Below are 226,361 nucleotides of genomic sequence, written 5' to 3'. Positions count from 1 at the left end.
GTACCACATGTAGGTTGCGTTGTGATTGAATTGCAGGATTTTGTCTGCAAAGTTGATTAAAATTCTAATGACTTTTTCTGATGAAATTCTGACTGTGGCAGACAGAGGTGACTGTCAGGATTCTGTCTTGATATCAATGATTTGTACAATTATCAAATCTGAGGGTCTAGAGTCTAAAGTTACAGTCTGAATGACTTAAATAATCAAGCTCTGCTGCTCTGACATGTGGGTGTCAGGGATCAAAGTACAAGTCAGATCTCTTAGTTCAAATCAAACAAGATTTGTGACATCAAATGACCCCATGGCCCCTCAAAAGCAAAGGAAATTGGAATCAAGTGTCACCATTTGTTTCATCCTATCCCTGCCAGTGTTTCATACGACCCTACTCACCAAGTGCAAACTTGAACCAAATTCGGTGATGCATTCACCTCGTGCATTTCAATTCTAACAATTGCAGAAATCAGAATGTTCTCCTAAACACCACATCAAACAAACATTTTCAGAGTAGACGTACTTCTACCACACTTCATGAAATATTTTTCAGCCTTGTTCATGCGTTATCTTCATGTCATCTGTGAAGAAATCTTTCTAGTTTGCTCAAGAAACAGCTGCACTGTTCAATTAAATCAGGCATTGTGCAGCAATATACCAGTGTTTGATACATAATCAAGTTAAATCCACGGACGATGCCATTGCCTTCCTGCTCCACACGGCCCACCCATCTGGACTCTGGGACGGAGAACTGTGAGAATGCTGTTTTTGGATCACTCGTCAGTGTTCAGCACCCTCGTTCCCTCCAGGCTGGTCACTAAGATGAGGACTGAACTCTTCCTTGTGTAGGTGGGTCCTCAGCTTCTTGACTGGCAGACCACAACTGGTTTGTGAGGGCAACCACACTTCACACCACCCTCAACACCGGAGCCCCTCAAGGGTGTGTGTTTAGCCCCCTGCTATACTCATTCTAAACTCACGACGGCTTGGCCACATCTGATGACAACATCATTGTCAAGTATGCTGACGACACACCTGTGTGTCGAGAGGGCGTGCATGAGTGAGATCTGTCACCCAGAGGACTGGTGCCAGCAACAACCTTCAGATGAACAACAGCAAAACTAAAGAGATGCTTGTGGACTTCAGGAAAGCAACAGAGGAGCTACAGCCGCCACACCACCACCATCAGCGGGTAATCATGAATTTACTTATTTGCGTTTTTTTCTTTATACAGTTGTCCTTTGTTGTTTTGTAGTGTGTAAGCATCCCAATGAGAACACACCACATATTTGACTGCACATGGTACAATGTATGACATGAATGTGAAGAATAAAGCTCAATGGCTTTGATTCGTATTGTGGAAAAGCTTAATCTAAGAATGGATTTGGTGACACCCCTGGACATCTCCTAGGCTAACTGGTTATTCAACAACTGACAGAGGGAAAAGAACGTTTCACACAAAAAGCTTTACATTTTTCTTTTTTACTGTAGCCTACATAAATAAAAACATTAAGTAAAACCGGGTAGGTTTAAGTAAAGAAATGTAAATTTCATTGCCTTTAACTGACAGGTTGTATGTTTTCTGCAAACTTAAAGTCCCTCAGAAATACCAAACATCTGAAATGAAACATTTGAATCATTAATAAATGTCTACAAAAGCTATATCGAATAAAATGGAGGAAAATAGTTTTAAGTTATTTGCCCTTCTTTTAGCCTTCCAGGCAAGCCTCGTATTTTGACCCAGGTAGCCATTGAGCTTTGTTAAACTCTACTTGTGATCTCATCTGTATCTCACCTTGACCTACATCCCAGTGTAATGAAATGTTAACCAATATTTGTGTTAATTATTGTAACTGGTAGGCCGGGGGGAGTGGGGGTGGGGGTCACAAATGAAAGGACCAACCCCCATCGGATCAGAATCGGGTTTGAAATATACTCCGTTTCCCGTAATGCAACGGGTTGTAGTTAGTTACGCCAATGCATCTTGGGAAGAAGAAGGTGTTGTCGTAGTACAGAGAAAAGTCCTTGAGTGTGAGATGGTTTTATCGACCTCAATTTCGCAAATACAATTTTGAGAAATTATTGCGGTTGTTGATAAACTCATCTGGTGAGCTGCTTTACGTTGAGTTTCGATTGGTTGATTTTTTTTTAAGTGGCGTTTGTGTAATGCAGACGCGTGTATCGTTATCCAAATAACGTACAAACATTTAGTTCCAACGTTGTGGATAGACTATATACATATCGATTGGTGTGTGTGAATACAATATCAGCTTTTTTATTAACTTGAAATTTTTATTTTTGCTTTTTTGCAGTGATTGTGTGCGTTCCAGCACAGCGAAGTGAAATGGGAGCAGATAAAAGGTGAGCTAGCATCAACCCGGCCGCCATAGTTAGCACCGCTAGCTTCAGAACTGTTGGCTGTAGCGCTCGGTTGGAATATCAGATGAAAACAACAAGGGAGACAGCGCGGTGGTATTTAGACATTTCCATCACGTAAACACATACTGACGATACATTACTCGCTCTCTCTTTTTTTATGGAAAATTAGGTCAGCCTTTGTTGGAGATGTGTTTTCTCCTCACGGGTTCGCGATTACCTTTCATTCTACTCGATTATCAAGTAACAAATTCATGTTGGCAATGTTGTCCTTGCATTCTTAAAAGTATTGGTCATTGCGGGTGACTTATAAAGTGTATAAACTAACGAGTTCTTTTGAACGAGCCTGGGAGTAAAGAAACCGCTTTAATGTAAAAAGAGAGAAAGAGATCATCCTCAGATTCTGAACGGCTCTTAAATGAGCGCTGTACTGGAGATTGGTGTCTTTTGTGTTATGTATTTCTGCGTCGGTTATCGTTGTCCTGTTTTTTGTTTTCTTTATTTATGAAATTTGGCGAGAGACCAGTTTTTTGTCAATATTGTCTCTTCATCCTAATTGGGATGGGCCAAATATTTGGCATCGCGTGGAAATAAAAACTAAACTAACTGGTACCTCCCATGTGATATTTTACGGACACACACACACACATATATTGTCTGGTAGGTGACAATGCTTTCCCTTTTAAAATGTAAGTTGGTTTATGAGTGAGAGAAGCCGGTGATTGAAATTACAAAACGAGATCAATTGTGGAGGAAACTGTAAATGATTTTATGTGGAAAATGTCGGACTTGCCTCAACGCAGCAACTATAAATTGCTCCTGTTGAGAAGCGTTTTGAGATTCAAGCATTGTGCTGTCGAGTCTGGCATGAAAATCTTATGTAAGAATTGTCATCCATGCCATGGAAGCAGTTGTTAAGCAGCTGCATCCTGTGTGATGGCCACTTCAGTTTAATGGAACCGTACCGGTTTCTCACATGGAGTCATGAGAAGAGCTTCTTTCTTCACTGTCTTCAGGATCCACAGCAGAGCCACAAGGCAAAAGGGCTACTTTATTTAAAACTCTATCACCAGTGACTTGTTAATGTGTTGCTGGTTTTTTTTCATGTTACTTGATACAGCACGTAAGCTGTGAAACCATGGATGATGGCAAGTCTGCCAATACTAACTATTATTTCCTTTCGAGTGTTATTTCATTTCTGAGAATATTTTTCAAATAGTTGGAAGTACTATTGTCAATAGGGAGATGTCATGGAAGTGAGCGTTAGACCTACTGCAGTGCTTGACTGTATCCTCCATGCCTCTGAATAGGATAAGTCGAACTGAGCGTAGCGGCAGGTATGGCTCTGACCAGTCCCGCGATGAACCAGATTGGCGTGAGAGACGAGAGCGTGATCAAGAGCGTGAGCACAACGCACGTCGCTGGGGGGATGAGAGACATGGCGAACGTTACGAAGGAGATCGTCGAGGATCAAGAGACAGTCCAGAGGTAGGTGTCACATGCCAGTTCTGTTAAACACACTTGGTTGGTGATGCCCAAAATTCAATGATGCACTCGCGTATTTGTCTTTAAAGCAAAGAGGTCGGAAGAGACGCAACAGTGATAAATCAGAAGATGGTTATCACTCTGATGGAGACTACCCTGAGCAGGATTACAGGAGAGAACCAGGGGAAGAGAAGAAGAGTAAGACCATCATGCTCTGGGGTCTGTCTCCTCATGTCACAGAGGAAGATGTAAGTCTACTGTTCCCTCATATAGACATTCAGCTCCTCTTTGATTTCAGTTTGATTCAGTACCACGATGGAAAGCTATTAAAATAGAAAGTTACTGTCTGTTGTTCAGATTTGCTTTGCCATTGACCAACTGGAGGGGCCCCAGCCAGTGGATGTCAGGCTGATGAAGAAGAAGACAGGTGAGAACTGGACACATGACGGACCCCAACCTTCCCCCAATCTTTGAGCCTAGGGCCAATCTGCTTCCATTCAGACCCATTTTTCCATAGCAACAAGAGAGATTTGTTACTTGAGAAAATGTTGATTCTAAGTCTCATCGTTTCCTTCCATTGTGAGTCCTTTTCATAAGGTAAGTAAGAATAGCAGTAGCAGTTTTGAGAAAAGTGAATTGGCAGACACACTTTGGAGTGTGGGGTGGAGAATGGTATTCAGCAGGATTCTTTGCTATGGTAAAACTCCTAAGGAGCAGCCTATTGCTTACCAAACAGGGCCTGGGTCATGAAGCAGTTTGTGGAACAGTTTGAAATAATATGCCCATGGACTCTTAACTAACACGCCTCCCGTCTATATTTGAATGCTGTCTCTAGGTATAAGCCGTGGTTTCGCCTTCGTGGACTTTTATCACTTGCAAGATGCTACCCGATGGATGGAGACCAATCAGGTTGCTTCACAATCGCCAAGTCTAGTTTTAATCTTGGGGATCTTGGAAAAGAAAAAAGAAAAAAAAAACAAAAAACCAAAAGGCAACCACAATGTCAGAATGTTGAAACCAATAACGTGTATGCTACAGAGCATAAAGATTTATTTGTTGGTTGATTGCATTCATGATTATTGCTGCACGATTATTTGAATACCCGTGTCTACCTCTGCAACTGCCTAAAAAAGGCAGCCGGATTGTTTTTGCACAGGACAGAAGTTGTAGAAAATGTGGTATTTTTTTTAAGATAGTTTTTGTTTAGATTTTTGGTAGTGAAACGGTTATTTGGAAAAAGGACATTTTCAGCACAAGTCCTTTGTGTTTGAGTGGGCATTTTTAGGTTGAAAACTGCGCATTTCAAAACTAGTAATTTGTACAGACGTTGCATTTGATTTAAAGACTTTTATACCAAATCGTGCAGTGCTATTCATGATAGATATCTTAATTTGTACTTAGGTGACTTTGTTGTAGTGCCAGTCACTTGGAATTGAAACGTCACTCTTGTAATTTATATCCTCTTTAATAAGAGTGAACACACAATATTAACCTTGAGGCATTATTAATCAGATTTCGTAGTATTTTAACTTACTTTTCAAGTCAACCCCTTGGTAGATGTTTTTTTATAACTTTTTTTTCCCCATTTTGTCTTAGTCATTTTCTCAACATTTTTTTTTTTTTTTTTTTTTTTTTTTGTGGGAAGCTCATCCCTGGTTTTCCAGAAAGCAGACACAATTGTTTATTAGGGTCACATTGTACACTCTGCTCCAGCTCAGCCTGGGCACTCGGGTCCCAAACACCTAAAGAACCCTCTCCACATCATGTTCACACACACACCACGTGCCTGTCTTTTAACACAAAGGCTTATGTGTTGGGGGGGGTCCCTCTCCCCCATCTCTCCCCTTCCAAAACTGCTTGCTCTTTTGATGAGATCAGTGCTCGCCACGAACACGTGATGGATACTTTCCCTCCTCTTTCAGAAACGTCTCATCATCCAAGGAAAGAATGTGGACATGCACTACAGTCACCCCAGAAACAAGTATGAAGATTGGCTCTGCAATACTGTAAGTTGGTCCTCCGTCTTGATTCATTATGCTGACAATGCTACCACACCGCACGAACACACACTCATATAAATGTTAGGTCTGTAAGTTGTTGCAGTCCTGTTAGCTTTATTTCCTGGCTCATCTACATAAGCGTTAAAGGTTAGGTGGTATCTCAGGTAAAGTATCCACCAATATAGACTACGTGTTCTCTGAGGCAGCACTGTTCAGGGCTGTAGTAGGTGTATAATAAAAATGATGTGAACGGTTACTTGCAGTGTGGCCTGTACAATTTCCGGAGGAGGCTGAAGTGCTTCAGGTGTGGAGCAGCCAAAACTGGTAAGTAGTTGAACCAACAAGAGGCCACTGACTCCGACATCCAAGAAGCAGCTGTGCTGGGATGCAGTGCTGTCTTTTGGAGTTGTAGAAGCCTAGTACATTCAACAACAGTGGTGTTGTAGATCTCGACCAATTCCATAACTGGGTGCGAGCATGCATTGCCACACTAATAAAATGCAAAATAGGGACAACACAAACCAGATGAGATAGTCTGTGATATTGTGAACACTATCTACATGGTGACACAGGTTTTAAATGCTTTAATATACTTCTCCAAGTTTTCTGAAGGTTATGTTAATGCACCTCTTACTTCTGTCGTTCTCTCAACAGAAGGCGAGACCAGCACTAATGCTGGAGTCCCCGAGACTCAACCCAGTGGAGATTTCTGTGGTGACAGTGAGTACTTCTATTTTTCCAAGACATGTGATGCCCCACTTTTACCCGTCAAGGGATGTTGTTTGTTTGATTCAGACTTTTATTTTGTGCAGCAATCATCCTGAGAAATATCGCTCCCCTGACGACCGTGGAAGCTATCATGACAGCCCTTGCACCGTATGCTAATCTTTCATCGAATAACATTCGCCTCATCAAGGACAAGCAGACAGGCCAGAACAGAGGATTCGCTTTTGTTCAGCTCTCTTCTCCTCTGGTAAAGAATTCTAGACATTTCTCATTTCGTCCTAACATCTTCTAACTCAGGGAGTTTCCTAAGATGCTAAAAATGTCATGACTGCTTCACAGGAGGCTTCTCAGTTGTTAACCATCTTACAAGGACTGCAGCCTCCCCTTAGGCTGGATGGGAAAACCATTGGGGTGGATTATGCCAAGAGTGCCAGAAAGTGAGTTTAACCACAAGCTTATATTGTTTGCGCTTTTGTGATAAGTGCAGTTCTTTAAGTTTTAATTGCGCTGGCAAATCGAGTATTTACACACTTGATCGTGAAATAACAATAAATGCACATTTTCCTTTTGTAGGGACCTCTTACTCCCCGATGGGAACCGTGTCAGTGCCTTCTCTGTTGCCAGCACAGCCATCGCAGCAGCCCAGTGGTCCTCAACTCAGGTTGGCACACATTCTATTAACATGCCGTTTATCCCCAAAGACCAGTATCAAAGTAACACGCTCCTAATGATGTTTTCTCATTTCAGCCCCAGCAGAGCTCAGAGGGAATGTCAGAGTACAGCTACTTACATGAAGGCTACACACCAATGCCACAGGTTAGGCCAACACACATTTAGCATGTCGCATGAGAACAGATAATAAAGGAGTCAATTTTGTCCCGTTGTTAAAGGTGGATTCAGTAAAACATGGCATCTAGTGGTGCCCAATGGACACTGCAACACTAACGTCACAAAACGTGAAACTGAATTAAAATCTGCACTCAATATTGCAGCAGGACTTCCATCAGGCCTTCTTCCAAGCGGCAGGAGCCAGCACCTCCCAGGAGAATGGGATTCTAGGAGGTAAACTATGTTCTGACGCTTTAAGATTTCATCACCATTCTGTTTATGATAGTGGTTGTAGAACGTATTGGGGATTGTATTGACTAGGTACTACTGATGGGTTTTTTTTCCCCTCATAAATGCATTTTGAGCTATATTTGCACAGAGATCCTGATTATCTGGGGAACTGACTTGAGTTTGATTGTTCCAACTGCAGCGGCCCCTGGTGTGAAGATAGTTCCAACCGCAGCTGGAGTTGTTATCTCGCAGACGATGCAAGTCTACCAACCGCACATCATAGCTCAGCCTGCTATTCAGGTAATCTATACATTATGTTGCTTATGACGCTGAAATGTGATTTATTACTCTGGACAGTATTATACAACATGATGTCATGACCCCTAAATAGCCACCACATATATTGCAGGCGTTGCCCCTCACGCAGCAACTGGAGGTGAAACCCCAGACGACAACACATGTTGAAGCCGTGTCAGTGCCTGTAGCCACTGTCACAGCTGCTAGTACACTAGCAACTACTGGACAGACAGACGCCACCCCTGGTATGAGCTCACAAGAACCCACCCCACCCTCCAAATATCATGATGAATATTTTACAATGTTGCCTTTGGAACAGTTGTAGTTGGAGAACAACATGCAAGTCTTAACTTCCCTAATGTCATTTTTAATGTTTTAAAATTGACAGCCGCTCCTGATACTTCAACCTACCAGTACGATGAGTCTTCTGGTTACTATTATGACCCTCAGACTGGCCTGTACTATGACCCAAACACACAAGTAAGTAGTCTACTTCCACCACATGACTCACGGGGTTTTCTGTCATGAGTCAAAAGGATATTAAGATTGTTTGTTTGTGTTTTTCTCTTTTCAGTATTACTACAACTCTCAGACTCAGCAGTATTTGTACTGGGACAGTGAAAAGCAGACGTATGTCCCAGCTTCACTTGACTCGAATGCCGGACAAAATAGTAACGCACCAGGTGGCAAAGAGCCTCGGGAAGGAAAGGAGAAGAAGGAGAAGCCCAAGAGCAAGACTGCTCAGCAGGTACTGTGTTATCAACGCACACCTGTTGCCGGTTTTCCACATTACCGCAATACAAAGATCTATTAATTTTTGTGTGGGACTTGCTTTATTTTTTACATTTAAATTCCTTAAAAAAAAATACCTTGGCTACAGCATAGTGGCATGTGATCACGGACTGCAACAGCTGGGCCACTTTGTCACGTTTCCTCCCGGGCGTTTCCTCACACTCCTCCGGCCTAAGCTTTTTAAGTGTTAAATTAATTTGCATTGAATGTAACACATCAACATTCCTCTGCTCCAACATCAAAATGATTTGCTCCATTTCAAGTCACACAGTGGCTATAAACCAGGCTTAATCTTGATGAAACCTGTCTTGTCTTTTCAGATTGCCAAAGACATGGAGCGGTGGGCTAAAAGTCTTAATAAGCAGAAGGAGAACTTTAAGAGCAGCTTCCAACCTATTTCTCAAGAGGAGAGAAAAGAGGCCGCTGCTGCAGATGCCGGCTTCACACTGTTTGAGAAAAAGGTACCTCAGTACTTATAAATATTTGAGAAAGTTATACTGCAACAATACAAACATCGACATGAACATCTTAAACGGGTTATCTGATTTCTCAGCAGGCTGGAGTTCTAGACCGACTGACGCCTGAGACAAATGTGCCTGAAGAGGAACCACCAACCAGCTCTGTCAATGCTTCCAAGGTGAGCGCTTTCTCAGCCCTGTAGAATATTCAGTTGAAGTGATTTTTAAATGTAATAGTGTCCGTCTTTGTTTCTGCTAATGATATTAACACTCTGTTTATCCCTGGTGGTGGTGGTAGTGTGGCCTTGTGGCAGCCTACAGTGGAGACAGTGACCCTGAAGAGGGAGCAGCAGATCCTGATGGCGGAGATGGAACCCAGGACAAGATGACAGACTGGAAGAAGCTTGCCTGCCTGCTGTGCAGGAGACAGTTCCCCAATAAAGAGGGTTTACTCCGTCATCAGCAACTCTCCGATCTCCACAAGGTGGCATCACACAATCATTGTTTTCATGTCTAGATTTGATGTGTTGACTCATGGAGGTACTGATGGACATGTCTGGCTTCCTCTGTTCTAGAAAAACCTGGAGGTTCTGCGCAGATCTAAGATGAGTGAAGCAGAGCTGGAAGAGCTGGAGAGGAGAGAGACTGAGGTTGGGCTTATGAATCCATAACTCGTTGTTTCCTTGTCAAAGTGATAGCATCGTAGAGCTCAAAATGTGTGTTTTCTTCTGCGGACCAGATGAAGTACAGAGACCGAGCAGCTGAGAGGAGAGAAAAATACGGCATTCCTGAACCACCAGCACCTAAGAAGAAGAAATATACCCATCCAACACCAGTCATGTAAGAAACACTCACTTTATAAAATAATGCATCAGTGTAAAGTACACATTGTTGCCCAGTGCAAGTTCGATGTGTTGTTTTTTGTTTTGGTTTACCTGTTTCCTTCCTCCCATACAGAAACTATGAGCAGCCCACCAAAGACGGCTTGAACAGTGACAACATTGGGAACAAGATGCTGCAGGCTATGGGCTGGAAGGAGGGTAAAGGCCTCGGTCGCAACCAGCAGGGCATCACCGCACCTATTGAGGTATTGAACTATGGTGACACACCGATACTATCAGAATAAATCCTGTACGTGAATTTGTCAAGGTTTTGGTTGAGGTTTTGGGGATGAATTTTAAAAACACTCCTGTGTATTCTTTCTTAGGCGCAGATGAGAACAAAGGGAGCTGGTCTCGGCACCAAGGGCACCAACTACACCCTCTCAGCCTCTGACACGTACAAAGACGCGGTCCGTAAAGCAATGTTTGCCCGCTTCACCGAACTGGAGTGATGGCTTATGGTCCTGACCTGGACTGATGATTAGATGGTGAGGTGGAGTTCCACCAGGGGCCTGTATCACAAAACTTGCCCGACACGTCCTGGGTATCTGTTAGTGAAAACCTCACAACCGGAGTTTCGAGGCTGGTTAAATGAAGCCAGGTTTTCCCAGTCTAGCGAGGAACACGCTCTTAAATCCGATCCCGGGGAGAACGCTGGGAACTAAAACAGACTGTAAGTGTGTAAGCTAACAGATTTGCCCGTCGCCCAGAAGGCACATTGAGATCCAACTACAGTCCAAATTGGCTGTAACAGTCTTCAGAGTAAGTGACAGATGAATATGGAGAGATGTATTCGTTCGCCGCAGCCCAGCTCTCCTCCCTTGTGATACAGGCTCCATATCTCAATCAACTCCACGTCTTCATAATTTTGCCTCTCGTCAAAATGGCTAAATTGACATGATAGCAATGATCTGTAATTAAGGCCTGTGAAGACAGTGAATATAATTTATACATTGTACATATGCACAGTAAAAGTACTTTCCTTGTTTTACATATTTCTTTTATATTTTTCTGTGGTAATTGCGCCCCGCCCCCCTTTCAGCATGTGACAGATTGTACAGTTTATACAAAAGTTTTGTTTGTACAGAAAATAAATGGCACAAGAGACGAACCGTTTAATCAGTTTATTACCTTTAGCTGATGCCAACTATTATGAAGATGTTAGTGTTGCCATCTTACTCGTATTCAATACGCGAGTTCAGTTGCTAAAGAGGGAAAATGAAATGGTAGTAAAGGATGAAAGATGCCAGAACACTTGGGAGCATAACAGAGCATTTGTGGTAAAGTGTAGGGTTGAGTTTCTTCACTATCTTAAACAGGACTAAGATGGGCTTTGGTGGTAAATAGTCACAAAAAAACAAAACACCATTCCTAAAATTTAAAGCTTGGATCGTGTGTCTTGAAAAAGAAATTACTGAAGAGGTTTGAAACCTCCAGCAGACTTAACAGCAAAACTTTTCCATACCGACAATATTTCCAGACACTTCGAAACCTCTAGTTATCCAAACAAAAACGTTTTCTTCACGAGAAGGAGAACTCGCTGACCATTTTCGCGTGATACCTCTCACAGACTCAAACACAGGCTGTTCCGTGCAATTGGAGCATAAATCCGACATACATACAGCTTCCTTTGTTTTAGAACGGCGAAATGACCACCGCTTGTGAACTAAACCCAGATTATGTTTTAATTTTTTTCAGCCATGTTTGGATTCAGAACCAGTCATTGGTTTGGGGTGAATAGTTTTTACTGTGCAGATGAAGTGAACGTGTTCGTATCCCAGTGGGCGGAAGAGTTGTTGGATTGATAAAACAACTTAAAAAAAAACAGTTAACCAGCTCTGTCGCTTGAATGTGAATGGTGATTCTTGTGAAGCCTGAACTAAAAAGATTTAGGTTTTGTTTTTTTGTTTTTTTCAAATATCAAGAATGAAGCGAACAGGAAAAATTTGGTTTGATAAAAATATCCTGAAAATACTGAGATCAGAACCTAGCTTTTACACAAAATGTGGTAAGTTATCCTTGTTTCACACAAAAATCACAAGTGTTTGTAAAAAAAAAACAAAAAACTTTTACATAACTTCCTTTAAGAAAATATGTTCAAATATGAAACTAAGGTCTGCTAAGACCCGCTGCTGGTGTTTATTGGAGCTCAACCTGTGGCACCAAGAAGACTCAAGAGTCCTCGCATGGATTGTCCTCAGATGGAGAATCACCCTGATGGGCAGGAATCGCGTCACAGTCTATAAAGATCAAGGTCTTCTCGTGTTAGTTGGCGCAGTGGTGAGCGTCAAACAGTTGCTGGAGGAGGAAATGAGGATCAAAATAATAGCATGATCTCTGCGCATCAATAACCTGACAGGATGATGCTAGAAAGAGTTAGAGACATTACAACATCCTGTCAGCTCTTCAGAGATGAAGCGTCACGTTATGTTCCATTTTGATGCCTTGTGGTCCGAACAAAGCTGCAAATATTGCCTAACGGTGTCCGTCTGATGTTCACATGAGCTCTTTCAGTTCAGATTTCCTCAATACATTGCCCTTTTTGCGCTGTTCCAAGTTAAACATTTTGTAGGTCATAATTCAAGTTTTTTTGTTGAACAGTTTGGGACATGGCAGTAACACACCAGACCTTTCATCTTTGTGACAAAATTAAAACCTGAATATTCCTGTTTTTTGTTTTTTTTTCCTTGCATGATGTATAGAAGCTGCTGAAAGAAGCAGTACTCACAGAATATGAAAAACAATATTCACAAACAAAAATACTTATCACACCTGTGGGGCAAAAACTGCAATAAATATGTGTGTCATATGTTTACAGGGTAGTACTCATTGCGAGTGCTGCGATTTTTTTTTTAATATAATTGTAATTTATTTACTTAATCTTTTTTTTTTTTTTTTTGATGCAACAAATTACCGGACGAAGTGAAGTACTTTAACTTTACGCACCATTCTTGGGCGTCAAATTACTGCAGAAGAGGATGTGTGAGGTATGGGTGTGAGTAGGCGGGGGGCAAAGCAAAGGAGGCGGACCTAGAACGACCCCCCACAACCGGGCTTTCTAGTGTCTCTTACAATGCTTTTTCTCTGAGCGCATTTCTTGCTGCTGGCGTGAAGAGCGACGATCCGAATGTGCGTAAATACACACGAATCGAACTCGCTACGATTGATTGACTGAGAACATCACCGCAGTAAGGAGGAAGACGAGGTTCTTGTCAACGGAGGAGTTAACCTGAGAGCTTTGACAGAGACCAGCCTTTGGTAAGACTCAACACTTCTCCACGGAACGACTTTTGTGCGTTAAATGTAATATATTTGTTTGAGGAATGTGTGTGTGTGTGTGTGTTTTGGACTTACTGGTATCTTCAGGCTTGGCTGTATTAATGTGGATTATTTAATAGAGATACATAGCACTGGGGGGAATAGATATTATAGATATCTGGGGCTAAATCGACCAAATGGCACCGGTGCTTTGTCTCTTACCGGGGGGTTAATCGATAGAAATGAAGCGCGTGTGTCCTCTGTGTGCGTTGAGCGCCAAGTTCCAGATGTCATGACCACGTGGCTCCACGACCCGGTGACAGATTGTTGTCCAGTTAATGCCCCCCCCCCCCTCTCTCTCTCTGTCTCTCTCTCTGCCTGTTTTACATACACACCTAATAAATTACAGATTAAAAAACCATCAGATACTTGAAATCAGTGTTTCTTAGTTTCTATCAAATGACTTCAAATGTTAATTTATGTTTTTTTTTATATGAGGCAAATGTCTTCATTTATGATTTCTAAAAATCTCTAATATAGTTAGCTGCTTTAGCTGCTTCATGTGTTGGTGGCGTCAAAGTCCATGACGCCCAGACATAGTTCTTTTCCTTAGGCTTGTAACTCATGATGTTTCTCCAGATGATAGTCTGTTTGATTGGGATTATGTTGGCAGATTATTCAATTTTATCTGCTCATGTGCAATGCAAGCAGCAGCTAGAACAAGCAGCAGCCATTTAAAGCTCCTTGCCATTGTAATTGCAGGCTAAATATACTCAAGTGGGGGAAGAGCTCCCTGTGTGCTGCACATTAGGACTGCTGACAGAGCCTAACACATGCAATTGTGTGTGTGTGTGTGTGTGTGTGTGTGTGTGTGTGTGTGTGTGTGTGTGTGGGATCATAATGTTTTTATAATGTTTTTGCATAACAGGAAATTTAAAGGTTCCCCTCTGTGTTTCTTGACTGCAATGTGTGTTAGAGTAAATTATTTTTTACATACTTGTGCAAACCAAATGAATTTAGCTTGATATGCGTTGGCTGGCTGAACAAAAAGAAGAAAAAAAAAACCTTTTATACTTTCTTTGAGCTGCAAATGTGGCAAAACCTCCCAGCCATCTGTTTTTCAATCAAATATTTCATGATGAATACCATCAATGTTGAAATTTCATATTGTTTAAGTATTATTTAAAGCTAAAGTGCAAAAAAAACAAAACAAAACAAAAACACCACAGATCATCCCTCATTTAAATTAAGCCTTTTTAATTAGGTTTATATGATCGTAAATGAAATGAATCCGGAATGAAATCTGTTTTTGGACTGTGGGTGAAATAAAAATTGAACTTGTAGAAATCATGTCATTAAATAATTTTCTACTTCTCAATGACAAATCGAAATAATAACCGTCAGGCTTTTGTGCCCTTAAAATTATTGTCAGTTGCAGGAGTTTTATGTGAACTATCCCTTTAAAATCCATGTTTGACATGTTCTACCGCTCTGCTACGTTCCCTGTTCATAACACTTGCTATATGCCATTAGCATATAAATGTTCGTGATTCTACAAGTTTCCATCATGGCTGTTTTTAACACTTCGGACTGGAAAAGCTGACAAGTGCGTGGCAGGTTTCAGTGCTGTGAAACAAGTTTTGCTTGAACGTAGGTGGTGGATCGTTATCATGAACGCTCTCACCGTCTAGCTGACAAAATGCGAAACACTGAAATAGATTGCACATTCGAGTGAGGATTATTTTCAAGGTACCACATATTTTCACAGTGTTTTAAAAACTTGGTAGATTCAGGGGGCAGAGTCTGAAATCAGCCAGTGTTGTTTTTAGTGAGGAGGTGGGAAGGGGGGGGGGGGGCTTTGACTTTGGCCCCCAGTACCCTATATGGGTTTTCATGCTGGGTTCATCACAGTGGAGAATGAGCAGATAAGACCGGGGGCTTCGGTCAGTGACCTCAGCATGCGCAGCCATCAAAGTGGCCGTGAGTTGGAGTAGGAGCCGGACAGGTGTGTGGCGAGCAGAGCCCCAGTCTTGATCCATGTGGGAAGCAGCCAGCTGTGCTCTTCTGTCACACCAGAGACCTGTGAATATCTGTACGCCCGAGTCTCTGGTGTCAGACACGTCAGGTTATTATTATCTTTGTGGAGGACGGTGTGGCTCAGGAAGTGGGTTGGTGGTCTAGTAAACATGGGGTTACTTGTTTGATCACCTTACTTTGAAATTCTCTTGAGCAAACACTGAACCCCTCATGAAATACTGATGTTTTTGTAAACATCCTGTGGGATTGATGTATCATGTAGTTCTTTTTCCTCACACAGAATTAATTCATGTAGTCTTTTCTAAAAGAGTCTCTTGTGTGTTTTGTAGAAAGCGTCACTTCAATGAGCTCGTTCACAATGGGACAGTCGCCGCTAAATGATCTCAGTGCCGCCGTAGTCCACTGGGAGCCTTTTGTATTTGAAAACTCTGAAATTTACCACCTTTTCCACTGCAAGATACAAAAAATGTTAGTCTATAACTTCTGTTTCTGTTAGGGTATTTCAATATTGCCGTGTGAAAATGGAAAAATGGATCAAACTATTTAGTTACAATAGTTAATTTCTGATCATTTTTGTTTCGAGCTCTCATTTGTGATATTCTTGGCTACATATCTGTGAGGACGCGACTGGGATGCTCGTATATTTTCCAGTTTTTGCAATCCGACATTGTGACACCCATGTTAATAATTAAATTGCTTCTCCAAACTGCAGTGTAAACACAGGAGGAGTCGGCGTGTGTGTGTGTGTGTGTGTGTGTGTGTGTGTGTGTGTGTGTGTGTGTGTGTGTGTGTGTGTGTGTGTGTGCGCGTGATGTGATACTGGGTCACTGCAGTGCCTGTCACAGCAGCTGATACAAACCTGACCACCATCAACACTTTTCATGTGATGTGCTCCATAAACACTTTGGCCTCCTGACAACAAAGAGGTCATGTGCGTAGAAACAGACTTGGTTTTGCTGTGATTTACGATATGTCGCCATTATTTTAAAAAAAAACGCAGCATATTAATAAGATAATAATTGCCGTTCAAGCATGTCTTGACATGTAAGCATTAGAGCTGCCTGGAGTATTTTCCTGGAGTGTGATTGGCCAGCTGCAGGTTACTGAAGTGTTTCCTAGAAACCTCCCCACCCCCCCAGAAGGTCAACACTTACTCCTAATTAATGAGCGATACTGATTCCTTATGTAAGAGTATTTATAAAGCTGCTCATGTTCCACTGTTTTGTTTTGTTTTTTCCTCAGCTAGATGTCAGTCACTCATCAGATAGTCTTGCATTTATAAGATAAATATTTGGGCACTTCTTGAGCTCCCATAAGAAGTTGCTCAAGGGAAATGAGGCGTAATATTAGAGGCTTGGGGGCCAAGGGCATCTTGCTCTGCAAATCACCATTTAAATGTCAGCTGAGCTTAATTTTCTTAATTCTTGTTCAAACACAGAATGTATCAACTGCTTTGTAAAACAGCTTGTTAAATGATGTCTCCACTCTCTTTTTTTTTTTTTTTGCACTTTAGTGCTGCTCCCTGTCGTGACCCCTCAGACTGCGTGTGTGTGTGACGTGAGTGTGAGAAAGAATGAAAAGAATGACATGAGGACGCAGCAAGAATTTACGATATTTATTAGATGTTCCATAGCATTTAATAATATTAGCGTTAGCGTTGGTGATGATCCCGAATGGCTGCCTTTGCCAAGAGGCACTTCAGTATTGAATCATGTTCAGGGGTTTTATTGCCTTTAATCAAGCTGAACTGCACACAGTTACCAGTCATTACTGCTGTATAAAACCAATAATCTCCATCTGACTGGCAGTTCACCTCATAAGTATAAATCGCAGAGCATTGAAAGAACAAAACACCAGCTGCTAACTTTCTAAAGAAATGTTGTGTAATGTAAAGTATGCCGTTGAAAGAGAGGCAACATGGTTTGTGGAGTCACTTGCGCTTCCTCTTTTTTTGTTCTTGTCCTTACCAGAACCTCTTGTGACGTCGCGTCGGTCGTCTGCAGAGATGTGCCAAATGAATTTATATGCATGAAAAGCTCTTGTCTGGATTGTACGTCTTTCCTCTGATGAGCCAAATTCTACATTTCAGCCTGTAGATTAAAGAGAATATTCCTGCTTGATGGTAGTTAGATATTCTTTGTTTTCAACTCTCTAATCGGGAGAATGTTCTGTCCACTTTCCCCCAAATGTTTAAAAGTTGCCTGTTGGACTGGATTAGTCAGGCAAAACAAACCGCCTGAGACCTGATCCACTAACACAGTGCCAAGGTAAACGCTGTGTTTCTAGGATTTTTAAAAACAGACAGGGCTTGAATCTCTGGGGCTGATGTGCGAGTCAGCTCAGTCACGTGAGTGTTAGGTTACATCTTTTCCATAGGAGGAGGAATGAAACATTATTGTAGCTCATCTAAATTTGCCTGGTTCGAATAACTTCATTTATCACTTTGATCCAAATCTGAAAGTTAAAATATGATATTTGGATTGTGGTTTGTTTCTCGGACATGAAAATGCCCCTTGGTGAGCTGTATTTTTTGTTAGATTACAGATTTGATTTTCCAGTCTGATTTGCACCAGTTTATTGGATTGATTGTGCTCAGAAGCAATTGAAAAGCAGCATGATGCATTGCAAAAAACAAACAAACTCATTTTTTCGCACTCAGAAGTCATTTCATATAAAACGCATCCATACATACATATCACATACATGTAAATAACGATTATGGCAGAAGACACATGGCATGAATAGACTTTCAGTTGTTCCCAATAACCCTAATGGTCAGTAATTAACATTACGTGCATGTGTTATTTCCAATATTTCATACTGCAGAAATGCGCTGTAATAAACCGACGGGGGAGAATTGGAGATTGGGGGGCTGCTGGCGGCTGATAATGCAGGAGGAGAGCATGTGTTCCTGTGTCCCCGGCGAGCACGTGGCCGTGGATGAGCTGGTGCTGCCAGGCTCTCTTGGCTGAACCTCGTGCTTGTTCCTGATACACCACAACCACATGGGCATCTCCTCATCTACATGTGCTCACCCACTCTCACCATGCCTGCTCTGGCTTATGTTGAACTGTCACCAGGGAAAAGTTAGAAGATAAATGATCCGCCCCCCCCCCTTTTTTTTTTTAAATATATGAGCTTTTCTATTGCTTTAACAGTAATCAACATCCTGCCCACCTGTTCAAACATTTCAAATATCAGTGAAGTGCAGTTACTCAGAATGAGACTTGTCACTCTCGTACCTCTTCGTTGCTGATTTGTTACATAACAACAAGAACGGTGGCGTCGCTCCTGGTGCTCAGCCGAGGAGAGGACGCTCACACAGTGACATAACTGACATTTCTATGTTCATATAACAGTTTGTAGTTTATCAGAAAGCATCATTTCAAAAATTCTTCTTTTTGCTGTCCTCAGCCAACGGTTTTAATTGAACCATGTAACACTCAGAAATGTGACTTTTCAAATCAGTTATTGAACAAAGGCCGAATCCCTTTTTTGTTTGCGTTAACAATTCAGATTAAAATATGATCTGCATCCAGTCCTTACAGCCGTGCGCCATCGCTCCAACATAGCAACACTAAATCCTGACCATCATTGACATTTAAAAAAAACTCAAGTCAGCCAAAAGTTTTGAATAAAGAGTTGTATTCCTAATTCAAAATCCCAGAATAAATTCAAACAGCAATAAACAGACTGTTTAATTTCAGTCCGCCATAAACACTTGGAAATATTGCAAAAATCTTTATACTGTGAAAATATACCTGTCGTGGCATCTTATTAACAATATTAAAAGATGTTGCCATGAGGAAGACGTTAATGATTATATGATTATTATTATACGATTTTTAACCATAACCTTTGTAAGATTTTCCTTTTTCTCTGAAGCAGATTGTACCATCATCTCATTTTTAGATTCATTGTTAAGGCACGAAGACAGTTTAAACAATTATCCATTTATTCAAGCATTTAGCATGATTAAAAACAACCAAACCTTCTCTGGAATATTGACATTACAGTCATTGTTTAAGTTAATCTTTTCTCTAAAAATATCTGTTAATATTAACACAACAAATCAAATATAACCTTGCTTTTCCAGGCGATCCATTTTGGGTGATCTGCAAACAATGTAGCCGGGAGAAAGCGGGGGGAAATTGTCATCAGCCCAACATTAAACCACATCTGTGAAGCTTTAACCAGCTGTCGTGTGTCATCCCGATGCACTGAGACACCCAGCCAGCGATTAATCCATCGCTAGATTCAATTTCATCTCAGGAATAGAACCAGCAGAGCGTCTTAAGTTATCGGTCTTTTGAGAAGCCATGATGTGCACGGCTACCTGATAATGGACTCGGGTTGTCCTTGGCCTACATGTGACATGTCTCAGCTCTGTTTTAGTTTGGTCTGTTGTACTCAGGCTCTTGCTTGACTGTGTCCTCCCGAGTGTGTAAATATTAGAAAGTTTGTAGTTGGCCCAGATTTAGAGGTCACTGACGCACCGTTTACGTTGAGGCAGACCCAACGTACAGGCTGTGCGTAGTGAGCAGGTATAGTGAGAGGTGTGACCAACTGGCCCGGATAGTGTAGCTATAGGAAAGTCAGTTATGAATGGGAGACGCCACCAAATCGAGCACTAACCAGACATTAATTTGGCAGAAGGGCAATTTTGAGCAACTTCAGGAAAAAAAAAGAGCACGAACCAGATTCTAAACCGCAAAATTCTGTAAACTTTAGTGACCGATTTAGAATTCAATAACCATGAGACAGGCTGTGTTGCAGCATTCTTTTTGTAACCGACCTTACAGGGCCTTTTCCTCAATTTACAGCATTTTACTCTCAATCTTTTGAGCATCAAACATGTTACATAGAAAACATTTATACAGAATAAAATAAATTTAGTTTTATCAAGGTGATTGTATCTGATTTTATGGTCAAGTTAGGTTGTTTTATCTGACGCTTCTTGTCGTGAATCACATGATTGTCTATGCTATATTTTTTCTCACCTATGAAACCAGTTATCATGTCAATTTCACAAGAGGAACAATCATGGACACTTTATGTTGGCCAGTTAAAATGAAGCACTAAGCACCTGTTAGGACACAAATTGATAAGGGTACCATATAAGAACGGGTACTGTATGGGTGGAAAAACATCACGAGAGAAGCCTACTGTGTGTACTGTAAATAGAGTGATGATGCACATTCTCAAATATGTGTGTTATTGATGAAAACTCTCATCACATGCGTGTAATGCCTGTTTGTCACTGATGATACATGACATCATGTGTCGTACGCTTCATTTTTTTTTTATCTGACCTTGTTGGAAATGATAATTATCAGCAAAAGAGAAATATTGACCTTAACTTACGGACTTTTACATGTTGGGCTACGTTGAGGGTTATGTCAATTTTGAGCAAATAAGTGACTGATAAGGCAGCAGCTTTGAAGGACTACAACTAGGTTTGGGTTTCTTAATGGCATAATGTCAGTCACCCTCTGGAACTTTAGCTAACAGTGATGTTCTGGCAGGGGACACAATTGGGCCGCTGTAAACTGGCACAGCGGAAACAGCCAACAACGCACAGCCTTGTTTCTGAGTTCAAGCTGTGAAACGAAGCCAAAGACATCTTTTTATCTTTTGGGGTTACGGGAGGTGCTGCTTGTTTTGTCTAATAGCCAGTTGCCAGTGATAAATCACTTGACAGATACCAACTTTCTCACCGAGCCATAGTTACAGCAAACACCGCGCTCATTAGTACTGTCAACAAGTGTAAATATACAGTAATAACTGTTTTGCAAGCTGTTTTTTTTTTCAGGTGCTGTTATAGTTTGAGTGATATTCTTGAAACTGTAGAGACCGCTGTGCAATTGTTTAAAATGTGAGTGAGTATGGGGGGGGGGGGGGGGGGGGTGACATAAACTATGCTAAACACAAGAGCAAAAAAGTAAAAAAAAAAAAAAAAACCACGAAAAAAAAATGTCAGCTAGATCTTGACCTTTGACCATGTTTGGGCTTATTTGCCTTGCTGAGTACTGATGTTCTGGAAATCACAAAAATGTGTTACCCAATCCATTTAAGGTAAAAAAAAAAAACCCTCTTGAATAAGGCAGGCGCAGTAGATGAAGGTTTAAACTCCAAAGCAAAGAAGACACTTTGATTTATTTCAACATATTGGTTTGTCCTGCCTTCCCCATGTACATACGCACACGTATAGAAGCTGCATCAATGGTCCAGGTAGAGGATTGCGGCGATGCCTTACCTTGGACTCGCAGAAAGTAAATGCATGCAGTTGGAGAATTACGTTGTAAGAATTTACAAAAATGGCATGATGATAATGCCATAAAACTTCAAGGAGATCCATGGGAAATGAAAAATAAAAAGTACAAGTAAATAAATATAACGTGAACTTTTTTAATGTACAAATAATCTTATTTTATGAAACATTCAGGGAGGAAAGTCAAGGAGTAAGTTATAATAGAGAAAACATGAATCTGTCACTGTCATCAAGGATAAAGTATAGCTTTCCCAGAGTAGCCTCGATAGGTTAAGGATCACATACACTACATCGATAAAAACATGAATCTGTACAGTGCTGTATGTTTAAATAGTAAAACAGCACTATAGAAACTAAAGTTTCCATTCTCACCGAGAGAAAATGTTATCTTAGCTTATCGTTTACATTTACATGCTATTCATGAGAGTGAAAGTTGAGAATCACAGAGTCAACAGAAGAAGGTAGAAGTCACAGCAGCAGAGAGGAGACCAGACAAATACTGCGTACCGCGATTCACCGCCCCTCATTGAACACACAAGAGACATGTTAATGTTCAACATGGGAACTATTCATACGATAGCTATGTTGCTATAGCAATGCAACATTGTAGAACTCTTGAAATGTAATTTCAGCCTTTAATGATTAGAATGTGAGAGAAAAATAGATATGAAGACTAAAGAAAAGGAGGTACAGCTTCACATCAGATTAGTTTGAGGCAAAGAACTTCTGTCAGTAACAGCAACGTTATTTATTTTGTCATGTGTTTCATATACTCCCACTTCATCATGCATGGCCATTACCATTCTCTCACAATGCAAAGAGACGAATATGAAGACAGCATATTGCTGAGTTCCACATCCTCAGTTTTACTGGTGAAACTGATTTAGCTGATAGACTTCAGATTCCATCGACAATCTCTGGCAAATAATCCCATTAACTCACACTTCAGGTTCAGTTGTTGCATATGAAATAAACAATCAAAAACTCATTCATAGTGAACCCCATACGTGAAAAAAGACTCAAAGAAAATCTGTTCTGTGGGTTTTTAAACATGCAAAGTGTTCTGAAAAAGCTTTTGCTGTTATTTATGGGAATCACTCATGTTAGAACAAGCAGTCACCACTCGGTACACGTGTGACTCATGTCCTCTCTCCCTCTCCTCAGGAACGCGTTGAATGACTGGGAACCATCGTCTTCACTGAACGCACAGCTAAGAGAATCTCTTACCAGTTGAATAATGGAACCTACTCAGTCAGAGATGAGCATCTTAACCAACGGGAAGAGTCACGACCTCAGCGATGATGTGGGTGTGCCAATGAAGACGCTACTAGAGGAGGATCAGTGAGTGGTCCTTTCATCTCTCACACACACACACACACACACACACACACACACACACACACACACACACCGACTCCTGTGTTTACGCTGCAGTTTTGCTTAGATGCTAGTAAAGCGTTTTAATGCAGCATGTGATTAGAATGTTTGGATTTGTAGTTAAACTTGTGTGAAAAATAGTTGTAGTATTTCTTGTAAACTAAAGCTAAAAAAAAAAGTACAGTTGTTACATTTTTTCCCCCTGTGATAAGAATATCATATTAAGGATAACAGGTGTTGTGTGAGTCACATTAAACATGTCTTAATTCCTGCATCATGTTTGCTGTTTTCAAATGCATGTTTACTTTATTTGGTGCTTACGTCGATGGGCGGATCCTTGCACAGAAATGGCACTCAAACAGTCAGGTATGACAGGATTTAACTGTGTATTGGATTTTAATATGAGCCAAAATATATAACACGTGATTTTTAATACAGCGTGTGTACAGTCTTATCAAGACATGTAGAGACCGTAACAGCCATGAACGTGTCCCGTCTAGATTTGATGACCCCGATGGAGGACTGGAGAGTGAGGAGTTTTTGCCAAGTGGAGATGGAAAGAAGCCCATGCGATTCACAGACGTAAGTGTAACAAGAGGGCTCTTGCACTGTCAAGTGCTCAGACAATAAATTCACACCTTTATAGACACATGGAGGAGTTTGACCATCATGTTTGTTTTCTTCAGCTCTAAAATTAATGTAAGCTTTTGTTTTCCTCCTCAGTTTGAGGGAAAAACCTCTTTTGGTATGTCTGTCTTCAACCTGGGTAATGCTATTATGGGAAGTGGAATCCTTGGACTGGCCTACGCCATGGCCAACACCGGCATCCTCCTCTTCCTGTGAGTAAATAAATACAACAGATAGATAGATAGATAGATAGATAGATAGATAGATAGATAGATAGATAGATAGATAGATAGATAGATAGATAGATAGATAGATAGATAGATAGATAGATTGATTGATCAGATTTCTAACATCACGTCCTCTCATGGGGCACCACACACATCTTCCTTTCTTATCAAAAACTAGCACAGTCACCTGTGTTGAAATGTAAACTGTGTGTTGTGTGTGTGTGTGTGTGTGTGTGTGTGTGTGTGTATGTGTGTGTGTGGTGACAATCCAGTGGGAAGGAGGAGAAGTTGAATATTGAATAGTGAAGTGCAGTTGCAGTATTGCTAATAATCAAACTGTTTCTTTCTGAGGGATTACAGTTGAGGACATTTAAAATATGGTAATTCATGACTGTTAATCTGCTATATTGTGACGTATTTCCTGCGGAAAAAGGTTAGACAGGTGGGGAATAACGAGAGTAATTTGATTGAGATACTGTAAGGGTGAGGCGATACTAGTAGAAGGCCATCTTGTGTCTGATGACTTTAACTGAAGCAAAATGCCTCGATCATTCCCTGGAGCTGTCACAGGCCCCTCTGTCCTCAACATGAATGCATTCCAGCCAGTGGTCCCAGAACCACAGTATTTTGAGTGCTACTCTGTCTGGTTGGTTTGCCAGCAGCTGTTTGTTAGTCTGGAAGCTGAAGTCCTGCAGCAACCTAGCCCTGTTGTTTTCAAGCAATTTTGATGGTATGGATTTGGATACTTCTGGTCCATACTGGGTACAGATGTTTCTGTATGCTATCCCTGCTACTTGGTTGTTCCTCTCCATGTATGCTTTTGTGGCTAGCATGTAACCCCCCGCTACTATGTGTTGGACTGTCTCAGGGGTATCATTGCACAGCCTGCACTTTGGGTCTGATCTGGTGTGGTAAACGTTGGCCTCTAGGGCTCTTGTACTCAGGCCCTGCTCTTGTGCCGCCATGATGAGTGCCTCTGTCCAGCCCAGCATCTTCCAGCTCGGTGCTGTCCAGCTCTTCATCTTTGACACTCTGTCCTGGAAGTCTGCCAGATGGTTACTGGTTCTTGTTCTGGGGGGTTTCTGTGTTCAGTTGTCAGGCCCATTAGGCTTCTCTTTCCAATTGGCCTTTCCAGTACTTTTCTATCTCAGCTCTTGGTGGGCCTGGTTGGTTGTTATTCTCCTGCCAGTGGGAGTACACTTCAGCTGGGTCAATGGAGAACATCTTGGTTATTCTCCTGGCCTATACTTCCTTGGTGAGTCTCTTCAGTCAGGTGACCAGAGCTGTTAGCCTTTGTTTGGCAGTGCCTCTGGTATGGATAGCTTGGTGTATTCCCGGGGCACCCCTTTATCCATAATATTTCCTCGCAGCAGCTCTGTTAGTTGACTAACTTCTTGTTGCCTTTATTTTGGCCTCTGTCATTCTCTTCTATGGAGGGTATCTTATTCTCCATGTCCATGTCTAGCTTGTACCTTCTGTAGGTATTGTATTCAGCGCAGCATTTACATCCATGAGTAGATCTGAGGGTACTTAACATCGGTGTGGGTTGGAGGTTCCAAGATTCCTGTTGGTTCACGATCTTCCTTCTCAGGTCAGCAGCTCTTGTATTGAGCCACTATGACTCTATTATTTGTATCACTCAGGGTAGCATTAGCGCTCTTGCCTAAGGACCCTTATTGGATGTCCCCTTTCCATGGCTGGGATTCAAACCCCCAACCTCCTGGTTGAAATCTGTTGACTTTATATATATATATATATATATATTTATATATATATATATATATATATATATATATATATATTTATATATATATATATATATTTATATATATATTTATATATATATATTTATATATATATATATATTTATATATATTTATTTATTTATTTATATATGTGTGTGTGTGTTAATATAAATATGTACATCTGAATATATGCATGATTTTATGTGTCATTTTATTCTGTATGGGAAACATTGTGATCCTCAGGTTTAACACAAAGAAATTAACTGTGCTCGATTAAGTGTAATCACAGTCTTTGGCTAAATTCTGCAAAGATGTGTGAAGATATATTCCTACTCACCATATCACTCCTCCTCATTAGGTATTACATAATAGAGGATCGTTTTTTTTTTAAGTTCTTGATGAGATGAGGGCGTTCTCAAACTCTTCTACTAGAATGTACAGTAACTATATCATACTCTGCTCTAATGGTACTTGTACACGTTCAGTTGGCTGCTTGTTAAAATATTAGAGATCTCATCTTGCTGTCATCTGAAAGTTCATATCTGCTCAGCTGCTCGTTCAGTCATTCGCTAAGTATTTTAACTGTCTGTAAACCTATAGGATTTATTTATATATCCGCAAATAAAACATTACTTAAATTGTAATTATATATATATATTTTGTTGTATAAATTTGTGTATTTTATTTAGATCTATTTGTTGACCAAGTATAGAAGATACTTCTACTTGGGAGTGGGCCTATCATTGATGGAGCTGGTTACTTATAGAAGAGATTTAGTATCTGACATGGCATCCTGTAAAAGATCATGTCCCATAATGGGACGACTTCTATTTTTACTCCCTTTCTAGGGCTCATGTCTCTGCCCTCGTTGACGCATACACACCCCATAACGGCCATAGCCAAGAATAATTAAAGCCCCAAGACCCTACATGGGGCACCTGGATTACTCATTTACTCCACACATGACCTTGGTGCTCCTGATTGTTACCTCCACTGATGAGGTTAGGCTTTCAGCGCCGCTTGTTTGTCTGCCAGCAGGATTACGACAAAACCAGAGGGCCAGTTCCTGAGAAAATTGGTGGAGACATTTGGCACCGAGTGCATCTGAGAAGATTTCCTTTGACATTTTCTTTTGTATTCCAATATGGAAAGACTTTTTTTTTTTTTAGATCTTCAGCTTATATGAAACAAGGCATATAACTACAGATTTATATTGGTGCAGCTGTAGAGAACAAGCAGCAGGACTGTCCGGATGAAGGCTCAACTCAGGAAGTCGGCCAAGTAGGCGGCCTTGTGGAGCTTTCAAGTTGCACATTCATCATGGAAGCTTAAATTAAATAATAGAAGCAATTGAAAGTATATATACATTACATGTAACCTCTTTGTGACCCTTTTTTAACGTAAAGAAACCATTGCTAGGGAGCTGTGACTCTCATAGTAACATTTGTGTGTTAACAAAACAACCTGTTAGGCGCCTTTATTACCTGAGTGTGTTGACTTAACATTCCCGAGAATGACCTGAGACTTTTCGACCCACTCAGACATTTTCTCCATGACACAGTAGAAATAGTTTCACCTCAGAACAATGTTGATTAGTCTGACCTCATGGCACTTGTTCAAAATCTTTTTCGAACAAAAGTTAGAAAAAAAATGATACCCAAAATGGAGGGATGCAAATTTTCTAGTAAATTTTGAAAATTTCCATCAGAAATAAAGCTCTGGAATTATATATTTATGTTGTGTGGGAATTCATGGAAATGAACAAGAGTAAACTGGGCCCGTTGGTGTATTTAACTGTGCACTGTGCATTCTTCCATCACATGCACAGATCATCAGCGCCTTTTACATTACTGGAGGGCTTTTAGGCCACGCCCCTGCACACACTGAAAGAATCTATTCAAATAAATAAAAGAAGTCAAAATTTTCATCTTAAAGATCTCAGTGACAAATGTTTGCATCCATATCTCCTTATGAGAATAACAGTCTTTTATATTTTTGTCTGAATATGATAGGTTAAATTGAATTAGAATTACACCCCCCCCCCCAAATTAAAGGAATATTCCTGTTAATTCGACTCGAGAACTTAACATGGAGGGAGAAAAAACCTGAAGCTGAACCTAAGATCAATCACAAGAGCTTTTTAGGCATGAACCTTACCATTTATATTTAATACCAGTTTACAAGCTTTTATGCATCTGAACACTTTAGAAGTAAAATAAGCTGATTTGCTTTTGCTCTGATGTCGATGCCTCTAAGACATTTCTTTGACCTTTTCATGCGTCCACCAGCTGATACACAAATAGATATTCTCAGACTTCCTGGACATATTTCCAGTGAGACATGGGAATAGGGCAGTCATGAAAAGCCTGGTGATTTGCTGAATATTTCACCAAGGACTCCAGAGACGAATGATTCTCATTCAAGCAAAACTTCACTTTTCTTGAGATGCAACACAGTCCAGTCAATTAAATGCTCATTTAATAGTTTATGGATGTTGGAGGGTTTTATTTGACGTGGTAATGCAGCCATTTGGCCTCCATATGTCTGTAGTGATCCCCATCTCTGTTGTAGCTTCTGGGTCGTCACCTATCCAAAAATGCTTTGCGTAAAAGTCCTGGGAAAGGTGATGGATGTAGGATCGGCCTCTGACCCATCAAGAATGTGGAAACGAAGCCATGTGCTTCGTTGCTCAGAGCTCAGAGCCTGTGTAGGAGGGGTTATGAGAAATATCCATTCATGTGTAGGACTACTGACCTTCATCAATGGAGTGTATTGATAAAATGACTTAATTTCTGAACAATAACATGCTGACTATTTGTTCAGTTATAAAGCAAATGAGCTCATTTGTACAGAAGCAGAATGTGATTCAGTGGCATCCAGCTGAGGCTGCCAGGGAAGTTGAGATTCCCAGGCATACTGAAAATGTTTTTCAAGCATTGAAAAAAAAAATGCTGAAAAGCAAAGCTCTCGATCTACTGGTTAAGCTTCCTTCCCACTCTCACCTATGGTCGTGGGACTGAAAGAACGAGTATGTGAATACAACCCAACGCTATGAGTTTTCTCATGGGGGAAGCTGGTAACTCCCTGAGGGATGAGGTGGGAAGGTCAGTTTGTAAGGGACTCAGAGTGGAGCTGCTGACTCTGTGCGCAGAAAGAAGCCAGTTGAGGTGTTTTGGCATGAGTAAGGATGCCTCCTGGCTGTCTCCCTAGGGAGGCGTTCCAGGGACATCCAGCTGGGGGGAGGCCAAGGGGCAGACTGAGGACCAGGTGAGGGGATTATGTCTCCACACTGGCCTGGGAACAACTCTGGATTCCCGTGACAGAACTGACCAATGTAGCTAGGGAAAGGGAAGTCTGGTTCCCCCGCTGGAGATGCAAACCTCCCTTAACCAACCCTGGATAACCTGGAAAACTAAAACATGTTAAAGATTTACTGATCTTAGTCTCTCCTGTAGCTTGTGATATCACAGGGTAGCAGCAGATAACAAGTGAATGAATGTAATAAGTAAGAAACAGACTGGAACTATCCAGATTTGAATCAAAGTGAGGATGTAGAAGCTGTTGTAGTAGAAGATGCAGCAGTGTGACTTCTCTCTTTGTGTCACAGGTTTCTTCTGACCGCAGTAGCAGCCTTGTCATCCTATTCCATTCATCTGCTGCTCAAATCCTCTGGAATTGTGGGTAAGCCTTCCGGTGCCTCAGCCCTTTGTAAAGAAATAGTTCAGCCGTCCATTGCGTTGATCTGTTTTTAAAATGATAAGAAGACGTGACGGTACGTGTAATTCTGGATACTTGATGAAGGAAAGTGTAAAAGACACAGTTAAAGTGATTTAAGATTGTGCAACAAAATTTAACCAAACATCCTGAAAATTAATCTCAAAAAGGATTCAAAGTTAAAAGAGTGTTCTTGTCTGTCTAGTGTGACCACACACACACACACACACACACACACACACACACACACACACACACACACACACACACACACACACACACACACACACACACACACACACACAAGTAGTCATCTACAATGAAATTGATGTTTATGTCAGAATGATAAATACTGGAAGTTTTGGTTCCCAGTCCACTTAACTTATCTTATGGCTTAGAAGATGAAAAGGAAAAAGAACGAATTGTTGTTTTTTAGAGAGTGTCTGTAATATTTAGTCAACTGCTAAAGCTGGGAAAATGTCAAATGCTTCTCAGCCCACCAAAGACGCGCATTCTCTCTATTAATTTACTTCTTCTAAAAGCCTTTTATTATTTCTGCTGTGAGAGGCAACTCTGCAACAATAACGGATGATGTTGAACTGTACTTTCAGGAATTCGAGCCTATGAACAGCTAGGATTCAGAGCCTTTGGCACTCCTGGAAAAATGGCTGCTGGTATAGCGATCACTCTGCAGAATATCGGAGGTGAGAAACCATTATGACTTTGTTTTCACAATTATGTCAACTGTCAACAAACATTCAAGATCATTTCATGGCCTAATATCTATGAGGCTGCTCCCTTTCCCTCTTTGTACTTAAATACACTCATGTTTTGTATTTTACCTGATGAATCATGAGACACGTGCAAGACGTTGAGAAACTTGTAGCCAGCCTCTGGCGCTCTGCCCGTATAGCACCAGAGAGCTCAGTATGAATCATCCCACAGAGAGATTAATTTGATGAGCAATTTGAGAACTCCTTTTGCTACAGCTTGAATGTAAGGGGCAATAATTTATATGAAAATATGATGCACTAAAGCTTTGATAAACCGTATATATCAAATAAGTTGTGTTCCTGATATCTAACTTCCCACAACTTACTCGAGGAAATACAGAGGATATGACCTTGTTGTCTCACCCCATCACTTGCATGGACTCAGTGTGATAAGTGTCTCCTTGTCCCTGATGCCCTCTCACATTCAAGCTTGCTTGGCCACATTTGTTTATATTTCCTTTCTATTGCAGCGATGTCCAGCTACTTGTACATTGTGAAATCGGAGTTACCGCTGGTCATTCAAACTTTCTTGAAGGCAGATCCCAGCTCTGAGTGAGTATGTGCTTTGTTGCTTTAACATCTCTGGGCCTGAGATTCCCAGCAGCTGTTGGTCCACAGTGCAGGTATTACGTACAAGGTCAAGGACCCTGACAGGTTGTGGGTGGTGATTATTCATATTGCACCATTCATTGATTCAGCACAGGGGGGGTGTGTTGAGAATGGAGGTTTGCAATTGACTGAGCAACGAAGGGGCACGGTTTGGTAGCAGTCAGCTATGTATATACACAACATCCACCCTCAGTGCTGTCAGCTTGTGCAGGCAAGCTGTGATCGTGTCAGAGTCAAGCCACAGACACTCTAAATAAGGCCATGGGGGACTGAAGAGGATTCCAGCTGCCTGTTTGAATCGAAAAACAGGCTTTGTTCTCAAAGGGCATTTGAGCCTCATTCAGTCCTTTCCACAATTTTCTATACTTTTTACACTGTGTAGCAAAATATCACTTGTTTTTTTCTGACGTTCATCAGTGACATCCATCTAAACCTGTCACTCTGTTGTGTGTTATTGTGTTTTCCCATCTTGGGACATGGCCTTCTCACAACTCTTATATATGGGCCTGAGCTCTCTAAAGGGCATGTGAATACATTTTAACACTGATTTATTTGGGCTGGGATCAGGTTATACGTATATCTGTGCGTATTTACGTCAGGCTCGGTGGCTTAGCTACAATAAAAATTTGACGCATGAAGTATTATCACTCTGGTTGCCTCTTTGTGTTTCTGCACGCACACTAACACACAAATGACAGCAGCAGGTGGTGTGACACGAGTGCCAAATTCTGAGGCCAAGCATAAGGACAGGTCAGTTCAAGCCCTCGTCCAAGACACACACTGTACATTTCCACTCGACACGCCTCTTGCTGCTCAGATCCATCGGGTTAGGAGAGGAAAGAGGAATGAGGGACTGGCGCTGGGGCTGGCACTCTATTTATGACTCGTGGCTCTTAAAATAGAGAGCAATGATGAGTGGCTGATAGTCAGGCCTGTACCTTTCATTTTAGATTTCTTAAAGGATAAAAATATACACCTGTTTCTAGAAATGTATAAATCTGAGCAGTCGTGATGATGTTTAAAGATAAAAAATGTATAGATACTAAAATACAAACATTCTATACTTAAGTGGACATGAAGATAAAACCTATTCTGGGCAGTTTTTTTTATTTTAAAGAAGATACTGTAAGTATTCTTAAATGAGATTTCAAAAGCTAAATAAGCTTTTTGGTTTCTCTATGTCACATGTCAAAATTCCCTGCCACTTTCATTTGTCAGCATTGAGAAACTTGGAATATGAGTTTGAAGTGACTTGAGACTTGACTTGGACTTGACCAAAATATTTAAAAACAGCTCAGGGGTCACTGAAGCCAGACACATGTGAAAACTGATCATCCAAAATGACCCACTGGCCAAATGTCCAAAGAGTAAATGTCCTACTGCTTTTGCTGCTTTCAAGGGACCACCCCCCCCCCACACACACACACACATACATACATCCACACACACATTAAATGCCTGATCCTAATTCAAACTGAGTCATATCCCACATATCCTCCTGTCAAACAGCTATTTGAACTCACGTCTGACCCCACAAGTATAGCGATTCCCACGAATATTTATACAGGGTATCTCACATGGGCGCTGCTGTGCTGACTGTGTCACCTCTACCATTGGACAGCTAATCCATCTGGTTGTGTTCTATTAAAAGGTTACGAATGACAGCTTTATCAGCTTAAATGGGATTGAAAGTATAAAGATGTGTCTGTATGCAGGATTTAGGAAACACTGGTCCGTAATTGTCTGAGAATTGTGTCCGTTCCACTTCTCGGTTCAACAGCTTCGTTGATTGTGATGGTGGAGATTTATTATCGTCATCCAAGATGATATTTATCTGTTTTCCTGAGTGTGTCATACAAAATAGTTTTTCTTTACCACTTGAATCTTCAACTCTTCAATCACTTCAATAACCAATGACTGAGGTTTGTCTATCGTCATGGCCCGACAATGTTCATTATGACTAGTTCCTTATGTAAGAACCGATTAAAAGCGAGGGAAATATCAAATGTCCTACAAGATGAGGTCACAGTGACAGATTTATCCAGGACATTGAGTCAAAACTCTGGTAAGCGCTCCTACCGACATGCATGTGTCCAGAAGCACCCATATATATCCTATATGAGGATGTGTTATGAGGGCGTTGAAGGGGAGTTGGTTTAAAGGGAGGACATGTGATGCCCACATATAGCAAAGAGCCCAGCAACATGCACAGGATTTAAAGAGAAGCCTTGCTAAGATTGGATGTGCCCTGCTAGCCCCCCCCCCCCCCCCATGTCATCAGCGGTAATTATATAATAATTTCACAATTGTCTTTTTTTTTTTTTTAGTGGTTAAGAACAGAAAAGAAAAAGTGAGGGAGTTCTCCTCTGACTTGATGTTTAGGCTCCACTGTGACTTTTCTGTAACTGCGAACTGTCACATAAATCAGCAGTTACGTAAGAGTACTAGAGCAACATAAGCAAACAAGTTTTTTGGTTTTTTTTTATCCACATCCCCGCAGCAAAGAATTTTTCCAAACGGGCTGAAAATATGACACATCAAACTCTCGGACCTTTAGTTTTTTAAAAACCTCGTGTTACTTCTCTGACTCTATTTTAAGATGTTATAGTAGACTAACAGCTACTTTTAGAAAGCTGTGAAATACACTTGTGTCTGTGTCCATCTGTGTACTCAATGTCTGTGCTTGTGTTTGAAATGTTGAGCTCACCAAAGTAAACTTTTTTTTTTTTTTTCCATTTCCAAACAGTCTGTGGTACTTGAATGGAAACTACCTGGTCATCATGGTCTCTGTCTGTATCATCCTGCCCTTGGCTTTAATGAAACATCTCGGTGAGTTAACACAAAGCACAAATACACTGTCAGCCATCACCTAAAATTATGGAAATAAGAAGTGTTTTATTCCATTTAAAACTTGTATATTTGGCTCTCGGGGTTAGACTTTTGGTTATTGGTCTTTTCTTTTTATTTGTTCCTCTTTCTCAATATTCAATCAGGCTTCACTGGCTATCCTGGCACAACTCGTAGGTTTTGGGGTGGTCGTTTTTCCTCTGTTCTAAATCTTTCAACATTTTGCTCAAGTGTGGTTATGTAACACGTGCATTTAAAACTGTCACTTTTCAAGTGATATTCTCTCTCTTTGGGGCTGTTCGATGAAGTTGAATGAAGTTATATAATTAATCATCTTTAAAGTCGAGTAATCAGCGTGTCCCTTCATTCTACCGCTGACAGAGGAAACTGTTTAATCAGAGATGACAACAGTCTCTCATCCAGCTATTGCTATTAATTGCTAGTCATGGAGCTATTTCTGCTCTCAGGCTAGACTTGTTTGAATCGTCTTTGTGTATCCGTAGTTTACAGGTATCTGTTCAGCTGAGGGTCTAATTTTTTTCCCTCTCTTTCTCAGGTTATCTTGGCTACACCAGTGGATTTTCTCTCAGCTGCATGGTGTTCTTCCTCTCTGCAGTAAGTAGGTCCATCTCATTCATACTCCCTTTTTCTCCCAAGGCATTTAAAAGCCGGCTCAGAGCTCTTGCCTAATCTTTAACCAGTTCTTTGCCTTTCGAATGCCAGCAAAACGGATTCCAGTGTGGTTATTATACTTTGCCAATCGTGAACCAAGAGCCACTAACAGCAGGTGCTGGGTGGCAGGATTATCACACCTGAGGAGATAAAATAAAGTGGCAATCATAATCAGCACAATGAGACGCACAAATGTGTTGGACTCGTCATGTTTGGATGCCAAAGTTGGCCTGCAAATCCAGGAGCAACATTTGTTTAGAAATGATGTAGTTAACTGTGGCTCTAGTGTTAGAAAAGCAGAGACATAACAGATGAACGCAGTGACATAACGATGTGGCTCTGCGGTGACTCCCTTGTCCAGGGAACAGTAGAACACGTTTTCTGAAGAATTGCTAGTTGACATTGAAGCAGCACGAACACCAGTCCAGAACTACCTTTAGGTTTGTGTTTCCTAGAGCATATTTTGATACAAATTATGAAGTATTACCTCAGAAAGTTTAAAACGGCAATGGATGGCAAAATGGCAAATGGCAAAAAAAAAAAAAAAGTCAGTTTCACAAATTTACACCTCATATTTGCAAAATGGCAGATGGAAAACACTGCTTTAACTCATATGACCGTCCAGTTCTTTCTGCAGTCAGCGTCTTCATGGACGAAAATACATCCACCACTAAAAATAATTAGAACTTGTCCAACTGAAAGTGTTTCTTCAAGAACTCCCTTCATGCTCAGCCGATGGTCGCTGCCTGTAAATGGCCAAGACATCTTGTCTTTTTAACAGCTCTGAGACCTCCTTTTCTTCTATTTTCTAAACTTATGACAAAAATATGAATGTGTGGTCCAGTTGCTCTGAATCAGTTGATGGAAACCTGTCTTTCTTTTTTTGGTGCAATGCTTCCAAAGTATTTTTAAAATTTGCTGGAAGATTAAATGAAAACACAAAGTCATTTTGCTCTTGCATGTCATTTAGGCACGCGTGTTCTCACTTTCCCACCCTCGTCTCTATTTTCAGTGGTATGTCACTTGGTTTGATAAGGCAAAGAGCAGCTTAGAACATCAAAGGTTAGGTGTTAAACCTCGGTACTCTAAGCTGACATGAAGTGGCATCCACGAGCTTGGTTGGCACATCTCACCACCCGTTACTTTTTTTTTTTTTCTTCAATTCTACCTCTGCTGTCTCGTCTGGCTTCAGGTTATCTATAAGAAGTTTCAGATTCCCTGCCCCTTCTATGACGTCTCGGCAGTCAACAGTACCACACTCCACCAGGTCATGAACCTCTCAAGCCAGGGCCACGAGTACCTCGACCAGACAGTTAACCAGGATGATGACTGCGCCCCGCGTCTGTTCACCATCAACTCACAGGTGGGTCCACATAGCTGACCGATTAGCTGGATCTTTGTCTTAACATGACGGGTACAAACCATAACAGACTTGTTTAAGGTGAGGACTTCTTACTCCATATCTGAAAGTCTTCTTCAGCAATGACTGACTGCTGGAGAGAGAGAGTCCCAGGTATTTAACCTCTTGGGGGAGCATTAATACGCCGTCCAGCCCCATGAGAAGGACAAAGAACAGTCATGCATGCTTCTCATTCTGGCCTGAGAAGAGGAGTATCCATCCACGTCATACTGGAACAGCCACTTCTAAACAGAGGAGGGGGCTTTCAACACCACTTTATCAGCCACTTTACGATGCAGTCCTGTGGTCCCTCCCCACTCACACCTCCACTCATGTGACCCTATGGCTTGATTTGTCAACAACATATGTAACCTCAAGGAGTCTCAAGGTGTTAACGACCCCACGAGAGGTGGAACGTACTCTCTGTCCAGTTTCTGTGTCAGAAACCACGAGATTCACTTACAACGCAGAGTCATGTGTTTACGTGTCTCTTCACAGACTGCGTACACTATTCCCATCTTGGCTTTTGCCTTTGTGTGCCACCCTGAGGTCCTGCCCATCTACACCGAGCTCCGCAAGTGAGTCACACATCTGCAACCTGCATTACATGAAGACACGTTAGTTCAGAATATAACACCCAAACTGTCCTCTTGCAGCCCCACAAAGAAGAAGATGCAGAAGGTGTCCAACATCTCCATCTTTGTCATGTACACCATGTACTTCCTGGCGGCTCTTTTTGGCTACCTGACCTTTAATGGTGAGACCCTGACACTTGTAAAGATTAAACAGGTTTCTGACCTATTGACATAAAAATACAGAAGAGCAGAGAAATGCTTGAGACGAAAAACCAATATTCAAAGGTGACATTGATACCGTACATCCCGATTGGAACTGGAAGAACTACAAAGACATAAACATTATGTTCAGGAGAAGAGACACAAATCTTGTCTTACTGACGCGCGCTTTCCTATGCACTTGTTTCAAACAGATGGTATTTTGCCATGCACAAGAAAATTTCACTGTTGAATACATGTGATTTTAGACGAACACAGTGATGTTGGATGCTCTTTTAAACTGACGTTTGCCATGTAGATAAAAAGAATATATTCAGTAATTGTTTTCAGAGGACAAAATCAACACGTTTTTATCCCCTATTCAGTTAATGAATATTGTGCTTATTATCTTTCAGCTTCAGTAATTTAGTCCTGGCTCCCTACTTTGGTTTCTCTGTTGCCAACATGAACATGTACTACCAGGCCTGTTACAATGGTTACTATATGGAGCTACTGTACAACAGATAAACTCAAACTCAATAATCTTGCTGTGAATCTTGTGATTTTTTTATGGTTAATTTTATTCAGGATATTTTGATATTTTTCATATTCTAATTCAAATGTGTGACCGATAAGTCTTCACAACGAAATGTAAATCACTTTTTGAATGGGTTTACCAGCATTATTATATAATATTATCATTATATCATTGTTATAAACTTCTCTTAACTCATTTCTTGGACTAATCTTATCCATCATCATTAGTTTATGGTGACAGGCCTACAGCTGATATGAGTGAGTGATTAAAATGGTCTAAATTATATTTCTATAGACAAAGTGGAGCCTGAGTTGCTGCACACGTACAACCGCATCGACCCATACGACACCCTGATCCTGTGTGTGCGAGTGGCCGTGCTCACCGCTGTCACACTGACTGTCCCCATCGTCTTATTCCCTGTAAGCTGCCGCTTCTATTTCTTAACGCTCTGAAATATTCAATGATTTCCAATGGAGGAATTCATTCTTCATCTTCTGTTTCTGACGTGTACCTACGTTCACAGGTGCGCAGAGCCATCCAGCAGATGTTGTTCCCTACCGCTTCCTTCAGCTGGTTGCGTCATATCGCCATCGCTATTTCTTTACTCACTTTGATCAACATGTTGGTCATATTCGCTCCCAACATTCTTGGCATCTTCGGCATCATCGGTGAGTTTCTCACTGAGCATAATCAGCTCCAGAGGAAATCCTTGAGATATGTATGCTGTGATTATGGGTTACTTATTTTGTCTCTGTTTACTGACTGTATCCTCTTGTTTGACCTGGGAGTATCTATTTGGTTTGGGGTCTTCTTTTTTTTTTTTTTAAACCCAAACATTTAAAGCAAAACTGAAAACGTGACCTGCTCATATGCACACAAACTGAGTCAATATTGTTGTCATACTCTGTCCTCAGATTGAAGGTTGTGTTCCATAGGTCAGAGGTGAAAGTTGTGAAAGGGGTGAAACATTTTAGCTTGATGGTTACTCTGACAAACATGAGGGAGTACATAAACTGTAGAGTATAGACACCTAAAGTACTTCTACTGCTTTTCTATTAGGATGCTGAAAAAAAGAACAACAAAATCCTTAAATCTGATTCTACTGAGTCCCACAGGTGTCGGCAGAGAATGAATAAAAGATGACCATTCATAGAAGATGGATGCGCAAATATATGTGTGCACGCTATGGAAGTCGACGCGTATGTTTAATAAACTGCGTAGTCATCAAACTTCGTACATATTGAATGGAAAACTCACCACGAAAAACTTTGGTCACAGATCAAAACATTGGAACAGATTGAAAATAATTGCGCAGATTTTCAAACCTAAATATATGGATTATCAATCTAAATGCACTCTTAGCCAATGTTCTGCACGGATACGTAAACTGAGATTTTATCCTCTTATTTTAGATAGAAAGTCCATTTGAAATGTGAATTATTTTTTTCACAAACTCTTCTGCTATATCTTTACAGGTGCCACATCTGCTCCCTGTCTCATTTTCATCTTCCCCGCTATCTTCTACATCCGAATCGTTCCCAAAGAAGACGAACCCATGACCTCTACTCCTAAGATACTGGTGAGGCTTTAAAACCACATAGACTTGAAGCGTTCCATGTAACTAATTTGTTCATCTGCCACAGTACTGAGCCTCTCACTGCTGTGTTTTAGGCTGTGTGTTTTGCTGCCTTGGGTGTCTTCTTCATGGTAATGAGTCTGAGTTTCATCGTAATCGACTGGATAATGGGGAACAGCCACGCCGCGGGAGGTCACTAGGATCCTGCTCGAGTGTGCGTGCGTGCGTGTGTGCGTGCGTGTGTGTGTGTGTGTGTGTGTGTGTGTGTGTGTCTGCGTATGTGTGTTTGTGTGTGGGATTAAGAACTTGTCAGTGTGAAGGGAGCTCTATCACCTCAGTGGGAACACACTACAGGGTACCTAACACAGAGTCTGGGGTCTCACAGAATCTATGAACTAGCTTAATGACTGTAACTTAACACATATCTGAGAGTTATAATATTATAATTCAATTTAAAGAATCATCATGCTAATTTAATATTTTTATGGTTTAATTCAATCCATGATGGTGATACAGTCTTTTCCTGTCACCTTTTCTTTGGTTTAACCCACAAAACAACTGCAGCTGGTACTGTACAGACAAATGTTTTTCATGAAGCATCAGTGAACTGAAACTTAAACCTGTACACGTGAAATGGTTATATAACTTATAATTAATATTCACACGCACAAGTAAAGGACAGCAGAGAGTGGGAAACCCGTGACGTAAGACACAGTAATGCTTATGACAGGGATAACGATTCATTTTCAGGATTTGTCACTCGCAAAGTGTCGTTATTGGCATGTGGTGTCACACCGTTTTCTGCTTTCTTCAGGAACCCTGGTGCCTTATCGCGTTTGGAAGAGCACATAAAGATACAGCGTAAACAGGAGTGTATATTTATATAACTACTATAACTGCTTTTAATTTGAAATGGATTATATTTAACAACTCTATTTGAAATGAATAATTCAAATGCACTATGTATCATTTTGTTTTTGCTTTAGCTGATTATAGATGACTGATAATACTTTCAACCAAATACTGTGCTTTTAGGGTTTGATACTTCAGTTTTGAACTTAGCACATACAGTAAATGCCTACCTGCGACCTTGAATATCAGGCAAGTACTTCTTAGATTTATCATTAAGTTTCTGTAACTTCAGAGACTTTTCACTGAAGCTACTTCTATCATAGCTAAACTGAGACCCAGCTCAACGAGTAATTTATACAAAGGCTGCTTTGGAAACTGATAATACACAAACTGTAATTCAAGGAGTAATTGCAGTGAAATTACAATGCATAATGAATTATTTGCATATCAAGACGCGGCATCAGAAAAGAGTTTCTTACTTTAACAAATCCGTCCTTGAGTAAACGTTCTGCAGGTAGGTTTGATGGAGGTGAACCCACTGGTGGGTTTAATAGCAAGCCAAGCTTATATCAATACTATGAAGGTTCATGTGCTTTAATAATTCTACCGTACTGTCATCGCTGCTCTGGTTTGTAATATTTGGCCCTGCTTTGGCACTTGTTGAATATTTGGAACTGCACGTTGTTTTTGTCCTGTTGTTGCTATGGTGACGAGCACAGAGATCTTTCCTGTAACACTTCATAGATGTTTGGTATCTGATAGTATATCCCTCTCTGTGCTTAAAATAGTATCATAGTAGTATTATTGTGTCCTTTGTAGATGCCACATAACAAAATGGCTCAGAAGCTACTTTTGTGATATACAGCTAGTGATTTCATTTGAATTTTTAGCTTTTTTTTTGGGGATGTGGATCATTAATTTTACACACGATAGAGCTAATATACTGCATATTTCTACAATCTGTACTCACATCACGTGTCATATGAGATAAACAGCCAAAAGTTTTGATAGAAAATTCAGAAAAAATTATATTTCAGTAAATATTTTCTGTCTTGTGCTAAAAAAAAAAGGTTCTATATAACATCGTGGCTGTGTCGAATCATCAGCTCCGTAATTTTATTTATATATTGCTAAACCTTGTGTGGCAGTTTTGATTCCCGATCAGTGTAATTTTAAAGACAAATTATGAACAACAGCAGAAAATATATTTTATTATTTGCAGTTTTTTTGGTGTAAAAAAATGAATTAAGTGGAAAAGAGTTTGACTTCAATGTAAAGGATTATGCTAAAATCACTTTCTTTACCTAGAGCTTTTAGCACAGGTACCACAGATGAAGGTGCATTATATCAAAATGTATTTTTCATGCAACTAAAATTTATATCGTAGCTGTTGTTCAACAGATACAAGTCTCTAGAAATGACACGACTTTAATTAAATAAGATTTATGAATTTTGGTAATTTTGGTGAATAAAACCTGGCCTTATATAAATAATGTATATAAATGTAAACCTTTTATATTTGTGAGGCATATTTACAGTAGCTTGTAAAGTGTAAATAGCAGGAATGGTTTTAGTTTGGCAATAAAATAATTGTAGATGTTTTTACATTGTCTTTGTTGTTGTCCTTTTCCCTGCTAAGGCATCTTCTCCTTTCAGCGGTATTAGATGAACAACCGATTATTGTAAGAACACATCACCTTCACCCGCAAACACTTTACTGTATTGAAAAGAAAGAAGTTTGTCTGTATCTGGTCAGTGTTCTTATCGCGTCTGTCAAGGCTAGGCTGTGCTTACAGGGAAAAAAAAAGAAAAAAGAACCCCCTCGAACTTAGATCATCATGAACCCTGACGTCTGACCCTGTGTCAACATGCTGCATGTTTTCACTCCAGGAGGTACTGCTAATCTAATTCATTAGCATTTGTTTTATGGTTAAAGATAACTACAGTAAGACACATTCGCAAGAGCATTCAGATGCTTCAGGAATCTCAACTTTAAAAGTTCTTACATGAAAGCAATGAGGATAAAATGTGGCAAATCTACAACTCAAAGGAGGAAAATGATTTTGCAATGGAAAAAAACCCCATCAGAGGTGAACTGAATTTTAACTGTTGTTGCATCTTAAGCATTTAAGCCTCAATAAATGTCAGAGCTTAGCTGAATGTTACTCTACTGCCACCTACTGTGCTTTTGAAGTAAAAGAACATGAGGTCATAGGAGACCCACCAGCAGTTCAGCAAGCAAACCAAGACAGAGCAACATTTTCAAGCAGAAGCACAACAGAAACAGAAGATTCCTCAATAAATTAATGGGTTTTCTAAGATGTTTTTTTTGTGGCAGAGTTTTGTACCTCAGGGCCTCTGCACCTCGGGGCCTCCGCACCTCAGGGCCTCTGCACCTTGGGGCCTCTGCACCTTGGGGCCTCTGCACCTCGAGGCCTGTGCACCAGACCTCACAACGATGGTCAAACAAGCTCTTAAGGCTTTAATTAAATTAATTTACACAACTGAACATTTTAGGACCGACAAGTAAAATGCCTTGCGATAGTATAAAAAGATTAGGACAAGGAAGATTTTTTTAAATGTAAAATAAAATTAAATAAAAATAAATTTAAATGTTTATTTGAATTCTGAGTTTAAAGTTTCAGCTAATTCAGTATTTTGTTTTTTTCTCCGTTACTGTTTTAAAAACGTGATCTTCGTCTTCATTTGTTCATCTCTCAAATTCCTAAATAACTGAACAACCTCAAAGTAAAGAAGGGACGTGCCGGCACGGTGTCTGTCTCGTGCTTTGCTAGTCTAACACACATAGGAAGGCCCTCATGTAGTTACAGAAGATCTGAAAATATCAGATGTACCCATCAGTCAGTGGGGGATCCAGTAGAATTGATATCTGGTTCTCATCCAAAGGGTAGAAAATGTATGATATAATCATGAAAAAAACATATACAGCATCAATGCTGAATATCCAGATACACCAATAAAAATTAAAAATCCCCAAAATGTCCTTGTTTTAGTTTGCATGCCTTTTCTGCGCGACTAGCAGTAGAATCGCCTTCGCTGTTGGTGGGCTTGGCTAATAAAGCTGATAGTGATTTTTTTTTTAAAAGAAAAGAAACAATAGGTTTTATATATTTGCAAGTACAGGCTGAGATTTTACATGAAAAACAGAATGTATAATGCTGCGAATGTTGCTATTGTTTCTACGGCTTTAGAATAATCTTAGTTGCATTTTATTTATTTTATTATTATCACAGTCTAGTTTGCTTTCATTTTGTCTCTGAGGCTCAATGTCTAACTGGCCAAGTGGTAAATAAACTTGCAGTGTTTACAGAGAAATATCTTGATATTGTCCGTTTGGGGTCGCTGTCCGTCAACTTTTTTTTTGTCGGCTGCTATACGCTAAAATATTTCATAGGCATGCAGCACAAAGACCCAGCAGCAGCCATTTAAACACGCACGCAGACGCGCGCGCGCACACACACACACACACACACACACACACACATAGAGCCTCAGCAGTGTGAACAGTTCCTGTCTGATGGTTCGTCTCGGAAGCTTCATCTCAGGGAGATGATGCTGGCACAGCGCCCACTGCAGTCCGACCGCCACCACCACCGCCACCGCCCCCACATTCCTCCGGTCCCTCCTCGCTGCCCCTAATTGGCTCCTTGGTAGCCTCCGGGAGAGCTCACCTGCTTTAATTGGATTATCGCGACAAGTTGTGCGAGTGACGACGCGACCGCTTCCGATTGTCACACGGGTATCTGGGGATTTTCGCGCGAAGCTGGTAGAAGAGCAGCGCTGCGGCAGAGACGCGCAGCCGCAGGCCGAGCTAAAGGACAAGTGAGCCAGTCAAATGGGAGCAATTTCAGCCACTTCATGGATGCAGGACTGAGGGCTCTGGGCGTTTGGAAATGGACCACCGGGTAACAGCGTGAGATTTGGTTTAAACACACATATATGAGGTGGAGACATCTCATCCAGTGCTGAGCAGCAGAACAGGAGAACCAGGGGACATTGACTTTTTTACGCGTGGGCAACAACTCTGGAATCGCTTGTTTTAGCAGCTGGAAACAGGAGCCATTCGATCGTTACTCTTGGGATCGGCTGGCACACAGAGACGTTCAGGACTGAAGCCGTTTTTGCGGAAGTGGTCGGTGCGCCCCTGCGTTTGGAGCCATGGGTTGTACGGTGAGCGCCGAGGACAAGGCGGCCGCCGAGAGGTCGAAGATGATAGATAAAAACCTCCGAGAAGACGGAGAGAAAGCAGCCAGAGAAGTGAAACTGCTTTTATTAGGTATGTCTTTATTTACTGATTGTTTTCGTGAAAACAGATGATGCTACTGGAAGGAAATGGTTCCGAAACGTTGTAACACAATAAATGAATCACCGATCAAGCAGCAGAAGAATGAGAAAATTATTATATAAGTTGTGCTGCATAGAAATAAAGTGGGCATCAGGCTATATAACAGAGGGGAGGCCAATTCAAAGCTCCCTAGCCTGTAGCTGTTATTGATTATTCAACACGAGAGTCCATAAAACAAGAAGATAAGTCAAATATCATCATGTCAACATGCTGCACAGGTTCCCTGAGCTGGCACAACCCAGCGATCAAACCTGTGGGCTGAACACACACACACACGCACACACATCAGTGTGTTTGTACAAAGAAACACATATAAATAATTCATGTTTATCTGCTGACAACTGTGAAAAGGACAGTACCTCCTCCCTTCTCCTGCCTGTGCGCACACGTTACTTATGTCAGGCGAGGGGTAGTTCCTCCAACAAAGACTTGGAATCATTTCCTCCTGATTTACCCAGGCTTGCCTAACTGTGACTTTTGACACAATAATGATTTCACCAATTGGGGACTCAACTTTTGTCCCAAATTGGACATGCTGTGTTGCGAATGATGAATGAATATCCTAGTACACACACACACACACACACACACACACACACACACACACACACACACACACACACACACACACACACACACTCGTCTCTCACTGACAGTTTCACATAACCAATTCGTTTGTTTCCCATCATCTTGCTCTTGATTTATCTTCCACAGTCTCATCATGTACATTCAGCTCAACTGACATGACGTGTGTGTGTGTGTGTGTGTGTGTGTGTGTGTGTGTGTGTGTGTGTGTGTGTGTGTGCTGGAGGGTGGTAAGCTGTTTGATAGAAGTCTGGATCCACCTAATTGTTGAAGAGCTACTGGAGGGTTTGTTGTGAAGTTTTGGAACCAGCTAATATGATTGTTGCGATAAATCCTCCACCACGTTCTCTTCTTCAAGCGTCTTGACCGAGGAGTCAAATCAGGCGTGTGTTTAGCTCTGGCACACACCTGATCGACCAAATTGCTTCGGCACTATTAAGTGTTGAAAGATGCCTCGTCATTCAATACCATATTTCAAAAGCAGGGGGTTAAAGTTGTTCTTTTTTGACGTAAAAGTTCTTTGAGTGAGAAGAAGAAGACGCAAAAAAACATCAAATAGACTGAACTGAACCTCGTTTTAGTTTTTTACATTATTAAAAACTGTTTTAAGTGTGTGAAAATGTCAAGGAGCTGAAAGCTAAAACCAAACCTTTTAAACGTACCGTGTTATGTAATTTCGATTTTGCTGTGGGATGTCAGCTCTGCAGTGTCACTGGGAAATAATCAGAACATTCAGTCAGTAAATTAACAAAATATGACGTCATCCTCGGGCAAGTTCCAAACGGCCACTTGCTGAGGACATGCTTCTTTTTTTTTAACTTTCAGGTTGATTTGTGGACATACTGTACAAGACATAATGGTTGTATTTGTTTCGGATGTGCATGAGAGGGTACTGATTTGTTCTGGCAAAGAGAAGATGAGTCACTTGATGGTAACCACTGGAGCATGAAAAGAGGGCATCAAGCTTTTTAATGGCTTTGGCTTCAAAAGCTTTCTTTTTTTCTCAGAGACTCTGTCTTAACCGATGATGTAGTTCAGGATGCTTAATCAACCAAATTACTCCTAGGCCTTTGATTTACATCATGTAACAGTGAGAATCAGAGGGGAACCGGGCACAGGGACAAATGAGGTGTCAGGGAACGTGGCGCTCGCGTTGATGAACATTTTGTTAAGCCCTTCCAAGATATTCACATGTCCTCTAACTGGCTGAGCCGTATGTCAGAGTGAAGGAAAACATAACAGATCCACTCCTGTCTTGACTATTCAGTGTTGTAAGAAAAAAAAAAAAGCGATTGCACTCTGTTGCACCATTCTGGAGATCTGACTGTGCAAACAACTTACTGGATGTCTCCCTCAAAGCTGGAACCTGGAACAAAACAAAAAAATAACATGTTTCTTAAATTATAGATTTAAGAACACAGGGGGTAAGAACATTTCAGAAAGAGTAAGTAAGCAGTTTCTGCTGTGTAAACCTGCTCCCTTTTATAAATGCTTTGAAACAGTCATTTTCCAGTTGTTTACTTAAATCATCTGATGTCTTAAAGGACTTGACTTGTAATGCAAGAATGCTGGTTTGTTGTATTGTTGGCTTTCAAAATCTTGCCCTGGAGTGGTTCAGGTCTGTCTTGTTGACTGTTTCCTCCCGCATCTCTCTTTTGGAGTCCCTCAGGGTGCTATTCTTGGGACCGTCCTTCTTTTCCCCCTCTACAAGACCCTCCCTAAGATAAATTCTTCGAAACTATGGCATCTCATTCCTTGACTCTGCAGTTGACATGTACGTTTCTCTACCTTTTGAAGAGGAAAGACAAATCGCTTTTGCATGGTTTTGAGGACAGCCTTAAATTTTTGCATTTTGACTCCTTTGAATGCTGCTTCTGTATTTAACCAAAAAAATCTTGTTTTCTTTGGACCCAGTTGTGCCTGTTATGCTCCTCTAATGGACCTCTAAAACCTGCTGTTAGAAATCTGGTGTGGTAATGGACTGAATTTAAATCAGACAAACTGTTCAAGCTTATCTTATGATAAACTAGAGCACGACATCCTCTCCTCCCTCCACTCACTACCTGTACGATTCAGGATTGATTTTTAAGATTTCATTGTTTGTTTGCAAACAAATCAACAATGTGCCAGCAACAACTGATCTCTCAGAATGTCTAACATCACACACCCTACCAAGGTCATTCGTGTCTGCTGACCAGTTGCTTTTTTGTGTGCCAAGTAGCTCAGGGGAGAGGGTCTTTAGAGTTGTTGCCCCCGGACCCAGAAACAAGCTGCTTCTGTGTAGTGCAGCTCCCTCCCCGCCTGTCTTGAAAACACAATTGTATTCCTTTGCGTTTAACAGAGAATGACAGTTCCTTTTGTTGTCTTTGTCTCTTTTAAACTGGTCTTTTTTGACTTTATTGTGTGGTTTAATGACTTTTAGCTTGATTGTACAGTGCTGTCTAATTTTCCATCCAAAAATGTGCAGAATTCCTTTTCAGGTCCAGAATAGAACTTCAATTATTATCAGTTGTAGCCTCAGATGTGATCCCACAAGTGAAGTAAGTCCATCGCAGATGTGTTGCTCCTCATAAAGTTTAAAGCAACATAGATGAGCACGCCAATATTTTCATCAGCTTCTCTCTTGTCTAATCTGGGTGACGGTCGGTTGAGTATTAAAACATATTCACAGAGACGTCGTGAATAAAACAAAAATTGTATAAATCCAACTGTTTTCCCAAGAGAAGCGACCAGTTAGGCTTAAAAAAAAAAACAACCCAAAAAAAACCTTTACTGCAGAGGGAGAACACGGTTCATTTTCTGTTTTCGATCGTGAGGGATGATTGCATTTGATTTGTATGTTTTACGACAGCTGTTGAATGATTGACGTGAGAGCAGACGTGCTCCACGAAACGAAATAAAAATACTTAAATGTGAATCCAAACCAGGATGTCTCTTTTAACCATTCCCTGAACCAAACTCATCCTTGCTTTTCAAGGTCGATTAGTAACCAAGTCCCAGAAGAAGAAAGATTAAAAAAAAAAAAAAAAAAATTGTTGGTAACATTGTAAAAGTTCCGAAGATGAAAATACCTCCTGTATTGAATTATTTAAAAAAAAAAAAAAAAAAAAAGAAGTTGGAATTGGAATCAGCACATTTCTTATCGTAAATAAGTCAATGCCATTTGTCACAAGGCATTTAAAGTCTTGGCTGCATTGCAATGTCAGTTAATCTGAATGCAAAGCAGCCAAAGGCAAAGTACAGTCACTGATTAAGGGGCCCTGACAGGTCTGTGAGTATGGATTTACAGCAGTATTGTTGCTGCTCACCGTATTGAAGATTTACATCACCACTGATTGCAAACCTGCCCCGTATATTTAAGTATAACGAGTCGATTTTCGATATTATTTGACAATGAACGTTTATTAGGCGGGTTGTAGCTGCAAGACAAGCATCAGATTGCGATGTTCTAGATAATCAGAGGGGAATCTCACAGTAAAATGGTCTATTCTAGGTGCAGTTTCTGTTCCAGTGGCTCACATTTTCATGCAAAAAAGTGATTTACTTTTATTTTTCCCACTTTCTTCCCTCTGAACCCCATGAAATCAGCCTCCACTGCAGCTTATCTCTAATTCCCACCCCAGGCAGATGATGATAATAATAGTGCTTCACAGACGTGACTCACTTCTCATGACAGGGAGCGAGCGAGAGAGAGGGGCTTAGGGTGAGACTGTCCATCCACAGATGACAACTTCACAACTGCCCTCAAACTGGACAAATATACTTAGGGATTGTTAGTCATGTCTCTTGGGAGTGAGTTATCAGTAAATACATGGGTAGTTATGTGCTGAGCCGGCAAGAAACGCAACCACGTGTAATCGCACGGCACGCAGTTTGATGTTGGACCTTTACACACGGTTACAGTTGGGTTATTGGGGAGGGTTCTTATGGAGTAAAGAAATAAAGGGTCTAGTATACCGTCTGAAAAGGATCCTCTGCTACACCAGCGTGAGCGTGCGATCCCTGCCCCTCCCACAATGGGGGACTGAAGGATGTTTCTTAATAAGGCAGTTTGAGGGAGATAATGAGCAGGGGAACATCTTTGGAGCTTTGAGAGAGTGAGCTTTAGAATATTTAGTTACATCAAGTAAAATACGCCCTGCTGTGAGGTGTCTTTGTGTCTGCCTGCAACAAATTCAATTGTTCTCATCCAAGATTATGATATTTATGAGATAATCTCATATTTTCTCATTTGAAATTTCAAATCTCCACTAATAAAGAACATTTAGCTTTGGGGTGTGAACTTGTGACTATACATTTTTTTTCTTCCTCCAACTTATTGAATTCATTTTAATCACCTCGGCCGTTCTATCAAGGGGGAAAAAATAATGGCATTTCTTAAATAGACTTCCACTCAACATGTAACCTTAACATCACGTTGTGCGATCTTACTCATCAAAACGGGTCGTTCAGAGGTTTATTTCATAAATGTGTGTAATTATCATGTGATTTTGTTGTTGTTGTGTTACCATGTGGCAGTCGTGTCAAGTTGCAGGGCCGTGGCGTGCTGTACCTGATAAGTATGCGTGTATTGACCTGGATATCATGCGTTTGTTCGGAAAAAATTAATAGAATGTTAGGTAATCTCCTCTCTTTGCCTACCTCTCCTTCAAACAAAACAAAACAAAACAAAAAATCCATGAGTCCATGTTTTGCTGGAGGCACATTCATCGATCCGTAGTCACCGCCGGAGCCTGTTTTTTGTTGTTGTTGTTGTTTCCCAGCATGCACTGAGTGAAAGACGGGGAACATCCTGGACGAATGGGATTATATGTTGCACTTTCTCCAGTATGATTTTTGACAAACAAATTGAATAAAACACAAAATGTATACAAGACTTTCTATAAACTATTCATCAACAAAGCGGGAAATGGAGGATTTTCTAAAACAGAACCGTCTCAGTGATGAAAAAATAGAAGTACGATTTATAATCATCGACCGTAATTAGAGGGCGGAGGAATTTTAAACAACCTTTTCCATCTTCAGAAAAACTTTTTGACCCCATCGAGGTTTGTGGGACTTCTTTTTTTTTTTTTTTTGACCTTGCTAAATGTTTGACATTCTTCACTAGCTAGTTGCTACTGATGCCTGATTGTTAGGTGATGCTCAGTCCAGAAAAAAAAAAACCCTGAACATTAAGCGAAAAAAAAGCAAGCAAGTGTAGGTTTTTCACTGCAGAGGAGATTTTCTGCATTGCACCAGTCATTTGATTCACCTGTTGTTTTTTTTGCGTTTGTTTTTTTTTTTAAAAAGATTTTACTTTTACACAAAATTTGGGTTCAGACGCAAAAGTTGAAAGTAAAAGAAAGGATTTCTTTCCCCCGGACACACAGCAACACCATGACTAATCTAAGTTCCTCGCTGTTTTATCAAAGAAGAGAAGTGCATTATAAATTTTTAAACATACTGATAATGAAAATCTTACTTGCCGGCTGGCTGCTTTCCTCTCGTGTTTTGTGGATGAGGGTGAATTAAGTCCTCAGGCCTTATATATGAAATAAGTGTTTGTTCCAAAGCCGCTCTCAATCCTCATCTTCTGTGTGGTTAAATCTGATCCCACCTCTTCCTTTCATTTTTTTCCAATCACGTTTCCATTATCAGCCGCATTCATAATTTAGGATGCTTCTCATCTCCATCCTTCCTCATCTTTTCACATCCCTCTCAATCTTTCTTAGGTAAGGAGTGCAAGACTTCATCAGTACAATTCCTTTTAGCTCCAGTTTTCATCATGATCAATTGTGGCCATTATTTTTGTCCGTATTGTCATTACTATTGAACACCGTTAGTCATTGACTCTGGATTCTTGCTTTTGTTCAACTTCATTAACATTGATAAAAAATGTAATTACCATATCCTCTTTTTATGCGAAACCTTCCAAAACAACACATCAGTGATGTAACGTACGTTCAAAATAGGCCAAATTCAATTGGAAACATTGAATATTCTCTTCTCCTTGGAATATCAAGAGCACTCGTTAAAGTCAGATATTAGGAGGCTGGAATTACTCTGATCGTTTAACAATTTTACACTCGTTTTTCTGTATTCTTCACTGCTTTATTAGCGAAAAATGTATACTTACTGGTTCAAAAGCATCCCGAAAGCATCGACTAAAAGGATCTTGGTCTTGTTTCAGAGGGAGACGGGTGACAGGATGTGTTTTCTCTGTGACACATTTTCATTATAAGCTTATTTAACACCTTTTTTTAAAAATTTTGTCATCGTGTAATGCTGAGAGACAAGAGAGTGATGTCATAGTTTACACTCCAGGGTTAAAAACATTCAGCGTGTAATTAAAATGTGTCCTAACATGAAAATACGATAACTGTGCAGGAACTGCCCCATTTGTCTCTCTCCTGACAGTATTAAAATAAAATGGCTTTGCAGATTTTTAATTGCTCTGGTTCATTTGAATGTTGATGTGGGGAGACCTAATTCTGCAGGATCCACTTTGAATTAATGTGCCACTAATTCGGCAGTAACTGCTAAGCGTCCTGGGCGTGAGACAGAACTACATTTATTACATAATATAAATTCTATATAATGACCTCACAGTACCCGAGATGGAAATCTATATTAAGGAATAGCGGTCTAGTTTTTTCAGCAAAGAGGTTATTCACCGTTTCTCTCTTTTTTAAAAATCATTTATCTGTCGTCTGTGTGGTGTTTGGTTCGATTTTGATCCGTCCCTCAGTCTCCGAGAACTTGAGTCTCCTCTCTTCTCTTGAGCTTTAATGTTGTTGTCATGTAAAATATCTCATGGTGACACGTCGATCCTTCCAAAACATATTCTACTACAACCAGTACGTAACCAGAGACCAGTGGTTGTGACTAAAATACATGGGTAGTCTTGATAAACAGGGTTGATGAGACAAGTGAGTCCGATAGTTCAACATCTCTCAGACAAGAGATCAGCAAAGCTGTCTTTCACACTCAAACTGCCTTTATCTTGAATTCAGTTGTTGTAATGAGAGCCAGTGTAATACAATGATACGTTTATGTGTGGTTTTGGTGTAAAATATGGGAAGTGTGAATAAAATACACATTTTAACGCTTTTTTTTTTTTTTTTTAATGGAAACTGAGTCAAATGTTAAGTGAGATGAGATGGAAAACCTTGTAACTGGATGCAGCCGCGCACACCGGTGGATCCGAACGACCTTCGATTCTGTCTTTACTTTCTCTTTGTGATGTTTTTAACTGCTTGATGCAAAAGTAAAACTTACAGCGGAGCTCGAGTCATTCGGAAGCTGAGCAAAGGCCAAAAATAACAAGGAAACTCAAGATGGAACAGACGTGTCGTCTTTTAGTGTCAATTCCGGAACCCAGTTAATAGTTTATCAATCATCAGTGCAGCCTGATACGAGCCTGATGGGATTTAATGCAAAGAAAGTCTTTTCTCTCCAGATTAATGGACTGGTTGAGTCACAGTAAGGAAGCACTAACAGCATACATGCCTCCTGAATAAATCAGTTAAGTTTTATGACTTGTGGAAGCCTCGGGAGCTTTTACATATTATGGCACTTGTCTTTTTGCCTTTCAACGCATAAAAAAGACATGGCGCTTCAGGTTTACAGACATCATGTATGCGGAGGAAACACGAGAGAATATATTTGGATCAAGGAATCAAATCAATTATGATGACTATAATGATGTCAATATGGCTGTTTGTATGATCTTCTAAAGGAGTTTTTCCAAGATGGTGCTCAGGCAGTTTCTTGCTGACTGCTGCTGTAGATACGACTAATTGTCTCCAGTTGATATTGAATTATTAAAGACAAGAAACAAGGACAAACAACAGGTTTGATCTGTTATCTTTTCAAAAATATCTTTAAAAAAAAAATCAATTGCCAAATTGTATTTGAATCCAGTTTCTCCAATAAAATAAAATTGCTCTTTGTATCCTCCACCAAGGAGGTTTTCTCGTGCATTTGTTTGGCTGTTGGCACGTCCAATGAAACATGGTGGAGGTGATTAATGGGCGGATGATGAAGAAGCGTGTAGCGATGCAGTATGCAGAAGCTGCAGGAAGTCATAGTCTGAGGATTTCAGCTGTTCTAAAAAATATCTGTTTACTCGTCCTCACAGTGCAACGTTCCGCTCTTAAGAATTTTCAGCCAGAATGTTTGCAAATCTTTCATGCCTCACAGTGTATTTTTTTTTATGATACTTTTAAATTGAAAATGCACAGGACAATTCAGACATCTGTAGTACTTTAAATGTTCTTGCAATTCTTTCAAACGACACTTTTTTTACTCATTTATCCACGAAGAGCTAAAGAAATGAAGTATATCTTAAAAAAGCAAATGAATAAATAAAATATGTTACAAAGATACGATTACTTTGAAAGCAGAAGACGTAGTTTTCTCCGTGATGCTTCTCCAAGTGACGCAGGACTCTCCAACTGGCCCACACCAATGACTTTTGAAAAGGGAAACTTAAACGTTTTTTAAAATTTCACACACACACACACACACATACACTTACATACATACACCCACTGGAATGTAATTCACTGTTCTCAGCTGACTTTCCTGTCTCTCGATTTAAAAGAAAATTGAGTTTGAGTAATAAACCAGAGTAAGAGATTCTCAGTGGAGAGCACATGAGCTGAAGCCAGAAAATATGTAATATTTCTACCATAGAGTGCAAACTTGTAAATGTGTTGATGCTTATGATTTATTTTTGGTGTAGAGAGGGCATCTAGAACTAAATCATCTGATGCAGGGCCGCCATAATAACACTGGTTTTGTTGGTGGTTTACATGTTGCTCGCTGTCATGTATCTCCCTGATCTCTCCTCTCTGCTGATGGCGTGACAGCAGTGTATAAATCATTTTTACTCCCAGAAGTACACATGCATGCAAAAGGGTAGTAGTAGTAGTGGTAGTAGTAGAAGTACTATCCTCCGCTGTTTTATGTCTCTTAATTTGAAATGACCACCTTGTTTTTAAACTCATCTTCAATGTACCTCGTGGTATTTGATTTTTATTTTTTACTGCCATGTTTTGCACATCCAACCCATGCAATAAAAACCAGCATTTACAATAAGAGTTCATATTAAAACGCTGGTGCGACCGCTTCTGCGCGCTGGTGTTCGGGTAAACGTGGCTGTTCTTGACGGTTTCATGGAGTTCTGGGTGCAGAAACACGGTCAGGTGGGTGTGCAGGCTGGATAATTGACGAGTCATCTCTTTCCAGCCACAGTGGACTGACTGCTGGGAAAACCTTGTAACGTTTGCTCTTTGCTGTCACACTGTTGTGTTTGTGTAAGTTATGTTCGTTCCTCATTATTTGATTTCCTGAATTCCCAATAGAAGTTCTTCTGTGTACACATGGGAAGCTTCTGTTCCACACAACAGTGGAGCTGCTAGATTTAATTAGGAGACAAATGTGTTTTGATTGCCACGGTCTTGATTTTTAGTAACAACCAGACCTTCTAGATTTAAAGCTAAATTGGAAACTTAATTTAGATTAAAGCATGAACGAGCAACCAGATGTCTTGAAGTGTTATAGGGGAACATTTGATTTTGTTACACATGGAGAGAAGCAATACCTTCTTTTATGGTCACGATGTAACTTTGTAGGATTTGACAATTTGGAAGGCAGTAACAAACAAGTTTGACAAGTCCTGGTGAAAGGTCTGTGTGGGATTTTGTAGTCTGAAAGTCATCTCCAGGCTGACTTTGAGCTGCTTCTTCTCTGGTTTATGCAGGGAACATGATTATATGTGTGACTCGTGTTCTGACAGTCTCTCAGGAAATATTAAATACATAAAAACATCTTCCATAAAAGGTTAGAATAGAAATTGGAGCATCTGCACAAGTCCTACTGAAGGCTGTGTGATTGTGGAAGACGATAAATCCTTGAGAGATTTAGATTTTTCACTTTTTAGTCAAAAATGTTATATATTATGGTATGAGACAGCAGCTCTGATGCAATAATAACCAGACATGGTTATTATTATTATCATATGTTCCATTTCTTTTGCCTCAAACAGCACCATCCTTCTCCTCGATCACCTGCTCACTCTTCTTTATTGATCTGTGCAAGAGTATCATTTTTCCAGCTGCTCTAAGGAGCTTCTGCATGTCGAGAGTTGCTGTCAGTGATCGATACACATTCACTTGATTAGTGTAATTAATAGGGGCTCTAGTGAGGCCGAGGACATATGGGTTTGGTTCTAAACGTGAACATCTTGTGTCCTCCGTGATATCTGATACGTCCGACAACATGTCACATGAAGCACACAATGAGGAAGAAGCTATGCCCGCTCGGTAACTAGTTAGCATTCACCGATAAAGATAGGAGGCCCTCTTTCAAAACATTTACAGTTATTCTGTTCGCACTTCCTGTGGCCATAATCCAGAACTGAAAATCAATCTGGTATTGGTCCTAATTTGTCACTTTGTTAGTTCTAGCCTTCACGATTGTTAGTGTCACTGCCTGCACGGGCAAATTAGCGTGATGGACTCAGACTTAACAAGCAAAAAAGTGTATCTGATATTATTTGGTATTGCATACACTGGAAATTGACTAAATTAGTGAATTTCCATACTTGTTTAGACATCTGTTTCAACCTTATTTATCTGCTTTTAGGTTTGTAAAGTTAAAGGGTTCATCCTACACTTGCCACTTGCATAAAGGATGACAATCCATCATTTTTACAATAATAACCTTTCAAAACAAATCAATAGCTTATTTTGAAGCTGACTACATTTTAAGCGTGAGAACAATGATAACTCCACCTGAACTGTGACATCTATCTGTATTCATCTTGAACTGTCATCATTATTAGTTTGTTTTATGGTTTCGTAATAAGAGATTTAAATCTCTGAATTGTTTAATGTGCAGATTGTGTTCTTCGTTCCATATGAGAACTGGTAAAAGGCAAGAAATGGGAAGTCAATATTGGGTAGCCAAAGTGATGACTCTGAGGAATTTGAGGATCATGTGAAAACAGGATAGCATGAGCTAACACACTGAAAGCTGAGTCAGCTTGTAGGGTTTATGCTGTTTTCCCTCCTAAACTGCAGTGTATTCAAGGCCTCCTGGTATGACATATCAAGCAATATCTTCTGATTAGATTTCCTGTTGCGGCCTCTGGCTATGACTCCCCCATATTAATCTCAACAAGTGAAACCAGTACAAAAACATTTAGTTGAAGTTAAAATCTACATACAGTACAAGAAGATGTAAACCTGCAGAGTTAAAACTTGGGTGATTAATTCTCCATACCAGGAAAACCTAGAATACATTTCTGGCTACTATGTTAACTCTGTGCACTTGGCAGACAAGGACAGACATGTTGGATATATGAAAGATAAGTTACAGTACTATCCCGCACTCTTTTGAGACTCAACATCATGAAGAATCACCTCCTTCAATTATCCCGGCTTCCAAGAGGACTTGCCGTTGGCATTACTGGCGTAACAATATGCTGATGCATTTCGCTGCCATCGGGGGAGCATGTAGAAAGAAAGGGACTAGATAAACAACAGAGTGGCACATGTGGTTTCTGCAGAAGAGTAGGATGAGTTCCCGATTGGGACTGAGAACACTGGAGAGGTATGAACCGGTCGAGAGCGGTGACCCAGTGTCTCGAGGCGTTAATTTGAAAGTAGATCAACAGTGCTGAAGGATGCACTGAGCTCTAAAAGGATTAAAAGTACAGTCTTGCAGTTATTATACAGTAATGAAGAGTTTCTGTCCTTCACACCTCGTTAAAGCTCTTCCTCAGGGGCCAGTGACTGATTGCATTGCATACATAATGTACATGCATGTCATGTTGCAGCCCATCTTCTGTCTGCAGTGTGCTGTTTGCAGTTGTGCACTAGAGAATTCCATTTTTTTTGGGGGGGGGGGGGTAAGATCCTTCATGTCTTGCTGCTGTTGTTCTCAATGATTATTTTACCCTTAACGCTACTGTTGAAGTAAAAAAAAGACAAACAAAAAAAACCCTGCACCTCTCATTTACACACCGTTGTTGCAGGCATTCATCCGCTGATCGATTTATGAAAGGGCATTTGTTTGCCAACGGTCTCTAAAGCTACTGTCTTTTTATCTTCACAGACTGACACAATGTTCTGCTTGATGAGCTACATTGACATTTTTCCTCTTTCTCTCCTGTCATGGTTTAAAATGCTCAACAGTAATTCCACATGTGGAATTGTGGCACGTTTATTAAGCATCCAGGTCACATAATGAGATCGCTTGTGAACACACAGCACATAGATATTAAACGCTGTGACCTGTAAACGTTGGCGTCGCACTCGTGTACTGCAAGCATCCGTCTATGTAGTGTGAAGCTCCACTGCTCCCTGCAAGGCTGATGACCTACTTTTCCACTCCAGGCGATAACATACTGCACTATCCAACCGTGTAAAATTCCTCCATCATGTGTTGCTAGTTTGCAGATGGTCACCTACTAGAACCTGCATGCATTGATAGAGAAAAGCTAATGTAGGGATATATTACCCCCGAGACACTGAAATGATGGGAGTGTCTGCATGAAAACATTCAAAGCCCTCCGTTATCAATTAAAGGAGGAGAGAGATAGGCTTGTTTTCAGACTGTTTGAAGAATGATAATGCTTCTAATAATAACCTGATGATGGAGGGCAATTTACGAGAACCGAGTGGGTTGTACAAAAAAACAACTACTTCGGCGAGTATCTTGATGAAATGAGTCTTGTTCTCTCAGTTATATAAATACTCATCTATTTGCAGTCAAGCTGGAGCATGCAGAGCGGCTGAGCGGGATCAACTGAGGGGCAGATGTTCAAACACGTTTGCACCTGGTTTAGGTGCAATTTCATTACGCTTCACGCCCAAAGGCATGGTGTGGTATGTTCAAACAGAGCACACATGGCTGACACTTCATGTTACCTGCCGCAGGAGCACAGATTAGCAAACATATGCATTCACATATGGACGATTGAGGGGAAAAAAATGTGGGAGTCCGTGCAAAAAACGGGGAGGGGACGTATAGGGAGAGATTTATGTAAAAGGCTGCCCTCAGAAACTCAGTGTTTCCAATTATCATTTGGGAAACCTCACAGCCGACCGAGACTCTTCAAATCGAGCAGTCAGGAAGCAGAGGCTTGCAACAGTTTTGTAGCTTAATTTTGAATAATTCGTCTTTATTCGCCCCTGTAGACCAGAAATCGGCTTTTTGGCGAGAATGTAGTCGTTTTATCTAGGAGTTGAGCTGTTGTGGCCGTGGACTGTGAACGCTGATTGGTCACAGTTGCTGGTGAGTGCTGACGGATGCCGTTTTAGCTGTTTCACGACTGCAGGCATTAAAACCAACAGCAAACATCAACAGGATTCACCCTCGTAGGGTTTTTCTCAGTCTGGGACATACAACCGCCTGTTTGCAGACAGCCAGCTAGCTTGGTCAGTCATCAGTCCCACTCTTCCATCCACAAATTCAATGCCAGCTCACGTCACTGCAGTGAACATAAAATAATTTGTTTCCCAAAACTCAAAACCCCAATGAGCTAGAATTCCCCAATAGTGAAAATTGCTAACATAAGTGGATGTCTGAGTTTGCTGTGACTATGGCCAGAAACGGCAGTTATAAATTGAAGAGTCGTAGCAACAGAACCATCGCATGTTTTTCATGTAACGCTATCCTCATTCAGACAGAGTGGAGAGTCCTGTTAGAATACAAATCCTCCATCATGGATTTGTATTCTGGTGTACATATCAAAATTGCACATCTGTTTTGCAGTTACTTAAGCTTAGATTTCACGTTTGAGGCAGGAAAAACTCCATTAAAAGCAGTATTCTGAGCTGCAGATTTATTCGTCTGTGCCCTGTTATTTTGTTTGGCTCTCAATGTCGAGTCATTTCACTTCATTCACTTTCTTGTGTTTAGATTACAGTGTCGTGTAATGCAACTGTCACTGGTAAAATGAATTCTGGTTCCATTCTATTTAGTGTCCCACTTGATACAGTGAGATGACAGAAAGTCTTATTGGCTTGTCTGTAATTTGTCTGGACTCTTAATGTCAGCTGATGGTGGATTCAGTTCACTTCCACTTGGGATTAATAGTAATTAGGATTTAATCAGTGCTTAGTCATCACTTTTATCTTAAAATGTAAGGACTGGAGAAGTTGCTGTTTCAGGTATAACTGAACACAACATTTGGGTTGTATGTCACAGTGACTCTAACCGTGGTGTTTGACCATCAACATCTTCTAAAGCCCTTTGTAAACACAGAATGCGCAAAATTTGCAGCCAGGTAGAATTTACTGTCTTGTCTGTGTGAAATGGAGGCGTCATATTCCTCTTTTCAAAAGAGCTGCCAGTTGCGTGGGCGTAAACATGTGACGTGACGTGCAGCACAAAGTTGCGGATAACAAGTCTGTAATCTGTAGTCTGTAAGTTTCAAAACAGCAATTCACCGCTCTGGCTGCCTGCAGCATCACTGTCAACATGCCCTGAGGTGTTTTATGCGGGAGAACTGGCGAGCGTGATGCTAATGAGTTTGCGTCACCATCGTAAATGCGACTTAAGTCATCCTCATGTACCTGTGCTCATTTACTCCAAATATCTCTCTTCCTTAATCACTCCTTCAATGATTTCCAGAGAGATTAACAAGAATGGGATGGACAGATGGACGACCCAAAAACATAACGCCTCTCTCGCCAGCGCAGAGACATAAAGAATAATGTTATATTTAAATATGGATCAGGAAGAAATCCACACATAGGTTCTTTAGCTGGTGTCTGTCTGCTCCCCGGTACACTGGGACAAGTCTTTAAATAGCAAAGGCCCATTGTTGTATTCTGCTCGGTGTCAACGACGCCCAGAGGAGGTTAACCTTTAAATGGCTGTAAACGCTACTTGGATGTGTATGCAGTTGTGACACCATCCGACGGGTGCAACGGGCCAAAATGAGAGCAAATGAGGAATTGCGTCACAGCCCGGTTGTGAGTCATTCTCCCATGGCAGTCACTTTCACAATAGACCGCCTTCTGATGCTACTGTATGCACAAATGTGTTACATGTCTCAACAGAACAAATTGCAGTAACGGTGGGCTTGGATATGCATCTGAGAGTGTTTATGATGTGATATTGTGCCAAAAAAGGAAGATTGGATTCATGACGTTGGAGTTTTCTAAAGAATGTCTGTTTGCTGAGTGTATATTTGTGCGTCAGTCTTTTGCAGTGAGTTTCTGCAAATAGCTAGTTTGCAGATTTTTATCCAGAAGGGCTTTAGGATTTGCACTGTCGGTGTGTTGGTTGACTGAAAAATCTTGACTATGTGACGGCTTGCTATTTTTTCCCTTTGCAGTCAGAAAGATGCTTCTTATAGATAATTTTCTTTTTTGTTCCACAGTGTGTGTGTTTTGCTTGCAGCCGGGACAGGATCACTTCTCCAATAAATAAAATGTTCCAGGACAGTCTTTTCTGTGTTGCTTTTTTTTTTCCACTTTTTTTCAGTTCACTGTTTTTTGTTTTGTTACTTCCCTTTATCTTGTGGAGAATTTGTCAACATGCATGAAATAAAACATGAAAATGTATTAGAACCATGCGAGATTACTTTGATTGTGTCTAATCACTCAGAGATGAACAAGGAAGACCTGAGCCGGCTGGAAATGGGTTTTATTAAATCTTGAACTTGAACCACGCCCGAAAGCTTTTTTTAATCTATGAGATGTTTTTTTTCAGCATATTGAATAAATTATCTAATATATATTGTTGGTAACAATGAATGGAATGGAACCTCCGTGATTCAATTCTAACCACAAAACCTTCACACATCCTACCCCATGTCTGTTTCTGTCGGCACGAACAACAAAACAGTAGAAGGAACTGGTTCGTAGCAAAACGCTGACGAAGGCATAATGAAGCAGACGCTCTGTCTGGACTCAAATATGAAAATTCAATCAATAATATATTTTATAAAAATGTAAAGATGAAAAAAATAGAAATTTCTCACATTTGAGAAGCTGACATGACAGTTGAATATCTCCTAGTCTGACGTACCTGAGTTGATACCTGTGCTCCATCCCCACCTCGGTCCATGATTGCAGACTGTAGCGAAGACGCCGGAGCTAACGCTAAGATAGCCCCTGGCCAGAGCGCATGTTGTCTCCCGCTGATGTAAGTTTACATGGACGTGTCATGGACGAAGCTGAGGACAGGTGGACATCAGCTTGGGACAGTTAGCTAACTTACAGGTGATTGGTGATTTTATGAGGAGGTGTTTGTGCTTATGCCAAACTCAGCATGTCTCATCAGTCCATGAATAGAGACTTTGTGACATCATGGATGCTTGGAATTATTTCTTAATAATCCGTATTTTTTAGTTGTTATTGTATCCTGAGTTTTCACACAAATTTGACAAAAGCTGGAGAATGTAAATTGTAATCATGGGTATTAAAGCTGTAGTGTGCAACATTGTAGGGCCCAGTGCAGGCTTCTTCCTCGTCATTGTTTCAGCTGTAAAAAGGTGAATTTATTTTGTTGACTTGTGCTGCTACTAAGGCTGAATTCATTTGGAATGTTATACATCCCGCATGATTCAATTATCCACTTTCAAGTAAACAGAGGGCTCACAGGAAGTTATGATTCTGTCCTGCAGCCTCCTCTGCAGGTAGCGTTCCGGAGTTAAAACAGTGGCTAAATTGTTGCGAGCATCACCAAATCCTGCAAAATGAGTCACACGTTAGATGCTGTGGTGTTACGTGTCATTCTGTCGATTGTGCTGCAGCTACTCTGTTTGCTTCATCAGTAGCGTTTGAATTTTACCCGTGTGAAATCACCCTCCCTGAGAAACATGGAGCCACAGCTGCACTTTTTAAAATTTATTTATTTATTTTCACCAAAAAGCAAGATCACCTGCACAGACGGACGGTATCTCCTACGGTTCTCTTCTCGTGTACATGTGCACGATCGAAGCTGCTTGTGCAACGACAAATATATGAGCCCTCAGCAGCCTCCCACTCAGCATTTTTTCCTCTTTAGTTCAATGGGGCGTAGAATGGGAGCATCACTGGGCGGTTCAACATTTTGTGTAATGCTGCTGATAGCCAGACTTCACACAGACACCATCAAGATGTTTGGCTCTGTTTTTTTAGTCACTTGGCATCCTCTTGAAAGGAAACGCTATAATGAAGAGATGATGATTGCTTTTTCATTATTGATATCACTTTAATCTGTGATTAATCTGTGCTCTTGACATATAAAAGATGATGGGGAAAACAGCCTCAATTTCTCAGAGCCCAAGGCATTCTTTTTGTTATTTACATCTCAGTACCTTTCAGTCTGACAGACCACTGGGATATTAAACATAGAGAAGTAGCAAAAGCACCACAAATGACAAACTAAAAACCTATCGTATTTGGGACATTGGCTTTCTTATTTCACACTTGGCTAAAGAGCTGGTAAAACTTGAATTGATAGAATTCCATCCATCCATCCATTTTCTTCTGCTTATCCTGTTAAGGGTCATGGGGGGGCTGGAGCCTATCACAGCAGCTACGGGCGAGAGGCAGGTTCACCCTGGACAGGTCACCAGTCCATCACAGGACCAACACATAGAGACAGACAACCATTCACACTCACAGTCACACCTACGGTCAATTTAGAGTATCAATCAGCCTCGTCCTCTCTTGATGTCTTTGGACTGTGGAGGAAGCTGGAGTACCAGAGAGAACCCACACAGGAACAGGGAGAACATGGAGACTCCACACAGAAAGATCCTGGGCTGGAGCCGGGGCTCGAACCCAGAACCTTTTTGCTGTGAGGTGACAGTGCTGACCACTGCACCACTGCGCCGTAGAACTGATAGATTTGTAATATGAAACTAATACTAGATCAGAATGTGCAGTGAATATCGACGTACCTGAGTTGATACCTGTGCTCCCTCCCCACCTCAGATGGTCCATAATTGTGGACTGTTGCTAAGTCGCTGGAGCTAACGCTAAGATAGCCCCTGGCCAGAGCGCATGTTGTCTCCCACTGACGTAAGTTTACATGGACGTGTCATGGACGAAGCTGAGGTCAGGTGGACATCAGCTCAGGATAGTTGGCTAACTTACAGGTGATTGGTGATTTTATGAGTAGGTGTTTGTGCTTTTGCCAAACTCAGCATGTCTCATCAGTCCATGAATAGAGACCTTGTGTCATCATCAGTGGGCGACTGAGACTGTGGCCAAACTGCCATTGACGTGAGCGGGTCTGTGAGAGTATTGGATGTGTTAAGAGATGGTTCTGTTTTTGTACTGTCTGCATGGCCATTTGCGTTCCTCATGCAAATATTCAACAGCTATTATTATTATCTCGGTTTTGTGTTGTGGTGCTCACTACAAACCCAATTTGGGAACACATAGTTGGGGTGGAGGAAGCAGAAAGAGGGGGTGGTATCTTGTTCTGTTTGCCAAAAGTGATTCTGGGTCAGTGTCAGCAGCGCAGCACACAGAAGGGTGATTGTAGTACTGATCACTGCAGAGCCAACTGTGTTAAGCATAGGGCTTCATGTACTGCAGATACATCTGTTACACTAGAATCTATTGCAGATGTACAAACAGAATACATGTGCACTGCATTAAGTATTGTTTGTTCTCTACAGGGTACATGCTCACAATCTCCATGTGGTGCAGCTGCTGAAATCAATTATGCATCCAGTGGCTTTAACAGCACAGAAAACTGCTAATATCCTGCTTAATGGCAATTGATAAATCACATGTAGCATCATTCAGCCCCTTGATGATTTAACATTGTTTTCACTGTCGGCGATGAAGTTAAACAATGTTGAATTAACTCAATTAGCAAATAGATCAGTAGTTTGTTTAGTTTCATTGGGGTAAATCAGTCCCCTGTCTATCTTGAAAAAAACACAAAAAAAACACGCTGTCCAGACTTGTACTCAGTGGACCACAAATAGATGCAGATTAATTATCATCCAACTACTCTTTTACATGATTGTGTGGATGTTTGCACAAAAATGTGGAGGAAATTTTGATTTTAACCTGAATGGTTAACAAAAACAGAAGATGTCATCACTCATCTTTGAGCTTGACAACTCCAAAACAAAGGAACATGATTCCAATTAAAAAGTTCAACTTTTACCTGTATTTTGATTAATGAATGATTATTAGTTTTATGTTGTAGTTCTCCTGCATTGTCTGTAATCTAAATATGTTGAGCAATATTTTGAATTGCGCAATGTGAAACATCGTTTATGAAAACACACACTGGAATTCATTGAACTGACTGACATGAGCTTGATAAAGTCAGCAGTTGATTGCTCAGCCCCAGTTCATCTCACCTGAGGCATAAACACCTCGATGCATATTTTGAGAGATCTTTCAAACTTGATCACACAAGTGAACCACTAAATTTACCAGCACAACACGGTACGCTACTTTGGCGTTGTTGCATTGTTTTATCTCCATTAACTTGAATTGAACTGTAAAGTTTTTACTCCGGGAATCATCCGGATTGAAGATGAAAATTAGGTCAAAATATAGCAGCAATAAACAAACGCGCATGCTATTACTCTCTCTCTTACTCACACACACACGCACACACACACACACACACACACACACACAAACATGCATACTCCCGGTCATAGACACAAACACCTCTGGCTGACAGCTCCTGTGATGGTGAATGCAGCCCGACGTTGATTTCACTCTCCTCCTGCTGCTGTCCACTCAGGCTCTGAGGAACGTGTGTGTGTGTGTGTGTGTGTGTGTGTGTGTGTGTGCGTGTGTGTGTGCGCGCGCGCACGCATATGTGTGCATTCGCGCTCAGTGCTGACAGCTTGATGGGAGAGCACTACTGCTCCCACTTGCTCCATCATCTCCTCACTGGGCTAATGTTTGGTGGCACTGACGGGTTGGTGGCACCATGCTGGCGTTGTCCTGACAGCACAAGGGAATCTGGATAGAGTTAAAATATGAGGTCAGCTCATCTGCTGTCCTTTCCCTTCTTTCCCTTTCCATCAGTAAGATTATATCACACGTTCGGCAAATGCTCCCGCCACAAAAAAATGAACATTGCCTTGTTTTGGTCTTCGTCTTCATGTTCCAAATAAAATTCCGATTTTGTGAATACAGTAATGTGAATTTACAGTTTTGTTTTGTTTTTGTTTGGCAGTTGACTGAAATTTTCCACATATAAAGCAAATCCTTAAGAGCCCATATTATAGCTGCCTTGTGATGTGATGCTAACATTTAAACAAAACTGTAGGTTACTCGCACGTTAGACAAAAATCTGCAAAACCGATCTTTAAATCTGCTTTTCCTATCGTGTGCGTAGCTGGAGGTGGGACGAGATTTACGGCAATGAAGCGTTAAAAGCTTTAACAGCCATAAACCATCTCCTTTTCCTTCTGCTCTTCCTCTATCAGGGTGGAAAACAGACCTTGGTCTTACTGTTTTTTTGTTTTGTTTGTTCATATCTGTACGTCGTGCCCTCAAAATGGAAACGTGAAAAAGTCCTCACTGGGTTGAAACTGTTCTAACGTCGTTTATTCGCAACATTAAGAGGCGTTTGATGTCTTTTTTTTTAACTGTGATCCTTTAATGTTCCAACAGGTGCTGGGGAGTCTGGGAAGAGCACCATTGTAAAGCAGATGAAGTAAGTTAAAATAATGTATTTGACTTCATTTAATGACTCATGTATCGATTCAATGACAGATGAAGTTTAATTTCTACAAAATCAGAATGTCGATCCATATTTTGTTCCATCATTTTAGCGGCACTGTTGGCGTGATTTCCCACAATATTTCTGCTTTACCTTTTCTGCAGCCAGCTATATTTGATTCTTTAAAAAAAAAAAAATTATATTCTTTTTTTTAAATTTCTCATTATTTCATTGACATGTTTTTCACAGCTCAGGAAAAAATTGCTCATCCTAATTTGAGTAGCTTAATTGGTGGGTTCGTAAGTGTTTATCATTTTATATCGACCTTTGAATCCACATAGATTGAAATTGAAAAATATCCGATTATTGGAACATTTTTCAAGAAATCGATGTCATTTTTGATCGTGATGAGACCCATGCTTCACACCAGTAACATTTACTAGCATGATGTGGCATTTTCCTCACCGCATTTGACTGTATAGACTCACGACTGTAGGGCCCTGCACTGTTCTGTGTTTTGTAGTTAGACCTTGTTGTGTCGGTGAGACGACTTTTAAAGTACGTTCTATTGATGTTAGGATTTCGTTATGGTGCTTACATAAACCATTATATGCCACAAACTCACCGAGCCTGGTCCCACCCACTGCTTATACAAATATGTGTAATATTTGTTCCACCGAAGAACCTGGCGGGGACTTGGAGAGTGCGTACCATCGCCACGAGGACATATGACATCATCAGATCTGGAGCAATCCTCAGCCTAAATTCTGCCATCCTTCCAAACGTAATCAAAATCCATGCAGAACTGTTTGATTATCCTGCTAACAGGCAGACAGACAAACCGACGCTGGTGATCATATTTCCTCCCTGGCAGAGAAAGTAGAGCTGCAGAAGAAGAATCCATCAGGGCTGTGTTTCTGTGCGCTTTTCTTTTGTGTGAAATTGTTCCAGCAGCAGATTAAATCACTTTTTAAATCGATTTTGGAGAGCCAGAACTGCAAACTGGACCAGACGACATCGTGTCTACACCTGGTGATTTTCAGCTTACTCTTAACGTTGCCGATGGTTCTCTCTCTTGGGTTCGCCTCCGAGTCTGACCACGAGCCACATCTAATCAGAAGTTATAGCTCAATAGTTTGTTCTAACAAAATAATGGTCCATGAGACAGATCTGGCTGTCCTCCTCTGCAATCGTTTTTTTTCTTCCTGCACATAGCACAATAACAGTGGGGTGTGTGAATACAGAAGATTTTATGTCTGTATGACACACACACACACACACACACACACACACACACACACACACACACATACAAACACAGGACCCTAAATGGCTTAATTATTCACATTCCTCTGGGCTAGCCAAGCATTGAATGCATTTTTTATGAGCTTTGAGCAGGAACAGTCTGTCACTTTTTGAAGCCAGGTTATTAACACACACAGGCCTGCAGTTTTGATAGCAGCCGGCGAAACAGAAACACTCACAACACTGACCCCTTACGTGACATTAACATGTCGACGTATCCAGTGTAAACACAACACGTGTGAAGAGAAACACAATCGTAAAGATGCAATCATCTCTGACTTCAAACAGGCAGTTGTTTATTGGTTCAATTCCTGCTGTTAATTATCAGACAAAAGCAGCGAACAGTTTGACTGGTTAAATTGAACTCGTCCTAGTTTGCTCTCTCTGCACTTCCCTGTGCAGCCTGATTAAATCTAGATGATTACATCTCAAGACAGGACGCTCGCTTGTGCACACACACGGACGCTTTGCCCGCTCGCATTGAGGTGTGGAGTAATAATATTGTACATCAATCTCAGGATACAGCATCTGTTTGGTGCTGCACATCAACCTACACAGCATGCTGTCAAATGTACTTCAAAGTAAAAACCAGGCAGATTTTTTTCCTTCTTTTTTTTCGCAAGTCTCCAGTGGCGCGGTTCCGCAGATGTCATTCCATCTTTTTTTTTTTTTTTTAAGTCTGAGATATCTCAACAAGTCGAGGACGCTCTCTCATTTTGGGGAAAGAAAAAAGATTCATGGTGCTCAGAATGAAGCTGTCTGACTCTGATGATCCTCTGACTGTTCATCTTGCACCACCATGAGTTTGACATTTCTGGTTTGAGCTGAAATGTTGTAACAAATATTTGATGGATTCCCATGACATTTATTTACAGACTTTCAGCCTCTCGGAGATCTGCGATATGACTACAATCTCACATCCCGAAATAATCATTTAATAAATATATCATGATTTAGCATGTTCTCTGTACCTTCAGTACTGGTGAGAGAAGTACGCTGTGGGAGCCTCCTGCAGCTTTTCAGAGAACAGTTTTCTGTGTCGTGTTACACTTTGTAAACCAAAGCTACCTCCCATTTTAGGTCTAATATGTGTTATGTGGTATTGGATCTGCTGACTTGCATACTTGCGGATCGCTAATACTGCATTTTAGGATGTACTGTAGGGACTTCTTCTAGCAGTATCTAATCGGAGTAATTAACCGATCTGTGTCATGTCCCCGCTCCTGCATGTTGATTTCATGCATTTCCTGCATGCATCCGTGCTGTCTGGAAGAAATAGAGCGTTGTGCAAAACATGTAGTTTCATTTTTTCCCACTATTTTTAATGTTTTATAGAACAAACAATCAATAGATTCACTGAGAAAACAATCAACAGATTAATTATGAGTCGCAACCCTGTTCCCATCAGGCTTAGCTGTACTTGTGTTTTATACTCTTTTGCAACATACACACGTAATCATGATTAAAAACCACGCTGCTTGTGATATTGTGCATTAATTGAAGTTAAGAAATATTTCATGTCTTTTTTTTTCAGGATCATCCATGAAGACGGCTACTCAGAAGACGAGTGTAAGCAGTACCGAGCGGTGGTGTACAGTAATACCATCCAGTCTATCATGGCTATTGTTAAAGCCATGGCCAGCCTCAAGATAGACTACAGCGACCCCGGCAGAGCGGTAAGCACTCTTCTCTTCAACAGTCCTCTGTGGTCGTGTACCACAGTAGAGAGACAGACATATTGAGAGAATGTGTTGACTGTGAATTGTAAAGTTGACTCGGCCGCTAAAATTGTGAACTTGTCAGCATCAAACCAAAACACAATGTTGTATCAGCATCATGTTGTGTTGTTAGTAAAGAATTGTGCTCTCAGTTACGGTTTACCTTTGCTTCTGCTGGATTCTGCCGGACTTCCTGCCCACTGACTTGTACATATTCCAGTGTAAATTAGTGATGATGAGATTATTCCAAGGCTGGTTTGTCTCCAGGAGATCAGGTGGGACAATGAACTGAACAAACTGTGCCAAATATGGGATCATGAGCCTTTCAACAACCGTCATATCACCTGGTAAATTACTGGTGGTGTTAGAAAACGGAACACGGTGTGATACCTCTACCTTTGTACTGGAAAGGGAATCCATGCTTTTCTAACATACTGGTTCATCTTTGATCTGCTCTCTCCTCAGGGTTATAATGAACGGAGAGTCAAGCTGACATGCCACGAAGGGATGTTTTAGGTTATTCAAAGATGCTGGCAGGACAATATATTGCTTTTAGTTTGCCAGATGCTGTCTGCAGCCTTAGCAATGACACAAAGTCAGTCCTTGATTCGAAGGCTTAATGGTGGGCCTTGTAATGTCTGGTGTGTCTTTTTAAACTACTGTGATTCATCATGTTGTTTCAACTATGCAGGTTTGTTTGACATTTCTGACCACAATCTCAGTTAGTAGTGTGTATATATATATATACATATATACATTATGTGTGTGTGTGTGTGTGTGTGTGAACTTGAAGGAGGGCATTTAAACAGGTGAATACCACATACTACTTACATACAACAGTGATCCATCCGTTGTGCTCTGCAACATTTTGCCAGCTTTCTGATAAACTGTCATTAAGGTTCAAGTGACCAAACTCAAGCGTGCGTATGGGTGTTTGTGTGTGTATGTGAGATTTAACAGTGAAACCAGTGAACGCGCTCTGAACTGAAGCTGTAATAAAAGAATGAAACTGTTCTGTGGTCATTAGAGCAGGATGGATGGATGGAATTTTTCCTCCCCATCTTTAACAAATCTGTCAAATGGCTGTGTGTACGTGACAGTACTCTCACACACTCCCACGCATCGTGAGCTAGACTTCCCATAGTTGCACAAAGCACTGATGTGCACTGTGGTGTCCTTGCACAGACACATGCATGAACAGTTATAAAAAAAATTGTAGATGAAATTGAAACGTGCACACATCCTTCATGCTATTTTCTATTGAGCAGAAACCACATCGTGCGAAATATGCATCAGTTTCAGCAATATTATCCTCCACTGTTGGATTGGCAGTGGAGCTTATTAGTTAATCCCTCAGTGACAAAATGCTGCTTGAATAAGGCTAATATATATCTACAAATACAGTAAAATGTGCCTGAATCAGAATAAAGAATACATGGAATTGGAGGTGGATGAATTATTTAAAACAAAAACACTCTCACAGCAAAAATAAAGTGCGTTGAGACAGTTGTTGTCAAGACAGGTGAGCATGTTGAGACAGAAAGGCATTTCCAGCAAACGTGACAAATACTGGCGGAAGGATGGTGCAAGAATTGCGAAATGCACTTCATTGTGAATCATTAGTTGATTTGAAAAGATGATGACTTCTACTTCGGAATCCTTGTAGACAGAAAAACAGCCTCCTACTGCAGACAAAAAACAAACAAAAAAAACGTTTTTTCAAACAATACATTTCAATCACTTCCTCCACAGTTGAGGATGTGTGTGTAAACTGACTGCACAATAAACTAGATCCACCGCTAAGCTGACACACAAACACCCAGAGAGGCCAGGAACTATTACTTTTTCTTTTTTTTTCTTTTCACTGGATGTGAATAAGTTCAAGAGGATTGTTGACTTCATGCCAACAGGAAAATGGAGGATTCAGGGACAGAAGCAAAATGGCAAACAGCAGGAAATTAAAGCACAGCCTGTCCTGCTGTTACCTCTAGTCGTAGATGTGCTCAGACCACATTGTCTGGCGAGAGTTGATCATTCATCATCACATTTTATTGCTACAATGATAACCTTTGCTTCCTCGCCGCTCGTTTGGAAACGTAACTCAAATATTTGTTCACGGTGTTCTGCTGTTGATCAGAATTATTTTCCACTAACTGACGTTTCTTAATTTTGTGTTCTGATCAATGTTTTTGTGGGTGTGAAATGGACGTTTTAGCATGACATAGTTTTAAGATTTTTGTGAAAATACTATTGTTTCATGTCATAGCTCTTTCAAAGTGCAGTTTTGACTTGATGAGATATGTTCATCAGCTCACAAAAAGCAAAAATTTCCTGAGAAGATGAAATAAAATAAGAAAAACAAATAATTAGGGTCTTCGCCTGAAGTACCTGCAGGCTCGGGCCCTAATTATTTGTTTAGAGAAGGCTCAGATAAAGCTGGTTGCAGGAAAGGTAAAGTGTGTCAGGAGAATTTCAAAATAAAGCTGCACATATTCAGATTTCATGTGGATTACATTGTATCATTGGTCAATAAATCGATAAATGGATACAGATCTATGAATATTTACACACCCAGTTGTTTATCCCTGTACACATTTCTGCTAACGATGCCATTGTTACTCTATAAAAGAAGCAGGTTTTTCGTGGTAATATTACTGTAACCTACAAGCTTGTCCTGCTGTCCCCTGCAGGACGACACCCAGCAGCTCTTTGCACTGTCTGCAGCAGCGGAAGAACAAGGCATTCTTCCTGAGGACCTGGCCAATGTGATCAGGCGATTGTGGGCTGACAGCGGCATACAGAGTTGCTTTGCACGGTCGCGAGAATACCAACTCAACGATTCTGCAGCATAGTGAGTATGAAGTTCTGTGTGTATTTTGTACTGTGGAAGCAACCAAATACACATTTGCATTTCTAGCATATCTACTTCATATAAAAACATGATTAAATCTCTGACCGACACTGTCGTTCTTCTACTTATACATCAATCAATATGCAGTCTCACACACACACACACACACACACACTCTCTCTCTCTCTCTCTCTGTCTCTCTCTCTCTCTCTCTCTCTCTCTTTCTCTTTCACCACTATAAATGCAAATGTGTCCCAGTAAGAATCCTCAGACGCCCGTTAAATGTGCTTATTTTTCTCGTCTTGCGTACCTGTTTTTCATCCAAAATAGGAACTAAGAAGGAAATTGTAGAGAAGAGAGGGAGTGACAGGAAGATGGATGTTTACCTTCATTTGGCTGATGATCTTGTCCCATCGGGTCTCAGAAGGGCTGCTGAACATTTTGACCGGTAGACATGTGCCTCTCTGGGTGTGTGTGATGGATGGAGCGGTGCCTCTCTCATAAGCTCTGCGGTGGAAAACCTGTCTTTGGGGAGCTATCGAGCCTGGAAAGATAGTCCAATAAGCTCCATTACGAGATTATTTGTCCTGGGTTGGTTTCTTTAATATTGTAACCTGATAATCAGAGCACAGAATAATCACTCCTGAGAGGTGGGAGAAGAAAAAAAAAAGTTCAAATAATTGTTCACTTCCAGGAAATTTAGCCTCAAAGTGTGATAAATCCCCCGAATGATTCCATTGTGTATTTTGGGAAAAGATGAGAATAATATTACAGATTTTATAGCAGTGAAATCTGTAGAATTTGTCCTTGTTCATAATTATTCCATTGCCCCATTTGAATTAGAAATATTTTGCAACAGCTGCTGTAATGAGATAGAGAATTGATAGCTTAAACTTCCTTTTCTGTTTATATTCTCCTCATTAGGTTGACAGGGTTTGTTGGCTCGGTAAACATTAACGGTGAGATCTTCATACCCGAGAATGAGTGAATTTATCTCTTTTCTGCCTGTGAAGCAAAGGCTGGCTGGGCTGCTCGAGCTCCCAGCTGGCCTTGAACGATGATGCAACGATGGTGTAAGTGGGCCAGGCTGCATGAGGCACCAGTGAACAAGCCTCCGCACTCGCCTGCTGACCCACAGTCTGTCAAAAAGCGGGGAAAAAAGGCTGGAGGGAAGGAGGTAAAGAAGAAGTCGAAAAGTTGTAAATGGAGAATTAAGAGACTAAAGAGATGATCCCACTTACTGATCCCGACCGGTCACAGAGGACTTTTGTATTTTGACTAATGTCAGTTATTTGGCAGGCATTAGTTTTAAGTTTTATTAATATTGGTGATTTTTTTTAATCTCCTTTTTTGGCTCTAGTCTCATCAATGATGAGGAAACAACAAAAATATATTTTATATAATCCTATTTTTCCCAGATAATTTTGATCAGTCAATATCAGCTTTTGGACAAAGCAGTTGTGAAATATCTGTTAAAAAAAAAAATCCATGGCATACAGTTCTGGATGAAATGATTTATCCAAAAAAGTTAAGTTAAGAAAATGCCTTTTTTTCCCAGTGGAATTCCTCCAACTGAAGGAAGCAGGCACTTGTGATAATAGTGGTTATCCACTAGTGGTGTCATATGACCATTTGAACTTTTTATATTAGGCCAGGATATCTGTGTAGCCGAAGAAGAAAAATAGCCTTAAAGCAATTATATATTACTATTTTCAATGTGCAAAATACAACCAAAAAAATGAAAGGAAAAAAAAGGTAAAATAATGTCCCTTTGGGGAAAAATAAAGCTGCAGTCTATCTTTAATGGTCTAAATGCTTCTTTAACACGCAGAGACACAAAACATTACATTTTTAACAATCACCTGTGTTTAAATAATAGACTACAATGCAATGGAAAATTGATATTTTGTCCAACCTGTATTTCACACATATTTCTCTTCATACTTTCTTGTGTCATGTGGCACGGTGGTGCAGTGGTCAGCACTGTTGCCACACAGCAAGAAGGTTCTGGGTTCAAGCCCCAGCTTGGCCACAGGATCTTTCTGTGTGGAGTCTGCATGTTCTCCCTGTTCCTGTGTGGGTTCTCTCTGGTACTCCAGCTTCCTCCCACAGTCCAAAGACATCAAGAGGGGACGAGGCTGATTGATACTCTAAACTGACCGTAGGTGTGACTGTGAGTGTGAATGGTTGTCTGTCTCTTTGTGTTGGCGATGGACTGGTGACCTGTCCAGGGTGAAGCCTGCCTCTCACCTGAAGGCAGCTGGGATAGACTTCATCCAGATGGATGGAGGGACTGTCTTGTACCTGATGATGATTGTGTTACATCCTAACGCTCTCGGTATCTGAGTTGAAGATGTGAAAATCGAAATACTCTTACTACAGCATCTAAATCCCTCTCCCTGTAATCCCTCAGAGAATACTGCATTAGACATGGAGCTTTACTCCAGGTATCACAATCAAAAATGCAAGACTGGAAGCGGTGAGGACCATCAGTGTGTTCGCTTGAGTGTGTGGGTGTAGTAGGAGACCAAATGCTTTAGTAGTTTAGATGTAATCTTGATAGGAAGAATAATAAAGCAAGATGCTTCAAGGGCTTTACTAAATCTAACTTCACATCTTGCGCGTGTTTGTAGCCGCTTGTGCTTCCAGTGTTGCCCGCGTTAGAGGCAAATAATTATGAGAACAGGCAGCATGTCATGTTTACATCCCCTGAGCCAACACTACAATTTCTTCCTCTACTTTCAAGCTGAGTGATCCACTTCCCGTCCCCGCAAATGCCACAAAACCCTGGTGATATTCATACACCAGTAATTATAATTCATGCACTTTTACTATACAGCTCAGTGGCATGAAAACATAACAATGCTCTTCCACAGCAACAACAGAGCACCCCCCCCCCCAAAGAAATAAATCATAAGGGGGGTTATACTCCAGCAGGAATGTGACATCAGTGCATGCCCTCATTTCAGCCAGCAAGAGCTAAAGCTGATGTAGCACAGGAGCTAATATAGAGCTCGAGCACACGGGAGAGTAACTGTGGAACCATGGAGAACTTCCACTGAGAAGCGCATGATGATACATGGTGGCAGGAGAAGCATCAGCATGCCATAATCAGAGCTGAAAATCTGCACCAGCACCTGTAGACATTATTCATGTTGGCAAGACACTGACACTGACACAGTTTTTATAATAACGAGCCAGCTACATTTCCATCCGATAGTTGTCAGTTCATCTCGTCCATATTGATTTTAACAAGATGTGGTTACTTCTGTCTGCTCTCTGGATTTTGAAAAGGTTGACAGACATGGCGGTTATGACTTCCTTCTTCACAGCTCTACGTCTCTCACCACCAACTACATGTAAACTTTCACCTTTGTGTAGCAGGACGGTGCGATGGCACAAAAAAAATGTCAGCTGGAAACACGTTGCTGACCTCCGTCGCAGTCTCATCTCAAAGCTGTCATACTAACGTTATTTTTTTCTATTTATTCTGTCATATTAACTGTTGAAAAAAAACTACAACAAATGATATCTTTAAGGCTACAGAGCCTCTTTGGTGAAATGCCTGAAAATACACAGGTGTGAGTTTTGAAGCGTTTTAAAAACAGCAGTTTCTAGCCAGTGGCTAAACGAGGCTGCAGAGGTTATTTCATCACACTATAAAACGCAAATCTAGTTGTGGTGATGCTCGAGTCATGGATTCAGTGTATATTTCCTTCATAACATAACTTTAGATTTGGAAATTTGACGATTGCGATTTTGCATTTAAAAAATTATTCACAATTTCCCAATTCTGTGAAAATCTGAAAGATTAAGCTGGAGACCTCATTTGACGAAAGCTTGAATTTAAGATGTTCATTCGTATGATGAATGCGATTCACTACAGCTTTAAGTTGAAATTATGAGCTCTTCGAGATCGACTTAATATTACAAACTACGTCCTGTAATGACCACTTAAGGCAGCAGAGGTCACTGTTGCCCAAGTTACAAAGCTGTGGTCAGCATTCCAAGTAGCTGTTGAGTCTGTTTGGCATGTTCATACAGGATGTGCACTTCAGTGACCTCTATGTTTGTTTTGTGTTTTTTCATCTGTTTTTATTTCCTCCTGTTCATACTGAAATCTTGATCACTCTGTTTTTCCCTCTTGTGTCTCTATCAGTTACCTGAATGACCTGGAGAGGATAGCCAAAGCAGACTACATCCCCACGCAGCAGGATGTGCTGCGAACTCGGGTCAAGACCACTGGAATTGTGGAGACTCACTTCACCTTCAAGGAACTGCACTTCAAGTAAGGTCATGCAGTGTAGCGCTGATCTTACTGCAATATTAACAGACCTCAGGTATTTAGGGGGGAAAAAAAACTTGAGTTTCCACTCTCAGCCTGTCTCCTTTTCATCAAAACAAGCACTTCAGCAACTCGCCTGCAGTCAGAGTGTGTTTGAGTGGTAATATGACTCTGTGGTCTCCCCTCGCTGAGCATTCACAAGCGATTCAGGAGTCTTGTTGTTGTTGTTGTTGCTGTTGTTGTTGTTGTCTGATAAGTGCAAAACAAAAGTACAGGAAATTTTAGCTATGCTTTGAGCACAGTGAGCTCATAAGTATAAGTAACTGTGCTCTTAGGAGTAGGGATTGACCTGTCACAGCAGAAAAAAAGCATATCTTCCAAAATGTCTGAACTTCATTTTTTTCGCATCATGAAAAGAGGCCAGCTGGTGAAGATACGAAATTAAAAAAAAAATCCCATTAAGGTTGGTCTCATACCTCGTTTAACAGAAAAATGTTCATGTTAAAATTGGTCTCAACAGCAATTCACCTTCCTGTCCTGAAAGTGCAACTTGACCACACACCAGCAAAATCGCAGTGATTCAGCAATTAAAAGTTTCATTATTACGACTGCACTGATGTCTGAGTGGATAGATGTGATCCTGAACAGTGTGCTCTGCTCACTAATAACGGAGCTGTATTTAGTGGCAACATCTGATTGTATCCCCAAAGGTGCAATAAGTCTTACATAAAAGATGCTCTGAACCAGCTTGAGCACTCTTGTGGGATCCTAATGGGCAGGTATAACTCTTAATAGCGGATGTATGAGCAGCATAGTGAGTGTCTACACATTTGATAAATGGGACCTGTAGTGTGGTAGATGACTATTATATAAGGGACCACTTGAGGACAATGTGTATTCATACACATCTGAAAAATGACTGGATCCATTCTATGTACGATATTGAATTTTTTCCAATATCTAATATGCCGTTGTTTTCACAGCTGATTTGGTCGACAGGTGATATTTACTGATGTCGACATTATTTGTATGCAAAAAAGCTTACATGATATTTACATCCTGAAAATCACATTTTAACATTATGAGCATTAAACAAAATCTTTGTATCCAAAACATTTGGAAAAGCTCATAAATGATCTATTTACTCTTTTGTTTCCTTATTAAAAATGACAGCTAATGAGCAAAAAAAGACACTTGAACGCAACTGGGCTGATATAAATATCCTCCATCAAACCGGTAGATTTAAAAAAAAAAAAAAAATCCAATAACTGCTGAAATCGATGACGTGCCAATATTATTGTGCATCTTTACTCAGATCAGTTTTTTCCCACCACGTTCAAGCAAAGAGAAATCTGTAATATTTGTGACTGCGTGAGTTGCTGTGGTAAGTTAGCAAGTTACATCAGCTAATCCTCCTTACTTGTGTTTCTTTCAAATGATATGAATGACTTCCATTGTGTCTATGATTTCTGCCTGAGTCACATCAGATTCATCATCAACTCCCATGATCCTGTTCTTCATCACTGGGGAGGTGCAGTTACGGTCTCTTGATCACACAGTGCCCTTGAGCAAGAAGTTGAACCCTAAACTGCTCCTGATGAGCCGGCTGTCACCTCAGTCGGAATTTAACCTTTATTTTTCTTTTACCAGGTAGTCACTTGAGATCAGGTGATCTCTTTTTCGAGCGAGACCTGGCCACCTGAAGGGGTGAATGAGAAAGAGAGGGGGAGGGAGAGAAGGGGGGGACCCTTTAATGGCAAAAAAGACAGTTTTAAAACTTCCCCAACCGTTCAAGCTAATAAAAGTAGCAGCGGCAGCTAAAAGGCTTTAGCGTGACCTGCTTATTGATTAACTCGCCGATATTTACCCTCTGTCACAGCATTGGCCTGAATAATACATGGAGACAATCAATAAGAAGAAAGTCACAGTTTCGTTACTGAACTTGCTCGCCCTAACAGAAGGGAAATGCTTTTACACAGAGAAATGTTATCTTTTGATTTGATCGTATGGATTGGTCGAGATGGGGCTTCTTGGAGGTCGTGATCAAAAACCTTTTGCATTTGCTGAAACAAAGTTGTTGTTTTTTTTGTCTGCATTGTCAAGCTATTATCTCGCCTGTAGGATTTTGCTCACGTGCTCCTCTGAATACATGGAGAGCTTTTATCAAATATCTGACAGATACCTCTCCAACTCCTCGCCGCTTTTGTTCTCAAAGCAACCTCATGAAAACTTAATGTACGTCCGGGGATGAAATGTCACCCTAACTTTCTCCTTCCTCCTTTATCCACCATTATTCTTCCTGAAAAGTCCTTTCAAGTGCCTCACATTACTGCCCCCCCCCCCCCCCCGATCTTAGCAAACACACTTCATCTCCGCTGCATCATCTCCATTGCAGGATGTTTGATGTGGGAGGCCAACGCTCAGAGAGAAAGAAGTGGATTCACTGTTTCGAAGGAGTCACAGCCATTATCTTTTGTGTGGCGCTGAGTGCTTATGATCTGGTGCTGGCTGAGGATGAGGAGATGGTAAGAGGAGAAGAAAACCCCACCTTCGAGCGTGTGTATTAATCTTCATCTACGTGGCTGATGAACTTTATGAGCTTCATAAATTTGTTTCTCCGCTTCCTGTGCACCATGGGGTGGGTTAGACCGCCTTTACAAGGCTTTTAACATCACTCATCCTTCTTTATTATTTCTTCAGGTGGTAAAATTGGCTCAGTGGGCTCTTAATGGTCCTATTTACAGTTAAACAAATTGAACATTGTGATGTAATAAAATTCTTAATAGCTAATATTTCAAGTGTCTTGAACCATGCTTCAAATTCCTTAAACTGCTTATGAATTTAAGTGCTCAGCATAGAGCCAGTCAGAGGATGTGAAGAAGTTCCTCACATTTAAAACGTTAAACAACATCTCCCCCTGGTGGAGGCTCTGGTGTGTTGTTGCGCTTCAGTTGAGGCCGGAAGTCATGACTAATGCTGCTTCTCTTTAGAATCGGATGCACGAAAGCATGAAGCTGTTCGACTCCATCTGCAACAACAAGTGGTTCACCGAGACATCCATCATCCTCTTCCTCAACAAGAAGGATCTTTTTGAGGAGAAGATCACTCGCAGCCCCCTCTCCATCTGCTTCCCGGAGTACGCAGGTACGCAGTCAAATATTATCTCTTTATTTAGGTCAACATCCAGCTACAAACAGGACTGCAGCGTTGTGCCGGTCTGATAACGTGATTCTTAACTGCTGCTTCCCAGGAGCTAACAAGTTTGACGAAGCGGCCAGTTACATCCAGACCAAGTTTGAGGACCTGAACAAGAAAAAGGACACCAAGGAGATCTACACCCACTTCACCTGTGCCACCGACACCAAGAACGTGCAGTTTGTCTTTGATGCCGTCACTGACGTCATTATCAAGAACAACCTGAAAGACTGCGGTCTTTTCTAGAGGTAGGACATGCTACTGTGAAAAAGAATTGGACAGTTTTCTCACCGTGCCTTCCCTAATTATATAGAATCAAAACATGTGTTCTGTGTCCAGCGGCATAAACTTCCTTAAGCTTCAATCATAGATTTCCCAAAACTGAGGGGTTAATTTTGGAGCGTCACATAAAGTGTATTAGGTTGCCTCAGGGCTGAGATTCACTGTAGTTACTGTCAGATTACAGCACATGTTCACTTAAGTTACCATGGCGACACCTCACTCAAATCACAGACTTACAATAAATTTGATTATCTTTCAGATGTCCTCTCTTCTTCCCAAAAAAAGAGTTGTCACTGCTGTGTTGAACTGTGGCTCTCCCTGTGTCTTCCTGTGTCAGATTTAGGGGGTGGTGTGTCTTTCTTGGCCACTCATCAGTGTGTGTCTGTCTGTCCGTGTGTGTGTGTCTGTGTCTTTGTCTGTGTCTGTGTGTGTCAGTTGTGTCCAGTGAGTTTTCCTTCTGCCATGAAAAATATGTCACTAAGGACGTTGTTGTGATACAGAACGGAAAGTCGCTTAAGGGCAAACGCTCTGAGAATGAAGAGTGTTTGTTTGTTTTTTTGCAACTTTTCAGCGACATCCTTAACTGATAATGTAAGGGCACCTTTAGCCTAAGTGGTTTTATTAACTGCGCACAGGTGCATTAGGTGGTACAGTTTGTCCTCTCTCTGTCTTTGTATTAAGGTGTTTTTTTTTTCCCCCCCTCATCTCTTTTCACGCAGGACGATGCCTGACGCACAAGGACTGCATGAGAGACTGCAACAGCCATGGGATGATTACTGCTTTTCATAATGAAAACCACAACAGACTTAAATCTTAAAGGGGAAACCTAGGTGTTTCAGCAATCATCGATTTGCAACCATCACATTTTGTTCATTTTTGTTTCTCTTTCTGACTGATTACTGCTCATGAGTCCCTGTTAATATTTATTTGTTCCTCTAATTGGAAAAGAAACTACCAATCAAGGGCGCACTCCATTTAATAGCAGGTTTTATATTAGATTTGTAAAATATTAATTTTGTTAGCCCAGCACATTTGTGAAAAATGATAATCAATCATGATGAAAAGGTGTTCAGCATAAGCAAATACAACATCAATAGTCAGTTTTACAATCCCTTGAATGAACGTTAATTGACTTCCTCTTTGAGTTTTTAAAGGTTTTACTTTTTTTTTGCTTTTGAGGTTTAATGACAAAATTGACTACATCAACTTTTAACCCCCCAAAAAAAAAAAATCACATGAAGTTAACTAATGATGGCATTTTATGAAACGCTCGCACCGAACTTTTTTCTAAGAAGAATGCAAATACGCATGGAGAACGATGAAGGGAAAATGCTTTTTGTACAATGTTTACACAGAATGAATACTCACAGTTGTACAACAGTGCATTGTTCTGCATGATGATGGTCCATAGATTAGCCTGTACCCCCATCACCCAAACACACACACACACACACACACACACACACACACACACACACACACACACACACAATCATTCCTTATTAAGCGACTTCTTAAAAGAAACAAAAATAGTTATATGTCACTTTAAATATCTGCAAGATTTTTTTAAATGGATATGTCTGTTCTTAACATGGATTGTTCTGTACTATTTGTTTCATTTCAAGTCTTTTTACATATGTTTGTGCCTTGATATCTGTTTACACGTGTTCTTTAGAGACATGCTATCTTCATAGTGTGAATTAGGGCTATTTCTACTCCACTTCAGTTCACATGACCCGTGATTTCAGACGCACCACAACACTGAGACGAATGGATGACACGTGTTCATTGATATAAAGATACAAAATCAGTCACTTGTCAAATGTAAATAAAAGTTTGGTCACGCGATCTCTTACTCTTCAGTGTTACGTGTCAAAATAAACTGCACAAAAACGATATTCTGTTGGTTATATTTGGACCAGTGGGCATCTGAAAATGAATTCCTGAGAAAATCACAGTAAGTCTGTCTGCTGTACATCAGTGCCAATCAGTCCAGTTACACTGTACTCATGTTGTTCCAGACCACTAAATCATTTTTTAAAAATTTAATAAAAAAAAAAATTCAAGGCATTACTGAGGTGACGTTTAATAAAGAAAGCAGCGCGATGGCACATTGAAGTCAACCTTTGACCTTTTGTATGTGAAATATTCTCGCATCGTTATTTCATGTCATACAATTAATACTTTGTGTTAAATCGTATCATAATTATTCTTGTGTATTTTAGCATTACGGACATGTTTTGTGGTTGGTCACAGTGACCTTGGCCTTTGACCACGTAAATGTAATCGCGCCTACCTTAAGAACATTCGTACCACATTTGAAGGTGTTCCTGAGGTGTCGCAACTATCTGGGGTGACCTTGACCTTTGTCCATCAACAGGAATAATAATGGTATGTCATCAATATCAAAAGGTATTCGAAATTCCTGTAAAATATCAATATTAATCTGATGGCTGATATTGATATCAACCCAGTCTCTTCTCATTTCGTGGAATTTCATTTTTTTTTTTTAAATATGTTTTCTCCACAAGTACTACTGACGTCGATAAAGATCAGCGATCGGCCGTAATCAGTTGCAAAATATCTGTGCGTTGGATATCAGCAAAAAAATCCAAGATTGTGCTGCCTGAAAACATGAAAATAAAAACGTTCGTTCAGACTGAGGTGGGGTTGAAGGCTCTGAAGTTTGGACCCTCAGTGTTGTGCATGTTGGTCGTATTGTCAAGACGCATCTTTCTTTCATGTGAACCAGAACATCGCTGGTTGGTGTTTCTTTACAGACAAAGGGCTTTGAGCAAGTAGCACAAGTTACTTATCTTTAACACTCCATGGCTCACACAGAACAAAAAAAACCCAAATATAATTCAGAGTGGAACTTTTTCCTCTTTCCTGACCTTATCAATAATCTCACAGCACGGAACTTATAGCTTTTGTCCCCAAGACGAGGCCTGACCCAGGTTAGCGACTAGTTAATAAAACAAGTTCCACGTTGACTACTCTGCGTTTTCACATCAATGCATGAGCACTGTATTCTCCTCCTCAGGGCGAAGGCCTGAGTCCAACTTCTCCTGGTCGAGTTACAATACAGAGAGTTATCAGCTGAGGTGCTGCAGCCACCAACGCGTTTGCTCATTTGCACATGAAAAGATGAATCCGGTGGAGCCTAGCAGCTTGTATGCATTTAAAAACAGTCATCAGGTCAAGAATGGTGAAAGGAGCGCAAAGCAATGGCTCATTTCAGCGAAAGGTGTGAGAAGATTTGCATTCATTGACAATGAGAAACGGTAGTCCAGGTCCCGACAAGATCCACGAGGTGGCGACGTGGAGATTTCAGTAAATTCTCAGAGCCGTTAGGAAGGGCAGCCCCCACACAGGAGGAGGTTTACACTTTAATGACGAATCTTTTATTTAAGACTACAATTAAGAGTTGAGCGTTAAAAAAAAAATCGTTGAATACAGAGTTAATCACAAGATACGGTTGTTGTAAGTCAAATTAAATTGAACATGTTTTAAGGTTGATTCTATTTTTTTTGTTAAATAAAAATGATAAATGAGCCAACACCAGATGTGGAGTCTTCATAACAATGAAGTTACAGTCGGACTAATTACAGTAGGAGGGTCTCTTCTTGCAGGCGACTCGTCATTGGTTATTTTTTTTTCGATGCTCTGCGGTGATTGGCTGCAGCAAAAAAAGTCCAACATCGACCAGGTCCGCTGACAGAACTTAATGTGGTTCAGAGGAGGGAGAACTCAGAGAACATCACATCTGAGTAACCGTGGACTTGTTTCTTGTTCCTGGATTAGTATTGCCCAACTGCGAAGGTTAGTATTGCTGTTACATTACGTGTTTGTAGTAAAAAGTGTTACAATATCAAGAAACGCTCATTTACTTTTTTCCTCTTGGTTGCAGAAAAAAAAATCTGTGTTTTTATCTTCCCTGTTATGGTAATTTTTTCTACATTTTTCAAAAATAATTTTATTAGATACAACTCAGTGATTTGACCATAAAAACTACTCAGGAATCTGTAAGAAATGCTATGTTCTTTATGCAAGCCACTGTACGCTTTTGTGTGTGTGTTTGTGTGTGTGTGTGTGTGTGTGTGTGTAGCTGTTTTTTTTTTAAGCTTTTGTGAATGTAGTGTGTTTTAACCCCCCCACCCCACCACCCCCAGGTAACATTTCATTCAAACCTAACTGCCCATGCTGAAAGTATATTACATCTCCCTGTTGTGCGAAAGCAGCCAAGGAGAACAGGGCATTAAATGGTCCAGACTGGCCACAGAGTCCCACTGAGGATGTCTCTGTGTGTCAGATAAGTCTCTCCAGGGACCAAATGGTTCAGCACCCACAGCTGTGATAACATCATAGCATTGTGGTGTTCCTACCACTCCAAAGCAAACATTAGAAGGACAGAAATGATTAACAAAATTAGCAGAATAACTAAAATAATATGATTTAACATGACGGCAGAGCTTGTGATTATAGGAGGGGAAGTTTTAGGCTCTGCTAAAGGAAACCTTCGAGAACGGATGAAGCTTCAGTGTGTCATCAGCTGGAATCTCAAATTTCCGTTCATCAAAAGAATGGACGATAGTGTGATTCATAATTAAAACGTGATGATAATCTACAATGTTGCTGTTGTGTCTGGCCTTATAATCCAGACCACTCAACATCCTGGAGTCCAAAGAGGGTATGTGCCTCTTCTCTCCATGATTCAGCTATGCTTTTTCCAAACTTCCTTTCTAGCTTGAGGAAGCAGGGAGAGTTTTCCGTGAATAAAATGTGCATCCTGTTACGATTTTTTGTGGGATCATAGTGGACGGGATGGTCTCCATGCTCTGAGGTTTGTCAGGAATGTCTCACTTGTTGTATGGTCACAGAGTCTAGTGATCTCAGCTGGTAAAAATCTTTTTGGCTCAGTTCTTGGAATAACACAAGGAACCGTTCAAGCTTTCCGTAGACGAGCCAGGGCCTGATGGGATATGTTGGAAGAAAGCCTTACTGCTCTGGAGTCTTCTGCAATAGTCAAATGTATCTTTTTTATTGGAAGTATTGAAGTGTTGTTTTTGAAATGGACTCCAGTTCACCACTAAGTGTTGTTCTCTGTCTCATTCAGCTGTGTCTCCGAGATTCTACCAACTGTGTCCAGAACCAAGTGCAGTACACGATGCGATCCCTGCAGGACCTGAAGCATATTAGCAGGCCAAGGCCTCTGAGTGAACCATGTGGTCGGTCCTTTGCTGTGACGCGGCTCTGCAAACAGAGGGCACAGCAGGAGCGACTCATTGGTCTACGTATATCCGAGGCCAGTGAAGCGAGCACTTATGACTCGGCCTGCTGTCTGGCCAGCCCCCTGGAGGAGGATGAGCAGCAGGAGCACGAGCGGTTGGCCCGAGGCTCCCCTGCTAGTGAGAAGAGTTTGGACTTTGACTCAGGTTACTCTGAAGCCTCCTGGCAGGATGAAGGCGTGGTTCTGAGAAGAACCAGAAATGTGCGAGTCTCCTCATCTGCTTGCCTCCGCACCAACAGGGGACCTGCTGGTCGTGTCCGGCCCAAATCAACCTCAGACGCTTGCTTAGAGCGCTGGACTTCATTTGAGGCCAGTGACCCAGAGGACTGGACAACAGCTTTGCTGAGCCGCAGCCGGAACAGACAGCCCCTGGTTCTGGGGGACAACAGCTTTGCTGACCTAATAAAGAACTGGATGGACCTACCAGAGTGTCCTGAGCCAGCAGAACTAAAGCCCAGTGCAGGTCGGCGTCTTGCCAAAGACATTTTGATCAACATGCGGCGGAGACTGGCAGGGATGTCTAAAAGTGTGGAGATGAGGCAGGGACCAGCAGACTCAACGAGGGTCCGCAGGGCTGCGGAGGCTCCCAAACGGATGTCCTGCCCTGTTGGACTCCAGTCCCTCAAACCTTTCTTCCACCAGTCCCACACAGGCCTACATGAGCTGGACACTGAGTTTTACCAGTTCACTGCACTCATGAAGTCAGGCAGCCGACAACCCATCATATGCAATGACATCATTGGATACATTTGAGTGAGGCTGACAAACCTTTTCATACAAATGTTGTAATTTTATCCACTCTTGCAATTTGTCTGGAATAAAGTTTTGTTGTATTTAATGAGTAATTGTTGTGCTTATGCCTGTAGTGTTAAGATACACCTATAAACATTCTTTTATCACATTTCACACCAGTTCCCAATGAAATTTGTTCTGTTGTTGGAATATTATAAACATTAATGTAGTAGTTTGGGTCAACAACCAAAATCTTTTAATGGTTAAAAAAACTGAGAAATATACACTAGTCCTTGTCTACTTGTACCTTATAAACCAAAGACATGGTTAGAAAAGGAAACCTGGTTGCGGATCTCACAGTTACACTTATTCTTTAGTAGTCAAACATGACTTGCATGACAAATTCAAATACAGGAAACTGGATCAGCAGCCAAGTATGGGGGGGGACAAAGGCCTTGTAGATAAGTCCAGCTTCTCCATCCACGCAGATATTGAATTCTTCGGGGGGGGGGGGGTGCACATGTTTTAAAGGGGATTTACACAAAACAGCTGTGTCCAGATGGCACAGCACCTTGAACTGTCTGAAAGCTGTATCCACTGTGCCAGCCGCCTGTTCTGCTGACACCCGCTCAACATCGTACTCCGCCTGAATTTAGACCTTGACACCAGTCCAGCTCGGCCCTGGCAGCCCTGGATCATCTAATCCATCTGTGCTGGCAAGCATCGCCCAAACCTCTTAGCCTGACTTCTGACTTGGAAGTCAAACAAAAAGTTCGCAGTTGATAAAGTTTAGGTCATTGTCATTACTCCTTTTTGGCAATGTAATAAAATGGCTGATAAAAGTGTACAGCTAAAGGTCACACAAAAGATAAGAGAGAATTACTAAGGCATTATCATTTTTGCATCAAGTGTGATGAAGTGATACAGAGGAGGGAAAAACAACACTGCAATTAACATCAAGCGACATCTAAGATTAAGGTTAAGTTAAGGTTGTTTCCTTCATTATGCTCCAGTGTTGGTGACATCACAGGAGCAGGTATCTGATCGTTGGTTCTGAGTCACAGTCTTCATCTTCAGCAAATGAGGGGACGAGTTCCAGCATCCTCTTGTGAGGAGGGATGTCTGCCTTGGTTGCCATCCTCACAACGTAAGACACACTGCAGCACAATAAATAATGTATATTTACGGTAAAAACATCTGAATAATGTGGAGGCTGTGAATGAAAAACATCACTTGGACAAATGTGTGCACTCGTTTCACTGTGCATTTCTACCCATGTAGGATCAGACATTCTAGGATCTTGCCTCACGTTCTCTAAAAGGCAATGAATGTTCTATGTTGTTCTATCAATGGTGGAATAATGGAGGGAACATTTTAGGTGTTCTAGGAACATTTAGGCTAAATTTTATAGAATGTTTTTTAGGCTTTCTACACTACCTTCCCACAATGTTTGCGGAAGTAGTAGTGACATGACAGTCACCTGAAAGTGTAAAGGAGTGAAACAAAATGGAAAAAGTATGAAGAAAATCTTTCTAAAGGTAAAATTTGTACTCTACTATAAAAAAGCAGATGACCCCTGTGTTTCAACAGGCCTGCTAGTGTGTGCGTGTGTGTGTGCATGACATTTGTATGCTTCAACCATCTCTACCAATAGAGGGGGTCTGGAACACTTTTTTCTTGGGGATCCTAGGCCAAAAAAATGTGGGAACCACTTTACTAGAATATTCCTACAAGATTTTGAGTGTCCCACCTAAATGAAATCCCCCAAACTTTCAGAGGACATGGCTATTCAGTTTGTGTAACTTTTTGTGTAACACACGATCCAGATGCTGGAAAAACGTATTGGAGTAAATGTGTATTCCAACTGATAGTAGTTTATTACACAGAGGCATGATTGGGAGATGCTACAAACATGGCACTGATCCTCTAAGCGGTCTTGGTGAGACGGTTGGCACCCTGCATAGCAGCTGTCAGCATCTGTGTTTGAGTGTGTGAGTGTGAATGATTGAGCGAGGCTACACTATAAAGTGCGTTGAGCTCCATAAAGAAATGAGGGTGCTATAGAAGTACAGCTCATGTCCTTCTGTTGGAGTAACATGAGCTACCAACTACAGCTTTACAATATTCTTTCAAAATATGTGATTTTATGAAAAATAATAGGAGCCAAGAACAATAAATGGACTAGTTTTTATAGAATGCCTTTCTACCTTGGTTGTACTCAAAGTGCACACACACCAGTGGTGCAGGCTGCCATGCAGGGTACCAGCCGACTCATCAGGAGCAATTAGGGGTTCAGAATCTTGCTCATGGACACTTTGACAAAGTCACTGGGGGAAGTGAGGATCAAACCAGTGACCCTTTGGTTGCTAGACAGCCACTCTACCTCTGTGCCATGCCAACAAGTATTGTAGGATTTGGTGACAACACATAGTCTTTTTCAGGTTTTATGTGTCATTTGTCATAAGTTTTGAATGCCCCCTGCACAGGCCCAACACAGGAAGAGAGGGGCAGGGCAGCTGCACAGGATGTGACTTCTCGTGGGGGCAATTGTCATGTAGTGCCTGCTGTCAGCATGGCCGACCTTCTCCCCCTCTCCCCCAGCAGCTGAAGCTGACCACAACACCAGCTCCCAAGAGACATTCGCTTAAAAACAGAAAAGGGCGTGCAAAGGTTGCTCCAAGATGAACATGACCTCACAGATCAATTAAAGAAAAGAATGAGTCACTCTTTCACTTTGCACATTGAAAATCATCATCAATGAAGATTCTAGGTTGAATTTGAATTAGAACATTTTTTTCTTCGTTGATGAGGAGAGTTGACAGCATGAGAGGATGCTATTATTATGTGCTGTCGAAACATGGCTTTAATGAGGCCTCAACAGCGCATCTTCTCAGGTGCAACAAATGTCTTCACACTCATTTTCTTCTTTAACTCGTCCACAACAAACAGAAGGAAATCTGAGGAGGAGTTTTCCCAACTGTCAGTGTTCAGTGGTGCATGTGTGTGTGTGTGTCAACAGGTTCTGTCCTCACAGGCACAGAGGAAACACCTCATCCTGCTGTTAGGTTTTAGACAAACAAAGGGAGGTTGTCCATTGTGACTGTTTATGTGCAGTTTTGTGCTGTATCTTCACTGGACATACCTCTGCTGGAGCCTCTCCGTTTGACCGTTGAACAACATGGCGGATCCGTAGAAGAGTCTGCAGACATTCAAGTTGCATTTTTCCTGCATATGCACAAAAAATACACTCAAAGAACAACAACAACAACAACAACAACAACAACAACACAAGTAAGCCCATGAAGAAAGAAAGATGGAGTATTGCCTACACACATTAATGCTGAGTCAATTTCTGCAAAGAAAGGTTTGGCAGTGACCTGTGACCTCAAACAACTGCAGCCTCTGCAGAGTCACTGCAAACAAACCCAGAGAATCTGGGCAGTCAAAGGTTAAATGAAACCTTGAGCAAATAAGGACACTTGCCAAATTATTTTCCCTTTGCCTCCTCAGAGCAAACTATCTCAAGATCAGTGCGCTAAACATCTTCTCAGAGCAAGAAGGTACATGCATGAAGAACAGTGTGTGATTTCTCTAGAAGAGTATTAGGGCCGGGCAGAAGAAACAAAGGATGAAGAATTTTTTTTAATTGGCATATTGAAAAAGGACGGTTGTCGACACTGAATTTAAAATATTTTTTTCAATTTGTATTGTCCATTAGTACGCACAAATGCCCTCGAGTAGTTTGTCCTGCTGAACCGGCACAATTTGCAGCCGCAGTAACTTGATTCTGAAATATAATTTCAACATTTCTTCTGCAAAGCAGTTTTATAGATGCAGTCATATTCTCAACATTTCCCAAAATGTTAGTTCTACCTTTTTAGTGACTTTTAGACATAATTATCAACATTGTATTCTTGACCTGAATACTTTCTCATGCACTAACACAATGCCTTACAAAGTGGTGTGCATGTGTGAGTCCATTTCTGTACATGTAAACACATGAACAGAAGAACAAGACAGGACACTAAACCTCCAGGTAAGTTTAAGGAACAGAGTCAAGGCTGCTAAGAACTAAACTGTGCCTTCTTTTTCTGCTGCTGAGGTAACTTGATTGGTTCATAAATCACAGAAACACACAGGAAAATCAATGACAGACACACAAAATCAGTTTCAAAATCTGGTGCCCAATGTTGTCGTGTACTGTAAATTTCAATATATTGAATTGAATTTTACGTAAGTCAGTTTCGAGTAATTTAAGACAAAGTCATTGTAACTGGTTTTCAAACTCCCTAAATGTAACTACCAAAAATAAAAATCAAAGATGCATCAATTGATGGGATCTGGGGGTCATTTATTGAGGGGAAAGTGGGAGTAACATAAACTGTAAAGGTTTAGTGGTATCTTTGTCAGTGGTGCATAGAACTGAAGTTGTGCCGGTTCTTTTGCTTTTAACTGTATTCAGTTTTATTTTATCTCAAAATGAGAGTGAAGACTAACACGTGAGGAGTTTAGATATTAATCAAGAAGAAGTTTTCATCAGAAAAAACGCTGATGTTTCAACAAAAACATGATCTTCCACCAGGGTGAAAGGAAATAGTTGTGAAGTTTTGACCAGTAGATGTGAAGAGGCCAATGAGTTAAAACAAAGGCGATTGTTTTCACTGCAGTGAGGTGAACAAGTTTAGGGGGAGTTTTAGAGGAAAAATATCGCTGCAGTGATTGTGAAGAAAGTGTTTCCTCACTGATAATTATTGAACCTTTATTTTACCAGGTAGTCACTTGAGATCAGGTGGTCTCTTTTTCGAGCGAGACCTGGCAGTGGCCTGGCACTGAGAGGAATAAGATGGCTGTACCCTGATATGCTGGAAAAGATCTCCCAAAGTCATTTCCTGCTGACCGCCACGTCTGCCATCGACCAGGAAGTTATCCCACTGGCTGAATTTCTGTCCTGCAACCTGCCGATAGACATGAAGCATACGTGTATATACACACACACACACACACACACACACACACACACACACACACACACACACAATTGACAGATGAAGTGCCTCTCAGGCTGAATGATGTGCACATAATGTTTGTGTCCACAACAAGAGTGGCTACATTTTTCCTCACTCTGTTATAGAGCAGCTGAGAACTTCGACACGCAGGTTGAGAAGCTGCTTCCTTACATACAATAGTGACTCACTTGCATTTGTCACATTTCCATCTGGGAATATCACACTTTTAACATTCTCAGAGCCATGTTCATAACAAATGTAGATCAAGGAAGATGATTCAATAGAAGTGCGTGGAATCTAGGATGTGACATAACAACCCTTGAATTTTTCTTGCCAGACAGCACAACAAGTAGTAAAACAAAGCTTTGGGGGTCCATTTTCTTTTTCTTTTTTATTATTATTTCTTGTATTAAAGAGACATTATCAACATCTGTAATTCCAATCAAAATTTCCATGTTCTTAGTTACTCCTTTAATTATTCACTTATCTGTATCTCTGACTCTGCAGGGCTGCAGCGACAAGCTAATGTGTCCAAACTTGACAAGTAATCAAACCAAGTGCTGAATGACTGCTGCACTTATGATCATATTTACTTCTTCTTCAAGATAATCAATCGTGAAAATAAACAGCTTCAGTTCAACAGATGTTTGACTAAAAACGACATTCTACCGTGATTGTATTATTTACGGGGTGATCTAGAGAAAGGCAAAATGAGACTTGGTCAGTATGCTGGAGAGCACGTGTTACATCAAAGACTACATATATAGAAAAGAAGTAACTTTTGGAAATGATTTAGAGCAGTTGTGTCATATTTTAGGAGCCAGTTCAGAGCCCATTTATGTTGTGGACTGTGATATGTGGAGAGCAGATGAGAGCCTTGGCTGTCCTCCAACAACACAGCAGACAGAATATAAACCTACGTGTCCCCCGCCATGACTTTATTCGACTATGAGCCCACGAAGTGGTCGTTTGTCTGGTCCTCGTCTTCTTGGACCTCAACCACCCAACGTTCAGCTCCGATGCTGAAGAATAGTCTGTCTTCAGGTTCAACAACTTGACGTTGTGTTTATTTTTTTTTTAGAGATTTCCAGGTTGATGCATTTAGCAGCGCCCACTTAAAATCTCAGCCTTCCTCTTTCAAGACAGAGTTGATTTTCTGATTAGACCTCAAGCAGCACTCCATTAATCAGTTTGCAGCGACACAAGGAACTGACCTTTTAGACAGTAATTCACCAATCAAACATCAAACTAGCTTGATCGAAATGAACTGGGCAAGTTTATGCGATGCGTAACAGATTTTCTTGGATGGAGGATGGAGGTGCGCCTTCAGAAATATGAGTGACTATTCGCTTTTCTTTGATATTAAAGATAACAAGAGAAATATCTTTGCCGAGGAACATTTTCATCTTTTTCAAATTTCAGCTGAACTTTAAAATTAGTCGATTAATCAAAAGAAATCATCTAGATTTACTGATAGTGAAAATAACTATTACATAGAGAACAAAGGATTGTGTGACCGTTTTCAGTAAAACAAGTCATGTAATACAGTACTTTGCACTCTGGCACTTTGCACTGATGAGGAAAACATTTTGATTCCTTGAAATATTTTAGTTATACATACGAGAAAAGATAGTGTGGGAAATACGTTTGATAGGCTCCACATGCTGTTTTGATGACATCACTCTCCATACAAACTGATGGGGTAGCTGATTGGTTTCAGGATCCTGCCAGGGTTGTATGACCGATATGAGGGAGAGAGGAAGGGAGTGGGGCCAGTAAAAATAGCCTGCATGCCTGCTTTGCATTGGGTAAACAATAACTTAGCATTTGCAGGCTTGTTTAAAAGAATACTCTTTTGTATCATATGTAGACTTTAGGCTCTGGTCCTGTTGCTGATTATTCTCTCTGCAAAAACAATGTGACCAGGAGTAAGTCACGCTTTTGCAAACACAGCATGATTTGCGTAAGAACTGGGACAAAGCAACGAGACCTGTCAGACTTAGGAGAAGTACGTCCAGAGTGTTTCCTCACAACCTTATTATTCTGTAAGTGTTGCAAGTAGCGAGGGCTGGTTGAGAAGTTCTCCTTGGCTGCTGGAGCAGAGATAATTGGACTGAGGTTCAGCTGAAGCTTTGGTATTCACAACCCAAGCCAAGTTTTAATCTTCACGACTTCTCTTAGCAGACGGCGAGGGCATCTAACAAAGTGACATTTTTTCTTGCATGTGAGGAATCTTGACCTACATCAGGTCAGGTGATATTTCCTCATCTGACATTTGTGGATTATTATGGTGAACACACGTTGGCATGTGATGCCTCAATATCTGTCCAGCAGCAGCAGAATCAGAAGTGTTTTTGTTTGCAAACGGGTGTTAGACTGATCCGTCTGGGTGTGAGGAAACTTTATTGTCCCATTGAAGCCCATTGAAGCAGTGACTTGTAAGGATGCTGAGTTGAGTATTTGTATTCTTTATTTTGAACAGTGAGCAGACAAAACTTAAGGCTGCTTTCTGTTGCTGACAGGAAGTCAGGGGATGGTTACAGCTTCCAGGAAAAATAAAAATAATTCTATTACAAGATAATCTTACTTATACTTATTTAATATATATACACACGCACACACAAGACTTTTTACTTTAGTCTATCTCCTCCACCCGTGAGAATCTCTTGCCTTTCACTTCTTTGTTGCATGCCATTAATCATGAAGTGCATGCTTATCTTGTGATTTTTCTAGTATTCTATTCAGTTCTCACGATATTTTTAACCCTCTGTTGTGTTTCTCCTCCCACATGTCTCCAAGTCCTGTCTCCTGGATGGAAAAGGAGGTTGAATGGCTTGTATTAGAAATATTTGCCTTCAAATGTTTTTCATTTTTCCTTTAGTGGAATAAATTAGGACTTCTGCGCATTCTTTGTTACAGAGGAGATGGGAAGAGTTTGTGAGGGACCTAACAGGAAAGAACTGAGACACAATAACCTGCCTAATGATAACAGGGGACTACTGATGGAGGAACCCAAAAATACACACCTCTGACTGTTTGAAAAAAATGTAGCAGGAGTCTGAGGAAGTTCAGCAGCCACTGAACCTGATAAGGAGGTGGAATGACTCCCACTCAGATTACGATTCTCTTTCGGGAACATAACTGCCATTTTGCCCAGGTTACTGCATTTGGAATTAAATCATAACGCGAGCTTCCAATCTTGCCCTTTAAGACAATGGAGCATTTTTTTGGAGTCAGGAAGCAGGGATCAGTAGGGAGATCTTGATAAGTCCTCCTCCCTGCCGTCTTCCACACTGCTGAGGTTCACTGCGGCCTCAGCTCATTATGTGGCCAGAATCCCAACAGTGGAAATGTTTTTACAACCCGCTGTGGCTACAGGCCTATTTCTTCAAAGGAAACTTTTTTTTTTTTGAAAGGCTTCAAAGTGAGCTTTAGAGGAGGCAGATGGAGGATCTGTGTGGTCTTTTAGATCATATTTTCAATTTAATCTCTTAAGCTTCCTTTTTTGTACCCAATCTGGTAACTTTTCACTGAGCTCTTACGTCCAATTAAGCCCAAACCGAAGCATTACAATCACTTTTCAACATATGGCAAGGATGCTGCTGACTGCTGGATATACAGGAGATAATGTACATGCTGCTTTGCACCCCATTCCTTAAAAATACTGGACAAAAATACTTTATATCTTAACAAGACCAACAAAATTTCACCGATACAGTGATTGCATTATGAAGATTTGAGCACAGGGAGTGTGTAAAGGCACCACTTCCACAGCGCTGACTGGAAACATGAAGAATAATCAATTTCCTCTTTCTATATTGACTCCACCGATCCATAACAACTCATATGTCAGTCTTTACGTCATAATGGAGCCAATAGTGATACTGCAAGTTGTTCAAGTTAGTGATGCTGTTGCCCATGACGTCAGTGGAAACCTGCATGGTGACAGCACCAGAATGCTCTAACATGTAGTTTTTGTGTGTGTGTGTGTGTGTGTGTGTGTGTGTGTGTGTGTGTGTGTGTGTCCAAAAAGAGAGAATCTGTAAATGACTCTGCAGAATGATATGTGTATACTGATCAGTTACATCATCATTTTCAAGTAGTTTTCCTCAAGTACTGAATCTATTTTAGGTCCAAAGTCAATGTATCTCTTCTTTACTTGAGTTATTGCATTGTAGAACTCATCACTCCTCTACCACCCAGCAGTTGCTCTGGAGAACAAAATTTTGCTTAGAAAACAAGACAAAACCTGATGAAGACCATGTGCTTTCAAATGCGAAGCCTTTCAACTTCAAGAAATCGAATAGAACTCGAACACACATGCCACTTTAAAAAGACATTTAGAGGTCACTTTTTCCAGGTTTGAATGTGCCAAAGTACTGGAATACGCACACACCATGTAGAATGCATACTTTTGATACATAAGAAACTCAAAATCTGTAATTTTCTACACTTACTTGGGCAAAATTCTGAAATTTAACTCAATTTTATCAGAGTAGCATTGATGTGTTTTCAACTTATGCAAAGGAAATGCGTACTCCGTCCTTCGCTGGTTGTAGAAATGATGAGCAACTGACCTCAAGTGAATCTGCCGGAGCATGTTGCTTTCCTGTGGGACTTCAGTACTGTCATGTAAAACGTGCACTTTGTTTGATGGGGGATGTCATCTGCTACCTGATCACTATTGATCATTGCTCCCTTTAGACTGCAATGAAGAAACAGATGGCTTGGACCTCCAACTGTTCCTCTTCAGCCCACTGCATTTATCTGCCAAACACCCAGGAGGATTGCCAGAATACCCAGTACCTCAACAAAGACTAAAACTTGGGAGAAGCGTGAGTGGAGAGGAACACAGACACTTCTCAGGAGAGTGTCGGGTTTGACACACAGACTAAAAGCAGCCCCTTGCTTCTGAATGGCTTCCATTGACGTGTAAAACAGCAAACAGAATCTCAATGTGATTGTCTTTCAAATGAGAAGATAACAGCACTTCACCTGACTGAAAATGACCCGGGGCAGACGGACTGTGAGTCAATAAAACACTCCCCTCTCAAACAAATGGGCCACTGACACGTTGGAACCTGCAGAGAAGCAAGCCAAGAGCAAATGTCTGACAGACACTGTAAAGCGAAGAAGCATCATCAGTAGGCTCCAAAGTGATAAATCTAGTGTCATCAACACACCATTCATGGGCGTGGGTGCATCATTATTCATGTAGCAGTGGTTTGAATACACATTCTTATTCATTTTTAGCTTTCAGTGTCAGTGATAGCCTGGTGCTTTGTACTGTATATAGATGCTCTCAATCTTGACTATCAGTTTCTATGAATAGCCTCTGCAGGAAACAGCCGAAATTTCAGGGCTTCTGGTGTAGCCAGCAGATATCCGGGTCAGGACTTCCATCTGTTTCCACTACAGTACAAATAGCAACAAGGGATTCAAGCATGAATTTACATCTACGGTATGATTAAAATGTTACATATACAGATAAACTAAAAAGCTAATTCTTTGGCACCTGAGTATTACTGATCAGTCCTGTTAGAGCAGGCTAGGATTCTGCATTCATAAGGAGAATCTATTTAGGGCGAGGGTGCCCAAACGTTTTCCCTTGGAGGGCAAAAACTGAGGCTCAGTGGTTGACAGCGGGCCAACGTGGTCCTCTGAATCCAAGTTTCCCTTATTTAAATATCATTTTAGCTTTTATGTACTTGAATAACAATTTAACACTTCATGTTTCGCCAGTAAATTTTATGTTTGGAAGGGAATTTTATTACATCACTGCTCACCTGTGACTGTGAATCAGAGATTTACAAATTTTTACACAAAAAGGAAACAAACAATGATTTAAATAATGTTTTGATTGTTTCTGTTTGATTTTATGTTCTTATTAAGCCTGTGGGCACTACTGTATGTGTGTGTGTGTGTGTGTGTGTGTGTGTGTGTGTGTGTGTGTGTGTGTGTGTGTGTGTGTGTGTGTGTGTGTGTGTGTGTGTGTCTGTGTGTCTGTGTGTCTGTGTGTTGTGGAACTGTGGCCCAGCTTCAATCTCTGCAGAGACAACTATGGTTTCAAACAAAGTGCAGCTCGGAACATAAACTGGGATCAGTGTGACCTTTGCTGTTACATTCCAGGTTGAAACATTGATCAAATGCTTTAGCAATCAAAGGTCACGCTCTTTGGTTATCATTGTGTAAAACAGTATTGACTTTTCCATCTATTGGTCATTGGAGCAAGTTATTTATATCTATGTCAAAATATGATGTTCAATTCTTGTCAGCAGTGAACAGGCTCTAAGCCCACTTGTCTGATACACACAAATACTGCAGAGACAGATGAGACTTCCACACTGCTAAAAGTGGTTTGAAAACTTTACTTGCATGAACCCAGGTACAAGAGGGAAATATCCCTTGATTTAGGGTGTTTTCACAGATTTACCCCTATATTACCCCTCCATGGGAAAACAAGATGCCATACTTAATAGTCGCATTACTGGAGAAGTCCTTCATTTTGGAAAAAAAGAGCGCTGACGAATACAGACATGATTTTGTAACAATAACCTGCAAATATCTGAAGTTCAATATCTGTCTGAGCCAAAGTGTAAGCTGAAGAGTCAATTTGCATATTGATAAATTATGATTTTAACTATGTATTTAAGTAAAAAGTCGAGCTTACTATCTATTTATTTATTACCGTAGCCAAGGAAGAAACATCATCATCGACAGCGGTTTGTCACCTGAGTGTTAGCAGCACAACTCAACATGCTGTGGATGGATTTTGATTGAAATTGGTCGATTAATGGAAATTAGGTTGAGAAACAATCGATTCAAGTCTGTAGTCCATCCAAAACAGGATCTAGATTGGATGACATCATATTACCATAGCGGAGGCTTACTTTATGTCTCCTCTTCTATTACTCAACCTTTCCATTCAAAATATTTCTTTTTGTGGCTGTTGCTATCATACAAATTCCTCTAGTCATTAAAAAGGAACGCTTGTAAATCAGAACATTTGCATAACATCCCTAATAAACACTCATTCTAAACCACTAATAACCAGCAGCTGCAGTTTGTGGATATACACCAACGGTTCCAGTTCCTTTACAAGCACATAGATGTGGCCTCTGGGGCCAGTGAAATATATCTGTTTCCAATTCAGAACCTGGACATGTGTATGTGGTTAGCCAGTCACTTGTGTGGATCACATTAAACAAAAAAGCAGTGCAGCATTTAATATCTACATTCTATAGACAGAGAGCAGGTACACAGACTTCCTGTGTGCTCATAATCAGAAATACTTCAGCGATTCCAGGGGGAAGATGGGTGAATAGAAACACCATTTATGAGAGATTGCATACATGTCTTTGTGTATGGTAGCACTATATTGAAAGTGGTAAAAAAAAAAGTAAAAAAAAAGTGATAGTACGTTTCAGAGCAAATGGGCAAATTTAAGCCGATGACATGCAGAGACCTAGAAACTAAACTGACTATGAGAAACCTGCAGGCCATTTCCTGCCAGCATCGGTGCTTAGATGAGAGAATAAAGAAAAAGGAGGACAAGGACCACTAATAACCTCCACATGGTGTTGAGTCCACAGGCCTGAAGAAAAGAACTTTAGAGGCAATTTATGGGAGAGTGGATGTGGGGATGACAGGTTTCTGCTCATTTTTGGTGAGGACAGACAGTACAGTATGGCCTTGCACCAGTTATTCATTTAAAGGTGATCCTCTGCTTTAAAAAAAAAAAAAAAAGAACACGAGTACTCTGTAGTTACCTAAGAGGATGTAATTTATCGCAAAAAAACGTAAAACTTCACATTTCATGATTAAATGTAGCTTTACATATTTGTTAAAGCTGTTCAAATATTTCTATGGTACATTAAAGGTGAAACTCAATATGTCAATACAAGCAATTTGTGCACTTCTATACACTGGGAATACTTTGTGTTCACGTTGACTCCAGGGAGGTCAGAGGTCAGGGTCAACTACTCAAGCACCTTTCAGATAAATGAACGTGGCCTCGGTGCAGACACAAAGTTTCATCCTTTTCCATTGTGTGTTACCGTTTTCCATTCAATGCTGACCAAATTTTTTGTGTTTATTCATGCAAGTTTGTCACTCGTGGACAAACAAAAGATATTGATTTTAGTCATTTCTATCTGTCCTCACATTAAAATATTAGAATCAAGTCCTTCTAGTCAGAATAACATCTCTTCATGTCCTCAAATCTGAGCCCATTCATGACAATGAAAAAATTAAGTTTCCTCTTTTCATGTGCTACTTCGAAATGCTCCTGAGGTTGCCGTCTCTGGTTAAAATATTCATGAAATGACATGGTGATGTGGAAAAGCTGCCAAACAACCCTAATTTTTCTATAACAGTTTGATGTGATGATGAGCCAAACCACACTTGTGACCAAGTAAAATATCTGGAGATTTCTATTCAAATTCCTCTTGTATTCAGTAGTGGAATTCTGAAGTTCCACAAATAAACCACTTCAAGCACGCACATATAATGATGTTGTTGTCATGCCGTAAATAGGAAGCTAATGATCTATGGGAAGTAAAGAAAAGTGGTAGGGGAACTAAAGCAGCATAGAACAACAGCAGGTTTAACACACACACGCACACGAATGCACACACAAAAACAACAAAACCTGGAAAACAAGAGAAGGCACAAGCTGTCTGTGTTGATCGCAGATTATTCATTATCCCATGAGAACTATTCACGTCTGATGTCTGCGTCTTGAATTACCAACTGCACAATGCAGCTCCATACTGCAGCTCCCTGAGGAGCACTGAGGGCCTTGGATCATGTTCACCTGGGTTCTTTGCTAGCGCAGGCTGAGGAGCCCACCACAGATTTAACCACATGCAAGGTAAATCTCCCCCTTTGTTGCTCTCTTTCTCTTTTCCCCTGTTATTAGTGTGACAGATGTGTGACTTTCAATAAGCGCTCAAATCACCAATGAAGTGGTTGCAGGTTTTGCTTTCTATGTGCACAATAATGTACAACCACCCCGTATAGAATGAACGCCCAGGAAAAGTGCATTCTTTTACCTCGAGATTAGGTTTTTTTTTTACAAGCCAATCTGTGTATGATAATGTATTAGAAACTGGAGCAGATGATTACAAATTCCCCCACAGCAGGATCACATAGGCTCTCTGGGAAATCTGGTTTCAATACATGGCTTCCTGTAAAGGCAGGAAATAGCTGTCATTTCTGCAGGCAATTAACAAAGAGCCAGTGTGAGCACTGACCTTGGTGTGGCTCGCCTGAGATCAGGAGCCCAGCCTCCAACACTGCTAATTCAATAAGTGAGTGAAAGGGCACTCTGAAGAAGAGGAGCATGAAAGGGCATGAAGTTAAAAACCATGGTGTCAAAATGTGCACAGAGTCATGGAAGAAAGCGGACACTGGTGTTGGGCAAGCTGCTGCAGGGGCTGATGATGGAGCCATAGAGGATGACTTAATACCTGGCTCCAATACATCCTCCCGTGTCCTGGCCTTGGGTGATGTTGCCCTGCTTTTGCTTTTACTGAGGCTGCGGCTCGGTTACAGCTGCAGGAGCACAACATTCATTTATCTTTGTTGCTCTTGAAACATCCTTTAATGTCTGGTTTTGTTTTCTACAGTAACAGGAGCTACGTCTCTGCTGTCCATGATCCGAGGTGACTTTAGGTCCCCTGACCGTACAGCTGCTTTCAACTGCTCGTTGTATTGTGATAATTTCATCTTTAGCATTAAGACATTTTATCTGTCTTCCGCAACGGGAGTCGGTGAGAACGGTGAGAGTGAATAACAATAGAAAGATGGAGCCATAACAGAGCCAATTCAAGATATTAAAACTGCAAGCTTAGAGGAAATAGAGACTAATTTGTAAGTATAGGCCTATTAATATTACATGATTATCAATATTTTCAACATAGTTCATTAAAAACTGCAAAATATTAATTCTTGCAGCTTTAATTCACTTTCACCAGACAGTCACGTCATGTCAAACAGTAAAAACGATCATGAAAATGTCTGTCATGGTGTATTTTATATAAATTGGTAAGTTATAACCCTTCTAAAGTGTTAATGTCACATTTTCTCCACAATATCAAGTACAGTATGATACTATATTCTAAACCCAACTGAAAAACGTAAACACAGGGAGAAAAATGGAGGCAAACATCTACAGTGTTGAGCAGACAAGGACAGCCTCCCGTTTGTTTACATATTTCTGCCTGCATAAAGAGGATAGTAGCAGTAGGGGAACTTCCTATTTTGGGAAACAGCTGCCTTAAAGCAATAATTTCTGGAAAAGCCTTAGCAGCAGGAGAGTGAGTCATTTATTTTGCTTACAGAATTAATCATGTACGCACAGAGGTTTACACAGCCACTAAAAGAGCTTTTTTCATAACAATCACTTCACAATCTTATGTCCTATTATCTAAGTTGGCCCCGGTGCAAGTTATAACGATGACAATCAAACATCTGGCAACGGTGTGGTGGTCAACATACACTTCGTGACTGGGTGGCCCACCAGTTCTACCAGTGAGATGTGAGAGTTGTTACTTGATATTAATGAACTGAGACTGAGCTCGCGAGGAGAGACTTAAGACGAAAGTAAAGCGAGCTCTTGATACCGCATGTCTGATCAGGGACGTTTAACAGCTGCACGTCTGTAGTTGCTTCAAAAGCTGCGTAATAAAATCAGCTCAGAAAGTCTTGGAAAGATAAGAGAAGATTAACAGGGGCGCTGATCGTAGACGTGGGAAATTTCATTACAATTTTATAACTAAGAAACAGTTGCTCCTCTGGCTAAGAAATGTATTATTGTTAGTCTTATTGTATACATTACTTTATGTCCTACAGGTAGGATAAGTTCTGACATCAGTATATTAGCTGATATTTAAAGGTATAATGCTGAAAGTAAAATGTCAGCATGTCAAACATTGTCATCATTATGCAAAAGGGCCAGATTCAGCTTTTTAATGATCGTCTTATCAACAAACAGCAGTAACAAATTACTCATATATTCTACATCTAAGACAGGAAAAGCTTTCATATGTAACCCAGAATGTATCTCTATCTTACAATCTTAATAACACGTGCACACTCATATTGTGTGTTACGCTCTATCTATAAATGTGTGTGAAATCAATAAAGTCAGTGCAGACATGACAATGGAACCTACTCTGGAGCCAATACTAGGAATTACAAAAGGTGCTTCGTCAGTCCAGAATGACAGCACACAGATTTGATTCTAGCCTAGAACCAGGTTTCTCAAACTGGAGTATGTGACCATCATATAAATAAATCAATAAACCATCCATCTATTCATTTTCTACCACTTATCCTGTTAAGGCTCGTGGGGGGGCTGGAGCCTATCCCAGCAGCCTCCGGGCGAGAGGCGGGGTTCACCCTGGACGGGTCGCCAGTTCATCACAGGACCAACACATAGAGACAGACAACCATTCACACTCACAGTCACACCTACAGTCAATTTAGAGTATCAATCAGCCTCGTCTTCTCTTGATGTCTTTGGACTGTGGGAGGAAGCTGGAGTACCAGAGAGAACCCACGCAGGTACAGGGAGAACATGGAGACTCACACAGAAAGACCCTGTGCCCAAGCTGGGGCTCGAACCCGGAAACTTCTTGCTGTGAGGCGACAGTGCTGACCACTGCACCACCGTGCCACCAAAAATAAACCAGTGTTTTATTATTATTATCCTGTCTGTATTGAGTGAATTATCCAAACAGAAGGAGAGTGGGGCCATGGGTGGGTCTCCTAGGGCTACCAGTTCACACAATAGGCCTTTGACCAAAAATAAGGCCCTTTTAAACCACACTTGCTCAAACATGGATAAATGATTTTAAGTATTTTACCTCCCTGCCCCTCACAGCCGCTGTGGATGCAGTAATGTACTCTTGAGGCTTCAAGTACAATGTCTCAGTGAGATAGCATTATGTTAGCTGTGCTAGCCTAGCCCCTGGTGGTACTAGCACCATCTGAGGAGGTAGAGGGAGCACACAGCAGGAGTTTGATTGTTCTAGAGTGTGGAGGAACCTTGGAGAAAGCAAATATACTTGAGTCGCCTGTCCCTGACATTCAAGGGCTGATACTTCTAATACTGACACACATACACTCTCTCTCTCTCTTTCTATCTCTCTCTCGCTCCCTCCATAACTGCCATGTGTGTTCCTTGTGTAACCTCTTCCAATATTCAACTTTCCAAAGACTTCTTCCATAGACTCCAAACATTAAGCCCAGCTAAGCCTTTTTCCTGGAGGTGTCCAGTCTCTGCTCTGGCTCCTCTGTTGAAAAGGGAAAGCTTTAGAGCTGATGCTGCAACATTTTAAGCCCCACTGAAAGAGTCTGCAAAAACAAAACTAAAACAAAAAACAAAAACCCAGAATGCCCTCCTCATCCCTTTGACTAAATGATTCCATGTATGAATATATTATAGCCTCTGGCTGAGATGATGTCAGTCTGTGTGACTCAACCACACAGTGTATCCACGGTTCTGTGTTGCTTTGGCTTGCATGACTGATGTGAAATAATACATGAACGCAGCAGTTTGGCTTCCCAAGTTTACAAAGATGAATGGGGGAACACAAAAAGTCTTGGTATGTAGCGACGAAGGCATGCTCGGAGCTAGCACGCTAAGGTCACCACTGGCTGTCATCACTGCACTCTTTTATACAGCTGCAGCATTTCTGCCTGCAACCAAAGCTGAAACCAGACCTACACTGTCTCAGAGACCCCTGTCACTGCTGCCTCACGTCCCTCCAGACTGAGTTACCACACGAACCGACCCCTGGTGACCTCTGTCTGTCTGAGGTTCTGTGCACTAAGTGAGAAAACTGGCAAGGGCAGCTCCAATATCTGAGAGGTGAGCTATCAGGGGACAAACACAAAATCATTTGGTGAGATATTTTCTCATACTTAACCTAAATGTGACCCCAGGAGTTGTTTTACTTCCAAATCAGGGAGATTGTGTGTTTTTACACATGGCACAAACAGCATAATGAACAAAGTACGCTCTCTAAATCATCTAAGAGCTCTTGTCCAAAGAGAATGAGCTCCTTTCTTTCTGCTTTGAACAGCTGCCTTGAACTAATTTAATTTCTGTGAACACAAGAGCAGACATTTTGTTATTATTTACACGCTGCCTTAAAACCCTGAGGATTACACTCAGCTGGCGAATAGATTGGCAGTTAGCAACAGTGTCTGAGAGCACTCATTCATGACTTTATGATCTCCAGACAGGGAGGAAGGACATAAATCTACAAAGAAAAACAACAGATTTAGCCCCAAAGTAGACCGGCTTAATTTATGAATATATATCAATATGTATATATATCTATATATATTTACACACACACACACACACACACACACACACACACACACACACACACACACACACACACACAGCAAAGGTCTGTCAAGCTGTATTAAGTGCTTCTCTCAGATCCTGATGTATGTGACTGAATGCTTTGTAGATCTTTTCTCAAAAACCCCCACATTCACGGAGTGTAACTAAAGACTGTTGTGGGTGTATAAAGCTGTTACTCACCTCGAAGCTTTTGGGCTGGCTTGGGTAGGACATAACAAAGTGCCGGAATGCCAGGTTGACGAAAGCATTGCGGTAAGATGTGATTTTCTTGTGACCCTGCACCACTTTATACAGCTCCAGGCACATCAAACCCGCCACTGCTGCTGCTGTGGTCACGATGGCCGGGATGATTCTTCCAACAATGCCTTTACTCTGTGTGGACAGGGAACAGCCTGGTTTATCCTGGATAGTTTCCCATGTGTTTCCTTTGGTTTTGGCTGTGTCTAGATTTTTCTGGGCTCGTGAAGCAATGTCTCAAGCATGGCGATGACAATAACATGACACTGATGGTTTCTGAGTCTGTTGCTCGCAAAAAAAAAAAAATGCACTTTCACAATTGCCCTGTATGTTAGATGCCTTTCTTTAGTGTCTCCTTCAATTTTGGAATACTTCATAAAATTCTGGCTCCTCACATTCCCAAAGCAATTTAATTACATTTGAAAGATAAATATTGTGCTTTTTATGCTCCTGTTTTTATTATACAGCATTATATACTTGTTCCTATGAATTTCTTAAATTAATTCTGCAAACTATTGGTTTTAATATAATACTATACCTTTTCATACAACACATTTTGTGTACAATTAGCTGATGTCATACGATGCTTTTAGGAAAAATACAGGGTTGAGCAATAAGTATGTGTAAATTTTTCTTCATGCAAGATGTAGAAATAACTGTATGAACACACAAAGGTGACCCATCCCCCCACCCTCCATGTGTCTTGACTGCAGCAGTGGCCGATACAAGGCAGAGCTCAGGTGTCACCTCCCAGGCGACAGGTAAAGTGCTGTGATTAGTTCTGCTCCAGGAACAATAGGTGGGGAGGCTGTTTCTGTAGCTTCAGGGCAGGTGTGTGCAGCTCCAACTAAAAACACGAGGCTGAGGGAGGAGAAACGCTCTGTGGTGTGGCTCATTTTTCTTAACTTTTACCAGACCCTCACCTCAACTGCTTCATCCATCTGGTTTTCCTCCATGTTTAAATAAATTTCACTAGATGATGAATATGATTCATGTTTTAACCTGGTGCCAATCAGCTGCGGGGATATCGTAGTTCTCTGCCCTCAGGTTGGAAGCAGCAACAATGTAGTCCATGTGGAAGTTACGGTCATCATCCTGCGCAAAAATAGCATGCGAAACAGTCATCAGTTAGTCATATATAAAACACACCTTAGCTTGATATGGAATATACATGTTTCAGGGAAACACTGAAGCAATGCACCCAAACAAATCACTCAGAAGCCAGATCGTGCGGATCCCTACTGGAGCCTTTATAAAGGCTTTGTTGTCATGTCACTTACACGGCTAAGATACACGACTTGGTCACCCCATTAGTAGGCAGTGAAAATCAAATTTCTGTTGTGATGGACATGACCAGTGAGGTCATCCCTCTGCTTCAGCGGCTCTACAAAAGGTGGTGAGGCTACTGCCACTCAGGGATGGCCTGAGGGGTTGTGAGGAAGCTCCGAGCTGGCAACCCGATGCCTCTGAAAGCCTCCTACACACATTCCATCTCTCTGCAGCATGACCTGGGCATGCACGGATAAAGATGAAGAGAGCGGAGAACGCAGTAGTTTGGGGCTCTCGTTTTCATTCAAGATGACATTCGATATGTACCTGACTTACCTCATACACGTTTATTACTCCTGTACTGAATGCTTCAGAACCTCATTCAAGCAGGCACAAAGTTCATACACAGTGGCTTGCTTGGCTTGACCCAGGTATGGCCCAGTACGGCCAGTAATTATATTTCCATAACAATGGTTCTATTGGTTGGAGGTGTGTCTTTCATTTGTCCGAAAAGCAGCGGTCTGATAACCACAGCTGTGACTAGAGGTCTGTAAAAAATGGTGGATTAATATTTAATTTCGTATACATTCTTCATAAATCAAAGGTTCCATTGTTTAAAGGCATTTAAAGGCTTTTATTATCAAGCCACAAAAACAAAAAAATGTGAGTTTTTTTTTTTTTTTAGCAGCTCTAACATAACTCCCATAAGTCTAAAAGCAAACATTAAACACGTGTAAGGCAAATTTCAAACAAGTGCAGTGGAGTAAACACCAACCCCAGGTTTAGTTAGACACTATGAATGTGCTCAGAGGTCAAATCTTCTTTTCCTCTGGTTCTCATGGGTTGACCCAAGCTAGTGAAATGTCATCACTACCCAATTGGAGGGTGGGTGGTGCGTGCTCTGGCGCTACTCTGGAAATGGTCCATTCTGTGTGCTACTAGGCAAAGGAAACCAAAATGAGCGTGGCATGGTTTGACTCTGCATGGTACACAAAGAAAGAAAAGTTTCCACCCTCACCAAGTTCTTCCTTTCAGTTGCACATCAGTTACCCAAATGTATTTAATACATAAGCCCTGTGATACACTCAGTATTTTTATATAGAGAATAAGCAAGCTTTGTGGGATGGAGGTGTTGGGGATAAGCCCAGATTTGGGTCAGCGAGGACCCAAAGATGAAGACGTATTCTGAAAGCACCTATAGATGCCGGTGCGGCTCCCTGCTAAGGCTCCGCCGCCACTCTGTCTGCAGCCACTGCAGTGTGTGCAGCAGAGTTGTCACTGCCCTCCTTTCTTACCTTCTCAAAGGTGATGGGGTACATCCGCATGGCTGGGTTTTCCAGGGAGAGTGAGGCCAACTTTCTTTTCAACTCTTCAAGCTGTTCTTTGTCTGATTCAAAGACAAAGAGACAGTAAAGAAGAGAGATCACGGAAGAAAGTGAGGTAATGGTAGAAAATAGTGGCTCGCTAAAAAAACCTACCACTGTCATTGCTTTCCTTTTTTTCCTTCTCTTCCTCCATCTCCTCATCAGTGAGATGACTCGTTACAGAGGAAGAAGGAGTGAAAGGCGGGACACAGACTCTCTTTAAGATTTCCCTGATAGAAGCGCAGTCCCGTGTGCCGTTGATCCCGTAGATTTGTCCGTAAAGATTAGCTGCTGCTACCACGTACTCCAAATGGGTCTTCTAAAGCGTACATAATGATCAAAATTACCTCCTTTTATCATGTAATTAAAAAAATACTTAAAACATGTACTCATTACAACTGTACCTGCAGTTATTCAGCACATTCACACACTGATTGCTGCGAGCACGCATGACCTGACCATCAGTTCCTGGGAACCTTTGCTGCTATCAGTTGTAAAATCTGAGGTACATTTCTATAGCTTTTTCTCATACAAAATGCTATTCGCAACGTGTGTGTACTTCAGATCATAATCTACATCTCATTGTCCATGCGTAGGTTAAGTGGGGTTCGCAGCTCAGATAAGAGTGGAAGTGTATGGTCTGACTGAAGAAGTGGCACTATCAGACCAGATACCAGAAGAATGTCAGTGGTCATCACCAAAATTGTGGCTTTTCATTTGTTCCTGTCAACTATTTGTGTTGGAATTACTCCTACATGATGCAGACAGGCTGCTTGATAAGAGCAATCCTACTCACATTGTTGGGGTCAAAGGTCAGTTGGTGAGGGCATCGCTTGGATCCAGACCAGAAGCGAAGACCAATATCGGTCACCTAAGCAGAATGACACATCACAATGATAGGCAGGACCTCCACCATGTCAGTTTTACATCAGTCATGCTCTTTTCTACACTGACAGCATCATAACTCATCATAATACACCATGAAAAGATACTACAACTCAAACAATATGACCAGTGATATGAAACTTTCAAATTGAAACCCTTTTCAACATGCTTGAAGTTACTAAATTCCCCGACGAAACGCATCACAGCTTCCTTCTGACACGACAGGAGGCTTCCAACCTTCCAACCTCACCCTAACCCACAGCCAGACTAATATTGTTATCAGGCGTGTGTTGGCTATACAATTTGTAAGGCTGATAAAGGAACAAAGGCAGTGAGAGCTTTGATGTTGCCAAATGGTCCAGATGCTGGGAAAGAGAGAGTTTCCCAGTGATGGTGCTTGTTTTCACTGCAAGGGTATTTTCAGCCAAAAGGCATCAGGAGTATGCTCCTTTAAAGAATCAGGCTTGAGGCAGATTATGATATTAATAACAAGGATACTTTCAGAATTGATGTGATTCCTTTATGTCCCTGAGCAAAGCAATAAAAGAGTTACAGCCTCGATGTTTCTAAAACAGAATATCCTGCCCTCCTCTATAGAAGTGCTGAAGGTAAAAAGTGAACTCGTACACCTTTTTTATTTTTAATTTTTGTATTTTATTTCATCGTTACCTCCGCATTGTTTGCCTTTTCGCAGGATATCTAAGATTTAGGAGGTGACCTGGATCAAATCTTCATGTTCATATTTTGTAGCCTCCTTGATGGAGGGATGCCCTCACACACACTGAAGGTTTTCTAGTTCATTAATATTTTGGTTTACAATATAAGATTAAAACACACAAGGACAATCGCAAGTTACAAATTTCCCTTCTTAGAATTTTTTTTTTTTTTTTTTTGGATTCTTTTCTTCGGTAGTTTAACCACTGCGAAATCAAGTGGCTAAAATAAAATGTGGTTCATTCATTTAAACTAATTCATGAATGAATTAATTTCAGTTAATTATCGGAAAAGCAACTAGTTTTGTTGATGGCTCAAACTAATTTCTGACAGTCTCTCCTTCTTCTATTATATAGGTATAACTTACAGGATTTTAATATTAAGAAGCTGATCAGGTTTATTCTTGCAAAAAATGATCAAATCCACACTCAAAACATGTGGCGGCTGACAACCAGAAAAGCAGCCACTGTGTCAATTATGAGGTGATCTTTTGAAACAACGGCTACATGTCAGGCTCCAGGATTGTGAGGTTGTGAGCTGGTTGTGACGGTTAACCGACACAAGTGGCCTTATCGTAGTTCCTCAGAAAGTCTGTGGTCAAATGAGGCGGGCAGAGCAACCGAAACGCAATCAGGACGAAGAGAAATGTGGAAGAAAGAAAGAGAAGCAACATTAAACAATTGCTGCAGAGCTTCCTTTTTTCTGTTATGATTTTTAAAATGTTGTGATGTTTTCTGGTAATTGTACTTTACAGAAGGGGAGATCTGGGTAAACAAATACATATTTGTTATTCATATGACAATAAAAAAAACCCAGAGACTGGGGAGTTTCTGGTTCTGGGGTTAGTGGAGGGTCTGTTTGAGCTGATACTGATCTGTGTGCCTCCAGGTGTGACAGCAACATGTGACATCACTGCGTCTGCATGCTTCACCAGATTACAACCTCTGAGAGCTGCGAAAAGATATTTATCAGCAGTAGCTTTTAGCAGTTCAGGTTTCAAACGAGCTCATTAGTGATCTCATGAAAATACGCAGCGTTACCCTATGAAGTCCAGTGTGAAACATGAGGTCATCATTTGCTGCAGATTCCACACTGCAGTCGTGTGCAAAGAGATTTTGCTATAAATAGATAAATGAACACACATAGAACTGCCCCTAACTAACCCTAATATTCAATATAGATAGGTATTGTTTTTTCCTATGGTGTGTTTTACCTTATCTGAAGGAAAATAGTGCAGGAGCTGACGGATATCATTATTATAGAGAGTCTCCCACTTGCAGCGTGCCCAGCTAACGCAGTCTTCCCAGTTTGACGGACGCTGTCCTCCATCTTTCATGTCCGACAGGCTGCTCCACACCCCCCCAAGAACCTCCAAGGCCTCAGCAACTCCTGAGGACAGGGTCTGCTCTACAAACTTAGCATCTCTGAAGGAATGAAAGCAATAAATTACAGTCTGCATGAGGTGATGAAGTCTTATGTCATGGATGGCTTGTACCACGCAAGGTTTTAGAGGTACATCTTCAAGTTTTTCCAGCATCTTATAGCTACCAAAAGTTATGTGAACTTCCAGCATTGATTTTTCAATGGTGTTCCTCAAGTTCTTGGTGTCTAATGTGATATTTTAGAGGGATTTCTAACAGTTTTCATCAATTCTGGCCAGAAATGGATACATTTTGCAGCAAAACTTTAATAACAAATGATGTTTACTCATAATTTGCTGCAAAAAATATTATAAGACATAAAAGCATACGCAAAAGTCCATCCTATACATCCCTCATAATGCAGTTTGCCCTTTAAACTTTCAAAATGTATCAATGAAAACACAAAGTTTTTTACAGATGTATGACTACACCTCACACACAGCGCTGAACTGCATCTCCAAACAACCTTCAGGTTCGATCCCAGTGTTCAGATAATTAAACCACATCTATTCTTGACCTGCAATCTCTCCATAATGTCCTCTTTTTCCCCCCATAAAAGAAAAATATGTGATGAGTCTCAACAGCACACCGGAATAAAGTTAATAATCTTAAAACGTACCACTGATTTACAATAAACATGCAATTACAAGTCAAAACAGTTTCAAGCATTCCATTCAAAATCCAAGCACTTTTCAAATCTTTAAAATTTTACTTTAACAATCAAATTCATGGAATTCAAGCACCTGTGTGTGTGTGTGTGTGGGGGGGGGGGGGGGGGGGGTCACTCCAGAATAAACCACACTGGCATCTAGCAGGGTAGGAGAAACTACAGAAGCTAACAGTTGAACTTTGGGAAGTTCATCTAGAAAGTGAAAATGGGGAAATTCCTCAGTGCAACATTCATTATGTCGCACCAGGTAAAGAGAAGAATGATAAATGTGGGTGTGGTCTTTATTGCTGAGTCAGATGGGATTCCTCTGACGTCTGTCTCACGCTCGGCGGTGGACTCATCCTGGAGGGAGTGTGCTGGTCAATGCACCTCTTCAACCATAAGCCTGTAGTGTTCTTACAACATAACGCCAGCTTCCTGTTCACATGTAGCTACACTCCTACAGGTCTGAACAGGAACATTTAGACTCATTCGCCGAGCCGTTTAGGCTGAAGAAACACACAACAAAACATGACTGGGCTTTTCCATATCCTCATTACCGTGACACAAAATGAACTGGACTATGACCAGCTTCATGAAAACATCCAGAGAGATTTTTCCATGAGCGAACGATGCACAAGCATTTCAAGCAGTTCTTAGATACTCCCGAAGGAATAATAAATCTTACACTGACACAGCCTAATTTGGGAAAACTTGAAACGCCAAGTAGGATTCCTCACTTACATGCCTTTTTTCCCTTCTATGGAAAGACACAAGTTTGTTTTAAACACTGTACAATGAGGGGGATTATATTAAATCTCACCAAAACAAACAGCTGGATTAGAAGGGCTCTAGTGCTCAAAAGCTCGGACACAGTTTGGGCCTAATTCAAATAACTCAGGTCTTTTATTTTTAAGAATAAATAATGATAATATGTATGCTATGATTTAGTTATTTCATCCCCTACAGAATTCACTACTAATGTAATGTATTTTTCTAAACCAAAAGCCCTCTGGTGCGTTGGGAGAGTATTTATCTATTATTTGGATAAACAGCGTTGTAGCTGCTGTGAAAGATACATCGGGGAGTGCAGACTTGGCGAGAGCAACTGTTATGTAATTTCTACCAGGAGTCTCCCGCTAAACGCCAACAACATCTGTTCCTGTTTATAAAACGACATAATGAGCTTGAACCACTTCATTTGCTTCATTAGTAAGAAAGTGGAAAAGCAGTGTACAATATGCAACTTGTTATTTACAGAAGATGAATTTCTCTGAGGCAATGTATCATCTTACCTCAGGAAAGAATTCACGTTATCCGGGTTGAGTTTAAAAATCCCTTCAAATTGGTCTCTGGCCCACTGAAAGAATTGACATGTAACGTTAATAAAACCCAGATTAACCAAAGTATCTGTGTGCTTGTTTAGTGTCATTTTATCAAATTTAACACATAATTGAAATCTGGAGTCTTGTAAAGCACAGCTGACTTCTTATGTGTTGGCAGCAAGATAGTTTGGAGGCTAAGGTGTTGGATTGAATGCAATATATTTAATGACAAAAAAAAAAAACATATACAATGTCTCTCTATATGTAAAAGAGGTGTACAAACAGATCCTTTTTCAGGGAAATGCAGTTGAATATAACACCACCATAAAATCCTACCTTCAGAATTTATTCAAAAACGGAAATGTAGTCTTGCATGAAACTGAATTGAACACATTCCAAGTAGGGTCAAAAATGCTTGTATTGCCGATTTTGTATTATGCACTGAATGTATCATGTCATTTCACTGTAATTTATTTTCATTACAGCAAGGTTCAATACAAAACTGGAGACTTGTGATGAATGCCAGCGTACCTGCAGGGTGTGGCTGATATTATGAGGAAAGTTCTTGAGCGTGCACAGTGGGATGCCACCATCAGAATTAGTTTTTTCTGGTGTGTAAGACTCTGTCAGATGTGGCACCACCACCAGAGTATGACCGAGGTTTCCCTGAGTTCCCCCTTCCAGCAGCGGCTTGTTGTGTTGAACACAGCGCCCATCAAGATAGACCCCTGAGCAGCAAGGAGAGGGGAGGAACTCTTCAAAACATCTCAAGAAAACACAGCAATGGCATTTGTAAATGTTGTGGTGTAAACCGTTATGGTGTTGGATGTATCTGTGTGTGCGTGTGTGTGTGCGTGTGTGCGTGTGTGTGTGTGTATGTGTGTGTGTGTGCACTTGTGCGTGTGTCCTCACTGGCTTCCACATTGTCAAGAGCTGCAGCAACTCCATCCAGACCCATGAAGAAATGGTAATCATACACTCGTTCGCTGTCTTCGTCTAGAAAATTCTGGTGAGGGGTGATGTTCATCTGGGGATTCATTGCTTTCACTGCCTCTGCTGCAACCTCTGATTTTGGTTTCTGTTTGAGAAAAATGGGGATGAGTTTATTAGCAGAAGTGTTGGCCAGTGACACGTAGCGATGAAATTACTTTGGCCAGGAGTGGAAGGAGGGAGTGCTGAAAACATAATGTGAATTTAAAGTAGCAAGCTCAACACTGACCTGGTGACATCAAACAGGAATGTGTGTGTGTGCATGTGTGTGTGTGTGTGTGTGTGTGTGTGTGTGTGTGTGTGTGTGTGTGTGTGTGTTGAACATGAAATAAGATGTATGGATATACTTTATGTGCAAATTTTAAATACATTTGTTGTTGGATCATAATACAACACTATGTAAAGCAAAAATCTGCAAACTTTTAAATCTAAATAAGTGCTCTGTGATGAATTATTTTGGTTTTCATTGTCCTCTCAAGACGCCAAATTCTGTGTCTCATCTCTCTACGATTATCTCGAAGTTGAATCACATTTCCTTGGAATTTCAGACAAAATATCAACAAACCCACAAATGAGGTTGTTTAGACAGCGATGGGTGTTTACTCAAAAATGAAAGAGATGGGCCGTGTAAAATAATCTTAAAATAAACAACAAAACACACAAATGATGGAGCAAAACAGGTCATACAACACAGGTGACCTCAAACTTTCATGTACACATAAATTGGCCCACAATGCATCACAATAGCACATGAGCCTCTTGTTGTACTGCATGTTCTCACCCCAACATCCTGAGACCTGAACAGAAACTGGCGGTTCAAGTTGGATTTTTCTATGGAGTCCATGTCTGTCAAGGTGATGCATCCTTCTTCTCCAGCACCGAGCCCAATGAGGGCAAAGTTTTTTAAGAGCTCACAGCCGATAGCACCAGCTCCAACCTTGAAAAAGAACAAGAGATCGTGTAAAAAAATAAACACATTTCCATTGATTTCACCAAATTAGAGCAGTATTTTGCAGGTAATAAAAGAGATCTTGACAACGCTAAAGACGGATGACTTTACACATTCTCTTCCTCGTGCTCAGTGACAATTTCTTCAACCCCTCTCACACACACACACACACACACACACACACACACACACACACACACACACACACACACACACACACACATCTTGTTCTTGCAAACAACAGTAATAAAATAACAGGTTAAAAGGAAACAGAGAAAGGGAAAGGTGCAGTTGGATGACCCGTGCATAAAAGGTCAACACCGGGAGGAAATGCCATGGGAATCTCAGCAGTTTCCTGCATGTGCCATCATTAACGCCAGACAAGATCAAAGGAAAACACAAATGGAGCTCCTGCGTTCCAATGCACAGTGTGCCCCCTGTTGGACATGAATGAATCCTGCACTCACCAAGAAATACTTCTGCCTCCCAAGTTTCTCCTGGAACTGTGACCCAAAAACAGCGATCTGTCCCTCATACCTTGTGCCCTTCTGTCAGAGGGGGAAAACATTGCTAAAAGTTGACAATCTGTCTGACTGACTGTTTCTGGTTGACGAAAAACAGAGAAATCTTTTGACATACTGCTGAAAAGGAGTTGGTCTCTGCCAGTTGGTCCTCCTCCTCCTCCTCTGTCTCAGGGAGACATTCCAGCGCATCAAAATATAGCCACTGCTGAAGAGGCATGAATTTGTGGCTACACACCTGCAGGAACATTATAAGATGCCCTGAATAAATGAGGAAGGCTCCACCGGCAGCAAGATATGCACATCAAATACTAATGTAGAAAGCTGCAGCAGTAAATGCAATATTACTGGCATTCACCTTAATGACTTCCAGAGCTGCCAGTCCTCCAATGAAAGCATTTAAAGGAGCTAAGTCACCCTGAGCTGTGTAGGATAGGCTCTTCACTGCAGCCTCATCCAGATGTTCCAGCTGCGCCACTGTGTTCAGCTCTCTCACAATGGCGAGCAGGGCGTCCGCATCTGACTGTATGAGATTAATCGCAGGAAGCAAACACGTGAGGATTAATTCACATTTTGAGGAAACACTTGCTAAAAGATCCTGCAGCATCCATGAACCTGAGAGCGAAGACCAGGGAGTCGCTGTTCTTCCTTCACAAATCTATGAAGGGCTTGGAAAGCCAAATGCAGGGTTTTATGCCTTAGCATTTTTCCACGATCAGTCATGATCAGCAGCTGATGGTCCAATAAAGCCTCGCTAAACGGCTTCTGCAATTGAAATTGTATTAATGTCATTAACAGTGAATAAAATGGTTCATACTGAATAAGAGAGAAGTAAATACTGATACATACAAAGGTGAACAAGCAGGGCTCTTTAACTTGGGTTGCTACGCCACCACGTTGATACTCTGAAAAGTCTGAATTGTCACAGATGAGGAAAGAATACGGACCTGGAGAAAATCAACACAGAGTCACGAGACATAAGAGACACAAAATACAACTCACAAGAGAGTGAATATTGCACTTGTGTTAACCCTGTGACCCCAACCCCTTCTCAACACTACCCTATAAAACTGATCGGGGAAAGTATTGTAATTGATTCTGAAATGATGGTGACAGAAGGACATACAGCGGAATTTGATCTCCACGGGGCCGATGTTGTTGAGCTCCGTCATGCCTCGGACATGTGAAAAACAAACTTTAGAGCCGTCTTCAAAACTATGCTTCTCGTCAGTCGTGCAGATCAGAAGTCCAGGATTCTCCTGCAGCGTAAACAATCTTTAACAACCTTCACATTCGAAAGAAATATTTTAGCAATGATGTTCAGACTCTAATAAAAGCTGCTGCCTTGTTTGGGTGGTTTGCATTCTTTACATATTTATGTCTCCTCCCATCGCACAGAGGCATGCAGGTTAGTACTTCCTCGTTGGTATAACAGTTAGTCAGACTGTCCCATCAATCCAGGCTAGCAAGGCTAAGCCAACACACACACACACACACACACACACACACACACACACACATTACCTTGGATATACTTTCAATCATCGCAGATGCTGGTGGATCACCATCAAGATCCAAGACTTCAAACTCCTTCCCAAAGTCACAGAACAGCTGACTGGGAATGAAGCCACAAGTTTGTGAGTTCCTGACTGTGGATTCTCCAGAGTGCATCTGATCATGGCTGTCCGCTTACCCACAGAGCCCTTTGGTGTCAGCCACAATGAACTTGATTCCTTTTGAATGGCAGAAATCACCAAAACGCCTCTGATCGTCCAGCGAGGAGTCAGTCAAGACCACCACCTGAAAATTAAAACACGTCTGCGATTTATCACACCAGTTTGGATCCCAATCACGGTACTTTAAATTACAGGAAACTTGATTTGACTGATGACCCCGAATATTTGTCTTAACAGGCTTCTTGCACCTTTGTTTCACAAGATATTTCAATGACTTCTCAGCATCTTGGAGGAAAACAAAAACCCATGACCAAACAATCTCAGAAATTTGATTTTGAAAAATAAATCCATGTCAAAATTTACATTGAACTAAAATTATGGACAACAAAGGATCTTCTCAGCCAAGTCACATTCGCTCTTATATTCAGCTGTTCAGAGATCAAATTTCCATAGCTTTTTCTAAATTTTCTAGCTTTATTTATTTTTCAGAATCATTTCCAGGCTTGTGAATTGCTTCTTTTTTTTCTTTTCCAGTTGCAGGATTTTTCCAAAACCCTTGTCTTAAATATGTCTGGCAGGGATTTATAAAACCCACCCGAAAAAAGCTTACCACAGCTTTTTTTGGTAATCTCTTGAGATCTATGAAAGTAAACAATTAAATTAAAGATAAAAAAAAAAAACAATTCATGATGTTGAACAAAAAAAAAAAAAAAGCTGATTCAAGCTGATTCATCAGGGATGTGGGAGATGTGGTTTGTTCAGCTTTGGCACTGAACATCAGCCAACAAACTCATCATTGATGTCACACTTTAATTCCACTGTTGCTTAATCGTGACGGCTGCGGGGGAAATGAAACACACTGTCTGTCGTGCCACGCCCTCTCAAAGCAGAAATGACTCTGAAATTTAGGAGTTTGGCGAAAAATAGTGAGTCCGTGTGCACTAGGACTCCATCACTACTAGGAGGCTGGCGGAAGATGATTGTACCTGAAAGCGCAGAAGCAGTTCCTGGTCCAGTGGTCCAGTGTGAGCAGCCACCTTCACGTGAGGGTTTAAGGCAGACAGTCGCTGTTGAGAACATGAGGCTCGGTTCTGACCCAAATGAGACTCATTCAGGAAAAACTGGAGAGAAATTAAAAGACAGGTTGAACAGTGACTTGTTTGTTCCCCATCACATCTTCACCAACAAATTCACCACCAGCGAGGGTTACCAACAGCTGGTTCCAAGATCAGGAGCGGACCTTCAATAGGTCTCCCCTAAAAGATACCATCACCTCCTGTCAATAACAATATGAGCCTGTCAGTGGCACCCAGTTAGCAGTTCCAATTTTGAGTGTTCTCACTCAGTTTCATGGATATTCAAATCATTTTGGTCCCTTTTAGTAACTTTGACCCTAAAACATAAGAAAACCCTTCAATGGTCCTGATCTGCATGAAAGCAGGAGATGGTGCTTTATGGTGAAAGTACACTGATGTCCATGCAGGCACAGGGAGAACATGCAGACTCCACACAGACAGATCCAGTCTGTCTCCCCTGAGCCTAAAATGCAGTTTGTTTCTTTTGCTATGTTACAGGTGAGTATTCAGAAGCCAAGCACTATTAACCAGTTACATCTTAGTTTCTGGAATGTGTAGTACCTGGGAGGACAGGTCAGTCCACTCTGTCCGTCCCTCATCCTGGACAGTGACAGATTTCACTCCGGCCAGGATCACATTTTTAGCAATTTCCACACCAAGACCCCTCATACCCGCAATGAGGACGTTGGCAGCATCCATGAGGTGCATGGCGTCATGACCCAGAACGTACCTGCACACAGGGGAGCCGGACAAGTTCATGTGTAACAGATCTGCAGGTTGATTTAAATGAGACCGGAGAGCGTACTTACAGCTGTCGAGAGTAGAACTCTTCATCTATTTCAGGATTCTCTGACATGTTCCAGGATGTGAAGTGATCCGTGTGAGGTATCAGCTGGGACAACAAGACGGAGACGGAGCAGGAAGCGAAAGTAAGAGAATTTAAAATAAAAATGTTTTCACTTTCGTTTATCAGAATCGCTGTTGAGAGATGTTTTCTTGTTGTCTGTCACCACTAGAGGGCGACAACTGCTCATTTAGTTGGAACCACCACTGTTCATTACGATCACCGCTTCGGAAGAGAGTGTGAATCCCAACAAACTTTAAGATTAACGCTTGGAGGGAGTGTCTGCATTACGGCGTAAAATTAAAAAATAATTATTGGTGTTTCTTAACTTTACTTTATTTTAATGTCACACAGGTATGCATGTATCAGCCAACATCAGGTGCAATGGGACTTTCTAGGCTATTTGTTTGAATGCTGATTCAAATACATTGTCTCTTTTCAAAATAAATGTATTGTACAGAAAGAAGTCTGCTTCTGTTCTTTGGCCGGTTTAACTCGGAGTTGAAGACGCGTACACAAGCAGGAACGACCCTGTGACATCACAACTAGTTTGGAAGCCAATCCTGCACAAGTTTAGAGCTTAGAAAAACAGTGGAAACTTTAAACCCCTGGGACAATAAAAAGGACTTTCCAGTGACGCTGGGCATATTTTCTAACTGAAATGAACAATGTTAATACATCTTACACCAGTTTGTATCAAAAGTAGAGTAATTTAATATGTCTTACAACATAACTTCATATTTCCCCGGTGACGGTAACAAACACTCTGGTGTTGCTCAATGTATTCCAACGTTCAGGCTCTCTGTTTAAGTCAAAAAGGAGGAAAGTGCTGCATTTGTCGAAGATGATTCATTCTTCTGCTTCAAGCAACAGAGGCCCTTGGATGACAAACCACAGAACTTCTTATTGGTTTGAGGAACCGACAAACTCAGAAGAGGAAAAGAAGAAGCTGTTCCAGTGACTGCGAATACTAAAGACACCATTCCTTGTCGGAAACAGTCTTAGAGCATCCGATTGGACTGTGAAACAAATTGCTTTTTTGGACATTTTTACTTTTTATTATTACACTGGACTTCCTCGAAATACCGAGAAACACTCTATAGGGAGTCATGGGATGTTTCAGAAGTTTGGTTTATTAGCACGTTTCCTGCTAGATTAATGAGCATTTTGCCCCTCGAATAATGAATGAGATGACGACGCGTGAGTGAGACTGCAGAAAACGCGAGGCTCACGCGTCATCATCGTCCCTCAAACGCAGCACGTACAGTACGATGATGTATGATGAGCCTGTATAAAAGTCTCATAATTTGATACGAGGCATCAATATCTCAGTAAGTGCCGCCCCCGCATGTGTTTCCTGCATTTGTGGTTGTTTGGCAGTTCCACATAATCACACGGGGACCGATAAAAAGTCAAACCTGGGATGTGACGTCCTACGCACAGTTGTTTTGGACAGGCGGCTCGATTAGATAGCCGTAGCTTCGTCCTCGGCTTGGAACATGTCGCCTCAGCACCTTTACTTACGGGACAGAATGTGTCCAACTCCTCCCTTACATGCAAAAGTACGTCCGACACATGCAGTTAAGCTTTGAAGCCCTAAAAATGAATCCTCTTGGGAAAGAACGTCCTGACTTTTTTTTGTCCCCTTGCAAGAACTAACACTAAAGGACAGCGGTACATTCAAAACCAAACACAGATGTATTGTTGGGGGGGGAGGTAGGAACATAGCCATCAGTCACTCTCGAAATAAAAAAAAATGTTACAAAACGCAGTTAATTAAATATTATTTAAGATCATATTGTTGAATAACAGTGCAACATTGCATGTCAGAGAGAATAAAAGCACATTTTTATAAGTCAAATGCTCAATTTATTACAGGTGAGATTTCAAGTGAAGGAAGAGTAACTTTTTCTAACTCTCAGAACCAAGAGTTCTATACTTATTTTCTCATTCGTCTTTTTCTTCACTGCAACATCAGACTGATGTCCTGCGCAAACACCTGCCCAAAAACTGGAATAAGATTAATATTTAAGAACTCTAGGTGTTGAAAGAGCACTTTTAACTTGAAAAAATATAAACAGCATCAACAAAACTTATTTATCTAACTATATATTTTCGAGTTTTGGAAAGCTAAACTAAACCCACTTTTGCAAGCTCTGCTCTGGAAAGAACTATTTTTGATCTATTTTGTTTTTTGGCAGATAATCTGGCTTTTGAAACAGTCTTATTGAACTTTGGATTCAGTGGTAGATGTTTAACTTAAAATCCTCCTTTCATTGTGTCAGTGACAATCTAGCTGGGCATGATTGATTGTAACCTGCCTCACTAATGTGGGCTATATGGAAGTATTACAGGTGATTGCATGTGAATGAAGCAGGTTATTGAACGTGTTTCTAAAAGGTCGCTCAAGGCTTCAGGAGGTTAAAAGGAGACAGTGGGCTTGGACGCGGGGAGAGAACACATTCCTCTCATAACTTCCTGGCTGGACGGGCTTATCTGAGCCGCAACTTCATTTCTCATCTTCAGGCAATGCATTTTTGGCAAATATCACAGTTTGGATTAAATGTTCCAATAACAGCGGAGAAAGAAGTCCAGTCCGAGGGGGAAAGGTGAAGGTACAACATGACTCCCGGGGAACAGGCGACGAGGAGGGCTTTTTTTTAATTTTTGTTTTTTTTGCCGTGGTCAGATTTCGCAACTACTTGATATTTCCTCGTCGCGGGCGCGGCTTGACAGTTCCAACACACTTGGTAATAATTCCGTCAAGTTTTGGCAAGAGAAAATCCTTTCCGGTATAGTACTTTCAAAATAAAGGCATATGTATCGCGGTTTGTTGAACTTAGAAGTCGCTTGTAATTGTGAGCAAACCAGTAAAACGCAGACGTTTTTTTTTTTAAGGGTCATCAATGAATGACTTTTTCGTAGGAAGTGAACCCATAATTATTTTGAATACCTGTGCAGAATGGCCCGTTTTTTTGTAGAAAACATCATAAAGAATGTTGTCAAATTACTTTTATGAATCTATTTTGATTGCAAAGAAGTTACAGTTATTTTACGTAACTGAATGCAAAATAATTGCATCAACAACTCCTCTTTTTAAATAATTACTGATATAGGCTATATGTGTGTATATCTTAAAGAAATGTCATCTTTTTCTCATTTCATTAAAAATAGTTATTATTAATCGTTCATATGCCTTGACTTGCGTTGACGTACGTCATCGCGCTGATAACGTCATCATTTCCACATAAACGTGCGCCGGAACACTTAGAGGTAAACAAACGTCAACATGGACGTCGCCAAGTCCAACGTTAGCGTTGTCGTTGCGTGCATTGCAATGTTGTCTCTTTTGCAAAGCATACAAACTCGGCGCGGATTTGGAAAATGTCCAAGTGCTAATGCAGCGAAGGAGGATGGCGTTTTTGGCGAGTCTGGAAGGGAGCCGAAGAAGCTACAGGAGAAGCCTGACAGGCGGCACACAGACAAAATAAGGATGCGACAGGATGGTCGCGTGAAACCTGAGACGAGGCGGGTTGCCTTTTTCACACTGCAGGCGAGCCGAACCGCTGAACACCCGGGTCGCTTGGCGAGTCGGTCGACGCGGGTCGAAATGCCGAGTCGACCCTTTCAGAGGGCCTAAAAACCCGTGTTGACCCGCGTTTTTGGTGCAGTGTGAAAGAGGCTTTACATTTAGGCATTTCCCCCCAATTTGTCTCCATGAGAATTTTCAGAACTTTTTATCTAAACATGCCAAACAATCATATGGTGTTTTGCATGATTTTAATTTTATAATACTCTCAATGTGTATTTTGGACGTTTTCTGCCCCCTCGCCTGAGGAAACGGAGCGGTGTAGGACAAACAGCGCTTTCCCTCTTCATGTGAGTCGGGCTTCACGACACTGCGCTTCCCCCTTGAACTTGTTATCTGCTTTAATGCTGAAGGTGCAGCATCCTGTTTCCACCCGCGCATTATGGTTTATGTCACTGACTTCACGTAACGTGGAAGACCATCGTGAGCTCAGCACCACCGGGACCCCGCGCACCGCTGTCAGTTGAGCCTCAGCAGGTCCAAGTCTGGTGCGTCACGAAAACAGGAGACAAGAATCCGGTAAATTCACATTTGGAATTATTTAACAAACTGAAAACACCCGACGCTTTCAAAACCAGGTAAGTGTTTCTACAGTAACACAGAGAGCTGATGTCTCATGTCATGAATGACCGATTTTGATTGGGATTCTGCTTATTATTCTGAACTAACTGTTCATAAATGATAAATCACGATTAGGATTTGATGTTCCCAACTCGTAATGACTTTGATATTCGCTCAGTTGTCAGTGTATAAACTTTAAGTTATGACATAAATGTTGGAATATAAGATAAATATCAAGTGGATCATTTGCGTATTTTCACAGATGAATTTGTGAAAAAAGATTTTTAATTGCAGTCGTTAACTGTGTGGAGCTGGCTTGAGTCTGGAGGCTTCAACATTTCCATAGTTGCAACACTTGTCACAACAAGTTATGCCCTGCCCTCTGTAGATTTCATCTCCACTTTTCAAACTTATTTTTCAGCTTTCTTTATATGTCCTGAGGTTTCTCATCTATCCATACGTCAAGATTTGTTTAACTACAGCTGTAGTCCTGTTAAAAAGCAGCAGCTACATTAGGAGATGGCTCAGGAAGAAGATAGACTTTCCTCTTTAAACAGTTCTTTCGGTGTTATTCCTAGTACAAATGTAGCGAGTCAGTGAAAATTAATTGTTTGTAAAATCTCAGTTTTTCCTTGCTGTTGTCCTCACAGTGCTGGTTCCAGCTGATTCTCCAGAATGTTCTCAGTGATCCAGGTATCTTCCTGGTAGCACACGATCACCGGGGACTGTGTCGTTGAGATGGTCTCCTGGGCCGCCTTGCTGACAATATGCGTGTGGATACAAACACAAAGTGCTTCAGGACAGCACAAATGTCCTTCTACTCCTCGCAGGCTGGAGGATTTCACAGTAGAATATTCCCTCCCCCACTTCCAGACAGGAAATCTCATACAGAACATAGCAGTGAGCTTGGATACGCACCAGGTGTTTGTTGCATCTCGGAATACGATAGAGGCCGTCAACAGCAGCCTGTCCAAGATGTGGGAGGTGAAAACTGGACCCATTGGCAGTGCTGATTGTAACACGTGTCTTCTGTGTGATATACACACAGATCCGAGTGATCCAGTGGATACAGACAATGAGGTTTTGCTGCTGGATCCTGCTGGATTAATCTTGCCCTATTTGTATATTTGTGGGAGTTCTCAGCATGGAATCTGTTACTTCATTGACATCGAGTCCACAAAGCCTGAGCCTCAGTGTTTATACACCAAAGAGCGAAACTCTCCATCCTACTGTCCAGACTGTCTGGCAAGTCCACTTGGCACCAAAGTGGTTATTGTTGAACAGGGCGTCACATCATTCTTCTATGTCGCAGCCTCTGTCAATGACCAAGTAGCACAGAGGTATCCACGGAGGTCAGTGTCAGTGGTCAGGCCACTTGCAACTGAAGATGGCTTCCACATGGTCATGAATGGCCTGACAGTGCTCCCCAGTCTACGGAACTCTTACCATATTGATTACATCTACAGCTTCTCCACCAAGGACTATGTTTACTTCCTGTCCCTTCAGAGAGAAAACCCCTTAAAGAGCAATTCAGCTTTTCAGACTCGTCTCGGACGAATTCCAATATTAATCCCAGAGGTGTGGATGTACAGAGAGGTGGTCCTGGAGTGCAGGTATGAACCTAAGCGCAGGAGGAGACGGAGAGAAGGTTTCAAAGACATCGTGTTTAACGGATTACTGGCCGCCCACCTTGGACGAGCTGGGAAAGATCTGGCCGATGAGCTGAGAGTGGACACAACTGAGGACATTCTCTATGGGGTGTTTGCAGAGTTGAATGAGCGTGGTGAACCTCAAAAAAACTCTGCCCTGTGTGCTTATCCTTTGACTAAAGTAAATATTGCGATTGATAAAGGGGTGGAAGCCTGCTGCAAGACCAGTTCAGAGCAGCTCTCCAGAGGACTCTGTCACTTCCAGTCGTGTGAGAGCTGCCCCCATGAAGTGAGTAGCCTTTTTTTAATGCTAGCTGTCATGAGAGGAACAGTGCAAAGGTTGCCCTATGTCCAGACAGGAAGTGACTTACAACAAACAATGTGTAATATGGATGATTGGAACACTCAGGTTTATCCTTGAGCTGTAATGTCTTGAGCAATGACGGAGGGTGTACTCATTAACACTAAATCTTGACTACCGGTGTGTGTGTGTGCGTGTGTGTGTGTGTGTGTGTGTGTGTGTGTGTGTGTGTGTGAGAGAGTGAGAAAGAGAGAGCACTCAAGAAAGAGAACTGGGAGGGGTGAATGAGTCACGATTCTGACCTGTACTACGTTGCCACGCTGTTTCTCTTCTCTGGTACATTTTCTTTCTGAGTGAAAGGGTGGCAACTGTTTACAGTACAGATATCTGATATGTATTTGAAGATAAAATATTTCCCACATACACTCAGTGATTCCCAAACTGCTACGCCATCAGAGGAGAACGGGAACTAGAAGGTAGTTAAAACTAAATTCATTTTAGAAACACCTTTTCTTGACAGAACTTTTGGTTCCCAACAAAACAGTAAAGGAGTGGCCTCGCCCTTTTAAGGAGTTCAAACCGTGTCCTTTGAGCTCTCACAGCCATGTGTATACCTACAGGGATGCCTGCCAACAAACACAAGTTATAAATCCTGCTGATAAAAGGTGGAATGTCAAGGGGAGGGACAGCATTCGACTGTGTTTGAGTAGGAAATAAGAATGATATGGAAGAAAAAGAGTAGCCAGGCGGAAAGTACACAATGTTTAAAAAAGGCTCAGCGTCGTCAAGGAACATTCATAGTTTTGGGAGCATAACGGCCCTCTGTCGTCCTCCGCACAGCCAGACAAGATGATAGATACCCCTCTCTCCTCTGTGTGCACATTAGGGAGATCTGCATAGACCAGCTGACTGGTAGTTAGTTAGTTAGTTAGTAAGTTAGCGCAAGTATGGTAGAGCATGGGAAGCTCTAGCAACCCTATCCAAAATCTTCAAATAGAAAAGATTTAGTATCCAGATGTGTCTTGATGTGACTCTCCTCATGGTCTCAAACAGAGCTGAATAGTAGAAGCAGGCCCTCAAACATATTCTTGTTTTGACAGGGCCACTGAGTTACCGCGCTAACTCGCTGCACCCAGTCCAGAAAGTACTTAAGAATGTTTACAGTGTCTAAAATTACAACGTCTTTTAATTGTAATTTATTTCATATCAAATGTTCTGCACAACTCCAGTTAAATTATTACTGGCAAAAACCCTTTTGGAGAAAAGGGAATTTGATTCTCTTCAGCAGGGGTATGCCAACAGTTCTCATCCACGACCATTTGTTGCGCAAAGCTAACTAGTGATCAGCCAGTTTCTATGGATCTCAGCTCCCTAATGCACACACAGAGACCTTCAGTATAACTGATCAAATCCCCCAAAGTTGCTATATTCTTTGTATATCACTTGTGAAGTTACCCGAAAGACCAAGGGACTTAAATTGCAGGCATTTTTATAGTTCGCCGTGAACAAGGGCATGTTGGGGCAGACAAGCTAAATTGCTCTACAATGGTATGTTTAGGTTAAACAGTTCTCTTTGCTTTTAAATAATTGCTTTTCAATTAACCATGGTGACGGTTGCTCTGCCAATCATCTGCAAACATCTATTTTATGCTGTTATAATATGCAAAGTCCATTTTCAGTGTCTGTCATTCCACAGTCACAAAGTCAACATCAGAGTCATGGTGTGTTTTATGACCTTGCTTGTCTCACAGCTTGCTACTATGGCTGGAGGTGCGGCAGGACTATTTCCTCTCTAATTGGGTGAATTGACGTGTTTCTCCTGTTTGCAGAACTCCAATGATACGTGCAGCATCAAGCCCACTCTGGTCTCCAAGCCGTACTATCGAGTAGATCTCTTCAACAGGCAGATGAGAAATGTCCTCTTCACTTCTGTCTTGGTCACCACAACTGGGACTCACACGCTTGGTCACTTTGGTACCTCAGATGGTCGGATACTGCAGGTAGCAAGAACCCTGAGAAAAAAAGAATTATTAAAGATTGTGACAATCATTAATCACTCATTATTTTGGCTAATTATTCACACTTTTGAATTCCAAAACTGTTAAATATCTGGTTTAGATCATTCTGACGATGGATACGCCGATGGTTTTTGCCAACTTTACTCTTGGGGACACTCAAGTATCCAGGACAGCAGCTGTTTATGAGGATTCGCTTCTTTTTGTAGTTGGAAATCAGGTACATTTGTCATATCAATTTTAACAATAATACATATAATTACTGTCATAGCTCCTTCTTACACATTTTAATCTTTCTATATACTAAATACTGCCTTCCTCTCTCCCCGATCAAGATGTTCAAGGTCCCTACTATTGGACCAGGGTGTGCACATTTTATAACATGCTCCAAGTGTCAGATGGCTCCAAGCTTCATGAACTGTGGCTGGTGCTCAGGAATTTGCTCCAGGCAATATGAGTGTAGCTCTCAGTGGAACAAAGAGTCCTGTGCACCAGTCATCACAGAGGTAGAGTCGCTGCTAGGTGTAACTAAGAAGCACACACAGGAAGTTTAAACACTGTTAATCATGAAGCTGATAACACAGAATGAAACTGAACATTGTTTTATCTGCAGTTTTTCCCTAAAATGGCACCTGCTGGCGGGGAAACTGAGCTGACTCTATGCGGTTGGGAGTTTCAGTCTCCAAGATTCCCACCCATCATTAGTGGCAAAACCCACAATGTCACAGTGGGCTCTGGGAACTTGTGTACTGTCCTTCCTGACAAAAGCAGCAGTGAAGTGTGAGTAGTGTAAAATGCAAAGTCTACACAATGCTGCTTTTAAAGTGCTGATGCAGAAACTTTGTTGTTAAATTGTTATTGGAGTTGAGAACAGGCAGCTGACAGGAAACGCCATAGCTGATTGCTGTAATATCTCAACTGCAACACAATAGATGAACAAAGAACTCTCTCGAAATGAAAACATGCTGGTGTCAATTATTGATGTTAAATTGTGAAATCAGGATGGAGGAAGAGTTGAGATATTTTTGACCAAATCATTGACTCGCAGTGAGAACTGCCTATAACGTGTGATGGAGGCGTTTACTGGGTGGGAGTTTTAAGGGGAGGCTCAGTGAAGGAAATTGAAAGAATATTAGTTATCAGAAGGACTTCATGTGCAGCCTAAATGTAAATGATCTGGTTAAAGATGCTATGTGTAAGATTTGGATGCTGTTCATTTCAATTTATCAGTCAGTGTATATTTTACCTTCCATCTATGGTCATGAGCTTTGGCAGGTGAACAAAATAATTACATTAGTAATGAGTCCTTTGGAAGGAGGCCGGGCTTAAACGTACTGATATGATGAGGAGCTCAGACATTCTTTGTGCTATAGTGACTCAGTTTCACCAGGTCCTGCAAACTGGACCCAGAACTAGTTAGCCAAATTGCATGCATCGCTGTTAAAGAGTTTGTTAAGAGATATAGATTTTTTGGGGGGACTTTTTTCATACTTTACAATTGGCAGAGCCAAATTAATAAAAGACTCAGGACAGACGGTTTTCATGTACTTAAGAGGGAGGAGAATTTAAATGTATCTGACAGAATTAATGATCACTACATCTTGAAGATAAGCAGTTTGTTTATGCTTTTTTTGCTGTTCATTTCTGTTAAACAAGATTAAGTCATCCTGAAATATTTCGATCGATGCGGTTCACGTCACTGCTTGTGTCATTAAAACAGGCTAGTGTGCAAAACTGAGGAAAAAAGGTCAAACCGGCAGCTTTTGATCACCCTGGAAGTGAACGAGGGTGACGTGCAGGGCCGCTACTCCATTAAAGGCACCGCTCAGATTCCTGGCTTCTCTTTTGTGGTGAGAATAACATTTATACAGTTTGATTGATACATAAATGTGGAGTGTCAGGTTAATTTATTCTAATTCCCTTCTGTTTAATCAGGAGCCGAGCATAACAGATATCCAGCCTGACTATGGACCTGTGTTCGGTGGAACACTCGTAACACTGACAGGCAAATACCTTAAATCTGGGCTACAGAGACATGTCTTCATTGCAAACAAAAAGTGTGAAAATCAAAAGTGAGCAACACAATTTTTCTGGACACTAACTCTCAAGTCTGTCCATGTTAAAAAAGGTTTTACAGCATCTGATTACTGTGACCTGTACTCCTTTCAGTCCATCTGAAGGAAACAGGACTCTGTCTTCAATTGTCTGCCTCACACCAGCTGTAACAAGTGTCGGGAAAGTGGCTGTGAAATACATTATTGACAGTGTTCAGGTTAGCACCTCCAAGATGTTCCTCTACAAGGAGAACCCTGTTATAACGTCCGTACATCCTCTTTGCAGTTTCATAAGGTAGGACCCAGGCCTGCTCTCACTATGTATTAGTACTAGTACTGGTTATTACATGCTCATTTATACCCTCCTACAGTGGTTCCAAGCTGGTCATTGAAGGTCAGAATCTCGACTCTGCCCTCAAAACTGTGGTCCAGTATACTTCTAAAATCGCCCCTCAGCAGCACAGCGAACAAGTATGTTTTCTCTTTTACTCCTCATATGACAATGATGCAAGCACATTAACCAGATGAATTTCATTCAGAATCATTTTCTTTAACTTTAACCTGTGTGATGACAGACTTGGGGTCAAATGCATAAAAAAAATTGTGTGACTTTTTGCACCTGAAGAAAGAGGACAACAAGGACGTGTGTAACAACCACAGCCCTGTCAATCAAACAGCACCTGGCTTTTTGGGTTTAAATACGGTAAAAGGAATACATTTATTGCAAAACAAGGCCCTATTCTATGCAAATGGGCTTCATTTCAAACAAGGTAAAATTCACTAACACCAGCGCTAACAGCCACACACAGAGTGGAAATATTAGCGTCTTCATGGAGATGGTGGTATCTGAGTTACAACAATGGGTTTCCTCCAGATGTTAGATGACTGACCGTAGTCTGCGAGGAGAACGTGTCATATTCAGGTATATTTATAGAAAACTAAACTACTGTAACTGAAGAACTGGTGGTGGATTTCCGCAGACGTGCACCCTGCCCTTCAACACCGGTGAACATCCAGGGGACAGACAGTGAGATGGTGACATCTTATATGTACCTTGCTTTTCATCTCAACAATAAACTGGACTGGACAACAAACCCAACCGCACTGAGCAGACTCTACCTGCTCAGGTGGCTGAGGCCTTTTAGGGTGCAGGGGGCACTCCTGAAGACCTTTTATGACACTGTGGTGGCATCAGCCATCTTCTATGGAGTGGTCTGCTGGGGGAGCAGCATCTCGACTGCTGACAGGAAGAGGCTTGACAAACTGGTCAAGAAGGCCTGCTCTGTCCGGGGATGCCCCCTGGACTCAGAGGGGGTGGTAGAAGAGAGGAGGATGACTGCTAAGCTGTCATCCATGTTGGACAGTGACTCCCACCCCATGCAGGATGTCCTAACAGCACTCAGGAGCTCCTTCAGCGACAGGCTCCCTCACCCAAAGTGTGTGAAGGAGCCATATCGCAGGTCCTTCCTTCCTGCAGCTGTCAGAGTTTACAACCAGCTGCTGTAGAACCAGCAGACCACTTACCCACCAGGACTTTTTTCATAGTGCAATATCACTACATACATATACATATTTACATATGCATATATTTAAGACTGTACATACTCCACTGCTGTACATACTTCTTCCTCTTTTACTTTTTTTACTGTATTACTTTTATATATTACTTATTTTTACACATTTGCACACTTACTTCTTGTACATTTCCACTATCCCTTATATTTATCTTCTTATATTCTTCTTCTTCTACTTCTACTTATCTTCAAATACTATTTATGTTAAATTCTCCTTTGTTCTTGCTGCTGTAACAATGTAAATTTCCCCACCGTGGGACGATTAGAGGTTTATCTTATCTTATCTTAAACCTATTCGCAATGGAACGTGGCCAGTAAAAACAAGAAGAACACCCTCAAAATCTTGTGTATCACACTCAGTTAGATGATTTTTTTTCTTCTTTTTATAGGCTGATAGTGATTTTGACAATGATGACATCGTGCACAAATTAGGATATTAAATCCCAATTCAAATAGATCTACAAATAGAATTTCTCTCCTCAAATTCCTCACTTGAAGTTTTGAAGGATGTCTCTGCACATTGTCGGTCAGAACGTCATCAGGAAATTATTATTATTTTTTTCCTTCGTTTTCCATTGTTCTGTGTTCCTGGCGCACATCCACTCTTTATACCAATCCACATGAATAATTGCAAAACAAACACAAACCGCAAATCATAGTAATATCTTGAGTGCATGATAATTTTTTTGTGAATTTGCACATAGGATAGCAGGTGTAATTGATACATGTCACAGCGCTGTCAAAAGTATTTTTTGTGAATTTGTACTTTAACACGCAACATTAGCTCACAAACTGAAATGATGTTTGTTGACTTAAATCTCCGAATCAAACCCAGCCTATTATTTGTTTTCTTCACATTTTTTTGTGGTGACTTCCTTTAAGGTCTGTAGCAGCCCAGGCAATGCCACCCACATGGAGTGCCAGGCCCCTGTGGTCCCATACGACATATCAGAGGAGAAGTTAGGCACCGGCGAGGTTTCCATTCACATGGATGGGAAAAGAGAACTTTTTAGGGGACAATTCGTCTACCACCCAGATGCTACAGTCATCCCGTTTGAAAGTGATGATAATGTGTTGCGTCTAAAACCAGGAGAGACTGAGGTTGCGCTGCATGTATGTTGGCACACTCGCAGTTTACAGTTTACGTGCAACCTGTTAATTATCTTTTAAGGTTGAACATTTGAACTTTATCACAACAGCACAGCAAACTGAATACAGTGAGCTCATGTATGAAGATCACGATGACCATCGGGGACGTGCCCTGTAAGGCCCAGGTTCTGCTGAATGAGCTGAACTGCAGGATTCCCAAGGGGCTTGTTATCCCTGGAGAGGGCTTGCCTGTCAAGGTGAGGAGGTTTACCGAAATATGATATGTGGGTGCATTACATCAGATACATTACTTTACATTTTTGACTTCAGGTGTTTGTGAACAGAGAAGCTCACAATGTCGGTATGGTCGTCTATGAGAAAGTCAACAACACCACTGTTATCGTGGGCATTGTGCTGGGCATCATTGGAGCCTTGGTTGTTGGTGCTGGACTCGCCTTAGTAGTGATGTTCCATCTGAGGAGGAAAAAGAGAGGTGAGACAAGTTTTTGCCACTTCAATTAAAATGCTAACGATGAATTCTTACTTGCATCTTGGTAATAAAGTGCCTGTAATTCTACTGTAGTGTCTTTTTTAACAATTCTTTATCTCCTCTTTCAGCCATGATAGAGAACCGTTTATCAAATATGCTGTCAATGAATCGCGTCGGCAGCAATTCTGACTTCTCCCCCACAGGTGACTATAGACGAGGTAAGACCGTTAATTTATTTGGTTTTTATTCAGTCTCTTCTCTGCATTCGTCACCCATGCATCTAAACAGCAGTGACCTGAGGGAGAATAACTTTTTGGATGTAAAAATTTAGTTTAGTTGATTTCATTCATTTGCAGAAGAAAACCAAAAAAATAAGTATAAACACAAAAAGTTCTTAAATCCAGAATGAAAGGGAGACAAAAGAGGAAAAAATTCATTTAATCTTCTCCTTTATACCAAGAAATCAGTTTGAATAAAAAAAAAAAACTAAATAGATACAATTTTTAAGATAACCAAAAGGATTAAAAGAAGAAAATAACAATATCAGATAATAAAATCTCATCTGTTACTGTAGATTACATTGTATTAGAGGGTCAGTGAAAAGTGAAAGCCCGAGGACAGATCTTAGATTTCAATTATAAAGTTCTCGTCAGTCTGTTGAAAGAAACAAAACAAAACAGCACTTGAGAGGAAAAACAACAAATCAGCCAGTCTGTTTACATTCAACTGTGATGAAGCCTTAAGCTCCAAAAAAAAAAACGTGTGATGCCTTTTAAGTACAACTTAGCACGGTTGTTTTTCTCCCTTCTGTGTTGTAGTAGATCTGTCCAGTCAAAATTCCGCTTCAGGAGGAATCGCCTTCCAAGGTTTGTTGTACGCTGCCAGCTACGATCATCTATCGGTTCCTTTGATGCCGCGGGATAACATCTCCATGGTCAGCCTGAGCTCGGAGCTCCTTGTAGAGGTCAAAGATGTCCTGATCCCTGCTGAGATGCTCAGAATTGAAGATTGTCAAATTATTGGCAAAGGTACGTTTTTTTAAAAATATCATTCTTTTTTCTTCCTATGAGCAATAGAGAATGGCAATGAGAAATAATCACTCAGTCATGGTTTTTCTTCTCTTGCAGGCCACTTTGGGACAGTTTACCATGGATACCTGAAAGACAGCAACAAGCAAGAGATGCACTGTGCTGTTAAATCACTGAACAGTATGGGAAAACTGTGTTTTATAAAGGAAATAATTATGAGTTGAGCTGTATCCTGTTAGACGAGTGTGGATAACAGACTGTATTGTGTTCCAGGGATCACTGACTTGAAGGAAGTGGACCAGTTTCTCAGGGAGGGCATTATCATGAAAGGTTTCCACCACCCCAACATATTGTCCTTGCTTGGCATCTTGCTGCCCAAGGAAGGGCTCCCTCTGGTGGTTTTGCCGTATATGAAGCACGGGGATGTGCGTCATTTTATCCGCTCTGAGACGAGGGTAAATGATGTAATCAAATGTTCTGGATCTGTAAGGTCATGACTGTGAATATTTTGCTAACATGGCCGGCGTGTCAACCATTTCAAACAAGTGCTTTGAAAAGGTCAACCATGTTTCACTCTTTCTTTCATCCTCTGCAGAACCCGACAGTGAAAGACTTGATCGGCTTTGGACTGCAGGTCGCCAAGGGGATGGAGTATTTAGCCCAGAAGAAATTTGTCCACCGAGACCTGGCGGCACGTAACTGCATGTGAGTATGAATCATAAACTGATTACTTGTTCATGACATGTCAGTGGAAAACCTTAGTCTTACCCCCAAGAGGCTGCAACGCGGCTGGATCTTCGTCTGAGAGGAGGTATGTCATAGAGACACATTTGAGCTGGCAAATATATGAATTTAATGAGTGATAAATGCCGGTTCGTTGTGCCGACAAATAAAGCAATCACAAGAATTAGAAATACATTATTACCAGTATCTGAAATAGCATATCATTCTAATTAAATTCAGATATACTTTAGAAATAAAATTTTGACAATGATGAAGACAAATAGAACACATCATATATTTATATTTATTTGTTGATGAGAAGTGAAGTTTAGTTTTTGAAGATAAAAGCTTGTTTTTAATGATTCAGCTTTGTTCACAAGGATAATAATTCTTTTCATAGAAACTGTCATGAAGGCTTTGTATTATGGATACTTTTGATATTAGTTGGAAGGGAAACAAACCCATTAGAACGAGAAAATAGAGTGTTTTACCTCCTCTGCCTCTCATCTGTGTAAATGTGACAGGGCATAAATTTATCCTGAACCTCTTAAGGACACCTCCACCTCCATTAATATGAGCCGATAGGTGGATGATATTTCCCCTCTCCTTTCAGGCTGGATGAAACCTTCACAGTTAAGGTGGCGGACTTCGGCATGGCGAGGGACATCTATGATAAGGAATACTACAGCATTCAAGACCACAAAAGAGCAAAGCTCCCGGTGAAGTGGATGGCCATCGAAAGCTTGCAAACACAGAAATTCACAACCAAGTCTGATGTGGTGAGTTCAGTGCTGCTTATCTCTAATACTTTTTTGGACTTCACAGAGAGTTCTTGAAGGTGTCGTGTTCTGACTTGTCAGCGAGAGCATGCAGCGCATCACTAATGTGTTTTACAGTGGTCATACGGCGTCTTGATGTGGGAGCTGTTAACCAGAGGCGCCAGCCCGTATCCGGACGTGGACCCCTATGACATCACTCACTACCTGTTGAAGGGACGTCGACTTCCACAGCCACAATTTTGCCCTGACAATCTGTAAGATCACGCCTGGTCATCCCTGTAAACATCACATCAGCATCTTGTGTTTAAGATTTCTGCGTACCAGTTTTATCTCTGCCTCCACCAAGGAGTCGATGTGATCATCAGCACGTGTTTGATTGCTGATAGCAAGATCTCTCAATATCTAATGGTTGGATTTGGGCATGTGGATCAAATTGTAGATTCTAGATCCTTATGACTCTTCAAGGCTTTTGGCAATTTATAACCGTCAGCAGCGTTTTGCTAGTATGCCACTCAAGAGTCAGTCGCTCCTCTGTATGACCTAGATGTGTCACACTGATCATTCTTTACATTTCCGTTTGATATCACAAAAGATTATGATGGGATATCAGTATGGATGAGATTCAGTTATCTATGATATTCCACACCGTTTAAGGTGATTCTACATCAATTTGTCACACAACCACATATTTTGGGATATAGTGTATAGCAATTGTGCTATGTGAATAGTAATTATACAATAATAAACTTTACTTGTGTAGCACCTTTCGTAGAGAAATCGCAGCTCAAAGTGATTTACAAAAACGAGAGAATAACATTAAAAATGTGTTACAAGAACAATATAATTAGGTTAAAAAAAGAATATTGAAAGGAGAATACAACCAAAAAGAGTAAAATACTTAAAGTGCATTAAAAAGGTGCAACAGAGAGGAAGTGCAAAGTTAAGAAAATGCGAATGTAAAGAAATTTTTTTTTTCAATTTTTTGGGGGGGAAAATATCCAGCAAAACGTTCATAATCTGTGCCAGCGAGGACGCTCGTGCCCTCTGAGCCTCTCTAGTTTTGATCTGTTATTCTTTCAGGCCGCAGTGACAGTCTTTCAGTGTTGTACGTACTTGTTTACATATTTACTCACCTCCTCTCGTACGCTTTTATTCATTCCACAGTTATTCTATCATGCTGGCATGTTGGGACCCAGAGCCTGAACACCGACCCACCTTCCACAGCCTGGTGTCAGACGTACAACACATCCTGTCCTGTCTGGAAGGAGAGCACTACATCAACCTGAAGGTGACCTATGTCAACTTAGACCAGCCAAGACCTTACCCGTCACTGACTGGATCCGACAATGAGGCCGAGGGCTCAGACTTGGACGTAGACGGTTTTGCTGGCAGTTGAGTGTCTCAAAGACTCATCTTCTGTGACTTTAAGATCAACAAGATCGGGGCATACGAGAGGTGGGGCCGCTCTCCCCGGAACATGTGTCACATCCATTTTTGAACATGTCTACAAACATGAGCACCTGGAGGGTTTGGCTCCTGTTTTAAAAGAACACACCTGAAACTCTTAACCGGAGCTTAAGTTCTCCATCTTTTACAGCGTGTCAATGGAAGTGAATGTTTTTCTTCTAAAGCACGTGTGAATGAGACACAATGAATGTAGAATGTATTTTTTTCATTTATAGAAGAGAGTGTTTTAAACTGTGGCCCACAGCTTTGTCTGGAAGTCAGTATTACTGGCTGTAAGAAGAAAAAAAAAAAAAAAAACCTTTGCAAGTAGTGACTTGTGCTCAGGGGTCAACATTTCCTCTTTGTGGGATTATAGTAAATTAGAACTCTGAATACAAAGAAAGGACACGAGTCTCACGGGGAATCTTTAGACCAAATCAGTCTTTATCGTTCTAAATGATAGCATTTTCTCTGCAGTACAGATTGCGGCTGACACCATTATCCATCATTACCACTAGAGGGCAGTGCACCCAAGTAGTCGCTGCCGCAGTAACAGCTCATGCGGCTCATCATACAGTATCACACAAACATCTCCAAACCTGCTGAAAACAAATCAGTCAACTCACAACTTGGTATTAATTTTGGCTTTTGTGGTTTTCCAGCCTCTTTGCATGTGATTTAAATTATCCCTACAGGTAGTGATTCCATGTATGCACTGATTTTTCAACTTTTTGGACTGATAATGTGTTTTGGTTTTAACCCAAAAAAAAAAAGGGTTTATGTTACTCAACAATCTCTCTCTACCAGGAGGACTAAATTTACTGCTGACATACTTGACATTTGTTATTGCTGTGTTCCCTCCTCCCTCCTCCAGAAAATGTTTGTAATTGCTTTGCTCTGTTGTAGGTTGCACTGTAAAGAGTGTTCTTTTTTTGTACAGATAAATAGTTGCACACACTTTTCTCTAAGGCGTGTCAACAAATGAAATGTCTCCCCAGACTTTTTATTTTTAATTTGGCTCCTTCCTGAAAATGAAGCCAAAATCCCGCCGCAGACAGATAAACAAGACAAAAAGACATTCGTTTAATTAACTCTTTTACAGGAAATGTCGATCAGTACAATAAAAGAGAGGAAAATCAACGCTGCAAAAAAAAAAAGATGGAAGGCGCAGTGAAACAGGTCTGAGGAAACGGCTCTCGTCCTTGTCGTCCGACAGGTAGATGAGATGAAACGCTGCACTGTAAGGGGTCTGAATTATGTCAGCTCAACCAGACCGAAAACTGCGTGCTTCTGCCTAATCTGTGTATCTAGCATAATACTCTCTATGAATTATTTATGTATCTAAAAATAGAGTCACTTTTTTTTTTTTTTAATCCCTTGCCTTTGGGTATTGAAAGGTGGCAGTAATAATGACAAGCTCTGGTTATGTTCAGGTGCAGCGGGATTTGAAAATGAGATGATGAACCTGAATAATGGGGTTGTTTTTTTTCCTTCATGTTTCAACACAGGTCTTTAAAAGAAAGTATTTATAGACAGCACCAAATGACAAATTGCTGTATCATAAAGAGGTTAAATATCGAATAAATCTGAGACTACCTCTGCCTCGTAGGACACCCGAACAACTGTCGCATTTCTCTCTGTTAAGATGCCAGATGTCATAGAATAACGCAGGTTTTTGAGGACAAATATGTGGATCGAATTGTATTTGAACTTTTTAATAGTTTCAGCCTTACAAAGTTAGTTTCTAATTAACATAGCAGCGTAGTTGGTGGATTGCATGAAGCCAGTGGGATTTAGAATAAAAATTGGTGTGAGACAAAGAAATCAGCCACTGCCTCGCAAAGCATTTCCATCGTGACTGTGACTGAAAAATCCTCAAGCATTTAAAAACATTTTATGAACGTTTGAAAACGTTTTTCTCATATTGGCATTTTTTTCCCCTCTCAACCTTTTGGGGGAAATATTGCAATGATTAATGTCTGAACGATGTTTCCTCTGTAATTTATTTAAACTGTAAACTTTTTTTTTTTTTTGAATGTCATCAACATAGTTTCATGTGTATTTTTCTTTTCTTTAAATAATTTATTGCTGGAATGTAAGAACTTGACATAAATTTTTAGCGTCTTATAGTATATTCATATGCTTACAGCGCCACCATGTTTATGTGTTTTTATAGTGAGTGAAGAAAGAAGAGAAAGAAAACAAAGAACAAGGTGAAAGGGATAATAATACTTTTAAATAGGAGTCATGATACTGTATATTTTTGAGATTTTATTTGAGGAACACGTGCTGTTCTGGGCAAGTGGGACCCTGTTAACAAACGTGCTGGAAGCCTGAATGTTTAGGGAGAACATAAATGTGCTCATTCTATGGATTAACAAATGTTCGAATAGAATTCAGGAAACGGTATTTGAAGAATTGTTCTGTAAAGACTTATTTTCCTTTTTCTTAAATCTGTTGTTTCAGGAGACCTGCAAGATTCAGATATTTAACAGAATTTATACGGCAGAGACTCAAACTCCCAAAGCACTGAACCATCAGTAAAGGAGCTCATGATAGTCCCCAGAGTTAAAACGCTCGTCTGTCCACACCCCCGTTTTTTAATTAAGAATTCATAGTCTCTAAAGCCACAGTAACGTAGTCGCAAAGATTTACAACTTATGATGACTTGTGCGCATTAATGGTTGCAATTTATTTACTGACTTTGTATTTAATTACCTTGAATGACAAATGAGTAGCAGGCTAAAGCTGATGAGAATCATCCATCTTTGTTTTTTCATCCTTTTACATAAGTCAGATACGCTTCCAGAAAAAAAAAAAATCCCAGTCTCCTTCTAGTATTGTGTTTGGAATGGGAAATGAACACTAATTACAAGTTAGAAACCAACCATCAAATATGACACAAATGCAGCAGAAATCCAAGCCAAGAGCCTCACTGACATCAGCGGGGTTTTATTCTCAGTCCTCTGAGCCACAAGAGACGCTAAAAATATATTGTAGCGCAGATGAGAAGATGAAAATGCACCGGTTTTAGTTTGGTTGGTTAATTCAGAAGCACGAAATGTGTTATAAATACACACACACAGGCACGCTCACTCCCCCCAACCCCCCACCAGGTAACGGTAGTGAGGAGGAATAGCTGCACTGCTGAAGCTGAGCCTGAACCAGCCTAAAGTGGCTGGTCTAAAATTCCTTTTGTTGTCTTCAAGTGTATATATTTATAAATATTTTACACTTTTAGTTCACACTGCCCTGGTTTTAAAACCGGTGGAATCTGTGAACCTGCAAATATCATGCAGCAGCTGTTGTGTGATTCATGACTAACTGGACAAATAAAGAAAGCTGTATCTCGTCAAAAAAGCCGTCCTGCAGAATGAACCGGTGGACGCAGGAGAAATCACATTTTATACCTCACTGACTGACCCTGTAAAAATCTGTAAAGATATAGACCTTATTGGTGCTGAAATGACTTAATATCACAGTAGCATATTTCTCAAAAGAAAAACGTGTTATTAAAGATAGCAGCCCTACATTCAGTGTGTGCTGCAACTAGTCATTCATCCACAGTCACACTGGACCTGGTTTAGAGAGAGAGGATAAACACCGAGCCCACTCGTCCAGTACGTTCTGTCTTGCTGTGACTTTGTTGCATATTGTTTCTCTGTCATCGAAAGTGAATGGCAGAAGAGAAAATGTGGTGTGTCTTCAGCCTTTCAATTCTACATTCACAAATTTAAATGGAAATGTTTATGTAAATTACACTTACATAATCACCCTTTCAAGGCTAGTTTGTGTTCTTATACCGAAACGCTACTTTTTAATCACCATTTGTCCCTGGTAATAGATTGAATCAGTTCTGTTCCGGATCGAAATATCTTGCAAGCAGGTTTCGAGCCTTTCTGGCATTTTTCTTCTATGGCATGTGCTATCCTTGAGCTTGTCTACCAACTGCAGATACCTCGCGAGGCAATCTTCCTCCCTCTCCTCTGCACTTCGCCATTGTTACATTGCATTCAGAGCGAGAATGAAGAGCTGGGAGGTCACAGATGGAGAGAAGTGTTATGTTTGTTCCCGTCTCTGCTCTCTAAGTGAATGTCTTCACAGATGGGATTATACTGAATTGCAAAGACAAATTAGCAGAGTTATGAAAGCACTTTAGACTTGCAAGGCACATTGCTAAATGTACTTGTTAGGGTTTTTTATCATCCTTTCTGTTACCAATGTGCTGGGATCCATCGTGGTTTAAAAATGCATGTTCTGTTGCGGAAAAGATTCACATTTGACACGCTGTGGACACTACAATGTGATTCAGACATCTTCAGATTATATTCAACTTTACTTGTTACATAAATAATGAAAGATTTTTTTTTCCACCCAACACCCATGCTTATTAATATTTCACAAGATATAGTACCACTGAATCGCACATGCAGCCACAAAATATGTACTCACAAAGAATACTGTTAGAAACAGTGTTGTTCTCTGGTAGACTAAAAAAAAAAAAAAAAAAAATCATTCAAGTAAAAATCAACTAGAAAAGTACAGTATACTAATTATGCCTCACTATAGCAGACAAACTCCTTATTATGCATCTGTGTATTTACTTGCTTGATGTGTATCTAGTAAAAATGTGAACTCGTTGTTTTATCTTAGGTTTGTGTTCATTTTCTAAAATCTATGTTGGTTATTGTACTAACAGTTCCAGTGCAGCAGTAATCTGATTTCGGAGGCACATTTCTGCTGGAAAATGATTCTTGACATCAAATGAGTTGACTTTGAAGTTTACATGTTCTTCCTTTTGTTGTTGTTCTTCTTCATTTTTGCCTTCAGGTTAATTCTTTTGCTGATTCTATGTAAATCATTACATTGGCATCCTATGATAGCAAGGCTCGGGCGTGATGTGCAATGTGCAACAATGAGGCAATGTACAATAAACAGCGAGGAATAAATCATGGCTCATGTATGAGCAAAGGGTGCAGTTTTGACAGAATGGCAAACTTAGACAGTGAGGTTTTGGCCGTCACATGTCTGGACAAACTTGCTAAGTTTGTGAGTGATGGCAGCAAACACCAGACATGCAGTGGGAGATGGGTGTTTGACTTTTTCAAAGTCAAGCAACTCCAAAGAAGAAAACAAAAAAACAACTCAAATATCTCCTGACTCTTTAACCTGTGGAACACCACACAGACATAAAATGAAAACAAAACAAATTCTGGCTGTCCAGACCGTCAGCGAACACAAAACCCAGACCGCCGATCCACCGTTGTAACATCCTTGAAATACTTCATATAACCCTACTAGTATGTCACGTTGTTGGGTAATGAGGTGGATGCTCGTGCAACTATTGTTAAACGATCACGTTAGTCGGGTCTGAAGACGGGAAATGTGGATGAGAGGGGTTTTCTGTTATGTTGATCTGTATTTGTATTCCAACAGCCCTGTTGTGGCTTGTGAGCCTGTTGCTATGACAACCATCATTTGATACCAGTGTGTAGGAAGGCAGAAAAGATATGGTTGGAAATTAGCAGCCTGCGTTATGCATGTTTTATAATCTATTCATTATTTTCATATATGTGCTTTGTATTAGGGGAATGAAGAAAATTAGTTTGATCCAACAATATTCATTCATTCACGTTTCCAGTAGTGTAGGGTCACATTCCTTCCCATGTTTAATTCAAGGATGATGATACTGTGTGTCTCAAAGTGAATACCTATAAGTACACAGGCTGTGTTTCATTAATCGAGTATGTTGTCTTCATTGAGGAGAACAGGTACTTCATGTAACTCCCATGAGAACCAGTATCACCACATTCCCTGCAAGAAATATACACTTCTTCTTATGCAGTGGTTACCAGTGTGTGTGTGTGTGTGTGTGTGTGTGGATTGCTGTACTGGGTTCATGCAAATCATTCACACTTTGCAAAATATCTTGACTGACAGAAGATGTAACACCAAGGTAAATACTGGATTTAAATGAACAATCCTCCATGTTGAAGGGAGATATGGACAGTTTGCTACAAATGTTTGAATAAGGCCTGGCTGTTATTCAACCCTACCGTATCAAATTAGATCTTTCCTCCGCGTCAGTAATCAACAAGAAACCACCCATCAATCATTTTTCGGAGTATTTTTTATGCTGTCATCATTTTGCTGATAAAATGTCAGAAGATGGAGATTAAAAATTTAACGTCCCAAAACATTTTCAGTTCACTCTGGGATATCAGGAAAAACAGAACTGTTATCCTTATTGATTAGTCGAAGAAACATTGACTGTCCATTAGAAGTAATGAATGTCCACCATTTCATTTGAACAAATGAAAAAAAGGCACAACTAATTCTGTTGTTGTTGTTTCAGATTGGCTGAGGTAGGCCAGTTTGTAGTCCATCCAGTAGAGGAAACTGGTCGCCACTTGGCAAAAGCCTTGTGTCTCAGGAGTTGTTTCAAACCGAGATTGAATCTCGAATGTGCTTCCATTTTGATCAACGTCAGTGTTGATCCCAGGATGCAGTTGCAGCAGTACAGGTGTAGTGCGCATATGAACTTTTAGTCCTGTGTTGTGTGTCTTTCCTAAAAGCCTTGACTGGGTGAATTTTATCTGTCGATTTTGTACTCAGAATGCTTTCTGTGTATCCACTAGGTGGCGCTAGCGAGCACGCACTGACTGTACGTTATGTTGTCAAACATCAAATAAAGAGAGCGCAGTGTAATTTTGTCATCAACCAGACAATATTTTTTCCATCAGGTTCAATTCCTTCTCACCTCTTGGTGGCACTATAAAGTAGATGGAGTATCGATGGAGTCAATTTACATTACATGATTAATAAATCAATATTCCTACGAGTACATGAATTAGGTTTAATTTTATTTTTCCATCAGTATATTTAATGTATTCAATAAAAAGATATTAACTTTAGTATTTGCTTGTGTTTGAAGCACGATGAATGAGGAGTGCCATCACTGTAGCCAGCAGCAGTGAGGTAAGAGTAACAGTTTATGTAAGAAGTTAAGTAGCCTTCATACTCAACACAATACAGGAATTACCTTTCTACATGGGTGGATACAGTAATTATGGAAATATTAAACCTTTACAGCATATTTATCTCTTTGCTCCCGAGAGCATGACTCAACATCCAAACAATAGTTTTTGTTTTTTTCTGTTGAACTGAGCACGTCTCACTGTGGTGAGGCTTGAATGTAAAAGTTCAGAACTAGGGTGGATGTGTTGATGCGTTGTGACTTGTGAGCTCATGTCTCTTGAGTGATGCGCACTATGAAACAGAGTGGTTGCTTTGACAACAGGAATCATAGATGCACTCTGATCAACATTATGGACATCCGGTGTTACTGTGTTGTGGTAGCTATGGTAACCTCAAAGAGCACCAAATGTTCCAAATGTGTGAGGGTATCATCACTGTGCTTCCGTCTCTGTACAGACGCAAAGACAATCTCATTCCTGATGACCTCCCCAACAGGTTCTTTAACTCATGAAGGGTTGCTATGACAAATTCAGAAATGTAATTTTTTGTATGTACCAACAACCCTGAATCTAGTTTTAGTTTTGTTTTCTCTTTGGGGTTTCTGCAGACTGAATTGGAGCTTCTTTTTTTTTTTTTTTAAAGGTTTACCCAGAAACTGCTGTTGTAAATTTAATATACTCAATGATTTTTAGAAGAACAATTGACTGGAGAAGAATTGAGATCTCAAGGAAGAAATGCATTTAAAATAGTCCATAATATGCTCCCTTGTCCAGTCGCATTTATAATAAAATGTAAATTTCATCATGATTTGTCAACACTAAAATTGTGAAGTAAATACACTCGCTGTATCAGAGAGAACAAGATCGCTATACCAAAAGTTTAAGCTAAAAAAAGGCTTGAAATAAATAGCTATAAAATTAATTTTAAAAAATCCAGCAACGTTAATTTCCCTTGTTAATATGCAATACTACATGTTAGGAATGCTTTAAAGATATTAAAACTTGTCCAGTGGGTTCATTAGATAGCTTTATGGCTGCATATAAATACAGCTATATTCAATTTTGACACAATAATGAAGGTTCCTTAGGAATTTAAGGCCTGGTTTCACACTAGTTACAGATAATCATGATATTATTCAGGCTTGTTCACCTTTCATAAAAACCCTCTACACTGTTATACATTTAATGTATGAAATAGTGATAAATGTGTCATTGTGATGATTGGAGGATGCCTAAAAAGTGAGACCAGTTAAGTTTTAATTCTGCTCATTTTTGTTTTAAATATGCTCTTATATTTTACACCTGATTGTGTTGTCTTTCATTTTATTTATTTGTTTGTAAAATTGTAATTTTTTACGTAGTTGTTTAGCATCTTTACTCTTCATGATTGCGGTTGCTCTCTTCAGATTAACTCTGAGGTTCCTCAAAAACTGCCGTGAGAGCTGTCAAGGTCTTCTCCGATGCTTTAGAGAAATCTGCCTTCAGCGCTTCAAAGTTTTTCATCACAGACCTCATGGTTTTGGTTTCTATGACAACTAAATGAACTATATGTTGACTCATCTTCTACATGCATGAGTAGAGAATTGTAGAGAAAAAAATATCTTGGTCAGTAGAGGATTTCAGAGACCTAACATTGCGCTATAAGGAAAAAAAAAATTTCGTGACTGATGAGAAAATCTGCTAGTAATATTGAAAAAAAGGGGTATTTTATATTTTGTATAATATTTCTAAAACAAAGGAAACTTGAGTAAGATCTATTTATGTGGATTAGAAGCAGGTCTGTTAATTTACACTTTATATTTAACTTTACATTTAAAAACAACTGACCAAAAGTAACTTGAATAATCATCTCATGCTACTCTGATTGTTGTGTTATTGCGAATTCCATGCGCGAGTCAATACCAGCGACAATTTTAACAGTGACACAACTTCAAATATGGAGATGAACAGTTGCACCTAATAACTACTTTGTCAAATAAACGACAAGAGGAGCCCTCAAAGTAGTAATAAAAACACTGTGTGGTCTGAGTCAGAGACCTTTAGGGATTAAAGGACTATAACAATCTGTCAATCTTCTAATAAAATCACAGACTCACTACTTGCCACCTTTTTACATTCTAATTTAAACTGAGCAATAATCACTTTATTATAAAAACCCCTTGAGATTTTAAAATGGTCCTTAGATACAAATTAAGGATCCTCAGTTCGAGATTTGTCACAGCAAAATGAATTTTATATTCCAAGCTGTTACTATGGTGACAGCGCACCATGTCATTGGATGTCAATGCCAGATTAGTCGACGGTCTAGTACATAGACTTAATGTTATTGGAACCTATCACAGAAGGATGGAAATATCACTCATCTGTGCAGATTTTTAATGAATCCTTCAAAATAAGAGACTTGATCAACTTGATTCCTTAGATGCTGCCTGTTAAAACGGAGATACCTCACCTTTTATGAAACATTACTTGAGAGCATCAGAGCTCCTCAACTCACTACTTTTGACGAATAAATGTTTTTGTTCCTCTGCCGTCTGTGTGGGGTTATTTCTATTTCAAAAAATTCTGGCTTTAAACAATTTCAGTGGCGTCCCATTAAAATTCAAGTTTCATATCTCAGGTTGCTGTGTCAAATTCTCTTTTAGGCAGCTGACATGATGACTGACATCTTCCTGTGGTGCTAGATTTAAGGGGGATTAGACATCTCTTCCCAGGCACTGATATCAGGGATTCCAAGACTTACAATTGTGATACAGCAGAATGACTTCTTTTGCAAAGTCAACCACTGTTGTAGATGTGTTACTGGGAGTTAGAAAAGAGAGAGTGGGTGGCTTTGTGGATAGGTGGGGAGCAGGTTAAAGATGCTCCACAACTCTCTTTCCTGTTATCCCAAAGGCCTTTTAGCGGCGTTACTCATTCTAGGAAAGAGACACTCCTGTTACATAAACCAGTGCTTCAGAGTCTGCCTACCACCAAAAATCACTGCAGATCCTCTACATACCTGTAAATAATTGCTACCAATGTTGAGATCAGTTTTCTCTTGAAACTGCTCAGCTGCTGCATGAGCACACAGGGCTCAGTAACGTGGCTGGTGGATAAAACAACCGAAACAAACTTTAGAAATGTAAAGCCTCCATCCAAATATCCTCCAAATATCATGAAGTCTTTTTACATGTATGTCCATGTACAATTTTAATGGACATTAAAGGAAAAATCCGCAGAGACAACAGTGACCAGCAATAACAAAAGGGCTGCAACATCAACCTATAGAACTATTGTCCACATTCAGTTCAGTTCAATAAATCTTTATTGTCCCTGTAGGAGGATTCAGGGACATACAAACATTCGACCATGCCAAAAACAGATTGAGCAACAGGTAACAAATACAAATAAAAATTAGCAAGAAATGTTTAAAGTTTTATCGATTAAAAACTTCAGATTGTAGTGCTTTAAGGTGCATCGATAAAAGATGGACTAAACTACATGATTGATGTCTGCGTCAGGATCCGTCTCCTAAAGGTGCTTGATTTCACCACTGCCATGCTCAGATGTTGTCAAGTTAAATTTTTTTGTATAAGGTGGATTTCGAAGTATTGCATTAGAAAAGGTTCAGTGTTGATGGACATGGTAACATTTGTAAGGCCTCCCTAACAGTCAGTTCTAGCAGTCTAGGCTTGGACACATCAGCTATTCCACTGACAATTTCGCTGAGAACGCTGCTGATATGCAACAAACATTCTTGACCGGCGGCACAGAATCTTCTCAACGCCAAGATCTGACACATTAAAAAAAGAGTGCAAAAAAAAAAAAAGTATAAGAAATTCTCTGTCACACATATCACTTCTTACACTCCTAAAGCCCAGCTGATAAAAAAAAACACTGATGATAATTCTCTTCACAATACATTTATGGAACCACCATTATTCGTATTCGGACGAGGACCTAACCTCTGTATTCAGGTGGTCAAGATCGGTAGAATCCAGTCTCCAACCAGACCCTCTTGGTCACCAGCTATTTAGTAACTGCGTCCAGTGTAACAATACACATAAAACATTTTACTTGAAACATCTTAGCTCCAGGAAAAGCTACCCAGCGAGGCCTTGCATTACATGAAACACCAAGAATGTGATCTGTGAGTGCCCCTGTGAGGAGGTGGATGTTGGTAAAACCACATGTTGCCTTGACTAAAACAAAGGATGAGCTGATACACAGTTCCATCAGACGCGCTGATCCTAACGACCTTCTCGCTTTACTGAACGCTCTCACACTGTCTCTTCCCTCCGGTTTCAGGGTATTGAACAAATTCAGCTGCTAAGGGGAGGTGATACTGGTAAGAGGTTGTGTCAAAGGTCTCTAATGGATACACACGTTTAGCTCATTAAATCTGATGGGTTCTAATACTGATTTATGAGAGGAGTGTTATGCTAGAGTGATATTTCTTGGCCATATCTAATGTAACCGCTTGAGCTGCACTTCACGACAGCTTGCCAGACGTTTGTCCACGCTTTTCAAATTCAAGATATAAACTGAGGAGCTGTAAGAGTTTCTGTTCGGTTGTTTTGTGTCTTTGATGTTTATTGGGGGTTTTGTTTGACCCCTGTGGATCAGTTCTGATGCATATATTTCACGGTGAGCCCCATTTATCTAATACAGATCTCTGTGGGCACATGGAGAACTACAAAGATTCTGTTGGACTACAACTACCAGAACAGTATTAATGACTTCACACAACTGTAACTGATTCTCTGTTTCTGCTCCAATTGCGCAGAAATGTATTCTCCTCTCTGCAGACTGTCTTTTTTGGCTTTCTAACGCCTTAAGTTATTCTATTGCCGTGAGCAAAAGAACTTTTTCAAAACATTTAATGCCCAAAAAAATAGACAACAGAGAAATGGAAATAATTTTTCATATGAAGCCTGATAAAGTACATCTTTATCTCATATGACTGACTGGCAATTTAACTTGCCTGATAGAAAGTAATCCCTCAAGACCAAAATGATTCCCTGATAGATGGTCACAGAGCACGATAGCGTCTTCTCCTTTTATTCCAGCAATGCATAACGTTGCCTGTGCCGTCATCCTCTAACAAAAATACATCAAAAATATGTCTGTACTGAAGTGTGATGTGTATCACTGTTCGCTCTAAATCAGGAAATGCAAAAAAAGTCATTTCACAATTGAACGGAAACACAAACATCATCATCATGCTCAGGTTGAAAAAGTCTGGAATTTTCTTTCAGCACTCTGAGACAGAAACAGAGCAGAGTCTTGAACTTGAGATATATTTAGAATGCACATTACCAAACAAGCTACAAGTGTTCATACTGAAGGACCCATTCAAATCCCACCCAGAAGATCTCCCTTGTCTCTAAACATAGCATGGCATTTGGCTCTGACCTCAGTCAACAGGTAAGTGGTGTTGAGATCTTTCTCTTCGCTCCTGCTTTGTCTCAGTTGTACCCTGTGGGATTTTTTTTTTATGCCTCTCCATGGGTTGGCGTTGCACTTTGAAGAGAGCATCAGTTGAGTGTACAGCTGAATCTTTCAGATAGAAATCACTAAAGCAGTCTGCTATCATCTGCTATGCTAACCTGACTGACAGCTGGTGCAGTGTGTCTGTCCTAAGACAAAGTGTCCTGATTGATGGGTGTCAACGGTTGCAGGACACCTCTCTCTCGTCATGGTGATGCGGTTGTGTCTCTGTGTGTATTGAGGCCTTTTAATAGACTCTATCAATGTCGATTAGGTTGAACAGTTGGTTTCAGTGTCACTCTGTCCATCATTTTAGCAAAAGTTCATTAGTTTGTGATTTGTAGGGAATTTGAGATTGGCCATTCTTGCAATTTCTATTCTAATGCCAATACCTTGAGACCATTGATGTATCGTCATTATTATCTGGCCCAGACATGGACATGAGGGTGTCAGTGCCAGACCTGAGCCACGAATGTCTCAGATTAGCCCAGATGGGGTGATTGATGCATTACGTCGAGATAACACAACTTGTAAATCCCGAAAAATGCATTTCTAAAGCATTCACAACCGCTGTAATTTCAGATTTTACATGAACAAAGCGTTACTGTTTTCCAGAGGTGGAAAGTAATAGATATGTTTACTCAAGTACTGTTGAGTAAAATGCCAAGGATACCAATTTACTTGAACGTTTACATTTTTGTTGGGATTTATAGTTTAAAACACTACTTTTACTTGAGGCTATCTCTTATGTTTGAGAAATAAATATATATTGGCATAGAAAACATAACAAAACAGGATGATAAATATGTTAACATGGGATGTTATGGAAACCACAACAGGACCCAATCAGAGCAGAGCAACTGGAACACACACCACTTCAATATAACCTTGACAGGTCAGTGGTTCCAGGATTGAATGCTCCCAAGCACTGGAACACAAGCATCATGTAGACTGAGTATTTTTACTTTTGATATGTGGGTAAACTCAACAGCAAATATTTCTATACTTTTATTTTAGTAGAATTTTGAATGGTAACTTTCATTTTTAGCAGAATATCATTTTAATCTTGGTGTTTCTCCATTACAGTAAAGGAGCTTTTTCCACAACGGACTTACAGAACAATGTGTGTGCCGTCCATTTTTATTTTCTTCTCTCTCAGGAAAATTGAATTTGGGAAAATCTGTCACAGGGAAGGACGTGTTAAGGGCATTCTAATTCCCGACAATCGTTTTGAAAAACAAAGACAAAAAAAAAAAAGACAAAAAAGAAAGCATATCTGGGTAACACAGTAATATCCATGCAGGAAGAAATCAGAGTTGAAGGAATGAATGCTGAGAATATTTTGTGAAAAGCTTGAAAGAGCTTTTCAAGTCTGAGGAGAAGAAGGTGTTGTTGACTGGCAACAACTTCCGGAGGGGAAAAAAAAAACCCGTCTTGATACGTGGATTCTCGGGATAGTTTAGTTCAAGTATCGCCACAGGTCACCAGCGCGACTCTGGTTTCCTTTTTGTTTGTTTGTTTTTTCGCATTCGTTGTTGATTATTGTCATCCAAACGATTGGTGCACTGGTGAACGCGCTCGAGTGGTGCATCGCGCTCGCACACACATACACACATACACACACACACTCACTCACACACCTCCCCTCCCTCCTCGCTGCATCACTGCACGCTGGTACCGTCACACACTCACGCAAGTCTCCCGTGAGCGAGCCGACTTGTTGGAAATGCTCGAGGATCTTCAAGAATCTCACTTGGTATCAAATTAGAGACAGAAAAGAAAAAGTGGATTCGGGAAAATACAAAATATTAGACGGAGTTGGAGATCAGCAGTTGACTTGAGTGAAGGTGAGTGAGCACAAGTATCTTTTTCATCTTCTTCTTCTTCTTCTTCTTCTGCACACCGCTGCTGCTCTAAAACGCGAGAAGTGAGGGGTGTTTATACATTAGTTAATGTGGTTGTTAACACCTTTCGTTCCAAAAATAAACGATTTCTCGGGAAAACTTTTGTGCCGGTAAAACAATTTGGTACCAACATCAGACGAGCTCGCGTGACTGAAGACGTACGGGATCAGTTTAACCAGAGAAGTGCAACAAGCTGGCTAATGCGCAAATTCTCTGAACTGTCAAGCTGCTTTGGCATCCATTGTGCGGGAATCTTCTATTAGTATCAACTTCAGGCTCAGTATCAGTATGAGGAGCCCAATAAGTTAAATCATCAAACAAAAAGAAAAAAAAACAACAATTGGTTTTGATGATGGATAAGCCAATCAGACTGGTTCAAACTGCACTTCAGACTTACACAAGACATGTTGATGCACTCCCACTGCAGCGGCGCTCAGCACATTTTCACAGTCTCGCAGTGTCCCTGCCTTCTTGTCATTATTTGTCATCATTTCACACCCAACTAGCCTGCTTTGCCTAAACCCCCCCCCCCCCTCCTCTCCCACACCCAAGAAGGAGGGCAACTGCTCGAGAGAGAGAGATGATAAAAAAAAAAGTGCGGTGGTTCAGAGAGCTCCAGAGGGCCATGCAGACCTCTGTAGATTTGCATATCATATATAGGCTATATGAAGATTAAAAATATATTGCACAGTAGCTCACAGGGCTGCATCTCTCTCCAGAAACAGTGAAGGATTCTTCAGTGTGTTTTGAAGGGTTTATTTGATGTGTTTTATTGGATATTCATCTGTAGTTAATTAGCGTAACACTAACTAGTCATCAGAGTCCACATCATTGGCTGGTGTATTTAAAATATTTGTTCTATTCATACGTTTTTTTCTTCATTCATCAGATGAATATTTCAGGTGTTTTGCCATCTCTAACCATTCATGATCTTGAGATGTAGTTTTTCCTCACACACGAAGTGGCAGTTGTCTTCAGCTGTAATGCCGACGAGTACACAGAGACCTCCAAGCTCTGTACCGACAATATACCATGGTGCATACTGTAGCTCAGGGTAACCATGGCAACAAAACAACATCTGAAGAAGCTGGTCAGATGAGCAAGTGATGCCTGCGGAAGAGATGACTGGTAAACTGGATGCATTACAAAATCAAGCACAAAAGAGGACTGATTCATCGAAATTTACCTCACCTCTCTGGGAGATGAATACGTGTGCTTGCCTCTTTTTATGGCTGATGTGTGCATTTGCTTTTTTCATGTGGCCTGCGCACCTGACAGGAGCGATATTTACGCCATAAATGACGGACATTGTCTGTAGTTTGGCTCCAACTTGAGACCATCTGCCCCCTCTGTCACCAGTCCTCTTCCTTTGAAGAGGCCTGGCTTTGGCTGAATCCACAGCTCGGGCCTGCTGCCATCGTCTGACATGACTTTGACCAACAAACCTGATTTACAAATAAATATTTGATTAGAAAACACAAAACAAACAAACAAACACATTCCGTAGAATTGTGGAATGTTGATCACATTTACTTGTTTCCTGTTTAAACCATAATTTAGATAGATTCTGGTTTGGGCTGAACCATTTGAAAAAATATCTCATTTGCATTTGCGATGTGATATACAAAATTATAAGGAATTATTCACATATAAATAAATTAAAATTGAACTGGTAATGGTGTGACTCCTACAGGATTTGCAACAGACATGGGTACAAACAACACTAACGATACATAGCACACCGCTCACAGGCAGGTGTATTTCCAGTCAGCCGGAGTCTCCACAGTTAAGAAATACAATTTCTCCAAAAGGTCTTTGCCTGCAGTAATATAACTGTGGTTGTGTATGACATTTACTTTGAAATAACCATTTAAATGACAGGACATTATGTTATTATAGAATCAGGTACATAGCCAGAACTACTTTCCTGACTTGGTGCTGTGGTTTGACGCAGCATCTCAGCGTGAGATGTGTGTTGACAGTCAGAAGAAGGATGTTCTACTAATCACGACGGCCTTAAAGAGAAGGATGAGGAGGAGGATAACTTGTGGACAAGTCAAGATCCTGAACCTTTCCTAATTTAAAGCAGAATACACAGAGGAGGGACAACAGCTTTTGGAAGCTGTATGCTAACACTTCCCATCTATTACCTTGCACTGTGCTAAGCTAACTAGCACTCTGTGGGTCTCAAAACTCTGATGCACTCCCACACGACAGAAGGATATCATAGGTAAGCCTGTGAGAGGTATTCTGTCTCACAGGTGTACGTTAATTAAAGTTCTATTTACTTATCAGACACACGTGTAAGCTGGTTTACCCATCAACACGCTTGACCGACCTTTATTATAGCGGTTGTGACTTTAAAATATTAGAATCCACAGGGAAAACGTCTCAACGGTAAATATACGGCCGTTATACTCCTGGAAAATGATTCTGTCATTATTACCTAAGGGTATCCACAGAGTTTTATCAATGCCAAACTGTGACATTGGGAATTTACATTCCCATTAACGAAAAACACTAAATTCAAATTTTCAAAAGTCAAAGATAAAAGACCTCTTATTCAGCACGTCAAATGCTTTCTGTCATTTTCTTCCTCTGGCAAAGGAGAACAACCTTTTATCTCCAAGATGGCTTTGAAGGGGGGAAAAACAAGTGTGTAAAAATTCTGTATGATCTATTAGTACTCAGTGTTTGGTGTTTTGCTGCACTGTGGGACAGCGAGTCAAGCCAGAACAGTTGTAGGAATCTGTGATTAAGCGTGAGGTCGAATGTCTGCATTAGGTGGTCATTCATCGGGCTTGCTCTACTCTTCTGTTGACTGGGTGGTTATGTTGGTAGACAAAAATGGTCCATAGAGGCTAGGCTTGAGACAAAAGACGGGGGAAGTTTAGGTCGCCCTTTTAGAAGTTATCACAAATCAGAATATGAAAGTGGTACTTGACCCAAAAATGATCTCTTGTTGATCAGTGACTGTTGAATTCATGAAGACATCTGGTCCCCTGCATGACTTCTTGGTGATTTCCCGGCCAGTAAACAAGCTGGGATTTTCATTGAATTTGAACCTGAGTTCAAAGTCATGCACAGAGTCGTGCTTGTGGTTTAGAATTTAGAGACAAAACTGTCAGTTTAGTCGTTTTCAGCTCAAGTCAAAGTGTTTGCAGAGTATTGAGCTTATGCCACAGGTAAAGAAAACCTAGTTTATGCTGGACAATATATTTGAGATTGTAAATTTGTGTTTTGTGTATTTGAACTGTGGTGGGTTTTTTTTTTAATTTGTATGACAACATGGAAGTGAAACATTTTATCTCACAAGATCCTCTTCACAAATGACCCTCGTGCAATGATTGAACTAAGCCGTGCGTTTTCATGGTCATCAAAACTAGCTTCCCAGTTCTTCCCTTTTTGCCTTTAAATATCAGCAGCATCGTCTGTAGTCTTGTTATGCCACATGCCCAGTTTCAGTTTCAGATAGAGCTGAAAACCTATTGACTTTGAGGAGAGTGAGCCGGATGTTCAGTGCTAACTTATTTCTAGGTTGTAGGACTCATTCGTGTGCCACCATATAGTCATAGTGTTGTTAATCATCACGCTGATATCTGTCTACTTTTCTGTTGAAAATACCCTGCAAGAGAAAATTACAATGCCTCAAAAATTGGAAAATTGTGTGTATGTGGGTTTTTGTCCTCTTTTTTTCTGATGGAGTAGCAGAAGGTTTAGTCACCTACTGTAATGAAAGGAACGACAGCGCAGGGCCGGGTGAGAGTCAGAACACACTAATGGTGGGTATTCATCAAGATGCATGCAGAGGATTTGATTTAGCTGGAGCGCATCTCTCAGATACTCATGATACTCCTGACTGATGGTGAACCAACAACCCCCCCCCCCCCACCTCAGGATAGTGATGCTATTGTACGCTGCATTTTAATCAGGCAAACGGTGACCTGAAAATTGTGCTGCAGTAAGAAATGGGCTTCTGTGTTTGAGTAGTTTACAGCATTGTATGCCTCTCTTCACTCACCCCTGGGAGACATTTTCTTTACTTGTGCAGAAGTCTGGAAGAAACAGCGCTGAATAAAATTTGTCTGGGATGGAATTTAACAATAAATAATCGTTGAATAGGACAGACTTTATCCCCTCAGCTAGTCTGAGCTGATGTATAACTGCACTTTAGCCATATTAAAGAAAGTCTGCTTTGTTGTTAGGCTTTGGTTTACTGTTTACAGCAGTAAGTGAGGCTGGTAACTTTTAAAGCATTTTCACTCTGTACAATGTGCTGTGCAATTGACAAAACTCTTGACAGACATTAGAAATGCAGACATCGTCATTCTGGACCTCATCTTTTCCAACTTGAAATCGTTTCATTTTAGTCATTAAAGCCAGTAGCTGCTGATCTTTAATTTTGTTTGATTTGAAAAGATTTTGATTTTATATGTATTCATGATGTTGTGTTACCGTGAGTATCATGGAAGGCCCATCTGAATCAAATGTATTGCTATTCTTAGTGATGAAGTAAAAAACAAAACAATGAAATGTTATGTGTAACCACCATCAGAGTGCAGAGTTGTTACAAGAGCTGTTTGGAGTTAAAAAACAGGAGCAGGGACAGGAAGGCACCGATGTACCCGAAGGACCAAGGTGTCCCACAGGTGCTCAGTAGGAGACATGTCTGGTGAATAGGGAACGACTGTAGAAAAGCAACATTTTTTTTTTAGCTTCCAGGAAGTGTGTGTCCACAACCTCATGATAGAGGGGCGGACAGGATTCATCAGAAGAGAATGATTTTCTGCGTTTGCCCTCTGAAGCCTGTTGCTACGCTGGACGGCAGCAGTCAGATCAAGACCTCAGTGAGGACACACGAGCCAGTTTCTCCCTAGCGTGAACAACACGTAGAGATTCTCTTAGTGTTCAAACACTCTTCATCAGCTGCATGAGCGGGTGGTGCTGCATCAGCGGCCGTTCAGATGCAGCAGAATGTTCCGATCCTGAGCTAGTGTTGCAGTACATCCTCTGAGGATGCATTGGCAGTTCTGCAAGTTGGTTATTCTGAAACCACTGAGAACTACTTCTGGAACTGTGCTGCCTTCCTGTTGAGTGGCAGAAGAGCCTCTTAAGCACCAGGCCTATTTTCAGCCCTCCTGTTTGACATACAGTATATCTGCACAACCCCAAGGGACGAATCAATAATCTTGCCTCAAAAAAGTAACAACAGCGAGATGACTATAAAAGTGTCAGAGTGAATAAAGATGTCGTCATTTCTTCGTAAATGCTGCTGACAGATTTAGGGACTCGACAAGTTATAATAACGTTCTGATTGGTCAATTAACTTACTAATTTCTTCTAAGTGGTTTTAGATAAGAAGGGTTCCAGACGCAGCTGCAGGGCTCAGCTCATGAGCTCGCTTGACACAGATGGTCTGTGTCCCTGTTGACTTGTGACATTTGTGACGTTGTCATGTGACAGCGCCGCAGGACTTGTGACCTTTTATCGACCCCATCGTTAGAAACACCTATGCAGTGATCTCGCCTTTTAATCAGCTTTTTATTCTGCATCTGTGCAGAGATGGAGTATCATGTGGAAGTGACATTTTGGGGCTAAAATACAAATAAGATGGAGCACATGATTGAGGCACACATATGGCAGCAAGAAATAAAGGTTGTTTATATTTTTGTTCAGGGTAGATGAGCATAAATTAACATGAATAGAAACAGACTGACTTAAGTGATAATAATCAAGCAGGATTTTTTTTTATCTCAGCTTCACTGTAGGGATGTGCAGAGCGATACGAGTGACGAGTTCCCTTGTGGACAGTCAAACAGAGCTCTCTCTCTCCCTCTCTCTCTCTCTCTCTCTCTCTGATTGAAAGCAATAAACAAAAGGAAACGGATCCTCCTAATTTGCATTCCATTTTTAAATGTATAAGAACAAATCCGTGTTGCACTACATATATTTCAGGATGATACAGCCGAGAGAAATCTCTGCCTCTGCCTGGGTCTTGACTGAGGCTCCAGACAGCAGCTCAGTCAGAATTCTTTTACTCCCACTCTTCTGAGCCAGCTGCCATTTCTACTGTAAGGCGTGCCAAAAAAGAATAAAAAAGAAAGAAAAGAAACTGAATATATTTACCTTTAAGTCATTCTAAGTCACCAGTAAAATGTAGTTGTAGCCCTGCATCAGTTGTGCCGCAGCAAGTAATGTCCCCCTCATTAAAAGTAATATGTTTTTTGCAACAAGGTCAGTTGGTAAGATTTGAATATGACCAGAAATATATTTAAAACAGAGTATTTTAACACCAACACCAAGATACATAAAAAAAACATTTAATAGGAGCCAGTTGGGTGACCTTATGTCCTTGATAGTTCTCCAGTTTTCATTGAAGAAAAAAAAAAGAAAAAGCAGGGGTTATGAAGTCATGTTATTTATTTAGAGACTTTGAAATTGGCATAGAAATGTGTGAAAAGACTTCATGTGGGTGAACTGCATTTATTGGGCTTTTAGTTCCAGTTAGAAATGTTATGTTGAACGAAATTATTTGTCCTGCAGTTTTTACAGTCTTATCAGGTGTTTTCAGTCATTTTATAGTTGGAGGTTTTTTTATTTGAGATGTGGCTCGATCATAAGTTTTGTCCCTTTAATATCTTTTGTAAACTAGTCAGGTCTGGTGCACAGTGAAACAAAATAGCAGCGAGGTGACTGAAATGTGCAATATTTGTTCAAGATTAATTGGGTATTAAGATACCATTTTAAATTCAATACTGTGGTGCTGCAGAAATGTCCTGCCAACATATCACACACTACAGACTTAAGAAAACATCTTTGTTCCGTGGAGATCCTGACAAAAATTATCATTTTAATGAGTTTTTGAAAATGAGAAAAGGAAGAATGAACATCCCCTAGAATATTGCAAATGCGATTGCAATATCGGTCAAAATAATTGCAATTAGATATTTTTTTCAAACTTGTTCAGCCCTGTTGCAAATCAAGGCACAGCGTTGTTATATGATATTGTTATTAACATGATTTGTGCATTAATTTGATCGTGATGCTTCATTGTCGGGGAGTTAATTCACTTTTTGACCCACCTGTGCGTTACGTTATCCAGTATGTTATTATCTTGACCAAACAAAAATGTTTTGTCACGTCTGTAGAATATTTTGCCTTTAGCAAACACTGCACCCACTGTGAATTGGACATTGCATGAGGCCCATTTGTGACTGTGATCAAATTTAGATTATGTTTTATTTACTCATTTTGCTTAGTTATACTTCCTATCAGACTCAGTATGATGTATCGTAGTTGTTATTGTGATTCATTTCTCCTGTCCCTTCCTTCTTATTTACAGATTCTTGCTCTGGCTAGAGTGCTTTGTGCTAGTATCAACTCCATATTGAAATATATTGTGGGTACAAATTAAAAACAAAACTCTTCAGTTGTAGTTTCTCCAGCAAAAGCTCAGAGGTCAAGAATATTCTTACAGTAGACAAAGGAGAAATGCTGCTGCAGTAGAGTACTGAGTCACTGCAGGGTGGAGAGAAACAAGGTAGCTGTCTGATAATGGAAAATCTCATTTTTTATGTTGTGTTGTTGTGATCGTTTGAAATAATTTGCTCCCACAAGCTCAATTACACTAACCTTCTCTCAATTATATGATCAAAAAGGTTTCTGTAAGCAAAATTACGATTTCCTCGAAACTCGTTCATTGTGTGTAGAGCAAAATTTTCTCCCATTTCTGCATGTGAATTTCTTCATCTTCATCTATTCACACAACAGGTTTGCTATGACTGGAGAGAATTCAGCAAGTCTCCAGACAGGGATGCTGGCTTTACTTATCCTGTTTCAGATCTGGTTTGTATTGTCCTTCCAAACTGATGCCGTTCTCTGCCGACGGCTGATCTAATATTCTGCATATCGTAACAGGTTGTGTTGTGGCGAGACATTCCCTGGCGAGGGCAGGAGCTGCCATGCCATTTGGTTGTCTGATGCTCGGGGAGAAGAAGGATTACAACAATCCCTCAGAAGTCACTGACAAATATGACCTCGGACAGATTGTTAAATCGTGAGTACAAACTGTTTATAATACTGTTCGTACTTTTTCAAGAATTTGTATAAAAATAATGACCAATGTTCCCTTTTCCATCCCTTTCACAGAGAGGAGTTTTGTGAGATATTTCGGGCGAAGGATAGAAACACCTTGAAAATGTACACCTGTAAAAAGTTCCACAAAAAGGATGGAAGGAAAGTGAGAAAAGCTGCCAAGAATGAGATAATGATCCTAAAGATGTAAGTGAAGCTCAAGTCAAAGACGAATGAATGGCAAAGTGTGGTGCAGAAGCTCTTCAAAGCCTGTCTCATTTCCTTAAACGATAATTCCAGAGTTTTTATATCGGAGCCCTATTTTCCCAGGCAACTTGGAGTTCTCACAGGGCAGTTCAGTAGCATCAAAGTGCATCTACTGACAGTGTTTTTGCCACTAACGGGCGCTTATAAAAGCATTAAAGAGAAAAACTTTTTGTTCACGTGCAGCTTCAGAAAGTGCGGTTAACATTGCCTGGTAAAAACCCTGTTTGAATCCACAATAGCTGATCTGAGGTGGTCCAACCAACTCCCGAGGATGTTCAGAGTTTAGCTTTGTACAGTGAATGAAAAGCCTATCATCAATGGAGCGCTGACACCATGATTCACCATGGCAACAAGTCCCATTCAGTGTTAATTAATTCATCATTTAATAGACTTACAACATGGTGAACTGTTTTTACTGTTGAAGTATCATTGTCATAAACACATTTAGGAGAAACTGACAGATTAAGAATGCCACATGGTAGAAAACAGCCACTTCTCCAGGGAGCATGGGTTCTCAAAGTGAGGTCCGTGGGTCCATTCCAGGACCATGGGCCCATTCCAGGGGGTCCTTAGCAAATGAGAAATTATTCAATTTCACTTAAGCTTAGCTGACAACGTTCATATAATAAGCATTGAACATGATTAATTATGCATTTCTTAGACTTTTAATGTAGAATTTGAATAATTACAAATGTACTTTTATTGCCTTTTGTTCAAATAATGAATAAAAACAATATCTTTATTTTGGCTTCTGCAAATGTTTAAAACATTTCTCGCTACTTTTCAAGTCATTTCTTCCTCATTTACTCCTTTTTCCTGTGGTTTTGAAATGAATTAGAGTATTTGCAATTAAAATCAGAATTACCTAAGAAAAACAGAAAGACTTTCACCAGACAATGAGCAAAAAATAAATTTATACATTTGAATTATTTGAGAGTTTATGAATTGATCAGATTTTGTGTTTAACTGTTTGTGAAACATGTTGGACTGCAGTCTCAACCAAATGTCCAAGAGAGTCCTTGAGCAAAATACTTTCAGATTGGGGGGGTCTGTGGTTATAAGTTAGGAAGCTGGACTTGAGGTCCAGAGCATGAACGAGCATGCAAACCCCTTACTACATCACATTAGTATTAGCATTTTTCTTAAAAACCGCATGTTGTGAAAGAGACGGAGGAACTTTTGACTAATAATATCAGTTACCGTCATGTTTATGGTAATTTATTCCCCTTTGTATCAAGAGGAATTAATTCAATCAGCGATGAATTCAATGAGCCCAACTAGTTAATGTTCACCCTCAGATGAGTGGGATTTTGGAAGTCCTGGTGGTTTTCAAGAGGTGCGAAAAATGCCTGCTGTCATCACAAGTTTTCATTTCCATCATTTCAACTGCCCTGATCATCCAGCTTGGAGCGATTCCTGTCTCCTCATGATTTTAACCCAGATTTCATCCTTTCATTCTCCTGCTGTCCTCTCTCTTCCTCCTTTGTTCCTCTCTTTAAAAGGATAAAGCATCATAACATCCTGCAGCTGGTTGATGCATTTGAAACTAAGAAAGAATACTTCATTTTTCTGGAGCTGTGAGTATTTTTGGAGCTTTTATTCAACACGTGAAACTTTCCTGTTATCAGCAAGTGGCATGTTCTGAACCTACCGTCTGTGCAGCGCTACAGGCAGAGAGGTCTTTGACTGGATCTTAGATCAAGGCTACTACTCTGAGAGGGACACCAGCAATGTGATGAGGCAGGTGTTGGAGGCCATAGCTTACCTACACTCCCTTAAAATCGTCCACAGAAATCTTAAGGTACTGCCTACATTTAGTGACAGAGGGAGCATTTTAGCACATGCTATATGAAATACACTCTGACTCAATGCTTTCCAGTTTTATAACTCTTTATTTTTCTGATACAGCTGGAAAACTTAGTGTACTTTAATCGATTGAAACACTCCAAAATTGTTATCAGTGACTTCCAGTTGGCAAAACTGGAAAATCGACTCATAAAGGATCCATGTGGGACTCCAGAATATCTTGGTAAGATCTGTTTTTTTTTTTTGTCATGTTGGTTATCATATAATAAGAATAAATCTTTATCTATAGAGCTACGTGATACGATGAGAGCTTCTTTTTTGCTTGCAGCTCCTGAGGTGGTTGGGAGGCAGAGATATGGACGACCTGTGGATTGTTGGGCCATCGGGGTCATCATGTATATACTGTAAGTGCCAATCAATTTGCTTATAATTTTTATTTTATGCAAAAAAATATGTATACTGTATATCGTCATTTAATGCTGTTATTTTACCAACTCAATAGTTTGTCCGGAAACCCTCCTTTCTATGATGACGCTGATGAAGATGATGATCGTGACAAGAACCTTTTCCTCAAGATTTTGTCAGGAGACTACGAGTTTGACTCGCCATATTGGGATGATATTTCTGATTCTGGTAAGAGCTGACTAATTCACAGAGATAAACAATCCCCACACTGTTATTATCACATGACCATCAATGTTTCATCCTTACGAAGCTCCTCATTAGACCGGGATGTTGATGATGCAGTAAACTCAGCAGCTCAATAAAGAAACAATTATTCTTTTCTGTCCTGCATTTATTCACTGGACTGAATGTGCAAACTTTTCCATTTCTTTAACGTGCCCATCCTGGGATTGACATCAATATATTTGAAGCTCCACAGGCTTCCAAATATGCATAAAACAATTCAGAAAAGGCAATGTGACACATTGCTCTTCAACTGTGACACTTTAATAAGCGGAAAGACATTAAAAGAATAAGAGTGTAATTATTATCTCCACCAAGGAGCTCATGTCTTCAGTGGCGCTTGTCTCTTTGTCTGTCAACAAGATTACACAAAAAAAACTTAAACCTACTAAATGTTGGGGCAGATTTGTCATGGCACATCAGGAAATTCCATTTTCTCTTGTTTTGTTTACATACTCCTCCTAATTGGTTGGCTGGGTCCATCTTGAATTTGCCAAGAAATGCCTTAAGACCTTGTTGACGCATTACTGTGAAGACTTTGGGGTTTTGGTTAAAGGGTGCTATTGTGGTTTTATTGTGATATTTCACCATAGAAGACACAGTACTAGTAACTGGACTCCACATGATCAGGTCACAGGAAGTGAGCATACCTGTTGCATACCTGGTGTCTCTCTCTAGTGTCCACAGTGGTTACTACTTTATTTAATGGACCGTTCCCCTGGCCTACTCCTGTTTGCTCTGGAATAATGATAATACATTCGTCAGTCAACGCTTTTTTATCTCCTTAAAGCATCATCCTTGCTCTCTTCGTTCTTGTCGTCTGCAGGGTTGTAATCACCACCCTTGGGCTGCTGTATTCAAGTGAATAAACCCACTTTGCCAGTGTAGGGCTTGTTATTTGCAGATCAATGCAACGGCGAAGAACTTATTTAGTTTCTCCCATCGTCCGCCCTGTAATTGATGCTGTTGCGGATCTTACAGATTATCTGATGCACAATTGTCCAGTTCCTCATGAATTGTATGCAGTGTTTTGTGAGGGTACACTTTCGGAAGAAAAAAAAGAAAGAGCTAACCGTTGTTGGAACACTGCAGTGCAGTATGTCCTAGATGTGTCAAATATGAGACAAAAACGCCTGCTTCCTGACACTCCCAAACTTCTCGTTGCCATCGTTGTAGGTATAATGCACATCTCAGATGAGGATTTCTGAATGTTGGAGAAGCAAATTTCCTGTTGTTTTAATATTTTTCAGCCAAAACCTTGGTGGCATCTTTGATGGAAGTGGACCAAGATCAGCGATTGACCGCACAAGAAGCCATAGCTCATGAATGGTACAAAAAAAGTTTTACAAATTATTGTACTCAACAACATAGCAGAAGCCACAACTTTTGCTCTGTTGCTGTGACCAATTAAATCATGATCTGGAGAGGTTAGTTGTCTTGTCTCTTCTCAGGATCTCTGGAAATGCTGCCTCAGACAAGAACATCAAGGATGGAGTTTGTGCACAGATAGAGAAGAACTTTGCCAAAGCCAAATGGAAGGTAATCTTGTATTTCATATGTCTTAGTTCAAATAATACTGTTGGTGAAAAAAGCATATGAGTTAGAGGTTGTACCCAAAAAGGCAGTCAGCCAGAAGCAAAACACAAAGGCACACTCGTAAGATTTCATTTAAAACCAAAGTTTTGACTCTCACTCCCATTTGAGCACCATGTCAAAGTGAATAAACATCTATACTCGCACCCCAAGAATGCAACATAAAGGAAAAGTTCTGAAGGTTTTCTGGCAAAAAGACCCTTTTGTCAGAAAGAGGTTAAGTTTAGTACAATATTGTGGTTCAAGTTCTAAAAGAACCTTTCACAGAGGCTTTCTTTTGGAAAACTCTCTGGCAGAAAGCCTTGAGGCAAACTTGTGCAAAAACAAGAAACAGCATTTACTCTTTGGTAAGTTGTAGAAATACTTTGGAGGAAAAGTGAGATGAGAGGTTTATGTGCTTGGACCGTTGCGGAAGTGGAACTGTTACTAAAATTGGTAAAAGTATATGAGTCAAAGTGGGAGAAAAATAGATGGGGGGGGGGGGGGGGCTTTTGGAGGCTGTGTGGTGTTGGTATATATTTTTTTCCAGTCAAAAATGATAGAAAGTGGTTGAACAGCCTCATAAATTTCAATCAAAACTATAATTGTACATCAAAGTTGAAGGGGGTGTACTGTCAAAGCCATTCCTATTGTAATAAAATATAACTTTATATTTTAACCTTGTTTCTGCGTGATGATCAATCAGCAAACTTTTTAAAATTTGTTTTATTTGAGTGAGCAGCAAAAATACCTACCTGTTTTACCACCCGCAGAAAGCTGTTAGGGTCACCACCCTCATGAAGAGACTTCGAGCGTCTGAGCAAGGGGATTCTGGGGCTGCAGGTACTGCTGCTGATCCCAGCGTACCTGGCGGCGCTGCTGATGCTGCTGCTGCTGCTCCATCTGGTGGCAGCGTCAGTGTCGCTGCCAGCATAAAGGCTGCACTAAGAGAAAAGGCTCCCGATGCCCAGACGGCCCCCAACCCTGCACCCAGTGCAGCCGGACAGGATGAGCAGACACAGTGTAACGGCGACAACCTCCAAATGTTGCCACAAAGAGAGGCAGAGTAGTCGTTGAACAAATCTAAGAAGAGGACCCTCAACAAGCAACAAGCACATGAGCAGTACAGCTAATACATTTGGTCTAATGTTAAGGGGTTCATGTTGTCTGAATATCCCCCAATTTGCATCTTCAATGCTGAGTTCTATCTCGTCATGCATTTCATAGTTTTTGCCTTCTGTACTGATTAGTCTATTGAATAGTGTTCTCCACTCTCTCTCGTTATTTTGTGTACAAGTCCCTTTAAATCTAGTTTAAAAAGTAGCTCTACTGTTGTGTCCTTTTCCTGAAAAAACTGTAAAAATGCATAGTATAATTTAGTGAAATAACTGAACCTTTTCTCGTCAGCTCATTGTATATACTGTAGATGTGTTTGTCTGTTTCAACAGATTGCTCGCTATCTGCTTCAGAACTTCAAATCTTGAGTTCATGAATTGTGACTTCACTTTATGTGTCAGAAGATCAGTTAATCAATCATTTAAGTGTTTGTTCTAGAAATATTAACTTATTAGAATACTTTTCAGCTTGCATTTTTGAGTTAATGCATAAAAAAAACATAATTTGAATTGAAATTGCAAGTGGTTATGGACTTGAAGTGAAAAGAGAAGAAAAAGAAAATTATTCTGCAGTGCTGAAAATGATATACAGCTATTGTTTTGTTTATGTTCAAAAAGTAGTGAGGAAAAATAAGACCAGATAAACAATCTCTGAGTTCAATTAGATTTCCTGACTTGCACTTGTGTAGTTTAGATTCAGTGCAGTCCAACTTCAGCCAACGAGCATTTTTACGGCAGCAAAGAGTGCTTATTTTTTTAAGTTAAAGTGCCTTAATATTTGTTGCAGGAATGAATTGAAATGTTTCAGAAGAAACAACTTGATTAAAACTGCTTACTTTTTTTCCTTGAAATGTTTTAGCTGTTTTTTTTCCTTTGCTTTTCTGAGTCCTACGATGCTGTAATGAATCTTGTGTTCTGTCCCTTTTTACCCTTAATTTAAGCAGAAAACTGAATTAAGAGCAGTCTGTGTGCAGTGTTGTTTCAGCTGTTGTTGTGCTGTTACTTGTATTTAGTAAATTTAAGAGTTTATATCTCGGTCCTTTAACTGTATCACTATGTATATTTGCATTGTATAGATGTGTAGTTTTCTCTGTGTATTTAGCAACATTTAGCTGAGCTAACAGGTTGCTACAACGCTTGTGAATAAATAAAACGAAACAAAATGTAATGCTACAGCTGAAACTGTGCCCTTTTTCTTTAGCTGGCCCTCTCTTAGAGTATTTTATGGTTTTACCATCAGCCACACCACCAACTTCCCCCAAATAATACTTTGTTTTTTTCCACTTCAAAAAAACATTTTTTCTAAATAAACAATTTTCATGGGGGAAGTCCCTTTTTTTAAATAAATTCATTAGATGATTATTTTGATTCCCCCCCCCCCCATGAAAACATATAATTAATTATGTGAAGCGCTTTTTGTTTTTACTCAGGTGAATGCAGGATGTTTCCGTAGTATCTTATTAAATCAGGGGAAAATGGCTGTTATCTCAGTTGTATTTCTTATTTGAGCATGAGAAATGTCTAACTTTGACCGATATGCGGCAGCAAGTAATTTACCGTACCGTAGGACGAAGAAGGTGCTCAGCTTTAGCAGTAGAAGAAGACGTGAAACACTAAACGGACCGCTACAAGGCGATAGTCACGTGATATACCGAACTCGCAACTGGTTAATTGTCTAAACATGTTCAAATGTTCATGAATATAAACAGATGAAACTGACGAAATATAACCAGGTGAAATAATATAAATCACACGAGCAGCTTATCAATGCCTACAACTGATTTAGTCCTCCTCTTCCAATTAGCTGACATCACGACGTTTGTCGGTCCGTTGGTCACGTGACACCTTATCGGTAGTACTGGTCCGTCGAGAGTTACCCCTGTTTAATAATAGCATCTTCGCCTCTGCGGAAGCCATTGACCGACCCGGTCGACGCCACAGTCCTTCGTAGTATCAATACTGAGCAGGAAAAATATCAAGGTGCGTCCAAACCTGTACATCCACTCCAGACGTTAATATCGAAATACGCAGACAAATGTGTGGTTAGTATTGTAAAAGTGCGCAAGCTAACGTAATTGTTCACTAGCTAACATCAGGTTAGCTCAGCAGCGTCACACTTTGAATTGTGTCATGAGTGAAGGTTAGTTATCAGGACCTTCATCAGTCCTCCATTACTATCACAACTCGGGTCCTTCTTTTGAAAAAAATCTTCAAGTTTAATTCACTAATGACGCAATGTTATTTCCCCTGTAGTAATTCATTGGATATGGACGGACTAGCAACAAGCTAACGTACAATTAGCGGGCCTTTCCTCTTTGGACTAAGCACACCACGCAGTTGACGTATGCAGCCATCTTTTAAGTAGCTTCATGGTAGTATTGAAATATACAGATTCAATAGCATTGGAACTATGAACCAAATAATTGTATTCATAGTTTGCATCCAGTGTCCCATTCGGATACGTCTACGTTAGCCGAGAAAAACTTTTTAAGTCAACGTTATGATTATTTGCCTTCATACGCCGATGTTAATCGTAGAATTTATCTTTAGGATAGCTGGTGTCACTAAAATGTGGGATGGATCAGGACAAGGACCAAGGGGAGGACCACCGTTTCGGTAAAGAAGCATCTGTCATTTTACTGTGAAAGATTTTGAGATTGTCTTCCATGATCTGTGGTCTGCAAGGGCTGGGCAATACGGTTCAACTATCAACATGTCATGCAAAACCAGACTTTGATCTTTAAACTTTCGTCAGTGCAACGAGCAGAAGTGTTTGTTTGGCGTGAATACATGTGATGCTAACATTTGTCACTCGTTTAATTTAGTATCATAGATTTTACAGCAGTTTTTTTTTCCCGCTCGGCTATCAAGGTTGGAGCTATTGGTTTGTAGGTTAGCGTATGAGGCTAACATACTGTAAGCATGGCTGACATGATGGTCATGTAGTGAAAATTGGACATATTTAATTTCCATCATTGAATCTTACCAAGCATTGACTACAGTGTGAGGCTAACTATCAAGACTCAGTTGGGGAAAAACAATAATTTTCCCCCAACCTTTACTTTCTATTTCATCATTTTACTGTTGCATTGCAATATCCTCATCTTATAGAATTTATTTAATTGCCCAGCTCCATTGTATTGCCATATAGTGATTGTTTGTTTGGGCATTTTTACTGAGTTTTTTCATGATATGTACCCCTCTATTGTTTAATGCTTTATTGTTTGATAAATTATTTTGAGTAAAACAGTGCCCCCTTTAAAAATATTCATATATATACATGTATATTCCAGAGGTGATCATCGTGGAGAAATGTTTGGGGGCAGAGATCGTCCCATGCCTGATTTTAGGGGCAGAGATGGGATGAATATGGGGCCCATGGGCCATATGGGTCCAAGACCTCTTGATCTACCACCTATGGACATGAGGAGGATGGAGGGTCCACCGATGAGGGGGCGTAATATGGATCCACGTGGCATGCGTGGTCCAGAGCCAAACAGAGATTTCTTCAGATCTAGAGAAGAGCCAGACTTCAATCTCAGAAGGCAGTTTGAAGGAGATATCAGGGACAAAATGATGAATTCATCAGCTTTCTCAGGACCTGGTAGGAACTCTGGAGACATGGGAGGGAGAGGTATGCCTCTACGGGAACCAAACAACAGATTTATGAACATGAGAGACAGGGACGCATTTCATCGCAATATGCCACGGTTCAACAATCCTGATACTGATGGGAGGAGAGGATTTCCCATGGACCGAATGGAGCTAAACGATGGATTTAGGGACATGCGCAATAGGCCCCCAATGGGCATTGACAACAGCAACCGTTTTAACATGGACATGCCTCCCCATGAAAGGAGAATGATGGACTCTGAGAGAAGAGGAGGACCACCTTTCAACCCAAGAGGTGGATTTGATTCTGATATGGATTTTAGAAATTGTCATGGGCCAACAGAGGAATTTAGGGGCAGGGAGCGCTCTCCTTTAAGATTTGGAAACAGTGATGTCCCTCCTGTTGACAGGACAAGATCTGACGTGCCCTCAGATGTTAGTGGGCCCCAAAGAACAGAGTTCATGGGTGCAGAAGACCGACTCAGAGAGAACCCGTATCCAGATTCAAGTGGTACACTCCTTATGGATTATAGGAGTGGTGAAGAGATGACACTTGCAGAAGAATGGAAGAATCGTCAAAAAGAGAAACCCCCCTTCATAAACCCAGGTAAAGGTATGGGAGGTGGAACTGAACCCAGCTACCCTGGTGGTTTTGGCAGAGATGTGAATGTTGGCAGAGATCCGTCACGATTTCAGGAACTAGAGAGACCACCTGTTGACTTCCCAGGGAAAGATGCTGGCTTTCCTCACAGTGGCCACATGGCTGCTTTGGATCTACCACCAATTGGCAGCAAAACGCCACAAGACTGTCAACTCCCAGAAATAAGTCCCCTTACTGGTCCTCGTGTCAGAGAAAATGAAAGTAAACTCTGGCATGGAGAAAGAGACCCAAAGCATAGTCAGAATAAAGCAAATCATGATGAAAGGCCACCTTACCATCAAGAGAAGAATCAGCCCTCTCATGAGACTTCAGGGCCGATAGATTGTTTTAAAGGACTGAAAGAAATGCAGCACAACCAAGGACCTGCCAGGAGTAAGGTGGTGGCACAACCTGACTTCCAAAGCAGCAGTGTACAGCCGAGGGACCAAGACTACAGAGACATTGATTACAGGACAGCGTCAGGGAGAGCCTTTGATTACAAACACGAGGAGCTTCAAACGCCAGAGAAACTCATTAAAGAGACAAAACCAATCTCGCCTTCAAAATTTAGTGAATCTGGTTCTCAGGTAGGTGTGTTTTTTGTCAGTAGTATGACAAAAAGTATGTTTCAAAATATTCTTTGCTTTTTCATGAATGGAATTTTAATAAACACTTCTGTAAAAGGATCAGGATTACAGGAACGCATCAGTGGAGGACAAAGTTTCCAGTACACTATCCATATTTGGTATTCCAAAGTCTGCCACAATGGAGCAGGTAACTGAAAGGCTACTATTATATTCATTGGTTACGAGACTGATTTTTCTCTTTGTGAATTATTGTCATCAACAGCCATAGTTTTAATTTAAGAATCATCTTTTGCAGATTCTTGGTGTGTTTACAGACCGTGATGGTGTTCCAATACAGGGGATGAAAATCAAGAATGTTGTACCAGGTAAAACACAAGTTTCTTTGTTGAGCTGTTTGGGGCACTCGATCGCTAACATGTCCCTCGATATTTCGCTCTCACGACATTTCGAACCTCCGCATTTTCTTTCCTCTAATTTTTCATGGTTGCTTTTGTTGTACTTGGCCTGTGTGGACTCGCTCCGTTTATTAAAAAAAAAAAAAGGAGGGTGGGCCTTGATCTGTATGTCATCTGTTGTCATGTCTGAGATTGGTGGGGGTCATTATCAGCAGTTAAGAGAATTTACAAATGATTTAATATGGGCAGCTTTGGTCATCAAGTGTTGCAAAAGATCTGTGGCAAGTTACTCACTGAATGTGTCCTTCTAGTACAGTCTCTCCCTGTCCTGTGATTGGAGTAGAATGTCAACATACAGAAATGTAGATGGCCTTGTTAGTGCTTTGTTCATTCAACTGATCTTAACGTCTGCTTTAGAGGAAAAATCTTCCATTGTGGATTGCTGTAGGCTTTGTTATACACAAAGATTTTTTTTTTAATGAAAAATAGCTTTCAAAGGCCATTAGAATTACCAACAGATATCAAAACATCCATCGCAAACAGATGTGAGCTGCCTTTCTACATGTCGTATATGAATATTTTACGTTGTTCTTTTTCCATGGTGAACACCAGTTGTTCACAGCCTGGTTTGGAAAATGTCTGTGCTAAGCCTTTCATGGCAAAGTCTGACATGACTTCAGTTATCAGAAGACTGAAAAGCAAAAAATGAAAAAAAAAAAGTTTTCCTCAGAAGGTATGTACGCCAGCAAAGGTCAAAAACTCGCTTGCAGAACAATGCTCACTGACCTCGATGTGTTCACAATTTGCTGTCTTCTATGTGTTAGTGGGTGACTTTTGTTTCTGGAATTGACTAACAAAAACCCATCTGTATTTCAAATGCTGTCCCCAGGTTACAGCTACGATACGGCCTATGTGGAGTTTTTAAACCTCGAGGATGCAGTCCACTTCATGGAGTCCAACAAGGTGGCCTATCCTCGTCACTCTACGAAGGCCGCCCCTCCCATCAGGAATACGAGGGGTTGAGAGGGCATTTAGTAGATGGGGGAGGAAGAGAGCTGGGGAGGGGTTTGCTGCAACTTCATCTATTTTACTTTGGTTAAGGAAATCAGAAACGTGGGCCTTTTTTGATGCCAACATTTCAAACCCCAAGAGTTGTGGCTCTTGTTTACTTAAAATTAAATTAGAAATATCCACAAACCTTGATAGTATTTCAGGTTACATGTTAAGCCCTTTGCAGGAAATATTATATAAAACATTTCAACTGTGTCTTTGAGTTAGGGCCAACAAAATCATCCTTTAGACTGGATGTTTCGCACTAAAACATGAATTTAAGATGACTTGATCATGTACACAGTGAAGTTCTCTACTTGTCTAGAGTTTTCTCGCATGTGATAAAGTTTTTCCATGAACACAATCAAAAGGAATTGTTAACCATACTTCACTTTTCAATTTTATTTCTAAAATAGTAAGACTTCTTGCTCTGGCTTAGCTGCAAACGATAGGAAGCCACCACAGTTCGCATTTTCTTAATCAGAACCTTTTAGCAGGTTTGTCTTCTTTGTTGGATGACCAGGAGTGTTCTTTCCAGAGCTCTCAGCGCCGAAACAGCTGCTATGTCGCCAGACTAGCCTCGTGTAATTAAACATCGCAGGCATACAGGTTGGCCACGCTGAATATCTGTACCTGTGCGTCATGGCTGCCTCATTGAACTGGTGCAGTTTGCGTGTCTTTGGTGTTGACAAGGACTACATTGGTGCTGCACTGTTTTTCATGGAGTTTGCTCTTGATAACGGCAAACAATAATGGAGGGTTTATGTTTGTTTTATTATTAATTGTGGCTTGGAAGAAGAAAGTTGGAACCTCTCATGGTGTCGAGAGCAAGAGCGTTTGAGAAAATCCTCTTTGGCTGATATTTGCAGTAAATATATTGCCTCTTTTTGATAACAGCTGGATGTAGACATTTTAAGGTACAGAAACTGTTGTGAAAGATGCAATGTTGGCTGCTTGATGTCAGTATGACATCTGATAATTTCACTTTGATTTGTTGCTGGGAGTGTTGACAGAAAATGGGTGATGCTCCTACTCTGTAACACGCTACTGAAGCTGTGGTGCTGCACACACTGCTCACACAGGATGTTTGGACCAGGCAATGTTACCTAGAACCCTGCCAATTGTGGTGGTTTGACTGTCGAATAAAGGATTTTTTTTTTTGCCCACTTTACTAGAGAATGTTAACGTACATTGGGTATTACAACCAGAGGAAGATTGGTTGAAGACACTTATATCCTAAGGTTTCTGTTGCTGGGACAGGTCAAGAATTGTGATCACAAGCCATGTAGGGGTCTGCAATTCTTTGGAAGGCTACAGACTGAAATATCTCAATAACTAGGGACATTAGACATTAAAGGTGGAACTCAAGAGTATTCTTGGTCCCCAGAAGATGAATGGTGGAAACGGATTCTACAGCTTTTTATCTTGTTTGAGCATCCCCTCAAAACGTCCTCGCCTCCATAGGCGTATCTGTACAACTATAAAATGGATTGGAACCAAATTTTCTTTTGTTTTTTGCTGACATCTATAATATCTTGATGACTTGTGGATGGATTACCATGCAAATTGTCGAGATTGTGGTCTTTGTGAACTTTGATCCTTCGATGCCATCATCAGGTCAAAATTTGAAGTTGAAAATTTTGGTTTATTTATCTTTGTTCTTTTTTCTCTTCAGTGAGCATTAAACACCTGCCAGGGTGGCTGGAGATTACCTAGTCCTGCTGTCCTCAGGTTTCTCTTTGAGTCTTTCTGTGGTAAAGTTCTTTCTCAAAGGTATTTCATCTGAACAAGATTGTATCCGCTTGATGGTATTCTCTGGAACTCTTGGTCAGCGATTGTTATCCTATGGGATTTCAACTTCTTTGACTGCCCGGAGGATTTTGTGTCTACTTCACATGGGGACACAGGCTACGCAATCTTCTGAACTGGCCTGGACTGTGGTGCTCAGGTCATATTTCTCAACCTAGCAGACACACCTCATCTTGTGTTACACAGGACCAGTTGTTTCGTTTATTTTTTGTCAGAGGTTTAGCAGTTTGGCTCTTCTGCTGCTACAACTTTCAATTTTATCCTGTTTTCTGTAGCATGTAGCTCCCTGTAATAACTAGATGGTTAATTTGTCAGTAGTGTTACAAACATCAGAGATCCTATTAATAACTTGGTTCCAAAGGAATTACTGGGGGGCTTGACCCAAGTATTGTCCCAGTCAAGTCGCCACTTTTGACAAAGCGTTGCAGTTTCATATTATTTTGATGATTTAAATGTATATATAAGAAAATGATTGCAGTTGCAGGGCTTATATTTAACACTGCTGTATTACACAGAAGTACAAAACAGCAGTATTTGGCCTTTAAAATAGGTTTTATAAGCATGAAGGGGGCTACCATACTTGAATGTCTTGTAAGAAAAAAGCATACAAAGTTATTTCATCACAGTGTGACACAGTATCCACATGCAGAAATTCATCTGCGTGCTGGAGTATTCAAGGTCTGTCAATGACTTACTGTTGTCGGTAAGTTGCATTTTATCCTGTGACCGACTGACCAATCAAACCTTGGTCAGTAAAGACTCTTCTCATGAAATTATGTCCGGTCAACTATTGAGGGGGGGGGGGGTTAAACCTTGGAAATAAGAGGAAGGATGAAGATGGCCTGGACTTCATGGTGTAGCTTTGTTTTTGATTCTGTGTCGCATAACAGAATCATTGCAAGTTCAAATACACCGTTAGACATGCAGAATCTAATGTAATGACATGAATGCTTTGTAAAGCACTCTTTTGTGAGTGTTTGGTATTTCTGATTGCATTGGCTGGTTTGTAGTACACCCTAAATGAAGGTTGTGGCTTTTATCTGGCTTTTGTGTTTTGGTTATTTCTCTTGGCAGCTAAGCACCACAACAACGTTTCTTTTCTCTGACATGAGTCTTCCTTGACTAAGGGGGAATTGAGTTGATAATCAGTTCACTTTTTTTCATTTAGCAAGGAAGTGCTCCCAACAAGTTTCAGCTTCTCACTTCTTCGAACTTGTGCGATAGAGGACCGTGGCTTTCGGGTTTCGATGGTCAGGCAAGACGAGAAGTTTAAGGTTGCAACCTTGGGCTTTAGGAAGCGGTTTGGTGTCTTTCACTGTTGTCTGGTATGTTAAGACAGGATGAGTGCTGTCGTGATTCATAAAATAATTCAGATTAATTGTGAAGGAAAACAATCGGTAGTTGTAGCCCTAATTTGTAGTTCCCTGAAACTATTAAGCATATTAAGGGCCTGTGTGAAGCATGACACTGGATCTTTGCTTTGCACACCACCATAAGTATTTAGCCATTTTATCTTCAGCATTGAAGAAAAGGGCTAAACCTGCCACAGTGCATTTTGGGTGTCTTTGGCATTATTTAAGACATCATTGACCTGTGTAGTCAAATGCTGACAGATTGCATCTGTTCTCTTTTCAGGGATCCCTAAAGATTGGCACTAAATCAGTTTCCATGAGGTACGCCCGCCCAGATGAGCATGAAGGAGATGTTCATGTGAGTGTGGAGAGTAAATTGTTTTCTTCATGGTATTCCAGAAATTCCCAAGTATTAGTATTGACTTTTAATCCAGTCAATAATTTTTAACAATCATATTGAAAAGCAATAATGTGGACTCTCGTCCTGTGGCCTTTTTGCTCTGTTCTATACTGTCTTTTTGACTACAAAACACTATTTTCCTATGCTCTGCTTTGGCCAATGTTCTCATTTGCCATTTCCAGGTGTATGTATACCATGCAGTTGGTAAAATTGTATATCTATCATTTTTCATCTACCACTCATTGGGCTGGGGAACCAAGACTGAACATTGGTCCTGATCCTCTACTTCTTGTCATTTTGAACAAGGAATCACATCACACGCTACCTCAAATTCTGGAGTCACCGTTGTCCAGACCTGCTCCCCATCCATCAGAAGATTTGGAAACCAACCTGAATGGGTCAAAACCAAAAGATCCTCTGGAGCCGTTACCCCACACCGAGTGGCAGCGTAGCTCCGACCTGACTCCTGAGGCCTGGCAGCAGCAGGTGGACCAACAGCTCCAACAGCAAGACACCGAGCAACAGGCAGAGTCAAGTGGCAATCACAACCCTCCTCACCATAACTCAAACCAGACAGAATCTGTCTTTAAGGATAGCAAAAGTATGTGGACTGTTTTGTTAACTCAGATTTATGCTATTTTTTACTCCTGACTGAGGCAAGTATACCTTATTTTTGTCTCTCTGTTCAGCCATGATAATAAAGAATGTGAAGCCCACCACCACCGTAGAGACTATCCTCAAAGCCTTGGATCCATTCGCGTACCTGGATGAGAGAAATGTCCGTCTAGTCAAGGCCAAGCCACCTAGAGGAAAGTGCTTCTGTTTCGTTGACATGGATTCTCATGAGGTACCCTTTCATTTTTATGAACTCATTCTATGTAAAATAGCATTTCAAATTCTAATAGTTTGTCAGTGCTTTTTTTTTTTATTGATGTCGTCTTTTATTGTAGCAAGTGACACGTTTGGTTGAGCTCCTCACTAAACCCAGACCCCTTTACATTGATGGAGTCAGAGTTTATGCTGAGGTTGCAAAACCACTGAAGAACCAAAAGTAAGTCACTATTTTCCAAGGATTTTATTACTTGTGTCCCCTTGAGAATTTCTTTCTACTCATAGGTTTCTCTTTGTTTCAGTTTCAGAAGAGACTCTGATAAACCAAACAGTTCTATCCTTGGGTATCCACCTGAGGCCAGCATAATTGCGGTACATCGCTATCTTTTATATTGCCTCTGAAAAAGTAAAATAAAGGACGAGAAGAGCTCTTAAATGACCTGTGATTTGTTTTGTCCCCCCTGACATCGCAGCAGCAGCAAGAGCAGCAGCTGCCTTACTCACAACCTCCACCATACATGCACGCTCTGCAGCCACCTGCTGCTGCTGCTCCTGTTGAAATACAAGGTGGGACTACTTCATTCACACATTTTTTTTAATCATCATTTTTTCATATTTTATCGCTCACACACTGCTTATTGTTACTGTTCTTGAACATAAAATGTCTTCAAGTCTTCCTATTTTTTTAGCAGGTGATATGATGACCGGTACCAGTAACCCCCTGTTGTCATCAGACCCTAACATGAACCAGGTAAGTTAAAAGCAAAAGGTTTGGATTTATTTCTTCAGCTGGGATTTCAGGTGTGCATTTCCTTGAATAGGCCCTTGGCTACGGTAAGACTCCAGCTCTGGATCCGCTATACCACGCTGGTGGACCTCCTGTGCCCCCAGAATCACCTGGGATGACAGCTGCCACGGACGCATCACAGACCTACATGTATAGTAAGTACATCTAGAGCAGTTTTAGCATGCAGGTCGAGTAAAGAAAAGGGATTAATGATCAGTATTGTTTTGGGGGGGGGGGAATCCCCACTTGATGCAATTATTTGTTCTATTTGTCCTTCAGGCTCTGAGACTCCAGATATATCCGGTTACTTGTTTGATGCCACATCAGGTTTCTACTACGATCCTGAAACAACACTGTACTACGACCCTAACTCTAGAGTGAGTACACAAGACAACACAATGACCTCTGCTTTATCCTTTTGTGAGAAAATTACTAAAAACTTCCTGAATTGTCTTAGCTGGAAATGCACATGCGACTCATCATCCGGAGAAGTGGGCTGTTTATTGTATAAGTCATTGTCAGTTGATAAAAGTCAGTGTTATGTATGATTTCCCAGATGGATGACTAATGTTCTCAAGTTGTTTTTTTCTTTGTCCATAGTACTTCTACAACGCTCAGAACCAAGAGTACATGTACTGGGATGCAGTGTCAAAGACCTATGTCCCGGTGCCTGGGGGGCACTCTGCAGAGACCCAGCCTGTGATGATGACTGCTGAGGTCCAGGCCATTCTCTCCAACCCAGCTGCAGATGCTCCTCTGGAAATGAAGAAGCCGTCGGTGCCTCCACTGACCACAACGGCTCCAGCACAATCCCCTGCCTCAGCTGCCGGCTCTAATTCAGAGGCTGTCCAGAATCCCGACAAGAAAGATGACGAAGACCCTGCAAAAAAAGACAAAGAAAAGGAGGACAAGCCCAAAAGTCTTGCTGCAGTTAAGGTAGCTCCTAGTTAAATTACTAGTACACACAATGACACGAAACATATGTGTCAAGGAAGGTGAGTGAAGACTTGTATGACTATCTGCAGATCATGAAAGATATGGAGCGCTGGGCAAAGATCCAGAATCGCCAGAAAGAAAGTGTCCGTGCCCCTTCTCCATTGCTGAAGACCAGAATGGATGATGACAGGAGGCAGTCTAAGACTGCTGATGCTGGTTTTGCCATTTTTGAGCGGAAGGTAAGCTTTTCTATACATAAATACACAAGTACAAATCTAGATCTGCAATAACGTAAATACTTTTGGTTTAATTCTTCTTACACAGAACTCTGGTAGCGACGATCTCTTTAAGAAACCACTTGCTCCCCCCAAAAAAGATGAGAAGTCCAAGGTAAGAGCTTATCGGACCTATTTTACACACTCATCTTTTAAGTGCAGGGGGCCTCTTAAAATTTGTCCACTTGCCTCACCAGCGTCCAATGGGTTCACTGGGTTTGCTGGCGTCAGACTATGCTGCTGGAAGTGATGAAGAGGTGGAGGAGGATAAAGAGGAGGCGGGGAAGAGTAGTCAAGGCAGCCAGTCCGATGACAAGGACGACAAGTTGACAGACTGGAAGAAGATGGCCTGTCTTTTGTGTAGGAGACAGTTCCCCAACAAGGACGCGCTGATCCGTCACCAACAACTCTCCGACCTGCATAAAGTACTACCTGTTGACAAGCGCGTGACAGTACTTGATTCTGGGCAAATTGGTTTGACTTCTAACACTGTATTTTCTTCTCAACAGCAAAATATGGAAATACACTTGAAGATCAAAAGGTCAAAGAAGGAGCTGGAAGCGCTAGAGAACCAGGAAAAAGAAGTAAGGGAAAAGAAGAATGTAGGACAACATTCTGAGGAGTGTGTCATGTTGGTAGTTACCTAAAGGTGGCATGTTTCCCTCACAGCTGAGTGTCCGAGTGGTCTCCAGGTCACCAGAACAGAAAAGAAGAAAACACCACCAACAGTCACAGCATCAAAATACCTGGGCTGGGAGTTCCAGGTGGGTCACCTAGAAGGATGTGGTGATGAAATGGCAATATTGGAAAACACAGTGGCATTGAGTGGGTTTGATTCAACAGTTTGATTTCTCTGTAGGGAGATAAACAGCGAGAGGCCTGGTTTAGGAGCAGAACCTGTCCAGGTGGGTGTCGAGCTCTGTGTTTTGGTTAATTTCATAAGTTGATTGTTTTCATAGATGTGTGATTGTTGTTGTTTTTTCTCTGTAGAAACGACAAAAGAAAGAACCTGTCGTTTGGGACCACACCACCTACAAACAAGCAGTACGCAAGGCCATGTTTGCTCGGTTCAAGGAACTTGAATGATCCCATCTAATCACATCCTCACCTTGACACATCAATACGGACATGGCTGAACATCTTGACATGCAAAATCCCCTTTCTTGGTTTCTCTGTCTTGGACCTAATCATGCTCCAGAGCCACGGTGTTCTGCACTGAAACGAAAAACAACAATACGAGTCAACAATTGAGCTAAAAAGAATCAAAACATGGAAGTATTTGATGTCCTCAGAGATGGCTATTGTACAGAATGTGTTTATTCATCCCATTAATTTGAATATTAGTGCTGATTTTTTTTTTTTTTTTTTTTTTTTGTAAAGGCCTGTATGTGGAATTGTGAAATGTCTTACAGAAATGACACTATGGCCATGGTTACTCTTTTCTTTTTAATATGTTTGTGGAATAAGTGTTATATGTACACATCTTTTTTTTTTTTTTTTTTTTTACATAAAAAGTATTAACTTTTCTTTATTGTTGAGTGTTTTCAAACTGCTCAGTTTTATGGCTCAGTTATGCTAAACAGTTTTAACTTTGGACAGCTTATACATTCGATGTACGCTCGGTGTAGGAGAGATCCTGGGTGGAGTGTGCAGGAGGCAGGACAAAACAATGCCCGGATCATAGTTTGATCATGGACAAGTGTCTCGCTGTCACTCAAAATGTCAAATTTCCAAATCAGCAACTACTGACAGAAGTTCCTAAACCATAACATTTTATTTTTACGTTACCCCCCCCTGGTGTCTGCTGTCTTCCAGTTGTTCACCAATCACAAAATCAAGACTTAAGACTGGCAGGGGGGCCAAAGAGTAAGATATTCATATCTTCCGGAGTTTAGGATTTAGGGTTTGCAGGGAGTTTGTGAGGGAGATTGCAATAGTCACAGTAAACACGTTGTCCACTAGGTGGCAGTAAGAGATCGTGCAAACTGACGTGAGGCCAAGAAGGGTCTTGAGTAGTTGAATTTATCATGTTAAAAAGCCCAAAATGACTGAGATGTGCATGTTCAGTGAGTTTATTTGTATATTCACATACAGTTTTAATGTTGACCGGTGCAGGAGGAAGAAGTCTTTTCTCTGGCCTTTAAAAACATGAAAGCAGGAGCCGCCCCTCTGTAGCTGTGGATTGTTGAAAGTAAAGGATTGAATGGGTTTACTGTGCTGACATAGAAGCTCCTGTGAGAGCAGCAAGGACTCTAGGGAGCTGCAGTCGACGACAAACAGCAGAAATCCTGATGGAGAGCGGAGAGAAGGCCAACACCTCATCTACTACAGTAATCATGCGTTCTACTCGGTCTGCTATACTGTTGGTGTGAAAGCCAAACAGAGACTGAAGACATGAAAGTGTAGTCACATTCTTCTCCTGATAATTAGCTGCATCTTGCCCAGAGCAGGGCCTCGTCATGATGTGCTACGATGAGAAGGGGTGGGATAAAAGAAAGTAGGGATGCACCATGTTGGATCTTTGCCTGATATGATATAGCCACATTTTCCCCACCAAATGGCAGAAATCAAGTCTCCACTGCAGGGAAATTAACATGTTATACATGATGGCCCACTGGCAGTTGCATTTTATATATATATATATATTTAAAACAAACATTGTGACACAACTTGCCATAGCTTGGGCTTGAAAATCCATATTTGTAATTAAAGCTAGTACACACAATGTGTCTAATTAGGGAATAAGTATAAACCCATCATTTAGTTAAAGAGATAGACAAACATCATTGGGGTTGGGATTAAAATTTGGTTTTGTCTAATTCTAATTGCCTGGGAAATGTGCAGTGAAACTGGTTTTGCTGGCTGTAATTGTTGGTCTGATCCTCCTGGTCATCACCGCCATGCCTCTGCTGTAAGTGATGTGAGCAAACATGGCTGACCCTATTGTGAGGGTTTTTCTCAGCAAACAATTATTTCCCACAGTTTCAGTGTTTTTAGCTGTGGTGGGAAGATTCACATGACGCAACACTAAAATGACTAAGTTTGGAAGATAATGACTCATGATTTCACCTCCTGGTCAGAGCCTGACTCCGCCCACTGCATTATTTTTCAAAATGCTAAAATTGTGGGAGAGAGGCTAAGAGTCTGTGTGAGGCTGTTCAGTGACATGGAATCATTCTCATGAGGTGGGGGACTTCGACGGAATTAGAAGTCTTCATTGTACATAGATATAAAAATAAATAAACACAGGTAGAACTTCAGACAAAAGGACCTGGGAGGGCTGGGACTCAGACCCACAACCGTCCTGCTGAGAGGCATCAGTGCTTACAACTGAAATAATTCCCAACGTATTTAACAGAGCAGATTATTTAAAGTGTAGAAGGCACTTTTGCTCCCACCCACCCCCACCCCCACCCCAAATGTTGGCGGTTTTGGGTGCAGGACTGAGAGCTGGGACACCTTCTAGCACCCATTGCCTGGGGCTGGAGCTCTCAAAGCCTCGGCACGATACTGGTGCGTGAGAGCATGTAGGTAGTCTCTGAGTGGGAACATTATAGATGGCTAATGTCAGATAATGTTGGTGGCCGAGTGTGAGCTCTTGTGAATGATGTGTCTCAGAGTATGTTTGAAAAGATTCCCACTCAAGGACTGCCCACTTCTGATCAGAGAGGCTGGGAGAGAATAAAAGGGCATTAACAGTGGGTTTTGTTATGATAAATATATACAGTCCAAAAGTCATAAAGAACAGAAGTCTGTCGCCAGCGTGTATCATTTGGAACAATACCTCACTCACCACAAACAACTGCAATCATTGTTCCCTCTGCTTTTAAAGAACCAAAGGAGCAGACTTACTTTTAACACAATGAAAATTTGTTCTGCATTGGTTCTGCATGCAAGGATGTGTGTGTGTGTGTGTGTGTGTGTGTGTGTGTGTGTGTGTGTGTGTGGAGGGGGGGGGGTCACTCTATCTCCATGTGTCCTTGGAATAATGGACGGCTAGTATGTCTGCTGAAATCAAAGCGTCCTTAGATGTTGGGAGGTTGTCAAATTACTTCCATATTTGCAGGGATTTTTTCTTCTTCTTCTATCTTGCTGGGAGGTTGAAATGATCGCATGTTTTCATTATTTGTAGGTCACTATGTCCTGTGGCACCAATCAAAGGAACACATTCAGTGCAACAGATTTAGGCACATTATTTGCATATAAATGGAGTATTTATCAGCAAGATCCACATGGATTTAGGTTTCACGCACTTCACTGACTTTGCTTTCCGTGACCTGGACGATGGATTAAATAGCGCGATCATAGAGAGGAACACAATACAGATTACATTCCGGCAAAACCTGGATGTCATGATATAAAAATGCACAACACATTATCAATTGTACGAGTAGACCTTTTCATTTGCTTCAAACTGGCCATTTGCTGGCATTTACATTTTTTTTTTTCCCGGAGGAAGTAACTAACACAATTTGCTGTCATTCTGCGTGGACTAATTTCCATTTCTCCTTCTTCTATTATGTCCTCCAAGACACCCTAGCTCGCAGTGACAGATGTCATCATTACCCAGTCCTAACCGTCTGTGGCATGAAAATTAATGTCTGTGAGGATGAGAGGCCAAACAGAAGAAGAGCTGCCACGTTCGTGTCCCCCTGCATGCGCGGAGCGGAGCTTTCAGGCTGCGTGAATGGCAGGAAAGGTGGACAGGGGGGGCAATTATCCCAGCTGGACTGCTCTTAACAGCTGGAGCAGCAGTCTGGGGACGAGCCAGGAGAAGAACGCAGTCAGCAGGACTCTCAGATGTTGAGATGTGCTGTCAGTCCACACATGCACCAAGAGGAGGGAGAAACTTGGTTCGATTGCTTTTAGAGGGAGTCTGACACCAAGGCTGATGCAGACTCGCAAAGATGCTCCAAGGATCCAATTTGCATTAAAAGTCTCACATATTATTGCACAAAATGGAAACTTTTTACAGCCAAATTAACAAAAACACAGTGTCAGGCTGCTCATCGGTGCTCCATGTAATCCTTCGTGTTCAAAATAGATTATTTTTCAATCTGCCTCCATGTGGGATGACTGTGGTTACCTCAAATCTCTTCTTTGTCCATTATGACATATGATCAAAAACACATCGCATGTACTATGGCTTCCCATAAGGAATAGCATGTGCTTGTGGTCAGCAGCCCATCTAAACAAAGAGACAGCGCTGTCACAAGTTGGGTGGAAAATCATGCTTGTCTGAGCAATTACACCATCTGGCGAGTTCTTTCAAGTGTAAATTGAGGGACGGTGTCTGTTATTGATTGCTAATCTGTAACATCATCTCGCAAATGTCCTCAGGAGTGCCATGTTTGGCTTTTATGCAGCTTATGCGCAGAAAAACTGGACCATTGCTTGTAGCAGAACCAATTCTGCTGGCAGGCGCGTTATATAACACGTACACGTTAAAAACATTTGGAAAATGATGTCATCGTTCTGACGAAGAAACAACTGGAGTAATGGCGCTGAAGTAAGAAACCGGCGAGTTGGTACAGATACTGTTTGATCTACTCAGGCCTTTGGGATTTTATCGTGCTTTTACCGACTGTGTTTTTTCCATATTTATCAGCTGTCATGAAGCTCAGCAGTTGCTTTGACTTATTGTGTTCCGGAGAATGTAAGATTCCTTTTGCATCAGTTGCCTGTAGAGTCATTTTAAGCATGGACTTGAACTGGCATTTGAGTTTGTGCTCAGCTTACAGCATTCATACATCTTCCGGATTTCAGCGTTGTTTTTCATTTATTGTGATTGTTAACATAAAAACGCAGCAATGTCACCAAACGAACCTGAAAGCTGAAACTAAACCGCTGAAACTAAACCTCACATGGAAAGTCAGACAGTAACCCTGGAAAATTCACGAATGCTTTTTCCTGTGTTTAAACACCTGTTGTTCAAACAGCACATAACGCCAAGTTGTTGGCGAGGAGGGAGGGAAGTTAGAGGCCAGACACACGTATTCTCTTCTCTTATCTGGTATGGAGCCACTATTGGACTGAAATGCAGGACGTTAAAGACACAACATTTCAACGCTAACTCCTTTTTGGGACGTGAACAATTGATACTTACACCTCAGACACTCTCTCAATACACTGATAGATATATCTATTTTTTATTTTAAGACCAATAACTGTCTGAAACCGGCAGCACCACAAATAAGAAGATGGAAAGACACAAAGATATATATATATATATATATATATATATATATATATATATATATATATATATATATATATATATATATATATATATATATATTTGCCCTGGGTCCACACCCCATATGTTGGTTGGAGGGGATATCCAGCATTTGAGCAAAGCTTATTTAGATGTTTTGTTTTCCCCTTTCAAGAATTAACCGTTGTAAAGGATTACAACTGAATGAAGCATATAAAAAAGCAAAATGTACATAATAAGAAACAGAGTAATTGCCTGTAGGCAGCAACATAATCCCCCTGCCACCAAAGCGTTAAGAGTAAGACAGGATTTACATGTGAGGGTGATGAAGGCTTCTTGCCTCTGGTGCCAGCGGAAGAACACGTACTCCTGCTTTTATACAAAGTTTCTTTGTTCGCTTGTTCCATGCATCCCTGCTGTCCACGCAGTCTGACTCAATGTCACCACACAATCACGTTACGACATGATAATGAAGGTCTCGCTCGAAAATGTTGGTTGAATAAAAACAGAGTCTTTGAGTGAATAGGTTAGTGTTGCTAAGTAGCGACCCAGCTCAACACCTACGGGGGATTTTGGAGACAACACCCTCCTCGACCATCATGTCTTCTCCTCTAGCGTTCCAGAGACATGTTTTCACATTAGAAAGAGATGACCAACGTAATGGTAAAATCCTTGGAACCTTTTTTTCTTTCTTTTTTTTTTAAAGCAGAACGAGAGCAATAAAAAAAGTCATTTTATTAACTTTGGAAAGCTCATACAGTCGACGACACATAAACAATTACATTGAGAAGTCATCGTAGTAATGTTTTGTTTCCAGTGGGAAGTTTGGTTTTTGCTGGGTACCTGATGGTACAAGCTACCGCATAAGTCGCACGGCAGGCAGCAGTCATGCCAGCGAAGTCCCAAGTTGGAGCTGTCTTTAAGAAAAATAACTTCTGACAAACATGGTGAGACCCTCTTCCAGAACTCTGCCCCTGTCACCTGACCCCTGAGAAGGGTCCACATCACCAAGGTCAGTGGAAACAGAAGACACACGGGAGGCTGTAACGGCGTCTTGGAGCCGACAAACTACTACACTGGATGCACCTGCTCTGGGAATTCCTCCATTTTCTAGGACATCCTATTTCAGTAGTTTCATCAGGGACATCGGCATAGCTGAGGTGGGAAACTATGCTCGCGTGGTAACTTCAGGAAGTAACAGCAGTGAAATACAACTGCCCGCTTGTCTACATCTCACCACAAATTAGATTTTGATTTGTGTGAGCTGACCCTTCAAGTACGCCATTTCTCACAGCCTGGTTCTGTCAGACTAACATGATTTTTTATGGTCAGGAAGTCTGAACTCTTCGATATTTAGATTTTCAACGTTCTGTATTATTAATGGCCCTTTGAATGTTTAATGAGATATAAGGTTGAGTGAGCATAGAGCAGAGGAATTGTAAGGTTGAGGTAAGAAACAATATTAGCAGGAGGCAATGAAGGTACTATACATTTACAAAAACAACTAACACATGCGAGTAGCATGTCATTTTAGCCTGGGGGAAATAGAGTCATTATTTTGGCTTTGTGTTGTCATGATTTTTCCATTTTGTTGGCAGTATGTTGTTAACTTTTGCAGTAGTAATGAAAACCCGTGGGAACATGTTTGATGGCTTTAACATTTCAGCCATATGGACGAAACATTATCTCAAGACAGTTCTCTGCTTCAGTTTATTATTGTAAGTCACATGAAGTGGAAATATCCGTCCTTGCAATCACCCATTCATGCTTTATTGTGCGTTACAATCTCACCCCTGATAGTCCATTTTCGCCTTCTTTGATGGTTTTCTTGTGGTTATATTCTTCATCATGTTTCCCCAGCTGCTGCATCATATCAGTCTAGCTGTTTATATTTATTATCTTCTATATTATACGCAAAACAATACATCCTTTTCAACGCAGTTATTTTCACATGTCTTTGCAGGGTAAACACAGGTGTAGTTGATGACATTAATAACGGTCCCCCTCCATTTAGGTGGGCCGGGGCTGCGGTGTTGTGCATGCTGGCCGACTGGAATAGCGGTGACACTAAACAGAACAAGACTCTAATTCATTTATACTGGTTGCACCTGTGTTTACTTGCTGTGACATATAAAGATTGTGGTGAGCAGGGACTATCATTTTTCAGTTTTGTTTAAAACCAGCTCACTGAGTTCACATGGAGACCAACTTAATAAAAAACACAAAATGAATGTATTTTCTTGTGTACAACTCACTGACATGTTACAGCCAGTTTTCGCTTTCCTGAGCTTTTGCTGTGGAAGGAAATATTAATCTCATTAACTTGTCTCAGCCCATTTTCAGATATCTTACTGTGGGGAAGTTAAAGGTAGAGTCCATATGATGGTTTGTTGTAACTTTTACACATACAGTATATACAAACTGGGCCCCTTGTGGACCCGACGTTACCAATGTGTGGCCCCCGTCCTGGACAAAATAGACAATTCCACCCAGCCCAGTAATTTACCTATCGCCAACTGGCTAGCACACCTGAACTGCTAGCTAACACAAGCTAACTGTCAGCTAGCACATGCTAAACACCAGCGAGTACAAGCTAAACACCAGCTAGGACAAGCTGAATGCTGGCTTGGAAAATCTTAAGAGGGCAGCACGCCCTAAATGCCTGCAAGGTCAAACTAAACACCAGCTAGGCCAAGCTGAATGCTGGCTTGGAAAATCTTAAAGAGGGCAGCACGCCCTAAATGCCTGCAAGGACAAACTAAACACCAGCTAGGACAAGCTAAATGCTACCTAGGACAAACTAAATTCTGGCTAGCATGAGCGCTCACCACCTACTTGTCCAGTGGAAAGCAGGTTGACTCCACATCACTCTTCATCCCCAGTTTCTCCTTCAGTGCTTGAAAGCGGGTCAAAGCCTAACCGAGATCCACTCTTGTTGTGGAATGAATGTTATCTGCATGCCGTTTCGCCTCATTAGGGCTGTATTTCCTTTTCCTCACTTCCCTGTGTGCATCTGCCATTTTCTCAGGAATGAATTTTTCTAGCCACGGTGTTTCATCCACCCCCAGCCTCACCTGCGTGCTGCCATTGCCGCACCCATTTCCCGCCCAGAAACATCCAGACATAACAACTTAATTGAAAAACAGGCAGACGACAGCGACCCATAAGTGATGATTGATCCAGATGAATTTTGTATGTTTATATTTTGTTCTTTGAGGAAAATGCTGCAGACTCTACCTTTAAAATGTAGTCCTTTTAACTCATTGTGAGTCTGATCACCGCCAGATGATGCACTGTTTTTCTCACAATATCACAAACATTTATGTGTTATAACAGCTGGACCACAAATCCCAGTTGTACAACCCTGATGACAGAAACATGCCTTTGCTTTTAACCCTTCCTACAGAGTAATACCTGTGTAGCAGAGCCCAGTAAATGTGCACTGAATCAGAAGGCGCTGAAAGGTGCTTGCAACACCAGCTTTTAACCCCTGCATGAAAGCTCTACTCGGTCCTGTAAGGAGTGAGTACGGAACCAGAGAACACATGGTATAGTTTCATCAGCAGTAGATTTACCTTTAGATTTCCTCACCTGATAAACCTTTCAGCACAGTGCTGGAAGACAGACGAAGGCATAGAGTTGCTGCCCATTCTTATTGACCCGACTTAACTTGATACACTCTAAGGTGGCCTTGAGGTTTTTTCAGTTGACTATAAAAACTATTTGTTGTCCTTAAGGCACAAACAGCGAGACTTATACCGCCACTCTGCTTTGGGGAATTACAGTGACCTGTGCTCCTGCCTGCACTCGCGTACAGATGGACTGATGGGATACCTGACAGCATTATCTTGTACAATCGGAGCACATACATTTCCATTAACTTCTCTTGACATTCAGTGAGACGGGAAAGTCTCCATGTGCTTGTTTTTGAAAAACCAAATCAGGTTATGTTCTTATGTCTATGCATGAAACATCAGGCGTTCTATTAGTGGTGCTCTATTTGTTAAATGTTGGGGGAAAAAAAGTCAAATTTGCTTTCTTAAATTCAGCCTGTACATTTGTGTGTTTCTCTAATTTCTCCACCTCTCTTTTTGAACAACTTTGCTGGCAATGTCTGCTGCCTGATCTGTCAGTGCACAAGCGTCTTAGAACCTTACTGTTCTGTTCTCTCTGATTTGTTTTTGATGGGCTTATTTTGTGTATGTTATATGTGAATGTGCCTTATGTCTACTGACACTAAACAAAGTCTGAGTCTTTTTTTTTTTAACCTTTGAAATCAGAGACTTGTCAAAGCCTTTTTCATTTCCAAGCTGTTTCCCTGCTAATTAGTGTCAAAACTGTTGTCAAACTGGTAAATCCTTTCACTTCCTTTTGCAGAAATGGGACCTGGGGGTCTGGAAAATTTGTGAGTTGAGAGAAGAACCAACATAATCCTTTACAGTTGTGATTGGGTGGCCTTCACCTGTTCAGAGGGCCTCAACAGCCTTGAGCAATGACTGATTACTGTCTGCAAGGCATGATGGGAGATTTCACAGATCAGAGGCTAAGAACCCAGACAGGTACAGAGAACAGCCATTTATTTCCCTTGTCTGCTCCTCTCCTTGCTCCAGGAAGCATCACAGTGCAAAGAGCTGCTTACAGTCTACCCTGCTGGACAGCTTTTCAAAGAAAATCCAGTGTCAAAGGAAGCACCTCGTTCAAGTATGCCACTATTGCATAAGACATTATGTCATATTTTACATCAAATATATATATATATATATATATATATATATATATATATATATATATATATATATATATATATATATATATATATATTACAGCTGTGATTGCCTGATGATTTGAAATATTACTATTACACACTGAGCTTTTCCGGGATTACACAAATAGAAAAAAACCCTTTCACATCAATGGGTCATTCATTAAAAATCACATAAATAAGGCCAAGTTCCTGAAAATGTTGACTCCATTAGGTGGTTTTCATCTTCTGAGATTTTACATCTGTTCTCTGATGTTGAAGTCATTATACATCAAGTATTTACATCAGGACCCGGTGGTTCTGCGATGTCCAGATAAACGCAGTACTACATCTGTACATCATGTGATTCCCTCAGACTCTGTATTTTCCCACATGGCCTGTACACATGCCTAAAATTGCCTTGAGGTTTACGTCAGATGTGATCTTTATCTTGGTCATTACTTCCATGGGTATGTTAGAATCTGCTAAGCTATGGCGACAGGTTTCTTGGACATTGATCAAAACGTTATGATAGTCATGGTTTGTTATGAGCCGGCCAGGAACTCAGAGATCATCAGTTTGCCTTTAACATCTCCAACAACCTCCTTGTGCCTTGTTCTCCTTCTGACAAGAACCTAATCAACTTTCATCAAACTCAGTCAAAGGTAGTGTTACTCATGGTGGGCATTCGTGCCACCTTTTCTAAGCTTTTCTAAGAGCTTGTTTTGTGTTACAATGTGTTCTACTGAAATTTAAGAAGGGGTGTGTTCTGCTGTTCTGCATGTGGACCATAATACGTCCTTGGCATATCAAATGGTTCCACAATGGCATGTTATCCCTCTGGCCTCGACTTCTATTTGAAAATCATCTGTCAGGCCATACAAGAGGAGACCTGCTCCAACAGAAAACGCCTAGCATCTGAAATTACACAGCAATTTATATGTCATCTGTAATCGTGCTACATCTACTCCGTATCCTCTGACAGCCATTAATTATCAGTACTTTTTGTCTCTCTCTCTCTCCTCTTCTGCTTTAGAAATCTACCTGGATTCTCTGGGTATCCAATCACAATACACGCTTTGATATTGGAGCCAGAGCTGAGAGATGGGCCCATTGTAAACTGGAGGTTCTAATATGATTTCAGAGAGAAAAAAAGGCAGTTATCTGACCACGTTTGAGAGGTAATAAGTTATGTGATGGATATAGTAGCTTTATGGCCAAGGGAATTATTCCTTTAAATTGAACTGTTGCAAGTTGTTTATACAGTGGCTTAGACATTTTTTTGTCCTGAAGAAAATAGGAAATTGTCTTCTTCTTCTTCTTCTTCTTCTTCTTCTTCTTCTTCTTCTTCTTCTTCTTCTTCTCTCAGCTCTGCATATCAGCTCCAAACACAAAACATACATGGGCCTTCACCACAAACATGCACGTACAACAGGGTTTCCATGCACGGTGAAAGTAGGAAACTACCACTGTTTCATGCATTAACCAGACAACAGACTCATTCAACAATTTACGACCAGGAAGCTCATAATGCGGTCATATGTTTACATATAGCAGACTGAGCGTATTTCAAGGCTATAAATATGTATCAGCGTTAGAAAACAACACATTTTTTGAATGAAAGGTTAATAAGTTGTCGTCAAAATGTCGTAATTTGCCCAGTTGTACGCTGTGCCAACAAAAACTCCAGCTGAGGATAGGAGGATTTTCTTTATTTATGGAACATTATTTTGAGACTTGTCGGACATAAAGTATATAATGCTACATATCAAAAAGTGGTAGAAGGACTTGAGAAGCTGAGCTTAGGGCAGCATTACTGATCACTCTGTAGCCTATTGAGCAACTTTTACTGTGTCACTGTACTAGATCAGAATTATGTAGTTTTGCTCAGGAGCAGCATCATCCGATGAAACAAGGGGTAAAAGCCTAAACTATTAATGACAGAATGAGCAGAGTGCCGCACTCGTGTAGCCTGATTTGAAGTGAATCAACAGATGACTTTGACAGAAAGGAAGATAAACGTTCGCATGAAATGAAACGATTTTTTTTTAGTTCGACTGTGACTTATTTCAAGCTTGATCTCATTACAGTGACATCAGTCTTTTAGCCAACAGTAGCCATGTCTCTTACGGTAGAAAACGGCTACATAACAGATAATTGCTAATTGGTTAAAACAGGCTGCTGTTTGAATAATCCTCAGGTCTGTCGACGTCTTTGACATGGGGTTTATTTCACTGACGCCATAGCCTGAGACACAGTCAGCACACAGGAGTTAAAAACAGATAATGTCTCTCAAATCCTGTTCAATAGACTGTCAGTAGAGCTTCTTGAGGATACCCCGACCCTGTCCTCTAACATAAGAGGTTGGTAAGGAAATAAGAACCTCTGTCAAATCATACAGAAGTACTCAACGTAATGCATCATGTTTTTAGTTAATACAAATGAAACACTTTTATCACATTTTTGATACTTCAATCAACCTAAAAATAAAAAGCATCTAATCATATATCTGCGCATCGCTGTACACTCTGCTTAGCGTTTTTGATTTCTCTGTGGACAACAGGCTTAATCTCCAACAGGATACCTCAAATCACCACATCTGTCCAATCTCTGCTCCACATCTGACATCATGCAGCTGTTGCTATGTGGTTGCCCTCCTTGCTCAGCTTTGCCTGCACTGTAACGTCACATTTTTACCAATGAAAAAAAAAAAAAACAGTCCTTCATCATCCCAGCAGGTATCAGGGGCCATCTGAGAGATTGCTGGACAAGGGAGATGTGAGATTTTATTTGAAAATGGAAATTAGATTGAGGAATCTAGCAAAATATATGAAAATTTCTCATGTGGGTGCTAAGATTATGACATTAGGAACACATCAGAAAAGCCATTATCAGTCAAATGATGTTAGATTAGATAGCATTGGCTATTGTCCTAATGGTAAATTTTGGTCATCTGACATTACAACCTTTATTCAGCCAGATATCTTTATAACATACACACACACACCAATAATGCCAGTTACAGAACATAGCATCCTCACTGGGTTTAGCAGTTTGAAGTCAGTCTTGGGAAATCAAAGTCCCTCTAAAGCAACAGTAATAACAAGGAAATGAGAAAAAAATTATGTTCTGTTTAAATGATTCAGATTTGACCGGAATGCTTTTTTAAAAGTCATCATTTGACTTTATGAAGCTCCAAACATCCCAACCACAGCGCATCATCAGCAGGGGCATTTAAATTACGAATATTTTGGAAATACTGTTTTAGATATGGGTAATAATGGGTTTATAATGCATGTATGGAATACCATACACAGTTATGTATTTTATAGTAGTATAAATACACATTATGACCATGTTGGTATTGTTTGTTTGTTTTTTAATCGCATTAAAGCATTGGGTCCATAGTAGAACACATATATATTTATGTCAGAAATCCATCTGAGCAGAACCTATAGCAGTGCGCTGGACCCCCTACAGCTCCTCTTAGGTTCCTGCATCAGACTGGGCCTCATCTGGACCACATCTGGAGCTCATCAAGCTGCTGGCCAGAGGAGGGGGGAGGTGTGAAAAAGCCTCACACAAATCACAAGGGCACTCTGCAGAGGAAATTAAGGAAACAAAGGTGCGACACTTGGGTGAGCCAGCCTCACCTTAGGTCTCACTTCATTTTGTTCTTAAGTTCATCCAGATGAGTGCAGACTCATCTCAAAGTCACAACCGATTTGAAATAATGTCACTAGAACTGATACTTGGGTACCAAATCAATGCATGAAATATGAAAATGTGTATTTTTTATGGTACTAAATGAAATTTGAGCACAACACAGCATTCTTACAGCTTGTGTGTGTGTGTGTGTGTGCGCGCACCCGCGTGTGTGTGCATATATGTGTGAAGAGCTGAGGTGATTTGTCTTTGAGTAAATGCTAAAACACTTCAAGACCCAGGCCAAGCTCTGTTAAGAGTACAGGGTGTTACACCTGAACTTCAACCCAGGAGCTCACTTATGGTAGACTGACATTTAAGGTGAAAGACTGAAGCTCCCCCACACACACACTCAGACACACACACACAAACACACACACACACACACACACACACACACAAAATGCAATTACCTGAAACAGACTCCACCTCTCCACCTCTATTGGTTTTGGAGTCGCAGAGATTCCGTGGTCAACACGGCCAAATTCTGCGTATCATGAGAGTGCAGGTGTGAGATTCTATTATGCGTGAATCACAGTATGAGACAATGCATGGAACCAAATGTTTAAAGTCAAGGTCCTATCTTCACATGGCCATTTGTTCAGTAATCCCCTAAAAAGAGGTGAAAAAATTATTTTGTTTCCATTAGGAAACATTCCAAACTCTGACTTGAAAACTGAGGTAAGATAATGAACCGTGAAGTTTGTGCACAGTCACATTATTCAGCATTGGTCTCTGTCATGACTTCAGACTCAAAATTCAGATCCAGACCCGCCCCCATCATTGCACAGCAGTAGATATCCATGCTGTCAAGTTCCACAGCTTATTTGAGTTAGTTTCATGTCATTTAATACTTCCCGTATTTCAGAGTTAGAATCTGGTCTGAAGGCATAGGTAAACTAATCCAAGATGGAAGGAGGTATCATGATTACTGGGTATACTTAATACATTTAAGACAGCTATTAACTTCTTTCATGTTGTGACATCCTCCATTCACCATTGCAAATGGAATTTGGGTGCAGTAACCACAAATCCTAAAATTGCATCACGAAACCATGATCTGAGACCTTCCAAAGACGTCCTAAAAACACTGTTAATGCCACAGCTAGGTCCCATGTGAGTTTGCTTCTTGTTCAGTTTACATTTTTTTCTCATGTAACTAAGACATGTTCTTGCAGGAGACAGTTTTATTTGAAAGAAAGGCACGGAACTTCCTGTTGAAGCAAACTTTTGTCTGCCCAGCGGGACTCTTGTCTGCCACTCGGCTGTGTCCGAGCTGTTCCTGTTTAGTACGTTGACAGTATATTTGACACAAGTCTTGCTCCAACTTCCTCACAGTCATAATAGACCTGAGGGCAGAGCAGGAGGCAGAAGTACGTTTTGAAGGTTAACTCCACTAATGAAGCCAGGCTGGCCAGCAGGACCCCTTGGGCTTTTGTGGCAATGTCATCCACATACCACTCTGCAGGAGAGCTGGACTAAGAGGGTCATCATGCTTGTTACCAAGCCCCTGCAGGCAGCAACATCAGCCAGCCAAGAGCAAAACCACTGTTAATGAGAAATGCGCCCCCTCAATTATTCCTTCCTGAGAATGATGTTGATCCAAATGCAGCAGGACCACTGTCACTGAGTCACTGTTATGATAGAAGACAAGAAACTTAAGACTTGAATCCAAATTACCCCCTAACTACAGTAAAAGTGTTTCCCTTCCAGGTTGGAAAGCATCACTGCTCTTACTTTGACTTCCTACTTTTGTAATACCAAGCAGTCAGCTTTTATGGCTTCATCTGTATATTTGATATTGTAGTTATTGCAAGCTCACTTTTACTGAAGGGATTAGATGCAGTGCATGTCGACTCTGGGTTAAGTGGAAGACCTCTACGGACATTTTAACTGGTGCAGTCGGCCTAGAGTGCACTGCTGCTACAACAGAGTGGGTTGGGAAAAATCATAGACAGCTAATCTTACAACAAGGCCTCAGCTCACTGCAACAAATCAGCTGAGAAAAACAAAAAGATCAAGGGACCCCCCCCCCCCCCCCCACACACACACACACTGCTCCCAGGTGAGAGTGTGCTGTTTTTGGATCAGAGACGATGAGAAAAAGGAACTCTGAGTACCAGGATAGGTTCAACCGACTACATACATTAAGATCAAGCACACAGCTACGTGCACGCGTGGCTCGAGGCCAAAGATCACATGGCTGTTGTTATGCTAGTGCAGTACTTGGAGCCTGAGTATGTCACTCTGTTGAGAGATACTATGACTAAATATATTGGAAAAAAACAACAAGGACAGGAAAGTTGAGTTAAAACTCGAGCTAAAACAAGGGCAGACAAGCTCTGACCAACTGCTGGACGTAGTCTCCGGACATAGAACCTCTACCTGGAGAACGTCTGACAACTTCACTAAGGAGCTGATTTCTGCGGCATAGACCTGGGTTGGCCTCCATCCACAGTAACACAAAACAAAAAGGGAAGTGCCTCTTGCTGAATGGGTTAATGGGCAATTGAAAACTTAATTAACCAAAACTGACACCCCCGTTTAATTCACATTCCCGACTGAAATTAATCCTGACATATTCAGATGTTGGAAGACAAAGCACTACTGAAAAGAAGCCTGTGGTTTTGAACCATATTTGGCTGTTCAGCCACAGTTTGTTATGACTGACCCATCGGCAGTTAAAAATGATAAAATATGATCCATTTCTATGTTGGAAAGCCATTTCAAATGAATCAACATGATTTATTACCATTCTAAACTTATTATCAAAGATGCAGAAAATGACATTTAAAGAAAGACACACATGCCTGATCCTTCTCTGAGTTGAGTGTTTTTTATCACTGTCTGGTGTGTTAGCGTGCACTACAAAAAAAAAAAAAGTGCAAGCGTGCAAGGGATGCATGAACTGGAGTCAAAGGTTCAGAGTTGGAATGGTTTTCCTCCCCAAGAGTGGCCTCATTGAGGGATGGTTAATGTAGTGTGACTAGAAGGTTATTGTGATGAGGTGTTACAGGACAAGAGTTAATATTAATTCAGCAACAGGGCAAAGAGCTAATAGATAACAGCTAATGATGAAGGATGCATGTCAGTGCTGGCTACCAGGATTCCACTGTTGCAACATGTTAAACTGCTATCAAATTTTTTTCGTGTCACAAAAAAGTCATAACATGCGGTAGAAGACTTGTTGGGTGCAATGGATCTTGTCCTGTCATGTAGATGCTAATGAGGTGTTTGTCCAGAGTTTGTTAGCTTGGCTGATACCCTCTATGGTCTTCCCTGTTATGATTTCCCCTGATACAAACACCCATTTTGCTTTGTGTGTGTGTGTGTGTGTGTGTGTGTGTGTGTGTGTGTGTGTGTGTGTGTGTGTGTGTGTGTGTGTGTGTGTGTGTGTGTGTGCACGCGCGCGCAGACAGGGCGAGTCGAATCTTCGAGTGACTGATTTGTGTTCACATCTGGAAGTTCACTCGCTGATGGGCGCTCATACAGCTGTCTTCTTAAAACATTACAAGAAATGTGCCTAAAAGTCTGCCTGCATAGTGAGGCATGCAGCTGTGTGTGTGTGTGTGTGTGTGTGTGTGTGTGTGTGTTTGTGAATGTGTGTGTATGTTCTCTTATATTCAATGCATGTGCATGAACATGCTTGTGTATACACTGTGTGAGTGACAGACAATGTGCTGATGAGAGAAAAGGCAGGAATGTACTTTACTGTGTGTTGGTGGTCTTATGAGCATTGTTAACAGTTTACATGCAGCTATGAAGACAGTTTATCCAACTTTCCAAGCACAATACTGAAAGTCTTAAACTCACAGCCATTTTAAACAATTGGATTAGCCTGTTTTTGCTCTAACCCGACATAATTTATGTCCCCAAAACAAACTTCTGTCACATTGCTTTTAAACCCATGAAAAAATGAAAAAGATTTGACTTTGGTATGTTGGTCCAATAGAAGAGATGGGGGATGGTCGAGAGCTTGAAATGGAAACTAATCCAGTGTGAAATGGACCTTGAGGCCAGTCCATTGAATCGGTCCAAAAAGAAAATATATCACACACAGAGAAGGATCTGATGTCATCAGGACCTGAGGGAGGAGGGCAGAGAAACCTGACGTTGTTCACCCAAGTGGCTGTTGACAGCACTTAAATTTATTGTTCCCTCATTATTTTTGTTTCATGATGAGGTACCAACAATCTCAATAAGGGAGTCAGAATAACAGCCACAGCACTCATAAATAATGCAACTACTTGACTTGATACAGGCTGAATGGAAACTCCACAAACCCAGAGTGAGCTCCCAAAGAGACCCCACAGAATGAGCTAAGGGAGGTTAAAAGGCCTGTCAACAACATAAACAACATCCTGAGCTGAGAAGGAGGGCCCCTCTAGCGGTTTAATCTCTCTCCCTCTTTTTTTACTTTTTGCATTTTGCGTCTTTGCAACTTTCTGAGAAATGTGGTAGTTTTCTATTTCCCTTCATGCTGAAACAAAAAGGGCTGTCTCCTATTGCCAAATTCCTCTTATACACCCTATCCTAATCCTCATCTGAAGTGACTCTCCAGAGCGCTGAAGGCATCTCTGAGGTCACAGCCAGGATTGTTTAAGCTGACATTGACAAAACAACAGGATCACAAAGTTGGTTCAACACCAAAGGCTGCAAAAGCACAACTGGAAGAAAATTGCCTGGAATGTTATGAGTACTCTGGTTTAGGGTTATTTCACACTTGTCTTTTGATTTTTGACACTGCAATAAAACCTTCTGTTTAAACTCCAAATAGCATGTTTTACAAATGCAGAGGTGGGATCTAGTCCAGGATGAAGCCCTCTGCTTCCAGCCATGTGCATTAGCTTGATCTTCACGGACCTGTGTGATATTGATCGCTACACTTCAGTGTTATCATAAATTCATGGGAGGCTGTGGAGACTGCAAGCTCATCAAGTTTCTGATGTAACGAGACGAGAAACTCATATCCTACTGAATTAGGTTTAATAATTGATGCATGTAGCACTCATTTCTGGTGGAACCCAGCAGCCGGGCTGGGTTTGGTCAGAGGTGAGATGGACCTGAATCTTTCAAATACAGAGGGCAGCAAAAGTTTGCATTTCAAGTTGATTACAGGTCAGTTTAATGGTTCAAGACTCAAAACAGTGTATTACATTGGGATCTCTTATTTCAAATCTCAAATCAGATGCTTCTCAGATTAAATCATTTGACTGAGATTAAACTGGTTATATCCAGACATCACATCCTATTTGTGTTGCTATGGTAACCTGGAAGACATTAATACCTACAGTACGCACAGTAATGACGTTGTTTTCCAATATAAAGGCATGACGAACGGAGCTCCACCATCTCCTCCTCCAAACAGTTGCACTGTCAAGTCAAGCATGGAAGTTCTCCAACTGCAATTTCCATTGCAATACACGATGCTGCAGTAATGGCAGATTTGACCGTGCAACGAGAGGTATGGTGACATCTGGAAAGTAGTGATGGGGGGGCGGGCGTGTCCTTGTGACATGTCAGTTTAAGAATGCACCAAGGGACATTTGGAAGCCTCTGTGGACTTCTCAGTCTTGTCCGTCAAGACAAGCAGTGGCAAATTTCCATGGCAGCAGCGGGTTGACAGTGATGAAATAGACACTTTGAAATCTTATTTGAGCATCCAGAGTGAAACATGATCAGAATACAAACCACCTCCAAATGTGGTTGATTTGCAAAAATGGCACTTCGTATGTTTCTGTTTCTCCTGTTCAGACTGTCGAAAACCAATCTGCATACAATTATGATGTGCCAAAAATCTGATTTGGGCTGGCAGTCTCAACAAGATCTTAGTGTCAAATTAACAACAGGGTGAGCTGATCTTCTGATGAGTGGGTGGCCTTTGCTACCGCCTGGACCACAGCTGTCGACAGCACTCCCTATGACGAGCTGACAGAATTTGTTGTGTAAAACTGATGAATTGTCCCTTTAAAATTCATTACAGAACCATGCATAAGTTTTGCCAGCATGTGAGAGCTAACCTCCACTAAAAAGCGAAGCACTGGATCTGTTCTTGTTGAGGTTTGGGTTGCTGGAGTATTTTGGCTGAGGACTTGGACAGTAGCTTGAGGAGGGAGGTTCCCTGTTCACAGTCGCTAAAGGAAACTCCCTGGTCCCACACTGTCCCTGTTGGTGTGACTGTCCCTCAAGACCCTAATTAGCGGAGCAGTGATGAGTGAAACTGAGTGAGAGTTGTGTGGTAGAGGTCCACTGGGGGCCCTATAAAGGGTGACCATGCCAGTGGGTTTATCTGGGCAAGAGGCGAGGGCAGCGGACCTGAAAGAGCAAGGGAGATGGTGAGTGCAAAGACCCTCTCCAGCGGCCCTTTTAGTCCAGATCAGGTGTCAACACCGCATGCCAGAGTTTATATAGCATCGGGCAACAAGTTGTGAGGAAATATGATCCTCTTTGAGGCAGCGGGTTGGCTTTCCTCCACGCTCAGGCAGCCCCATGTCTAGATACCAAGCCACGGTTCCCCCACAACTTGGGGTGTGTATTACCTCTTCAACAGTGCTAAACCCTACCTCGCTAAACTCTTGCCCCTCAGTGTGAAGCCTGTCCAGCTGCTCTCAGGTTTCACAGGCACCGCTGGTAAAGCCCTCTGACGACAGCCCTGTCGGCGAAGTATGAAGCAAGGAGAGAGGATTGTCTGACGTAGGCCACTCCCTGAACTCCAAGTGTGTGGAATGCCCTGGAGAAGGAGAGGAGGACATCGCCACTTCTAAGAGGACACATCTACTGACACTCCCCTCATCTCGGCATGTAACACAACCCCTTTGAGCTATGGCAGTGTAGTTCCTTCACTGTGATTTAACTTGTGCGTCTCCCCTCCGCCATCATGTAACGCTGTTTCTCAGTTCAGAGCACATCAGAGCAGATCAACAGTGTCTGACTTTGTGAATTAAAAGGTCAAGTGAATACAATGGAAAACACCTGACAGCAACGCATCTTCTCATATCTCTTTGGCATTAACAAACAGAAGTCATAGCTATGTATAGAGCAGCCTCGTAAAATTTAGATACATGCAAAATAAAACAATGTCACAGCACATCAGAGCTGACACACCTAATTTAAGTTCCCATATCGTTGGCTTCTTAAAATACTGTAATCACCTAAATCATTTTTTAAAGTTTTTCAAAAACACAAAAAACTGGAGACAAAACATCATAAGGAGTTGATTCAGGCAAAAAAAAAGTCAAAAAATGACTTAGGCAGTTCTTTAAAGAAGGTAATGATTAAAAAAAAGGGATTTGATTGTGTTTTGTGTCTGCTGTAAAATAAAAGCTGTGAACGTTGGAATTTGGTTACTACTGTCATTCCTCTACTCTCACTCCCCCACAAAACAATACCGCCTCAGCTTTACAAGCCCATAAGAATTTGCTACACCACATTAGGATTACCAATAGTAATAAATATGACCATAATTCTGCCCCTTCATTCCCTGTTTCTGTGCCAAACAGGACAGAGTAAACTGGGCATGAAAAGTTCCTTATTCCTGGCTGCAGTGCATCAAATGAATTACTGCACTGACTGTCAGATGGAACAGAAGAGGATGGATTTTACTTTTGGAGCATTGCTTTGACTGCCTGGAGTCAATCTTTTTGAGCGCGTAGCACATTTTACACCAGAATATTCAACTGCAGATATTTATTTCTTTGTTCACCTCCACATAACTGCCGTTATTCTATTAGTTAAACTAGATTGCAGCTATGGCTGTAATTCATATTGCCAAAGCCAAAACACTACGTGTAGTGGTGAGAATTCCTTTGCTTTTTGTGTTATAATTTTTTTCTCTGTCATTACCGGCAGACAGCCATGGGATGACGTTCAAAAGGCAATTTCTTCAAATTTTGCACAAAAATTCACTCAAACTCAAGTGGAAGAAGAACTAAATGATATTAGTGATCAAAGTTGAAGGTCACTGTGGCCGCAGGAAAAAAAAAAAGTTTGTCCACAACTGTATGAATCCAAAACTAACAATCATGACATAATTTCACAAAACATGACATTTTATATTGAAAAGGTAAAGGTCAACTTCAGTATGATGTAATTATGTTCCAAAAAAAAAAAAAAAAATCCCAAACTTTTCTGTCTGACAAAAGGACTGACAGGCCGCAACTCTAGTTAATCAATTAAAATGGACAAACAAACACAAACAACTTTATTTCAATTTACTTTGGGGCTCCATGACCCAGTCCTGTCCACTGGCAGGATAATGACATCACAATCAAACAAACAAATATGCCAGCAGTAAAGTAACATCCTCTCCACATTGTGTCCGGACACTTATAATAACAAGGGCGAGTCTGTGGCAGAAATAGACACTTTTCTTGGACTCACCATTTCACAGTTACCACTTTTAGTATTCTTGCTTAATACTGGACCAGACCCAGCCATTTTTTTTGCCCTATTAATCATTTGAAACAAAAACATGGGAAAATTGAGCCCAGATTTAAAAATACTGGAAACAGCCTTTAAATATAAACATGTGTCATTGTTGAGCGTTTGCTGAAGGAACCCCTGTTTCTGTTTTTCTTGGGACGACAGCTTCAGTTTCCTCTATGAAAAGAATATTAGCATCATCCTTTTGGTGTGTTAGCTTTGTAAAATAGCTCATCCCAGATAGGAGCTGCTTCGCTCGTGCCCCTCAGCGAGGCATGTCTAGATAAGTGAAGATGAATTAGCTCGGTTTTAAGTGTAAGGACAAACCACTGCATTTGTTTTTTTCACAGAAAGTTGGAAAAGGCAAATGGTTTATTAGGGTGAGTTATCTTATCAGTTTTACCAGGCCAAAGTGAAACTTGTATTCCAGCAGGGATATGAATGATTCATTCATGAGGTCTACTATGACTTTCATCTACAGTCAAATTCATATGCAGACAACTGATACACTGAAGAAGGAGGTGACTGGTTCAACGTGAGGCTGCTATAACATAGACCCTACAATCTCGAGATCACTCCCCAGCTTAGGCTCTATTTTACCAGAATATTCCTTTACCTTATTATTTATTTGATTGAACTTTTTTAAGTAGGGGCAGTGCATGTTAATGAATACTGACATGTACGTACACCAGATCGTATCATCAGATCATAAACAGGGTGATACGATACCTTAGCTTTTAGGCAGTTTGGAGAGGTAACCATGACGACAGATGCGAGAGTTTGGTGCCAAGGTGGCTCAAGCGTGACAGAGAGGAGATGATAACCTGTAACCGTACAGCGTGTTGTCTCCTCTCTCTGGACTAGTACGTCTGGGGCTGGATTCCACCCAACATGCTTACAGATAAGGAGTCTGAGGAAATCAAAACAAAAGGCAGATATCAGATCTTTCTCTTCAGTCTGTCAGCTTTACCAGAATGGCCACCGATAAGGCCGGTCTATCATGCTGTAGAAAAGCAACATGACTGAGCCGTCTGACCGAAGGAGACTGCTTTCTGTCGTCCCCCCAGTTCCCCTTCCAGTAATGACATATGGGAGTGCTGGGAAGCCTGAGAATGACAAAAATACCCGCTTGTCTCACTATTATATTTACAAGTTTTTTTGTACACTTAAAGTATTTAAGTTTGTAAGTGTGACATTGTCTTCTGAAACCTTCTATCAACATCCCAGCATGAGCAATTGTCAAAATGAAAGAAGCTTGCGTGAAATGAAATCTGGGTGCTTCGAATGTTATCCAGGAGATCTAACTCAAATACCCCCATCCCCTCTATGCAACAACAAAGGGATGCTCCTTTGATAATCTGTATTCCGTGCATTGACAGTGAAAGGAAGGAGGGGGGATCATAAGTGAGCAGGAGCTTCTTTAGACATTGTTTTTGAAGGGGTAACTCTTGTTTGAAGTGGGAGATAATAAAGTCAAATCAAAAAGAAAAAAAAATGACGAGAGTCCAGCAACACCCATGAAACCAGTAGCGTGCAAAGACTTAAGCAGCAGTAATGACATCAGAATTCATCAAAAAGTGTCTACAAGTGATTGATGTGAATCCATAATCAGAATGTAAACATAGAGAGATAAGAGCAGGTGGAAAAGGACATCCAAAGCACTGAACAACAATGGTCTGTTTACCCCTTCTGTGATTATCCAGTTTGAGACTGTCCAACACACTCAACATGGCTTACGGATCTAATCAGGCAAGTGTTACCTCCATCTGTCCGTCCGTCCGTCCATCAGCAAAAAGCTATAAGTCCAATTTTCTGAAAGTACCTGAAATTTGCTTTTAACCAAAGCTTGAGAAAACGTGCCTTTTTTTTTTGGGTCTAATTGATACCATCGTGGGCAGCATGGTGGTGCAGTGGTCAGCACTGTCACCTCACAGCAAGAAGGTTCCAGATTCAAGCCCCGGCTTGGGCACAGGATCTTTCTGTGTGTAGTCTGCATGTTCTCCCTGTTCCTGTGTGGGTTCTCTCTGGTACTCCAGCTTCCTCCCACAGTCAAAGACATCAAGAGGGGACGAGGCTGATTGATTCTCTAAATTGACCGTAGGCTTGGTTGTGAGTGTGAATGGTTGTCATGTGTTGACCCTGCGATTGACAACAAACTGTCCACGGTGAACCTCTCTCCCGAAGGCTGCTGGGATAGGCTCCAGCCCCCACGACCCTTAACAGGATAAGTGGTGGAAAATGGATGGAAGGATGGATGGATGGATGGATGATACCATCGTCAACCTAAGCATGATTATGGTCTCAAACCAGCAATCGTGATATGTAAATATTCATAAAGTAACATGCTGTGAGTTTCATGACTTGACATTTTCAGGAATTTCTTGGGAAATACCACACTCTCCCTGAGTACCTCAAGTATTCTTGAGATTTCTTTCAGATCTGGGAACTGGAAGGTTAAAGGACTTAATCTTTTCCTCCTTAAATTAAGAAATACAGTCAGGTAAAGAAAACTGTTTTTTCTAAAGAAGACATACGAGTTTTCTTTCCCTCTTAAAAAAGATAAGACACATACACTCATCACACTCCCAATAAAACTGTACGGCTCACATGAACTCCTGTGAGGTTTGTGAGAGGAGACACAGTTCTCTGTTTTATCAGACTTTTCAAGCGTCTCATAATCGTTGCTACGTGACGGATGACAAAGAAACTGTTCAGTCAGAGAAAGTCAGGAGAAACTCTCAAAAACACAGGATGATATTGTTCAGATGAATATCCTGGTGACCAGGTGGTACTGCAGTACACAGAGTTGAGGATTTTTTTTTTCTATAACTTTTACTCTCATTACCATTGTTTTTTAACTACGTTAACTTTCGGCTCTCAATTCAGAAAATGAACGAAGAGTTAATATATAAATCCTCATCATCCAGCCCCCTAAATAAAACTCCAAACATGGAAGAAAAGCTTGGAGAGAAGACAGAGTGAGACTATTTGAAGAATTGATGTGGGGTCGTGGGAAGTTTCTCTCACCACTGAGCAGATACATTAGAGATGCCTTGAGAAGACGTAGCTGTTACACTGTGCAGATGCAGAGAAACACATAGAAACTGAAAAAACTTAAACCTGATGAAATATTCTCCTGTCCAAAAGAGTTTGGTTTCTTTTTTTGCATTAAAAACATACTGATTACAACACTATGGCTATTCATTTCATTCATGGAATCAATTTAAAAATCAACATGACTGTAGTTTGGACCCTTTTTTGGTATGTTTCCAATGTGCAAGATATAGAGTGATGGGTTATTATATGTTTGTGTTTTTTTTTTTCCAGCTTCAATTTTCATCTTCCCTTCTTTTCTGTATGGGATCTGTAGAAAATATTTCCCTGTTTTAGGTTTTGTGTCAAACTCTGCAGAAGTTACTTCCTGCTTTATATCATTTTGTGTATGATTTTTCTGCTTTCTTTGTCTCCTATCGTGTGTCTTGCTCGTGGAGCCCTGCTCCCTGTTGTTCTCCACAATCAGCTCTATGTCTTCGTAAGTGGATTCAGTTTATGTCATGGTTTTCTACGTTTATGACACCCAAAGTGATTTACCACACTGACTCAGGAGCTCTGCAAGGTGCCAACGGTCATCCTTTCTGGTACTCTTTGCCCACTCTGCCTCCTGATCTCTGCCCCTTCTCTCAATCTCAAAACCCGTCTCTTGATGTGTTAAATGCCGTTTGTATTTTGGCTCAGTTGTCAGCCTTTGCCCATGTGCTTGTGTTATTTTTCCTTATTTTTCTGCTTTTTGCCACTGGTTTGAGTTTGCCAAGGTTTCGACACCCCACGGTTCCTTTTTGTTTGTTCAATAAATTCAAACACTATTTAATTTCCTCCAAGCCCCTACCGCCAAGGCTCCCACTACAAATTGTGAGAGGTTAGCAAGATTTAAAATAAATAATCAGACAATGTCAGTTTAGGTTTCAGAAAGCTCTAAACACCATCCATATACTTTGCACTCCTCCTGCATAACTGGGTATGGCAGTGTGATGGCTGTTTGACAACATAACTACCACTTTTCAAAATTCAGTGATATTTCACCTAAAAAGTGTAACAATTGAATGTCTCAAGCTCAAAAAGGATGATTTTTTTCAACGTTGTTTTATTTCTTTGTGACTTGCAGAAAGATCAAGCCACGTCCATTACGTCTGAAGCCAATTATGCCCCACGTGTGCCCTCACCAACTTCATCAACACTTTTCACTTTTTTGTCAAACTCAAAATCCTTCAAGCTGATTCAAATAAGTGTTCAGCCACAGTTGTCTTAGTTTTTGCTGTAGCGAAAATGTTCTAAGTTGATTTTGATCAAATTTGCCTGACCAAGAGATTTCTGTTCCTTTGGCAAAATTCCCTTCAGGAAAAACAGATGCAGCTTGTGACGTCCTGCAAGGTTCTATTTTAGGTCCAGAACTTATTAGCATCACCGTGTAACATATTCAAAAAGCATGACATTGATTCTCATGGCCACACAGATGATATCCAGCTGTACACATGCAACTATCTCCAGATGACTCCCCATTGACTCAGTAAAGTGTATAAGATATGATTTGAATTTTTGTATTTAAAATATAAATCAGAACGATATTCAGTTAAGGTTTGGAGTTCCTCAATAATGACACTTACAATTCCTTCATATTATAATGAAATAGTTAAAACAACCATATTTTAATTAAAGGGAAAGTTCTGAGGCTCTTCATGACTCCAGAAATAACATGAAAACGCTTATGAATGAAAATCCCTCTTGAATATGACTGAATACAAAAATTCGCCAAACTCTGACTAAATATCACATGGAATGTTCATGTGAAGGCTTTGGTTCACCTACCAGAGTGAAAAGCACCCCTGCAGTCAGTGACCAGGTAGAGCCAATACAATTACAGTGCAAATACTATACCAATATGGCAAGTAGTAGTCGTGGAAAGTTATATTCCTCTTCATAAAAATGCATTAAAACAAGTTGTGTTTGAAACAGATTACTCAGGTAAATACGGGTCATTTTAGATATATGAGTCGTTTAATCCGTATGTGTATAAATAAAGCAAACAAGCACAAAGTGGCTGTATAATGATTTCTCTGCAGTCATTGTGCTGGAGTTGTTTTCATGGGCTGTGACTCAGTTTAACAAATGGAGGCTAAAACAATTGTGGCTCTCTGTCAGTCACGGCTTGGTTTTGTGGCTGCACGGTATGCTGTATGTAATACCACATAATATGATGTCAAAACACCCAGCCATCAAATGTTTCAACCATGGGTTCAGTCAGTTTTTGCTGTATTTATAAAGACAAAATTTCATATGAAATTCTGCTGAAAGACAAAAAAATATACACTTGGGTTACAAGAAGCTCAGAATCGAATTCACAGTCACATTTTAATTGCACTGTTAAATTGGAGTTATTTTCTTTCGCATTTCTGTGTGAAAAGCCATTTTTTTCATATTGGCACACACAAAAGCAAAATGTTGAGCATTGTGTACTGGCTGGTTCATTCTCTCACTCTCACTCACTGTGTTGTTGCATCGCATGCTTGGCACTCCAACTATCTGTCTGCTTTGGCTGTGCCTGGCTGTTGTTTCTCTCCAGGCTCACGCTCTGGAGATAAGGACAGGAGTGGAATCGAGATAACGCTGAAGCCCAGACATACCCCCACTAATCCCAAGAGAGCCAACACTGTGATAGCCTCATTCCAGCCCTGATTTAGTGACTCTGACACTACATAATTACCCCGTAAGCACAGATAATCACAATCTGTATCAATGAGCAATTAGTGTAGACATGAGCTGAAGGCTCCCCTGGGGATGCCAAGTCAGAAGCTAGAAGGAAAGCTCCAGGATATTGGTGTTCTTGCTCTGAAAGGCTTCATAACAAATGCTGAGCTACAATAGACTCTGTTACCTTCAGACCTTGATTACCTTGCCTTGATCTTTCTTTGTTATTTGACATCATTACTGGATTCCACGATTCACCCTTGGGGCCACACAGGAGCTCAATGATGGTGTCAATGCGCGTTTCAGGGAAGGAGATATGAATGTATTGAATGTATGAGCTTGCTTGGTCCTGGCTGCATTATGCTTGTTTCAGGCACCATCGGATGCAGCAGCGGTCGTGGACCATTTGTGTGACAGGTTTTGTGAACAGTTCACACTGTTTGACAGTGCTCATGTGTTTGGCTGCCACAGTGGGACATGGGCTGCCATTCTCCAGAAGTTGATTCTGATTTGACTTTTACTACTCTGCTGAAATGAAGGAGAGAAACTGAGCTCCTGCAACGCCTGGTTTGGTAGCCTTGAATGTAGCCTTGGTGCTTCTTTAGTTATCAGGGTGCAGAATATGATCCATACCACTAGTTAGATGATGAAATTAGGAGATTTATTCCCCAAACAAAGTAATGCTCCTTGGTCAACTGGCTGCTGCTGAATGCCAGTGGACGCCCTACCGCTCATTGTGATGCAGAGTTTGGTTGTCAGTAAGGAGCAGACTCTGCTTGTGAGAGTTAAACACACGCAGACTTCAAAATGTCAAACAGCACGTGGTCAAAGCACAATTAGCTGCTTCGTTTTGGTTTTCAATGTGTCATTTTGCCTGTGTGACAAGGCCAAGTCTTATTTTCTTCAGGGTATCCCTGAATGTTACTCCAATATAAGCCCTTTTTAGTGTTTTGATGAACTTTATAGAAAAATCTATGCTGCATTCCTCTTAAATCCTGCCTTAGTGAAAATAAAACATGCTTTTAGTACCGCCCACTGTCCTGTCGTCTATCTCCTGACCCCTCGCTGTCTCGTCAATGGCGCCCTGAGACTCCAAGACTTCTTTACTTGAAGAAGAGCCATAACCCAATAAGTCTGTTTACAGCGGTGGTCAGAGGTCAGGTATTTTAACAGAGTAGTCTGCAGACATGAGCACCTCCTGCTTTGAGATAGCCTTTGATTTGTGAAGGTCAGCATGGCAAAATGTTAAAAACGTTCATCTTTAAATAATAATTGCTAATAGATGCTTCATGCAATTGAAACAAAATTCATGTTTCATTAATTATCTCTAAAAAAATTATTTCTTTGTGGAAAAATATCTGATTGACGCATGTACAGTACATGAATAAAAGAAACTGGGCTTCCAAAATGGCATTTTTAACAAATTGAAAATTTGTTGGTATTTTTTTTTTAAATTTGAATATTTTAAGAAAGCCATTTGAGCCATTTTCTCTGTCATGCATCTGAACTGTTAACCTTCTTAGACATGTATTTAATTAAAGCAACACCCAGCTATTTCCATCAAGATGACATTTCATGAAGTCCGTGGCAGGATTAAGTCGCCATAGCCTCATTAGATAACATAATTGAATAGTTAAAAGGCTGCATCGAGATAACCATCAGCTTTATTGTTCTAATCTAATTGTCATAATTTTATTTTCCAAGGGGTAACAATGTTAGGGCTTTCACGTTTTCCCTTTACTCATATTCAGCGAACCACTGTAGCTTTCCAACAAATCAAATGTTAAAGGGCCCCCTCAGATTACAAATACTGACCCAGAGGCAGCTCCAGTATATTATCATGTTTGGACCTTTAAGTACAATGCTTTGTAAGGGAGCTGCAAGAGTAGTTTTCCCCTTGGCTTTAGCATTCCCTCATTCATCTCCTCTGCCCCAGCGGTCTGCCCTGAAAATAATGTAGAGGCCTTTTAAAATCAAGAGCCTTATGTAATCATACTCCAACAAGGGCAAAACAATCACAACTCAGTGTGACAGAGAGTCAAAGTTCAAGATGTTATTCCTTTGGAGAGAATCCTCCAGAGGCTTCGGAACAGGTTTGATGGATAGATTTTCTGTCAAGAAAAAAAAAAAAGAGTAAAAGGAAAAAAATGAGGCGAGAATATGCTCCGATTCAGCAGCAAAAGCATTCATGAGGTCAGGAAAGGATGTTTGCCGATAAGGTTTGAGTCCCTGTTGGCAGTGCAGCGCATCCCAGCGGTGTAAGTCAGGGTTGAGGTCAGTTTTCTGTGCAGAGTAGACCCAGTTTTTCAGTCCAGAAAAACATTCATTTACACTTTGTAACACTGCTGATTTGAAGCAAAATAAAAAGAGCCCTTTTTTAAAACTATTGCAAAGTTGGAAGTGCGGTATCCTCTTAAATAGCAGCAGAAATCATTTCTTGAATCACAACGAATGTGCCCCCATACCCCCATCCCAACACCAAATTACCAAAACATATATAATGTAGACCGATACTTTTAGCAATGAATCTTCGCTCAGCGTTTAGTCGGCTATTGCTAATACTCCATTGCCACTAATGCATGACCACACAGAACTAACATTACTTTAGCCAGAATGAAGTATTGAATTTCATAATACAGTTTATGCGAAGATATAACCCCAAAAGTCACTACTTACATCACTAATACCATAATGTGATCACAACATCAGTAACTGTCTTCATGATCCAGCTAAAGCCTCCAGTCTGAGGGAACTGAACAAGCCTGTAGCTGCTCACGTGGTGGAGGAGATGCAACCGCTTTTAACCCTTCTAATGAATTTCTTTCCAACTCATTATCACAACTTTTATGTTACTTTTTGGATCTCTGGGTTCATTTACAGGAAACAATGAGTTACAAAAAAAATGCTTGAAGAGTTTTCAAATTTGAGCTGAGAACAACATGGAGGTCGTGAAATCAATATAATTAACATAATTATAACAGTGGCAAGTTAATTTTAAAAGTAATGTAACCCAACACTAGTAATAAATAACTCCAGGGTATTAGCAGAGCGCATACCATTTCCAAGGTGATATGGCGTCATCAGAACCAGATCCATATCAATTCCAAAACCATACAAAACCTCCACAGCATTTTGAGCAATCCAGCTAACTGACAGGCAAGCCGATGTCTGGGTGAGAGACTATATCACTTGAGTAGAATAATGAGGAATGAGTCCAACATTTATTAAGAGGGGAACTTTCCCACGATATTATCCTCTATTGATGAAATAATGTGGTGATAGTGTTTTCCCTTATATAACCCACTTAATGACAATATCTGGTAAACATGAACTTAAGGTGTGTTTGACCTTTGACCTCAGGCTGCTGGATGAGCTCCTGATGACACTGCAACAGCTGTGGCTGCTATTCTTTCAGTTCACAGGGAGAGTGTGAATGGAGCTTCATGTTTGAAGCCAGAGGAGTAAGCATGGACAGTATGCGAAGGGTATGTGAAGGGCTCTGTAATTAGAGACCCTCAGTGCTCAGGGGGAGAAGTAATTTACTTACGCTGTAAACACTTCAGAAGAATATCCCCCCTCCTTTAGACTCCTGCCAGTGTGTTAAATGTGCTACAGTAAACATTGCGGCCACTCCATATGAGATGGTTTCAAATATATGTTTCATACGCGCATAAGCTATTCTTGTCGATTTGTAGTTTTCTCGTTTACACATAACATCCGTCTGATGTACAAAGAGTTCCATCAGCAAAGGTGTTTGTTTGGATTTCATGCATGTGCAGATTTATGTGTGTGGGGTCTGAGGTCTGAGTCACAGAGGTTGATTAATTCTGACACAGGATGACAGTTCTCTTGCAGCGGTGATATATTTTACCACACATGTTCGGGGCATCACACAGCATTTACTGTGGTCACCTTTCTCCTGTGAGAATATCCTGTCAGCATGACTGCTGGGAAACAGGTCTGTCACAGCTAATAGGTCAGAACGCAGCTAAAACAGACCGTGTGATTCTTGTCCGGTCTAAGCACTAACAAGGTGGGTTATACCAGTTATAATATTGTTGCAAAAATAAATTCACATCTTTAGAGATCTATGTAACATAAGAATTTAAATGCAGGAATTTGTACAAAAGGATTTCTGGAGGATGAAATGTTTTACTTTTAACCATTTCACATGAAGTCAAGGAATTTAAGCAAACTCTTGTCAATGACGTGTCCTCAACAACAGTACCAATATCCTGTCAATGGTCTGGACTGGTCTTCAAGATCCAGAATCTATGTCTTGATCCTGATCACCTCCAAAATGTAATCATGTGCTCCTCGTTATATTTCATATCTTTCCCCCGAATTTAATCAAAATCCTAAAAAAAACAGACACACTCTGATGATCACATTACCTTCTCGGCAGAGTTGATGGGCAGTCTGAAAAGAACATGGACTCCTCCATAATAGAATTTGGATGCAATGAAATAAGGGGAAAGTCATTACATGTTTATCCACCATCACAGTGGAAGGTTACAGGAGATGCTACAGCACAGAGGTGTTGGAGTGAAAACATAAACCTGCGGTGATGTGATAACTGTTCATGCATGAAGGCTTTTATTGAGTTACAATATTTTTCCCACCCTTGCATAGACTAAGGTCAAGAAGGGCCACCTTTCTGCTGATTTATGGTAAAGAACTGAAGAGCTAGAGAACCTCAGAATACTTCAAACACTTCTCGCCAGAAGTCTTCTGAGTTTAAAGCAGCAGCGAAACGTGATTTGTGTTTGTCCACGTCGAGCTGATTGGTTGGTATGTGGCTGTGTATTACAGCGGGGTTCTCTGGGTTGCTGTTTAATCAGTGAATTAAACAAATTGCTGCTTATTGTTGATGGCCCCGTGGCACCATTAGTTTCAAGCTAAATATACCTGACCTGACTCTTTCTGCAATCTGGATTCACAGAGAAATGATAGGAAGAAAAAAATGTGTCTGTGAGCTCAAGACACCTATTCGTGAGGTCCTGGGGACAAAATTACACGTCCTGGGTGAGGTTACACTTTCAGTTTTAAGTTTTATTTTGAAATATCACCATCATATCATTGAGTGTGCGTGATGATGAACATATTTTAGGAGAAACTACACATTTGAAATAAATACACCAACAAGCTGTCCTGCTACTGCCTCTACACCAGCTTTGTATCGAAGGATCCAAAGGGATTATGGGATTCGAGAAACATCAAATCATATGTCACGATGTTGACAGCCCTCTTAAGCTGAGTACAAAGTGTCATTTAAGTGAGAATTGCTTGTTCACTTTAGTTCTCAACTCAGAAAAGTGTGGCAAAGAAAATATGTGAATTAAAAAACAAGGTAGGACATGATGTGTGTGTCACTGCTTCTGTACTGTGGTTTTCAGCTTGTTGTAGTTACCACTGCAATCCGACCAGGGGTCACTGTCGAGTTTGTCCGTTGCCTTGATGAGCGAAGAAGAAAAGGCGGATCTTGTTCTCCAGAGAGCTCGAGTGGGAGTGATTAGTACGAGTCCTGTCAAACCAGAGTTATCAGGTCCGCTGCTGGAGAATAGAGTCTACCAGCAGGTTATGGGCACAGGCTTCGATGGATAAGAGAGTTTGCGAGGAGTACATGTGGAATGCAAGCGGGAACTGCGGCAGGTAACACAACAAGCTAAAGTACCAAGCTAACATCGGTGAGCCGAGGAAACGGCCCGCTGCACGGAGCTACTGAGATGGAGAACGTAAGGAAGAGCGAGTGACCCACATTCAGTTGACAGGCAGATGAAGAATAATACATACACGTCTATTATCTGTTATTGAAATTGTTATGATAAATTTTCATCTATGAATAGATGTGTATTGGACGTCCAGAAATGGACGTATGTTAGCGGTCATTTCATCGTCTCTGTTGAGGGCATACATGTTAGGTGTTCTGTACTGATTTTCAGTTTGTTGTAGTTACCACTGGGATTCCACCAGGGGTCACTGTCAACTTCTCTTTCGCCTTGACGAGCGAAGAATAAAAGACGGATGTTGATTTCCGGAGTGCTCGAGTGGGAGTGATAAGTGCGACTCTTGTCAAACGAGAGTTATCCATCTCCGCTGCAGAAGAATAGAGTCTGCCAACAGGATATGGGCCCAGGCTTCGACGGATAAGAGTTTGTAAGGAGTACATGTGTACTGCAGGGGGGAACTGCGGCAGTTACCACAACGAGCTAAAGTAGCAAGCTAACATTGGTGAGCCGAGGAAACGGCCCGCTACACAGCTACTGAGATGGGAATGTAAGGAAGAGCAATTTGCCCACATTCGATGGACAGTCAGATGAAGAATAATAAATACACGTATATTATCGGTATTTAAATTATTGTTATACATCATTATCAATGAATAGACGTATATTACGTCTATTTATATGTATGTTGAGGTCAGGGGCGGAGCCACCTCCGCGTCTAGGGAATAATTTGTTAAAACGCGGCTCTCACGCTGAACATTGTTTTCCGCCTAACTGCTGTTTCCGCACGAACGCATTAAGACACAACTCGGCGGGAGTAGAGAGCAGGCTGGAGCGCCGCGGGTAAAAATGATCATAATGAAAAAAATCAAAGAATCATTTTTAGGTATCTTATAATTGCCACCCCTATGTGAGTGATGGTCTCACCCTGGCCACCCCTATGAAAGATTTCTGGTTCGCCCCTGATCCTATCATTTTAATTAAACTGGAATTATGAGACTTAAGTTGTTATAACCTCAAACTAGATGTGGATGAGGTCAGTTATTTTCTTCAGCTGTTGCTTATTTATTCTAAGGTCTCGTGACCTACCTGATGAGTCTTGTTGCAGCGCCTCATACATCAATAACAGGCCATGCTAAACATGTCACAGAACATGAGTGGATGTGGAGAGGATGAACAGGCCTTTTAGGAAGTGGAAATCTCTGCGCGGCCGTCAGAGATGAACCATGTACTGTATGCACGCATTTGACCAACAACCTGGAGGCTGTTCGACACTCCCCAGAACATATGGACTTCCCTCAAAGTGCAAAGGGCAGAGAGTTTATTGAGCGCAAATCCTTTGGGTGTCTGACGTGTTGAAAAGGGGAAGTTCATTACACATAGAGACACAAACTGGATTGAACCAATAACAAGACTTTTATATATGTGTGTATGTATGTGTGTGTATATATATGTGTGTATATATATATATATATATATATATATATATATATATATATAATGTATGTGTGTGTGTGCATATATGTGTGTGTATATATGCTGGTGTATGTATATACACATATACACACATCCATGTATATGTATATACACACAAACATATATAAAAGGGTTGAATATATATACATATGTATAAACAGAAGAGATATGTTTGCAGTGGTGTGGCTGTTGCACCTGGGGTCTGTCATCCTGGGTTGGACGAGGGCCTCTGCTTCACAGATGGCAGTACTGATGTGGGCCGGAGGCTCTCAGCTCTGGGTTTTTGATTACATGACCTGGTTTTAGTGAGAAAGGTGTGGAATCTAGAAAACAGTCTCTCTGACAATGTGCAGCTGGTTTCCAAAGCATAAATCCATTTTCACTTCACAGTTAATTAAAAGGTGTGACTGCACTAATAGGAAGCACACTTGTACAGCACAACGTATGGTGTTTTTGTTTGAAAAGATTTTCCTCCAATTATTGTAAAGCCAAAATAACTTTGTTCAACTTTTGTGACAGCATTATCTGTCAGTGTCCAACAAAAAAATCTCCTCATGATTTCAGCACATATATCAATACATGTATTGAAATACTGTCCGTACTCAATTTTGTCGTCCACAGTGAAAAAAGTCAGTGTTTTTTTCTTTTTTAAAGGAGTTTGAAATATCTGATTAAATTCACAGTTTCAACTTATTGTAACATGCTTCTCTAGTATGCCTTCACTATATATAAATCGGATGGCCTGAGTTGGTCCATAACCAAGCAGATGTCAGGTGTCTTAAACATGGTCGTGTAACAGACACTTGCAGTCACTTGTCCACAAACTCTATATTTGTTGGGAAATATCAGTTTATGGAGCTCGTATGGTAATAGCTTTTTCACTCTCCTCTAACGTGATGTCAGAGCTGACTGAATACCTTCAGAGAGCAGAGTCAGCGCATCAACACTTGTGGTTGCAGGAGCTGACATGTGGCCTCAGTGAGATGTTCAGACTCCATGAGAAACTGGGTCATTGATCCTGCACTTCATCAGTGCTCTTTTCTTACTCTCAGGGGGCCATTAGATTAACACGTGTTAGTTTATTCCATTGATCCACTCCCTTAATCCACTCCCTCATGATTGTCAACACCTCCAGGTGACACATATAAAGCCTTGTCAGGGAGTGAATACATGACAATATCAGATTTACAATGGATGATGCAAATACAGCTGGCTGATTCCAACAACCCCTGTTTTTTGTTTTTTTGTTTTTACATCATGTTTATTCTTTTATATTTCTGGTGGCCCATAAAATGTTGGCTCGTCGGAGGTGATTTCTTGTTGACAAGCCTGACAGTTCTCAAGGTCATTAGTCAGTGAAAACCTCATGGAGCAGCCAAACGAGCCATCTGCTTTATTTCCGCATCTAGACGGTTGCAAGTTCCCATGTTTCGCCGCCTCTCAGGACTGAATGATTCAGTTGGTGTGATGTCACATGTAGGTAGGAAATACAATTTCATCATTTGTTCATGAGCAGAGAGTTTACCCATTTACAGCACTAATATTGTGCAGCACTATTAATATTTTGGTGCACATATTTGTATCGTACACTGATTTACACTCTCATCTCCTCTAGAACAGGTAAGCTGGCGCTGCAGTCAGGCCAAACCCAGCTGTAATTACCCAGGAAGCTGCTGCTGTCACACGCCTAATGACACCTGCCTTCCGTATGTCAACAACAACGCGAAACACACACACACATGCTACCTCATTAGTGTGTTTGGTCTCCATGGAAACACTAAACAGGTGACAGTATTCTAACAGGGGGAGGTTTGGGGATATGTGTAGCATGTTGTGGGGACGTGTAGACCTGCCTCTCTTTTCGCAGCAAAAAGTCTTCATAATTTTAATCAGCACATTTCACAATGAAGACTTAGTTTAGGGTGAGGCATGAGGTGGTTCCAGTTCGGGTAAGTCTCCAGGATATGAATGAAAGTCTATGTGATGTCCTTTGAGTTGGTTGAAACACGATCATGTGTGAGAGAGAGAGAGAGAGAGAGTGTGTGTGTGTGTGTGTGTGTGTGTGTTCGTTCATAGCTGTGCTTCCTGTGCTGGCTATGAAGTGTAAAACTTTGGCTGCACTCAGGCTTAGTCGCGTCAGGAGAAGCAGGTCACATTGACAGGACAAGTCAGCTGCCTCTGGCCAATGACGTCCTCATACTTCCCACTCTCACTGCAGGTAGTTCTGTTCCTCACAGACTCACATCAAGGCACTGTAGAAAATCATCGACATGTAAAAAGACACAATGAGCAATGTGGCTCTACTTCAAAGAGAACTACATTTTGGAAAGTCCTTGTGACGATAAATTCGCAAGTGAGTTCAAGTACGTGGAGATATGTTAGGTTTTTTATTTTTCATTAATTTTTGGGGTAATATAAAAAGAACAAAAGATTTTTATAAATACAGAAAATGCATTTATGTTAAAAAGAAAATACACAAATATGTGGCTTATAATTTGTGAAGAGATGATGCTGTATTGGGGTCAAGTTACTGCAGGATTACTAAAATAACACAATAAGCATGTTCACACGCACTCCTGCAACTGACTGGTGATAACAGATAATGCCAGTGAGTGAAAGTCGAGGAAGTAATAGCTCGCTTTTAAATGTGAGCAAGACACTGGAATATGAAGCTATGCATGGATGTTAAAAGCAATTTTAATCCAGCAAAAATTGTTAGTGACAAATGAGGAGAACCAACCAGAGGGTGGGCTGTTGGAGTGGGTGCAGGGCTAACCCCAATTCAGAGCATGACCACTTTAATATGTAGGGCAGCCTTGATGTCATGTGCACGGAATGGTCATAAAAAGGCATGTCGTGTGGGGGGTGCAGTTTCAGAGTTCCTTATGCTAGTTGTGTTTGGTAAAGCGTTCACTTGTTGCAACAATGCAGCAACACAGAGACATTTCGTGTTGCAGCATCATGACGAGAATTATGAATCCATCGTTCTGAGTATGCCCCTAAAGCCTGTGTGTTTGTGTGTGCGTGTGTGTGTGTGTGTGTGTGTGTGTGTGCGTGTGTAATCATGCTGTGCCTGTAGACTCATTGCAAGAAAGGCATCCCAGAGAGTGTTGCACAGTTTATGTCGCTATGGTAACAGAACTCAGTATAGAGTCGATTAAAATGAATCTACAGGTTAACACACATCACCCCACATGAGCTCAGATGCTCTGACATGCTTTCAACCTCGGCTACGGCTGCACGGAGGGATGACATACATGTAGGCTTGAGGAGGGGAGAGGCTGAACACATCAGTGTGTCAGCAGCTCTCTCTCCACGGTGGGCTGTTAGACATGAACAACCCTCCTTTCCTCTTGCTCATACTCTGCTCTGCAGGTGAGTGTCAGGCTTGAATCTGCTAAAGCTTCATTAATATTAAAAATTGAACCCCGGCAGCAGGCGGTAAACGCAGCTGTGCCTTGGAGCTGTGAGGAGGGACGCTCCTCCAGCTGTGTGAACGGAGAGAAAGCGCTTGCTAAAAGGCTGTGAGAGCTGGGAAGGACTAGTGAAGGTGGTGACTGTCAAGAAAATGATCCAGTTCCAGAGAAAGCAACAGCTCCAACTGTCACAGCAGTGTTACTCTCGATGCAATTTGGAGAAGAAATGCAAATACAGGTAGAACAATTCACTTGCAGAGGTTTAACCAGCTCCCTATGGAAATGCTTTCTCTGCTATGTTAATGAGGAGTGACGCTAAAGACGTGGCTGATTTCCTACATGGCCCTGGCAGTTGCTTTGTATTAGCAGGGATGATGGATGATTAAAGGGAGAGACTGAAAGTGGTATCTCACTGAGCGGCAACAACCTAAACGTGTTGGATTATTTGATCGCTCTGCTGTGAATATATGCCGGCTCCCCTGTGATTTTTAATGAGAAAAAGATGTAGATGATCCAGATGAGTATCCATTAGCGCTGACAAAAAACTATACGTTGAATTTAGTCTTATTATACTGTTAAATTGTATGTCATGGCATACAAAACAGCACTTAACACCTCTGAGGAATCACAAGACGGTGCCATTTATAAACCTGTCACTTTGTTGCTGTTGGCATTTGTGTCTGACATTTGAGCCCTTGCACAATGCCATGATGTTATTGTATTTTATATAGATCACACACATGCACACACTCACACACACATCCACACGCAGCCTTGAAGACTATATAAATTCCAACAGTCACCCAAATGCAGGTCAGCAATTTGTTGGTTTTCAAAAAGCATCCACCCTTTCTCCTTCTCTCTCTCTGTCCGTCAAACAGCAGATTCCTGACATTTAAAGGTCTGATGGCCATTGTTTGGATAATGAGGGGTTTCCAGCATCACCCCCAACCCCCCCACCAAACCTTATTTCTGGCATGTCATTCCAGAAAAGACTGAAAATATGTAGCTGCTGTGGGTCTTTGTGCCTCAGGGAGAGCAGGGTGTGTGTGTGTGTGAGAGTGTGTTTGTGTGTGTGTTTGGGGGGGAGGTTCCTACTGTTTTCAGGAAGGGATTAGTAAATTTATTGTGACTGCTGCTGTATTGTGTTCAACTTCTTCTCATCATTATCTGCTGTTCTACTGAGAGCAACATGGTCTGTAGCTCCTCAGGCATCCCAGCCTCTAATGGCTCTCATTTGATTGTAATTCATTTCATTCAAACAAACAATTATCATTTTGTACAAAAATGATCAATTCTAGTCTTCAAGAGAGTAAAAACAACAAAGCCACGTAACATTTCCCATACATATCAGTTTACATAACATTGGTTTGGTAAGTAAGTGTTGCCGAGGTGTGGGGGTCATGTCACATCCCGGTGACCCAAGTCCAGAGTGTCTCTAAGGAAAAGACCCCGCAAGGCACTCTGGGGAAGCTCATATTGCAAAGATGTCTAAAAGTCACAATCCATCAGGAAAAGAAGGCTAATATTGCATCCACTCCTGAGCCCTTTTGATCCCTCAGCCAACGTGACAAAGAATTTAAGGCTTTATTTTCCCCTGGTGGCCTTGTGTGCTAACAGATTTCCAGTTTTCTCTAATCTTTCTGAAACCCATCTGCTGGTACGATGTAAGAGGAAAAAAAGGATACAGCTTCCCTGTGACTCATTTCAGTCACAGATCCATTGACGTGGTCAGTCGAAGATGTAACTGCCTCATCTGTCTTGATAAAAGGCGATGCCACATATCTGTCTTGTCTACTTTTGGCCTTTATCGCTCCAGATGCATGAAGTATGACATACTGCATTCCGGTTGGAGTCCAGCATGGATTAAATGAGGGATACTTCATATATCTGAGCGGGTTGTCACAAATCAAATTGCTGATGTGGGTTATTAAACACTGACACTCCCATCTCCAACTCTGTAAATAACCAGAATTATCCCCATCTTTTGCCAAAACTCTTTCTCAGTTTTATCATCTCCCAGATTTAGGTGTTATCAAAATGCACTTTGTATTACGTCAAAACAACTAGTGTGTCAGAGACTGTCAGGAATCTTGATCTACTCTGAGTGATGTTAGCACAGCCTTGACTAGCATGCTTGTCAGAGGGAGCCTCTGTCCTGGGCATCATGCCACTGGTCTATTGCTGGAGACATGAACTCTTGGGAATGTTGGGATAAACCGTCGGTCACTGTATGATTACAGTGCAGACGGCAACCTCGAAAAGATGTGGATGAGAAGGAAAAAAAGACCGAAGTAGGGGACTGTACATCAAACGTATTTATATACAGTGTGTCATAGTGCGCTGGAATCAATCTGTTATTGAAATGTGCTCCAAACAAAAAAAAATGGTGGATCACAACAGTCCATGGTAAAATATCAACGTAACCTCAGCTGAGTTCCATTTTCATATTTCAGTATTGCATTTTTGTAATATTTGGATTATCGGTTTGACAGTTGACTACACTGCAAAATGCCAGACTTCTTTAAAGATACATCAACCCTCTTTCTGTGCTCATGGCAGACATCTGGACATGTCATTGCAGGGTTGACGTATAAGTAACGTCACGAGTACAGACTCATACCCCTCTCGTGCGGTTGCTGCTTCCTCACGCGACAGAAACTCACTCCTGCCCCCTGAGGAACACAGTGGTACTGTAAGACAAGGCAACTTCAACAGAAAGAAATTGTAATCTTACTAATGATCTCATAGCTGCGGCAAGTCAGATGACACGTCAGGATAGTAAAAGGAGCAACGCACGAGATAAAAGTGTTGGTGTTGGTCGCACAGCTTTCACCCTGGTTGATTTAGAGCTTTAGGGCTAATTTGTTTCCTCAGCATGTCCTTTCACACTACAGCAAAATACAAATTAAAGTGGTTAATTTTCACTTCAGCCTCCATCTTTAGAATGCTGCTCCACCCGCTGCTGTGCTCAGGCTACTCTGCACCTGCAATGGCTGGCGCTGCTCACTCGGGCTTCCTTTTCTTCTTAATGCATGAATTTTAGTACAACTTCAAGACGTCATTTCTATGGAAATTACCAGTGTTAATTCATGTAAGAGAGGAAAAAACTGTCTAGGACTAAGTATGTAGAGTTAGTCTGACATAGTCTGTTAGTGTGTTGACGCTTGTATTGATGCCTTCACTTCATCATTATGCAAATGGGGATGACAACATTTATTGGAGTTGGAGAGTTGTGAGTAGCCAACGTGTGTGTGTGTGTGTGTGTGTGTGTGTGTGTGTGTGTGTGTGTGTGAGTCTTTAAAGCCACATTGAAGGGGAAAAAAGGGGGGGGGGGGACATTTAAATAGCTGTTACAGACAGCCACTATTGGCTTTGACTGGTTTGGCTCCCACAGTTGTGACCGTTACCATGTGCAAAATAGCATGAAAGCATCTGAACTGAGTGTAGCACTGTGGTGCGTGGAACCCATACAGTAGTGCGGTAGTATCACATTTACAGTACAGTTACTGTTGAGACTCCAGCAGGTGCACAGAAGGAAATGTCCTAATAGGCAAGAGAAATTAGAAATCAGGGTCTCTTGTTTCTCTTGCTGAGTCATGCGGTAAGTGAATTATGGTATCAGGTTTTGTTGTATTCAGCTCTCAGTGTTTGTGTTGGATTGGTATTGGCTTAAAACTCCAATGCGGCAGTACAGTTCCACTGGGGAGCCGACCTTTGGGAATCCTAAACAACCCCCAAAACCAGGGAGAACTGGGGAGAAGAAACGTTCAGCTACCACCTGCCTTTTGGCATAGCAGGTGGTATTGTATTCGGTTTAGATTTAGAGGAATATGTGATGGTTTGTGTCTGTCAGAGGCGAGCCAAAGGTGAGAGGTTTGGCAGAGACTGTGGAGCTCACGTTAGCATCTATCTGGACTTACTTGGTATGCTACAGGCTCTCAAGGGGCTAAAGGAAAGACGGGGGGGCTTCAGTCTGCACTAATCTAGCTGGCAGATGACTGACGTCTGCCTGTCCATCAAAGTGTGACCTGGGGCATACTTTTAATGAGATCCAGTCCCCATGACAGGCGCCACCTCTCCCTGGGCCGTCTTTCTGATCGCCTCCACCATTCCAATCAGTTTTCTGACTACATGTGTTGCTGCTTTACCTTTAGAGTGTGTCTGTGAGTACATGAGCACATTAAGAGCCTCAAACACATTAAAGGAAGTGATGTTGTGAGTCATTGTCAACCTTGTATAGCGGCATATATTCATGTACTTAGAGCTAATATGCAACTCTCAAACTGAATAAAGATGCTGAGCAGTTTAAATTGTGTAACAGCTAACAGTAAAAATCCTGCCCCTTGTTTGTGGAGGTGAGGGTATTTATTTAACTATTCAATCCGTCAAACTCGCTTTAAACTCAATCTTCTAATGTGGAAATTATATACACAGGCCAACATCTATCATAAGCCCAGAGGAGAATTGCTGGAGCATCGAAGAATTGGCTGAATTGTCTTGGCCGGATGGTTTGCATCAGAAACACATCTAGCTGGGGGTTGTGCAACCTCTGTCACACATCTTGAGTGGAAAGAGGTGGGACTATTGCTCAACTTGTAAGCTGTTAGAAGGAGCTTCCATCCCATCCCACCAATGACAACACAGACTGGACACAAACACCGTGTCTTGTCCACTTCAATATAGTTGACATACATAGCTGCGGACCTGAAAATGTGTAAAGTAGCACATTATCTGGCAGACACTTTCACTCCGGGAACTGCTGGCACCATGTTTGACTGAGGGCTGCACTTCTTACTGGAATTTGGAGGCATTTACTGGCGACTGTCTGAGGCTGGACACAGTCCCCAGTGGCTAACCATAAAACTGTCAGCATGTGGGGGTACACGGGTGTAAAGTTTGTATTGTAAATAATACAATATCTGAAACTTTTTACTGTTTCTTTTTTTAACTGCTTTTCCACTAATGTTTCCCTGTACATCAGTACAAATTGAAAAACGGACCATCAGTGTGATTTTTTTTTCCTCCACTTTTTTTTTAGGATAACTAAAAAGCAAGATTTTCTTCAGTGCAGCAGCCAGAGGAAAGCAAACTTAGAGTGGTAACAACAGAACACTGCAGCAGACACACTAGGTAACTGCCGTCCCCGTCCCACATCTCAGTTGTCCCAGAAACGTTAGCAGAGCAGCATCCTGACATCATGCCGGAGCCAAATATTATGATGTAGCATGTAGCACTGTAGCGTTCTGTTTCCTCTGCACCAGAGAGCATGGAAGACAGCCTGGTCTCTTAATGATGCCTTTCCTGAGCTATACAACCCTAACCCTGTGAGATTACAAAGATATAAGGTGCAGTGTAGTCACACATTGTATCACTAGCCATGTTGGAATTTCTTTCTGTTTGTCGTTGAATGTTAGCAAAACTTTTTATGTGTCTATAACCTTTGACATAATTTTTCTCTTTTAAATCACTCTTGAAGGTCTATTTTTATCCAAAAGCTCTCTTGTGCTATCCTCCTAATCCTCTTACCGTAAATATATATTTGTAGGTTCTAATCATTAATTAATATTTAAAGTAGGTTTCGCTCATTCATTTTGTCACCTGTAGTTTATGTATAAAACACTTTGTAGCATTGGTTTTGATGCGGGCTACAAAATTTTTTTTTTTTTCATATTGTTATATTTGCAAAATGTGGGAGGCCAATTGTTAACTTGCATGCTGGGAGCACTGATGTGAAAGCAGACAGTGATAAGACTGACGGACTCTCCTTGGGGATTGAGAAGGGAGCCGCCGACAGTTGCGACATGCTTCCAACAACATTTCCACAGTTAATTAAATTGAGAGCTAAGCCAACGAGAAAGACATATTTTAGAATATATGTGTGTCTGTCTCCAGACAACTTAGTGCAGGATCTTTTACAACACAACGGCTGCGGGAACAGATGTCCAGACAGATTTGCTCTCTTTTCAGTGGAACTGCAATCTAGGCCATTGTTGGATTCTTTAGGTTACATTGAAAGTATTTCTACTTGTCACTATATCTGTTTCAGTTGAACTGTTCAAAGCCGCAGTCACGAATGCTCTTGTCTTATATAAACTGTCCAATCTGTCACTGCTTTCAGCTTCTCATCTGTGATACTTTAGAACACCAGGGTTCGATTCAAGATGGTTTTCATTACCTTTTAATTTAATTTAATTGTGTTCTGGCACACGTTAGGAGTCAGGGTAAGAGCAAGAGTTGTACTCAAAAACTCATGTATAATATAAGTTGTATAGAAATGTGGTGGTGGGTTGTAGGAAATACTTTGTGTGTGTATTAGTATTTTGTTTGCAGGGGTGGCCTCTTCCTTTCTTCTGTCACACACGAACAATCTTTTTCTGTTTCTCCCTCACTCACACATAAACACACACACAGACACAGACACACACTCCTATGTCATTTTGAATTCTCGAGCCACCTGTTTCACAGCCTCATCAGAGCAAGTGATGACAGGAGGATGAGATGGGGAGAGAGAATCCAGGAGGAGTAGGTGGGGGTAGGGGGTTGGTTGAAGGACAAGGGACTCAAGTCCAGCCAGCCAGAGGCGGTGGGGGAAAGGACAGTACATTAAATTAAAGAAAGACATGGCTAATATCTATTTGAAACACTGACTCACAATAAGAGGGGCCGGGATCGCAACATTTGTCATGTTAGGTTAGATATTCTAAGATATAAATCATATAAGATTCAGAGGAATGGAGAAGGAATGACTAGGGTAGGGTGAGGAAAAAGGGTGTGTTTGTGGTCTGACAGGTTTTTTTCTTTTTCATAATAGAAAAGGCCTGTCTTGTAAGGAAACACTTCCCTTCGTGGCTGAGAACAAGCATAATACAGAAAAAAAGGGGGAAAAGTATAAAATTGCCCACGTTTCACTTTCTACAATTTATTTAAGAGCTACGCTACAACAGAAACCCAAAGTATTCCTAAATCAGACCACAAGCTACATTAGATTGAGTTCTAACACCAGAGCTGCCCACTTCCTGCCCAGTGTCGAACAAAAAGCATAGTCATTTCCTTTCGCTGTCTTCGGTCTCTCCCTCTGGCCGGAGTCCTGCAGCTGGATGCCGATGAAGAATGACACTGACAGACCAGACCCTCAGGAGGCCCCACGTCAACAACGCTGCATGGGAAAACTATTACGCAGCCTCCCTGACCCCCCCCACCCACCCACCGCCAAACGACCACAGGTAGTCTGGCTGTGGCACCTTCAGCCATGTCGTCCTAAATATAAAACCATTGTTATTGTTTGCTGAATGTTTTACAGTGAAGAACAAAAAAGACATGGGGTAAGAAAGAGCTGATGTAATGTAATACATGGTATTCTTGGTTTGACACTGGTGGGGAGAATCCAGCAGACATGCAAGGGACAGGATCAGACCCTGTGGAGCCTGTTAGGAAACAGCTTTAATTCATACCAAATCATCCCACCACAGCTGCCCTCCTCCCCGGGTTCTCAGGCAGGAGACATACGAGCCAAATACAAAGAGACAAACTTGTGTCATTAGAAAAAAAAAAGAAAGAGAAAAAAAAAAAAAGGCAGCTGTCCCATTTTTAGCCGTGCAAAGCTCCAGCTGAGTCATAGTCAGCTTCTGTGACAAAAGACGGAGGAACAAATACGAGCAGTAAAATGACAGCCAGTGAGATCTGGAGGGGAGAAATATACTTGAAATATAAAGAACAGCTCAATCTTTCTTTTCGCCATGAAAAGACATGTCATGTGTGAATAATTGAAAGAAAAGTAAACTACGCTGACTTCACAGTGTAAATGTTTGGCAACTGTTCAGCAGCCAGTAACATATCATCTATATGTATTAGCCTCACAGAAAGACTATTGTTTTTACCTTTACAGAGTCTTGACATTTCAACCCCCACACAGGCCAAGGAAAATAACAGAAGTACTATTCTAGTTTGGGTTCACTTCCAAACTAACAATAAGTGGCTACAATGGGAATCTCCAAATCAGGGTGAGTGGAGTTTGTGGTGAGAAATCTCCGAAGTGTGGCTCCATTGTGAACAAATACTTACAAAGTGAACTTTTCTCAAAGTTCTCCAAGAGGTAATGTTAACAGGACTTGCCTGTAAATAAATAAATATATATATATATATATATATATATATATATATATATATATATATATATATATATATATATATATATATATATATATATATATATATATATATATATATATATATATATATATATAAAAATAAATAAAGTTTGGGTTTTTTGTGGGGGGAGGGGTTGCAAAAAAGAAGACATTTCTGACTGCCACCAGGTGATGGCGTAACCAGTACTCTGTACTAAAAGTACAGAAAATCGTCCAAATAGTTCTGCGTAATCCTGCTGACAGCAAAACGCAATCAAAAACCTGACCTCCATGGGGGAGATGATAAAGTACACAATCTCACACTATGAATAAAATGAGTCAACTCTTTCCGCTGTGAGGTGTTTAAAAAACTGCCTAAGTTTTGTTCCAGATAGTTTCTGACTCTTGCAGCCGTGTTTGTGATGGAGGTATGACTTTGGGAAGTGCAGCGTTATCTTTTTCCCATTTAAATGCTAATGAGCGTGCTGCCATCGTAGTCAAAGCGCTGCAGAAACTGTGTGAATATTTAATATTTTATCGTGCCAAAATGTAACAGCACTCCTGGTGAGGTGGAGGGATGAGTACATGTTTCCTCATTAATTTCTACACAAATGACACGTTTGCAGACAGCGCTGAAGGCCTCTCCTGTGTGTGTGTGTGTGTGTGTGTGTGTGTGTGTTGTTGGTCAGTTGAATGAGGATGTGTGCTTGCACATCTGTCCATGCTTTTTAAATGTGTGTGCACATGATGTGCACAGCAGCGTGCAGGTGCGCTGGTTTCTTCACCTCATCGATAATGAACAGTTGTTAATTGTGTCGCCGTCATGGAGTGAAGCTGGCAGACAGAGGTTAAGGTTGCAGCAGGCTGTTAATAATTACTTTCCATAGTCACTAATGGCAAAAGGGTTCAGGGAAATTCATTGAAAATAATGAAGCTCATATGAGAGCATAAACGTTGAATATTGTTACCCTGCCTTGAATTGCATTGCTCATGTTTCTAGAAACCACCGTATTCGCATTAGATGCTGTGTATTATGCGCTTGTTCAGGAGTTGCAGTGTACAAATGAATGTAACATGGTTCTCATGAGTATTCTCCAGGGTGATAATATCAATATTCTATGCCAAACCCACTCCTATTCTGACTCATACACTAGAAGCATTAAAAAGGACACATTTGGGGAAAGGTTCTTATGTGCTGTCCTCCCCAGAGCAAGACAAGAAGACAGATGCCCTTCTGTCTCCCACAGACACACAACCTGACTGCTAGTTTGCTTAGCACCATAAATGATAGAATGTGGTAAGTTTTAGCATACCTCAGACAAAAGTCATCTCATAGATAAGCTCTTCCAGAGGTAAGCATCCTCATCAGTCATGACATTTGATAACTTTTTATGGTGGTATGCTAACACTACCATTCACTGTGCTAAGCTAAACAGCAACCAGCAGGTATTTGTGGGTCTCAGCTCCCCACAGCATGCCGGAAAAAAGAATATCTATCTTCTTGTCAGGCTCTGGGGAGTAATGCAACTGATTGTATTTCTCAAAAAGTTGGCGTGTTCCTTTAAAATGATCTAATGTATGTAACCAACATACATATATTAGTCAGATTTATGAATCTGAAATCTCCTCTGCAGAATGAAAAGCCCTATCACGTCACTTCTCAGTGTTGCCTTAGTCGTCTGGCAACCCCTGGCGGATACAACATTATCTCTCAAATTTTATCCTCAGAAAGCTGCTGGCGAAAGCAACACTGGAGGAAAAACTGGAAAGCAGGGGGGACTTTTTTGACGGCAGGCACTCCTCAAAGCCAGGATTCAATAATTGCTTTCCTCTTGTCTCACGCAAGTGACAGATGGTGAGGCCACCAGAGGACTGACGATGGGAATAATAATGTTGATTAAAAAGAAATATAGGAAGCAACATGCAGCTGTTGGCTATGATACAGAGGAGGGAAGAAAAAAAAGAACAAGGAAAAAGAAGAGAAAGGGTGTGAATAGTGGAGCTGGGAAACAAAAAGAGCTTCAGCTATGACACGATTAAACTTGGCTGGTCCACTCACTCTTTGATTGGAGGTTGTTTGAACAGTTGAGATGTGAAGTTTGGGGAAAGAGATTGTATTGTTTGGCTTGGTTATTCTTACAGAGCCCTGATGAATTGAGAGTTGTATTCCAGATATTTATGAAAGTTGTTATTTATTTGGATCAGTACAGTCTGGTGCTCAGACCACCCTTCAAACATGAACGCCCACCTGCATATGTTGTGCTGTGTGTCGCTTTGAGTTTGTGTGCGTGCAAGGGCGCTTGATGATTTTTCAAGATCATGTATGTGAGCTCATATCGAGGTAATTGTTTCCCAGAGCTCCGTGCTGGTATCAAAGGAAATTTAACACTTTGAATGCTGAACTCTCTTCCTTTCTCTGTGTAGCAAAGGGTGAGGGCACTTATCCTAACCCGGGTCTACAGGGCACGAGCACAGTGGGGCTGCACACAGGGGGGCCAACTTAACCTCACACGGCTCACACACGGGCCTCTGATGATCTCACGACAGGCCACTTGTGACACCATATGTCTTGAACCTGGGTAGCGGCACAAAACCTGTAAACTGACCACAGCGCCGGAGAGCCAAGATTGTTTGTGTAGCATGCTCACGTCTAGTTTAACCCTTTAAAGAGCAACAAAGCATGCAGCTACTGTGTGAAGGTTCATTTGCACAGTTTAAAGTAATAATTGACTTTGGAAGGACAGAATACTCACTGACCACCAAGTTGGTTTAGCAGGGCTGCAGCTTCAATGACCACTGTAATGATATCCCACAGTAATCTAAATTTCAATTCTAATGTCTCTATGCATCTACTGCATGAAACCTAAGCTACTGTACTTAGCATTTATGGAATAATAAGCATGCATGCAGGGCGTCAGCTGCATTGTGCGTTGACTGGATAAGAAGCAAAATAAGCCAGCGTGATCAGGGGAGGGATCCAGTGAGATTAAAAGATTTAAGGCTCCATTTGCCCATGAATATCTGGTGCCTATCTGAGGCAAGAACCAGTGATCCTCTGTCAGGTTGCCGAGGTGTTGGAGAAAATCTACCATATCTGCATCTGGCCACTTTTCAACAGTTTCTTATATGAATGCCACGTTCCTGTTACGCAGCAACAACAGAGCGCATCAACCTGCTCACTGCCAACTGATAGTCCTTCTTGTCCTCCAGAGTCAAAATATCGTACCCGAGTCGTACTTTTATACAAAAGTCAGCTGCTGTTCCTGTAACAGTTTGACTCAGACCTTGACTCTGTTTTGGCCCTCGTCAGCAAATAAAAATCAGTAGCTGGCATGTCAAATTGTGAGATGACCTCAGCACTAGTTGAATACTCCAGCGTGGTCAAGTTCAGAAAAAAATCTTTCTCTGGACATGAAAACTAATAGTTCTCCTTCTAAATATCATCCCTAATACATCTGTAACAGCTGAGTTCAGACATTTGCTGTTGCCATTTGGAAGACGGTTGTGTGGTTTTGAATTTGAGAATATTGCCAGATAAAATAAAACCTACATCACATTAACACAAGTTTCCAGGAGTCCTGTATTACAGGAAGTGTGTGTGTGTGTTTGGCATAATTTATTCTACAATGAGGTCATTATGGGGCCATTTTAATTGGAAATCTTACATTGTTTTGTTTTTTTTTTCTTACTGGAGAGAAGTTTTCTGCATGTTTTTGCTCACCATACTGTTACTCTTTGATGACAAAGACAAATGCTGAAGGAAATTAAGCTTCAGGTTTCATTCCAGCATTTCATTTCAACACTTTCCGTCAACTTCTGGGTAACTAATCACAGTGATTTACTATAAGAGCAGAGGAGCACTGTTCCCACACTTTATTGGAAAAATCTGGAAACACAAAATTCCAGAGGCCTAAAGGTATGAAAAATCGTAGGGCATGAACTGTCCTACAGCAGAACAGAAACAGAACAATTGGAATGGACCCCTCCTCGTATCTTGTATTTTATTCTTTTATAGTCTTCACTG

General features: G+C 40.9%; 8 protein-coding genes and 1 long non-coding RNA gene across 18 annotated transcripts; 8 read left to right on the top strand and 1 right to left on the bottom strand.

Moving 5' to 3' along the window:
• Positions 1-1,930: 1,930 nt before the first annotated feature.
• rbm5 (RNA binding motif protein 5) lies at positions 1,931-11,176 on the top strand. Of its 5 annotated transcripts, none has more exons than XM_086199396.1 (25): positions 1,931-2,022; positions 2,304-2,352; positions 3,678-3,855; positions 3,942-4,100; positions 4,210-4,279; positions 4,688-4,761; positions 5,775-5,858; positions 6,116-6,176; positions 6,507-6,572; positions 6,665-6,825; positions 6,918-7,015; positions 7,152-7,239; positions 7,326-7,394; positions 7,574-7,640; positions 7,837-7,937; positions 8,047-8,179; positions 8,323-8,414; positions 8,509-8,682; positions 9,047-9,187; positions 9,283-9,363; positions 9,483-9,668; positions 9,760-9,834; positions 9,924-10,024; positions 10,142-10,271; positions 10,392-11,176. In XM_086199396.1, the coding sequence occupies exons 1-25, from the start codon at positions 1,941-1,943 to the stop codon at positions 10,515-10,517; spliced, it is 2,646 nt and encodes an 881-aa protein (XP_086055522.1). In that variant the 5' UTR covers positions 1,931-1,940; the 3' UTR covers positions 10,518-11,176. The 5 variants fall into 5 exon arrangements, with proteins under 5 accessions (XP_086055522.1, XP_086055520.1, XP_086055519.1 ...); XM_086199394.1 differs by having other exon boundaries at positions 1,932-2,022; positions 9,280-9,363; XM_086199393.1 differs by having other exon boundaries at positions 1,932-2,022; positions 7,571-7,640.
• A 1,770-nt stretch (positions 11,177-12,946) lies between these two features.
• slc38a3b (solute carrier family 38 member 3b) lies at positions 12,947-40,961 on the top strand. The gene is made up of 17 exons (XM_086199391.1): positions 12,947-13,323; positions 22,796-22,972; positions 23,354-23,374; positions 23,509-23,590; positions 23,732-23,847; positions 29,215-29,288; positions 29,933-30,025; positions 30,565-30,646; positions 33,450-33,532; positions 34,107-34,165; positions 35,415-35,585; positions 36,120-36,199; positions 36,278-36,378; positions 37,227-37,351; positions 37,456-37,600; positions 38,408-38,511; positions 38,604-40,961. The coding sequence occupies exons 2-17, from the start codon at positions 22,869-22,871 to the stop codon at positions 38,706-38,708; spliced, it is 1,545 nt and encodes a 514-aa protein (XP_086055517.1). The 5' UTR covers positions 12,947-13,323; positions 22,796-22,868; the 3' UTR covers positions 38,709-40,961.
• Positions 40,962-42,885: 1,924 nt separating this feature from the next.
• On the top strand, positions 42,886-80,081 carry gnai2b (guanine nucleotide binding protein (G protein), alpha inhibiting activity polypeptide 2b). Its single transcript, XM_086199386.1, has 9 exons — positions 42,886-43,657; positions 64,906-64,948; positions 67,794-67,935; positions 70,668-70,828; positions 74,988-75,116; positions 77,509-77,638; positions 78,104-78,257; positions 78,364-78,556; positions 79,310-80,081. Exons 1-8 carry the CDS (start codon positions 43,540-43,542, stop codon positions 78,552-78,554), a joined length of 1,068 nt encoding a protein of 355 aa, XP_086055512.1. The 5' UTR covers positions 42,886-43,539; the 3' UTR covers positions 78,555-78,556; positions 79,310-80,081.
• A 2,237-nt stretch (positions 80,082-82,318) lies between these two features.
• Positions 82,319-84,788, top strand: inka1b (inka box actin regulator 1b). 3 transcript variants are annotated; one of them, XM_086199388.1, is made up of 2 exons: positions 82,319-82,412; positions 83,707-84,788. In XM_086199388.1, the coding sequence occupies exon 2, from the start codon at positions 83,758-83,760 to the stop codon at positions 84,631-84,633; it is 876 nt and encodes a 291-aa protein (XP_086055514.1). In that variant the 5' UTR covers positions 82,319-82,412; positions 83,707-83,757; the 3' UTR covers positions 84,634-84,788. The 3 variants fall into 3 exon arrangements, with proteins under 3 accessions (XP_086055514.1, XP_086055513.1, XP_086055515.1); XM_086199387.1 differs by lacking the exon at positions 82,319-82,412 and adding an exon at positions 82,514-82,535; XM_086199389.1 differs by lacking the exon at positions 82,319-82,412 and adding an exon at positions 82,551-83,621.
• Positions 83,881-118,572, bottom strand: uba7 (ubiquitin-like modifier activating enzyme 7). Its single transcript, XM_086199385.1, has 25 exons — positions 118,341-118,572; positions 116,888-116,970; positions 116,640-116,808; positions 115,989-116,123; positions 115,020-115,126; positions 114,851-114,941; positions 114,453-114,585; positions 114,176-114,273; positions 113,942-114,091; positions 113,685-113,849; positions 113,445-113,564; positions 113,273-113,353; positions 112,638-112,793; positions 111,779-111,944; positions 111,398-111,594; positions 110,837-110,901; positions 108,685-108,895; positions 106,669-106,743; positions 105,987-106,191; positions 105,804-105,895; positions 104,242-104,334; positions 103,183-103,374; positions 89,466-89,567; positions 87,755-87,837; positions 83,881-85,769 (listed from the first exon to the last, which is right to left on the bottom strand). The coding sequence occupies exons 2-25, from the start codon at positions 116,932-116,934 to the stop codon at positions 85,637-85,639; spliced, it is 3,066 nt and encodes a 1,021-aa protein (XP_086055511.1). The 5' UTR covers positions 116,935-116,970; positions 118,341-118,572; the 3' UTR covers positions 83,881-85,636.
• A 660-nt stretch (positions 118,573-119,232) lies between these two features.
• On the top strand, positions 119,233-139,441 carry LOC147268115 (macrophage-stimulating protein receptor-like). Of its 2 annotated transcripts, none has more exons than XM_086199384.1 (21): positions 119,233-121,089; positions 121,723-123,010; positions 124,852-125,022; positions 125,141-125,257; positions 125,373-125,543; positions 125,651-125,817; positions 126,758-126,887; positions 126,973-127,109; positions 127,207-127,386; positions 127,463-127,562; positions 129,548-129,778; positions 129,865-130,011; positions 130,085-130,247; positions 130,373-130,462; positions 131,066-131,272; positions 131,372-131,452; positions 131,546-131,727; positions 131,868-131,977; positions 132,609-132,774; positions 132,892-133,028; positions 133,939-139,441. In XM_086199384.1, exons 2-21 carry the CDS (start codon positions 121,811-121,813, stop codon positions 134,168-134,170), a joined length of 4,119 nt encoding a protein of 1,372 aa, XP_086055510.1. In that variant the 5' UTR covers positions 119,233-121,089; positions 121,723-121,810; the 3' UTR covers positions 134,171-139,441. The 2 variants fall into 2 exon arrangements, with proteins under 2 accessions (XP_086055510.1, XP_086055509.1); XM_086199383.1 differs by having other exon boundaries at positions 131,063-131,272.
• An 8,901-nt stretch (positions 139,442-148,342) lies between these two features.
• LOC147268114 (caM kinase-like vesicle-associated protein) lies at positions 148,343-163,363 on the top strand. Its single transcript, XM_086200775.1, has 11 exons — positions 148,343-148,516; positions 156,491-156,629; positions 156,722-156,853; positions 158,416-158,490; positions 158,576-158,714; positions 158,822-158,942; positions 159,048-159,123; positions 159,222-159,352; positions 160,657-160,735; positions 160,858-160,945; positions 161,752-163,363. The coding sequence occupies exons 2-11, from the start codon at positions 156,535-156,537 to the stop codon at positions 162,046-162,048; spliced, it is 1,233 nt and encodes a 410-aa protein (XP_086056901.1). The 5' UTR covers positions 148,343-148,516; positions 156,491-156,534; the 3' UTR covers positions 162,049-163,363.
• A 590-nt stretch (positions 163,364-163,953) lies between these two features.
• rbm6 (RNA binding motif protein 6) lies at positions 163,954-176,558 on the top strand. 3 transcript variants are annotated; one of them, XM_086199382.1, is made up of 23 exons: positions 163,954-164,073; positions 164,644-164,709; positions 165,387-166,932; positions 167,030-167,119; positions 167,228-167,297; positions 168,217-168,290; positions 171,822-171,896; positions 172,245-172,539; positions 172,628-172,785; positions 172,889-172,989; positions 173,072-173,141; positions 173,243-173,336; positions 173,462-173,520; positions 173,591-173,711; positions 173,836-173,933; positions 174,157-174,492; positions 174,582-174,731; positions 174,817-174,882; positions 174,965-175,192; positions 175,277-175,351; positions 175,437-175,531; positions 175,627-175,672; positions 175,758-176,558. In XM_086199382.1, exons 2-23 carry the CDS (start codon positions 164,663-164,665, stop codon positions 175,851-175,853), a joined length of 3,990 nt encoding a protein of 1,329 aa, XP_086055508.1. In that variant the 5' UTR covers positions 163,954-164,073; positions 164,644-164,662; the 3' UTR covers positions 175,854-176,558. The 3 variants fall into 3 exon arrangements, with proteins under 3 accessions (XP_086055508.1, XP_086055505.1, XP_086055506.1); XM_086199379.1 differs by having other exon boundaries at positions 173,459-173,520; XM_086199380.1 differs by lacking the exon at positions 163,954-164,073 and adding an exon at positions 164,378-164,435 and having other exon boundaries at positions 173,459-173,520.
• A 32,515-nt stretch (positions 176,559-209,073) lies between these two features.
• LOC147268112 (uncharacterized) lies at positions 209,074-220,151 on the top strand. The gene is made up of 4 exons (XR_015112301.1): positions 209,074-209,242; positions 212,202-212,268; positions 212,408-212,498; positions 219,250-220,151. It is a non-coding gene; the product is annotated as an uncharacterized LOC147268112 (long non-coding RNA).
• The last annotated feature ends 6,210 nt before the right edge of the window (positions 220,152-226,361 follow it).

Source organism: Aulostomus chinensis, chromosome 3 (genome assembly GCF_037954235.1).
Source record: "Aulostomus chinensis isolate RoL2024-O1b breed Wild chromosome 3, RoL_Achi_v1.0, whole genome shotgun sequence".
Taxonomy (NCBI): domain Eukaryota; kingdom Metazoa; phylum Chordata; class Actinopteri; order Syngnathiformes; family Aulostomidae; genus Aulostomus; species Aulostomus chinensis.
The sequence above is the reverse complement of the archived record's forward strand: the minus strand, read 5'-3'. Positions and strand labels throughout refer to the sequence as shown.

Coding starts and splice junctions, on each gene's coding strand:
- slc38a3b (XM_086199391.1), top strand. CDS start 22,869: ATGGAACCTACTCAGTCAGAGATGAGCATCTTAACCAACGGGAAGAGT. Junction 34,166..35,414: donor TGGTGTTCTTCCTCTCTGCA/GTAAGTAGGTCC, acceptor GTCTGGCTTCAG/GTTATCTATAAGAAGTTTCA. Junction 35,586..36,119: donor TGTTCACCATCAACTCACAG/GTGGGTCCACAT, acceptor GTCTCTTCACAG/ACTGCGTACACTATTCCCAT.
- gnai2b (XM_086199386.1), top strand. CDS start 43,540: ATGGGTTGTACGGTGAGCGCCGAGGACAAGGCGGCCGCCGAGAGGTCG. Junction 43,658..64,905: donor AGTGAAACTGCTTTTATTAG/GTATGTCTTTAT, acceptor ATGTTCCAACAG/GTGCTGGGGAGTCTGGGAAG. Junction 78,258..78,363: donor CTGCTTCCCGGAGTACGCAG/GTACGCAGTCAA, acceptor GCTGCTTCCCAG/GAGCTAACAAGTTTGACGAA.
- LOC147268114 (XM_086200775.1), top strand. CDS start 156,535: ATGCCATTTGGTTGTCTGATGCTCGGGGAGAAGAAGGATTACAACAAT. Junction 158,943..159,047: donor TGGGACTCCAGAATATCTTG/GTAAGATCTGTT, acceptor TTTTGCTTGCAG/CTCCTGAGGTGGTTGGGAGG. Junction 160,946..161,751: donor TTGCCAAAGCCAAATGGAAG/GTAATCTTGTAT, acceptor TACCACCCGCAG/AAAGCTGTTAGGGTCACCAC.
- rbm5 (XM_086199392.1), top strand. CDS start 1,941: ATGCAACGGGTTGTAGTTAGTTACGCCAATGCATCTTGGGAAGAAGAA. Junction 2,353..3,677: donor GAAATGGGAGCAGATAAAAG/GTGAGCTAGCAT, acceptor GCCTCTGAATAG/GATAAGTCGAACTGAGCGTA. Junction 6,177..6,506: donor GTGTGGAGCAGCCAAAACTG/GTAAGTAGTTGA, acceptor TTCTCTCAACAG/AAGGCGAGACCAGCACTAAT.
- uba7 (XM_086199385.1), bottom strand. CDS start 116,934: ATGTCAGAGAATCCTGAAATAGATGAAGAGTTCTACTCTCGACAGCT. Junction 114,586..114,850: donor TGATTGAAAGTATATCCAAG/GTAATGTGTGTG, acceptor TTTACGCTGCAG/GAGAATCCTGGACTTCTGAT. Junction 87,838..89,465: donor ATCTTTTCCAGCATATCAGG/GTACAGCCATCT, acceptor GTGCATATGCAG/GAAAAATGCAACTTGAATGT.
- LOC147268115 (XM_086199383.1), top strand. CDS start 121,811: ATGGTCTCCTGGGCCGCCTTGCTGACAATATGCGTGTGGATACAAACA. Junction 130,248..130,372: donor TCTGAGGAGGAAAAAGAGAG/GTGAGACAAGTT, acceptor CTCCTCTTTCAG/CCATGATAGAGAACCGTTTA. Junction 133,029..133,938: donor CAATTTTGCCCTGACAATCT/GTAAGATCACGC, acceptor TTCATTCCACAG/TTATTCTATCATGCTGGCAT.
- rbm6 (XM_086199379.1), top strand. CDS start 164,663: ATGTGGGATGGATCAGGACAAGGACCAAGGGGAGGACCACCGTTTCG. Junction 167,120..167,227: donor AGTCTGCCACAATGGAGCAG/GTAACTGAAAGG, acceptor CATCTTTTGCAG/ATTCTTGGTGTGTTTACAGA. Junction 173,521..173,590: donor CAGACCCTAACATGAACCAG/GTAAGTTAAAAG, acceptor TTCCTTGAATAG/GCCCTTGGCTACGGTAAGAC.